We start from the raw sequence: 287,559 nt of genomic DNA, 5'->3' as shown, positions 1-287,559 counted from the left end.
GGAGAGTGCAAACAGTAGAAGGCAATGTTTGTTTTTTAAAAAGATAAACTGCTTACATTGGAATGAGCTAAAATACAAGTATTTGGGTTGTTCTTATAGTTTTTAAATGCTTGGTTTTTACAAAAATCTAAATTTGGTTTCAGATTTGCCATTTTAAATCAGGAATAGTATGATTAAATTTAAACATATAGAGGGGTATTGCTATATTTTAAATATCTACGAATAGATATATTCAGATAGATAGAGAGAAGGAGATTAGAGAGAGAGAATCTAGATAGAGATCTAGATATATTCTAGAGAGAGAGATATTACAATAATTATGTACATACAGATATTAGATATAGAATTAGATATTTAGAGTGAAATCCTGGTCCATATGTAGTACATAGAAGTTCTTCCATTGACTCCAATGGAGTCAGGCTTTCACCCTTAGAATCCAGATGTTATTCTCCATTTACAGTTATCAATTTTAAAATACAGTTGTTGCCATTACAAGATCAGTATTTAGCATTAGTTAATTTGTAATGACCATGTGAGATACCTCATAGCTCCCCTACACATAGAACAGGAAATAAGTTTGGTTACCATATGATATCTGTTGGCAACCAAACTAGGCCACATAACTGACCTGACCTACTGGGCACAGGGGTAGGACATCAAGTGGTATAAATTGGGGTAGCTGCACTGAAGTCAACAGCTTTTATGCCACTTTACATCATCTGAGAATCTGGATCAAAGTTCTTTCAGGGTTTGTCTACATGGGGAAGTAGCCTGGAGTAGCTAGTATGCATTAACTACTCTTCATTACCTCCCCAGGTGGACACTTACTGTGCACTTCAGAAGTGCATTAAGCTAAACCACCAGAGGGTGCTTTTAGTGAGCAGCTGGAGTGTCCACACAGGGAGTTAGTGCAGAGTAGCTAGTGTGTTTAAATTCACAGCCTAGCTTACTCCTCACTAACTCCCCTGTGTAGACAACTCCTCAGTTGTTGATGTGTCCAGAGTCTCCCTACAAATGTTTTTTGCTGTTTGGAAAACTCTGGAGCCAAGGAACTGTGAAGATGTTCTATTAATCACTTGAGTGCTGTACAACACACCTCAGACATGGACTGGAAAACTACAACTCTCAGGCTGAACCTTGGTGAGTTACATCTTCCCTGAAGTGCAACATAAGTGCTTCGTATACCACAGCTAAAATCCACCATCACTCAAAGGGTGCAGCAGACAGCACTAGTGAAAGGCTTAACAGAGTGTATTGTACATGAATCCATGCTGTCGGCAGTGGGAAAGGGAACATCTTATGGTAAAAGGTTTCCTCTCATTGGAGTGCTGGAGCCAGAAGGGCTGAGCTTTGTGGCTTTCTCACTGTTACTGCCTGTGGGGTGATAAAGGAAAAAGACCACAGAGTCTGACTGACTCACCTCTTATTCGTCCTTTATTTGAGCAAAGCTCTCACTTGAAGGTCCGTGGGAGTTTTGCTGAGTAACGATGTTGGGATTTGGACCTGATGAAGTAACACTCATAGCCCAGTAAGAGTCCTCTGGAATCTTAAGACCATCATGGGGCAGAAGGATGCTCTCTTGGTTAAGCGTTTGGACTATTACTTACAACAGCTGTGTTCAATTCCCAGGGCACCAGACCCCCTGTGACTTAGGGCTGGGAATTTAGGCACCTAAATTCCTTTAAAAACTTGGCCTTTAATCGCTCTGTGCTGCAGCTCCTCACCTATAAAATGGGAACCGTTCTACTTCCTCTCTCCGCCTCAGCTCAATAGGCTTTGAGCTTGGAGGCAAGAGCTATGGGTTTGTACAGCATCTAGCACAGCAGAGCCCTGATTCTGGTTAAGTACCATCACAACAGGAATAATCATATTCTTACCTGCTAACTGCATGATTTATAAAACCCAGGTCCATGTTAGAGGTGCTGCTAAGCAAGGCTGCCAATGCGATGCCAAGTGAATTAATTGTTCTGCTTGTGGCAATGAAACCCTGAGATGCTGCAAAGAGCCTGCATTTGACCCCATGTGCCCACCCCACATGGCATGTGGGACCCAAGTGGCAAACATTCTCACCTGGAAATAATGTAGCTTCGTCTGCCTGGAGGTCCAACGTGGGCTTAGAAGAAGAGGAGAGATGCTCTTTAAGGCTCTGCTCAAGTTCTGCAGGTGGGGGAGCAGCCATGCTGAGGCAGGAGCTACCTAAAAAGCCCCAACCCAAAGAGAGTGATTAAGTTGAGATTCCTGACCAGAAAACTTGAAGAGACGGTAAGGACCATATGTAGCCGGAGGGCAGGGACCATCTTATGAAATCTCTCCCATTCTAAGGGCCGAGCTGCCCACCTGGATACAGACAACATCAGATGCTGCTTCTCCTCCAGTACATTCCAAGCTGTTAATCTGCATCTTCCCCCACATTAAAGTACCTTCCCTTGGGCAGTATGTGAAGATCACACCATAGGATTTCCCAGCATACACTCTACAGTCAGGGAGAGGATTACAATTTTCTTTCAGTTTAAAGAGATCTGTCTCTTTCCTTCTTTCTGTTTCTCGCTCTTCCTTTGTCCATAGAGCTGGTCTGGAAACAGACTTTCACATCCTGTGAAAAATGTCAAGATTTCAAAATCTTTTTATCCTGATTTGGAACAAAGAGCCAAAATTTTGAAATTTTTCATAAAATGAAATAATGAAAAAAAAAAGTCACTTTGAGTCAATCCAAACATTTCATTTCAATGAATTCGAAACACTGTTTTGACTCCAACCCTCTAAAACACATCAAATAAAGTAAATGTCCAAATAAAAAGTAATTTCAAAATGAAAAATCTAAATTTTTCATCAGAAAATTTCAAAATGGAACAACATGTTCAAACTATTTTCTGTTTCTTTAATGAAATTTCATCAGAATTGATGCAATTTCACAAAACATTTCAGTTTTGTTGAAATAGGCATTTTCTGACAGAAAACTCTTTCTACAAAAATTTTCCAACCAGCCCTATTTGTCTGCTCTCTCTCCCTTCCTATCTCCAGCTCTCAAGACTTGGTCTGGCCCCAAAATATACTGGCACAAGCAGAGAAGCCCTGTGCAATTGTGTATCATAGAATACAAATAGCAAATCAGTCTTTCTCCACTCCACCTACTTCCCTCCCTTCTAGAAACCACCCTGCATACTGTAAAGAGGTAGCTAAATAGATACTCCTTTATAATAGGATTGATATAACGTAATGGCCAAACTCTAACCACTCCCCTACCCATACAGGGCCAGTAGAACCATTCAGACAGTGCATTTTCCACACTGTGGTATATTTGTAACAAGATACTTAAACCAACAGTAACAGTAAATGCCCCCTTTGGATCTTAGGGCTGAACCAAGACCAGGCTGTTTCATTTCCATTGATCGCTTTGTGCTTTATGTGAGATTGTTTCACCCTTTGAGGGCTGCTCCCCAGCATCATGCACTCCCAGGGGTGTGGCACTGACACACTCTCATTGGAGAATGGGCTACTGTGTTCCACCTCTGGCCTACTCTGGTATAGAGGCGGGGTGTGTGGTGTGGAGGGTGAGACTTGGTATCAGTGAAGAGGGGTGATGGACAGACAGACAGATGCACACATTTTCTCTCCTACATTCTCATCTCTGCATACTCTCTCTCTCTCTCTCACTCACACACACACACACACACAAGCAAATTACTCAGCAGTTGTTATTTTTGTCTGCACTGGTTTTGGGCAACTCATTTTCTAAGCTATTTAGCCTGTCTTTGCTAGCCTAATTTTCCTCCCTCTTCCTGGCTGCATCTCGTCTGACAATCTCCTAGTCTTCCCTTAGTTACTTGCACACTGTAGGCAAGAGGGCTAGTCCGGTTGCTCACTTGCTGTTTTAATTTCCCATCTTGATCTTGTTTTAGGTTTAAGCTCTTTGTCAGCTCTCTTACATTATTGCTCAGCGTGCTAAACAAGTGAGGCAATGCACTGCAAATACCATTTTGCTCCTTATCTTTCCCTTTTCTTCTTCCCCTTCCATTTCCAGGTTAAACAAGTTACACACACAACCCCAAGGGTCAAGCTTTACAATATCGGGCCCAAACAACCGACCAACATGACTATTTACAAATTATACAACAAAGGGTGCTAATGTCTCCGGTCTCTCACTTTTAATGCCATGGCGTTAAGTTTGTTGGCCAAGAGAGAATTCTTTTCCTCTCTGGCTAACATCTAGCCAAGAAAAGCACCTTAATCTTTATATATACTTAAAATGTGGCTTTTCACTTTTCCAGCCATGTGAGACCAACACCCAATGCCAGGCCCTTTGTGCTAGGAGAAAGTGTAAAATGTTTCCACAAATGCACTCACTTTGCACAGAGCCAACACAAAGGGCAAGGTAGTGGGGAACTGGGTCCTGTCATAAACATACAGCTAAGGGTAGCATAAAATCCCCCTTTACCCTGTAAAGGGTTAATTCCTCTTTTACCTGTAAAGGATTAAGAAGCTCCGATAACCTGGGTGGTACCTGACCAAAGGACCAATAAGGGGAGAAGATACTTTCAAATCTGTGGGGGAAGGTTTTTTGTCTGTGTCTCCTGGAGTCAACAAGGAATCAGGACATGGAAAATACATCTTCCTAAACCATATCTAAGCTAAGCATCTAATATTGCAGAAATAGTAAGTAATAGCAAAGAAATGCATTAGGTTATCTTTTGTTTTAGCTTGTGAATTTTCCCTGTGCTAAGAGGGAGGTTTATCCCTGTTTTTGTAACTTTAAAGTTTTGCCTAGAGGGGAAATCCTCTGTGTTTTTGAATCTTTTGTTATTCTGTAAAGTACTTATTATCCTGATTTTACAGAGGTGATTCTTTTACCTTTTCTTTATTTAAAATTCTTCTTTTAAGAACCCGATTGATTTTTCATTGTTCTTAAGATCCAAGAGTTTGGGTCTGTGTTCACCTGTACCAATTGGTGAGGATATTATTCTCAAGCCTTCCCCAGGAAAGGGGGTGCAGGGCTTGGGGGAATATTTTGGGGGAATAGGACTTCAAGTGGTCCTTTCCCTGATTCTTTGTCTAAATCACTTGGGGGTGGCAGCGTACTGTTCAAGGCAATGTGGAATTTGTGCCTTGGGAAAGTTTTTAACCTAAGCTGGTAAAAATAAGCTTAGGGGGTCTTTCATGCGGGTCCCCACATCTGAACCCCAGAGTTCAGAGTGGGGAAGGAACCTTGACAGGTCCTATAGCCTTTTCCCTTGGGGCCAGCGAGCAGCACCCTTATTTGCCTTGAGCAGCGCCTCACACCTTGGGTAACCTGTTGACATCTGTAGCCCTGATTATCTTCTCACATGGGGGTAAACCAGGAATAACTCTACTGGAATCATTGGCATGATGCCAGTGTAAAAACAGAAGCCCAAGGTGACTACTTGAGCAATGAGGTACTACTCCACGGCCCAGATCCTGCCCAGTTACACTGGGGACAATCATGAACAACTGCGCTTGATTTACACCAGTTTAACTGAGGTCAGGATCTGGTCCCCTGTGAGTTAAGGTGGCACAAGCTGGGCCTTTGTGACTAGATCAGTGGTTCTCAAACGATGGGGCGGGCCTCCCAAGGGAGGTGTGGGAATGTGTCCAGGGAAGCGTGAGCTGTGTGCTTTTTTCTTTTTTTTTGAAGACCTCTGGCTGTCAGCCCAGGGTGGCCGGGGCTCGTACAGAAGGGCTGTGCACATCCGGGAGGCTGGGATGAAGGGGACAGCCGGAGCCCTGTCACCTGGGCTTTCCTTCCCCCCACACCCTCATTCCCTCACTGGGAGGCAGCTCAGGCTCAGGCTCTCCTCCCTCCCCCCGGGTGGCAGCAGCAGCTGCTGCTCTCTGCTCTGCCTTCAGAGCTGGGCGCCCGGCTAGCAGCTGCTGCTCTCTGCTCTGCCTTCAGAGCTAGGTGGCAGTATATGTACTTGGGGGGGAAGGTGTACATAACTACAGACACAAAGAAATGGGGCCCTATCAAATAAGGTTGAGAGCCACTGGATTAGAGCAAAGCCAGAGATTATTCTGTTTATGAAATCACTGACCACAGCCATAGCCCACAGACAGCATAAAGGGTGTCATTTTTGGCCCTATCAGAACTATGCCATGGGCAGAAGAGAATATTATTTCCTCTGGAAAAGTTACATTTTAGAGAGGCTTCTTTCCCCACATCAAAGTAGAGCCCATGAATGTCCTGTTGCCCCATTCGGCTGGCTCTCGGGGAGGTCAGGGGAACCTTAACAGAGAGTGATAAATACCAAATACTGCTATCTAGAACTTCAAAGCCGGCAGAGGGATTGCACAGAAGAATTCACTGGGGAGGATAAGAGAGGATGCTTTAGGGAGGGCTTCCCTGCAGCAGGAAAGAGCCCTCCAGAAAAACAAGGGGATGTGAATATGATAAAGCTGACATCTGAGGGGAAAGTGCTGGGAGCACAAAGACATGCTAGAATGGATTGGGCAGAGGGACATTCCCCTTCACTGCCGATGCCCCCCACTGCCCATCAAGGTCTAAAGTGGACACATTCCCCGGAGGCGCTGCTCCAGCTGTCAGTTGGCAAAGTCATTGCAGGTGTGATATGTCACTGTCAGGCTCCAAGCAGCCTGTCGTCAAGGGGGCTGACAGAACTGGAGAGACAATTGATGCCGCTGTCAGCTATGGAGCACTCAGACGGTTATTAGCGGCCTGAACAATGCTAAGCAGCACCTTCTTATAACTCCACAAACAAACTCTCCTGGGGAAAGGGGACTCTCTCTGGGCCACTGGTGCCTGCTGCCTGCAGAGCGAGAGATATGAGGTCTATGGGAGCCGCTGGACCGTTCCACCCCTTTGTTCTCTCTTGGCTGGAGTTCCTCCCCCTTCCTGCCTGAACTTTCTTGTGGAATCCACTCCCCTCCCATCATGCTACTGATCTGCTGATGAAGCGTGAGTCAGGTCTGTCACACTTCTCCTGAATTTTGGGGGCAACGCTCTATTTTGTGGAAAATTCTAGGCTCTTTGACCTTTATTTTTGTTCCAAATCAAACCAAAAACCCCAAATTCCATAATTTCCCACCAAAAAAAAATATTTTGTGTCTACCAAAACTTTTTGTTTTGATAAAATGGAAACGATCCATTCTGGATTTGGTTTGTTGATTTTATCTTATATTAAATATATTTATAATATGAAATAAACTTTGAACCCCAAAGTAGTTTTGAAACAAACAAACAAAATAATAAAAGCATTCCCCTCCTGATGAGGTTGAAATGACCTCACTGACATGCTTGGTTTTGATTTGTTTTCCTAAATGATGTTTCACCAAAATCAACATGTTCCTGCAGAAAGTTTTGATTTCAACAAAATGGCATTTTTCTGATAGAAAAAAGTTTAGTTGGAAAATTTCCAACCAGCTCCACTCAATACACAATCAACAGCTGAACTATCTCCCCACTACCATCAAATAAAAATATTTAAATCTTTCAGAGGCCTGCACAGTACCGGCTCAAGTGATGTAATTAAGGGAATACTGCTTTAAAATATCAACCCAGCTTTCTGAAAAGAATCCCTATGGGGAGCCCTCCTTATGTCTGATTCTTTGTAACACAGAGGGTTATTTTAATTGCCCTTTTTTTTGTGTGGGGGGGGGGCAATGTTCACAAGACCTGGGCTATGAGAGTAGCAAAGGAAATGATATGCTTGGAATATAAGACATCAGGTGTGAAACAGATCACTTCGCTGCTCAATGTACACAGCTTGGGCTCTGAATGACACCTTCCCACCCCATCGCCTGCAGCAGAAATGTCCTGCGAGTGGCAACACCATTCATCAGGTCTCTTTGGAGCTCCATCCACCTGCCCCTGCCTCCCTTCACTTTCCTTTTCCAGATAATTGGCAAAAAAAAAAAGACTTCTGTAAACAGCAAATTAAGACTCAATTACTGAAGAAATCTGGAGTCTCAGACTCTGGCTGTTTGCTGATGAGGTGAAGTGGTGTTGAAGAGAGCATTCTGCGCAGCCAGAGTAGTACTCAAAAAGTTGCCATGGGGAGAAGTGATTCGTGCTGTGTACATGCTGTAGGACAGAATGGGATCTAGTTTTCCATAACATCTCTCTTTCTCCCAAAGCACTCCCCACTTCCCCACCCAGAGTCCGCAGCCTAGTGAGTTAGTGGGCAGACAGATGGAAAAATGATCTGATGGTTAAGAAGTCAAACTGTAACTCAGGAGATCGGAGTTCACTTTGCCAGAGAAGACCTTGGATAGGTCATTAAGGGCTGGTCTACATGGTGCGGCAACGCACATTGGAGGGGTGTGAATTCTAATGTGTACCAATGTGCTGCACACTAGAATTTCCCCAGTGCATGTTTCACAGATTCTAAGGTCAGAAGGAGCATTGTGATCATCTAGTCTGACCTCCTGTATAACACAGGCCAGAGAGCTGCCCAACAGTAATTCCTAGAGCAGAGCTGTTAGAAGAACATCCAATCTTGATGTAAAATTGTCAGTGATGGAGAATCCACCACGACTCTTGGTGAATTGTTCCAATGATTAACTACTCTCACTGTTAAAAATGTATGCTTATTTCCAGCTTGAATTTGTCTAGCTTCAACTTCCAGCTTTTGGATCATGTTATACCTTTCTCTGCAAGACTGAAGAGCCCATTATTAAATATTTGCTCCCCATGTTGGTACCTATAGAGCAGGGCTAGGCAACCTATGGCACACGTGCCGAAGGCAGCACACGAGCTGATTTTCAGTGGCACTCACACTGCCCAGGTCCTGGCCACCGGTCTGGGAGCTCTGCATTTTAATTTAATTTTAAATGAAGCTTCTTAGACATTTTAAAAACCTTATTTACTTTACATACAACAATAGGTTAGTTATATATTATAGACTTATAGAAAGAGACCTTCTAAAAACATTAACATGTATTACTGGCACGCGAAACCTTAAGTTAGAGTGAATAAATGAAGACTCGGCACAGAACTTCTGAAAGGTTGCCGACCCCTGCTATAGAGTCTAGACTATGATCAAGTCCCCCCTTAACCTTCTCTTTGTTAAGCTAAATAGATGGAGCTCCTTGAGTCTATCACTATAAGACGTGTTTTCTAATCCTTTAATCATACTTGTGGCTCTTCTCTGACACCTCTCTAATTTATCAACATCCCCCTGGACTTGTGGGCATCAGAACTGGACACGGGATTCCAGCAGCGGTCACACAAGTGCAAAATACAGAGGTAAAATAACCTTTCTACTCCAACTCAAGTTAATGCAGTACACAGTGGAACACAGTACTGAAAATCAAGGGTGAAAAATGACAAATTTTACACCAAAATTAAAATTGGAACTAAACATTTCCCAGTTTTGGTTTCCATTTTTTAAAATGAAAAATAGAAAATTCTGACCAAAGTGAAAATTTCCACAGAAAAATTTCCTTTTGAACAAAAAGTCAGTTTCCATCATAAGAAAGGTCTTGTCAACAAACCTTTGATCTGCTCTAAACAGAAGATTTGCCCAAGCAAGGGCTAAGAGTAAGGAATAAGGGCTGCACAGATACGGACATCCTGGGTGCCAGCAGGGATGGAACCTGGGCTATTCAGCACCAAAAGCATTACATTGCTCTTTGGACTAAAGGAGTCACTTGAGCTGTGATTAGAGATGGTTGAAAAATTCTGATTTCCAATCCGATCTAGTGTTAACCCGTGTGCCCAGTGACGACAGTGCAGATGTCAGCACTGTTTACTGTGTCACTGCTAATGAGATGGAGGTCACCGATCAGCACAATGAATGCAATTGACGGCTCATTTTGGTGATGACTGGAGGATGCTGCCATTATTTCCCCCGTCCCCCCCACCCCAAGCGCCTAGCCAAGCCCAGCCCATGGGCATATTCAAACCCTACTGGGAGGAGCCAAGCTCAAGAACTCATTGGAGCTCAGGGAGCAGCGCAATCATGTTTCGAACATCTGCACAATCTACTGTGAGTGGTGTTTCACTCTGGTGATGTGCACTTTGGGCAGAGCTAATTTTGTGGGTGGAGCTTGGAACCGAACCACCACTTCCCCTCCACATCTGACCTGTTTCCTCCCCAGAGAGGCATGCTGTGTGAGCAATCCACGCCTGCCTATATACAGACTCCAAAAGCCATCAGCTGACCTGTACACATGCAGCCTGAGTGGGAGGACAATGATCATGATCTTTAGCTCCAAAACAGATCTCAAAGGAAGTAAGTGGTCCCTTCAACTTAGCCAGCAGAGGGAACTCTTGCCCACATGACTGATCCTGAAGTATTCCAGCCATCCGAGGGCTCTAGCGCACACACACATACACACATACACACACACACACACTGCTCATCTTCAGTACAGATACCTGGGGCCCACAAGACTTCAATCCAGCTGCTGACCCTCACCCTGTAATGACCTATGGCCAGTGATGAGCTGCCAAAATATTAACAACTGGTTCCCTCGTGCCCGCCCCTGCGGGGGGGTCGTGCCCCATCCAACCCCTCATGTTCCTTGATGCACACCCCCCAGGACCCCTGACCCATCCCCCCTTCCCTGTCCCCTGACTGCCCCTTGCCACCCACCCAACCCCACCTCTCATTCTCGATGGCACCCCAGGACCCGTACCCCATCCAACCACCCCTTCTCTCTGTCCCTGAGTGCCCCCACCACCTCATCCAACCCTGCTCTTTCCTGACTGCTCCCCGGGACCCTTGCCCCCATTCATTCACCCTGTTCCCTGCCCTCTGACCGCCCTGACCCCTATCCACCACCCCACAACCCACCCCCTCCCTGCCCCATTCCCACCCTGCCCGCGGCCAGGTCCGGGTCCACTCTGCCAGGACCACGACCGGCGCCGTGGGGCCCAACTCCCCGAGCCCAGTGGGACCAGAGCAAGCACTGCTCGGCCGGAACCGCAGGGCCCGACTCCCCGGGCCGGGTTGGGTTGGGGCCGCTCGGCCGGCAGCGGGGCCCGACTCCCCGGGCCGGCACCGGGGCCAGAGCCGCTCAGCCGGAACCGCTCGACCGGAACGGCGGGACCCGACTCCCCGGGCCAGGGCCGAGCCACTCGGCCGGAGCTGCGGGACCCGATTCTCCAGGCCGGGTCGGGCTGGAGCCGCTCGGCCGGAACCGCGGGGCCCGACTCCCCGGGCCGGCATCGGGGCCGGAGCCGCTTGGCCGGAACCGCGGGGCCCGACTCCCCGGACCGGCACCAGGGCCGGAGCCGCTCGGCCGGAACCGCGGGACCCGACGCCCCGGGCCGGTACCGGAGGCGGTGCCGTGGGTCCCGAGCTGGGCCGTGTCGGAGCCGCTCAGCCGGGACCAGACTGAGCCGGGGGTGCTTGGCCGGGACCAGGCTGGGGAGCTTGGCCGGGGCCAGGGGGAGCCGCTCAAAGTGGAGCTGGACTGGGCCACGCGTGCCATGCGCCCTGCCCGGCTTACCTGCCTGCTCCTCGTTTCAGGCTTCCCACGAACATCTGATTCGCGGGAAGCAGCGGAGGGGGAGGGGAAGGAGAAGGAGGGCGGAGCGTTCAGGGGAGAGGGGGAGGTGAGCTAGGGCTGCGGGCTGGGTGGACAGCTGCCCGAGCTTTGTTAAATTTAAAAACTTTTTAGAACCTGGTTGTCCTGGAACAACCGGTTCTAAAAAGGCTTCTAAATTTAACAACCGGTTCTTCTTCGAGTGATTGCTCCTATGCATTCCAGTTAGGTGTGTGCGCGCCGCGTGCACATTCGTCGGAAGATTTTTACCCTAGCAACACTCGGTGGGTCAGCTGGGCGTCCCCTGGAGTGGCGCCGCTATGGTGCAGGATATATACCCCTGCCGACCCATCCGCCCCTCAGTTCCTTCTTACTGCCCGTGTCGGTCGTTGGAACAGTGGAGCGCGGCTTAGCTGACCTCCACTTCCCTAGCTACTCGTAGTTTCTCTCGTTAAGTATATAGTTCAGATGCTTATGGTTGTAGTTAACTTTATTTGTTTGTAGTATAGTATAGTGTATTTATTTCACAGGGGTTTGGGGTTTATCCCCATCCCCTCACCCGGTGCCGGGTCCGATGCCCAGTCCACAGGGTTTTATAATGCTCGGCCGGCCACAAGCCGATGCCGACAAGAGATCCTCTCCTAAGTGCCTCGAGGGATCTCACCTCACAGATAAGTGCCGCATTTGTGAGGCCTTTAATCCGAGAACAAAGGGGAGCGGGACTTTCGTCTCAAACAGCTCCTGAGGGAGGCAGCTCTTGCTCCTCCGCTCTAGGCGCCGAGAGCTGGTTCGTCTTCAAGGAGCGCTCCCTCGGCACCGGATCGCCGGTACCGCCAAGGCCTCTCGGCACCGGCCATCGCTGGCTTCCACTCAGCATGGATCCCTCTCCTGGAGGATGAAGAGGCACAATATCCTTGCTGCGTCCAAGCCGCCTGCTCCGCAGCCGAGCGCTATGCTCAGTCGGATCGCCCGGCACCGATGTCTGCCGCGGCACCGACAATATCCGCACCATTAACTCCGGCCAGGCAAGAGCCGTCGAGTCCGGTGCTGGAAAGCTCCCCAGTAAGGACCGTGGTTGAGCTCGCTATGAGGCTGCGTCCAAGCCGCCTGCTCCGCAGCCGAGCGCTATGCTCAGTCGGATTGCCCGGCACCGATGTCTGCCGCGGCACCGACAATATCCGCACCGTTAACTCCGGCCAGGCAAGAGCCGACGAGTCTGGTGCTGGAAAGCTCCCCGGTACGGACCGTGGTCGAGCTCGCTATTAAGCTGCGGCCGAGCTGCCTGCTCCGCAGCCCGAGCACTCTACTACGTTGCACTGCCCGGCACCGGTACCTGCTGCGGCACCAACAGTATCAGCACCGTAGACTCCGGCCACGCAAGAGCCGTCGAGTCCAGCACCTGAACGCTCCCCAGTGCGAGCTGTGGTCGAGCTCACTATTCCCTCCACGCCGGAAACATTTCCACAGCGAGGGAGTTGATGGCAAGGGCAGAGCCTGCGCGGCTTTAACTCCCGGCACCGCCAGTGCAGGTTATATTGTCTATCAGCGAGCCTGTCTTGCTCACGCCACCCGGCGTCGGCAGAGCGGCACCGTTCACGATCGCGGTCCTGCAGACGTTCTCGGTCTCATCACCGATCGAGGTCCCGACGCCGCTCGCATTCTCGGCACCGTTCTCCATTTCGGTACCAGTAGTACTCGCGGCACCGGTCAGCGTCCCGTTCGCTGGCCCGGTACACTCAGCACCGATCCAGCTCCCGGCACCGCCCCAGGCACCGGGACTCCCGTAGCCACTCCTGATCATCGAGCCTCGCGCTCTCAGTCGACCGCCCGGCACAGCTCCGGTGGCAGGTCCCATTCTCGGTACCGGTATCTCTCCCAGTACCGATCCCCGGTGCCGCGTCAAGCGACATCAGTTAGAGAGGGAGACTCTACCAAGGGCTTTTCAGCTCCTCCAGGGCCATCCAGCCACGCATCAGTGTTGCCCCGTGCGGACACTTCATATGCGCAGTACTCGGGTTTTCGATGTGGCCTCCAGAGTCTTCCAGGAGACCTATCATGGGTCATTCTAGTCACCTTGGGCGTACTACCACGCCAGAGGTGTACCGGTGGTCCCATCTCGCTCCGTTCCATCGGAGCTCTGGGTGCCAGAGGCGACAATTAGCCGTTCCCCTCCGACCGGTACAGAGCAAGCCCCGGTTCAGCCACCGGGCTCCCAGATCCCACCGGATCAGGAGGTCGTCCAGGAGCGCGAGCCCACACAGGACCCGCTTGTACCGGGCCTTTCTTCTTCCTCCTCCCCAGATGAGGCGGGGGCAGGAACATACTCCTCAGGCCCTCCTCTGATCGAAATGCAAGTACATGGTATCCTCCAGGGGGTAGGAGTACCTATATGTACATCTCCCCCCCCGCTCCCTTGTCGTCCAGTCCCTCAATGGGACGGAACGCCATGGCCAACAGGCACCAGCCCCTAAATCCAAGGAGGCTAGGCGAATGGTCTTACTGGGCCGTAAGATGTACTCGGCGGGAACCCTGCAACTTTGTGTAGCAAACTAGCAAGCCCTGCTTAGCCGCTACTATGGGTGGCGGTGGGCAAATTTATGGAGTCGGTTCTTCAGAACTCCCGTCAAGAGTTTGATGCCCTGGAACAAAGGAAGAAGCTGGCGAGGGCTTCCCTCCAGGCCTCGTTGGCTGCAGCTGACTCCGCTGCCACGACTCTGGCCTCGGGTGTTGCCACGAGGCGCATTTCATGACTCCACTTATCGAGCCTTCCCTCGCAGCTGCTGCACACTATACAGGACTTGCCCTTCAATGGCAAAGGCCTGTTCTCTAAAAAAACTGGCCCTAGGCTGCAAAGCCTAAAGGGCAGCAGGGTCACTTTGCGCTCTCTCTCGGCATGCACATGTCGGCGCTTCAGCGCCGACCTTTCCGTCCCCAGCCTCACCGCTCTTACCCTGCGACTAGACAAAGACAGGACTTTGCCAGCAGGCGTCGCTTACGCGGTCGTAGGCGTCAATCAGGACCCCAAAGGAGCCAAAATTGCGGTCCTTCTAACCACAATGGGACAAAAGCCTACCCATCCTCCTCCCTCTTAGGGACCCCTCTCACGAGCGATTCCTCTTGCAAGAGGTGCGGACGCTCCTCTTCATCGGAGCTATACAGGAGGTATCTAAGGACGAAACCTAATCCCCTAGGCGAAGGGAGGTCTCAGACCTATCCTAGACCTGCGGGACCCCAACAAGTTCACGATGTCCCGAAGACTGGAATGCCGCCCTTGATATGAAGGGCGTGTATTTTCACGTCACCTTTTCTCTTCCACACAGAAGGTACCCCCGGTTTGGGGCCTACCGTCGTTTCCAGTATACGGCCCTCCCGGTTGGCCTCTATACAGCCCAGGTGTTCAAAGTGCAGGGCTGTAGTCGCCGCCTCTCTTCGCCACCATTGGATACACGTTCTCCGTATCTAGACGATTGGCTCATTCGAGGGACCACCGGGCCCAAGTTACCAGTCATGTGGGCATCGACACGGACCTATTCCTGTGTCTAGGCCTGATGATCGATAGAATAATCCACTCTGATTCCCACACAGGGAATAGAATTCATTGGGGCCATCCTGGACTCCAGTCTCGCCAGAGCCTGTTTACCTCAGCCTCGGTTTCAGGCGATGGTAACAATTGTACAAGGTCTACGGACCTTCCCGAGAACTTTGGCTCGCACTTGCCTAGGTTTCCTGAGTCACATGGCTGTCTGCACGTTTGTTTCCAAACATGCCAGGCTTCGCTTCCGTCCGCTTCAATTGTGGCTCACCTTGGTGTACCACCCGGGCAGAGAGAGCATACTCATGTTCGTCTCGTTCCCCCTGAGCATCCTAGGCTCCCTCGACCGGGAGTCAGCACCCTCCCTGGTGTATCCAGGGATGCTGTTCCATTCACCCCTAGGGGTCCCTCGTGACAGACACCCCATCTCTCGGCTGGGTGCTCACCTGGGTCAGTTTCGTACTCACGGCCTTCGGTCGGCTCGAGAGCTGGCCTTGCACATCAATGTCCAAGAACTGAGAGCAGTCTGCCTTGTATACCAGGCGTTTCAGCTGGCAGATCGCCTCAGCAGATCCTTCCTGTCTCACAAGTGGTCGTTTCCTCCGGATATTATCCATTCCATTTTCGGAAGTGAGACTTTCCCCACATAGCCCTCTTTGCTCTCGCGAGAACGAAAAGAGAGAGAAGTTCTCTTCATTCCAAGGCCTCTCCCCGGGCTCGATCTTGGAGGTGTTTTCTGATGCCGTGGATGAGTCATTGGCTGTACATTTTTCCACCGTTCCGGCTGGTTCACAGGGTCCTGCTGAAACTCCGCAGGGACAGAGCGCACCTGATCATGATCGCTCCAGCGTGGCCCAGGCAGCACTGGTACACCAGGTTGCTACCCCTATGTCCCTGCCTCTTTGCCCAGACCCCATAGCGCGGGATCACGGTAAGCTTCACCACCCAGACTTGTAATCCCTGCACCTCACAGCATGGCTGCTGCGTGGCTGAACCGATCCGAGTTACATTGTTCTGCCTCGGTTCTACAGGATTCTCCTGGGTGGTAGGAAATCTTCCACTCGGTTAATGTATCTGGCAAAGTGGAAGCATTTCTCCTGCTGCTACGAAACGCACAATGTTTCTCCCGCCGAGGTCCCGATCCATTCCGTCTTGGTCTACCTCTGGTCTCTCAAACAGCAGCACCGGGCGCGGTCCTCCTTAAGGGTACACTTGGCAGCCATCTCTCCCTTCCACCCAGCGGAGAGTGACCACTCCGTATTCTTACACCTTGTGGTTTATAGGTTCTTCAAGGGTTTGGAGCGTTATACACCCCCCCCCCCAGTTGGCCCCCGCCAAAACCTGGGTCTTCAGCCTGGTTCTAACCAGTTTTATGATTGCCCCATTCGAGCCACTGACAACATGCTCGCTGACACCTGTCCTGGAAGACAGTTTTCCTTGTAGCCTTTCTATCGGCCAGACGAGTCTCCGAGCTTCAGGCTCTCACGATGGACCCACGGTATACTGTGTTCCTCAAGGACAAGGGCAGTTGTTACCACGTCCGACCTTCCCCCCTAAGGTGGTGTCGGCCTCTCATATCAACCAGGATATCTTCCTTCCGGTCTTCTTTCCGAAGCCACACTCATCGCAAGGAGAACAACAATTGCCCTCCCTAGACGTCCATAGGGCATCCGCAATCTATATCGAGTGGACAAAGCCCTTTCGTAACGCCCCCATACCTTCGTCGTACCGGCATACCAGACGAAGGGCATACCTGTCTCCTCCTAGAGGATTTCATCTTCAATGTCGTTGTGCATCTGCACCTCCTGTGTTTTGGCCCATGTTCCATAGAACCACCTTACTGCACATTCTACCAGAGCTCAGGCTTCTCTGCCGCCTTCCTGGTTCACATACCCTTTCAGGGGTTGTGTCGTGCAACTACCTGGTCCTCGGTCCACACCTTTGCCTCATTGGTCCAAGAGTCCAGAGCAGATGCAGCCTTTGGCTCAGCAGTTTTGCATTCTGCAACATCTAACTCCGACCCCACCACCTACGTAAGGGTTGGGAATCACCTAACTGGAACGCATAGGAGCAATCACTCGAAGAAGAAATGACGGTTACTCACCGTTGTAACTGTTGTTCTTCGAGATGTGTTGCTCCTATCCATTCCAGACCTGCCCTCCTTCCCCACTGTCGGAGTAGCCGGCAAGAAGGAACTGAGGGGCGGATGGGTCGGCAGGGGTATATATCCTGCGCCATAGCGGCGCCACTCCAGGGGGCGCCCAGCCGACCCACCGAGTGTTGCTAGGGTAAAAATCTTCCGACGAACGTGCACGCGGCGTGCACACACCTAACTGGAATGGATAGGAGCAACACATCTCGAAGAACAACAGTTACAACGATGAGTAACCGTCTTTTCGCGCAAACCGCTGCGAACCGGCTGGAGCTCACCACTGCCTATGGCCACATCCACACATAGACTTCACTGTCACTCAATGCCACCTGTATATGGTCCATCGAGACTAGGACTCACGATGATCTTGAGTTCCAATCCAACAGACCTCCACTTGGCGAGCTAACATAGCAGCTAATTAGCAGCTATGAGCAGCCCTGAGCACTTGCCCTCTCTAATGGAAGTCAATGGGAGTTGCATGTTTTCGGGAAATGGCCCTATATTAGAATCTTGCCCCTTTTTTGGAAAAGCGCTTGAAGAACATTCCTTGAACTGCAGCCAGCCTTGCTCTAGGAGAGGGAGGGATGGGTTTGGTCAAGAACATCAGAAATCTCTTAGGAGACACATCAAGGAATCCTCCACACTCATCTGCACCAGCTAGACACAAATGCAAATGGAAAGGATGGGATGGGACTGAATGCTCTATCTCCAAAAGGCAAAGAGATGAGTCAATTAGGACTTCTAGATGTAAGAAGCATGGATATCACGAGTATGACGTGCAGACGACTAAGCCGTGCCCCACAACCAGCTCAACCTGTAGGAGCCAGTATAGACATGGGCAGGAATAAAATAATCCATCCATTAGAGGGCAGCAGAGTACAAGTTTGCTCAACACCTATTGCCAGTGACACTGGGTGCAAAGAGCAGCACTTTTAGAGTCAATTTTAATTAATCTAATTTGCTCTGTCTACGAACTCCTCCCTAAGCCATAAACATGGCTCTTATGCCTCCCACATCACTGATCATCCATGCAGGCTTGTAATGTTTGCATAGCCACCATCTGTTCCTCAATCTCCGTTTCAAATGAAAAGGGTCATTATAAATTTCAAGCATGCAAACTAAACTGTTTGAGGTCCCAAATCCAGAATAGAATGAAACATTAAAGGGCTAGGTAATATCACTGCACCCCAGCTAATTCTTACGGGAATTGAATGGGGTGATTACCCCTTAGAAAATTAATCTCCAAACAACAGCTTTGCAAATCAGTTCCTCTTTTTATTGTCCTGAGGTCATGTCACTGTGTTTCCTGGGTGGATGGCAATGATCTCAGAAGGCGTGCATGGGGTGCAGCGGAAAGCAGCTGCAGTGATGTCAGCTCTGGAAGGGAAACACGGCCCCTGAATTCAGGTCATGGCCGATACGTGAAGGGAAGGGTTTAAAAAGAATTGTAGCTGCTGCTGGCCATGCAGAAATACTGTGCTCAGCCCCCCTAAACACCTGTGAGAGTAACTGAGCTTTCCCGTCTACTGTTCACACATCCAGCTACCTGGCCCCGGCCCATTCTCAGGAGCTAAACAGCAAGGCACACTGGTTAGGCTTCCACTCCTATGCCATTCCCCAGCATATCGGAGCTGCTGCTAAAGCTAATGCTTATTAAAGATTTAAAAGGCAAGCCGTCAGCCGTGCTGCTCTGAGATGGGCTTTTTTCCTGTTATAGCTCTATCCACTCTCTAATACTAATAGGATTGGAGGGGGAAGGAAAGGAGAGGTCCCTGCCGAGGCTGTACTAACCTACTGAGTGCTAGCAGGGGCCTTGCTATTACTGAATCTGTAATAGAAGCTTTGCACACTTTGGGGAAGAGGGAGGAAACACAGCCTTTCAGGAGATCTTTCCTACAGCTCCCTCTCTCTCCCCTCCTCCCCCCAATCTCAGCAGAGATGTCAGGTTAATAATTCAGTATCTGCAGCAGGTAACCGGGATTGAGAGGCAGCCCTGTCTGAGAGCCACAGTAGAATTTAGTCAATAAGGTCAGTTGACTGCGTCCTGCCATCTCAACCATGCCTGGGGATGTTTAGATGATCCTGCCAAATGACTGAAGCTGGGACATGCTGTCTAATGTGACAATGACCGTGATGGAACACTGCGATAGTACAAGTCCACCATGATTCCAGCGTCACATTGTGATACTGGATCTTGACCAACATGGAAGAGGACGAAACGCAGTGACCCTCCTCCCAAATCCAGCTGGCTGAACTTGCTTCCCTGAACTAATGCATTCATGGGAGAGGCTACCATGGTTATGACATGGGTGGTCTTGTAGCTAAGACACCGGAATGGGAGGCAGGAAATCTGAGTTCAGTTTCTTGCTCTGCTCTAAGTTCCCTGTGTGACTTCAGGGAATTCTCTTCATATCAGAGCTGAGTGGAGGGTGGAAGTTCCAGTTGTCAGAGGATTCTGAGTTTTGGCTAGGAATTGGAACAAAAACCAAACACTTCCTAATTCTCTGAAAATTCCCCCCAAATTTCCTTTTCAGTCGGTGTCTTTTATTTTGTAGTAGAACATGATATATAATAATCTTAATGAGTTATTTCAGCATTGTCAGAATTCCCACAGAATACTGCTTTGCTGAACTTTCTTTGATCAGCTCTACTTAATAGATACCTGCCTCAGTTTCCTATCTGTAAAATGAGGCTCATGCTTGCCCACTTCCCTGAGGAGACTGTGTGGGTAAAGTCGCTAATGGCTGGGGGGTGATCAGATATCTGGACGACGAAGGGCCATATAAATGGAGAGAGAAAGTTGGGCTTAATTGCCATTAGAAATCAACCTGGAGGAAATGGCTTGATGAGCAACTCCAACCCGGCTCCTCATACAGGTTTCACCTCTGGAAAATGTTCCTCCCCTTGTAAGGCCAGGTTCAGAGGAGATGCTGGCGCTGGAACAATTTTTACAGTGGGGGTGCTGAAAGCCAGTGGTCCCCAAACTTTTTACCTCATACCCCTTTACCCCTGTCTGTGCCCTTTCTCCTCAGAGCTGGCTTCAGGAGCAGGTGGGGGGATGCAAACAGCAGTAAGGGGGCAGAGGCTGAGACCACAGCTGAGGGCGGGAGCAGAGCCCCAGGTTCAGGTCTTGCAGCTGGGATCCCGCATGCAGGGCCAGGAACAGAGGCCTGAGCGCAATTCCGGTGGCAGGTCCAGGACTGAGCTGCCACTTCAACTTTTGAGAGGAAAAGTCGTCTTTCCAAAATCACCAGACAACTTGCATGTTAGGGGGAGCAGGTTTATAGCTGTAAGACACTTCCACTTTCCATATATGTTGAAAAGAAAGCTAAGCCCAACAAAAAGAGAAAGAATAATCGAGGCCCCTCGTCTAAATCCTGTATAAGTCATCTTGTAGGTTCCACTTTCTCTGAATTTAACAGGAAACCTGTATGCACTAGTGCCCACCCCACAAGTTCCTACCACCACATTGCACAGGGCAGTTCTTGGCACATTCTTTGTGCCATCCAATTAGTCAGCCTGAATGCCCAGGCTGCACTGCAGGGCGGTAGGAGAAAGTTTGGAAGTGAGGAGATCACTGGCCAGGTTTGTTCAGATTTGCCTTGCAAGAGAAGCTACTATTCTCTTAGTATTTCTTACCTGACCAGAATAGCAGAGTTTCCCACAAGCATTTCCAATACCCCATGGCAAGCATATCTTGCTAACTCTGAGGGGAAACAAAATATGCAAGAGGCTGAACTGTGACACATGTTGTAACTTTCACGGGTTCCTTGCTAGTATGGTGGTAGGAAATGGAGGTGCTCTGACAGCTCAGATCTGGGAGCAGAGCTCTGGGCGTGGGTCCAGTGGCAGCCAGGACTCCGTATGTGGGGCCATAGCAGATCCCAGGGTGCAGGGCTGGAACCCTGCACAAAAACTGGGAGTGCTGCAGCATCCCCCGCACCCCTAGTTCCCACGTCTATGGAGGAGACTGGAATACCATCTGCCTTGCTTGGTTGGAACTGTCCTCCCTTTGCTCCACTGAAGTCCCAGTGCTCTCCGCGTGTTTTTCTTGCCACTCAGGGTATGCTGCTCTTTCTGTGTTACTCCTTACATCTTAGCTTGCTCAGAGTTACCACGGCTGTGTGCGCAAATCTGCAGTCACTGTAATTTACACCTGAGCACAATTCTAACATATACAGTGGAGCGAAACTCACTGGTGCACAGAGGATACCTCTGTTAATGGAGCTGTGCTGATTTACTCATTATTCTAAAGGGGACTTTCTGGGTATGGAGATCTGGAAAATCCAGCTCCTAGGCTCAGGTCCTCAGTGGTATTCAGGCACCTAATTCCCAGTGGTTTCAGGATCTGGGCCACTGCAGCTTGCCCATGTCACAAAGTGAGTCATGGTAGAGTCAGGAATTCAAGCCACATCTCCTGTGTCCCAGGCAAGGGACTCAACCACAAGAACACCCCTGCTCGTGTCTTGGGATGAAAGGTGCTATAGACACGTAAGCGATTTTGTGCATAATGACAGCGATTTCAGCGCCATTAGGGAGCCTCGCAGAGGCTGTGCAGCCCAGCTTTCCCTCTTTAATCAATGCCTTGTGTGCAACCTACATGTGGGCTGTAGATCAAATCCAATTTACTACTTGATTGGGAGTGATGGCCTTGGAACCGTAAAATGCTAGTTAGTGTCTTCATAATTCATGGGCTGCCCTTTTGCCTCCTGTGCTCAGGATGTTAACAGCTGCTGGGTCGCTCCTGCTGCTAGCTGTGGGAATTAGACTTTCCTGACAGCATTTTCAGTAGAGGGCCATCAAATGCCAGTGGGTTTTATGAGATCCAGGGCCCAGTGTGTGGGTTTGGCCAAGGTTCTGTAATGGGGAACAAAGATGCTAACAATCTGTAACCAATCTGTTTGTGTTTAGGTAGGACTCCCAGATGCTGTGTCCCTGGGTACCGAATGATCGTGCTTACTTAAAAATTCAATGGACTCAATTCTGGTCTGACCAGTACTGGTGTAAATGAGGAGCAAGTCCACTAAAGCAGTGTAAGCAAGATAATTATACTTAGCTCTCATAACGGCCCTTTCCTACATATATCTTATAGCACTCAACAAAGGCAGGTCAGTAATATGATCCTCACTCTGGAGAAGGGGAAACTGAGGCAAGGAGGGGCCATTTATCATACAGCAGGTTGGAGTCAGGGACAGAACCCAGCTTTTCTTATTTGTAATCTCATTCCCTGTCCACTGGACTGTGCTGCTCTAGTTGTCTCCTCTCCACCCCCTCTGAGCTAACTGGTGCTTCTTGCCTTGTTTTCAAAGAGGCGGTTAGAAAGATGTTCCTTTTGCTGTAGAGCCTGGATGGTCCATGGGTGACACTTTATAGCTAGTTCTCCCTTGTGCTTGGGTATTGTTTAGTACAGGCCATCCCACTCTTCAGATGTTCTATTACAATGAGCCACATATTCAGCTGGCCTCTTCTTCATTAAAGATTCAAGGGCCAAATTCTCCACTGGTGTAAATTGGCAGCATTCTGTTGAAATCACTGGAGTCACCAGAGCTCTGTCAGTTTGCGCCAGCTGAAGATCTGGCTCTTAAATATTTGCTCCGTCCCGACAAATAACACTTCATTTTTATTTCAGCAGTGCCTCGAGGCCGCAAATCGAGATCAGGGCCCCATTGTGTTAACACTGTACAGAGGAGGAGACAGGCCCTAGCTCAAGTGAAACACACAAAGGAAGCATTGTTATCCCATTTGGTCACTGGGTTCTGAGAAACAAAAGGACTTGCCCAAGGTCACATAGAACGGCTGTAGCATAGCCAAGAACTGAACACAGACATCCTAAGTCCTAGGGCACGGCCTTCACCATCAGACCATCCTCCCTCTCATTTTCTCTGTCTTTCTCCCCATTCTTATTCAGAGTCTGAGACCTGGACTGCAGCTTGGCAGTAGATTTTGGACCAGGTAAAGCCTGACCAAGTCAGGTCCAGCACTGGACAGCCTCCCTTCCGGATGTATCTTTTTTCCATCTCCTCTTTGCATTGTATCAGTTCTTGGAACCCAGTGTCTGCTGTGAGTGCCTGGGAACTTGGGGTTAGACACTCCTAAAAGGTAATAATTGGAGATATACCAATCTCCTAGAACGGACCTTGAAAGGTCATCAAGTCCAGCCCCCTGCCTTCACTAGCAGGACCAATTTTTGCCCCAGATCCCTAAGTGGCCCACTTAAGGATTGAACTTACAAGCCTGGGTTTAGGAGGCCAATGCTCAAACCACTAAGCTATCCCTCCTGAAGTGGCAGAAATCTTGCAGTGAAAGTTTTGACAGAGACTGCTCTTTGTAATGGGAGCCAAGCACTGCCTGAGCCCAGCCCTGGGGGGCGAGTAATGCCAGCGTGCTGGGATGCTGCCAAGTGGGAGACAAGCTAATTCAAAACAGATTCCAGGCCATTAGCCAGTGCTTCCAGTCATAGATATAATCATGCATATGCTCTTTGTGTTCCCCACTCATCTTTTAAAGACCAAGCAAGAATGCTGCTCTTCAGCTGTCTCTAATTCTCTAGCCAGCTTGGCTAGCAGCCAGCAAGCCCCACGTAAGTTTTGGAGTCATGGAATTTTTCAAGACGTCTGCAGCACAGTAACTGGTCTGACCAAGACCCCTGGTGCCATGACACAGTCGTCATGCTCATGGCTCCAGGATGCTGTGTTCACCACAAACCCAGACCCAGAGAGGACAAATCTGCATTGCATTATCTTCCAGACTCAAATGCAGGTAAAATCACTGCAATCAAAATCCTTTGGCTGTGTTCACTTCATCTGGGAATGCTGAAATGAGACTAATCTGGGCACCCCCATGTGACTGAGATCCCCACCCTTCCTGGAGATCACAGAGCACCTGGGACCCTCCTTAGCAGAGATGTTGGCAATTCCGATGGGGGAAATCTACCACCCATCCATAACATACAGTACTCTGACCATCACTAGAGTACCCATCTGAGAGGCAAGAGATCTTGCATGCTACCATATGGTAGCTATCCTTCCTTTCCTAACTACGCTAATCAAGAAGCAATCAAAACAGTCTCCAGTGTACTATGTCAGCCTGTCCTCCCAGTGCCACCTGCCTGTACACTGTGTCCCTCTCAGATAAGCTTCAGGGCTGAGACAAAACCCAACTTCCAAACTTTAGCGGGGAAGTGAGGGCAGGTTCAAAGGCTGGAGCCAAATGGCAGTTTTGCAGCTCTGACCCATCTCTGGTTAAATCTTTCATCTTTCCTATCTGGAGAGTGGAGCTCACACCCAGTCCGTTTTACAGGCAGAACAAGTGAGATGGTCTCAGTCTAGCCCAGGGGTGGGCAAACTTTTCGGCCTGAGGGCCACATCGGGAAATAGAAATTGTATGGTGGGCCATGAATGTTCACAAAATTGGGGTTGGGGTTGAGGTTGGGTGAGGTGCAGGCTCTGGGGTGGGGCTGGAGATGAGGAGTTTGGGGTATAGGAGGGTGCTCTGGGCTGGGACCGAGGGGTTCGGAGGGTGCGAGGAGGATCAGGGCTGGGGCAGGGTTGCAGGAAGCAGTGCAAGTTCTGGCTGGGAGTGTGGGCTCTGGGTTGGGGCTGGGGATGAGAGGTTTGGGGTGCAGGAGGGTGCTCTGGGCTGGGATCAAGGGGTTTGGAGAGTGGGAAGAGGATCAGGGCTGGGGCAGGGGCATGGGGAGAGGCTCAGGGGTGCAGGCGCCAAGCGGCGCTTATCTCAAGCGTGGTGAGGCCCCGACCCTGTGCCCCGGCTGGAGTGCCGGAGTGGGGCCGAGCTTCATGGTGGAGTGCCGGAGCGGGGCTGAGTCATGTGGTGCAGTCCTGACCCAGTGCCCCGGCCAGAGTGGGGCCGAGCTGTATGGTGGAGTGCCAGAGCAGGGCCGAGCCGTGTGGTCCAGTCCTGACCCAGTGCCCTGGCCGGAGCGGAGCTGAGCTGCATGGTGGAGTGCCAGAGCAGGGCTGAGCCAGGTGGTGCAGTCCTGACCCAGTGCCCCAGCCGGAGCTGGTGCGGCCCCCAACCCAGTGCCCCGGCCGGAGCAATGGAGTGGGGCCGAGCCACTGGTGCAGCCCCCAACCTCGCACCCCAGCGGGAGCACCAGAGCGGGGCCGAGCTACATCGCGTGGCTCGTGGGCTGGCTTAAATCGGTTCCTGGGCCCATTTCGGCCATAGTTTGCCCATCCCTGGCGTAGCCCATGGCTTATGTTTCTACACATCAAAACTACCAACCCCACTTGTCCCAACTGGAGGAGACACCTCGGACTGTCTAGCAGGTGACAGAAGCATCAGGAATCCCTGTCCTCACGTCCACACCCCCCTGCATGCCCACAAACTCTCTGGGTGAAATTCTGGCCTCTCTGAAGCCCATGGTAAGACTCCCCTTGACTTCAATGGAGCCAGGATTACACTCTCACACCCAGGCCACAGAGGACAGCTGGACAAACACCCACCAGCACAACTGCAACCAAGTTACTCTCTTGTTGACAGTCTAAGCAAAGAGGCCAAGGAATGAATGATCCTCAGTGAGTGAGACGGAGAAACCCTTTCATACTCCCAGAGAAGGACTTGCCAAGTGCAGTCCAGGTTTGCTTAGTTAGCAATAAGGGATGTGGCAGGTTGAGTTGCAGGAGAGAGATCTTTCTTCCACATGTTGAGAGGTCAGGGTTTCATGCTCAGAGGCCTGTGTTTGTCCAGGAGCTTGCACTCCTGAGCTCCAGGTCCAGGTGTCACACCAAACTAGGTCCTGCTTGGAACCTGACCCTCTTTTTCCAGCCCTCTCATCAGAGTATGACAATGAGGAACACGGCTAGGGAAGTTTACACTGCTGCCACTCACGCTGTACCTGCCATGTAGCGACCCAGAGGAGCTTGATCTCCAGCCATGGCCTTTCACCTACATGAAATTAACAACAGAAACCCAAACCTACATCCCAAGCCCTCTCCATACTATAGCTAACCCTTCACCCCCTCCAATACCAGTCCTTTATGTTGCACCTTACCTGGGAAGCTGAAGTGTCCAGAAACCTGCCTTGAGCCTTGCCCTCGGGCTCCAGGACCTAGAGGAAGAAGCAAAAAGAATGTGTTGCTCTGAGTTGCCACCAGCATCACTCTATAGCTCTGGTTGTAACATCTTTTTGTATAGGCTCCCAAATTTGGCTTGGAGTAGGTAAAACCCCAACAATTCCACAATGATCCCATCCCATTAAAAATCATTTTCAGGGACAATATTTTCCCATGAACTTGCAGCAGAGTCAGCCATGTTTTATGTTTCAAGAGCCATGGCCTTCTTTTGAAACATCTCTGATAATCTCTCTGGAATATGCTCACCTCCAGGAGTATTCAGACCATTTAAGTAGTGAAGCACAAACCAAGGACCCACATGGATTCTGACTGGAATTCTGCAGCTCAGACCCATCTCAGCACTGTAGTTAAAGTGATGTCCATGGACCCCTTCCAAACACTGATTTTCAAGGCTTGAGTTAATGGACTTTTAGTTGGTGTCTTTAGAGAATGGCTTTGCTTGACTATGTGCCACAGATCTAACTTAATTTGTAGCTAACTTAATTGTAACCAATAGGATTGCAGTATGCAAATGAACTGAGGAGGAGGATGGTAATGAGGAAGGTTATAGCTCGTATCAACTAAAAGTGTTATTGCCCTACAGGGAAATGCCTTTATGCACAAGCCAAAGGTAAGTTCTTTTGCAAGGCTCAATTCTCCTGGGAAAGCAGTGTCACATGGGTGCCCTTGACTGTCCCCTTTTGCCACAGCTTCACCAACCCTGTTATGTTCTTCCCATACACCCAGAGCAACCCTTCACTTCCCATCTGAAATGGCTTTCATTATAGGTTAAGGAAGAGGACAACAAGAAAGAAGAAAAACAAAGTCTTCATGAGAGAGAGAGAGCGCACGCACATACTGTCCGCATCTCCCCTCTAACCGTCGGCAGCAACTCCCAAGACAAAATGGCTACAGTTCATGCACACAAGCAAAGGTCTTAGAAATGTAACAGTGCAGTACAGAGAAAACAAAAGCAACGGTTCCACAGCTGAAATACATCACCAGGACCAACTAGACTCAGCAAAACCTTGAAGCCCAGTAAGCCCATTGAGTACATATCTGTGAGTAGTTCAGGTATCTAAATTACAAAGCCTACCACGGGATTCATGGCACAATACCATTTTCTTCTGACTCACCTCTGCCTGCAGTTACCTCCTTCACAAGCAGCACTTCTAACAGGGAGAGCCCAGAGAAGGTGTCACTGTTTCAGTGTATTCACATGAATGGCCCTTTGCACAGCAGTCTTAGTCTCCTGTAGTTCTAAGAGCATTAGGAGAGGATTTTTTTCCCACAGTTAGGGATGGAGAAACATGGCAAGCTCCAGCTACCTGCTGTTACTGTAAACATGTTATCTGTGAGGCAGAGCTGGCAGAATTGTTTATAACAAATACATTCAGCTGTATGATCAGCCAATTAGAGTTTGTTCCCATGATGTCATGTCTGTAACTTCATAACTGAGACACTTTGGTATGGTCCAGGAGGGGGTGGAATTTGTCTAGCCGTGGAGACAGAACCAGACCACCCTGTCTGAGTCCAGCTTTGAATGTTTGTCTGCAGGGTTTTGCTTGGGCTCATCTCACTCAAGAACCAGACAGAGCCAGAATGACCTATGACCTCCTCTGCAGACCCCGGTCCTCTCTCATTCCAAGCTTAACACTCACAAGTGGTAATGAGACCTGACAGGTGACTCCAGTCCATGATGGGTTGGGGACTCACTGAAACCCCCCCAACCAATTATATTTGTCATGATATAATGACAGTTGAAGAGTAACTTTGCCAGCAGCAGCACCATTTATCACCAGGAGAATTCATCCACAACGTGTCCTTGGTGAACAGGGGGATTAGATACCTTTGAAGACTGGTGAGGAAAGTGGGGGCCTTTCACCTGTTCAGATCTGGCTTGGGTTGGTGGTGTCTGAAGTCACCATCTGACATAAGGGCTGGAGCTAGGGGTGCTCCAATGGTTTCCATTATATACAGGATTTACTGTTTGGTTCAATGGCTCACAGCACCCCCACTATACAATTTGTTCCAGTACCCCTGCCATATAATGGCCCACAGAAAGGGCTGTGAGGACTCAGAACATTTCTATTCTATAGAAGCTCTTATCCTGCCACCATCATTGCTGTATCTCAGTGCCTTCTGGTCACACATTAAGTGATGTTGCTAACCCCACTTATGGGGTTAGCATTCTCTCGCATCCTCGCCCCAGGGGGAAGAATTGTGTGTTCAGTGGAATGGTTTGTTTTGAAAGGTGTTTTTCTTGATTTGTGTTTTAAATATCCATTCTGTTCCGTGTTTGTTAGCCTAGGCAGGTCAAAGACGCATACCTTGCCCTTGGAACTGAAGGTGGTAAGGTTTGTGGTAGCTCTTAGTTCCTGGAGGAGTTCATTCCAAGGTGTCAGACGGGCCTTGGGAAAGCTCCGTCTCCTGCACAGGTGAACTTTACCCTTGTGGTAGAGTTCTATTGCACCTGAGGTGGGGAGCCATCGACCGCAATCCTCATCCCAGAGCTGCAAGCAATCTTCTAGGTACCCTAGGCCAGGGGTTCCCAAACTTGGTTCGTGGCTTGTTCAGAGTAAGCCCCTGGCAAGACACTTTGTTTACCCATGCGTCTGCAGGTACAACTGCTCACAGCTCCCAGTGGCCACAGTTCGCCGTTCCCAGCCAATGGGAGCTGTGTGAAGCAGTGCAGGCTAATCTGCAAGCGGCCATACCTGCAGGCACTCGGGTAAACAAAGAGTCTCGCGGCCCGCCAGGGGCTTACCCTGAACAAGCCGTGAACCAAGTTTGAGAACCCCTGACCTAGGCCCAGGCCACAAAGTGCCTTAAAGATAAAGATCAAGGCCTTAACCCAGCATTCTCTGAGAAGCCAGTGTAGAGCACTGAGGACATGGCTGATGGGCCTGCATTAGCCAGCGTGTCTGAGGTGCGCTGCAGCATTCTCAACTAGATGAAGGTCCCTAAAGGCTGGTAGTTTTACACCCAGGTAGACAGCGTTGCTGTAATCCACTCGAGAGATGTGTGTAACCAAGGTCAGACCATCATTCACTAGGAGGAGAGTCTCCTAGCCAACTGGTGGCGGTAGATAGCCACCTCGGTGTGTAAGGCTATGAGAGCGCTCAGCATCAACAACGAACTTAGGAGCACTCCTGAACTCCAGATTGAATTGACCAATTGCAGGTGTGCCCCTCCACCAAAATGAGACCGCACCGAAGCTGCAGCATGTTTCCTGCACCTTGTCTAGTGGACTAATGTCAGTGCCACAAAAGCTGTTGGCACAGCTGGGCCCCTTGTGCTGATGTCAGCAAAGAGGCTGAGAGGTGACTAGGCCCCAGAAGTTGACCTCCTCTCAGAGCCTCCAGGGCAAGGCTGAGGACATTGGCAAGGACACTCTGAGGGAAGCTTGGTCTGCCACTGGCGCTATCCTTTTGTCGGATGAACTCTGTCTCCAGGGCTGTTAATTTAGTGCCTTGCACTAGCAATAATTTCCTTCAAATATGACGTTGGACAAACTTCCCTACATAGATATTCCCAGAGCAGCACAATCTGTTTTAGCCGAAAAGCTAAATATTAGTCCTTTCAAAGTCCTCCCTTCATATGTATTTATACAACGGGCTCTGGCTGCTACAACCCATCTGGTCACTAATCCATGTTTTAAACAAAACCTCTGACACATAATCCATGTTCTCAGAACTATTTAGATAACATGGACCAGATTTCCAGCTGGGGTAAACCAGCATGGCTCCACTGAACTGAGTGGGTCTCCTTCAAACTACACCAGGCAAGGATCCGGCCATATGTGTTGGAAGAGTCCATGGGCCTCATTCTCTGCTGGGTTTTAACAGTTTTCTGTCAGTGCACCTTCACTGAGGTAGATGGAGTCTCCACTGAAGTCTGGGTCCTGCAAGTGCACGACATGGTTGTGACAAAGTGAGACAATGTCTATTTTTTTATAAATAGTCTGTGTGACTCAGTTTCCCTGCCTGTCTGAATGCATAGAATTAAATCAGGGGGCGGTGGGTGGGGGAAAAGGGTGGCAAGAAGGGGTTGTTACAGAAAGAAGCAGGAAAGGTAGTACAGTGATATCCTCAAGTACAAAGCTTCAGAGGAGTTCAGATAGCAGTGAGGGGAGAAACTATCAATATGGCTCCATCTGGGTTAGGATGGGTTACCTGTCCCAGTGCTAAGCCTGGGATAAAAGCCCATACAAGAAGGAGGGGGTTTGGGTGAACTACAGAGGACGTGGCAGTGGAAAAGCTGACAGCCTGGGAAACCATACTCCTAGAGAGGGATCAGGCTGCAGGCAGCGGTTTGCCCAATTCAGAGATGGGAAATAACAATCCAGGCCTGCCTGAGCTATGGACACAGGGGTTAAGGTTAGATAAGCAAATATGAATGTAGGACTTTTTGTTTTATACTTTGGCCCTGCACGCTTTGTACCGTTGGATGAAAGAATAAATGCTACTTTGTTTGGAAGTAGTTGGTTTTGAATCATTTTAATCAGCTGCTGTCACAACCTCCCAAAGGGAAACCCACATGGACCTGGTTAATTAGTCACGGTTGGTACCCAGGGGGGCTGTGACCCAGGTCCTGGTCTGAGAGTGGGTGAATTGCAGAATTCCACCCCAGAAGAAAGGGTCCTGTTCCGGTACCAGATCTGTACTGGCTACAGAGCCAGGGCCGGCGCTTCCATTTAGGCGACCTAGGCAGTCGCCTAGGATGCCAGGATTTGGGGGGGAGGCATTTTGCCGGGAGGGTGGCAGGCGGCTCCAGTGGACCTCCCGCAGGCGTGCTTGCGGAGGGTCCGCTGGTCCCGCGGCGCCGGGGGAGCCGGGCCACCGGAGCCGCGGGACGAGCGGACCCTCCGCAGGGACACCTGCGGGAGGTCCACTGGAGCCGCGGGACCGGCAGCAAAATGGGTAGAGCCGGCCCTGCGCCTAGGGTGCCAAAAACCCTGGCACCGCTCCTGTACAGAGCTTGCTTACACCAGCTGATGTATTCATCATAAGATACTTCAATGCTCTGCCAGGCATGGCTGAGGTTTGTTTAAAGCAGGTATTTTACACACAGTGCCATCAGTATATTACAGTTTAGCATTCCATTACACTGCTCCTTTAAGTTCTACATTCCTGCCATTTACAATAGTACTCTCTGAATCGTACTGGTTTTCTAATTACACAACCCGAACGTATAACAACTTGGTCATCTGGCTGTCCATTAGTTGTATTGACTGGCTGTGGTTGGGTTGGAATTTTTGAGTCTTCTTGTTCTTCATTCGCCATCTCTGGAATTTTCTCTGTTGATTGTTCTTTCTGAGGAACAAACTGTAGATGTCGACAGTTTCTGTTGAGCTCTTCGTTGTCGGTCTCAATCACATATGATCTGGGCATAAAATTATTTTTCTTTATGACCACTGGAGTTGTCCATCCATTTTCTCTAGCCAACTTGACATGAATACGATCACCATGTTTGAGACTGGGTAATTCTCTGAGTGACATCTGTTGCAAAAATGTTCATAAGCTTTTTTAAGCCCTTTTATCCATTTTGGCTACTCTCTTCATGTCTGTCCAATAGGTTATTTTCCAAAGTTGGAACAGTAGTTCTGAGTTGTTTCCTCCTCAGGAGTTGTGCTGGACTATAACCAGTAGCTGCTATTGGTGTTGATCTGTAACTCAGAAGAGCAAGGAATTGATCTTCTTGCTGTGAGATTTTCTTTCATAGAGCTCTCGCAACCTCTCCATTCGCTTGTGGGTAATGTAGGCTGCTAGTAATAAAATCAAAATCATATTTCATTTGGAAGGACTTAAATTCTGCTGCAGTGAATTGTGGTCCATTGACCATCAATAGTTGTTCTGGAATACCAAAGTAAGCAAAAGTGCACTTCAGCTTTTCAGTAACAAGTTCACTATTTCTATATACCTGGAAAAATAGTCCACAACCACCAGATAATGATGTCCTCTGAATTTGCATCAAATCTGTAGCTAGTCTCGTCCAAGGTCTGCCTGGTAGAGGTGTTGTTATTAAACTTTGTGTTGTGTTGGTCTGTTAGTTCTGCAATATTCGCATGCAGATACTTTATGACCTTGCTGATGTCTGGCCACCACACTGACTGGTTGACACATTCACAGCATTTAGTTACTCCTTGCTGCCCTTCATGGGTGTGGTTTAAGGTTTCTTCTCTCATTTCATATGGAATTACGATGCAATTGCCTTTAATCATGAGTCCATTTGACTTGCTTAATTGTCCATGCACTGCAAAGTAGTCTCTTGTCACTTCCTTAGTGTCCTTTAGATACTTGGGCCAATGTAACTTAGAACGTCCTGAAATTCCATGTCTGTTGAGGTTGCTTTTTGTAGCTGGAGCAGTATTTTTTCTGTATGTGTCCACAGCATCCACATATGCCTTTACATCAACTTCAAGCTCATGGGAAGTTGAGTGTTATGCTGTGCTCCATGACAGAGCGACTGCTTCTAACAGATTTTTTCCCAGGAACATACTTAGCAATTGGGTTAAATTGCATTAACCTTTGCAATAGACGTTGGCATTGTAGTGGTGCTGGATACAAGTCTTTTCTGTTGACGAAGGTTATAAGTAGTTTATGGTCTTTAATCCATGTAAATGAATCCAGTTCACACAGATATCTGTAAAAGTTCTCACACGCCTATATGCTCACCAGGCACTCCTTTTCAATCTGTGCATGTTTTTCTGTGTCTGGGTGTTTGACTATGTGTTGGACTTTAACAGTTCATTCAGTGGTTTTGTCACTGTAGAAAGGCCTTGTAGATATCAACTAAGGTAATTTACCATCCCCAGTATATGTCTCAGTTCTGGTACATTAGCTGGTGCATTCAATTCTCTAATTGTTTTTACTTTCTCAGAGCTAGGATGGATTCCATCCTTGTTGATTAGAAACTCAATTTGGGGTAGACGGAAAATGCATTTTTCCTTGTTTCGCTTCCATCCAGACCGACTGATTAGGCTTAGGACTTCGCTGACGGTTTTGTTGTGTTCTTCCATCAAAGATCGATATCGTCCATGAAAACCTCCAACTCCATTTGTGTTTGTTAGCAGTTTTGCCATCTTTCTTTGGAAACTTTCAGGTGCACTGGGAATCCCAAAAAGGGCTCTTTGAAAGCAAAATCTCCCAAAGGGTGTGATAAATATAGTCAGCTTAGCACTTTCTTCGGCTAAAGGAATTTTTTCCAGAATCTGCTCAAAGCATTCAGCTTGGAGAATACTGTAGCTCCTCCTACTTTTGGGAGGAAGTCATCCATTGTTGGGACGATATATTTTTATCTTGCGACTGCTTCATTAAATCTTAAGATCCACAGAGATTCATATTTTTCCATTTTTCTTTATAAGTGGTACCATTGAGGCCCACCATGCTGTTGGCTCAGAGATTTTCTCAATTATGCCAATCCACTTTATTCTCTTTAACTCAGTTTCCACTCTATGAAGTAATGGGACAGGAATCCTGAGAGATGTACATACACGGTATGGTTCCGTGTTGTCTCTTAAGGTTATTTGTACTGGATCTCCGTTCAAAAGTCCAATATCACCAAATACTCCATCAGGTTCTTCCACCTTTCTCACTAGGCCCATCATGGCTGCCACACTGCAGCTGAGAAGGTCTTTGATCCTTTGATTACATACAAAGCTATGCATTTAGAGTATAAGGTGAACTGGCCCATGCAGTTCAGGGCTAGTCAGATCTGGGGCAGGTGATTTCCATTTTGGGAGGGGTTGAAGGTCACTGTAAGTCTCTTTTGAGATGAGTCCGAAAGAAGAGGCTGAACTGCTAACAAAAATATGCTCTATACGGAGAGTACTTGAGAGCAAAAAAGTGTCATGTATCTCTCTGCTAGGGGTGATCTGGGAAATCACTAAGCCTTATTCTGTGTCTAGTACGTTAATTGAAACAATAATTAGAGAGTTAAAAGACACCTAATAATACCTATCTCTTTATATATTTGTAGATTTCAAGGCCAGAGGGGACCATTGTAATCAACTAGTCTGATCTCCTGTGCAGCACCAGCCAGAGAACTTCCATATACTAATTCCTAGAGCAGATCTTTTACCAAAACATCCCATCTTGATTTTAAAATTGCAGTGCCCCTGGTGGCTAGAGGTGATCTCACAGGCATCCCAGCCTCAGCATGGTACCTCAAATTTTTAGGTCAATAATGCCATTGCTGCCAGCTAATTTATTATCATAAATGCTCCCAAAGTCACCAGGTGTTGCCCATCACCATAATATCAAAACCAGGCTCTTCTTCAGACTCCCTCTTCAATCAGAGCGGACAGGTTCACAGGTTACTCTCTGGTGGCCCCCAGCTGACCTCAAAGCCCAAACAAAAAGCACAGAATAAACATCATCCACCCACGCTGGCTTAATGAAGATGCAAAGTAACCAAGGCCCACCCACCCGGGGCTTAAGCTCTTAGTCCCTCCTGAGTTCTGCCCCCAGCTCACGACTATTCCCTCAAGCCTTCCTTCTCTCTGAGCTCAGAGAAACCAGTGGGCAAACTTCCCCCCACTGCCCTCCTGGTCTGGAACTTTCCCAGCTCTCTTCCCACAGCAGCTCTCTGGGAAAACTCCACCAGCTAGATCACTGTCTCTCAAGATCTTCCCCACATCCCAGCCGCCCCTTCCCACCTCTCTTTCCCAACCACGGCCTGTTGTCTTCTCTTCAGTCCCCCGTGCAGTCAACTAGGCACAGATGGGCTGGGCCTGCTTCCTCTTAAAGGGGCCTGGACAGTCTCATCTAACACTTTTCAGCAGTAGTTAAAAATGTGGGGGCTCCTATTTACCCTCTTTCTTAATACATGAGCAAGGGGACATTCAGTGAAACTGAATGGCAACACATTTCAAATGGCTAAAGGAAATCCCATATACAAGGCACAGTTAACCTGTGGAACTCACTGACACAAGGCACCAAGCCCAGCAGAATTCAACAAAAGGGTAGACATTTGTATAGCTAATACTAAGAGTGAGCCAGCTCCGCCACTTGTGTAATTCCATATAGCTCCATGGAGCTTCACTGATTCACACCAGCTGAGCATCTGGCCCAATACCTAGAATTACATTAGATAGGATAACATTTTCTAAGGGTGCTTTGGGACACTAGCCAGTCACTAACTGCCTGGGAGTAGATAGAAATCTCCCCACAGGCCCCTTAATGCAAAATTGTCAGTTATTTTATAGGGCTTTCTTGCATCTTTCTCCAAAGCATCTGGTATTGGCCACTGTCAGAGACAGGATACTGGACTAGACGGGCCATTTGTCTGTTCCTGTCTCACAAATCCTATGTTCCTTCCTATTGTGTTTGCTAATGTCATTATCTGCAGTTTTAGGTCTCCCTGTGTATCATTTCTGGATAGGCTGTGGCTCTTAATCTCTATTTGTTTATTCATTTTGCTGGAAAGCTTTTCAGTTCACCTTTAACATAACTCACATGTAATTTAATTACAAGGGATGTTCAGTGGTGAGTTCATCTTATCAGAGAGGAGCATTAATTAGATCATGAGCAGTCTAGGGGGAGGAGGAAGAAGCGGGAGATACATTGCGAGAGTTTGTGTTATGTCATCTGAGCAGTGATTAAATTATTATTATCCCCACCTCTTGAGTATGAATTTCTCACACAGATTGATGACTTCACATAGCAGAATTTCACTATCAAACATTCATTGCAAGTTTGATTTTTAAAAAGCCTATTTTATTTGATGAGGGTTTATGGACACACCTCCAAGGACCCAGCGGGACATTCCACAAGAATGGGACTGACCAATCCCATTCCCTGCTGGAGGATCAAGTGCTTGACCGTGTGTCCTAGGGCCTATAGTGAGTGTGAATGGAGATTCCCCTTTAGCTCAGAAGGTAGGCATGTGTGTTTTGGAGCAGGAAGATCAGTGCCCCCCCCACACACACACATTGTTGCTGTGATGTTCTTAGTAACCGTGGTATGCAGAATAGTGACAAATGGGAAGTTGTAGATGGCCATGAATTTTGTTGTACTAGGTACACAGAACAGACAGGGTGGTGGGGATGTAATAAAGAACCTATTTCCAATACTTGCAAGGGAGTGATGGGGTGAAACGGAGCAGCAGTTTCTATTGCACACAGTCCTCATCAGCTGTGGCAGGATTACGGTTTTGTGGGGCCCTGGGCCAGAGTAAATGGGGAAATGGGGTCAGTGCATGGGGGTTTCCATTTTTCCAGGGACCCTGGGCACGGACCCCCATTGGCCCAGTGGCTAATCTGCCACTGCTCACCAGTAAGTTTGTTCTGGTGCTCCTTATGTTCTAAGAGCTGTTTATGAAAGGCAGAAAATTTACATTTGATACACATTTTCCAAAAGTCACAGGCTGATCACAAGTTTGGTGGCAACATGACATACTCTGTGCATGGGCAGGCAGGGAAGGTGCTGACAATGCTCATGTCACTCTCTAATGCCCCCTGCTGGCTGGAAGGAGCCACGCCTAGCACAGCTTAGCCAGAGAATAGGAAAACCTGACACAGAAGGCTTTGATGCAGCGGGAGGCTTCAAGGGAAACTCTCCCTTGGCCAAAAGCCCTTGGGAATTAAAGAGCTGTCCCATCAGCCTGAACTCTGACTGCTGAGTATATGCTTCTCCTTAATTACAATGGGAGGATAATCTCAATTTGGTTAAACCCCAAGGGTCTGAGTCTCCTCTCACCCTGGTGTGATGGGCAGCAACTCCACTGCAGTCAGTGGTGTTCCACCCACGTGGAGCCAGCATCAGGATCAGGGGCAGGATGTTTTGCCCATCATTTGTGGAAGAATTAATCAGAAAATTGCAGTCCGGCAGGCTTCAGCGCGGGAGTCCAATCCCTTTAAATCGTCTGTGCCCTGCCACCGAGCTCTCAGCCACGGATTATTTAAATAATGGCTCTGTTTTGATTTTATTCTATTTTTTAAAAGCGCCCCAGGATTTTGTATCAAATCAGATATAAAATTATATTAATCATCCAAACATGGCTCCGCTGGATTTCCCAAGCCTCTGGACGGTGGAAGAGGGGCAGGCTGACGGGTTCATGTCCGTGGCCCAACCTGGGATGAAATAACAGCCTTGGAATGATGTCTGGAATAGTGCCAGGAGGGATATTGCTGTCAGCCTTTCACTTGTGCAGACCTGATTTAATATTAGGACTAGATCACATGTGAAATGAGCGTGGTGATCTCAGCCTAATCCACTATAACATTCCAGCTGGTGGGTCAGGGGGCTGCTGCGGAGAGCTTTTCCCATTGCTCCCAATACCCCACTGGGTCTCTCTTCTGCCTCTGTGTGTTTGTCCCCTACAAATACCCTACACAGGACTGACCCAGAGGCCCTTTCCCTTCGCCTTCCCTTGAAGCAAAGCTTCTCTTCCCAGAGTTACTTTATGTTTTTTAGTCTGGCTCAAATTCAACCCAGGTGTAGACTGGCACACCTTCATTTGAGAGGAGTTGTAATCACACCCTCTAGTGCCATTGCTGAATTTGTTCCTTTGACTCAGAGGGCCAAATTCTGGATAGATGATGATGGACAGATACGGGACGTGGGGACAGACAGATCCTCTATCTTACAGTAGAATTTGCCCCAGTCTTTGGAATCTATATGCTGCTCCAAAGAAAAATAGACAGAGAACAGCCTTGAAAAAAATACAGCATGGGGCAGAACCCCTGATCAGTCCAGATCTGCTCTCAGCCTGTAACCATGTCTGCAGGAAAGGTTGTCCTAAGACTGAATGCAGTTTTGACCTTGACTTGTTCTCACAGAAGCCCAGTACAAGGGCTGACTTTCCATGTGAGCAGGAGTAAGAATTATTATATGCAGACCAGGGCTTGACAAAATACAGTGCAGGCGCCCCAGCCCCAAGGAGTCTAGAAAGGCAGGACACAGTGCAAGACCCTGAGGAGGGAGGAACTTGGCATTACTTTTTGTAGCACTATTAATTCACTTCCAGTGGGCAGCGCAAAGAAGCAAGGCTTTAAAGGGGACTGGACTGAGGATTGGGTTGTGGGTGGCAAGAAAGCTGTGGAAAGGAGCAGTGCTGAGGCAAGGACAGAGAAAGGGTGTCGCTGGCAGAGCCCAGGCTGTGAGGGTGGAACATGGCGAGAGCTGAGACTGCAGAGGTGGTGGTGAGCCTTCCCTTGTATCCAGTAGGATGGTGAGTAGCGCACTCACTCTCCAGGTGCAAGACTTGGTTCAAATCCCCTCTGCCTAATGTGGAGCAAGGATCTGATCCCAGGTCTCCTAGCTACGTGCCTTCACTGCTAAGCTATAGGGACAGTCCGGAGCAGGCTGCTCTCAATCTTCTGGTGAAGCTGTTCCACTTTGTTAAAACTACTTAAATATATGGGAGCAGGGACTCAAACCTGACTTTGCCACAGCCCAAGGAGATGCCCGAACCACTAGCTAGAAAGTCACTCTCACCCTCTCTCTGGCACAATACCTCGGGGCTGTGGATTCCACTAGGCAGCTGCATGCCTAAAGTTAGACCTTCAAAGGCTCAGCCTAACTCCCCTTTGCAGATCTAGCCCTAGCTGTCTCCCTGTTCAGCATAGCATTCCATGGATGGCATGGTCTCTGGTCAACAAAAGAGACAAAGGGGGGACCCAAATGATGTGGAAACTTGTATAATGCCTGGTCTGCACTTCACAATTAGATCAACCCAGTTACTGCCTCTCAGCGAGATAGATTAACTATGTCGATGGAAAAACCTCCTGCTGTCAATGTGGGAAGTGCCCAGGCTATATCAGCACAGCTGCTGCAGTGGAGACATGCCCTGAGTCTGTAGCCAAGGGTCTCTTGCTTAACAAACGCCTCCTGTTCAATAAGATCAGCGATTCCACATATTGTGCTAGGGAGCATCCAGAACAGTCATGGATGTGCGGTGTCTGGGGGCAGTTCATGCACCCAAACTGGGTGGGGCCTGGTGTGGTTACTTCCTGACCTCAGTTTTTAAAATATCCCTGCAAAGTGATCCGGCAGGTGTCTGAATAGCTCCAAACCACAGGCCTGGCTGGCTTTCGGTTTTAAGTATCATATAGGAAGGCTCCAAGCCTTCAGGGGCAGGGAGGAGGGATGCTGCAGATCCTTCTGCATGACTTGCCCTGGGGAGCTGAACCTTTCCGACAGGGCCTTTGTGTAACTTCAGCATTTAATGTATAAATTTAGCCCTGCTTTACTTCCTACCCAGTGTAATTCAATTTGGCTGTCAGCAGACTGGCAGGGAGCCCAGGCCTCGTGGAACCACCCAGGGAATAGTACATCAGGCTACAAGAAACACCTTCCCCAGGCAGCAGGCTGGAGCCTGCTCCCATCCTGGAGCTGCCTGGAGCCAGGCTGAGGTTATTTGTGGGGAGGAAGGAACTGAATCATTTTTTAAGGGGAGTTAACGCTGGGTACTGGATAAGGTGCCAGGCTGACGGACTCAGGAGACGCATACTGCACAAGCTGCCCTGCCGGTGAACATGAGCCATACCCTGGCGGGACTCTGCCTTAAGGAGGTAATTCAGCCTCTATGCCCAGGCAGGGCATCCTGTTTCCCTGTTTTGCTCCAAATAGGCCACACAGGGAACCACTGGCCCTCTGCAGCAGCAGCTGTGCAGAGACCAGGCTTCAGGGCACTGGACTGAGATGGGTGGGGACACACAGGGAAGGCCATGGTGGCTGTCTGCAAGGTCCTCCCTCAGCCTCTGCACCGCCCAGCAGAGGTGCTGTGCTGCTGCTCACAGAGCTTACTAAGCAATCCTCCCCAGCACACACCTCTCGGTTTCCCACAGCCAAGCGAGATGGAGTTACTGCTGCTCAGGGTAGCAGGAGTTATTACATTCCACAGCCCTGGGAGGAGAATGCGCCATACAGCAGCTCCCTACACAGCTCTGCCCCCTGGCTTCACACCCCTGTGCCACATAACCCAGCAGCATGGAGAGAAGCAGGGAGATGCTTAGCTGGGGGTGCCTTGCAAGCTCCCCTACCATCCTGCCCCTCCCTTGTCCTGCTCCCTGGTCCTTTATTGTGCTGGGTCAGGGTCATCCTGCTCCACACCAGGGGAGGTAGGCAGCTTACAGATCTGTTCTCCCCATTTAGAATCTGTGCCTGCTGCTTCCTTGAGAGCTTCCATCCATGGTCTCTTTTCGGAGTAGCGACTTCCTGAGTGCTGGACGGAGGCCTCTGACTCACCTTTCCACCTGGTGCTGGGTGGGAGCAACTTCTGATTGCTATGCTGAGGTAGGGCTGAAGTCCTAGGCAGGGAAGGCCCCATACCTCATTGGGAATCTCCTGCACCAGTCAGGCTACGTGGAATGTGTAAAACCTCATCATGGGCAAGCAAACACGGGTGGGCGCTGTGAGACCCTGGCACCACTGTCATGTAATTAGGATATGTTTTGTACAAAGTACGCCTAGTGAGGTATCATTTTAAAAGTCTTGATCTGCTAGACATTAATATCTGGTTGGATTGTATGTGCTGTCGTCGTATGTGAAGTTATGGAGTTTGGCTATGCATGTGTCATTGAAACATGTTATGAGGTTGAAAAACACCCACAAGCAGCCTTTCAGGTACAACAGTAAAAAGGCCAAACAATGTTAGTGGCTTATTGAGGAAATGCACAAGGATTACCCCAGGAACAGTGTACAATAGAAATCTCTCAGAGATAGCACTACACAATGGGAACTGTTTGACCGAGGTCACAGCAAAAGAGCTTTCCAGCAAGTGGGAAGAAGATATAAAAGGGGGGAAATGACATCATGTGGGTACCTCACTCTCCCTACAACAACACATCTGGAGACACCTGAGGAACAAAGACAGAACTAGGGGAAAGTGATGGTCCCAGGCCAAAGAGATTTCTAGCCTGTGTATGAAAATCTGGGAAACCCAAGCTGCAAAGCCAAGGCAGCTTGTGCCTTAAGAATCTGCCATCCTGTTTATCAGTCAGGGTGAGAATTTGCTAATTCATATCCTGCCTATCTAGTATGTTAAACTCAGTTTGCGGTTTTGTTTTTTAAAAGGTAATCTACTTTGATCTGTTTGCTATAACTTAAAATCTATCCTTTTCTAGTTAATAAACTTATTTTATGTTTTAATCCAAAACAGTGTGCATTGGCCTAAGGTCCCTGGGGAAAATCTCAGCTTGGTTACCACAAGTGTGCATGGTCGTCTTCACATTGAGGGAGAGGCGGACCAGGTGTTAAACCCATATACTGGCCAAATTTTCACCAGGCAGGACAGTACTGCTCTGGGGTCCTAGGCTAGGAGGCTGGTGGTTAGAAAGCCTGTGTGTGACTGCAGTGGGTGTGTCCCTACCTATGTGAATGCTGGTGAAAGTGAAAGGTTGGAGGGCTTTGCAACTTGTCACAGCAGCACAGTGTGAGAAGGAGCCCAGGCTGGTGGGTCGGAGGGCTCAGTGGTACCCCAGTTCCAGGTATCACCCTGGGGGGACCCGTCACAGGCACGTTACAGGAAACTGAGGCTAAGGCTACACTGGCGCTTTACAGCGCTGCAACTTTCTCGCTCAGGGGTGTGAAAAAACACCCCCCTGAGCGCAGCAAGTTACAGCGCTGTAAAGCGCCAGTGTAAACAGTGCTGCAGCGCTAGGAGCCGTGCTCCCAGAGCTGTAAACTAATCCCCTCGGGGAGGTGGAGTACCTGCAGCGCTGGGAGAGCTCCCATGGCAGCGCTTTGGAGTTTTGAGTGTAGCCATGCCCTGAGAGGGTTTGCACCGATCAGCATCAGTTAGTTACAGGAGGGGCTAGTGACACCAAGCTAGCAAGAGACAGACATGGGGCAGTCCAGGGAGGCACAGAGAATTCTTTAGGCCCTCCCGCCCCCACACTTCCCCCATAGACTCTCCAGGCCCTGCTACCCTGATGGTGTTGCAGTGTCCCTCATGGTGCACATGGGATGGGATTGGCTGCAATGAATATAAAAAGAATTCTTTAAGGAGGCTGCTGGACACAAACTAACTTTAAGGTTCTTTCTCACCCCCTGACTGATTCATACAGCCGCTGATGCCACCCTCTGGGCTGGCACTGTGGCATTGGAGTGGGCACCTCCACATGAACTGCTACAGTGTGAACTAGTGCCAGAATTGGCACTGCAACAACTCATATCCTCTGTGGATCAGCACAGTGGGGGACGTGTAACACACACACCACTGGGTTAGCTCATCACTCAGGGAGCCTTATTGCCTGGCCTGGCTGAAGCAGCCTGGGAAGGGCTGTTGATCTACATGCCTGGTGGACTCCAAGCTCTGGAAAGCCCCATGCCCTAAACAGCCTGTGCTTAGCAGCAGACAAACACACGTGGCCTAGCCCCATATGCACACTGTTGGTCTCTTTGGCTCTGAGGCTTCTGCAATAGAACACACAGTGAAGCCTACTAAAGGGCTCCCAAACTATTTAAAGGGATATCCCCAATTCCTATACATTGCACGCTCCCTGGGCTCTGTTCTGGGGATAAAAGGGGGAAAGCTCAGGATGGCAAATCCAGATCTAAATAAGCGTAAGTTTTTAAAAATAAAGTATTGCCAATCCCAAGAATTCAAAAGTCACAGGACTGGCTTAATAATCTTGAGATTTAAATACACACCTCATTTGGATTCTTATTTAATTGCTGTCATTTTTTTTTTACCTTTTAGGTCACGCTGGAGTCACATTTCTAAGCTTTTATCCAGGACCACAAGGGCTAGAAACATACATTAAAAAAAAAAACAAAAAGAAAGCTAAGTTTATCATGTATTCACATGACTCCAGGAGCTGGGACTTTCAGAAATACAACAGATAGTACCAGTCTCATCATTAAATCACGAGAGTTAGCAGCACTGGAAATACAAAGGGAGGGGGAAAGTTGCCTCCATATGAAAGCTTTTCCTTGGGACATTTTGGAAAGGGCTCTGTAATAAAACCTAGCTCTCCTATTGTGCTTTTCAGCAGCAGATCTGAAAGTGCTTTAGGAAGGGAGGTAAGTACCACGATCCCTATTGTACGGATGGAATGGAGGGAGGTGACTCCCAAGGTCACCAGTGGTGGAGTTGGGAATAGGTGCTCTCTCTCCAGAGTCCCAGTTCAGTACACTACCTTTTAGATCACACTGCCTCCCTACAGTATTCAGGTCACATTCCACCTAGCCAGATCAAGGAGGTGAGGGAGCCCTAGTTCAAATGCAAAGTTATTTGGTGAAAAAGCTCCAGTGTGTTTTAGCAGAGATTCAGAAAAGCTGCTCTCCTAGTGTGAGTGGCTTTCTCCCCCTCCTCCACCCCTTAGGGACAGAGCACCCACAGTCAGCCACCTCCGTTTCCTCAGAGACAGGAAAGGCTCAGCCAGACCTCGCTGAGCCAAAAGGGCATTTTTCACGTAGCGCCACAGAACCGCAGGGCTCCCTGCCAACTTCAGCAGTTCTCTCTCCTCTTCCCTCCCTCCAGACCCACTGCCATGAAAACCCCAGACTGTCTGACAAAGAGGAAAGATGAATGGAAAATGTCGCCCTAAGCAAAAAAAAACCCTGGCAGGATGCACTGCAGAAAGAGGGAGCTGTGGGCTGTGCAGCACCATTTATTCAGTAATGCTGGCAATATCAATATGGACACCAGCAGGGCACCCCAGTTCCAGGGCCTGGCGCACCTTGGAGCTCTGCAAACTAACTCCCTCTTGCTGAGATGTAAGTGCCACCCCAAGGGAAAGAGATGAAGCAAAGTTAGCCAAGCAGGCGGAGGTGGTCCCTGTTTAACCCCTGCCTGTCTTAAGGGGGCACAATTCTTGTCCAGTTAAACAGACCCTACACGGATATCTATCACCAGCTGTGTGCAATTTAACACCACTGTATCCTTTTGAGGCCCACAGAAGAGTTATCAAATCAGATCTGCCTTCAGATTTCTCCATCTGTGCACAGTTGCAGGTGTGGTTTGGTTGAGCATTCTCCCCTAGGATTTCCCAGCCAAGCCCCCTCATGGGCTGATCAGACAAGACGGGGAGTCGTACAGGGGACAGAACAAAAGGCTGTTGTGTTAGGAGCAACAGGAATTACGGGGGTGAGAAAGAAACAGCGGAGCTTTTCATAAGAGGTGGGCTGAGCAGGATAGAGAAACTTCTGAGCGCCCAGCCCCTGTGATCTCTGTATCCTTTCACCACTGACCTAACCTTGTCCTCTTCCCCTTTTCTGACTCGTGTCTAGCTGCCATCAGAACTCACTTCTGTTTGACATTTCCCTTCCAAAAATATACATTTATCTAGCACTGATCCAGAGCAAAACCTTCCACCTCCCAGATTGGGTCCCAAACAACAGCTTTCCTTTGTTACTCCCATTCTCACACATGATGAGTGGATTCCAGAAACCGAAACATCACTTTGGCAGGCACTTCTGTCCTTTAACCTCCTTATCTAGATCTGAGCCACAAACCAGCAAGGTGACGCAGACAAGCAGCAGGGGCCAGGACCAAAGGATGCAGGCAGCCTCCCCCGGCCCACAGCTCTGCCAATTCACGATAGTCCCGGCTTTCAGCATACCCTGAGAATCCAGTATCAGCAGCCACATACAACCCCAGCTCTCCTGATTTTATTGTGAATCTCGCAATAATTGATGTTTAAATCCCCAGCTGCTGGAGTCATGGGAATAGATAGGGAATCTCACTCAGCTTTCCTTCTGAAAAATAAGGAAGTTTCTAGCTCTCAAGGTTTCAGAGAAAGACATGAAAATATGACCCCAATAAATGTCAAAGCTCAGAATCGGAAGGCAAAGAAAACATACCCAATATATCTTTTGAAAGTTCATGATTTTTAAGCCAATCTTGTACTTTGGAGGAGCTGACTTGTGATTTTTGAACACTCGGGGTTGGCAGAACTGGGAATGCACCTCAGGTCTTATCTGCATCCCCCAACATCTATCATTTTGCTCCTAGGACCTCAGATAGCTCTGCCAATGCACCTCAGTGCTAACCTACAACATTGCCTGGTGTTCCACAGTGCTCCTCATCCTGAGGTCAGCCCACACTGCTACTCCACTACCAGGCTTCTAATACAGCTCTGCCCATACCCCTCAGTCCTCAGCCACAGCAACCTGGGGCTCGTTCTAGGGGGCAGGCAAGCCGAATGGTCACCCTGGGTGCCAACCTGCTGTGCCACTTGGCTCCCCTGCTCCTTGGCCACTTGGGATGGGTGGGGTGGGAGAAACATCTTCTGCCCTGGCCAGCAAAATGGCTAGGGCCGCTTCTGCAGCATCTTCTCCCTGCTCTCCAGTGCTGGGCCCCCAAAGCTCTGCCAATACACCTTGTCCTGATGTGCAGCCCTCTGCTTTTCCACTACCAGGCTCTGCTGATACCCCTTAGTCCTCACCTGCAACCCCACACCCCGCAGGACTCTGTGTCTAAACAGAGACTCCCAATGGCATGGAGGTTAGCAGTCAGCATTGCAATGCGTGACCAGTCTCCTGGGGATTAGATGCAGACCCACAAAATCCATTCCATCTGTGACAACCTTTGAACTCAGGCCATCAGATTACAAAGGGCTCAGCTAGCACTGAAACCTGCTAGGCAAAGCAGCTTTCTTGGATTGTGCCTTCTTGGAACACTTGGCTTCTCTCAAAATAAACCCTCCTGGCCAACAAGAATGACACAGCCTGCAATTTCATGTTTGCTGTCTGGAATGCAGAAGCCAGAGACAACAGGGCTCACATTGTGTTTTCCAAAGGTTAAAACACAGGGTACAGATGTTATTTTAGTTGCTGTCTGAGCCCTTTAAATCCTTCTGATAAATAGATATGTCCCTCCCTGCAGTCTCAGACTAGGTTCAGTGCCACCATTGATAAGAATGTCTCCTCCCACGAGAACGTTGCTGTGCTGGGGGAAGACACAGAGGGGCTGTTTTGCAGGGGGCGCAGTATTGCTCTGGACTCGACCCAGAGCTCCCCGGCCCTGCTGCTTGTAATAACTCTGCTCATGTAGATTTATTTCCTGGTGCACAACATTGTCTGGGAAATACGGTTGGGAAAGTGAGTCTGGCTGCAGCTGAACTCTCTCTGACCCCAGCGTGGCCAAGTTTTGTTGATGCAGAACAGACCGCCAGCTCCCAAGGTTTACCTTGGAACAGACGCGGACAAATACCTGGCGAGGAGGAGGAATGAACCGACTTTGCAAAGGAATAAATCAGCCGCAGGCGCCCAGCACTGTCCCAGCATAATCAGCATAGGAACCAAGGCCTGCAGCTGCCTGGAGGGGGAAGCTGAAGGGTAGGAGCTAGGCTGGGTGGTCCCTCAGCAGAGCAGAGAGGAGCTGTCACATGGCACAAACTTCTGCTGAAGCTGCCAGTGCTGCCATCTACTCCCTGGCAGGCTTAACCCCAGCCATTATAACGAGGCCCATCCATTGGGATCCCCTGACTGAGCTAGGATGCAGGGAGGCTGGGTTCAATTCCCATCTCAGCCACAAATGTCACATGTGACCTTGGATGGGTCATTGAATTGACCCTGGGCTTCAATTCTCCCATCTGTATATAGGACCATCTTTCCCTCCCTCATTGGGTGGTAGTTGTGAGGAGAACATCCAGGACGGACTGTGAGGTGCCCAGACACTACCCTAATGAGAGCCGCAGAAGTATCTAGAGTGATTGACTCTGTTATGGGCCAGGGCATGTATCTTAGAGTCCCTATGCCCCTTCACCCATGCTAGGTCCCTTCATCATGAAGGATGCCTTTGGACTGAGACCCAGAAGACTGAGTCAATTGTATGAAGGGGCTGCTTACTTCCCATTTAAGTGTTATGTTCCTTCAGGGCTTCAGCCAGCCACCTGCAGGGGTCAGAAAGGGATTTTGTCCACCCCCAATGTATTCTGAGAGGGTCTTCTTGAAAAATCTCCTTCATTTGAAGCATCAGGGATAACTACAGCTGAAGATGGGATATTGGACAAGGCAGGCCAGGCCTCTGCATTGCACCTGCTCAGGTGCTTGGCTGCCTCATTCTTGCTCACATGCCATGTGAGGGGCCCAGAAGGAGTTTCCCCCCAGGGCAGATTGGCAGTGACCTTGGGAGTTTTCACCTTCCTTTGCAGTGTGGGGTGTGAATCACTTGCCAGGATTATCTGGGTCTCTCTCACTTCATTTTTTCCCTGCCTTGCAGGGGCCTCAGGCACTGGTATCTCTCAGTCCCTCCTTTGCTCTGCCTGTGGCACAGAACAGTCTGGTCTCCAGGGGCAGGTGCTGGGTTGTGGTGGCGGCATCCTCAACTATAGAAGGGGTCCCACTGCATGATCTACTGGTCCCTTCTGCCTTATATCCACCTCTATGAATCCTGGCTCTGCTTCAGCCTTCCCCTGTGATTTAATCTCTCTGGGCCCTCAGTTCTACACCAGCACTGACACAGCTGATGACTGTAATAAGCAGCAGCCACATTTTCTGGCTCATGGGCACCTTGTGTTCCTTCATCTCTGTGGTATATCCACCTCTGCTGTGTTTCTCATGATAGACGCAGGTTGTAAATGCTTTAGAGTAGTGACTATTAGAGGTAGGTGAATAGCCGATTTTTCAAATTGGCCACCGCTCTGATAAAAAGTGGGTTGGGGGGTGGGAGATGTGTTCTGGATCAAACCAAAATTATTATTTCCCCCAAATTTCTTGGTAAAGCAAAGAAGTTAAAAAAAAAGTTTTGGGTGGAATGAAGTGTTTAGTTTAACCCACATTGAAATGTTTCATTGCATTTGCGGGGGGGTTACTGAACACCCCCCCCAAAACCATTAGGGAAATTCTGAAATGAAACGTCTTTCTGAAAAGTCAAACTACTTCAATATTTCTGAAAAGTGTATATTTTTAATTTACTGAAACTATTCACCATAACAGACCTGAATTCATGAATAGTCTTTGTCGCCTCAAATCTGCATTTCTGATGCAAAAAAAAATGGATGAAAAATGTCACCCAGTTCTAGTGACCAGCCTTTTGTTTATATGTTTGTACAGAACCTAGTGCTATGGATCACACTATCCCTAACTCAGGCCACTAGTTCTCAACCTTTTTTTCATTTGTGGGCCTCCACAAAATTTCAAATGCAGGTACGGACCCCTTTGGAAATCTATTGTCTGTGTATCTAATTGCATTCTGTTCAGTCAGTTTGCAGACTAATCTATTGCAGACCTCTTAGACATTGTCCATGGACCACAGATTGAGAACCACTGCACTAGGCAATACTATAATAATTATAATATCACAGGGGAATGTGACAGAGCCCTGGTTATTTGGTGCTTCCGCAACTATGGAAATTGCCACATTATTCCCCCCTCACCACAGAACTTTGCTTTAGAACCTAAACCTACCTTTAAAACAGTGCTCAAATGCTGGCAGCAAAGAATGCCTTCAAACGTACGTGGCTGCAGCATAACTGATGCAATGATACCTACCTCAGCCTGCAGCCAGCCTGAAACAACAGCTCTGAAAGCGGCTGAACAGCTCCATGCATTTCAGTGGGGTAGGGAGGCTGAAATGGTGTTGTAGCAGAAATATCTCCATCCCAAACTGCCACCTCATCCCCCTCCCCAGGTGCCAAAAAGCTATCCACCAAAGCCTTCAACCACCTTCCCTCCCCGCACCCAACACAACTTAGATTGGGCAGTTTTACACAGTCGTTGCAAAAAGGAAGCGACACATGCAAAACTGCAAATGTGACTAGCCCATTATAGCCAACGCCCAGCATTCAACCGCTAGCTTGCTCCCCCACCCTGCCAAAACAACGAGATTTTGAAGAATGAGAAGTCTGGGATTCTTTTATTTGCATTCTGGTAGCTGAATCTTTAGGATTCATATTTTCAAGCTTTGCTCTGCAACAGCAAGCATCAGAAACTCCCCCCCCCCCTTTTTTTATTCTTTTTAAACGAAATCTGAGATTCTGATGACTCCAGGACCTGGGGCATTGAGCAGGAAATACAGAGAGCGAGCTGGCAATGCTGAATTAGCATAAAACAGCAAATGAAATACCACAGGGGCTGCTGTCCTGAGTATTAGGACTAGGAAAAGCAATGTGACCTAGTGGAGAAAGCCCAGGACTGGGGCTCAGGAGAGGTGGGTTCTATTCTGCAAGTCCTTTTGTGCCCCAGTTTCCCTATGTGTAAAACAGATAACGCTCCTGCCTTCCATTGGGAAGCCCTTTGAGATCCACTGATGAAGGGCCCTATGTAAGTGCTAGGCAGTATTAGTCAGCTCAATCTTTCAATTGAACCCTTCATTTATTCAGTTAAATGCAGCTGCCTTAGATGTCCCAGTCTGTTGCCCCAGGAGGGCCTTTGCCACAGTATTTCAGGCCAACTGTCCACAGTGAACATAGGGTCTTGACAAGAGGCATCATTTACAGTTGCCCCCCATCCCAGACCTTGGTTTGCCCCCCTCTCCAACTTTGGACATGGTCATTAGGACAGCCTAGTTTCTAATTTGTGATGCTTTTCGAGACAGAGAATATTCTAGATGCTGACACAGTTTTACCCCCATGCCCCTAGCCTTGACTAGGGGCACTCATTCACTTTGAGATGTTTGTAACTTGGAAAGGAGGTGTCTATCCTTCCCCGATTGCTCTCAGAGAGTGCAAGCGCAAGCACAAGCATTACGGTACATCGCAGGGAGCACCTCTCGAGGCTAGAACAGGGCCTGAGAGGTTACAGCTGAGGAACTGCATTTCTCAAGGCCTTGCACTAGTGCAGGGGCAGGCAACCTATGGCATGTGTGCCGAAGGCGGCAAACGAGCTGATTTTCAGTGGCACTCACACTGCCTGGGTCCTGGCCACCAGTCCGGGGGGCTCTGCATTTTAATTTAATTTTAAATGAAGTTTCTTAAACATTTTTAAAACCTTATTTACTTTACATACAACAATAGTTTAGTTATATATTATAGACTTATAGAAAGAGACCTTCTAAAAACATTAAAATGTATTACCGGCACGCGAAACCTTAAATTAGAGTGAATAAATGAAGACTTGGCACAGCACTTCTGAAAGGTTGCTGACCCCTGCACTAGCGTGTGGAGTGACATGCACGCCCATCACACTAGTTTGAAAAAAGCAGGGATTGGTTGAGTGGAGAATGCAGCACGGTTTAATGCCTCTGCAGGGCAGCCTGCACTTCTGTCAGCAGAGCTCTGGTTAACACCTCTGCTAGGGTCCACGCAGCTTAACTCCTATCTCAGGGCAGTCTGGTAAGAAGCCCATGCTGCATGTAGCTAAGGAAGACAAAAAGCAGAGACACTCTTTGCCCAGCTCAAGCCCCCAGCTGGGAGGCAAACAACTCAGGGCCTCCCACTTCCTTTAAAAAGGAGGCTCTGTCAAATAGCTGCGTGCTCTGCTGCTGACAGGCAGCTTGGGCTGTGGCACAGGAGTGATTCCTGTAGCCTTAGGAAGGGAAAGTGGATGTAGAAGATGTTGACCTGGGGTAGCTGAGCTGAAGGGAGTACACCGATAGCAATTAGACAGACAGATCCCAGTGAGTGGCAGAGGTTAGCTAGACAGCCTGGTGGCTCACTATGGTTTGCTCATAACTGCCAACACAGAGGCCCTGTGGCTTCGTCTTGGCATACACACAGCCACCTGAGGCAGAGGAAAGACAGTTGGAGTACAAGTGGTGAAAGGCCCAGGCTGAGTACAAACGCCTGCAGCAGAAAGCGGGTTTAAATCTTATACCATGATCGTGCAGGAAGCAAAGGTCAGTTTGTTTCCATGTAGTCCCAAGGGGAGGTGGACCTGTTCTTGGTGGTGGATGCTTTGCGAGACCTGGCTGTCTGCACTGGTAGCATAGCTGAGTTTCAGCTGTTGTGAGGAGCTTTCAGCTAAGACCTCTCCCATTCAGAATGAGCTGTCAGCATCCACGAAGGGGACAGCTGCCAGGGCCGGCTCTGGCTTTTTTGCCGCCCCAAGCAAAAAAAAAAACAAAAAACCTGCGGCGACCGGAGCAGCAAAGCAGGGAAAAAACAAAAAACCTGCGGGGCAGCCGGAGCCAGCGTGCAGGGGGACTCCCTGCGTTGCAGACGTGCCCTGGCTAGCGGGAGGGAGGGGGGAGGGAGCAGGGGGAGAGAGAGAAGGGGGGCGGCCAGGGCTTCAGCAGGGCGCTCGCCACAAGGCCCTGACCGCCACGCCGCCTGCCGGGAGAGCTCCAGTTGGGCAGGGAAGGACGCGGGCCACCCTGCCGGGCTTGCTACAGACCTGGCACCGGCTGGGGCAGATGGAGCGCGCAGACCGCTCTCAGCAGGGCGCTCCCCTCCTCCGCGCTGCCGCCCCCTAAAGGGCAGCCGGATTGGCGAACAAAACAAAAAAAAGCAGCTGTGCCGCCCTAGGATTGGGCGGAATGCCGCCCCGTAGAATCTGCCATCCCAAGCACGAGCTTGCTTGGCTGGTGCCTGGAGCCGGCCCTGACAGCTGCAAGCTCTTCTCTGTTTGAACATCAACCCGGATTTGCTCTAGGAAGTTCTGGTGGTTGCTGCTTCAGTTTACCACATGCAAAGTTGGTCAGCACAGGCAGCAGCCATGCGAACTTCTTCCAAACCAGGCGTGTGCCACAACCCTGCTGTGGAACGGGCCACCTCTAGAGAGCAGAGGGAGTGCCATCTCCAATGCCCAGTCAATACTTGGCCTCCATGCTGAGATTGCTAATAATGGACCTGTTACGGCCAGTGGTGGTGGGTCTTGTGATGACCACTGGAAAATGGACTGAATCAAAAAAAATGTGTTAAACCTTCAATTATTCAGTGTTTTGAGCATCTAAACCATGAAAGTCAAATAAAACTTGTCAAGTGGAGTCATCATTGTATGCAATAATTCAGCAGCTATATGTGAGCTGTGTTGGGGCTCTGTCCTCTGTGTCATTTCATTCTGTGACTGATGAGTCCACAAAATGGATTATTAACCCCAATTTTCTGATCAGTTTTGTTAACAGAAAGACAATCAATTATAATTACAAGGGAAACCCTATGAACAGCTTGCTATGATGCACCAATATTTTATCCTTCTGATCAGGGCTCTTCTCAGAGTGCTCTGTTATTCTGGTCTGGCACCCCAGCCTTGTTAATTTAATGGTTCTCTTTGTATCTCCCCTGGTGTGGCACTAAAGCTGAGACCACTTTGTGCTGCTACAGCACCCTCCAGCTTCACTTTACAGATGTTCATTGACTATCTCCACATGGCTGTGAGGGTAGAAATGTATGATTATTCTCATGATAGAAGTGGGGAAACTGAGGCACGGAGCTAATGAGTGGCTTATCCAACATCACACAAGAAATCAGTGGTAGAACCATAATGAGATCCCAGGCCCATACTCCTACAGCACAGAGTTCGAAAACTGCAGCCTCCACGAACAGGACATATTTCTATTTCAATCTCCCCTGAGCAAGTTTGGCTCCAGAGGACAAAGGGGAAGAGTTCTTCTGCCAGCATGGCAGGCTATTCCTCTAGCGGGTCAGGAGGAGGGACTCAGAGGATGAGGAGGTCGCATCCTTCATTAAAAGGATTGATAGTGACCTAGAAGTTAGCGATGGAAACGTCCTCCTAGGTCAGTGTTTCTCAAACTGGGGTCACCGCTCGTGTAGGGAAAGCCCCTGGCAGGCCGGGCCAGTTTGTTTACCTGCCCCGTCTGCAGGTCTGGCCGATTGCGGCTCCCACTGGCCGCAGTTCGCTGCTGCAGGCCAATTGGGGCTGCTGGAAGCGGCGTGGGCCGAGGGACTTACTGGCCGCTGCTTCCAGTAGCTCCCATTGGCCTGGAGCAGTGAACCGTGGCCAGTGGGAGCTGCAATTGGCCGGACCTGCGGATGGGGCAGGTAAACAAACCAGCCTGGCCCACCACGGGCTTTCCCTTCACAAGCGGTGACCCCAGTTTGAGAAACACTGTCCTAGGTGACCCAGTCCATCCACCGGGGCTGAAGTAGGCTTGGTCCCATGAGTAAGTTCTACATGACTTTGTCCTGGCTGCTTTGAAGTGACTGGAGCAATAAGATCACTATCATTTCTCTGGGGAGACTGTCCCATGCTCCAACAGCTCTCACTGCTGGGAGCTGTCTCCTGATCTCCAGCCTATGTTGCCCCTTGCTTAGTTGCATCCCATAATGTTTGTAGCCTCCTTGAATGCCTCTTCTCCTTTTGCATTGCTAGACAGTTAACTGCAAGCTTGGCAAAAGGCTGTGTCACTCTTTACGCCTTCCCTTGTCAATCAGCATCTCCAGCCCTTTGCTGACCAAAAGGACATTTCTTCCATAATTTTTTCGTTGAAGTTTTCTGGAGTTTTGATGATGAGCCAGACATCGCAAAAAAACAAAACAAATTTTGGGACCTATAAATTTTCAGTTTAGGGTGAAATATTCCATTTTTTCCCCTCTTAAAAAAAAGGCATTTTTATTGAAAGCAGTTTTTGAAAAGTTCTCCATTTTGGTTTTCCATTAAAAAAATTTCATAGAAATTTTGGAAATTAAAAAAAGCTCTGTGAAAAATTAGCATTTTCCAACCAGTTCTAGTCCTCACCAAGTTTTTCCCACCCTGTGGGACTGGTAGACTAGGCCAGAAGGGATGCAGGGCAGAGGAGACAAAGACTGGAAGACAGGAGTGCTACCTTACTGTAGATATACCCCTGAATTGGCCCCCTATTGCAAATGTACTTCAGCATATGGCTGAAGCCCTGGGCAGTTCTTGGAGACCCCACCCTAATCCTTGTGGGGACCTCCTGTGTGCAGTGCATTCTCTTATCTAATGCATGTTTCTCCCATTTCCTGAATTCAATGCCAGCACTCTAAGGGGGTGAGCATGGGAGGCAATGATCTAATTTCCTGCCCTGCAAATTTCATTTGTAGGCTTTACTCAGGGCTCCGGGAAGGGTTACACCCTTACAATTCATTGGCGGAGAGGGCGGAGAAGAAGAAGAGGAACTCCCAGCTCCCTTTCTCCTACACAATAGAGTTTTAGAGCTTGTTTCAGTATGTTGCATGAAACAAATTGGAGGAGTCTTCTGTGCAGGTGTGCTGCATCTTAAAAGGATCAGGTAATTTGGCATTATCCATCAATCACAATCGGTGATCCCCACTCACAAGATGGCCAGGACTGAAACAGGAAGGGGAATGGTGCTGCAGTGTAGAGTGAGGAGTATCAACAGAACTCTAAGGGTCCAGGACTGGAAAAGCTGAGGATGATTTTGATCAGGAACGAGGGGCACTGTGCAGAGACTAAGACAGGTATTGCAAGTAAATGGAGCAAGCCAAGATCAATGTGCAAAAGTAGAGCTTGGTTATGGGAGCCAGGACTGGAATATGCATGCTAGGAGCGAGTTACATTTGCAGAGCTGGTAGAGGTTGAAGCTTTCTCAACTTTTGCCACCCTCAGTCTGACTCAGGACAGGGCTATGTATCAATCATGTGTATAAACTAAAATATGAACTAGACTCATGCAAGCAGAGAAGCGGTAAGAAAGATGGAGAAAGATTCGTATGCTTGAACATTTCTCCATTGCCAGGAGCTCACCATTCTTGGAAGTCAGCTACTATAATGTTCTCCTCCATATGGAAAACTCTGTTTTCCAATGTCTGTAAAAGCCGTATTTTGATGGAATGTGGAGGAGCAACAATACTAAATACAGGGTAAGAACAATTCCAGAGGCTCTGGTTAAGTGTGACTGGAGGTATTTGACATAAAAACAAACACATGTTGATTGTAATACTGATGCATTGAGTTGGTATGTCTTCAGTTTTCTGCCATTTTGAGAATGGTTTTGCTGTGATTTCTCTACAAGGCTGGGAATTCTTCCAAATTAGGACTTGGGGAATACTTTAGTTCCACTTAAGGGGAAAAAAGCATATATTTCAAGAGTTGCAGCTTGGAGTCTTCTTGTTGTTTTCCGTTCCTTTGCAGTTCTGCGTTAAGTCAAATCCAGGAATTTAAGGGAGAGCAGCAGGAATACTGTGGAAAAGCCATTTAGAAAAATATAAGGCCAGATGCTCAGTTGGTGCAAATTGGAGAGGCTAAAGTGACGTTACTAGAGTCAGACCAACTCCATTTACAGCAGCTGAGTTTGATCCCTTAAGGCTAAAATCAGAACTATGTTGTTTGAAGAGCTAGAAACATAAACAGAGTTTTGCAAGACAATTACAAACTTACAGCCGGTTCCAGTTGTCCCTGCCCAGAGTAACTGGAAAGCCAGCTTCTGTTGCTATGCAGAAGATTCCTCAGGTGGGACAGAGCTGTAATGTGGTTCAATCAATGCCAACCTATGGCCTGGTCCCTAGTGCAAGGGGTGTGGTGGGTGTGTCTGAATCAAAAGGGGCAGATGCCTCTGAAGGAAAGGCAAGATATCCCTGGCTTTCATAGGCACTTTTTGGGGCTGTGGCCAGGCCAGCACAAGCTAGGACAGCCCTGAGGCTATTCTAAATGATTGTGGGGCTTGGCCTAGTCCCTGACTGGGCACAGGATCAGGGACTGTAAATGGATTAAAATTTCCTTTGCTCCCGAGCCAAAGGCAGCCAGATTACATCCCAGATACATGGTTTACACAACATATGGTTTGTTCTGGTACATTACTTTTGAAACACAGCTCTCGGTAAAAGGCTGGGAATCCCAGGAGCAAGGAAAGCGGAGAGAGGCAACTAATAGTTCTCATGATCTTAGGGTGGAAGGAAAATCCACCCATTCCATGTGTGTAAGAGGTTCCAGGAGGAAACTGAGTGGGTAGTAGTGTATTTTCAGTGGGGTAGCTGGTAGCTTTGGGGAATGGACGAAGAGATGCAGTGCAGGGCAGGGTTGAGGTGCATGAGCAGAGCTGTAAGAAGAGAGATGAGGATTGCGGGCTTACTGCTAGGCAGAGTTAAGGTGCTGTAGCAGAGTTGTGGTGCATGTAGATATCTTGGCAATGTGTGTGTGGGGGGAAGAGGTCACAGAAGTAACAGAGAACCCAGTGGTGTGGCCTTGGGCCTTCTCTGTCTTGCTGCTTCCCCTCCCACCCAGGGCCTTTGTTGTCTATTCAGATAGTAAGATCTTTGGGGAAAAGGCTGCCTCCTACTGTTTGTACAGGGCCTGGCATAATGGGTGCCTGCTCTCATCTGGGAGCTCTAGTCTGCAGAGCTCTCTTCAGGGTAACCCTATGCAGCACCTTCTCAGACTATACAAACTAGTGCACTTTGGGCCAATCGAGGTCATTACAAAAACTCCCATGACTTCAATAGCCTTGGAATCAAGCTCTTGTTTGCAAGAACAGTGCATGGGTTTGATCAGAGCACAAATGGCAATAAAAAGTCAGCTGAGCGTGGCGTAGGGCAGGCAGCCCTGTGAGACGAGGGTTGTGAAAGAATTTCCTGTTGACATGCAATTCTTCCTCTGTCAGTGAAGAACTCTGGGCAGCAAGCTGCTCCTTTTACAGAGGACGTTTTGGGAAACTGTTTGCAAAAAATCGGAGAACAGTAACTCCCTCCCAATGCAAGATATACCCACAGCTGGATGGCACATGGGCTTGCCTTTACAGCCCCCGATCATTTCAAGAAGTCCTGTAGCTTGTGTGCTACAGCAGGTCAGACTAGCTCCCGGTCATCCCTTCTGACCTAAGGATCTATGAATCTCTCTCCCAGTTTGAGGTAAGGGGAGGAGGCTGTTGCAGTCTAGGGGGCCGTTAATGGATTTTAATCCCTTTGAGTTGATTAATACAGTATATCAGAGCCCCTGAATGTAATGGGGATCTAACAGACACACAGACAATAAATGCATGGAAGGCCATACTTTACTAATGAGCTGTAATCCATTGTTCAGATGCAAAAGGAAGGATTAAGAGATTATGTATTTGTGTGTTTAAGGGTGAGAGAGAGCTTTACAGGGTCAGATCCTCAGATGGTGTAAAATTGTATAGCTTGGTGGAAGTCCGTGGGTATCTGCTGAGGATCTAGCCTATTTTAAGGTAGGTGGCATTTCTAGCACATTTCCATGCTCACCTCATCGCTCTCCCAGGAAAAGAGAAAGTCACAAATAGGTCACAGGCCTGCCCATCCTGGCTGTGGCATTTGGTTAAAGGCTACAGGTTCTCTGCCCCCTTTTTTTCTTTTTTCCTGTTTCATCTTAACCAGCAGCACATGGCCCCGATTGGCTGCAGAGCCATCCACAGATGTCAAAGCACTTTTATAAATACTCGTTAATTAGGGTTCAGGGCAGCTCTGCACAGTGGGAAAGAATCATTATCCCTGTACCACAGATCTCAGTTTCATAGCATTTAAGGCCAGAGAGGACAATTAGATAAACTACTCTGACCTCTGGCACCACAGAATTTCACCAAAAACACCTGTGCTGAGCTCAGCAACTGCAGTTAAATATTTTAGTCCTCAGGAGGCTAAACTGATGTGTGATACTGGCAAACAGGAGAGACTGTGGTACCACCAATGCCCACATTGAAATATGATCCTGCTGGCGATCCATACCCAGCAGTCCTGTGCTGCAGAAGAAAGTGGAAGAACTCCCAAGGCCCCTGCCAGTGTAACCCAGGGGGAAATTCCTACCTGACCCCCCCAAAGCTGGTGAACAGAAGGGGAAGTGGAGGCACAGAGATGGGCAGGGACTTGCCCAAGGTCACACAGTGAGTCAGTGGCAGAGTCACTAGCCCTGCTGGACACAGATATGAAAAGAGAAGCTGTGTTACTTCTGTCTACTCCAGTCTCTTTTCTTCAGCCAGTCATGCTGTGCAAGTTAGAGCCTAGGGCCTCACTGAGACCCATGACTGGCTTGCTGGGTGGGCTGCATTCACTAGGCCAGTCATTCTCAATCTATTTACCATTGTGGGCAGCATATGTGACTCTCTGTGTGTTATGTGGCCCACATCCACACTACATATACACACCACCTGTATGGCCCTGGCTCGTCGTGATATTTAGTGTGCACAGGCACTGAGTTAATCCAATGGCAGGATTGTCAGGAAAAGCACCAAGGAAGGGGGAGGTGGAGCCAGATCTACCCATCTCAGCAGACACTTGAGATACAATGCAAGAGCCACGTGCTGGACCTGACAAGTTACCCCAGGAGGGATTGTAGGGAGGGGAAATCAAAGGAGCTAGGAAGGTTTAGAAGACAAGGTTTTGAGCTAAGGAGACCCCAGAGCCTGCAGGGGGCTGGGGGACACAACCTACCAGGGCTCCCTCAGGAGGATGGTTAGACTATGTAAAAGACAGGCATGTACGTATTTTAAAATCCTTTCCCTCTTAGGCTATGCTTTGTTTCTATGCTTAGCGAGAAGGGGTGCAAGGTGCAGCTAGCCCAGATAATGTGACAGTGTGCACCCAGAAATGGGTCTGAACCAGAACCCCATATGCAACCCTTCACCCCAGATCTTTGGGAAAGGCAGAGCCACTAAAACTGCAAAGAGAAAAATGACAATGGAATGCGCAGGACAGGCAGCCAACCTACCTCTTCAAACTGCACAATGCCATGCTGCAGCCTTCCCCTCTTCCTAGGTCATGTATTGCCCCTGCCCGTCTTATAGACTCATAGACTTTAAGGTCAGAAGGGACCATTATGATCATCTAGTCTGACCTCCTGCACAACGCAGACCAAAGAATCTCACCCACCCACTCCTGTAACAAACCCCTAACCTATGTCTGATTTATTGAAGTCTTCAAATCATGGTTTAAAGACCTCAAGGTACAGAGAATCCTCCAGCAAGTGACCTGGGCCCCACGCTACAGAGGAAGGCGAAAAACCTCCATCTCTGTGTCTTCCTTCCTGCCCAAGTTCTTTACATTTTATCTTTCATGCCCAAACTGTAACTTAATTGTGACCTTCTCTATTTGTGCAGATGGTCAGCATAAAAACACTGGTCAGAGCTTATTTTACCACTTGTTGAGTCTCTTTCTGTATCCCCCCTAATTTCCCCATGTCTTTACCACTTGGGTGGTTACAACCCTCGTTAGGGACATTCCTGAGGTGAGGGTGCATGATCAGCAGCAGAACATTCCTTTTTTCAATTTTAGGGGTGAACTCCCGGAGTTTCACCCAAGGCTGATTAATGCAGAAGAAGAGGGGAGGGGACGGGGAGGAGTTGATCAGGTCTCAGGCCTACAATACAAACATATGGTAAGAGACAGCTCCTGTCCTGAATGTCTACATTGACAAGACAGAGGGTGGGAAGGGAAACAGAGATAGAGAGTTGAAGTGACCTTTCCTTGGTCGTCCAGCTGGTCAACAGCGGAGATGGGTATTGTGTTTCCAGTCTCATGTCCTATCTACTAGCCCATGCCACCAACCCACTTCCATGTGCACAGAAGAAAGCTTGACGGGGTGTGTGAATATTCTCCTGACCAAGGCTTATATTAAGCATCATTATGTAGAGTAGACAGTTTATCAGTGGTAAACAGCAGACACCAACCAACACTCTCGCCAGGAAAAAGAACAAGAAATGCACTGGACAGAGCATTTCAAAGAATTGCTGAACAGGGATTCCACCTAAAGAGGAAGCAAACATCCAGGAAGCAGAAGAAGATCTTGATATCAACACAGACACCCCAACTAAGGAAGAGATCATTCAAGCCATCAACTGCTTAAAAAATGGGAAAGCTTCTGGGAAGAATAATTTGAATGCAGAATTGTTCAAAGTAAATCCTAAATTAGCAGCGTCTATCCTGGCCCTCTAGTTACATCAGTCTGGGAAAGGGAAAAAGTGCCAGATGAGTGGACCAATGGGGTTATAGTGAAGATACCAAAGAAAGGAACTTTCAGTGATAGTAATAACTGGTGTGGTGTCACACTTTTATCTGTGCCAAGCAAAGCATTGTGTAAGAACACAGTCCAGCCTATATCAGAGGCAGTTGATAGCGTTCTCAGAAAAGAGCAAGCTGGTTTTCGGAAAGGGGCGCAGGCTGTATGAAACATAACAGAACAGTGTTTAGAATGGCAATGGCAACTACATAAATTTCATAGACTTTGAGAAGGCTTTTGATAGCATTCACAGGACCAGGCTATGGCGCATTCTGCGGGCATATGGAATTCCTTTCTGTATAATCAATGTCATCAGAAGCTTCTATTTCAACTTTACATGCAGTGTTGATCACAGTGAGCTCAGTACAGCAGTATGTTAGGGGTGTGTCATGTCTGCAATCCTCTTCAACATTGTCATTGACTGGGTAATGCGGTGTACAACAGAAGACATGCCAAGAGGCATTAAATGGACACTCTTCTCATCCCTTAAAGACCTGGACTTCGTAGATGATGTCGCTCTCCTATCACATACCCAACACCTGTAACTTGAAGTCTTTAAACCATGATGTGAGGAATTCAGTAACTCAGCTTGAGGTTATGGGGTCTATTACAGGAGTGGCTGGGTGAAGTTCTGTAGCCTGCAAGGTGCAGGAGGTCAGACTAGATGATCACGATCGTCCCTTCTGGCCTTACAGTCTATGTGTCTGTGAGACTGAAAGGGCCTTCCTGAGTCATCACCCCCAGCTTCAGCAGACAGACTCCTGGCCAGGAGCTTATCAAGCTCCATCTTAACACTAGTTAGGTTGTTTGCCCCACTCCTTCTGCTGGGCAGCTGTTGCAGAACCTCCCTCCTCTGATGGCTAGAAACCTTCTCATCTGCTGGACACATTTATTCCTGGCCAGTTGATCACCACTTGTTCTTGTGCCAACATTGTCCTTTAGCCTCCATAGCTCTTCTCCCCACCTGGTGTTTTCCCCCTAGAGTGCAATCACACGCCCTCTGAGCCTTCATTTGGCTAGGGTAAACAAGCCCAGCTCTTTCACTTTTCTCTTGTAAGACAGGCCCTCCATACCCCTCCTCATCCTAGGACCCTTCTGGGCACCTTTCCCAGCTCATTTAAGGCATCTCTCAAGTTGGGCACCTGAAAATGGAGGCATTCAGACTCACTAGTCACTTCGGAAACCCTCAAGCTCCCTTTGAAAATGGCCGTCACAGTTTATAACACATTTCTGCTTATTATTATTGTCCATTTGTCCATTTTGGTTGCTCAGAAGATACCTCTGCTGCACAGCCCTGGGGAGAATGCATATTTCCTGGAGGGGAGGGAGAGAGATGTTTTTTTTCAGTCCTGTAAGTGTGGCTCTGGCTGCACTGGTTGAAGGCAGCGATGCTGCAGACATCCCACCTCAGATGTCCCTGAAATGTTCTGCCAATGTCCCTCAACCCTGAGCTACAGAATCCTGGTTTGCTTAGTCCTGGGCCTCATCTGAACTTGATACAGGCTGGGGAAGATTTTCAAAAATGCCAGAGGAATTTAGGCTCATCCGACCAACTGAAAGTCAGTGGGATACACTCCTAAGTCCCCTGTGGTGCTTCGGAAAATCTGCCCTGTTATTGATCGTTCCAGAGTAAGATAGTTTTGAGATGTGTCCAAAAGCATGACACAGCTTAGGCTGAGACTTTCAGACTCACATTGGTTGTCACACTGATCAGAACCCACATTTCTGGGGAATGGCAATATTCCCATAGCTCTCCTGGTCTGGTTAAGTCAGCCTTAGTTGAGGCTTGTAAGATGATGGAAGGGGGGCAGGTTTCTAAATTCCCTCTTGTTGCCACCCTCCCACCCCCAAACAGGTGATCTGGGTTTCTATACAAACACTCTCCGGGCTTTCCTCATCCTGCAGGCAGAAGAGGCCTTTGATGTCCCTGATTAGAATTCGGGGTTACTATGGCACTCAGTCGAGCTCTACAAAGAGCTGTGTTTACTCAGTGTAATTGCTGTGTATTCCTCTACCTCCTGCTGAACCGCATCATCCAATTGCAGACAGAGACTCAGGAACCACAGGACTGACTTAGGGTTTCTATGCTCTAGTGCAGGCTGGTAACGAGCGAGGAAATCGCTAGTGTGGGCAACAAATTGTTGCCTAGCTATGGGCTTGTCCAGAAAGTCCTGCCACGCTGGAGAGGCTCAGGGGTTTAATGCACCAGCCGGGGTCCCCCTCGGACTGGGACAGTAAATCTTCCCATGGCCAGGAGCATGATGACTGTGGTGGTCTCATTCTTACCCCAAGGGAACATGTGTCCATATCATACAAATGAGTCAGGGTGAACATAGGCAGCTCAGGGGAGGCCAAGCACTGGAATAGCAGGGAGGCTGCAGATCAGGATCCTGGCCCCACTGAAATTAATGTGAGCTGTACTACAGATCTGGGATCACACCCCTAGTTCTAATCCTGTCTCTCCCACTGAGTCAATGTACGATCTCAGGCAAGTTGCGGCGCCTCTTTGTGCCTCAGTTTCCCCATCTATAAACAAGAAATAATGACAGTGAGCCAGGTGCTTGCCTCACTTTTGGAAAGCGCTTTGGAGGTGCACAGGCCCAGCTCTTTAAAATTCCCCTGTATGGGTGGGGGAATTCCAGTGAACAACATGGAGCTCAGCCCGGGTGGACAGCCTGGCTGCAGGTCAGGCTGAATTTTAAAGGGCCAGGCCTGTAAGTATGATCACAGAAATCAGGAAGACATTAGGGGATGGAGAAGCACATTTCTTGCAGCATTGTGAAAGTCGAGTTGGCTAGATTGGCAGTCTCTTCACTGCAGCTTGTGTCTCGGGGGTAGCTTTCTCCACAAGCCCTGCCCAGATGGATGGAGTGACAGGCTGCACCTGGGACACTGACCACCAGGAGTGCTGGATTCACCCGGCTTCTCCCTGGGGCACCTAGAAAACCTACTGAGGTGTGAATACCTTTGCCTTTGGAATAGAACAGATGGCACCAAGTGGTGGTGGGGGGGGGGGAATGTGCCAAGAGAGGATGCACTGAGCCCACCCAACCACTCTCACCCCATTTCACAGCACACAGGGGAAGCACCCTGTTATATCTTCGCTATGTGCTGGACACCACCCCCTGCCCTCCAGGAAATGCTCCCAGCAGAGGTTTGTTTGCCCAGCGGTGCTGCTGCCTCCAGCCTGGCTTGTAGTTCTAAGAAAACAATTTGGTCTAACAGCCTATGGTGCATTGCACTAGGCATCAGGAGACCAGGACTCTATTTCTGTCTTTGATGCTGGGTGACCTTGGGCAAGTCACTTTCCCCGCTGTGTGCCTCAGTTTCCCCATCTGTGAAATGAGGATAATGAAACTGACCTGCTCTGTACAGTACTTTGAGATCTAGGGATGATTATTATTAAATGAACAAACAAATGAATAGATTACCCATCCCTCTCACATACCCTTGTGCTTTATCACAGGCTAAGGAAACCCTGAGTTACAGTGTAAGCAGCAGGTCACTGGAAGGGAGGTTGCCGCTAGCTCCAGACATGCTCTTTGTTGGACTGAGAAGATACCCTGCACCAAACCCATCTCCCTTGGGACCACAGCTGTGTCTTCTGCAAGCAGGCAGGCAGGAGATACATCATCCATTGACCATCCCAGCAACACACCAGATTCAGTACCCCACTGTCGGTCTCTGGACAAGGCACTTGGTGGTGATGAGGGATTCTGAGAGGCCTATTTCTTCTCTGGCTAATGTCATTTCTTCTAATCACCTGAGTTCATTCTTACAATGGTTACGGCCCTACAGGCTGCATGTGCAGTGCCTAGAAATGCACACCCGCTATCACAGGGGTGCCCAGGAGGCCACCTGTGGCCACTAAGATTCTAAACTGCGGCCCTCGAAGGTGACTGTGGTCCTTGAACAGCCCTCCTCCTTCTCCTCGCCGCCCCCCCCTTCCGGGGCTTTTAAACTGGCATGCTTCAATCGGTCTGTCACCATGGGAAGGGAGATAGGGCACCACTTCCCCAACTGGCCCCCCGCTTCCCCTGCACCCCCGAGAGCAGCTCTCCTGGGAGTAAGGAGTGTTCATAGAGTCCCAGATCCATAGAGTTTAAGGCCAGACAGGACCATTAGATCATTGAGGCCGACTTTCTGTGTAGCACTGACCTTTCCGTTTCACCAGTTACTTCTGCACTGAGCCTGGTGACTCATGTTTGGCTGAAACATCTTCCAAAACCACATCTGGCTTGATCTGAAGACATCAAGAGATGGCAAATCCAGCACTTCCCTGGGTGGTTTGTCCCAATGGGCAGTCAGTCACCCTCACCGTTACAAATTTGTGCCTTATTTCTTATTTGAATTTGGCTGAAGTCAACTTCCAGCCACTGGTTCTTGTTCTGCCTTTCTCTTCTGGCCCCACTAAAGTGCTCTTTAGTTCTGACAATTTTTCCCCTGTGAAGGAACTTCTACACTGTAATCAAGGCCCCTCTTGACCTTTGTTTTGATAAGCTAACCAAATTGAAGTTTAGGTTCTCACTGCTAGACATTTTCTCCAGCCCTTGAATAATTTCTGTGGCTCTTCTCTGTGCCCTCTCCAATTTTTCAACATCCTTTTGAACCTCCCTTCTCCTGTTTATACATCCAAAGATCTCATTAGGCCTTTTTGTGCTGAGCAGTTGCTGTGACTTCCCTCCTGCAGCTACTCAGCAGCGCCCCCACTGGCTGCCCACTGCCTCACGGCAGAGGGAGGAGAAAGCTGCTCTGGCTGGTCCATTTCCTGTTTCACTGGCTGGCTGTGGGAGCCCCAGGTAGGGTATGTGTTGGAGCTCGACTGGCTGTGCCTGCAGCTAGGGAAACAGTGAAAGCGTTGATTGTAGCCCCTTGACATTTCTGAGATAATACGTTCATCCCTGAGGGTGGGAAGGTCAGACATCACTGCCCTGGAGCGGCATTTCCAGCATAATGACTATAACTGTAGCCAATGATGTAACCCTTATAGAAAAACAATTGATAAAAACCTAAGCACTAGAACACATGGAAAGAACTAGTTATAATGTATATAAATATGACCATTACTATACTTATAGGAGGTTGTTGGCTTTGTAAATGGCTCCATATTGTCATGCAACAACCTTAATTTTAAATCATCAAAGATTTTGTCAGGAATGTCCAAACTTTTCTCTTTTTTAAGAAATGCTAAATCTCATGCACTGCATTAATAATGTCAATCTCCTTCATCCACATACATGCCAGTAGAGGTTTATATGCTGAAAAGAGAGAGCGGAGCATTCAAAGTTATATGTATAGGTCTTTAGCACTAAAATATTTATACATCTATAGGTACTTGATTGAAAGCCCATTGCAGTGAATAGAGTTCATGGAAGATGGGTCAATCAATGGTTATTAGCCAAGATATTCAGGGACACCACACCATGCTCTGGGTGTCCCTAAACCTGTCACTGCCAGAAGCTGGGACTGGATGACGGGGATTTATCACTCGATAATTGCCCTGTTCTGTTCATTCCCTCTGAAGCACTGGGCCCCAGCCACTGTCAGAAGACAGGATACTGGGCTAGATGGACCTTTGGTCTGACCCTGTATGGCCATTCTTATGTTCTCATAGTCATTCCATTTAAATCAATGGGCTTTGCATCAGGCCCTTAACACATACGGTTTTCTATAGTGCCAAAATGCCAGGAGTTTGTAGAAGAGCTTTATGGCTTGGTCACATAGCATTTTCTATGGCACCAGGCTCCCAGAAACCCACACTGAGGAGCTCCCCACAGGTACTTATCCAGGTGCAATGGAGGAACATTCCTGTCTGCAGACACCTAAGATCCGCAGGGGAGGAACTGCTACTGAGCCTCTAGGAGGAGGATGATAGCATGATAGATCCTTGTGGCCTTGGGCAAGCTTCAATCCAGTCTGTCACCATGGGAAGGGAGATAGGGCAGAGGTGCCTGCCCGGTACATAGAGGGATTGCAAAGCCCTACAGATCCTTTGGGATGTGAGGTGCTGCAGCAATTACTATGATAACACCCAGCAAGTAGACAGAGAGGCATGCAAGCATTAGAAGACTTAGAACAAGTATGATTGTCTAGCACCTCCTCCCCCACAGCCAGTGGTGAGCTGCAGCCGGTTCGCACCGGTTCGCGCGAACCGGTTGTTAAATTTAGAAACCCTTTTAGAACCGGTTGGAAAGGGCTTTTAAATTTAACAAAAGCTCCGCTCCCTGTCCTGCCCCTGGCCCCAGCTAACCTGGCTCCAGCTCTGCCTTTGCCTCCTCCTCTGAAGGCTCCCCCTCCGGGCTTCCCGCCAATCAGCTCTTAGCGCGGGAAGCCTGGGAGGGCTGAGAAGGAAGCAGCAGCTTCCTGCAGGTAAGCTGGGGGGGGGGGGCACAAGGAGGGCTCTAGGCACCGCGCGTCCCTGGCCCCGACCCCGACTCCGGGCGGCGCAGCTCCGGCCTGGCCCCTGGCTCCAACCCCAACCCGGCGGCGCGGCTCCGGGCGGCCTAACCCGACTGTGGCCGGGCGGCGCAGCTCCAGGCTGGCCCCCGGCTCCGACCCCGACTCCAGCCGGGCGGCGCGGCTCCGGGCCGGCCCCCGGCTCTGACTCCGATTTCGGGCTGGCCAGTGGCTCTGGCCCGGCCCCCAACTCCAGCCCAGCGCCCGTGGCTCCCAGCCCCGGCTCTGGGTGGCACGGCCCCCATCTCCAGGCAGCGCGGTAAGGGGGGCAGGGAGCAGGGAGAGGGTGTTGGATAGAGGGCCGGGGGTGAATTAGGGTCAGGACTGGGGGCGGTCAGAGGGCAGGGAACAGGGGAATTGAATGGGGGCAAGGGTCCTGGGGGGGGGCAGTCAGGAAGGACCAGGGGTTGGATGGGGCGGTGGGAGGCAGTCAGGGGCAGGGGTTCCAGGGGCAGTCAGGACAAAGAGAAGGGGTGGTAGGATGGGGCAGGGGTCCCAGGGGGCCATCAGGAATAAGAGGAGGGGTTGGATGGGGTGGCAGGGGGCAGTTAGGGGACAGGGAAGGGGGGTGGATAGGGCAGGGGTCCTGTGGGGTGGGGCAGGAGTCCCGGGGGACGGGGGGGTCATGACCCCCTCGTGGGGTGAGGAGGAGGGAACCGGTTGTTAATATTTTGGCAGCTCTTCACTGCCCACAGCTCCTACTTCTACCTCCCTCAAGCTGTACCAGACCTACTGGCACCTCCCCTCTCAGAGTTCAAACCCATCTCCAGCCTCCTACTCCCTGCCTGCAAGCTCTCTGCCACCAGCTCTATCTCCCTGCTTGATCCTCCCCTCCCCTGGCCTTGACCTGTCTCCTCTCACTGGCTTCTGGGCTGATGGAGAAATCAGGAACTGGAGAGGGAGGCAGGGGAGGTTAGGAGAGGCCAGGCAGGGTGTGCCTGGGTTTGCAACCCAACCCTGCCTTGCTATGCTCAGAGACCTCCTACCACAGTGCCCCCTCTGGCTGCCCTAAAATTCAGGACATCGTCCACTTCCCAGGTGTGTCTCTGTGTTTCAAATCTCATGACCAAGTTCAGAAGGGGAACCTGCTGCCATGAGCAGAGCTCTCCCTGGAGACTAGCACCACGAGAGGCGCCCCAGGGCACAAGGCAGGTGAGGGGAAGGGGGTTGGATTCTCCCTTGCCCTGAAGAACAGTACCGTATGAGGGGAGAGGTGGAGGGAGGGAGGCAGGAAGGGGGAAGGGAGGTGCTGGCTTAGGAAAATAATGGTTTGATTGTTATTTTTTTCATTGTCATCCAATTAAAATGACCAGCCCCTCCTGCGGAAGTTGGATCTCTAGCTGCCCTTAGTCCTCAGACGCCGAACACTTCCCCTGCCTGTCTTGGCAGGCGTCTTCTCAGCAAAATATCTGAGCTCTATGTCCACACTCCCCTCCATTCGTAGGATAGGAAGGCATCATTCTGGGTCTGTCTGCTTCAGGTGTGCATTAGTCTTTATCTCTAGTCTTTTCCACCTTGCATAGGTCACGCTCTAATGGGGAAAGGCTCACCTTGCAATTATTAAAGCTTCTTGCACTCATTATGTTCCCATTCGCCAATGAGACAACAGTACAAACAAGGGATGAGCATGGGTATTTGTATCTGAGTTCTTTACATGCTGCATTAATGGCTCAGGGAGTCGTTGAGGGAGGTGGGGTTCAAAATAACAAGAGATAATAATACTACCTCGATCTTTTCCTCAGTAGATCTCAATGTACTTTATAAAGGAGGTCAGTATCATTGACCTCATTTTACACAGGGGAGGGGGAACTGAGGCACAGAGTGGTGACGTGACTTTCCCAAGGCCACCCAGCAAAACAATGGCCAGAGCCGGGAATAGAATCCAGTTTGAACCAATAAAGGCACACATTTTTAACAGCAAGAGTAATGGACCAGTGGAACAACATACCAAGGGTGAACAGAGCTGGTCGGAAAACTTTTTTCCATTGACACTGAAGTCTTTCACAGAAATATATCAGTGTCAACAAATATTTAGTCAGGAAGATAGCTCAGGTTCAGGTTGGAATTACAGGTCAAAACAAGAGAGAAAGACCCACTCCAGAATAGCCTGGTGCATAGGGCTCTCACCTGGGATATGGGAGACCCAAGAACTTGAATTTAGGTGTCCCACATCCAAGCTGAGTACCCTAACCACTAGGCTATTGGCAGGTAGAGCTCGCGTTCACTCTCATTTTTGGCAAAACATTTCAAAAGGTCTCAGTTTTGGTGTGCATCAGCATGAAAACAAATGTCAAAACTTCATAATTTTACACAAAATGGAACTGCTGTTTCCCAGCATCACTGGCTGTTTTAACATCAAGATTGGAGGTTTCTCTAAAATATCTGCTCTACTTCAAACAGGAATTAATATAGAGAAGGCCCATGGCCTGTGCTATGCAGCAAGTCAGTCTATATGATCACAGACATTGTCCCTTCTGGCCATATACTCTATGAACCCAGGTCTCCACGGCTTTGTTAACATTCGCCTGGTATTTCACTTCCTGGCTGGTGGAACTATCTGGAGACCAGAATTCATTTTGCTTTGGCTCCAAAAGACCTTATTGGGCAGGGGAGGTGAAAGCTCATGAAAAAAATAAGCAAACATGTCTAGATGAGATTTTCCAGGTTCTTCTGAAACAGCAGTCTTTGCCAGGCCATCCACTAAATATTTAAAACACTGCACCAAAATGCAGGCACAAACCCTGTTAAAGGGGAATTGTCAATAAAACATTCATTCTGTGTTGTTGTTTTTTTCAATTACCTCTTCCTCTGTGTCTTTTCTCCTTGGGTGATGAATACTGAAATCATCTTCCTTACTTTCATCTTTTACTTTGCTGTTTCATCTTTGCACTTTGCTGAGCTTGGCCAACTGAATTTGCTCACTAAGAATTTAATGAAAAATGAGAATGTTGCAATGGATTTTCTGAGTTCTGCTCTGGAATTTAACAGAGAGCTACTTACTTTCTGTAGTATCATTCAAAAAGCCTATAGAAAGGATCCCATTCTGTGTTACATCCTATAGGCTTGTAGAGCTGTTTTTATCAACCTTATGGGTTTTCAAACGTGCCCATCTCCTCTTGAAAGTCTCACCAGGGCCGCCCAGAGGGGGGTCAAGTGGGGCAATTTGCCCCAGGCCCTGGGCCCCGCAGGGGCCCCCCACGAGAGTTTTTCGGGGGCCCCGGAGTGGGGTCCTTCACTCGCTCTGGGGGCCCCGGAAAACTCTCGCAGGGCCCGGGCCCCCGGAGCTTCGGGTCTTTGGCAGCAATTTGGTGGCGGGGGGTCCTTCCATTCCGGGACCCACAGCCGAAGTGCCCTGAAGACCCACGGCGGGGGTTCCTTCCGCCCTGGGACCCGCTGCCAAAGTGCCAGGTCTTCGGCAGCAATTTGGTGGCAGGGGGGTCCTTCCATTCCAGGACCCACAGTCGAAGTGCCCTGAAGACCCACAGCGGGGGTTCCTTCCACCCTGGGACCCGCCACCGAAGTGCCAGATCTTCGGCAGCAATTTGGTGGCAGGGGGTCCTTCTGCCCCAGGATCCGTCGCCGAAGTACCGGGTCTTCGGCGGCGGGAAGACCCCAGGCCCCCTGAATCCTCTGGGCGGCCCTGAGTCTCACTCTTCATCCCCATGAAATTCTGTGGGAAGTCTACAGAAGGGTTAGATTAGCTAGCTCCTCCTTATGGTTCTCTGCACTAGTAAGATTCTACTGTTTGAACAGAAATATTTTCAGTGGTGCAGTTTTTCCACTGGAAAATGCTACTTTGTTGAAATCAAAATGTTTCATGGGAACTTGTCAATTTTGAGGCAATTTTTTACATAAAAGTTGCAAAATGATGCCAAATGGAGGCTTTTATTTTGTTTTGACATTCTCACTTGATCTCGTATTTTGTAATATTAATTTTAATATGACACATATTCAATATTTCATTATAGAATGATGTTTCACCATTGTTGAAATGTTTCATTTCAATGCTTCCAGACTGAAATATTTTGGAATATTCTTTCCATGAAAAAATTGGAGATTTTGACTTTTCATACCAGTGGGGGACAAAAACAAACACCAAACATGTTGGTATTTCCCACAGGATGGAAATTCCATTTTCTGATCAGCTCCCATCACCAGTGCTCTAGAAGAATGTTAAAATATTACAAAAGCAACCAAACATGGACATATCTCTATTCATTTCGATCTTGTGCCCCCACCCCTGCACGTGGCCCCATCCCTCCCTTCCCCGCACTGCACATAAACCTTTTTGATTCTGAGATTTTTTTCTAAACAAACAGAGCTTAAAAGTAGATGACTGTTCCCCTAAGCACAATTCTGGAATCATGAAGCGCTCACCATTTTAAAAACAATTCTCATAGCTCCCCTTCTTCAATGAGTTTTCAGGATGGAGAAGATTTTGTTGTTATTTTTGCCCCAAATCCCTACTCTTTTTCTTCTTTCTAGAATATTTCTCAGTCCTCTCCCACCCCGACTCTTAAGAAAGTACTAGTAGTCCTCCAACATCTGCACCCACACCAGTCTCCATGTAGTGTGATTATCTGACCCATACACCACACACATTCAACTGGCAGCAGCTGCCCTGAATAGCAGGGTGGACTGCAGGTCTGGTGTCTTGGCAGAGCTGTGTGGGAGCCAAGGACTGGACTAACAAGGAGCAGGGGCTGTGGATCAGGATTGAGGGGCAATGGTAGAGCTGTCTGGGGAAAGCCAGGTCTGGAATAGCAGGGACTGAACCTCAGGACTGAGGTGCTCTGGCAGAGCCCTGTGAGGACTGCAATCACAGGGGGTGCTTCAGGCATTAAGCACATTAGCAGAAACTTGCACAGTGCCTGCCTGCACAATGAAGTTGGATCCACAGCCTGTTTGCTGGCAGTCAATGGGAGAATTTCCATTGACTGAATGCCTCAGTCCAGAGCCATTGGTATCTCTCTCATGAGCAGTGACACTTTTTCCTGGTAATAGTTTAACAAGTGCAGTTGCAGAGAAGAGGAGGTTCAAAGAGGAGGCGAATGGGGCTGAAGCAAAACACAAGGGAAGCAGCCGGGTAGGAAGGGAACTCTCTAATTGCGGAGATCTTCAATATCTGCATTCAAAGGAGAAGAAAAAATGCCCCAGAAAACAGACCCCCATCAAATGCCTTTTGCGTGGCTGATTCTTTTACTCTAAGATCCCTGCACTCTAGACAAGAATCATTCCCAGTTCCATGTGCTTTCAGTCAAAAAGGGGCACCAGCTTTTCTGCCTTTCACCTCAGTCCAGTAACACAAAAGCAGGTCTTTTTTGTTCCTTTATTACATGTGGCCCAGGCATGGTAAAGCAGCAGCCAGCCAGCCTCAGGCCCGCGAACAGAGAGCGGAGCGCCACAATTAGAAAGAGACCTAGCGAGAGGTTGCCAGTGAAGCGGCAAAGATTTTTCCCCCTCCTTTTTAGTTAAGATTCTCTTTAATCTATAAATATATAGTCATAGCTGTGGGCAAACCAGAATGTCATTTGCTGTAGCAATCAAAGCTGGTCCTCCTGGAGTCTGATTACCTTCTTCCTACTCTAAGTGACGGAATGATGAAGGTAAATTTGACGCTGACATCAAACAATTCTAAAGGTCTATTATATACCCCGTTGTGTGAAAATACCAGATAGGCCTTCCCTCCCACCCCGTCCTACCCCAGGTATATACACAGGGGTATGTGTCTCTCTCCGATATCGAAGAATCAAGAAGCATCTCAGTTAGGATAGCGAAAACGTTTTGAATCGAGAGCTGCAAACACGAGTGGCACATCTCTATCTCTCTAACCTTTCCAAGTACTGGCAGTCTAAATGCTAAGCTGCTTACATAGGCTATTGGCAATATGTCTACAGTATCAGGATCTCTTTCCCCTTTGCTCCCTCCACCAGCCATAACATGGAACCGAGATTCCCCTTGCATGATTTACCCAGCAAATCTGGTACAGCATACACAGTGCATTCCCTGGGTATACACATTGTGAGGCTGGGAATCGGTTTCGATTACAACCTGGCTGGAGCTCTGCTCAGTGTCTCTTCACTCATTAAGTCTGGTGAGCTTATCCAGCAGCAAAAATCCCCGAGCAGTTCTCCCCAACACAAAGATATTTGTTTCCCCCTCTTCCCTTGTACAAGAACTGCCAAGTCCAGGATCCGGGGAGGGTTGGGAGCTACTGTTGGAAGTTGGAGAAAAGAGGGTTGGTGTTATTCAATAACCAGTACAAGAGGGAGCCAAATAGGGTTCGATTTGGAAAAACAAATGTAAAGGAAGGAGGAAAAATACCAAGGTTCAAGGGTCTGATGTCTAAGTTCTACAGAAAACAGCCAGCACAGCAGGTGGGGAGGGAGAGTTGGCATTTGGTGTTTGGTTTTTGGTAACTGTCACTCACGGTAGAAAACATATTCGGTGTAAGAGGTCCAGATCTTGTCATCTGTCTGGTCATGGGCAAAGGCGCAGGTGCCCGTGGAGTTGCACGCCACCATGTGGAAGCCGGCATCGGCCAGTTTGTCAAAGGCTTGCTCCAGGAAGGTGAATTTGAGGTAGTACCTGGAGGTGTACCTCTCCGGAGGCCGGTCAGGGTCCCTGCTCTCGTTCAAGGTGTCCCCAAAGACTTCTTTGGCCAGCGAGGTCTTGCCGCACACCATGATCCGCGCCACCCTGCGGAACTTGGCATCCGTCTGGCTGTCCCTGCCCAGGGTGTAGGTGCCCCGGTAGCCAATGGTGATGAAACCTGACCTTCTGATGTCTGGGCCAGCGCCAACCCCACTGGAGACAAAGGAGCCTGCAGGGGCATTAGTCAGGGCGGCGCTGGCAGAGGCAAGGTTGCGGGCCGTGTCCGCATTGGGAGACAGCTCCTCTGGGTCACTTTGGCATGGGTCATCCCCGATGGAGTTCTGCTTGCTGAGCTTTGGAGACAGCATCTTGACCAGCTCTGGTAGCTTGAAGTACTCAGCTTCCCGCTGCAGGCGGTTCCTCTCCGGGAAGTGGTCAGGTAGCACCAGCTGCTGGTCCCTCATGTAATCCAGGATGTAGCGGAAGAGGAAACCATCTCGGTCCACAAAGAAGCGGCCCTTGCTGTCCCGGGCCAAGGAGCGGATGTTCTTCTGAGTGAACATTTCCCAGAGCAGTGAGCCAGGAACACTGACCAAGGTGGGGTGGCGTGTGATGTAGACCTGCCCACCTACATTGAGCTCAATGATCTCTGGGAAAAGGAAGTCATCGCTGGATTTGGTACAGCTCGCATTGTCCGCCAAGGCCATGGTGAGCCACCTCCTCCTTCCCACCTGCAAAAGCAAGCAACAGTCCACAGTGATGTTAAACTCACCAGGCAACGCAACACAGTTCTCTTATCAACACCAAGGCCTGCAGTCCTCACCCAGCTGAGCTACTTCAATGGGGTAGCTCAGGTGATTAAGCACTGCAGGATCAGGAACATGCTTAAGGTCCTGAGACTCCACCTCTCTTCCCTTTGCCTCTGGGACCCTGAGATCAGCTGGTCAGCTGGGCAATTTACTACAGTCCCTGGATCACAGCATCTGGGGCATGATAGGTGGGATAGCTTGGCTTCCCTTCCATGGTCTGACAGGTTAGGGGGCCCAACCTGTTGACCTTCAGGACATATTCTAAGTCCATCTAGTTCCTCCAGCTGTTACCCAAAGGGGTTATTGCGGCTTACTCCATGGGCGGGGAGTTTAGCATTTTTGCTGACATTAGTCAATTCAATTCTGTATCGTTTAAATAACAGGAACAACAGGAGTTGCCACACGCCACATCTGATCTATGGCCCATCTGGCCCAGCACCAGGCAGTGGAAAATACCAGCCGCTTCAGAGAAAGCCGTAAAACACCCATAAGGGTGCAATAATATACCCATGGGGTAGGGTTCCCCACAGCTCCAGGCAGTGAGTGGTTGATTTGTGCCCTAACACAGGAGGGCTGGTGCTGTTCCTTATAGATATTTATCCCAGGCAGTTTTCAGAGTAGCAGCAGTGTTAGTCTGTATCCGCAAAAAAGAACAGGAGTACTTGTGGCACCTTAAAGACTAACAAATTTATTTTAGCATGAGCTTTCGTGAGTTACAACTCACTTCTTTGGATGCATAGAATGGAACACACAGACAGGAGATATTTATACATACAGAGAACATGAAAAGGTGGAAGTATGCATACCAACAGGAAGAGTCTAATCAATTGAGGTGGCCTAAACAGAGACTGGGAATGGTTGGGCCATTACACTAATTGAATCTATTTCCCTATGTTAAGTTCTCCTCACACCTTCTATGGGCCATCTTAATTATCACTTAAAAAAGTTTTTTTTCCTCCTGCTGATGATAGCTCATCTCAATTGATTAGACTCTTCCTGTTGGTATGCATACTTCCACCTTTTCATGTTCTCTGTATGTATAAATATCTCCTGTCTGTGTGTTCCATTCTATGCATCCGAAGAAGTGAGCTGTAACTCATGAAAGCTCATGCTAAAATAAATTTGTTAGTCTTTAAGGTGCCACAAGTACTCCTGTTCTTTTTTATCCCAGGCAGTGTAACTGCTGCTGATGTGCCTTGGGTTCGTAGAAATAGCCAGTCCTTTTGGACTCCTCATTCTGCTCTAGGCCCAAAGAGGATGTGATGGAGACATGATGACCAAGTTCAGACGGGGCGGAAGATGGCACAACTCCACTGAAGTGCCTGTAGCACCGACTCCCCCCAGCTTGGAATTTAGCCTTAGGAATCTAAACACATTCTAATGCCCAGAACATGCTAAAGCTGTAAAGGTGTAAGCGGATTTCCATATCAAACTGGATGACTTTTTTTTTAAAAGGTCCTGGCACCAAAACCCAGCATCCAAAGACCCTGGAACGTTGGGGGAGGGGGTAAGTCTAGACCGAAATTTACCAACAGACCTTAGAGATCTGATGATCAGTTCTGGCTGAACTATACTCATTACATGAGCTTTTGGAGATCACAACCTTTGTGCCTCTCTATATTCTGGGACTGGCCTTAGGCTCTGCCCAGGCCCTGGGGTAAATTAAGAGCAGCCTCAGGGATGCTCTAACCAATAGCAGCCTATTCATAAGTCTGCAAGAGCCATTGTGGCAGTCAAGAATAGACATAGCTCAGCAGCACTCTAGCAGTGCCTTGCCCTTACCCACACCCCCAGCTACAGGGGCTGTGAGGGGGTGTGAGAGACAGCTGTCACTCTGGTCTTATGGCACCCATGGAATTACCCTGTGTTGGGTATAATTCCCAGTGGCTACTTCTGCTGTCCGAATGGCTCCAAGAGTTCTGCAAAAGGATCATAATGCAATAGACAGTTGGATCCCCTCTCTCTGAAATGGGCCAAAGAAAATCCCTTGCTCTGTGGCCCCCTCACTTTGGGAATCCAAATCAAGCTCTGAGATTGGCAGCATGCTCCAGTCTCTAATTGTTTTCTAACAAAATTATGCCAAACCATTGTTTAAAGTTCCTTTGGCTCCTCCATAGTGCAGAGCCCAGTGCCACAGCCCTTAGCCTGCTCTCCGATGGGTAAGGGGACCTCTGCAATAACACCTAGCTACGGTGAGAAAACTGACCAGGCAAAAATAACCAGCCCCCTTTTACTTTCCAGAACTGCGCCCCTCATGACTTTGAGTGACAGCTGCTGACTTTACTAACACCCACCAAGTTACTCCTCTTAGCCTCGCACAGCCGATGGCGCTACGAGAGAGTAAGCAGGAGTCTGCCTCACATTTCATTCAGCAACAAAAACAAACCCTGCCAGCAGAGTGCCAATTACAGACTCTTTATTACAGGCGATGGCAGCAGCGGCAGAAGGAGCACAGTTGGATTCCTACTGCACAGCTGGAGCTTGCAGCGATGGCATGCCAAAATAATACGCTTTTGATTTGTAAAGTGAGCACATTTGCTATGGAAGTTACAGAGACTTTAGGGGCCGAATCCTGCTCTCAGCCCCATGTAAATCCTGTACACTTGTGAGGCAATGGAGCTCCTCTGCATTAATGCGGCTGTGATAGAAAGCAGAGTTTGGCCCTTTTTACAGTCACTTTGCTGATTGCAACCACACTGTAACAGTTTGATCCCAAGCTCCCTGAAGTCAATGGAGCTGCACTGATTTACACCAGCTGAGGGTTTGGCCCCCACTGACTTCAACCGGCTTAGGAGCATTAAGAGGATGCTTTTCAATTAGAAGTGGTCAGACAAGTACAAAATCCAGAGCATCCCAGCCCCACTCCAGGATCGAGATGTTTGGAAAACAGGGAAAGGAGTAAAAAAAAAAAAAAAAGCTCCTTTAACCACAAGTGAGAATTCCTTTTAACAGCTGCTTTCCAGCCTAATCAGAAACTTGACCCACAGGCTTCTAGCCCTGGCCAGGTCACTCCAGTCCCTCTTTTTGCCAAGGAGAGAGGAGAGCATTAGTTAATGCCTTTACCAGTTTGTGCAATACATATATCTCCAGAGAGGAACGCATGCACCGCTGGAATCTATGGAATCTTTCCCTTCCCCCATGAGAACACTTCAAAACACTCTTGCCCTGGGCCCTATCCTGCTCCCACTGAACTCAACAGCAAAATCTTCTCCTGAGCAGGATCAGTCCCGCTGCTTTGTTGCTAGCCAGCAGCAATACATAAATAAAGCGTAATAACCACCCGCTTCAAAGACTGGTGCTAAGATCTCTGCTCCAGAGAGGCTGGCTGCAACTCCAGCCCAGTCCAGGCGATCCTGTCCTGAGCCCCACGCTCGCCTGCCACAATGGCAGCAGGGGGAGGTGGCGCCCCGGAGAAGTTGGAACAACGCTGCTTCTGACAACCAGGCTCTGTTCAGTGGCGGAACATTTCCCTTTACACTGATGCAAAGTAACTTCAGTGCTGTGGAGCGTGAAAGACCCTGATTAGGGAGGACATGCGGTCCCAGCTCGGGGTCTTTTTATAAAGCGACTGCCTGCCAGGGCTTTCAATTATTTAATAAGTATTTTTAAGGCGATCAGGCGGCTTACAAATGACCAATTAGGATAATTGGGGAGCGATTCCATGCTAAAGCAACACTCTCCCTCTGTTTGTAGGATAGATAGATATATAGATAGATAACGTGCTTTCTTGTGCCAGGACTTGCCAGGGCTGAACTCCGGCACCTCTGGGCTTGGCAGTTCAGAGCCCCGGCACCTCTGGGCTTGGCAGTTCATAACCCTGGCACCTCTGGGCTTGCTGCGTCAGTTATGAAAGTAAAAAAAATTGCTTGAGCCCTGGCACCTAATTGCTTGAGCCTGGCGCCTCTTTCATTACAAATTAAGCTTGGGATAGCGGGACACTCATGCATTACAAATGACAATATAGAACTTGATCCCCACCTTTCCAGCTGCTCCCCTTCAAAGCGACAGTGGCTACAGACCCAGCCAAAGCTGGCAAGGGAGGCAAAGGGCAGAAGCAATGACAATGTCTTCGGGCTCTTTAGTATTTCTCCTGTTACATGGCTTTCATTCCTCCAGGGACAGACAATCCCTCCTCGCCAGCGGGTCCCTCAAGCGAGCCTAGCATGGCAGCCTTGATCTGCCCTCCAAAAAACGACCATCCATTCCCAGGCGAGAGAGACAAGAGGAAAGCCACCCACGCGCACACAAAACCGGCGTGCTGGGGAAAGGGCAACCTGCCGCCTTCAAATCGCCAGCCCCTGGGGGTGCTGTACATCAACATCCACTGGCAAGCTGTCCTGGAAATGAAACCAGCGAGCGCCTTCCTCTCTGACTGCAGCAGCAACTTAGCATTAGGGAAGCAATACACTCAAAAGGGAAGGCAGAGAGATTAGGAGATCAATTACCTTTTAATCTTTCACTGTAGCCAGTGCAGTATGCCCTTCTAGCGCCTCTGTATTGTGGCTGCCCTCCCCTGCTCCAAGCCTCTCTTCCTCCCTGTCCTGCTCGCTCTCACACACTGCTTACCTTTTTATTGCTGGGAAGCTGAGCGAACCCTCCTCCTCCCCTTTTACGACACACTCGCTTCACTCCCTGCCAGCATATTACAAGAGCTGCATCCTGTACAGCTAGAGAGAGGGGAAGGAAGGGCAGCACGTGCAGTATTATTCGCTCTCTTTGCTACTTTTACTTCCCGCAGGAATTGGGATGGACAAACTCTTGGTGCTTGGACGGTGCAGGGCCACTGGATTCCAGCAGACCCTTTAGGATGTGCAGGATTTTCTATTACCGAGCAATTTTGTGTAGCAGGACAATAGGACAGCCAAGCTTCAGTGGTTACACTCTAGCCCTCACCAGGCAACCCAGGGGAATACAGTCCCCATTCAGGGCAGATGAGGTTTTTCAGGCACCCCACATCTGTCCCAGGGGACGCGCTGTTGGCAAGAGAAGAAAGGAAAAGGAGAGGTGTTTCTGGTGGTAACTCTCTCCAGGTGGAAGATTTCCATTTACATGTCATGTTGCATTAAAATATTTTACGCAGGACATGGGAATAGAATGCACTGGCCCAGTTTCTGAGAGCACTCAGGGACGCACAGCCAATCAGCTTCCCAGCCTGGCTGAAAACGCCCAACCCTATTATATTGCACATAGCCTCAGGCTGTGGCGTTAGCTGCATTTTAATTGTTCCAGGCTAAGTGCTGGGCCACTCTGCAGGATGTTCGGCACCTATACAGGGCCTAGCATCTGAGGATTTCAAAGCCCCTTACAAAGATGGGTATTATTTTGCCCCTTGCCCAGATGAGGAAACTGGGGCCCAGAAAATGTTGGCTCAATCATGAGAATGGCTGAGCACCCTAAACTCAAGCTACCTTGTGCAGTAGATATCACTGTCCTCATTACACTGATAGAGAAACCAAGATACAGTGATGAAATGATTTGCCCAAGGTTAGACAGAGACACAGAGGCAGAATCAAAATCTTTTGACTCTCTATCCCTGTTCAAATCACCTCAGCCCATGCCAATTAAATAAACACTGCAATTCAGCTACTGATGTCTATTGTCTTTATTGAATTCCACAAGAGAAATTTTTTGGTGCTGAAGTTAGAGTCTATTTCCCACAGGCATCTAATATCAATCCTGGTGTGAAAGAATTAGGCCTGTAGTTATTATAGTGGCATATTTGTTAGAGCTGGTACAATAATGTGGGGGAAGTGGGTGACTTGCAAAGAATAAACATACCTTTTAGTTGAATTTTCAAGGTTTTTGTCAAAAGATGGGAAGGGGGGAGGGGAATCATGAGAAAGACATTAAAAATTTCCTGATTAAAAAAAATCTTTTAAAATTTGAAAAATGCCAAACCAGCTCTCGTATTTGTGCTTCTCATTTTCCGTAAATACAGATCACATCAACCCAGCCACATAATAATAACTGGAGACAGAGCAGAGAGCCTAGCTTAGGCTTTTGGTTTGGCAAAGGCTTGTCCATCAGATTTTGAAACAGTTTGAGATCCAGTTTCTTCTTTCTCTAAAGCAGCAGAGCTCTGAATTGGGCAGGTTAGTTCTCCAGTTCTGGTTTTGCCCATTTCCAGGCAGTAATTTTGGTCAGATGTGCAGTAAGTTTCTCCACCATATGCAATTTCCCCCTGGGAAGATACACTCCAGTGCCAGTAGCTGTGCTGTGTGCATGTGTCCAATGAATGAGCAATGCCATTAATGAGGTCTCTGGCTGTTTCTAAGAAATCAGTCCATAGCAATATTAATAGTGTCAGCCTTGCCATCACAAACCAAAGGCTCTCAGAAGCAATGCATCTGGCACTGAATAGCAAACACAATGTTGCTACGTGGGGAGAACCCACAGAATGAGACAGCATTAGCAGAAAATTGGCCGGCAGATTGGGGTTGCATTGGTCCATATCAGCATAGTTTGTTTCTTCACTTTTCATGGATTTTCAGCACCATGGGGATGTCCGTCAGCAGTGTTGTTTACAGCCCCAGATTAGTGGGAGCTGCCTGAATACACCAAGACTTGGCAGACTCAGTGTTCAAGTACAGTAATTTCTCAGCTTTACTGATCACATCTGCACAACATGGGTATTTACATAGCATGAACTAAACTCCCAAAGTTCTGCCCAGCATGGACTGGGCTTGATGTAAAGCCTGGGATGGATTCTTTGGAATATAGCTCAACATTTTCAAAAGCACCTTAGGCTCCTAAGTGCTTAAGCCACTTTTGAAAATAGGATTTCGGCTTGGTGCTGCTGTGACCCCTGCTGGAATCCTGTGTCCAGTGCAGGTGCTCATCATTTGAAGAGAATGTTGATAAAACTGGTTCAGAGAAGAACTACAAGAACCATTAGAGGATTAGAAAACATCCCTTATAGGGATAGACTCGAAGACCTCAATCTGTTTAGTTTAATGAAGAGAAGGGTAAGGGATTACTGGATTACAGTCTATAAATATCTACTTGGGGAACATATTTAATAATGTTCCCCAAGAAACTCTTGGGCTCTTGGGCTCTTCAATCCAGCAAAGGTCTAACACAATCCAATGGCTAGAAGTTGAAGCTAAACAAATTCAGACTGGAAATAGGGTGTAAATTTTTAAGTGTGAGAGTAATTAACCATTGGAACAATTTACCGAGGTTCATAGTAGAGTCTCCATCACAGACAATTTTTAAATCAAGACTGGGTATTTTTGTAAAAGATCCGCTCTGGGAATTATTTTGGGGAAGTTCTCTGGTCAGTGTTTTATAGGACATCAGAGTAGATTATCACAGTGGTTCCTTCTGGCCTCTATGAAAGACACTTAAGCCATTTTGAAAATTTTACCCATGATCTCTTTGACTGTTCCAAAGTGCTGGCTTCCCTAGCATCTCCTGCTTCATATTCATTCCCATTCGGATAACTGGATACTTCTCCTCACAACTGGTACATTTAAAACCACCCAGTTTCTGAATGTTCCCAACACATCCAACTCTCCTGTGATCCTTCTCATATCACTCCAGCCCCATGCTACACCTGACAGATGGCACAGGCCTGTATGACATCAACTGACACTTGACAGTTGATGTCAAGTGTCATGAAAGACACTTAAGCCATTTTGAAAATTTTACCCATGATCTCTTTGACTGTTCCAAAGTGCTGGCTTCCCTAGCATCTCCTGCTTCATATTCATTCCCATTCGGATAACTGGATACTTCTCCTCACAACTGGTACATTTAAAACCACCCAGTTTCTGAATGTTCCCAACACATCCAACTCTCCTGTGATCCTTCTCATATCACTCCAGCCCCATGCTACACCTGACAGATGGCACAGGCCTGTATGACATCAACTGACTCCAATCCTCCTCACATCTAGGTCAAGGATGCCGCTGCAAGGCATGTGGTAAGTCCTAGGACTTTGAAGGCAAAAGTGCTGGAGCATTAGAGTGCTGTCAAGAAATTGAATTCTCTCTTTGCACAGATCCTAATGTAAACTGATTAGTATAAGTTGGCTATCAGACAGAGGCCAAACCCTGTTTGTATGGGACACAGCTTTCGGCACACAGCTGCCTAAAAGACAAAAGAGGGGAGCGGGGGGTGAGAAGCTGCTGGCTTCCTCAAGACCATGACTCTAAAGAGAACTACATAAAGCTCATTTTACTAAAGGGGAAGCTGAGCCATAGAGATGGGAAGTGACTTGTCTGAGGTCACACAAAGTTAATGCCCCGGGCTTCTAAATTCATAGATTGATAGATTTTTAAGTCCAGAAGGGACCACTGGGTGATCCAATGTGACCTCCTGCGTAACAGACCATAGAATTTCACCCAGTTACCCATCTATTAAGGCCAACAGTTCACATTTGACTGACACAGATCTTCCAGAAAGTCCTCTGGCCTTGACTTGAAGATGCCAAGTGATAGAGAATCCACCTCTACTCCTGGCAGTTTGCTCCAGTGATTAATCACCCTCACTGTTAAAAATGTCTTATTTCTGATTTGACTTTGTCTGGCTTTAACTTCTAACCACTGGATCTTTTTCTGCCTTTCTCGGATAAATTAAAGAGGCTTTTACCACCTAGTATTTCCTCCCCATGAAGGTACTTGTACACTCTTGATCTTCTTGTTGATAAACTAAACAAATCAAACGCCTTAAACATCTCACTGTAAGGCATTATCTACAGGTCCTGAATAGGTTTTGTGGCTTTTCTCTGCACCCTCTTCAATTTTGTTGGATCCAGGATCTTTTGAGCCAATAAACCAGGCTTCCCTTCTATAAATTATATTATGACAGAGCTGGTCAAAAAATAAGAAATTATACTTTTTGGTGAAAAAATCTGAGTTTTCAGAGAAGCAGGCCTGTATAGTTTTCCACAAATTATTCATTTAAATAAAAAAATAATAATCAAAGTTTGTATCGAAAACAGTATACAAGATATTATGGAAATGGCCACTGACTTTTTTTTAAATCCCCGAAAAGAGCACATTTTTCACACACACACATAAAAATCATGTTTTTGACAATTTTTTGCAAAATAATCCATTTTTTAAAAACCCATTTTGCCTTGAAAGAGCTTTTCATTCAAAAATTTAAACCAGCTGTAAATGGGACCTGGACTATATGCTGGTCCTAGGAGTAAGGGGTGGGACACCCCCCCTCCAGCCCCTGAGGGAGATACCAGGACTTTGGGAGTGGCTGCAGGTTCGTAACCACTACTGTACCTCGAAGAGTTGGGCAAGGGGGAGCAAAGACAGGGGAGAGCTTTGGCTCTGCTCCCGTGGCCAGTGTCACATTACAATCCCCTTGCCCAGCAAGGAGGAAGGATAGAGGGGATGTGCCTTGTGACTGAAGCACTATCTCTCCTAGAGCTACTCCTGGGGTGATGCTGCTTATGCATCTCCCCTTTCTCATGGCTTTGAGCTCAGCCAAGCTCCAGACCCAGACAGAAGTTAGGAGTCTAAGCACCTTTGAGGATCTGGGTCTAAGCTAGCAGTAACTCAGCCCTTCCAATTGCCCTCCTTCCTGATTCATGTCTCCTCTGGCCTGGCATCAATACCTGCTCAGTCTCCCTCACCCTCCATCACACACCAGCAGAGATCACCACTCCCACCTCAGCAGCCACATATGGGGGGAACTTGTACAAGGAGTTGGGATTGCAGTGGGGCTCCGTGCCAACCTGAGAGCAGTCTGAGGAGACTTATAGATAGTCAATTTCATGGTCATAGGATTTTAAAAAATAGTAAATTTCATTATTTCAGCCATTTAAACCTGAAATTTCATAGTGTTCTAACTGTAGGGGTTCTGACCCAAAAAGGAGTTGTGTGGGGGGGGTCACAAGGTTATTGTAGTGGGGCTTGCGGTACTGCTACCCTTACTTCTGTGCTGCTGCGGGCAGCGGTGCTGCCTTCAGAGCTGGGCAGCTGGAGAGTGGTGGCTGCTGGCCAGGAGCCCAGCTCTGAAGGCACAGCTGCCACCAGCAGTAGCAAAGAAGTAAGGATGGCATGGTATGGTATTGCCCCCCTTCTGTGCTCCTGCCTGCAGAGTTGGGCCCTCAGTCAGCCGCCACCACTCTCCAGCCACCCAGCTCTGAAGGCAGCAGCGCAGAAATAAGGGTGGCATGATATGGTATTGCCACCCTTACTTCTGCGCTGCTGCTGGTGGGGCGCTGCCTTCAGAGCTGGGCGCCCGGCCAACAGTCACCACTCTCTGGCCACTGAGTTCTGAAGGCAGCGCAAAAGTAAGGGTCTCAATACTGCGACCTCCCCTCTAAAAAACCTTGTGACCCCCTGCAACTCCCTTTTGGGCAGGACCCCCAATTTGAGAAACACTGATCTCTCCTGTGACATCTGTATAGTGTAGGATGAAAGCACACAAAAGACCAGATTTCACTGTCCATGACGTGTTTTTCATAGCCGCGAATTTGGTAGGGCCCTACTTATAGGGAGCCAGATAGCGGAGGTAGGATGAAGTTATGCTTTTGCATTAATGTTTCCATGATAAAATACAGACTGTGGATCTAGAAAGCTCCCTAGGTGTAAAAATAAAGTTTACACCCATACATAAAATGAATGCCATTAAAGAGGCCTGTTTCCTGTCACTGCCAGCTGGCAGGGGGTGCTCCTGGGCATCAGCCTCTACTGGTTCAATCTGATGGGAAGGACAGGCAAGTTTGCGGAGTGGGCTAGTTTGGAGTCTTGCAGATTCATCATCCACAAAGCCACTAGTACTTCGATATAGGGGTGTGGATCAGAGGAACCTGGCTGCCATGGATTCCACTCCCATGGCTCACGGGACAAAACATGCATGCAAAAACCGGAAACTCAGGACTTGTTCCAGCTGCCCCTTGAGCCAACGGGAACTTTCCAGCAGGCATTGGGTGTGTGTGGGGGGCAATATGTCCTTCCACACAGGCAGGGCCCATTCGAGGCACACCCAGGAATGTCTGCGTCTCTATAATGGAGAGTGAGCGTTGGGGAGAGTTTGGTAAGAGAGGGTGTGACGCTAGCAGACCAGGTGCCAGCTCTTGCCAAAGCTTTAGGCCTCAGCCGAGCACTGACAAATTCATTACTGGAAACCAGTCTGTGTCACCTGTGTCACTAAAATGGGTATTAGACTTATAACAACATGTTTAGCATTTAGACTTTATGAATTGCTTGTAAGATGCTGCCTGCATTAATCTCCCTTATCATTTCTTTATCCCCTGCTATAAGGTAATATTTAAGAGGCTACGTGCAAAAGTAGATTGAATTCTCTAACAAGGAAATAGAAATAGCTGACAAGAAATGTTCTCATCTCTTTTGCTGTTTCGATTCTCACCGGGCCAGAGCTACGAAACAGAATCAGAGATCCCCAGAGTCAACCTGGCTTAGCCCTAAAGACATTCAGAGCTGGCAGATTACTACAACTCTGTCACTTTTTAAAACCATACATAGACTGTAACTCATTTGTGTATATATGTTTGCTTGCTTTAACCTTGTAATAACACTCTCATTTCTTTTTCCTAGTTAATAAATCCTTAGCTAGTTTACTGTAGGATTGGCTACAAGTGTTTTCTTTGGTGTGAGATCTAAGGTACAAATTGATCTGGGGTAAGTGACTGGTCCCTCGGGACTGGGAGCAACCTGAATATTTTGTGATCTTTGGTATATAGCAACCAACTATCACTAAGTCCAGCTTGCCCGGATGGCAAAATAGACGGGCATGCCCAAGGGGACGGTCTGAGAGTCCATGGTAAGGCTGTTATAGTGCTTTAGGAGTTCACATTGTTAGTGGGTTGGTAAAATCTAATTATAGAACATACAGGCATTTGGGGGTCTCTGCCCTGCTTTGTGACAGTCTGCCCTGAGGTTGGCACTCATGGGCGTGAGCTGCTCTAAGAGAGCATGACAAGGGTATTCTTCACTTCCTGTACAACATTTCTGTGCAGTGTTGCTGCGTTCCTCTCCTGAAGTGGCTGCATTTTAGAGATGGGCAAACTGATTCCTGTGTTCTGGGATCCTTCTGCTCAGAATGAATTTGGGGAAAGGCAGGATGCAGTCTGAGGAAAAAGAGCATCCCCTGCTGGCACAGGGGCATTTCCTCCTTAGGAAGGGGACTGTACTGCAGCTCTCTCTGCTGTGAAAAAAGTGCACAGCTGCTGGCATGGAGCAAGGGACTGAGTAAGTGGGGAAAAAAATCCCATTTGACCATTTAAATCCACTGACAATCTGTCACAGAAGTATCATCAGGCACAGCCCCACAATGTAATTATCCCATGCCAGTAGATAACCCCATGCAACCCTCATCCCACTCCCTCCCTAAATGCCTGAGGGCAAAAGTAAAGTGAGCCTTGCCATGCATCTGGAAGGCTAACAAATCAGGGGTCTGGCAATCTAACAGGGAAAGTGCATTCCAGTGGCCAGGGGCCTTCCAGAGAGCAGCCTGTCAGCTGTGTGAAACCCACGTCCTACACTGGAGATGCAGCATGGGGCACGGGGCAGTTGCAGGTTTAAACTAGTGTAAAGGGTGTTTTCTTTGTAAATTGAAGTCTTTAAATCATGATTTGAGGACTTTGGTAACTCAGCCAGAGGTTATGGGCCTATTACAGGAGTGGGTGGGTGAGGTTCTGTGGCCTGCGATGCACAGGAGATCAGACTAGATGATCATGATGGTCCCTTCTGGTCTTAATGTCTGTGTGGTGCCTGAGCAGAGCTGTGAGGGAGGCTTAGGACTGGAAGAACAAGAGGTGCTGCCCATCAGAACTGGGATGCATTGACAGAGCTGTGTGGGAAGCCCAGGAATAGCTGGGGTGCTGCAAGTGGGGATTGAGGTGCATCAGCAGAGCACTATGGGAGACCAAGACTGGAAGGGCAGGGGGTGCTATAGGACAGGACTGAGGTGCACTGGCAGAGTGGGTAGGGGTTGAGGACTGGAATAGCAGGGCAGTGAGGGAGGAAGGGGGCAGTCCTGCAGGTCTGGCCTGAGATGCATCAGCAGACCCGGGGGGAAGTTTTACTCTGCCCCAGCCTGCTCAAGCCAGTGTTATTCAAAAACTGACGCTCATTGTTGTTGCACCAAGCATGTCAACCTCTGTTGCCAGGCTGCTGTTGCATCTCTATCAGCTCATGAATGATAAAACCCAGCCCCCATCTCCCCGGACCAGGGCTAAAGATGAATAATAGAATTCACTTTAATTTCCCATCGGTTGTCAGCTGAATTAGCCTCATTCTGTCCCCGAGAGCCTGTCTGCCTTAATCTTACTGAAAGTTCTGCCCTTTAAAATTCTTAGGCCAAACTCTGTTCCCAACTACAGCGGTGTAAACATGGAGAAACTCTATTAGCTTTGGGTGCAAACGAGAGTACAATATGCCACTCTGACCCCAGTCATAATCATCAGCATCGTTACTAAATCTTGAACTGGGGGAAATACGTCAATGACCCACAGTGAAAACCTCCATCCCAGGACTGGGCTTTCTCCATGCAACAAAAATATAATCTCCTGGGAGGAGGAAAATGATGGCGACCTGTGAGAAAGGAAAAGGGATCTGGAGCCTCAGAAAAGACAGCCCAGGAGATTTTACTAAACGACTTTAGAATAGCCCAAATAAGCCACTTCCAGAATTGTATGTACTAAGAATACAATTCCACCTGTGAGTTCTGATGACATCATCAGCCACAAACAGAGGGAGAGTCACCAGAGCCCCAAGAGAAGGACAGAATGGACCTAATTTGTGGGTGTTTTGGGGGCAATGGTTTAAAAACAAATCCACTCTGTTGTTCCATGAGAATGTGGTCTACTGGTTGGCTGCAAAGAATCAGCATAGCTTCTTGAATTCTATTTCCAACTCTGCCTTGGAACAAGTGTGACACTCTGTACCTCAGGGGAATACCCTGCACCCCCATGTTCATCCTTATAATATGAGTGTGTGGTATCCAATGCAAAGTTTGTCATGTTGGGTGTCTTCAGAAGGCTCATGATGCACTGAACATTGTTGTTTTAGTAATGTTATAGGTTGTAATTTCATGTATATAGGTATGAAGCTGAAAATGTGTCCTCATGGCTTAAAACAAGCCCAGGCAAAACTCTCCAGGAACAGAGGGGCAGTTCACACCTCATCAGGGCAGGTATGGGACAAACCCAGCCCAGCCTCACAGGAACAAAAGACACTGGCCTCGGCAACAACAAAGGATCTGTTGGACTCTTGAGTGAGTCACCCCACTTCCCTGGCCAGTCTGGGACTATGATGAGGTATTGTTCACCTGACCCTGAAGGGGGGGACAAAGCCAAGAGGGAAGAAAGAACACGATAAAAGGGAGAGATGTTTGTCATGCTCCTCTCTCTTCCACCTCCACCTGCAGCATCACCACCAAGCGACTGAAGTGCTGATCAAAGGGGAGAGCCTGGCTGAAGGGCAACCAGACAGCCTGTGGTGAGAAGCATCTAAGTTTGTAAGGGCACTGAAAGTGTTAAAATCAGCTTAGAAAGAGTTTTGCTTTTATTTCATTTGACCAAATCTGACTTCTTGTGCTTTGACTTATAATCACTTAAAATATATCTTTTGTGTTACTACGTTTGTTTGTTTATTGTATCTGAAGCAGTGCATTTGGTTTGAAGCGTCTCAGAGACTCCCTTTGGGATAACAAGCCTGGTACATATAAATTTCTTTGTTAAATTGACAAACTCATATAAGCTTGCAGCATCCTGCAGGCATAACTGGACACTGCAAGACAGAGGTTCCTAGTGTTGTGTCTGGGACCGGAGATATTGGCTAGTGTCATTCGGTTGCACAATCCAAGAAGCTTACATGCCAGAGGCTGTGCATGAACAGCCCAGGAGTGGGGATTCTCACAGCAGAGCAGGGTAAGGCTGGCTCCCAGAGTCAAGGATTGTAGCGATCTAGCAGATCACTGCTCCAGATAACACCAGGGGAACATCACAACAAGCCACTTAGCCTCTCTCTGCCTCCTTCTCCCCATCTGTAAAATGGGAATAACAATGCTGACCGGCCATGCGGGAGAAGAGATACTTAGCAGTAAATATGTATATTCTGGTAGCACACAATAGCCTCATGTATTCCTATTAGGATTTTCTGTAGTACCCATCACTGTGGTATCTGAGCACTGCAGAGACTAGGCCCTTTGAGATCCTCAGGGAAGGTTAAAACTGTTCCACTCCTTTAAAAAAAATGGGGTTTTGAGTAAATGAAATATTTTCCACAGAAAGGGTCTATTTCCTCAAGTTTTCCTTAATTTCTCATTTGAAAACCTAAAACTATTTTTTCCCAGTTTTTCAGCTGATATATTTTTGGGGGGGGTTGCTAAAAACTGGGAAAAAATGTTTTTTCGCCAAAAAGTTTAAATTTTCAGTGGAATATTCTTTCCCAGCCTTTTCTATTAATGAAGCAATTCTAACTTGTATTTTGGTGCCTTACCCTCTCCTATGTAGTGGCATTCCTTGTATAGTAGATGATATGCTATGTCACCATGACTCCCAACTGACAATACAATCCAGTCAGCTTGTTCAGGAACCTAATGCAAAGTGGTATTAAATCCTCCTTGATCAGTGGGTGATCATTACGACATTGTGACATATTGTGTTGCAATGACAGTCAAAGAGATAAATGTGACAACATTTTCTATCTGTAAGCTATCACTGAGGGTGAAGAGCCTGCTACGGCTGTGGCTAAAAGAATCGTATATTTTAACTCAGGCAGTCGAGCTGCATGCATTAAGATCCAGATGTTGAAAGTTCAAGCCCTGCTGCTGATTTCTGACCCTGGGGGCATTGACATTAAATAGACATAAGAAGTAGCAATGTGTTGTGTGGAATATTTATATAAGGAAGTAACTGATGGTCCAACCGCAGTCTAGACCAGAGTGTCAAACGCATTTCATGGAGAGGTTAAAATTCCATTTTTAATTATAATTCATGGGCTGGGTGTCAATATAGGACTCTACTCCCCCTTAATCTACAGTACAGTTGCAGTTGCTCACTGACAAGCTTTGGATGAAGATTGAAGATGGAATTTGGCCTTTACGTTGTAACCAAACATTTAGTTATTAGCATTATTTGTTGAGTATCTTATTGTATCCAGCATCACTCAAAAGGGAAATCTGCTCCCCTTTAGGACCTCTGTTTCTCTTCCTCCCCTCTCCTCACTTCTGTTTCTCTCCCTCTTTTGTGTCTGCTTCTGTCCTCCTTTCTTGCCTTTGCATGTCTTTCCTTCCAACATCTCCCAGTCACCAGCTTTTCTCCCACTGTCCTCACTATGATTAGCAATGAAGTAGTTAATGTTGACATTTAAAGTCCCATCATTACATTTCAGAGTTAACGCTTCATTGAGATTACTGTGGGACGGGGGAGTTCTCACCTCTCAAAATTGCTGTTAGACAGCCTGCAGACTCTGGATGACGATACCATACTGAACGTATTGCATTTGGGGGTCAAAATCCGTTGCTGTCAATGACAACGCCCTCCCCTCCCCACAACTGACTTCAATGAAGCCAGGCTTTCAATCTCATTCTTTGACGTTGCACCTCCCAATGTACCCAGATAGGTAATATCCTGTAGCCCCACCTGTTGCTGGGTAGTGTCACATGCACAGACATTGCGGATGTGGCGTTATATAAAAGAGAGACGTGTGCGTATTCAGTTTGTCTTTTGACCGGTAACATCTGCCTGCTCTTCTTCCATTCTTTTAAAGACATACTGTGGTCAAATGAGCAGCGTGGAACATTCAGCTTTTGTAAAAATGTAATTAACCCCTGGCAGCTTGGCTAGGAAGGTAGCTTTCCAGTCTACGGGAGCAGAAGGATGTTACCAGCCACATGCATTTGACCCAAGCCTGTGAGATCCCATTCTCTATCTTGCAGGCCTGGCACACTTTGTATAAATCTAGATGCTACCCAATGGCATGAAGCAATGGGTGTGCAGTTCAATTATTTATTTATATATTTAATTTTTCCCATTTTTAACACGCCTGCCAGTTAGTCTGCCAGGTACTCAACCAGGTTAGAGCTATACAATCCTTACTACTACCCAAATATCCACTCTAGGGCCTGGGTGATTTTGGACATTGAATCAGAAAAGGCTGCATCTAGTATATCTTTTCCCAGCTTGTCACTCTGGGTACGTCTTCACTACCCGCCATATTGGCGGGTAGCAATCGATTTCTCGGAGTTCGATATATCGCGTCTCATCTAGACACGATATAGCGAACTCCGAACGCGCTCCCGTCGACTCCGGAACTCCACCACCGCGAACGGTGGTGGCGGAGTCGACAGGGGAGCCGCGGACGTCGATCCCGCGCCATGAGGACGGGTAAGTAATTCGAACTAAGGTACTTCAACTTCAGCTACACTATTCGCGTAGCTGAAGTTGCATACCTTAGATCGAACCCCCCGCCCCCTAGTGTAGACCAGGCCTCTGAAAGCTCAACTCTAACTCCAGCAAACTGTGTCTGGAAAACAGCAACAGGCCATAGCCACAAACTGAGATCCAGATTTCAAATTCCTCTCTTCTATGTGCCCAAAGTTGGGAGGTTCTCCAGGCTATAGATTTTGCGTCAGTATCATCGCTAGAGTATTCCTGAGAGTCTTGCTCATTTTGCACCCATTCCAGCTTACTGAAACAGACATCATTAGTGACACCAGTGACTCTGGAAACCTTGCATCAGAGACCGAACGTCAGTATCCATCGTGCTTCAATACTGGTTAACAGTAACAAGAACATGTGCATCTGCTGATCTCCTGTCACCAGATGGTGTCGGGAACCGGATGGCCACTTTCTAAGTATTCTTCCCCTCTGGCAACATTATTGTATGACTTGTCTCTGATGTTCTCTTGATGCTGTATCATCCCACTAGAACCTTGTGATGTGGGAACACAATGCTACTGCACCATGACACCAAATGGCATCACAACACAACCTGAGGGTGCAGCTATGTGGTATCACACTTGGAGATATTTCAGGGTGTGTTTAGTGTTCTCAGTCTGGTGCAGTGTTCAAGGGACAGCTGTGGCCTGGTCAAAATGGGAACAACTTGTGACAAACAACACAGTGGCAAGACAACACTAGCTTAAGCAGGTGGAATGCTACTGACGATTCATTCTCTTTCCTGTAGCAACTATGATCACTTTCGGTGAACAGCTGCACCTTACTGAAAACTCAAGCCCAAGTTTGGCCCATGGTAACACCTATGCAAAGCCCCAGACTTCAGAGCAGGTTGCATGGGTATAACTGTGGACAGACTTTTCTAGTTCTCAGGTTGTAGCCATTGTCCCCTGCCTTACTGCAGTGTTCATCTCATGTTGGGAATCAATTGGCTCTGTAAAAACAAACACTCTGCCCAGGACATACTCCACAGTGAACTGGAAACAGACTGGGCCATAAAGTTACCTCTATTGCTTATATCTTCATACAGAGAGGATATATGTTGAAGTTATAACACCACGCCCATAGTTACGGCATGGAACAGGAAGACAATATAAAAATCAAAGGCACTAAATATAAACACATGTCGAGAATAACCCTGGTTTTAATGAGAACCTCAATGAGCTGAAATCCAGATATACTCTGTCTCCTGGCACTGGGCCATCTGTTAAAGGCCATCTGGCTTGGCAAAACAGCCAGTTTGCAGAGTAACGGTTCCCATGCAAAGTGGGTTAGAATTGTCAAGCCCAATGCATGGCTTCTTTAAAGCTGACTGTTCTACAAAGCAGACTGGTACATTTTCCACCATGTTCCAGCCTTGGGGACTCTGGGTGGGGCATCTACACATGCCACCCCTCCATCATATGAGTCTTTACGAAAGATTTGAGTGATCCCCCCCCAAGGGACTATACAGTTCTTAATCTCTCTGACTTGAGATTCTCTACAGAAGCTCATGTGACATATCAAGAAAGTGAGGAGTGAGAAGGGTGGTGGAGTTCCCAGACAGAGATAGCTTCATACCGCAAGTAAAAGGCAACCAATCAAGGAGAGGAAATACCATGTGACTTAGGTGACCAATCACATGCCACAATAGCAAGACTTGATGCATCAGTTAGGGAGAGGCATTCAGGGTTTCAACCAAAATTGGAGGGAAAAGTCCTAATCTCCGCCCCCCCCATGACAAAGAATCATTTCTCTGTTACAACCAACTCTACTAAACAGCAAAGTTTATTCTCTGACAATTCACAAACAAACCAAGGAGCTGAATTCATGCAGGGCTTCAATTTCCAGTGCTCAACATCCACAAGCAAAGCCAGGTTTTCAAGAAACCTCAGTTCCATTTAGACACCTATACAAGAGCCTCATTTTCAAGACTTTCTAGTACAGAGCAGCTCCCATTGACTAATATCCAGAGGGGATGTCAGTATTCAGTGTGAACCCAACCTGCTGAACTCTAGGAGTTCTGACTACTTGTAGATCAGATGATCACAATGGTCCTTTCTAACATACTATGAGCCTAAGGGCTTGTCTGTACATAAGAGCTGTGTCAGTGTAGTTAAAGGTGTGCTGCCCGCTGCTGCAGATGCAATTGCACTGGGTATAGAGGAATGACTCACCAACCTGTACCCCTCATGGCTGGGCATGGCTTGCACTCTTCCCCTGGAGTCCCCTGCTGACAGATACTGTGATCCAGTGGCGGTCTCATGACCCATCCCCTCTGGTAACAGAGACTCTCACAGAACAATGGTCCAGTGACCTTACAGCAGGTCTTCAGCCCAGCTCTGAGCTCAATGATCCTTACATTGCTCATCTCAGGGGATTTCACCCCACTTTCCTTCATGGCTTCAAGGGGAACCCAGACCTTCCCTCTACTCTGGGTTCCGGCCCAGGGACCCTGAAGCAAACAGCTAAGATCTGCTCCCTCAGACTGTTAATTGCCTCCCTTGACTACCTCAGACAGGCTCTAGACCTTTTTCCCCTTTCCTGAGTTCACCTCTCTACAGGCTCTTCAACCCTTCCCAAGCCTTGCAGAGTTCTTTCCTGCTCTCATACCGATCAATGCTTCCCAGAGCTTTCTCCCTAGAGGTCAAGCTCTTGTCTGTCTCTTCCAGACTCTGTCTCTGTGTCCATGTCTCTTTCCTACAGAAACCCAACCCCTGATCCTACCTCCCTGGGCCTTGCCCTTTCATGCTTCATCCTTCCTTTATTAGTCACCACCCCCTGCTCTTCACAGCCGGACTTATTCTTAATTCAGATACCCAGCTCCTCCCCAGCTGGGCCTCATCCTCGGTTGGAGCTGGGCCACCCCCCAGGTGCATTCAGGTGCACTAATTGCTCTCAGGCTCCAATTATCTCTGCATCTGCCTGTGTGAGGTACAGACCCCATCATGTTTAACAACAATAGCTAGCTCTCATACAGTACTTTTTATCCATAAAGCTAAAAGCACTTTACCAAGGGAGACAGTATCATTACCTCTATTTGACATTTAGGGAAACTGAGGCACAGAGAAGTGAAGCAACTTGCCCATGGTCACCTGAGGCCAGTGTCATAGAACCCTGTTTCCCAGTCCAGTGCTCTAGCCACTAGGCAACACTGCTTTACAGCAATATATCTGAAGGGGAATAAACGATACCAGTATAAGGCACCATTGTCCCAGTTTGACTGCATCTGCACTGGAGCTTGTACCAGTATAACTATGTCAGTAAACAACAAATCACACCTCTAACAGGCATACTTAGTTAAGGAAGTAAGCCCCTGTTCCCTGCCCCCCCCCCCCCCCTACCCCCCCCCCCCCCCCCCCCCTCCCCCCCTCTCTCTCCCCTCTCCCTCCTCCCCTCCCCTGCCCCCCCTGCACGCCTGTGGCGCTAGCGGCTGGCCATCCGCGAGGCTGGGCTGGGGCGGGCCCGGGCCGGGCATCCCGGTGGTGGGGCGGGCCTGGGTGGGGGTGCCCGCCCGCCACGCCCGGGCGCTGCAGCTGGGGGGCGCGGGGGGTGGGAGCTGGGGGGGAGGGAGCTGGGGAGGCGGCTCCCGCGGCCCGCCCGCCCGGCGGCCGGCTCCGGAACAGCGTGCGGGCGGCTGCGGGGGGGGGGGGGGGAGGGGTGGGGGCGGGGGGGGGGGCGGGGGGGGGGGCCGCGGAGGGGGGGGCGGCTGGGGAGCCAGGCGGAACCCCGCCTGCCTCCCAGGCTCCCGCCCCCCCGCCCCCCAGCCTCCCGGGGCGGGCAGCGGCGGCGGCGCGGCGGGGGGGGGGGGGGGGGGGGCTGGGGGGCCGGGGGGCGGCTGGGGCGCGGGGGGAGGCGGCCGCCCCCCGCCGCTCCCCCCCAGCCCCCGCCCCTGCTGCCGGCCCCGGGCCCCGTCCCGGGGGGGGCGGCTGGCGCTGGGGGGGGGGGGGGCGGGGGGGGGGGGAGAGGCGGCGGGGGGGGGGGGCCGCGGGCGGCTGGGAGGCGGGGAGGGAGCCGGGCGCCCGGGCCGCCCCGGCCTCCGGCCCCCCCCCCCCGCTCGGCGCTGGGCGGCGCCGGGCCCGGCGGCGCGGGGGGGGGGCTGGGGGCGGCGGCTGGGGGGGCCGGGGGGCGAGAGCGGGGGGGGGGGGGGGGGGGGGGGGGGGAGGCAGGCCAGGCGGCGGCTCCCGCCCCGGCTCCCTCCTCCCCCCTCGGCTCGGCTGCCGGCTCCCCGGGGCCACTGCGCGGGCGGCGGCGGGGGACTGGGGGGGAGCGGGGGGGCGGGGGGCGCGGGCGGGAGGGGGCGGGGGGGGGCGCGGCGGGGGGGGGCCGCCCGCTCCCGGCCCCCAGCCTCCCGGCCCCCGGCCCGGCCGCTCGGTCGGTCCGGGGGGGCGGGGCGGGGCGGGGGGGGGGCCGAGAGGCTGGGGAGGGGGGAGGGCCGGGGGGGGGGGACCGAGCGGCGAGGCGGGGGGGGAGGAGGGGGGGGGACACGGGGGGCCGGGCGGGGGGGGGGGGGGCCCGAGGGGGGGGGGGGGTCGGTGGGGGGGGGGGGGGGGGACCGAGGGAGCGCAGGGGGTCGCGCCGCGCCGGGGGGGGGGGGCGCGGCAGGGGAGGGGGGGCTGGCCGCCGAGACCCAGCCAGCCCTCTCCCCTCCCTCCCCCCCCCTACCGTCCTCTTCGTCCTGTTCCTGGGCCTGAGCAGTGTGTGGGGGGGGGAACAGCTGCAGCTGGAAAAAAAAAAAAAACCTGAATTTGGGGGGGGAAAAAAAAGGCGTCTCTATATGGGGGGCGTCTTATACATGGAAAAATACGGTAGTTATAATGGTAGAAAAACGGTGTGTGCTAAAAGCTCTGCTTCAGGTGCCACAGAAGGGATAGGGAATTACTGGATGGGGCTCTCTGGCCTGTGTTATGGAGGAAGTCAGACGAGATGAGCAAAATGGCCCCTTCTGACTGTGACCTCTATGACTTTAGGTGCCTAGGTAGGAACTGACCCCTTTGGAGAATCTGGCCCCCTTCTGAAAATTCCAGCCTTAATACATTGTTTGCCTCAACTCTAACCCAAGCGCTCTGTCCATCTGTACCAGAGAGAGCAAAGTTCCACCCTCTAAACAATCTGATCACTGGGTATGAGTGCTCAGCAGCTTCCTACCCAGGGAATGTACCTTCAGAATCTTCTCCATGGGCCTGATCCTGCTACTCCTATTAAAGTCAATGGCAAAGCTCATTGACTTCAGTGGAGCAGGATCAAGTCCTGTGATTTGCTGCAGCTAAAATTGTTAATTGCCAGCTGCAATGTATTACATTGCACTGTTTACATACACCTGGGCTCTGAAACCTTTGTGTGAATTCCAGCCCACCTCCTGGCATTAAGGAATCTCAGCCATGTAATTTATATAACTCGGGGGGAGGGGGAAGGGATATGTTACCTACTCAAAAATATTATCAAGTCCTTTCAGGTTCCTGTTGTTTTGTCAGATCTCACTCATGTGCAGGGAGACCCCTCACTGGGGATGCATATTAAGGGCTATGTTTAAAGCCCTCCCCTTCTGATGAGGAAGGATTTCTGCAGTGTGTGCATTTCAGTCAGACATTTGCAATCTCCACCATACACATATTAATCTCACTTACTCCAGATGTCACAGGCAGAGCCCCTGTTGTGGTTTCAATGGGTCTCCCGGGCAATAGTTCACGATGGACTCATTCCGATTTCCATTCTGCCGCCATTGTCGCTCTACACCACGGCATGCAACGGTAGTGGGAATAGGTGAATATCCAGCACAACTCTCAAGTGAGGGACTCGCTCTCTTTCACTCTCACTCTAGTGATCTAATCTCTCTCAAATTAGTTCTCAAATCTGATTGTTTATCTATCTAGCTAACTGATAGATTGGAGGGATAGGACCGAATAATGAGCTGTATGTATTAGATTGATAGATGATTATTATGATTCATTATTTAGATTACAATAGTGTCTACAGGTCCAAGTCCCACCGTTCTAGGCACTGTACAAAATACAGCAAAAAGACAATTCTTGCCTCAAAGAGTTTTCAGGCAAGATTAGAGCTATTTGTCTTTCTACCGGACAGGGCTCCAATCACCGTAACCTGTCGGTGTGAAACCCAAAATGAAACTAAACGTGCAATTATTTGAAGTGGAGTCTATTCTCCCTACCTAGGGGTTGGTCACTGTAGGATATAGGAATAGAGTAAAACCTGATGAGCCTCTGCTAGTGCCCACTGTGTTCTGTGTCTACGGTCTGGCCTGCACCTAAAACTTCAGTCGATCTATGTTATTCAGGGGTGTGAAAAATGTAGACATAGTTAAGCCAACCTAAGCCCTAGTTTAGATGCCACTAGATTGATGGAAGAATTCTCGGAGGGGGGGGAGGGAGGGAGATGTGGATTCACTGCAGCAATGAAAAAACTCCTGTCACAGTAGCAAGCGTCTACACTATAGTAGCATAGCTGTAGCCCTGGCAGTGTAGATATAGCCTTAGAAGCAGGCAGAAATCATTCTGAGCAGCAGTGTGCATGTAGGTTGGCCTCACACGTTTAATATGCAAAGCTATGACTCTTTGGGGATAAGTCTGTGTCAAGTTAGGAATTTCACATTGTTTTCTGAAAACCCCATTTATGATGTGACCTTTATTGTGGATTAGAGTAGCCATTCTAAGGCAGGGATGTTACACCTAATGTAAAGATTATGTCCAGGAAGCTGTGATAGAGCAATCGATGGCCATCAACATTGAATGCTTCTACTCTAGTGGAACAAGAGGTTTGCTGCTGGTAGCAAAATTGATTTGAACAATTTTCTACTCAGAACCCTGGGGAGGGGCTGGCACCTGGCAATTCCCCAGTGAAAGCACATAGGCAAGAAAGAGGACAAGAGACTTTTTTAAAAGGAGGCTGCCTCTCTAAGCAAGGGGCCAGCCCATCACTAGCAGCAAGATGGCCAGGCCAAGAAGGCCAGAAGGGCTGTCTGGCCGAAGGACTCAGGCCAAACTCAGAACTCATTCGGGTGGTGAGATCAGACCAGGGGATGCATTCAGGACTGTTCATTGTTTTCCATAGTTCTCTTGTGCTGTTTAAGAGTAATGGGTTTGTGGTTAAGAAATCCTTTTGCTCAGTCTGTGTTTCCTTGCTTTACTGTTGTGTTGTCCTGGAAAGGTATAACTAGAACCCAGAGCTCCCACAGCCAGGTGGTCTCAGGGAGGAATGTGTCTAAGGAGGGCTAAGGCATTGATTTCAGGATCTTGGTGGCAGGACTACAGGGTCCCACTGCCCAAGCGCGAAGTGAAACACAGGTCTCATCTGGAAGTGCATTTGAGAGACCCAACATTAGGAACAGTGACCAGGACCCACAGGGCTTAACAGCATATGGGATTCAGCAGCTGGATCCTATCACAACAGACATTGTAAAAGAGCTTGTAGCATTGAACCTGAAGTGCTGAAATCAAGCTTTGGAATTAAAAAAAAAAAATCTATTGGACACAGATTTTAAACTGAATAAACATTGCCAACCCCAAACCCTGCAATTGTTTGGGCAGAAAATGAGATTTGCCTTATTTGAAATACATTTTTTTATTATTTGCCACCCCAAATTGAAAATGTTCAGCCCAAAACATGCAAAACCTAAACTTTTATTGTTGTTTTTGTTATTGTTTGGTTTTGTTTTGTTTTCAGACAAAAACATTTTGGTTTAGGGGGTTTCTTTTCTCTGATAAAAAAACAAAACTCTTCAAGGAATGCAGGCACTTTCCACAAAAATGTTCATTTGGTCAAAAAACCTAATTTTTCATTGAAAAAGAAATTGATAGAAAATATTTGATCAGCCCTAGTGAGCCAGGGTTGGAAAGTGAAATTGATTAGAAAATGGCTAGCCTATTTCCTTTATGCAAGCTGAGAGAAATACAAGGAGCACGAAAGGTCAATAGTAAAATTAGGATTCATATTTTTATTACTGTGGAGTTTGCAGAGATGAGGGTATTTGTTAGTCACAAATATGATGATGAGACACATCCTCAGCCAGCGTAAATCAGCACGACTCCATCTGAAGTCAATTTATAGCAGCTGACAATCTGGATCCATATTTTTAATATACTTAACATTGTCTTTTTATGTGGCTCTCCCACGTCACAGAGCAAATTAGAGTCAGGGCAGAAACAGGATCCCCAACTCCCACCTCCCACATTTTAGTTACTAGACAGTGTGCACTCGGGCAGTCTATTGTGTTCAGTTTCAGCATGGAAGATATAATCACACTTGTAGCACAGTGACAAATTCTTGTCACCCCCATAGCCTGCCACAATGGTAACCTATTTATAGAACATCATTAAGGTCAACCCAAAGGATAAACTTAATCCTACATTTAAAACATAAATCCATCATAGTACAATTATGCTAGTGCTGTGTGTATGAGGAGATAATGATATCAAGATCATGGCCAACCTCCAACAAGACTTGTTCCCAAAAGTGGTCTCAGATATGATCAGCTTTGCTCTGCTCACCTATGTGAGCCCAATCCCGTGAGGCATTATGTGGCCCAGGGGAACTGCTAAGAGCCCACCCACTGGGGTTCAGTGTGTGTATGGGAAAAGCGCTAGGCTGTCTTTGAGGCATTTTATTCATGCTTCTGTTTCTACCCTGTGAGGTGTGTTCCATTAAGAGACAAAGACTATAGTCACTAATGTGCCCTTCCATCCTGGAAGCAAGCAGGGAAGAAAGCAAGGCTCCCAACCCCTTCCCGAGACTTCTCTTTGTATGGCACAACTGCGCACTGCCTCTTAACTAGGGCTAGGAGTTAAGTCTCCATTTAATCTTATGGTATGAATCCAGGATTCTCTTTTTCTACAAAACAAACCATCTTGCAGCATTGCACAAAGGAGCCAATTTTTTCTGGCCGGGTCGTTGTTTTCATGCTTTTCCCATCTAAATATTAACGAAAACAAGCAAACCCCAAATCTGTTTCTCAAAATGCCATTTTATAAGGCTTTCAAAGTTATAATGTTTTAATTAGGATTTAGAGAAAACAAAACAATCCTTTCCAAATGAGTATGAAAACATTTCTTCCCATGTTCCTAACGACTCTGTTACCATAGAGAGTGTAAAGTGGTGGTAATGCTACTGCCGAAATGGGTGACTCAGACTTTGCTCTCATATTACCCGCTTGAAATGTTCAGCTGTCAGTCCTGCCATGTGTTTAGTTTAGATTATTACCAGAAACGGTGGCACAGTAATGCTAGGCAACCAACACCCTAGCACCGACTGCTCTGAAAATCTGCCACTGATAATATTTAGCATTTTCTATCCAAAGATATCAAATCGCCTTTCCAAAAGCGGGTCAGGATCAACACAGAGGCAAAATGTCACCTACTGAGTCAGCGGTAGAGCTAGGTAGAGAACCCAGGAGTCCTGGCTCCCAGTCTGGTGTCCTACCCACTGGGGCACGCAGCCTCTGAAGAGGCCACTCTGCTGCTGTAAGATAAGGAAACGCAGCTCATTTTATTAATAATTAATTCTTTTCTCCTTCCAGCTGAGTTTCTGACAGTGCTTTGCAAACTGTAATGAATTAAGCCTCATTATCAGAGCTGGTTGGGAATTTTTCAGTGAAAACTATCAAGTCATCAAAACTGAAATTTTTCAAGGGAATGTATCCATTTTGATGCAACTTTCCTCAGGAAGGTTTCTTGGGTTCAGGATGGAATTTCTGGCCAGAGAGAGAAAGTTACATCCAGAATAGCCAGCAGGTTGGTGGGTAGGGTAATCAAGAATCTGGCTTTTCCACATCCCAGGTGAGTGCCCAGCCCACTCTTGGCTATTCTGAGGTGGGGCTCTATCCTTCTTTTGTTCTTCATGAAAAATTTCAACAGTTTTTTGTTTCAGCCCAATGCAAAACGAAGCCAAATGCCATAACTTTGAACTTTATTGTAAAGCAGAATTCTTGTTTTCTAGCCAGCCACAACACTCCTGTGAGTTTGACAAGAAACACATAGACCTGCATCACTTGCTATGGAAATGCATCTGCTGCTGGGGCAGAACACAGCAGCCGTTAAAGCCCGCAACACCCCAGTTATGCCAGAAAGTGGAAAAGAGTGCTGTACTGAGATAAAATTGCAGAGGAAACTTAAGGTGAGCAATGTAATCACCCTTTGACACATTTGAACAAGACATCTGGATGTACACTCCTGTCCTTTTCTTATTTATCTGCCATACCCTCACTTTTCCTCATTGTTTATATCCCAGTAGCCATCAGAGGTTCCAGATTACATCAAGGCCCCATGGTACAAGGCTCTGCTCTCACAGAATTAATCCTTACTCCGAAGAGTTTACAAGCTAAAAAGACAAGTCATAATTCTTATTCCTATTTCACAACTAGGAAAGTGAGGTACAAGGAGACAAGGTCATACTGTGAGTCTGTAACAGAGACAGGAATTGAATCCAAAATGCCTGCCTCTCACTCCAGTATTTCATCCACCAGACTATTCTTCCCCCAAATGCCTGGTCCCTTTATTACATCTTTTCTCACTGTTACCTTTCGCTGCCAATCAAGACCTGGCACAGTGTGGCACTGACAGCAGTGCTTACAACAGGTTGAAAAATCAAGGACAGAGCAGCCATCTTGCTACAAAGTGGCAATTTATTACACCTTGGCCATGCTTGGGCCTAATATCAGCAACTGTGAACAGTTTCTGTCCAACTTTAATACCAGTTTAACGAGCGGAAGAAAAAGTTTATGGCTGAAATATTAAATATTTCATGTAAATGGTGAGCAATAAAGCTAATTTTTCTGTTGCACCGGTATTACGGCACATTTTCTCTTTTAGTGCTGCTGCCATGCTGTAGATATTGACAAAAATGCTGCTTAGATTGTAAGCTCTCTGATGCAGCTCTTTGTTCAGTGTTTGTACCACGCCTAGCACAATGGGGTGCTGGTCCATGACGCGGGCACCTGAGAGCTATCACATACAAGTAAATAATAACAACACCATTTCTAACAGGCAGCATGAATACGATGGAATCCCTGTGAAAGGGAATAATCAGGAGAGCTGAGGTGTTCACACTATGACCTGCCAGAGGTCCACCAGAGCCGCGGGACCAGCGAACCCTCCACAGACATGCCTGCGGGAGGTCCACCGGAGCCGCCTGCCGCCCTCCCGGCAACCGGCGGAGCACCCCCTGCGGCATGCCGCCCCAAGCACGCGCTTGGCGTGCTGCGGTCTGGAGCCGCCCCTGGCCCGGGGCCTGGGGCAAATTGCCCCACTTGCCTCCCCCTCTGGGCGGCCCTGCAGTACTCAGGGAAGCCAGCTGGGATATAAGGGACCCATGTTTGAGACCTGCTCTAAATCAGCCGGAACAGGAACTTGAACCTGTGTGTCCCACAAATCCCCGGTGAGTGCTTGGTTTCATTCTGATCCAAAACTGGAAAAAAATTAAATCTCAAAAACTTTCATGGGACAGAAGAAGCATTTTCTGCTCAGCTCTGCCCAAAACCTAGCACTTACCATAGCCATCCTGTAGGGGAGAAGGGTAGGCCCCTCTCTAGACCTCTCTGATGGGGGCTACCAGGTAGCACAAACTGGGTAAGAGCTGATGTGATGTGAACAGTTTGCCGCTGGAAGCTGGACAGATCCCCATCCCCATTTCACACAGACCCTACAAGAATCCTCAGATAGTAATAGCTATTGGTCACTAGTGGCCTGGAGGTCTTTGGGAAACCTGCAACTGGCATTTCCCCCCAACAATGCTATCATCTCTGCTTTCATCAAACATCAGTTCCCACCTTCTCCTTGCTATGGGCCAGATTCTGCCATGCTTCCTAACACCAAGACAAAGCCTGCTCTGTAATTGCATCCAACTGTTCATGGGAGTAAGGTACGAGTGAGTGCAAGCAACACTGGCAGAATCTGTCCCAGTGTTTCTAATGGAGTTGAAACTGACCTGACTCTTTCCACTTGCCTTTGTTGATCATCCATCAGCTTCCACCAAGCTTGGGGAAAGTGTTTCTTCTGCTGCAGAACAAGCACGGGGGACTTACACTTTGGGTTTTTATAGGGGTCCTGCAAACATGGGTAGATGTTGAGAATGTAGAAAAAATTGCTTAAGAGCCTACACATCCCCAAAATAGCCTCAGCCACTTAATATGGACCCCTCATCATTTTATACAGCAGTCTACTGGTGTCCGCAAGGAGGGAGTAAACTTCTTGGTACTCACTGAGCTCCAGGCTGCAGTTTTGCTTGAGCAGACCTACTAAGCCAGGAGGTGCATGTACAGCCTATAGGTGGCTGTGAATCCAGTCCCTGGCTCCCCATAACCTGGTTTATTATTCACAGTTGTTTGATAAAGCTTTTGTGGATCCATAAAATATGAAGAGTGAGATTTGTTCTGCTGTCAGCAGCATTCCAGGGAAGAGATGCAGAGCTCCCTGCGATGGAGATAAATCAGGAGTGAATGGATGACAGAGAGGGCTTGGAAGGGATTGGAACCAAGGATTATTAAAGACATTGCAGATGGAGCCTGCTGGGATTTCCAAAGAAAGTTGTCCAGCACCCTCTAGTGGACGCAGAAGGCTCAGTAGTTGGGCTTAGCATCTCTGAAGCAGAATAACTATATAAGGCTAGATACTGCCCCCCTTATTCATGCTAATTAGTATCTTACTGTATGAGCCATCCCGCTGAAATCTGTATCAATTCACATTGTAAAGTACTGGCCCTTAAGCAATAAGAACCTAGCACAGTCAGATGAGTGCTAAGGTGCTGAGCAGCAGGGAAGCACAGCTCAATGGGCAGGCTGCTCGCTTGGGTCGTAAAAGAGCCAAGTCCAAGTCCTTGCTTTGCAACAGACTCCCCACGTGACCTCAAGCAAGTAATGTGGTTCCTGATTTGCAAAACAGGGATTACAGCCTCCTTGGGTGTTGTGATGGTGAATGCAGTAATGATTGTGAGATGCCTCAGGTATTACAGTAACAGGTACCATAGGGCACTAGTTGCCTGAAGCAAAGCTGACCGCTTCTAACATCCACCTCCACTGCAGCAGCCAACCTAGATTGTTACCTTTCACGCTGTTGATAGCGAACCGTTTAATTAAGCCATTAACACTGGGTGATGAAGAGCCAGAGAAGTGACATTCCAGCAGGTTATATTTTTTTCCCACCATCACTCACTTTAGATCCCATTTTTGCTCTGCTGGCAAGTCAAAAATGAGACTTTTCAAGCTTTGAGCTGCAGCCGGTAAGTGAGCCTCCAGCTGTGTGCTTGCTGCTTTGAAACATATATCATCCGCAACAGCAAGGCACAGACCCGAGCCAGCACTAACATTCCAGGAGAGATAAAGGGAGTGCTCTGAGTGGCTGATGAGTGAACTGAGTGGTCTGTGGTGGAAGTCATCACAGTCACTCTAGGCCTGATCCTCAGCTGATGTAAAGGGGATGGGCTTCTGGCTGGAAGCTAATGAGCCTTATACCATGGACCTGCACTTGTGGGTGGTTAAAGGCTGTTGGTGTTTGAGCCTCACATTTCACAACACACCTGCAGCTGAACAGGCATCCAGTATAACTGGGCCACATGCTTGTTGTTGGCATTTCCCGCTGAAGCTTTAGCAACAAACAGGAGCACACATTGTCTCTTTCCTCAGCTTGTTTACTTTGTCTTGTCAGTACCCAGTGGCTCAATAAATTGAAAGAGTTTGGGGGGAGGGAGAGGAGAAGATAAGTGGTGCCCCAAAGAAGAGCAAATGTTTTCTGAAAGGTACCAGAGCAAAGACAGGACAAATTTCTGCTCCCCACAGAGGGTGGGTCTCAGCCTTAATAGTCTGCTCTTGTTCTATCTGTGGAGTGCCTCCATGCAGGGATAGCCAGATACCAGACTAAAGACCCACCTGGGGGGAAAGGGTTATGTCCTCAGAGCAGATGCCTCAGAAAGAAGTAGGAGCTCACTGGAGACAGTAGGGTGGGCTGGCTGAGCTCTGGAAGGTACCAAACAGGAAATGGGCATAAGACAGCAAGTTTGAATCCAGATTTGAATTTTCCCTGGAGATCAGGGGTGCTTAGGTCCCAGATTTAGGTTCCAATCAGCATAGAGATAAGATCCAACCATCACATTTGGATCTGAATCTCAACTTTCCCTAAGTTCGGGGGTGTTCAGGGCTGGAGGTTTTGTTCACTATACAAAACACTTCAAGAAACTTCCAAATCACATCAAGCAATTGCAGATCCCCATGCGTTTCTGCAGAAGTGCAGAGAATACGGTAGATAAGGTGTAAATACCAGAGGAACGTGAAGGACAGGTCCCAAAGACATCAAATGTGGCACTAAAAATGCAATCTCTTTGTGCTTCAATGCCCCACCTGTAAAACTGGGATAGCAATATTGCCTTTCTCCAACCTTCTTTCTGTCTTGTCTATTTAGATTGCAAGCTCTTTGGAGCAGGGACTCTCTTTCACTAGGTGCATGTGCAGTGCCTAGCACAATGGGGCCCTGATCTCAGCTGGGGCCTCTAGATCCTACTATATTGCAAATATCATCTATATCTATCATCTGCTTATATTGCCCCCTCCCGTAGTATGTAGAAACTCTGGGCTCAGACGCAAGGGATGGAGGGTTGACATATTACGGCCATTCCTGTCTGAAGATTCTGTAGTAAAAATTGTCTAGCTCAAGCAATTCTATAAAGTAAAATGTTATGAAGGGACTTGGACAAAAATACACAGCATAAGAATTTCCACTGCAGAACAGAGCACTGGTCCATTTAGCTTAGTTTCCCTTCTTCACCACTCTTTCCCAGAATGCCCAGATTTTGCAAGGCTGGACCACCGTTTACACTGAAGAGGTACTGCAGAGTGGATGCTGTTCGTTAAGAGCCAGCCCCAGCTGTGAGGCGCTTACAGGCTAAGGCCCTGATCCTGCACCGAATGACTCACATGCTTAACTTCAGACACTGTGAGTAGTTCACTGAGTTCAGTAAGTCCAGACACAGTGCATATAGCTAAAGACATGCATAAGTCTTTTCAGGACTGGGAAATGATTCCTTTACTGCTATATTATTCTTATAAATTCCTATATCTACTTTTGAAAGTTACTGAGCCATCTGTCCCAATAATACCCTTAGGCAATGAGTTCCACAGGATAATTATATGTTGCCTAAAACTAAGTTTTGTTTTCTGCCTTTTAAATATTTTGCCTGTTCATTTAATTGAGTGCCCTTTTGTTCTTGTACAGCAGTTATGAGTACCACTGAAATGCCTATAAAGAAATAAGTTATAGAGACTTTATGTGATATATAGCAGCCTGAACGGCCTCCTCTAAGCCATTCTTTGTTTCATAAATCTCTGTGATATCTCTACTGGCATTCCTCCTTCCCAGCTAAGTAAAAACTGCCCTAAATTCAACTGAACAGCTCTCCTCTTTTAACCTCTTCTCCTGTGGAATTATGCCACATGAAGAATCACAGTACGAAGGCATGGCACTCCTGCAGAGGTTCATAGCGAAGCAGAAGGGTCATCCTTGACAACAATCACAGCTAGTGGCTGCTTGGGGGTCTGCCATTTTGGGGAGCCTGCTGCCCATTCAAGCTCTGCTACCCACAGGCCAGCCCCATCTCCCTCTCCAGCAGTGGGACCAGAAGAGATGGAGGGAGAAATCTTCATGCTGATCAGCTCGCCACGCTGTCCAAACAGGAAATGAAATTCAAAAGTTCGCGGGCCTTTTCCTGTCTACCTGGCCAGTGCATCTGAGTTGAGAGCGCTGTCCAGAGCGGTCACAAATCACAATGGAGCACTCTGGGATAGCTCCCGGAGGCCAATACCATCGAATTGCATCCACACTACCCCAAATTTGACCTGGTGACCCCGCAAGGCCGATTTCAGCACTAATCCCCTCGTCGGAGGTGGAGTAAAGAAATCGATTGCACGATCACCCAGCCAGTGGATATGGTGATAGTGTACTGCACCAGACCCCTGACACTAGGAGTTAGACTTTGGGGTATGGTTGACCACAGTGACTGGGACGCAGAGACCCCCAGAAGGGAGTGAGACCGGAGCAGTGGACACCACCGAGCAGGAAGCAATGCAAGTCCAGACAGCAACAAAGGAGCAGAAGACGGATGGGACACCACCAGCAGCGGGCGCCCCGCCAAGGACTGAGCTAATTCCCGGAGCAACCAGCAGGAGGCGCCACGGTGGTGAGTCCCAACCCCTCTACATGCTTGCTCAGCAGTTTAAGAATCAGGTAGGGAATATTTTGATTCCCTCAAATCCAATAGGAGTAACTCAGCTGTTCATCATCCCAAGATAGAACCATTGAGTAGCATGAAGTACTAGCGTGGGATCTTTCAGATTAAAGCTGAGTGAAAGACTAGAGCTGACTGAATAATTTATTTAATGACTTCCCCTTTTTTTTGTGTTTCACAGATTGGCCATAAACAGACCATAAAAATGTCCAACATATTCATCATTTGATATACATTTTTAATTTCTTCAGCAAATTCTCGGTCTTTGGCTTGATCATGAAATGTTTGCTGCAAGTATCCACAGCTCGCACTATATTGGCTGGCTATATAAAACATGTTCCCTGATTGGATGTTTAAGCAATCAACAATGAGGAAAACTGTGAATATTCCCTGAGCACCATCCATCCCATGCCCTGTTTGAGACCAGTAGACTGGGGCTAAAAATAGTATGTGATCATGTAATCAAAGACCTCATTAAAATGCATATGCACAAGGGGCTGAATTAAGGTTGCACAGACAACCTTAAATCTGGCATCTCCTGGCTTTTCAGTGCATGACTTAGCAACGTAAGTAAATTCTTCTAATTTAGTTTTGTTGTATGGAATAAAACTAATGAATGAAAGATTCCGTTGCACTTTTTGTCAAAGGAGGCCTTGCTTCAGGCTCCTTGGCCACAGTGATGTAGAAAGGCAGTAGGGTCTGGCCTGGGAGGCAGGAGAGCTGGATTCTGTTCCCAGTTTTGCCAGGGATTTTCTGCATGAATGTGGGCAAGTCACTTCATCTGTCAACGCCTCTACTTCCTCTCCCCTCCCTTTGTCTGCCTTGTCTACTTAGATTGTAAACTCTTGAGGGCAGGGATTGTGTCTGATTATGTGCACATACAGTACCTAACACACTAAAGAGGGCTGATTTCAGCTGCTGTCTCTAGGTGCTACTGTAATTCAAATAAAAATAGTCACTTAGATCCTCAAAGATATTTAGATGCCTAACTCCCACTTGATAACTCCTGAGAGCTAGGAGCCTACATACCTTTAAGGATCTGGGCCAATATCCGTACTGTGTGCCACTTGGCTGCTGCCCTGTACCCCAGAGATGGCTGGTGGTGTGTTGAGTGAGTACCGTTCACTGTGTATGTCCATCCATCTCTTCCTGAGCTCTAGGATGGAAAGTGCTATTTAAAGGTAAAACATCACTATTAATAAAACAGAATGTCTTGGTTGTTTTCACCTCCCCTGCTCTCTCCTTACATTTTTGCTGGGCTGATGATTCTCTTACATGCCCTAGATAACGCATTGAATGTCCTCTTCCCTGCTCCTTCCTCTTTCCTGCTCTTTCATTTTTTATAAAGACTCCTTTTTGCTCTGCTAACATACTCTTAATCTCTCTGGTAAATCAGGGAGACATATGTCTTTAGCTCTATTTGCTTTCTCAAACAAAGACATAAATCTACTCCCTGTGCTGAGACAAGACCAATATATATACTCCTGAATACTGCTGCAACCCACCATAATGTGAGGCTTGGAATAAGTTGCATCTAAAGATCTATGAATATGCCATCTCCATTCTCTAGGACAAGACTGAATAAAGGAAGTAAAAGGCCAGGATGTGCTCCCCATCAGCTCCACATTCTCAGGCACTGGTGAGTAAACCACTGTGCTGAAAGTTCTTGGGTAAAATCTTGACCTAAGCCCATTGACACTGATCTATAGACACTGGAATCAACAAAAACACTCATATTGACTTCAGTAGGCAGTGGGCAATGGTTAGCATTGATGCTGGTATATTTCTGAGCTTAACATCTCATCCAAAGCCCACTGAATACGCTTTCCATTGACTTTAGTGGGCTTTGGATCAGGAGTTAACATCATAAATATACCATGTGACCATGCAGAGCTCATCAGCATGATGTGCACATTTATGGGTCAATTTCTTGTTTTGATCCACTCCATCTATCTTTTACATCTTAGGCTGGCAGCAGACGGCACAGTACGACTGCTAGCCATCGTCATCTCCTGGGTGTCCGGCAGAAGCTGCATTATGATTGCTAGTCATCATCATCTCCTGACTGCTCTCCAGAAGACGGTGCAGTACAGTTGCTAACCATTGTCATCTCCTGGGTGCTCAGCAGAAGATGGGAATGACCTGGCTGAGTCACTCCCATGTCTGCCCAGGCCGAGGTCGGTTAAAAGAGCACCCAGGAGTATGACGACAATGGCTACCAATCATAATGCACCGTCTGCTGCCAAAAGGCAATGAGCTGCTGCTGTGTAGCACTGCAGTCCCACGTCTGCCAGCACCCAGGAGATGTATGGTGACGGTGAGCTGAGCAGGCTCCATGCTTGCCGTAGTATGGCGTCTGCTCAGGTAACCCAGGAAAAAAGGTACAAAACAATTGTCTGCCGTTGCTTTCACGGAGGGAGGGAGGGAGAGGGGGGCCTGACGACATGTACCCAGAACCACCCACGACACTGTTTTTGCCCCATCAGGCATTGGGATCTCAACCCAGAATTCCAATGGGCGGCAGAGACTGCAGGAACTGTGGGATAGCTACCCAAAACTACCCACAGTGCAACGCTCTGGAAGTTGACGCTAGCCTCGGTATTGTGGACACAGTCCGCTGACTTAATGCACTTAGAGCATTTTGTGTGGGGACACACACAATCGACTGTATAAAAATGATTTCTAAAAAACCGACTTCTATAAATTCGACCTAATTTCGTAGTGCAGACATACCCTTAGGCAGCCTTTATATAGGGCCTAGCCTAGCCCTGATTGGCTGGCTCTAACGTTGGCCCTGATTGGCTCTCAGTAAGCCTTTTTCTAATTGGCTGCCGGCCTGCACAACTGCTCTGGCCTACTCTAGCCCCCTCTCACATGGGGGTGGGGCAGTTGTCCCAGCACAAAGCAGTTAGGGAGGCAGGTGGGGACTGAGAAGTCATGTTGCTGATGGACTACTGAAAACAGAACCATTAACTGAGGACATGAGACTAGCAGAGAAACTGAGTAAAGTTTTCTCAAAGGTATTCCCATGGGAACGAAGTGTTTGTGGCTACTGGTAACATAAGACAACAGGTCAGATCCTGAGCTGGTGTAAACTGATTTCAGCAAGGGGGTGGACTTCAGTGGAGCTGTGGCAATTTACACCAGCTGAATATCTGGCCCAATCATTACTAGCTGCGGGTCTGATTCACCACTTGACTCCAGTTTTATGACATTGATTTCAGTGGTGTTACACCACCCCAAAGCTGGAGCAATTTGGTTGTGCATTGAACCCAAACTAACAATGTGTCTCTAGATAAATGTGGTCCAGGGATTAGAAGCTACATACTAGTTCAACTAAAGTTGTCATGTAAGGTCTCTACTGAAAGGTTTACTGATCATTATAATCCTTGTGAAATGTATGTATGATTACTATGTGAGAAGTTATGTATCTATACTGACAATTATATTCGTAAAGTCTGTGAGTTGGGGCCATCACCAAAAGGTGATAAACAGGTTTCTTTCATGTAGGAGATGCTTATCTATCTGTCCGGCTATATGTAGATTGAGTATTGTATTCTTAAAATTATAGTAATGTAGGACTGAAAGGGACCTTGATAGGTCATCTAGTCCAGTCCTCTGCACTGACGCAGGACTAAATATTACCTAGACCATCCCTGAAAGGTGTTTGTGTAACCTGTTCCTAAACACAACCTCCCTAGGTAATTTGTTTCAGTGCTTAATTACTCTGACAGTTAGGAAGTTTTTCCTAATGTCTAATCTGAGTCTCCCTTGCTGCAACTTAAGCCCATTGCTTCTTGTCCCATCCTCAGTGATTAAGGAGAACAATTTATCACCCTCCTTTTTATAACAACCTTTTACATACTTGAAGACTGTTATCATGCCCCACCCACCCAAGTTTTTTCTTCTCCAGATTGAACAAATCCAATTTTTTCAATCTTTCCTCATAGGTCATGTTTTCTAGCCCCTTCATCCATTTTGTTGCTCTTCGCTGGACTTTCTCCAATTTGTCCACCTCTTTCCTGAATTGCATTGCTCAGAACTGGACACAATACTCAAGTTGAACTTCACAATGACATCTATTTACAGTCTGAGCAAAACAATAATCAAGTGATTGCAACATCTACAGGGAAGATTCTAGACTGAAAAACCAAGCAGTGGGGAGTTACCCTCTTTACAAGGGAAGACAATGCATGATTGGTACTATATCAAGGGGTGCAGAAGTACACCCAGTTATCCTGCACTGAGGGGACAAGTTGCCAGCTGGCTTATTTTATGAATGGAGGATCACAGCTGGTCTGGGTGTTTGATACTTGGAGAGAACCTTTTGGTGAGCTAACCTTTTTGAGACAAGGGAGTGGCTTGTCAGTTAAGTTTAGGCTCCAGAAAGTGCATTGTGATTTTATATGTAACCATGTGTTCTCATTCTTTCTACTTGCTTCTTCTCAAATCTCTGCTCTTTGTTAAGTAAACTTCTGTTTTTTTATTATATTGAAGTGCTGTGTGTTAAGCAGAACTGTGATGTAAAGTGTAACTGGTAAGCTGGGATGCACTGCTCTTTTGGGAGCAAAGGATCTGCCAATTCTGTGACGGTCTGGTTGATCAGGGGCTGGACACTCCAGAGGGATGCTCAGACGAAAGGGGATTGGCATGTGCCTGTTGCTAATCTATAAGAGAGAGCTGGGCCTGTGGAGGTCTGGAAGACAGTGCTTGTGTTGCCAGAGGCTGGTGGTTTCAAGGAGCTGATCCACAGCAGACACAGACAAGATTCCTTTGAGCTAAGGGCAGGTAGTAGAGAGGGGCTTAACAACCCTGTCACTGTGCCTGGACAATTCATGCCTAGAATTCCAAGGAAGCTGATGGAGCATTTTCTCAACACCTGCTGAACCCTCACCTCCCATAGACATCAGTTGGAGATGGGAGCACGAAGAACCTTACAGGATTGGGCCCTGACACTAGTGTCAGGTTTGTGTGTCCCTCACTTTATGAAGAGGAAAAGGTATGAGTCAGACACTATAAGCCAGCTGGACTAACTTCAGTGCCAAGTAATATACTGGAGCCTCTCAGGGATAGATTGATGGAGTGGGATGAAGAAACAGAGGTGTTAAGCGGGAGCTAGGACAGCTGTACCGAAAATAAATCAGGCCAATCCAGTCTATCCTAATCTCCTTTTGTGAATGAAGGGGTCAAGGAGGCAATTGACAAGGAAATCCTCACGAGCAATCTAGACACTAGATCTTAGCAAAGCCTTTGACAAGTCATCACATAACCACATGGGGCCAGACTCTGGCCCTGGCCACTTTTGCACTGCCCTCCACACCGCAGAGCTGCTGGAGAGCTGCACCAAAAGGCAAATGGGAATTCCTCCTGAGAGAGGGGCATCTTTGCGTGCAATGGAGCCAGCATAGCCAGCTATAAGCCACTGAGTGCCCCCATCTCCACTTAGGGGGCAGGGGAGGGCCAAGCCAGGTTCTGAGAGCACAGTGTTCTCCTTATTCCTCAGGCTGTGCAGCAGGTCCTATGGGACCTCTACTGCTTGCATAATTCACAGCAGCCTTTAGGATGTTCTAAATTCTGCAGGGGGCCCTTTTTGGCCTCCACCCAACTCATGATCAGGAGAGTGGAAAGGTAAACTCAATGCAGCTGAGGACCTGGCCCTTGAGTGCTAGACGTGAGGCAGGCAGCTGGCACTATGAGAGCAGAGGCGAGAAGAAAGGGGATGCAACTCCCCCCAAAGGTGGGGAGGTGATGATGGAGGACCGAGGGGTTTCCTGAGGAGAAACCTCCCAAAGGTGATACACGGTTCAGAAAAGACCTTCAGCACAGAGCAGAGCCACTGCTTTACCCTTCCACAAGAGCAGTGATCCCTTCCTAAAAGTAAGCAGACAAAATCCTAAGGAGGAGGAAGCCGAGGTACCTCTCCGTGTGTGTGCCTTGCTTGTCATAACCTGTTGCTGTTACCCTTTCCTTGAGTCACTAGGAAAATCCAACTAAGCCATTTACCACTCCACACCGGGCAAGGACAAACTGCACATGTTATAGCTCCAGCCAGCGGTGGTGGTGGTCCAAAGTCTGACTGTGAGGCGACTGGACCTGATTCTTTACCACCACACGCTGTATAGGGAGTGCAGAGTAGGTGAGCAAAGCTATTGGTGGGGTGAGAGAGAAGGGAATTCCAAGCAGTTAGCATACTGCACTAGCTTTGCACAGCCAGGAAAACCACCACATGGTGCAAAGCAGAGGAGAACCAGGCCCCAGAGCCCCTCTTGGCTCACTCTGGCAGTTGTGAATCACTTCTCTTCAGGGACAAACAGCAAAGTGCATCTGAAGCAGAAACATAGGGGTTTGATTGCCACTGATGCTCCCAGGTGGTTGTCCTAAGTGCTTCAGGGCCCTGAGTTCAAATCATGGTGCGGGGCCCAAATTTGATGATCTATGCCAGTCGTCATTTGCCAACATCCCAACCCTCTCCCTCCTTGCCAAGCACACATTTCAGCACCATTGGCAGTCTCTGTGACTGGATCTGTGATGTCATAGGTCCTGAGGGGACTTTCCTAGAAAAATGCAAGGATTCATCTTTAACAAAGCCCAGCAACCAGGGCCTGGGGGGGTTCCAGTCTGGGTGAAGGACCTGCCGAGGCAAGTGAAGGATGAGAAGAAGGACAAAGGCTGGCTCAGGGCCAACAGACTGAGAATCCCATATGGTGAGGGCAAGCTGAGGCAACCAGAATATCTCTGGCCCTCTCCTACTACATCTTCCTGAGAACTTTTAGTAAAAGAGGAAGAGGAACAGGATGACAGCCATGCATTCTCTTTCCAGCATAATACTCTTATGAAGAGAGGCAGGATGGCCCAATGGTTAAGATGCCAGCCTGGAAATTAGGAGACCAAGCTTCAATTCCTTCCTGTGCAAGAGACTTCCTGTGTGATTTCAGGCACGTCACTTTTGCTTTGCCTGATTCCCCTCCTGTAAAATGGGGATAGCATTGCCCCTACCTCACAGAGGTGATGTAATGATAAATGCATCGAGATTGAGATGCTGAGATACTAGCAGGGTGGGGACTCTGCAAGTGCCTAAAATAAGATTTGCCGCCAACTGATGACTATGGATGCCTGCAGAAAAACACTACACAGTTTAAATTCTCTGCTGGGACTTGTAGCAAAAAGATCTCTACATGATCCCTTTTGGGAAGGAAGGGGAGGAAACAGCACTACAGAATACTAGTCTTGTGTTGGGTTAACCAGTAGATGCTTTTGAGACTCTTGGCTTGAACATTTAGTTTGCAAAACTACTGCTGTATACAGTATCAATATGGATACAAATAAATAAATAATAATAATTCAGGGTACTGTTAAGACCATGTCTATGTCTTCCCTTTGTTTATTTGGTCATTTGCACAAGGACAGAGTGAATCAAGGGGCATCTGATAAAATATAGTCCACATTATAGGCATGAATGGCTCCACAACGCCTATGGTGTCCACAATTGATTTGAGAAAATCCACCAGATTTGCCATCGGGAATATACTAACCCTAAATGAGGTTGGGTACTAGGTTTCATTAGTCTGAAAAGATACAATGTTGCAGTTGCTGGGCCAATTGAAGTGAGACTTATGAAAAATGGTCAACATTTGGTGGAGCACATAATTCTACTATAATCTGGAGGAACCAGCCGTGTAAGCAGGATGGCACTCATCTTCCATCCACTCTTTAATAAATCACTCACACTATGGCACCCTATTTCTTATATGCCAGGCTGATGCATCGCCATGGGCAGCTTTCTGACATTGTAGCCTACACCCCTACCAAGGAAGCTAGACACTAATAAAAATGAAGTCTATCAGCAGCTAGCAGTGATGCAATCTGTTCTGTCACAAGACAAACTTTATTATACTTGGAGATATGAACACAGCACCAAGTTGTTCCAGAAATGGCTTTGAGGCTGTTCTTGAGCCATTCTGCTCTGGAACAATAAATGACAACTCTGAAATTTCTCTCCTTTTGCGCTTCTCATAATATTACCATCAGTGGCAGTAGGTTCAGGCACTTTGATATTCATTGGAAACCCTGGAAATTCAATGATGGCTGGATGAGGAAGGAACTGGATCATATATTGGTCTGGAATCGGAGTTTAGGAAGGTCACAACAGATCTGCAGAGGTGCAGATGACCCAACAAATACTGACTGTCATCTCCTAGTTGCTAAAATGACAATTATGCCCCCCGATTTCAACAGAAGAGTGACCTGTTGTGACACATAAGGCATACTGCATCTGTGAAAATTCAGCACTTGCTAACACGTTCTCTGTCACAATGCATAAAAAAAATTGACATAGAATCAGCTTGGACAGCCATAAGCACAGTTATCTGAGAAGCTACAGATGCCATTCCTAAACTAAAATGTTGCAAGCAATGCCCGGGGTTATCTGATGAGACATTTCACATTCTGCAGTTGAAATCTGAGATTAGACTGCGCAAAAGTGGATCGTGACACTTATTTTGAGAACTTGGCAAAAGATGGAATAAGATCTAATAAATTACAAGCTGCGCTCAAAGCTATTCAATCACTTTGATGCAAAACTGGACTTTGCATGGGGTTTATGCTGAGAAACAAGGCTGATGGTAAAACATGTTCAGCCTAAGAAGTCATCCTGCAAAGATGGAAAGAATATTGTGAGACTGCACTTAACCACCCTGAAGTGACTCCATGCCCAGATCTGCACACGTTAGTTGTAGTAGATGCAGTCCCTGACCCCAAAACTAGTGTAGATATACCTATGCTGGAACAGATTCAATTTGCCATAAAGAAACTGTGAAGCAGGCATGCTGCTGGACCCAACAGCATTGCACCTGAACTTCTCAGGGCTTAGATTGTTAGGAAGGTATGAATGGAGTGGAAGGAAAAGATCACCATCCTACTTTATAAGGGGAAAGGCCCATACACTGAGTGCAGCAGCTACAGGCCAATAACTCTTATCTGTTCCCAGAAAAGTTTTTACACTTGTCCTACTCGCCTGGCTTCAGCCTCTTCTCGTGAAATGCTGTCATCCAGAGCTATCAGTTTTCACTGCTGGGCAATCTAGAATGGGCACTCTACTTGATCTTCATCTTTCATCTGAGATCCATTGCAAATTCAGTCGTCCCTTGGGAGCAGCATATGTAGACCTAAAGGCAGCCTTTGATTCTGTCGATAGAGCTGCACCTACAAGTCATTAGTGGTCCCAACATTCTCCTGAGGATAATAGGTCCGACATGTTTTACACAAGATACAGGGTGAAGCAGGGATGTGTCCTGGCCCCAGCCCCATTCTCCCACTCAGTGGATTGGCTCCTTGAACATATCTCCGCAAATACCTGTATAACTGTTGGTTCAATCTCTTGTACCAACCTGGATTATATGGATGTTCTTGGCCTCATCAGTCAAAATGCAAACGACCTTAAAGATGCACTAGAGAGCTTCCAGCATGTGGCAGCTGCCCTTGGGCTAAGGATTTCTTGGGGGCATAAACAAAAATCCAGATCTTTGCCACAAAAGTTGTGATACAAGACCTCTGTGCTGCCAAACAAACCGTGGAAGTAGTGGATGATTTCATCTATCTAGCCTGTAAATTGTCATCACATGGGCACAGCTAGCCAGACATCCTAAGGAGAATTGCTTTAGCAGCCTCAGCAATGAAGGATCTGCATAAGATCTGGAGCCAAAAGAAGGTGAAATGATATACAAAAGTATGGATTTTCTATAACTTGTGTGCTTCTGATCCTCTTATATGAATCTGAAACACAGATGTTGCTCAAACAAGACATCAGGAGGCTGGAGGTGTTTCATATGCATTACCAGCAGTGACTACTAGGCATAAGTTGGTTTGATGTTATCAGTAATAGGGATACATTATTGAGAACTGGCCTTGAGAGGACTGAAGTCATCATCCATCACCACCAGGTGGCACTTTTTGGTCCTACAGTCTGCCTTAGAGATAAAGTCTTCACACATTGTACCCTGAAGATCAGACTTGAGACCAGGAGGGGACATTGCCCAGCTATAGACTGGTGGTGGCCACATGGTCATCTGCAAGTAACCTAGCTGCACCAGATTAGTAATAATCCTGTGGAACTTTTAAATGCTGGAATAAAGCCGTATAACATGCCATGGGCATTACTTGCTACAGACCCTCACTGTCTAAGGTTGTTAAGATAAATTGGGTTGGTTTGTAACTCTCATACAGCTGTTTCCTTCTATCAGCAGACTCAGGCTGGGAAATGTGTATTGGTTATATTTGGCTGATTTTCTTCACAACAATAAGGGCTCTGTAACGGGTTGGACTCACCCCTGCGGCACCTCCTACTGGTTGCTCTCCGAATAGAGCTCAGTCCAGCTCCAGAGTGCCCTCTGCAGGCCCGTGATCCACCTGTTCTTCTGGCCCCTGTGTCCCTTCCTAGACCACCGGTGCCCCTTTCTCTGGGGTGCTGCCCCCTGGCAATAACCCCTTTCTTACTCTGTCTGGGTTTCCCCTTCCTTGGGAACCCCCCACCCTACTATCCCCACTTCGCCTCAGTAGTGGCTACTGCCAGTCATTATCTAGCCCCACACTCTGGGGCAGACTGCAGTATCCAGTACTCATCATTGGCAAAGTGGGTTTGGACCTGCTGCCTTGGTCTACCCCTAGGTTGCCCTCTGCAACCCACAGTACCTGTTGGCCCACTGCTAGGCCACAGCCTGGGGCTTTCCTAGGCTGGAGCTTCCCAGCTCCTCAGCCTTCCCCAGCCCTGCTGCACCCTAGGTACCTTGTCTCATCTACCAAGCAGCTAGGCCCATCTCTCTCTATCACCAGAGAGAGACTGTCTGGGCTCCTGGCTTCCCTGCCTTTTATAAGGCCCTGCTCATCAGTTTGGGGCATGGCCCCCAGCTGCAGCCACTTCTCTAATCAGCTCAGCTTGAAAGCAGCAGCTCTCAAACCCTGCCAAGCTGTTTCTAACCCCTTAAAACCCCGGGTGCAGGGTCCACCCTGCTACAGGCTCAAATCTTAGTCATGTATAAAAGACAAGCTTTGATTCTACAGAATCTACATCTGTCATGAGACCCAGATAAGTAGTCGAGGGGGCAGATCTAGCTTTGGGCTCATGTTTGATTGCTCAGTGCTAAACAGAAGCTAGCTTTTAGCTCCTACAGAGAATGCCTGAATTAACCATTGTTGTCCATGTTGGCTAATTCTTTCTTACATTGCTCAGATTACATGTATTTTCCTTTTAATACCAGACAAGTTATAGGGCTTCAAAAAGTATCACCATCCCATTGGAGTCAGTGCTTGTGTTGTGAACTGCACCAGAATGAGTTATCCTACCTAACTGTGTTTATACTAGGGGGACCTATTCTCCCCTTTATGTGACTGTATATAACATTCATTCCTGTTAATGGAGTTGTAAGCAGGCAGGCAGGGAAAGCAGAATGCTCTCCCTGAGACAGAAGATGTTAAGAAGCCCTGATTTAAAGAAAAAAAATATTAAATCATGAATGGAAGGCCCACTGTAGTATCCTTGCAATCTACCAGTAAATTACAGCAGGTTAATGGATTTTTGCATTGTGCAGCGCTAGCACGTTTTTTGCTAGTATGGGTTGCCCCATCCAATTACACACCTCTGTGCTTGTCATGTCCTTTGTGCTATGAACTAAGCAAGTTGTTTTTCCAAAGCACCAAGCACAGCAATAATGTGGATTCTGCTTTCTCCAATCACAGACTGTATATTACCCAACAGACACTACTCCAGTGGATTAATGCCCTGAAGCCTTGCACTCATGATCACCAGCCCACCATTCAGTTCTGATCACAGCCTAACATGGATGCAGGTGGGAAGACATGGTCTCAGCTCTTGTGGCTTCTCAAGGGACCTGAGAACCTGATTCTGTTAGTATTTGGGAAATGAAATGGTTAACTAAACAGTCACCTCTTTCCAATGATCATTTCTTTTCTTCCTTCCAGTTTAGATTTCTTTTGACTGTGAACTCTCTTGTGGGCAGGGGAAGGGTTGCCACCAATGTATTTAAATGATATTATAATGGATAGGCAGGGGCAGCTCTAGGCATTTTGCTGCCCCAAGCACGGCAGGCAGGCTGCCTTTGGCGGCTTGCCTGCGGAGGGTCCACTGGTCCCGTGACTTTGGCGGGACCAGCGGACCCTCCGCAGGCAAGCTGCCGAAGGCAGCCTGCCTACCGCCCTCATGGCAACTGGCAGAGCGCCCCCAGTGACTTGCCACCCCAAGCACGTGCTTGGCGTGCTGATGCCTGGAGCCGCCCCTGTGGATAGGCTTCTGCAGTGTATACAGAATTAGACCTGAAAGGCTCATCCGGGCTGGAATTCAGTTTCCATCCTCAAAAGGCATCAGTGCATTTTCCTGTGACCTTCTGTGGGTCATCCATGGTGCAACTGCAACAGCCGGTCAGACCTTTCACAGATGAAAAAGTTACAGGCAGTAAATGTCCTGGCGCATCTATAGGCACCCTATTGCTGCTGGGCACTAGGAGCCTGCTCCTGCAGAGATCCACATGCACCTTTAACAGCTGTTGCCGTCAATGGGAATTGAGGGCACTCAGCACATCTTTAGAAGGTAGCCAACACCAAAACTGTTCAAGGCCTTGCCACAGTCGCAGCCTGGGACAGGATCTGGTGTGAAGTCTCCAGAATCCTGTTGGACTCCTCATTAAGCCTGGATGACCAGGTAGCATCAATATCTAAAAACGCCTTCTTTCACCTCCAGCTCTCGGAAACTTCCTCCCTTCCTCATGGATAAGGACCTGGCTACAGTGATCTATGCATTTGGTCACTTCCAGGCTGGACTACTGTAATTTGCGGTCTCTGAAGCTGAATGTGCAGATGATTCATGGGCCCCATCTGGTACAGAACATGGCTGCCCACCTTCTCCATGGCTCGGGTTACCACAAGAACATCAGGCTTAAGTCCCTCAACTGGCTCCCTCTCAGCTCTTGATGCCAATTTAAGGCCTTGGTCCTAATCTCCAGAGAAATTAATGGCTCAAGCCCCAGCTACATCAAAGACCAAATTTCAATCTCTGAACCACTCTGACAGCTGCACTTCTCTGGGACAAAGCAGAGCCCAAAACACGTGAGAGCTGGAGCAAAGCATTCTCTGTTGAAGGGATCTTGCTGTGGAACAATCTTTTAGAAGAGATCAGGCCGATCCAGACTCTGACCAACTTTAGGAAATGCTGCAAAACCTTCCTCTTTGAAAAGGCCTTTCTGCCATGAGAATGACACTCACAAGACCTACACCCAAACTTCTCCAAAACATCTACCAACCCACTGACTTCAGTGGGAAAAACACATGCTTACAGATAAGCATCTGCTCGTGTGCTTTGCTGAAACAGGGTCTATCACAATTCCATCATTATTTTGTCTCATTCTAAAATCTATAGTACAACAGCTCTGAAATCACCCTTTTACAGGAGAATAATTTGATGGCCATCTTTATGCAGTAAGGAGAAAAGCAATGTCCTGTTGGGAGCTGTTCGCACCATACTTCTCTTCCATTCAGAACCTCAAACCTTTTCAGACAAAGAGAAGACAAGCCAATTTCACACCATTTTGCCTCCTGCCAACAACTGATTTTATCTCTGGCTGCTTTGACACTTTGCTTATTCTAAGCCACACCTGTTTTGTGCTGCTCTCCGCTCTGGATGTTCGCATGAGCTATTTCCTGCCCCAACCTCAAGTCTGCTGCTTTCAGCACCATCACTCAGGTTCTTCAGACTTCCTGTTTTGTTCTTAAAGCTTTCATTTCACCAACATACCGTTTCCTGTTCTAAAGCTTCCTGCAACTGAAATCCCACAATTTGTCCTCAACAAGATACGGCTGGTAAAGTCTCAACGATCTTCCTCTTTCTAATGTTTATCTTGCTGTTTGTACCCTTTCTGGATTGGTGATCTGGATTTTTGTGCAAATCCCTGGGGCGGGTTTCAAGAGATCCTTAAATATTACAGATTCTTTCTTGAAAACAAGGGCTTAAAATAGCTTGGTTACAGATAGCTTTTTGGTTACATTCAGAGAAGATGTTGTGCTTTCTGTAATAAGTTAGAGAGGAGATGGTGGTCCCTCTATTAGCTTTTTTTTCAATCATTTCCCTTAAGAGGAAATGCTTAGGTCCTATTATAGATATAGTAATGAGTTCAAAATAGCAGGTGTATATGGTCTGGTCTCAAGGCTACCATCAGGTGTCTCTTTGTAGAAGAGATCATCATGAATATCATTAGCAAGGCCTGAAATGGAGAGGATTGAAAAGCCGTAGAGAATCGGGAGGCAAAGAAAACCTAGCTAGAGGATTGCATTCAAAGAGATGCCACAGCAGCAGAATGATTGTAAAGATAAATCTCTTTCTTGCAGTCTGTGTAAATAAGCAGTTAAGCTGAAAGGTTAATCTCGGTCTAAGTAAGATGTACATGAAGGGTTTAATTTATTTGATTTAGCTGCACAATCCCTATTTATATTAAGAAATTGCTGATGTCTCGTGGGAAACTTTAAAAATCATTATTTTAAAATCAATGCTTTTCCTTCAAAATAGTTTTGTTTTTACACTTTTTCTTTTCTGGTTCTTAATTACTAACACATTTGTATCAAACACTTTGCTTCCTGGGTTCCTTGCAGTTTATTCCCAACTTGAAATTGATAGACTCTGTTTACAAAGTCACAATCGGCTGTCGCCGAAATGATGATAAAGTCACTAACTGGCATCCCCTCCCTTTTAATGTCAAACACTATTTATATTAGAAATACAGGACCAGGAACCTGCAGTTAGAGAGTACAGCTGGCTCAGGAATTTTCCAACAAAATATATTTTCGATAGAAAATGCAGTTTACCCATAAGTGCAATTTTCCATGAGAGAATTTCATTTTTTTTCTGAAATTTTTCCATGTTCCATCAGGGAAATCTAAACAAAATATTTCCTTTCAAGTTGGGTCAACTCACATCATAACATTCCAGTTTGTCAACCTGAATCAAAATACTTGTTTCTGAATCAGTTTGATGTTAATCTGTGTCTGCCTGTGCTGCTGCCACGCCACTGTAGTCAGGTACCTCATGCACCCATCTTCCTCTGTGGGCTGGGCTACGGTGATCAGATAGCCAGTGTGAAAAATCAGGACAGCGGCTGGGGGGTAATAGACACCTATAAAAGAAAAAGCCCAGAATATCGGGATTGTCCCTACTCCCTATAAAATCGGGACATCTAGTCACCCTAGGCTGGGCTAGCTGTCTGGACTACATCTGCCAGGACACACCACCTCCCGCATGATAGGAATTGTGATTTTCAACCACCTCAATATCCTCAGTTAATACTAGGCATTCAAGTTCAAGGGATAATGATCCTGACATCCTTTGTAAAATACTTTGAGATCTACTGATGAAAACAGCTATATAAGAGCTAGGTATTTTTTATTTTGAGACTTGATCACACATCATGTTCCACATTTAGGCCTTTGTGTGCTGAGAAGTATGTTCAGGTGCATAATCAACAGTAGCAGATGAAAAATTCAAATTTCTCTCTTTCAGCTAGACTGGTACAACTGAGGAAGTCAAAGGGGCATATAGCAATGTAATTGGGAGGAGAATTTAACCACCCCCACCCCCACCCTGTTTTCCTAATAACAAAGATCAAAGGAGGAGAAATACAGAAACAGGGAGGAATACCCATGATTCCATAGTTAAAGCTTCTACTTTTACTTGATTTTCTACTCCCTTGTTTTTACCCTTTCTAATTTCTGACTGGAGCAGCTGATTTGTTTGCACATTGGGATACTGAAAATAGTGTCAGAGAAGAGATTTCTCAGCGAGTTTGGAAAGTGCCTGGTTACAAGTGTTTATTGGCTAATCAATCAAAAATTGCATGCATGTTAAACTCTCCTACCAGTGTCCCATGATTTTCAGCCCACCCATACTCAGTGGCAGCCATTTTTCAGAGTCCCAGTGACCCACACAGGCTGGGTGCCTCACAGTTTCTGCACAGGGCATTTACTGTGTAAGATTCCCCCCAGGGGAGAGGGTCCTTCTGAACTCTGCCTCCAGTGGATTGGAGCCATGCAATGCTGGGAAGGAGACTAGAGAAGCCCATTTCACTCTCTTGGCAAGTGCCCTGCCTGTTCTCTATGAGTCTGGAAGACCTGAGATGTCCCCCAGGCTCAGATCATGAGGGAGATGAACCCACTAATCCAGGGGTGGTGGTGATGGGGGGAACTGGAAGAGAGAAGCTGTGATGGTGGCTGAGACTCTGTCCCTTCCTGCTTCTGCCAGCCAATCCCCTTCACCCAAACACCGACCCAATGGAGCCTGTGGAGGGTGCCAAGGGGGAGAGCAGCTAGCAGGTGAGGGAAGGAGAAGTAGTCACCAGCCCAGCAGCAACAGGAGCTGCTGAGCAAGGAGCACTGCCCAGCTTGTGTGCAAGGGGCCTGGAGGGGTTATGAGTGGGGGGTACGAACTGAGGGGAGGAGGGTTGGGAGGGCACTGGGGAGTGCTAGACTGCAGGAAGGGATAGCATTAATGGGGCAGAGCATTAGCACAGGGGAGAATGCGGCCTGTGGGGGAGACTGCTGTGTCTGCGGGACTGGGGGAGTATTTAACTGTGGGCACCTGCTCTGGGACTTCAAAATCGCTACATAATGCCAATTGGATGCAGCTCTTTAGAGGTGTTTTGCTAAGCCAGCGTAGGGTGGTTCTGGACAGAGCCAGTGTAGATAGGCCTAGGTGGGAGTGTTGGCTCCATTCCCCCACCCCTAAGGGCCTTGGAGGCCCAGTCAGTCCTCAGGAGCCTAGTTAGGCCCACTGAGGTAAAGCAGTCAGGTGGACAGCACAGGGGGGACCCCCAGAAGCCTGTAAAGCCTGGAGTAAGAGGAAAGCAGGGCCCTTCAGCTGTCCAAGTAGCCCCCAATGCCCAGTATGTGTTCCCTGTGCCCCTCTGTGCCTAATCAATGTCCAGCCTGGAGACTCACTTTTTAGCTCAAGCTGTAGAATCTCATGGTCTTAGCTCTGGTGGTCCCAGGGTCACTTCCTGGTAATGACCAAGATGACCAAGTCCTTGCATTGCCCCATTACTCCTCAGGGCTGCCCAGATGGGGGGGGGGGCAAGTGGGGCAATTTGCCCCAGGCCCGGGGCCCTACAGGGGCCCCGCAAGCCACTCTGGGTTTTCGGCGGCACTTCGGCAGCAGGCCTTTCACTCGCTCCGGGTCTTCGGCAGCGGGTCCTTCAGTGCAGCACAAGACTCGGAGTGAGTGAAGGACCCACCGCTGAAGTGCTGCCAAAGCCTCGAAGCGCCGCCTGGTGAGTACAAGCGCTGCTAGCGGCACACACACACACACACACAAAAAGCCGCGATCACCGGCACTTAGGCTGCTCTACTGCCGCCACTTCATTCTTTGGCTGCATTCAGCAGCGGGTCCTTCCCTCCAAGAGGGACCCACCGCTGAATTGCCGATGAAGACCCGGCCCTGCCCCAGGCCCCCTGAATCCTCTGGGCAGCCCTGTTGCTCCTAAGGCCCCCCAATATCTAGGACAACCTAGAGGCATGCTACCAGTCTACATCTCCCCCTGTACTCAGCCTCTGCTCACCCTCAGTACTCTTCTTTTTTCATTATGCTGCCACACCCTTTCCTAAGCATTTATTTACTGCTTAAAAACATGTCCAGAGTATGCATGTGTGCAGATTCACAGTGCGTTAAGGTTGGGTTTGGAAATTCTACAGTTAACCTTAGCTGGTGATGTCCACAGTTGTTAATGTTTAAATGATGTGTGTAATGGTAAAAGTTTTTTATTACACCATTCATAAAAACTAATATTTTGTATTATGATCACATCTAAGAGTCCCAATCATGAACGAGGCTCTCTACAAAACAGACCAAATATTTTTGACTAAATATATATTTTTTTAAATCAACATTTGGGCTTTTATTAAATTTTGGAAAAGAATTTTTTACCAAGTCACTTTAATTTAAAAAACAAACAAAACAAACAAACAACCCTATCTTTTGGAAGGAAACTTTCCATGGAAAAAAAAAGTAGCCTGTTGGTTGTTTTGGGTCTTTGCATTTTGATTTTTCAGGGTTCCCTCCCCCAATACTGCTAGTTTTGATTGGTGAGCTTAGTCACATGGTGGGAATTTTCAAACTCAAAAAGTTTGTACCCTGAGTGCCTAAGCCTCTTGGTACTATGCCTGGGTTGGTGCAATTTATGCATCATCCCTTGCTTAGGGCTGTATTTAAGAACACTTTCTAGTCCTATATGACTATATACACACTGGGGCTTGATTGTCATCACTGTTATGCAAGTTTTAAACTTGTGTAATGCCATTGACTTTGATGGATTTAATCCTGATTTATACCAGCATGAGGGGAGACATGCTCACAGTTGAAGCAGTTTGATATTCCTGGGAATTGAAATTCCTATATTAATGTGAGATAGTCATTACAATGTTGTGTTAGTGAATCTGTTACTCCTTGCTCTGCATTTGAAATATATTGAGAACTGGGAAATATTTAAGATTCTTCTCAAATACTAGGCCTGACTCTCCAGTGCTTTGAATTTTTGGGCGTTATTTACACCAGGTCATAGTGAGTATGATACATTAAGGGTTGCACTACACTGAAAACGTACATCAGCATCACTGCAGCTCTCAGGCATGTGATAAACCCCTGAGACTTGTAGCTATGCCAACCTAACCCCTGCTGCAGACAGTGCTAGATCGGGGAGGTGGATTAACTATAGTGACGGGATAACCCTCCAATCGCTGGAGTGCATGTGTACACTGAACTACTACAACGCTGCAGCTCTGCCATTTAAGTGTAGCCACTCTGATCTGGACGTCTCTCAAAAAGACAATCGGGAGTTATGGGGTTGATACAGGAATCACTGTGTTGTGCAGGAGGTCTGACTACATGATCATAATTGTCCCTGTTGGCTCTAAAAAAATCTATGACAACCTACTTTGCACTCACTTTGAACACAAGGTACAAGGCACTGAAGACTCAGAGCCATAGAATCACAGTGTCTGTGTAATAATACATATTTATCAAAGTGCATCAAACAGACAGGGCACTTCTCTATTTCCATACCCTGGGAGTGGAGGGCCAAGGGGACCGTCACCCAGGTTCTGATGACAGACAAGTGTAAGGGGAAAGAGCACAATAATTGTTGCTTGCTATCTCTTGCACAGCTCGCCATGGCCTCTCCCTGGATCTTACTGGAGAAGGATGTGTTTAATCCCCAGAATGAGAGACTGCTGGAAATCATCCATGTCTGGAAAACGGGAAAGAAGCGGAAGAACTCCATCCTCTGTGTAGTTGGTGAGTGCCCTGGTAGCACAGGGAGGATAGTTGGTTAGTGCCCTGGTGGCACAGAGAAAATGGCATGGAAAAGGCTGCTGTGATGTGGTAAGGTATTTTGGAAGCACTGTTGATTTCATCTCTGGTGGGTAATTTCCTGGCTTTGGAGAAAGTACTTGTCTTTTTTACATGATACTTTTAATATTAAAATCAAAAGGTACCTGGACCTTAGTGTGGGAAGTTGTGTTTATCACAAGATTTCACATCATAGCATGTTGAGAGCTAGAGATGAAGGAGGCAGGGGTTTGCTTTGGCTGCATAAAGATCTCCAACAGCCTATAGAAAGGCTAATAATTTACAGGGCTGCTTCCTACATTAGTAATTATTATTCCCATTAATGTCTCATTGTGACTCTTTGGGGTTCAGCCCAGACCAGTCAGGGATTGTGTCATCACCTGCCTTGCAACCCTGGAAGCCTTAAATGCTGGGCTACTGCCCTAACTATGCCTGCCAACATACAAGCATGCAGGCCACACCCTGGCTTCCACAGCCCAGTTACTCTTTTCAGGGTGACCCCAACTCTCTCCCAGTCCCAAATTTCCCCCAAACCATCTGCCAGTATGACAATCAGCTGAGGTTCCCAGAATTGTGAGTTACTATGTTACCCCTCTCAGCCTCAGCAAATGAGAATTTTGCTACTGCTAGGCTGTGTGACAACTTCCTGACACACCAACTTGTCTGCCATGCCAGCCAACTCTTCAGGATTCTGCCTGATCAAATCTTGCCTAGCAGGTAACAAACAGTGAATCCCAATGCGCGAGTTCCCCAGAGACATCTCCCTGCAGCAGCCAAACCCTCTCCTGGAATACTCTTAAAAGTTAAGTTCATTGCTCCTTTAAAGAGACAACAGCAGCTTTTAAATTTAACTGGGGTTTGACAAACTCTTACTTCAATCACCACACTGAACTGGTTCATAGTAAAAGACAGACAAGTTTATTAAACAACATCACAGGTTTAAGTGATACCAAGTATAAGGAGTAAAGACAGAAATGGTGACAAACAAAAGTAAGGATACTCTAATACTTAATTTCAACAAGTTACAATCTTTGCCTAAGCAGGTTCTCATCTATATTAAATTCCCAGAGACTTCAACCTTCTTGGCTGATGGACCCAACATTCTGAGATTTCAAGAGCACTGGCCCATTGATGTATACCCAGTGATGGATACCAAAACGGCTTTCTGTTTTGGCTTCCATTGGTTGGATTCCATAATGCTTAATTTACATTCAAGATGGATAGATCGTGGCCTTCCTGTAAGGCAGTGTTTCCCAAACTTGGGACACCGCTTGTGCAGGGAAAGCCCCTGGCGGGCGAGGCTGCTTTGTTTACCTGCCCCATCCGCAGGTCTGGCCAATCGCGGCTCCCACTGGCGGTGGTTTGCTGCTCCAGGCCAATGGGAGCTGCTGGAAGCAGCACGGGCCGAGAGATGTACTGGCCGCCACTTCCAGCAGCTCCCGTTGGCCTGGAGCAGTGAACTGCGGCCAGTGGGAGGCACAATCGGCTGAACCCGCAGATGTGGAAGGTAAAGAAACCGGCCTGGCCCACTAGGGGCTTTCCATACACAAGCGGCATCCCAAGTTTGGGAAACACTGCTGTAAGGGAAAAAACCTGTTTCTGCCCGTGCTTGGTCAGACTGTAAAGTATAATATCAGGGAGTATCCATAATTCCTCATGTAGTATTAATACAGATATTTCACAGTGATATTGATCACCAGTGTGCCACAGGCTTACATAAAAGACATTACCCAATATCCATTTATAATACAGTAACATTGTATACATTTGGTTGCTTATCATTTGAGGTTCTGATCCTCTCTCCCCCCACTCATCAGGTTGCTAGCTTTATTTACCTTTTATGTAAATATACCTTCATTGTCTCTGCCAGATGACCAGGAGGATCAGACAAGCAAATACACATTTCTATATCTAGGGTAGACTGGGCTTATGCATTGCTCGCCAAACATACGGTATATACTCGATCATAAGCCGGTTTGTTTATAAGCTGACCCCCGCAAGAAGGATAAGTAAAAATGGAAAATGTTTATGACCTGTTCATAAGCTGACCTTATAGTTCAGGGGTCAGCAAATGTTGGTTCCCAAGCCATCAGGATAAGCCGCTGGTGGGCCGAGATGGTTAGTTTACCTCAAGCATCCACAGGCACGGAGGTAAACCTAAGTAAACAAAGTGTCCTGGCGCATCAGCTGTTTATCCTGACGGGCTGGGACAGCAACTGGTGGGGAATTTTTTTGGGGAGGAGAAGCTGGGAGTTAGGGGAGTAACCCCTGTGACCACTCCCCCCCCACGTGACCCCACCCGTAGCCCGGGACCCCCGTACTCTCCCCAGCCATCGCTTCCCACCTTATCTGGGGAGGGCCAGGGAGGATGTCTCTGACCTGGCTGGAGCTGCTCCAGCAGGCTGGGCAGCGCGGCCACAGCCTGCTCTGGTGCGCCAGACTGGGCAGCGCAGCCGCAGCATGTTCTAGCGGGCTGGGCCGGGTGGCATGGCTGTAGTGTGCTCTGGCAGGCCAGGCGGCGCGGCCACAGCCTGCTCTGGGGGGTGGGGCCGAGCGGCACGGCTCCAGCCTGCCAACCCTGGAGCTGCAGCTGCTTCGGAGGCTGGGGGGAGATCAGTGTGGCCAGAAGTGGAGAGACTCTGGTCCAACCTCTTCCCTTCTGGCTGTGCTGCCTCTGTTGCAGAGAGGGGCTGTGTCCCATCTCTCCCTCTCTATACCCGTTCATAAGCCGACCCCCTTCTTTCATGCTTCCCTTTTTTACTAAAAAAATTCAGCTTATGAACGAGTATATACAGTACATAATTCTTGCACATATTTAACTCTTTGTACACATCTTGTACATACATAACTCAATATTAATGACCAGTGAGTTATTAGTTTTCCAGTGGTATTTTACATGCCATCTTTTTGGTAAAGATCATGACAACGTGTAACTTAATTTAAAGATCTGTCTGGAGCAAACAACTTATAACAGGTGCAATATTGAAGAACAACATAGTTCTGTCTCTCTGTTACTTTGCAGAGAGTTTCAGCAGCGTCTGATTGATTTAGGAGCTTAAGTCAGATTGAATTTCCATAAGATTTGGTCTCCTGGGTGACTCATTTCTGACCATTTTAGGTTGGTCAGCAAACAAGAATTCCATTTTGTGAAAAACAGGCATAGAACACTATACCTTTTGAAAAATCGGTGTGAAGAAACATAAGAGAGAGACCCCACTCTCACACATCTCCCAGAATAGCCAATAGCCCAGTGGCTGGGGGACTGATATGGGAAATGCGAGTTCAAGTCCCTGATTTGGAGCAGGGACTTGAATCTGGGTTTCATACATCTGAGGAGAGTGCCCTAACTGCCAGTCTAGGGAGTCTCCATGGCCTAATGAATATTTAATTGTTTATACAAAAATTGAACAGCACCAACACATGTTGCAAGAACCTAACCGATTCAACAGCCTGATGGTTAGTCACTCACCTAGAATGGGGGAAACCTAGGTTCTGAATCAGGAAATTCATTCACGTAGTTCTAAGAGAGCAAATCCCATATGGTAGCATTCACTGAAAAGCAGTGTCAATGCAGTGTTTGTAACCCTACATATCAGCCAGTCAGATACGTACTTGTGCACTTTGAATGTGTGTCTCGGGCCAGCAGTAACGTCAGTTTTTTCCACCTCCTCCCATCCAGTGGCTGCTTGTAGGCCAATACAGTTGTTCCTAGAGAAGGTAAAGAAGGCAGATCGAGGTGATCAGTACAAGATGACTGACAGGTGGCCCTTAAAGGATCTGAAGCTGGTAGATGGGAAGAATGTCAATCAGGTACTGTTAACCCCTGCTTCCTATCAGGGTAAAGGGCATGAGAGAATATGTGATGGTGAACAGAGAGGGGAATGGATGGGCAGAGGATGTGAAGCCAGAGGTACTTAGCCCTGGTTCTAGTTTTCAGTAAGAAGAAAGCATGTGTGTGTAGGCAGGGGATGGGGATGAGAGAATGGACCCAAATTGCTTTTAATCCACAATGAAACAAGGTGGAACAACCTTGAGCTCAATAAAATCTTGTGAGAAGAAAATCACTGCAGGAAACATGCCAGTCTTTTCCTTTCCTTGGGCAGGTTTTGCCCTAGGTTTGCCCATTCCTGGACAATGCACCAACCCTACCAGAGTGCTTTGGACTTTTCTTTTCTCGTGTCTCTTTTGGGCTGGGTGTAGGGCTGTTTAGGAGGTGTGTGTGTGTGGGGGGGGGTAGCGAGCAGGGAAATGCTCCTCCTTCCTTGACACAAATTAGTAGTGGGACGAGAGTAGCACTGGCAGGTTGAATGGAACTCAGAGCGGGTTGAGCAATGAGAGAATGTTGCATTGGCATAGCCTGGTCCAGCTCCCACCAGAGCCAACAGGAGCATCCACTGATTTAAATGGGAGTTGAATCTGGTTCTGTCAGTGCAACAGTCACTCATTATAGTCATACATAGCCTGCACCCTCCTGACAAATGAGACCTCCGAGCACTTTTTCTTGCGGTCCTCATACAGACTTTGGAGATGGACTTTGTCCTCAACTCTCCACTTGAGAGATCACCCACTGTTTGCAGAACCCATTGCAAGACCCGTTTGCCCACGTTGATACGGGTTATTTACAGGCATCTGTCTCAGCTATTTAATACATAAGCAGAGGGTATTTATTGAAAGGATGTTTCTTGGAAAGTGGGGGTGCTGGGTTGCTGTCAGTTTGTGCTTCAACGGTGACATTATGGCAGTTGGCAGTGAGCTCTTGGAAAGAAGTATTTTATTTCCGCCGCCTGTTGCTGGCAGCACGTTAAATTTGTTATAATTAGTTTTTTATTAATGGGACTGTGCCAGGGGCCTTGGCAATGAGCCCTTGTTTGTACAAACATAGAAATAAATGAAAGGAAGTCATCTAAATAGTTTTCCATTCTGTCTCAAAGACATGCCTGTAGGCACCAAAAAGGGTGAGAAACAGCCTGCTCATTAGGACTTGCTTCGAAAATAATACTTCCAACTTTGCAGGGAGGTTTTGATCAAAGGTTGCAAGCTGAACTGATATTTCATTTTGTTATGTTTTGCCGTGCACAGACAGCACACAGATACTTTCCACCAGCCTGATCTTTAATTTAGACGACAGCCTGGATTCTACTCCCCATTAAATCAGTGGGAGTCTTTCCAGGCCCAGTCAGGTCTTAAGAGAACAACAAAACAAGAATGAACAAAAGTAGAGGCTCCACAAGCACATAGTGTTTCTCCTTTGTAACAGTCTGCACTGACCTGGACAAAAAAGTGGCTGCCTATCTTGGCAGACAGCCCAGTGTTTGGAGATTTAAGAGGGACAGTACACAGAAAAGAAAGGCATAATAGTTTCATACCAGTAGCAAACTAGACCATACTTTTCTGTGATGAAGGTCTTAAGGAAAGAATCAAAATAGAAATTTAAAACATTTTGCTCCATAGCAGCAGGCATTGTGGCAAATGGGCAACAAACTGAGCACCACACATTGCATCCCAGAAACGTAGACATCACCTATCATTTGAATTTATTACGCAGGATGTAATAATCTCACGAGAAGGCTGCACTGGTGTGCTGGGATATGTCTGCATCATGATGTTACCTCGGCTAGAGACAAACTTTCATCCTTACGAATGCAACACTACCCCGCTAACGTCACTGTACAAAGTCACACCACCACCAGGCTGCAGTTCCCATAGGTGCGCCCCCTCTTGGCTGGGTGATATAGTGGGCTCTCCTCACCTCACACCCTATGCCAACAGCTGCTTCAGCCCTGCTGATCTGCCTCTTCTCATTATTCAGCCCTCCAGCCAGGTCACTTTAAAGTCTCTCCCCTCAAGGGGTAATAAAGGCCAACAAATAGGAGTATGTATCCATCCACCTCGTCTTCAGCTCTCAACTCTAAGCCCAGAGTCCCTATTCCCCTTTGCTCAAGGCTCTCAGTTGTCGTCTTCTTCTCAGGGCACGCCCATCATCTTCCCCGAGACACGCATCACCTTCCCCAGGCCCTTGTACCAGCAACCAAGGTCAGCTCTATCAGACTCCTCGCTGCTGCCTCCTGGACTTCTTCCTACTAAAGACTTTTTGCTGGTCTTCTCCTCATAGCCTCGCTAGGTTCACCCTTCTCTCAGGGCCAGAACTTACAAGGCTCTCCCCTGGAATCCCCACCCATAAAATTCTAAACCAACAGTACAAACTTAACCCAACTTCTGCCCTCCTGGACCTTGTTCTTTCATGTGTCTTACATTTCCCCTGCTCAGCTGAACATCTCCCAGAGCTCTCTCCTTGGAAGTCCAGATCCTGCCCTACTGTACAAAGCCATCACCAGAGCCTGCTCCACATCTCTCCTGGCCTCTCACTAGACCTCACCACTCAGGAGAAATTCCCAGGACCAGCTTTCCCCCAGGGCCCCTTCCCTGACCATGTCAGTCTCTCTGTCCTTCAGTACCCACAGACAAACTGCAGAGTTCCTTCCCTTTCTCCCTGCAGCCTCCTTGTGCACCACACTTCCTCTCTTCATAGCACAAACCAGCTCCTCCCCAGCTGGGTTTCATCTATAACTAAGCTTGACCCACCCTCAACGTGCAACCAGGTGGGTTAATTGGCCTCTCACACCTACACTAACCCTTTCATCACCTCTGCAGGGTAGCCACCCCATCATAAGTCCATTCAGGACACTTGAATTTTCCTGTGAGGGCAGCTTGTAGGATGCAGAGACAGGCTTGTGAGAATCAGAATGGATGGCCTCTCTGCTTATATGGGCTGGGTACAGCACCTTCAGCTATACCAGCCAAAGGTTTGTTATCGGGTCTGCTGATGGGCCAACCTTCCAGAAAGGAAATACTGCAAGTCCACCCCCTCATGCCCCTAGGAAGGACACTCTATTTCCCAGGAGGCTGCAATTCCACCCTTCCCTGGAGAAAAGCCCAAGTCCCCAGCAATGATCCCTCCATCACCTGTTGTGAATCAACCACTAGAAACACACAGACCATCCCCTCCAGTTCAGAACAAACTCAGAGAGCCACCTCCCCCACTCCACCACCACCACCTACAAAAATTGGCAAGAGTCCAGCAGAGGGCAACAAAAATGATTAGGGGGCTGGAGCACAGGATTTATGAGGAGAGGCTGAGGGAACTGGGATTATTTAGTCTGCAGAAGAGAAGAATGAGGGGGAATTTGATAACTGCTTTCAACTACCTGAAAGGGAGTTCCAAAGAGGATGGATCTAGACTGTTCTCAGTGGTACCAGATGACAAAACAAGGAGTAATGGTCTCAAGTTGCAGTGGGGGAGTTTTAGGTTGGATATTAGGAAAAACATTTTCACTAGGAGGGTGGCGAAGCACTGGAATGGGTTAACTAGGGAGGTGGTGGAATCTCCTTCCTTAGAGGTTTTTAAGGTCAGGCTTGACAAAGCCCTGGCGGGGCTGATTTAGTTGGTTTTGGTCCTGATTTGAGCAGGGGATTGGACTAGATGACCTCCTGAGATCCCTTCTAACCGTGATATTCTATGATACATACACACAACTTGTGGAAACCACTGAGAATGAATTACTGAGCATGAGCAACACTGGGACATTTTAACTAATGCAACTCTGGGAAAACCTCCCTCTGCTTCAAAATGAAAGTGAATGGTCAAAACCAGGCAGGCTGCAAGGACTTTTCACAGCTTATGCTTCATCCAAGGAGCCCCTGCATCTCACAGCCTGCTCCTGTATACCGAGCTTGTGTTTCATGAGGAACCCGCCCTCCCCTGGTGCTGTCAGAACCCTGACAATGCAGATTCTTCTGCGCTTTAAGTTATAGCTCCCTTGACCAAAACTGTATTAATATTTATGGAACGATTCCTGGATAGCCCCCTGCTTTAATAGCGCCTTATAAGGCGTGCTATAAACCAGGCCGGTTGTAAATTCCCTGCAGACAGCACTGCTACAAGCTGTTCCAGAGACTGCTAGTGAGCCTATAAAGTAGTGTGGAGGTGTGATGTATCACTTTCAGGTGTTTAGAAAGCACCCTGTAAAGTGTCATAAGACTAAATAAATCATCATAAAGTCTGAGCCTATTATTATTATTATTAGGATCAATAATAATAAATGCTGCCTCCAAACTTCCCAGAAGCTGGGACAGTGCAGTGCTAATGAGCTGGCTGAGGAAGATGCCGGGCTGAGTGGAATATTCCAAGCTGATCACTCTGTATCCCCTTACTCCATTATGCCCCAGAAGCAGTCAGCCTTGGGCCCTATAATGGAGCTGACCAAGTCCAGGCCTGGGACTTCAGGAGACCCCAGATGGTGACAGTAGGCAGCACAGGCTGTGTTAGCCTGGGAGCTAGAAATAACCATAGGGTCTGTCAGTGTGCAACAGCCTCAGTGAAGCATCCCCTTTATGTTGATTACAGAGCAGTCCTGTTGCATCTATACCACAAGGAGGGCTTCAGTCACAGTCAGGGACAGGAGCCAGAGGTACCCCTGGCCTTGGCAGTTCCTCTGCTGGATGGATTTGCAGTTCCTCTGCTTTTCTTTTTAATTGTCATTGAAGGGCTAAAAAGGGGTATAACAGGGCTGGGCACCACCCAAGCACCCTCTTGTGGCCTCTGCTTTCCCCTTCTTCAGGGGTCCTCAAACACACTCAACAGGAAATTAAAACATTTCCGTATCTGGGGTCCACTTTAATGTCCTCAGATATATACTGGGCTTCCAGGCTCCAACTGCAGTTCAGTGTCTCTCTTCCATTAGTTTGGGGATTTCTAGCCCTCCTTCAGTAATCAGGTTTGGCTAGCTCCAGGCCCTCCAGACATTAAGGGGCAAGCCACCCCATTACAAGGGGGAACTGACATTTTTTTCTCTGGTACCCAGAGCTTCCCCTTTTCAGCTTGCTAACCAGTGAAGCTGGGGTAAACCGCACGGTTTGTTTTTTAAAAACTGCCTTTAGAGCTTTCCCCTGCTTTGGACTAGAGGAAGGGGGCAGTATATACAAGAATCAGAGCAAATAAAAATCATATTGCACTATTTGCTTCTCTTTCAGTACCACGGCACAAGTTCAAGCCAAATTAAATGCCCATAATGGAGATGCTGGCTTACTCCTCACCCTTTCAGGGAATGTCAGGACTGTTCCAGGATGCTCCACAGAATTGTACATGCTGCAGCATCATGGCAGAGAGAGTTAAGCACAGGGATGGGGCAAACCATTTTTGGAACTTCTCGCCAATGATCTGAACCGCTGGGGAAATAGAGGGTTCAGATTTCAGGCCTGGGTCAGGACCAATAAAGGGTATTTCCTCGGTGGATAGGTACATTCTGTGTTTACTCTGAGGGCTTTGCCTCAAGCGTAGTTTTAAAATCACAACTCTCCAAAAATATCCCCGTATCTGCGCCACACTCACCCTCTGCACGTTGCTTATAATTATTCACAAAGCCGTGTGGCTCTGCCTGTTAGATCCCATCTGGTGCCCTCTGATGGGAAATTAAGTTCTATAAAAGGGGGAACTCTCCCAACAAAAGGGTTCCTCAAGGAAAAATTGCATCAGTGACTACCAGCCAGAAACTGTATGAACACATGACAAGAGCTGGCCCGAGTCTCTCAAGGAGCATGAAATATACCAGAGGGCTGATCTGCCAGCAAGGTAATAAGACTCTGGCTAACTTCATCACACAGATATGCCTCTGCAGCTCCATCAATGCTCATAGAACATTGACAACACACCAAGTAGTGGGTAACAAACAGTAGGGGAGGTAGCAAGATGAATATGAAAATCTGGTTCATAATAATGCCTAGCTCTTCTCATCTGTAGCTCTTAAAACACTTTATGTTATCCCCATTTTACAGATGGGGAAAATTAGACACAAAGAACTGAATTGACTTGCCCACAATCACTCACTGTCTGGGGATTGGTCTTGCTTTGAGCAGGGGATTGGACTAGATGACATCCTGAGTTCCCTTCCAACCCTAATATTCTATGACTCAATACCCAAGCAGGGAACAGAACGCAGCTCCTTCAAGTCCTAGGCTACAGGACTATCCACTAGGCTGCACTACCACCCAAACAAACTATCAGAATCTTGGCTTCAATGGGTAGCACCTTCCCTACCTGCAAGCTGAATCACCAAGACCTACAGCAGCATCTGATTTTTCCTTAGAGAGCATTCCTCTATTTGCTAGCCATGCCCAACACATCTTGGATTATGAGAGCAGACACAATCAGTGCCCAAGGTGGCATGGATGCAGTCATGATTCATTGCTATTGAACTGTTAAAATCAAGTCACTCTCTGTATCAGTGAACTCAATTCAGATTAACTCCATGTCAGACTCTTCATTTGCAATATGACCTTGTGGTAGCATTAAAAATCCTAATCTCAGAGCTACAGCCCTCCAAAATTGCTCATCCCATGCTCCGTTAGCTTAGCAATCAGTTTGACACTGGAGCCTGCTGCATTAGCTACATAGGATGTCTTCTCTTTTACAGTGTTCAGCACATTTGTTAAATTGTATCACATAGCATACAATAAATGCCTTATAGCCAGCAATGGAATTAATTGCAGCTCTTGTAATTGGCGTCTAGGAATGTCTGGAGTTTGAGTTGCAGTTTGATAAGGTTTACAAGTGGACAGCTGTCAGTGCTGATGAGAAGAAAGCCTTTATCAGATGCTTGTGGAAGCTGAATCGCAGATACCTCTCAAGCAGCATTGCATTTGTTAGCATCCCCTCCTGCATGCTGGAAGGTAATTATGGCTTCTTGTCACACTTGTGCAGAGTGGCTTTCTCTGCCTTGACCCCTGTAAGCTTCAGTCCCTTATTCCTGTCAGGCTTTGTGGGACCCTGGCATTTTTTTGTGCCCCTCCTGACTGGAGTCAGTATTGGGGGTTGGGAGGGAAGGAAGGGATTTTTTAACCGATTGCCTCAACTATGCTCCAGAACAGGTACCATTTTTTCCCCGATTGTCAAAAGGCTGCCTTTCCTTGAAGGGTATACCCAATGACTTCACCTCAAAGCAATCTAAGGCCTGCATGGTGTAATGAAAAGAACAGAAGAAGTGTAAGGGTCCAGAAAGGGCAGTCACAAGCAGCATCAAACCTGAGGCTTAGAGTAGCAGAGGAGTTTGTAGTCAATTTCCAGGCCAGGGTTGATGCCAAGTATCTGGATCAGCCTCCGAGTCACATTTTAGGCAAGGTCTGAATCAAGCCAAGGTCAAAGACAGGAGTTCAAGGGCAGGAATAGGAAAGGTAGCTACAGGAGAGTCACACTGCTGCCTGGATACTTCCTGGAATGCCCCATGGGTTTATACAGGGTAGGGAGGCAATCAGGAGCTATCAGGCTGCAGCCTGTCGGACCCCTTCAGTTGAGACTTCCCGAGGTCTGTGTTGGCAGCAGGTTGTGGGCAGTGGAGTGCAAGTTGGTTTCAGCTCCTGCTGGACAGTAGCAAAGCGGTGTTTGCTATCTACCAGCTCTGCAGTCCTGGGTTCACAAGCCGACAGGCCTTACCCAGAGAAATCAGATTTAGACCACAGAAATAGTCTGTGTAGCAGAGCTAGTCTTGGCCAGCAAGAGTGAAGCTAAGCAGGACCTTTAGTTACAGTAATTTGACCATGTGCTTTCTTCTTTCCTCCCCTCTGACTCTTGCACAGCAGCCCTGGCTGCCAGAGACACACATCTCCTTTATGGCTGTCTTTTAGTTCATGAGGGTTGTTGGTTGGTCAGAGGTCAGATAAATGTGCCTCTATTGGATATACTTTCGCTGCTAAGCCACCACTTTGCAACTGTATAGGTGTGGGATCTCCTTCTTCCCCTCGGTGTCACCTTGTTAGTTTGGTGGAAAGATCAGATTGGGACAAAGCTCATTTTATTCCCAGTGACAGCAGGGAAGAGGGGCCCTGTGCAGGGGGAGGGAAGGGGAGGCTGAGGGCCTGCTGCATGAAATGTGAGAGACAATCACAGACAGAGAGAGAAGGAATCACTCATCCAGGGAGTTCAGGCTTAAGAGAGTATTTATAGAGCAGGCTAATTTATTCCCATGACTGTTGCCACATGGAGAAAGTGCTGGGCTGGGATGAAAAATGGACAGTTTATCTTGCCTCTAATGGCTGTATCTGGGCTGGACAAGGTGTGGCGGTTGGGGAACAGCATCAACTTAAAAAGAGGCAAACGCTACCAATCAGTGCGTCTATTGAGATGCATAGGGGTGAATCTTTCTCCTGGATGTGTCTGTCAGTCTATCTGAGGATATTGGGGTGGTGGGGGCATCTCTGGGATCCTGCAGGTGCCCTCTAGATACCTCATCACCAGGTGGGCTTTCCCTTGCTTCGGCTGGGAGCAGGCAGGGGCACAACCAGACTCCAGTTTAGGCTTGCTCTGCCCACATGCCTTAGGCCTGACCTGCAACAGTGTCCTGCTAGCCCAGCCCTGGGCCTTTCCTCCCCACAGACAGATGGTAGTGGGACATGCCATGATTTTCTTCCAGTATAAATAAATATCACCTGGGAAGTAGGCTAAGACTGTTGTGCCCATGTCACTTGTGAGTGATTGGAACTGATTCGACTCCGCAGAAAGGAAAGGTAGATACAAAGAAGTAACTAGAATGCTGTGGTCATCCATGCATCTCCCCCATGAACACAGGGAAACAGAGTCTACAAGAGGTTGGAAACGCCAGTGCAGAGGCTGGGGACCAGGCTGAGCACAGTGCCTACCAGGAGATGACGCCAAAGGAAACGGCTGACATGCTGAAGCTAATGGAGGAGTATGAGCCAATAGTGAATAATTCCATGGCCTTTGCAGAGAAGTTGAGCAAAGACCTCCAGGTGCTGGATGAGGTGAGGGGCAAGATGGCTGAGGCTTTCTGATATTCATCTTGGGTATTTGCTTAAGCCCTGGGACAACTCCACCTAAGTCAAGGAAAAGAATCCCATTGACTTAACTGGAAATTGGATGAGGCCCATTGAGAGTTCTGGCTTTTTTATTTGAGCTAAGAAGCCAATTATTAAGATACACAGCAATTTAGGGCCAAAAGCTTGTCCCACTGAAGTCAGTGGGAATGTTGCCCCTGCCTTTAATTGAACAGTGCTTTGCACTGCACTGGGGCTCTCTTTCACTGGGTGGGAGAACAGGTAAATAGCCCCCATTGGAAGCTGCCCTCAAAGTAACAGAATATGTCTATACTGCAAAAAAAAGTGTTCTCAACTCAGATCAGCTAACCTGCACTAGCTAACTTGGGTTAAAATAGCAGTGAAGATAGGGCAACTCAGCTTTTTAATGGGTTAGCACCTTGAGTTCACATATAGGCTTGAACTCAAGTGGCTAACCTGAGTTGAAAGCTGAGTTGCTGTGTTTGCACTGCTACCCCAGCACAAGTTAACTAACCTGAATTAAGAACACCTTTTTTCTGCAGTGTTGACGCACCCTTAGTCTGCAGCAGAGATCAGCTGTCAGAGGGTGTTGCTGCAGTAAATACCTCTCCCCTTCCTCTAAAGAGTTCAAAGACATTGATTCTCCAGCACATGACAGTGCTGCCAGGAGAATGGGGTGTATTTCCAGGTAACAGTTAAATGACTTGGGACAAGTTATAAAGGATTAATACATGGCAGGGATCAGCACTCACCAGCTTCTGTTACATTCATCACCATGATGTGTCATGAAAACCATCGGTATTTCCCAGGCCCATAAAGACAGCTCATGTATACAGGTCTTTGGTTTGTTTGGAGTACCTGGAAGAGAGGCAACCAGACTTCCGCCAGTGGTGCTAGGGCCGCTCCTGAAAGCAAGGTCTCCCTATCCATTGGGCTCCCTGTGCCGTGAGGGAGGAGAGCAAAGTGGAAGAGCTAGCATGGCTGCAGGTAGATGGCACAAGGAGGACAGAAAGACAAGGGACCCACTCCGCACACTCAAGGGCATCAGCAGCCCCTATGCGGGGGGGATGAGGCAAAGAAAGAGGGGGAAAATACGCATTCAACAGCAGCAACCCAGCAAGGGGATAAGGGAGGAGAGAAACTATGAGAGTGGGGTTACAGTGTCAGAGGAGGAGAGGAGAGGGGTAAAACTGAAGCATAGGAGAGCTGGAGTTCTTTGGGACAAGAGAGGGAAGGAGGTGGGGACTCGAAGGGCTTATTTTCACTGCTCAGAAAGGTGTCTTTTACATCTTGGGGGTGCTAGCATGTGTGAACATTCCTGAGATAAGAACCCAGTGAGGCCTGAGAGACATGGAGAGTGGGAAGGCTGGGAGGAGAGGACCAGGAAAGAATGGAATTGGGGGGAGGCGCAGGGATGAGGTAGCATGTGAAAGAGCAAGGGAATGATTGACGGGTGAGAGGCTCATATAACAGGAGACACTGCATGTGGAAAAGAAAAAGCTGGTGTGTTTTATTCCATTTATTTATGTTCCTGTATTTTATTACATTTCCCTGGAAGACATCCTATGTCTCTAAGTACTGGAGGGAACGTGATGAGATGCCTGTTTAGAGCACTTACACTACAGCAATATTTCTGGCTCCACTGGATTTTATAGTTAAATAACTTAAAAAAAACACAATAGAAGAAATAATGTAAAATTTATCAGAATCCACAAAATCCTAAATCCATTTTGCTTTGTGTTCCTTTATGTTTGCTCTATTCTGCACTTGTGTTTCTATGTCACTTCATACCAGCGTGTCTTCTTTGTGCTTTGGTATGTAGTCCTTAGGTCTGAGAAGCAGAACTCCTGAGGTCTGTTTCTAACAGCAACAAACATCTGTGTGCTCCTGGGCACGTCACATAACTGCTCTGTGCCTCAATTTCCCCATCAGTAAATTAGGGACAGCAATACTTATCTTCCAAGGATACATAATAAATATTGGTTAAGTTCTTGGAAATGAAAGGTGCTGCAGAGTGCATTATTTTAAAGGACCATTAATTGATAAATAAATTATTAACACGTATTCTTTTGATAAATATAAATGTGGCATTTATCTGTAATTATTAATATTATTGTGTACAACTGAGTCATGCATATGCTCATATACTTCCTACAGCATAACAACAATAAACACTTTGTTCTTCTAGAGCACCTTTCCTCTAGGGATCTCAAAGCACTTTGCAAACATTAACAAAATGTTGCTAAAATTTTGTGGCGAGTGAGATGGTGGCCATTGTATTTGTGAGGCCTGGAGCTCCAGTTCATACTTTGATACCCTAGTTCACTTGCTGATTTCCAGGGCATTCTTAAATCCACATGCGTTTCTGAAACTCTGAGACGTCTCATGCAGTAGAGTTATTATCATTACCTGAGCAATATTTCTCCAGAGAGCTGTCCCTTCTAGCAGTTCTCCTGCCAGTTTGATTGGTGCCGCTTTGCTAAAGGCAAAGCCCCAAGGCTCTGAAAAGCCCTAATAAGAAAATCAGAAGGGACAGCAGTGACAGGCTTGCTGGAGGTTTATGGCTATAATTTAGTAGCACTTAATAAAAAACAAAATGTCAGTTGGAACCTTGTGGAGCATAGCCTGGAGCCACTGCAGTGAAGCTGGAAATCTGAGACTCAAAGGCAGCTGAGCAGCAATGGGGAAATTACACTGGTTTGTTACCTGGCAGCTTCCAAGAAATTTCAGAGCGGGAGGAAAAGTTGCCTGCCTTAGTTTTTGTGGGTCTTTGAGATAAGAACCAGCATGGAGCCACACACAAAGCCCCAAATGCTACTCAGTTCCTCCCGAGTGTTGGAAGGTGAGGGGGTGTTGAGCAAGCAGAAGCTCAGTGGTTTCTGTCATCACTCCCATCAGGTGCTTGTGGAAAAGCTTGCCCTCTTTTCTCCTCATACATGGCTTTATTAGAGTTCAAGGAGCGAGTGGCAGGCTATTTGCCCAGTTTTCAGATCTTTGTTTTCTTTAGGGCTCCACTGAATCTTCCCTGCTCCATTGTGGGTCTTTTTGTCTATGGCTGAGGCCAAGCCCACCAGCTTCAAGCCATGCTTCTCCTTAAATGGCACCATGTGTGGGACAGACAGATATGCCCAGTGCCTCAATGGAAGTGGTGGGCAACCTGCAGCCCATCAGGGTAATCTGAGGGCCACAAGACATTTTGCTGACATTGACCGTCTGCAGGCATGGCCCCCGGCAGGTCCCAGTGGCCATGATTCGCCATTCCTGGCCAATGGGAGCTGCAGGAAGTGGCGGCCTTGCTCCCTTCAGGGGAGCAGAAATGAGATCTGCCTTCAGTGAGGCTCTGTAGACTGACTTTCTTTGGGTCTAGGGCAGCTTGTGACAGAATTCCCCCACCAGAGTGGCACCTCCTGCCCACCATCACACAGATTAGCTTTCTCATTCAGCACGCCTTCTCCTGGTAATGCTGCTCCCAGCGCTTTCTCCTCCTACAGACTTGCCTCAGTCCAGGAACGGCAATGTCCTCTTCATGACAAAGCCCTCCAGCCATGTCACCATCCATGTTCCTGTGTGGGGGGAGTATCTCCCAGTTCTATTGTCCAGCTACTCACCCAGTGAAGAGGGGACCTGGGCCCACCCACTACTCCAGGCACAGCCCAGGAACACTGGCTATAGAAGCTCATGCTGCCTCTCTTTAACTTTTCCAGCAGAGCTGCTTCAGTTCCCTTGTCCACTTCCCCACAGGCCCCAGAACCTTCTTTGTACTCTTCTCAGGGCCTCCAATCCACAGGTCCCAGCAGCCAGACAGCAACTGCTCTGTCCAAGGTGCTACCTTCCTGCAGGCTGTTAGAAACACAGTTCTCTCTCCTTAGGCTCCCTACAGCAACTGACCTTGGTCTGCCCAGCAGCTCCCATTTTTGTGAGCCTGCTTGGCCCTGATTGGCTGCTCTGTGCAGCCACTCTCCGATTGGCTGCTCCCTGCACTGCCTCCCTAGGCTACTTTTAATCCCTTCCTTTCCGGCTTGGGATGAATACCCCATCACACAGCCCCTTCTAACTTCTCTAGGAAGCCAGGCCTCTTGTTGATTTACAGAACCTCTGTCTCCTTTCCTTTGTGGTCTTCATGGTTGCAAAGCACTGCCTGTGTTTACTGTGGGGGCACAGATGCTTCTGTTGATGTTGCTTTTTATTTACTAAAAAACTCATCACCTAATTTTAATATTAACAAAGACAAACTCATTTAAAAGACAGAAAAACAACAGACCAGAAACTTCAATCCTCCCAGGCCTGTGTCTATCGATTATCTTATTTGATACCCAACATGGTGCTTCAACCAGTGGCTACGATTCAATTACCATTTCAAAACCAGTTAATCTCTAATAGATCTTATCAGTGATGATTAACAAGCAATTATAGCTCCATGGCCAGTCAAAGCAAATGTCTAAGACCTCCTGAGGCTAATAGTGCCTCCCATTTTCTTATATATATGTACATGTCATGCATGATTTAACTGTTCATTAATTCCACCATCAAAACTGCTCAGCAGGGTAACACATAGGAATCCATGTGTGTGGTGGCTATTGGCTCAGAATTTGCGTGCTTCCTCATGATGGCCTGGGTCAGACACTTCTGTGGGAATGCAGAGAACTATGGCCATAGGGAGAGCTGGCTATAGGGTCACATAGCACCCCGGAGTCCACACTCACCCTTGGCAAGTGGAGGGGAGCAAGAGCTCCAGCAGAGCAATGAGCCAGTCATTGCTGCTGCCCCCAGTGTGTCCCCCCAGAAGGAGCAGGAAGTAGCAGTGCACCCAGGGCCCTGTAGGAAAACCAGGTGCCATCACCAGTCCTACAGCACCCTTCTTTCTTCTGCTCTTTGTGGAGTCTACTCTAGTAGTTAGCAGTGGCGGTTCCAGCTACTCTGCTGGAGTTGCTATTTCCTTTAGCCTCCTTGGGCCGGTATGGGGCTCTTACAGGGCCTCCTGCTTTCCACCATCTCTCTGGTGCAGCAGCCAGCTCAGGGGCTATGGGGCGCTCTGCAGCAGCTGCCTGGAATCTGAGGGCCCAGGGAGCTGCATTGAGGAGCAGAAGTGTGGAAGGCTGGAGAGGAAGCAGCATAGAGCCTTCCTTTGTGGGTTTTGGGGTGAGCGAGGCTGACAGCACATGTGCGGTGATGGACATGGCCTTAAACTGGATATACAGAAGCAGAACCTCTCCCCTGCCTGAGGAGGAAGGTCTGTTCACTTCCTCTCTCAATCCAATGGATCTCTCCAGTGCAAGACCTAGCTATCCAGGCTGTGCTATTAGAACAGCACAGGACCCTTAGACAATGTGTCAGATTGAAATTATTATGGGAGTGGACCTACTTTGTAATACTTCATATCCCTGCATGGCACGGGTCCCCTGAAATCTCACAGCACATAAATTGAGACAGCCCCACACATGAACTGCCATCTTGAATTCCCTCCGGCAGCCCCACTGAAGGTGGCAGAAGAATTCCTCAGAGTGGGAAGGAAGGTGGATACTACAATACGCCATGGAGCTTGTCTTCCTATCTGAACACAAAAGCAATGTGCTCCACACATGCCCAGCGTGCAACATTTCCCTGGCATAATATCACTTCAAGACCTTCAAAGGCTGTATCTAGGGAAGGGTCTTGTGTTTGCATGAGTGGTTCAGAAGCTGCCATGCATGTGGCATCATATTCTGAGCTGGTGCTGTGCACATGTCAGACTCTCAGAATCTTTCACGGCACACATCAGAACCCCATGGCATGGCATGGCCTCCAGAAACCTCTGCTGCTATGGCACTAATCCAAAGGCATTTTATCTTAGCTGAGTATAAATAGGATACACTGACTCTGTGTGTGTGTGTGTATGTGTGTGTGTGTGAGAGAGAGAGAGAGAGAGAGACTGTCTATCTCTAGTAGTGGACCCCAGTCATCTTAACAAACTGTTGCACATTGCCACCGAAGGAGTTCTGTTTTGGCCCAAGTGGCAGAGGCCTGGTGGCTTTCTTGCAGAAGTCCCTGTCTTTGATCCTAGCTAATGATCAAAGTGTCTGTGTGTATGTGAATATAAGCCAACTACAGCACCCATCACTGCACTAGCATAGTGCTGTACCAGAGCGCTCTGCTTCTCTTGTTCACAGGCCAATCTCCAGGCCATCATCTCTTCCGAGAAACAGGTGACATTGCTGATGGGCTCCATTGACAAGGCCCTGGCAGAAGTTGCCAAAGTGGAAGAGACTTTGCAAGTTTATGATGAGCTGCTGGGGAGCGTGAAGCAGCAGATGGATCACATCCAGCAGGGGAACTCCTTGCTGCACCAGATAGACTCCAACCATGAGAAGCTCATGAGCGAGATTGTCTTCCTCACGGTAGGTGAAGTCACAAAGGGAATGATGCATGGCCCATTGAAGTCAGGGGACAGACTCCCACTGGGCTTAGGGACCCTGAGCCAGACCTGCCTCCACAGGGCTCCCAGCCTGTCTGGCTTAGGACTGAGGGAGCCAGGCAGTTCTTTGAGGCCTAGATAATATGGTGATGGGCACACTGCTCAGATTTAAAATGAGGGGGTGTGGCCCAGGTGCAGCAGAGGTGATATGACTGGAATCAGAGTCTCTTGGAACACAGACAGCTTGATGTGTCATGCTGCTAGCTGACCAGGCAACAGAAAGGAGCACAGAATGGCCCATGAGTTCCCAACAAAGACCAGTGCTTTATCAGCAATGACACAGATCTTCAGCATCACTCCTGGGCATAGCGACAGCTAAATCATTAACTCTTTAATTGCATTGCAGCACAGGATGCAGCTACTATCAACAAGGGTCATGTTTGTGGTGGGGGAAAGGAGAGAAATGTTTGATTTTTCTGGACCATGTTTACCTGAAATTCTTATTATCTCCTCACCAGCCAATCAGCTTCCAGGATTGTGCTGCCTCTCCTGTTATAAGTATGTCACTATGTCTCATTCCCATATAACTATGTCACATGGGAACGAGAACAGTGGCATGAGGTTTTCGCACTGCTGCTGAGGCAGCAATCTGATGCTAAAATAGTTGCCCCTGGCTGCATGGACTTCAATAATCCTCTCTAATTTGTAATCTCCTGGGGGCAGGGACTGTCTGTGTGTTATGTGTTTGTACAGCCCCTAGCAGCCTGGAGCCCTGCTCTGTGATTTGGATCCCTAGGCTCTCCCTTGCCATGATCCCATTTGGGAGCTCTGCTGTTTTTATGGTGCACTATTATTTTGGAAGGGGAAATGGCAGCACGATGCATTTGACTGGGAATGCAGCCTGTCAGTTTAATGTAGCACGGGGCCACTTAAAACAGTGAGAGTGCCTATCCTTCATGTGTGCACACAGGGTATAGGACATCAAACTCCGATGCTGGTAAGGGGAGGAGGGATAGGGAGACAGCATGCATTAAATCAGTTCTCTTGGGTTTTTAATTAGAGTAACCTGGACCTTAGCGAGAAGCACCGCCAGGTTCTGAGCCGGGGCGACCTCTCTAGCCCCAGCAAAGTGAAGGCCTGCATTGCAGCAGCAGAAGCTCTCTCCAGCTGCATGAATGTTCAGATACAGCCTGGTGAGTAGGAGTAGAAGCTAACTGCCGCCTTTTGTGCCTTATCAGCACCATTGGCTTACAGTCAGCACTGTATTGTCCAACCTTCGCATAGGCTCATTGAGTCACGGGGCCGTGAGGTCCTCCTCTGAACCATGGCCTTCCGGATTTCCAGGGACTGCCCCAAACCCTTCACCTGCAGGTTGGCTGAGGCAAAGTTCCAAAACAGAAGGAAGCCCTGAATTCTAGCACTCAACTGTAGCAAAATCCTGGAAGCACACTCTGGTGTTGCCTGTCATCCTGGACTTGCTGTTTTCACAGCCAGGGAAAAGGTTGGGATTGCCAGGCCAGCCCCATCAGTGCATATTTGTGATGAAAGGAATCAGAAGGAAAGGGTTCTACTCCTCCAGGTTATAGAATTAGTCAGCCCACTCTCTGTCTATATATGTTATGGGGTAGGGGAAAGCATTGCTAGAGCAAGCTTAAGTTAAGCTTTGGCACCCTTTCCCCTAAATACATTAGAGCAACGTGCAGTCAGGAGCCATCTATATGCTGACTGCTTATCTGGTCTTATATTTAGGAAAGGAGCCAACAGAAGCCTGTTTTTAACAGAAAACCAAAAGGCAGCCCAGTTGTACAGTATTTATATGAGTGTTGGGGAATTAGTTTTTCCTTTAGAATAATACATCGTGGGTCTGATTTCAAAACCCCATGGGTGCAGTGATATGCTTCATTTGTGCATGAAAGGGCAGTGATCGCATCATACAGAAACTGGATTTTTGCACATGAAGATAGACAGCTAGCGGTGTACTTTGCATGCATATTTTTTTAACTCAGGCGCTGCCCTTGTTATTTTAGTGCTGCAGTTAATATTTCACTCCTTTGGGGTTTGGATTAGAGTATTTCTTCAAAATTGCACGTCTCTGAGACCTGTCATATTTGTCACTTTCACAACTGATGTGTCTTTGGGCACAACGCTGCATGTGCAGTCTCTCGTTATGTCAGCCTTCTCCTTAACTCAAGGTTACCGGAAGCTGCAGGCCATAGCAGAACAGTTGATCATGTTTGAAACACTGAAGCAGAACTTTGAAAACAGTTTCATCAGCCATATTACAAGCATCTTTGAACTGCAGGTAGGTTAACCCCAAGCTTGCCAGCACGTGCTAAACACTGAAAGGAATTAATATTTTGGCAATGCAATGTTGGAGGTATAGAAAGTGCTACCCTAAAAACTGGCACAGAAAGGGTTAAAAGACACCCGTGCCTTCCCCAGCCCTTCTTTAGACACACCTAAACAAATCTTCCTTGGATCGACTCTCTTACAGGGGGGCAGTGTTGCACATATTTACTGATCTGGAGAACTGTCCTCCCATGGCACTGTCTTGCCGCAGTCAAATTCAAAAAAGGCTTAGCCTGAACGACATTTTTTTTAAAGAAGTGATTCCCCCCCCCCGCCCCCGATTTCCTATATACATTAGAAACTTAGGTCCCAATTAGCTTGTAGGACTCTATGTTTACTGGAAACTAATGAAATTATAGCATCACAAGAGGGAAGAGACTGAAAGTTGCTGCTGGGGTATGTGCAGGAATTTAAATTTGACCCCTTTTGGAGGGGCACATTCTGTGCCCACGCCCATCCCCCGCCCCCGAGGAGCTCGCTGGAGCCAGAGAAGTTCTGTGCCCCCGGCTGATTACTGAGGGCAGGGCGTGTCTCTGCTTGCCCCTCCTTGTGCGTTCCCCTGGTTGCTGCAATTGAGAAAGCACTTCGCTAGTGCTTTTTATGTAGCCTGCCAGCAAAGGCCTCTAGTGTAGATGCAGCTATATTTGCTATACCAGAATAGCTTATTTCCTTGAGGGGTGGTGGTGATGGAATAAGCTATCCTAGTAATAGCCCAGCTTTGCACCAATAAGCTGCATCCACTCTGCCGGCATAGTATTGCTATACTGGTGAAGCAGTAAGTATAGACACATGGTCATAGTGGTTTTTAACATTGCTCTCCCAAGTAACTTATGGCTTCTCAAATGTTTTCAGAACCAAAGGTGCTGGAAGTAGGGGCATGGGAGGTACTGATGCACCCCCTGGCTTGAAGCAGTTTCCATTATATTCAGGGTTTACAGCTTGGTTCAATGGCTCTCAGCACCCCCACTATACAAATTGTTCCAGCGTCCCTGTCCAGAACTGGAGCTTCCCATGCAATCCAGGAGAGATTCATTTAAATTTGCCAAGTGCTGCATATCAATGATTTTATTGAGCTAGGATTTGCTCTTTCTGTTGTTTCAGGGAAATGGTCAAATTCCTGCTCGAATGCAGCAGGCTAGTGAGCTAATTTCATCCACCCATGGGCCCTACCATGATGACCTGCTACCTTACACTCCACTTATGGCCTGGCTGAAGAATGCCAACCCGATCCTGTTCTATGATCTCCCAAAGGTACGGCCTCGCACATGAACTATCCACTACAACATCAGCCATGGTGGGGTAACAATAAATAATCCTACATTATTCCACTTAAATGTGATGTTTTTAATTGGGTTAGCATTCTACGCTGTGGTATTTTAATATAGACGTGTTCATATAAAGATGAAATAACAAAATCACCATGGAAATATCACTTTTATTCACAACAGTATTGTATGTAAAGTTTTTTGGGCTTTGGCTTAAAGCTATGCCCTGTTTTCTGAATGAGGACACTACTCAAGAATAGTCATCGTTATCTGAATTTCCCCAGCTGAGATCAGAGCCCCATGATGCCAGGCCATGGGCACATTCATAGTAACAGACAATCTCTGCTTAGAGACGCTCACAATCTAATTAGACAAGACCGTCTAAGGTAGCGTTATCCCCATTTTATAGTGAGCTATTTGCATAGGCGTCTATGTTAGAGCAAGGGACTGAACCCAGATCGGAGTCCCAGCTCTGCAGCATAGCCACCATCAGAGTGGGATAAAAGAATGCCTGATGGGGTTTGATCCCTGAGAATATCAAACATACAATGGGCCCCTCAGTATTCAATGAAGGCCAATACCTACATCTGATCAGAAAGACAGAACCCCCTCGTACCATGCCGGGGCATTCCTCCATTGCTCAGACTAAGAGAACAGTAGCACCTGCTAAATCACTAGCACTGCTCCCTGCAGCTCCCCTTTAGAGCAGTGATCCTCAGACTGAGGCTCAGGAGCCCCAAGTGGCTCCTCAATGTGTCTCCTGCGGCTCTTTGCAGCACGGGGTATCAAAACACTGCGTAATTTCATTCTTAACCAATCAGGATGCTTTTACTGTGTTATTAACCAATTGTAGAATGCTTGGTCAGTCATTTTGCTGTGAGAACCATATATATAGGAATGAATTTATTTTATTTATATTGAATGAAACAATGAATTCACACTACAGTGGCTCTTTTGGGTAATGTTGATCACTGATTTGGCTCCTAATTCACTGAGGTCTGAGTATCACTGATTTCGAAGTTTCCCATCGAAGTACTGATCACCTCTGAGGCTACTTAGCTTGTGAAAGCCAAGTGTGCAGTCGGAAGGCAGATAGCCCTTCAGTGACAAGTGTGCTCCTTACTGTGGGGCTGCCCCGTTTGCTGAAAACAAGAGCCGGGTAGGATGCTGGAAGCTGTGTTTTCATGTTAAGAGTAAAGCTCACCCTCATGGAAGACAAAGTCCAAGCCAATGCTATTGTCCACGGCACAGTGTGCTTGCTGTGGCATAGTCTGGGTGCCAGAGGCTTTGCGGTTCAACAACCCTGCTCACTGAAGCCAGCAAATGACGACTCTAGAATGGGCTTCAATGCTGAGCAGCTGGATTCTTCCCTTCCCAGGTTTTTATAATCAGTTCCACAGTTCTCCCAAAGGCCTGATCCAAAGCCCATCAGAGTCAACAGGAATGTTTCCACTGACTGCAGTAGGCTTTGTATTAGGAGCAGTAGAGAGACTGCTGAGAATGGCTCAGTGGTGGTTGAGATGGGGAGCTGCAGAGAGACAGGAGAGAGACCCACTGACATTTCCACCCATTCCTTCCCCTTCCAGGTCTATGCCTGGAATCTTAGCAGACTCTACGAGAGGGAAATCAAAGCTTTTTTCGAGCTGGCCAGAATGATGCTGCTGGGAAGAACAAAGGAATGTAAGTGATTCAGTGCTGTGGGACAGGGATTGATTTGTAAGTGGGGTACACAGAGGAATTGTACCCCGACCCCCTTCCCCAAACTATCAGTTCCTTGGGTGGGGTTTCCCCTCTCATCTGTGGGCCAAGTCCTCAGCTGGTGCAAACTGGCAAAGCTCCATTGCCTGTAGAGGAGTTGTGCTGATTTACATCAGGTGGACATTGTATGACCATTTGCTGCAGGTTTTATTCAGTACTGCTTATTTGCTTTCGAGATTTGGGGTCTTTGTGGCTTCCCCTCCAGGAATTCACAGATAAATCTCTGCTGTGGAGAGTCATAGGCATTTCTGCAGGCATCAGAGAGCCGGAGATGCGATGCTGTCTGTTTGTATGGTAGTGCATGTGAAGCCCAGAACCATTCTGTGATAAGAGTTTTTCCCTGAAGTGTGCTAATGTTTGCCAACCCTGCAAACACAAATGTATGCATAACTTTACTTAGGTGAACAGTGCATTGACTTTAATACACAGCTGATCAAAAAACCACAGCTTCTGTAAGGCATGGGAGAGCTCAGGCAGATGCAGAGATCAATATCAAAATGACCCCAAAACAAAGTGTTTCATTTACATTTTCCCAACAGAAAATAGAAAAAAAAATAATCCAAGTCCACAATGTGCAGGGAGCAGTGGGGAGGAGCATTGGGTGAATCCAAGAGTGCTGTGTCATGAATTGCTCCCTGCAATGGGAGGAAGTTGTTTGCACAGTGCTTCATATTGATCTGATGGTTTCAGTGACTGCTAAGCCATGCTGTTTCCCATTGCTGTCAGTGGCATGGATAGTAAGTAATAATCTGCTGTGGTGGAGCTAAAGTGGAATGAAAGGCACTTCCCATGGCTGTCAGACCTGCTGGTCTACATAAATTTTACAACATGCATTGAGGCATTAGGAAACACATTGCTTCCACAGCATGGTCTGAGGGTGGAGGAATAATTCATACCTGAGGGGCTCATTCCCGAGCCCCACTCCGGGTCCTTTGCACTGTTCCCACAGTGATGGTCCAAAAAGCATCCCCTCTTGGGCTGGCAAAGAACCGGTGTGGCCCCTTCCCATTCTGCAGCCCCTGGTGTAAAGGTAATTCCCCCAGGGAAAAAGTAGGCCTGGTTGGAATGCACTGCATCCCAGCAATCCCTACAGACCATAGCCAGCTGGACTGGGAATGCTCTAAATTACACCAGGAGGTAAACTGACTTTAGGATCAGGTCACCGCAATAGTTTTAAACTCCTCAGCTGTTCCTAGGGTCCTCTCCACTAACATCACTGATACTGGCCGTGGCGGGGTGCTTGTCTTCCCAGTCATCATTTCCTCTCTATCCTGTGGTCTGCGATGGAGTCTGTAGGGGCCAAGCAGCAATAGTGACTGTCCGTTTATGTAATAGCGCGCTACTGAACACGTGAACCAGTGCTTTCTCCTTGATTTTCTCCAGCTCTTGCTGTAAAATATTCCACCTGTGTCCTTTTGCTCCTGATTGGTCACTGTTGTATTCTTTGGATAGGATCATTAGTGTAGTCACGCTCTGGTTTGGCCATCATCACCCAGAGAGAAAGGGATAGAACAGTGGCTAAAAGTGACATTGGAACCACCAACACAATGGCTTTGCTAGTGGAATTCCCACTGGATCAGCCTGCTGGACGTCAGCCTACCCACGTATACCTTTGCTGCTCTCCTGTGGTGTGAGATCCCCACCCCCGGCTGTTTTGGGTGGGCAAATATCCCATCATCCCTTCTGAATGCAGGTGTGCTCCTGCTTTCCTCTCTATACATCCTTGGTTCCTGAGTCACGCTGGGGTTTTGGTTTTCTTCCCCAAAGCATCACTTTCAACTAACCCCCACTTCCCTTCTGCTGCAGTCATAGTCTCCTTTCCATATTTCCATTCCCTTTACACAGCATCCATTTGACACTGGACTCATTTGGGAAGACTTGGCAGAACTACATTGTTCTTGGCTTTATTATATCATTGCTACCTTCTTGATTCCCTGCCACTAGTCCCAGCTGCAGGCAGCAACCCTCTACCCTGTCTTCCAAATCTGTGTCCATGGTGCCTTCGGCCTACAAAACATAACTGCCTGCACCTTTGCCAGGTCTGTCTTGAATTGCAGGAATCTTTCCAGGCATTTCCCAGGCATTTCCCAGCAAGACCTGGCTTCAGTTATTTCACCTGCCATGGCTGCCTCAGATTATTTCCCCAAAGCTGAATGAACCCTTCCCATTTCCTGCTCAGCTGAGGAACTGTGTTTTGATCCCAAAGGCTTTGGTGAAGTGATTATGAAAAGCACTTGTGTGCACAAATGCAGACAAGGTGGCTCACTCATGCACACTGTGTCTCAGAGCCTCCTCTCTCCTTGTGGTGGTTGTTCTCTGTTAGCTCGCAAGCTCCTCAGTGGCTCTCCTCTCCCCATTGCTGGAGAGCTGTACTCCATATTCCACTGCACACCAGCGACTTGTCTCCACTGGGGAGTTGGGTGGGAGGGATAGCTCAGTGGTTTGGGCATTGGCCTGCTAAACCCAGGGTTGTGAGTTTAATCCTTGAGGGGGCCATTTGGGGATTGGTCCTGCTTTGAGCAGGTGGTTGGACTAGATGATCTCTTGAGGTTCCCTTCTAACCCTAATAATCTATGATCCTCACCCTGCTCCAGTCCCAGAGCAGTGCATGGTGCACCACAGCCCCATAACCAGCAGAGGGTGGATTCTGGCACAGGCATTGTGGAAGACTGCCATAAAGCTGCTTTCCTAGGACAGTCCCACCATAGAGGGTGTGTCCAGGGTGCAGCTGCATCACACAGGAGATTCTGGGCAGCTCTGTGACCCATAGGGCACCCTAAGGGAGTTGCTGTAAATTAGCCCCCTGGGGCTGTCTAAATTATTCCAGAATCCTGCAGCCCCTAGAGAAAACCAGGATTAGCAAAGCTCAAAGGTGGCTTTAAGCCACTTTAGCCCCCTTTCTCCCCAGGCTGCAAGTTCTGTGCTGTGCTTCCTTGAAGAGCAGCACAGCATCTCACCCCAGTTCCCCATAGTCTCTTAGCCTCCCCTCTCCCATGTAACACACAAGATGTGTACAAACTCTGCCAGATAATCTAACAAGGATTGGAGCTATTTCATGTGATCAGCAAAACTGGAAGGGGAAGTTGAGATTAGTTGAGAATTGGTCCTGCTTTGAGCAGGGGGTTGGACTAGATGACCTCCTGAGGTCCCTTCCAACCCTGATATTCTATGATTATAGAGAGTTACTTGCTGAACTCAATATAGCTGTTTAAATTCATTTTCAGGGTTACATCAGTACAGCATGTTAGGCCTTATAGAATGATTTCTTTAACAATCTGACTAGAACTAATGTTTATAAACGGTCCAGTGTTGTTAGAGCACTGCCTTGCTGAATATACCCAGGTGAAACACTGCAGAAATAGCTAAGATACAGGAGCTGGGTGTAATGGGACCCCATGCAGATTTAAGGGGCCATACAGACAGGGATCTTTCTGTAGAATGGGGGTCTATGAAATCATGAAGTGTAGCATTGTAAATTTACACATAGAGCTGCTTTGAAAAAAAGGTATGTTAAATGAAAGATGTAGATATTTTGAAATTTTTTTTGATGAAAAAATTCAAAATTTTTATTGGTTTATTTTGTTATGATGAGGAAGACATCCCTCTTTCCTTATTTTTAATGTTTAACGAGGGGAAGTAAAAAAGGAAGCAGAAGTCCTTCTGTCCCTTCCTCTTGTCTTTCAGTTTTAATTCCCCCCCCCCCGTCATTTTTGGGAATGAACGAGTAAGAAGAGGGAGTGGGATTTCTAAATGAAATTTGTTCAGGTGTTTTGTTTCAGAATGGTGTGGGAAAGTGAAAACATTTCAATCACTGGGAAATGTTCCTGAGAAAAAATGTCATTGCCCTTGAAAAGCCATTTTTCAATGAAAAAGCTGTCAAAAAATGTCAACCAAGTCTATTACATGCAATGTTATGGGAAGGTGGGGGGAGATGCTCCCCAACAGGACCAAGAATTAATGGAGATATCCTAGAACTGGAAGTGGACCTTGAAAGATCATTGAGTCCAGCTCTCTGCCTTCACTAGCAGGACTAAGTACTGATTTTGCCCCAGATTCCTAAGTGGCCCCCTGAAGGATTGAACTCACAACCCTGGGTTTAGTAGCCCAATGCACAAACCACTGAGCTATCCCTCCCACTAACTGAGAGATACCTCACCACTACCTGCCATTAGCATGAAGGCATGTTTGCCGTGGATCAGCTCCCTGAAAACACCAGCCTATAGCAGCACAAGCACTGCCTTCCAGGCCCCTGCAGACTTTGCTCTCTCTGTACAGGTTAGCGGTAAGCACACACCAACCCCAAGTACTCGGAGTGCACCATCCAGCACCTTAATCGCTGAACAAACAGACTTATCAGACTGGCTATTCCCAAAGGAACAGTACCAACTGGCTTGTAGGATTCAACTCAGGACCAGCTCTTTGCTTGACACCACAGCACTTAACTGTATTTATAGTGAAAACAAGAATGGATTTATCAAAGTAACAGAAAGTAAGAATATTGGAAACAAGTAGTTACATGTCAAACAAAATTATAAACACACTTTCCAGAGACTAAACTTAACTAGCAGGTTAACCTCCTGGCTAAAGAAGTTTTATCGCACCCAATGTTCTTGTTAGCATTTTTTTCAAGCAAATCTAGTTGAGACCCCACTTTCATGAATGCAAAGGTGCTGTCCCTTTTCTTCCTCAGTGAAGGAGGCCAGGCTGTCTTCTTTGTCTTCTAGAAATACCCACAGAGTTTGTTGTCTTTACCTATGGACAGGTTAACACCCCCTCCCTCCATGGCCTTTTTTTGTTCCTGTATCTTCCTTTCCTGTTGATTTCACATCTGTTCCTTTACATGCAAAGTCAAATGTTAATGGGCATCCATTGTGTTAACTTAGGCCTTGTCTACACTACAAGACTATTTCGAATCTACTGAAGTCGAATTTGTGGATTCGACCTTATGAAGTCGAATTTGTGTATCCACACTAAATACACTAATTCGAACTTCTGAGTCCACATTAATGGGGCCGGCGTCGACTTTCGAAGCAGTGCACTGTGGGAAGCTATCCCACAGTTCCCGCAGTCCCCGCTGCCCATTGGAATGCTGGGTAGAGCTCGCAATGCCTGCTGGGGGAAAAAATGTGTCGAGGGCGGTTTTGGGATACTGTCGTCATTGAACCGTCAATCACGCCCTCCCTCCCTGAAAACGCCAGCGGGAAATCTGATCGCGCCCTTCTCTGGTCGGTTACAGCGCGGACGCCACAGCACTGCGAGCATGGAGCCCGCTGTGATCATCGCTGCACTTATGGCCGTTGTCAACTCCTCGCACCTTATCGTCCACCTCTTCCACAGTCAGATGCTGAGAAATCGGGCGAGGAGGCTCCGGCAGCGCGGTGAGGAGAGTGGCGCAGGCCTCTCACAAAGCAGGGTACGCCGCGCCATGGAGATCATGGTGGCAATGGGTCAAGTTCATGGTGTGGAACGGCGATTCTGGGCCCGGGAAACAAGCACGGACTGGTGGGACTGCATAGTGCTGCAGGTCTGGTATGAAACAGAGTGGCTGCGAAACTTCAGGATGCGTAAGGGCACTTTCCTTGAACTGTGTGACTTGCTGTCCCCTGCCCTGAAGCGCCAGGACACACGGCTGCGAGCAGCCCTGAGTGTGCAGAAGCGAGTGGCCATAGCCCTCTGGAAACTTGCCACGCCAGACAGCTACCGGTCAGTAGCGAACCACTTTGGCGTGGGCAAATCTACCGTGGGGGTTGCTGTGATTCAAGTAGCCCATGCAGTCGTTGAGCAACTGCTCTCAAAGGTAGTGACTCTCGGAAACGTCCAGGTCGTCATAGATGGCTTCGCCGCGATGGGATTCCCAAACTGCGGTGGGGCTATAGATGGGACTCACATCCCTATCCTGGCACCAGCCCACCAGGCCAGCGAGTACATTAACCGAAAGGGCTACTTTTCAATGGTGCTGCAAGCACTGGTGGACCATAGGGGACGTTTTACCAACATCTTCGTCGGGTGGGCGGGCAAGGTTCATGGCAGCGTGTGTTCAGGAACTCTGGTCTCTTCAAACGCCTCCAGGCAGGTACTTTCTTCCCGGACCACAAAATAACGGTTGGGGATGTGCAGATGCCTATAGTGATCCTCGGGGACCCGGCCTACCCGCTAATGCCCTGGCTCATGAAGCCCTATACAGGCGCCTTGGACAGTGAGAAGGAATTCTTCAACTACCGGCTGAGCAAGTGCAGAATGGTCGTGGAGTGTGCTTTCGGACGTCTCAAGGGGAGATGGCGGAGCTTACTGACTCGCTCGGACATCAGCGAAAGAATATCCCGTAGTTATTGCTGCTTGCTGTGTGCTCCACAATCTCTGTGAGAGCAAGGGCGAGACCTTTTTGGCCGGATGGGAGGTTGAGGCAAATCGCCTGGCTGCTGTTTACGATCAGCCAGACACCCGTGCCGAGAGAATATCCCAGCGGGAAGCGCTGTGCATCCGGGAGGCTTTGAAAGCTAGTTTCCTCGCAGAGCAGGGTAACCTGTGACTGTCCACTTGATTTTAAGAGAGCCTGATCATGGGCCTGTGTCTGTATGTGTCGAGTTAGATCTGAGCTCACAAACCCGGTTCTCCAAGTTTCCCCCACTTCCAAAGCACGTTTTAAAACTAAAAAAATGTAACAGTAATTAATAATAAATCTTTCATTGACTTTGCATTTCTGTTCCTGGGTTGAAACATGGAAGCATACTGTGCTGGGTTCGGTGTGCACTGATGTACAGACCGCTTGTCCAATACAGGACGGACAGCCTCCTGCTCCTACATAGGTCTGTGGGGTGGGGGACGATTTACAGTGATTGTGCATGTAGGGGTGGGTTTGCAGGAATGGGTGGGTTTGCAGGAAGGGGCGAGGGGTGCCGTCTTTGGATAGGGGTTTGCATGATGGCTGTGGGCTGTGGGTTTGGGCGTTGGAAGGGGTGAGGGGTGTGGGGGACGGGTGAGTATCTGTCCCTGGATGAGGGCTCTTTTTGGGGCTCAGGGCAGCGGAGAGGCTCGTGGCTACGGTCGAAGTGCATGGTAAGGGAAGCCTGCCTTTACATTCGGGGATGGCAGGCGCCAGGACCCTGGACAAGCATACACATCAACGAATGACCTGGGGCAGCATACACCACACAGACTGACCCTGGTGCCTAGTGACTGCAGTCTGTGTGTGCCCTGCAGTTGACCCTGCCCCCAAGTCTGTGCCCTGGTAATGTGGGCTATGCACTGCAATTAAAAATCCCCCCCCACACACAAAGTCTTCTGACAGGAGAAACGTGACGGAAACAGAGAGTAACAGCAAACCGCTTTTAATAATGTTATACACAGTGGGGGGTTGAAACTTGGATTTGGGACTGGGTGATCCTGTAAGGGAAGAACTTCTACAAATTTAGAGCGCGAGAGGTGTCTTGTACATTAGCGCTCTGCTGCGGTGCAGTGACAGTTCTCACGGCCCCTACCGCCCCTCCTTCTTGTAACTTTGGGTGAGGGGGGGACAGGACTTCTTGGCGTTGGAGGGCGGTTGCAGATGCAGTGCAGGGGGGCTCTCTCCTCCTGCCTGCGGTCCTGCAGAACATCTACAAGGCGCCGGAGCGTGTCCGTTTGCTCCCTCATTAGACCAAGCAGCGTTTGAGTCGCCTGCTGGTCTTCCTGCCGCCACCTATCCTCCCGTTCGATGTGTGTGCGATGCTGCTGACACAGGGTCTCCCTCCACTGTCTCTGCTCTGCCGCCTCTGCTCTGGAGCAGGCCATCAGTTCCTGGAACATCTCGTCCCTAGTCTTTTTCTTTCGCCGTCTAATCTGAGCCAGCCTCTGCGAGGGGGATGCCGGGGCAGTCCGGGAAAGAGCCGAAGCTGTGTGATGGGAAAAAGTAAGTGATTTCCTTGAACAGATACATGTTTGCGAACAGTGAACACAGTCTAGTCAGTTTCTGTGAACAAGACCATACAGGGCACCTAGTCTCACGAGATCTCAGGACAAGTTCGAGATTTCGGAATACGCTTTCAGTGGTTGCGGTCTTGCACAGGAGAGACGCCAAGCGGGGAGGGACAGCTGAATCCGTCTAGCAGCCAGTCCTGGTAAGCCTTACAGTAGAGTCTGCTTAACAGTTAATGGATAGCTGTGGCCTCCCGCTAAAGACAATCTGGAAAGCATAAAGTCTGAGCCTTTTCCAGCCCCTCCCGGCAGTGCACGGGAAAGATCAGTGTATGCTTTTCCTCTGTGGCCTCCAACACGTGGCTGTTAAGCGAGGGTCATTCTTATGCAAAGTAAAAGTCTACCATTCACAATAGTAACAGTACACTAATTGCCCTAATTAGATGCAGCACTTCCAGAACGACATTACCCTGAGGCGTGTCACTCGGAGTCAGAGAGAGCGGATGCTAAGAGAAGCCCTGCACAGACCAGGACCATATGCTGCCATGCTTGTGGAGGTGATGATTCCCCTTTACATTAGGATGGCCTGGCATGGAAGAGTGTGCTTCCACGGAGCACCCAATAAGGCACCTCTCCCCAGGAACCTCCTGCGGAGGCTTTTCGAGCTGCTCTCTGAGAGCTTTTTTGAACTGTCCCAAGAGGATTATTGCTCTATTCCTATATGTGTGGACCTACTTTTTGTATAGTTTGAGATTTAAAATTTTTTATATAGTATTTCTATTTTTTATATACCTGTTTTTTAAAAAATAAATGTTTCCCTGTTTGTAGCACTTACCGCCTGATCCTTCCCCTGATTCTGAGTCTGGGTTAACGGCAGGGGAGGGTTGGTAGGGGATCTCTGTGAGGGTGATGAAGAGATCCTGGCTGTCAGGGAAAGCGGGAGTGGGTTCGCTGTCGCCTGCGCCGTCCTCCAAAGACCATTCCTCATCTTCCCCATCGGCGAACATCGAGGAGGAACTGTCCCGGTACACTATTCCGTCCTCGGAGTCCACCGTCACTGGTGGGGCAGTGGTGGCAGACCCACCTAGAATGGCATGCAGTGCCTCGTAGAAGCGGCATGTCTGGGGCTTGGCTCCGGAGCGTCCGTTTGCCGCTCTGACTTTTTGATACCCTTGTCTTAGGTCCTTGACTTTCACGCGGCACTGCATCGCATCCCGGCTGTATCCTTTGTCTTTCATGGCTTTCGAGACCTTCTCGAAGGTCTTTGCATTCCGCTTGCTGGAGCGCAGCTTCGAGAGCACAGACTCCTCGCCCCACACAGCGATCAGATCCATGACTTCCCGGTCAGTCCATGCTGGGGACCTCTTTCTATTCTGGGATTGCCCGGACTCCTCTGCTGGAGAGCTCTGCATCGTTGCAGGTGCTGCGGAGCTCGCCCCGATGTCCAGCCAGGACGTCAGATTCAAAGTGCCCAGACAGGAAAATGAATTCAAATTTTCCCGGGTCATTTCCTGTGTGGCTGGTCAGAGAATCCAAGCTCGGACTGCTGTCCAGAGCATCAACAGAGTGGTGCACTGTGGGATAGCTCCCGGAGCTACTAAGTTCGATTTGCATCCACACCTAGCCTAATTCGAGCTAGCCATGTCGAATTTAGCGTTACTCCACCTGCCGGGGTGGAGTACCAAATTCGAACTAAAGAGCCCTCTAGTTTGAATTAAATGGCTTCCTGGTGTGGACGGTTGAGCGGTTAGTTCGAATTAACGCTGCTAAATTCGAATTAAAGTCCTAGTGTAGACCAGGCCTTACAGTGCTTAATTTACTTCCCAGACAGAGAGAGAAATGTTTCTTGCCTCCTGTTTGCAGGAACCGGTCTAAGGGTATGGCTACACTTGAGAGTTGCAGCGCTGGGAGTTACAGCGCTGGTCGTCCAGCTGTGCAGGGACAGCGCTGGTGTGTGGCCACACTCACAGCTACCAGCGCTGCAGTGTGACCGCATTTGCAGCGCTGTTGGGAGTGATGCATTATGGGCAGCTATCCCAGCGTTCAAGAGGCAGCAACGTGCTTTTCAAAAGAGGGGGGTGGGGTGGAGTGGAGTGTGACAGGGAGCGGGGGAGAGAGAGAGAGAGAGAGAGTGGATTTTTGGAGCCAACACTGTGTATCGGCTCCCTGACTTGCAAAATCAGAAACTTTTTCCGACCCCTTACTCTTTAACTGCAAAAGCCTGCAGACCAGATAACCAGCTGCCGACTCCCTTTCTCGCTGCTGGTCAAGCAAAAAGCAAACACTCAACCCCTGTGAATCACGCAGGGAGGGGGATATCTCATTTGATTGTTCACAGATTGATCACAGCAAACAGGAGCTGTGTTTGTTTTAGATAAGCAGCTCCTGAGCCGCGTTCACAACAAAACAAAGAGAGGCTGCATAACAAAACAAAGGGAATAATTTAGTTAAAAGCATTCTGGGATATCTCCTAATACCCTGGAGGCCAATAACAGCGCTGGTGTGTGGCCACACTTTACGACCAGCGCTGCAGAACCAGTGCTGCACTGCTTATTCCCCAAGCAGACCCAGGTGTACGGCCAGCGCTGAAGCCAGGGAGTTGCAGCACTGGATGTGCCCTGCAGGTGTGGACACTTACTAATTGCAGCGCTGGAAAGCCTCCACCAGCGCTGCAACTCTCAAGTGTAGCCATACCCTAAGGCATATCTGGTGACCTGCTTTTCGATTACATGCTTAAGAACATAATTTTCTGGAATAGATACGTAACTCCTTACATAGCACCTGTACATACTTTTCACAATGATATTGATGACTAGTGAGACACCGGCTTTCAATTGAGACCTCACATGACATTCTTTGGTGAGCCAGCATGTACAATCCAGAATCAGGAGATTCCTGTAACCTATCTGCATCCTCTTGTCAGTTGGTATTAAGGGGTTCTTGGATCACAGGGGGTGAGCATGCTAGACAGCGAACAGAAACACCTGCCCACAACCGCTCACAGATATTTAATGAGAGACAGGATAGAGGTATATAAAATAACAAATGATATAGAGAAAGTCAGGTGCTTCTATTTACCCTCTCTCATAATACAAGAGCAAGGTGGCATTCAATACAATTGAAAGGCTACACATTTAGAAATCAGAACAGGAAGTCCATTTCAGACGATATGCAGTTATCTATGGATCTCATTGCCTCAAGACATTATGGAGGCCAAGAAGTAATCAGGATTCAAGAAAGGCAGTGCTACTTATATGCAATATCTGTAGTTACACTAGGAAGGATAAAAATTCATAAGGGATTGTATCAGGGCTGCCCCTTCCTGGGGTGCCCTCCTACAGCCGGCTGCATCATGACTAGTGTGCCTGCCTCAGTTTCCCCTTCATTCACCCATTGAAAGGAATATAGTCTTTCAGTGTCCAGTGCAAAGACCCACCTCTAGGCATAATTTATTTATGTATAGTAAACTGCAGAACCCTCATGATAAAACCATTCTCCCCAACCCCCAAAATACAACATGTACAATCACAGCAAACTTACATCCTCTCCCCCAGGGACATCGTTTCCAGACCACCCAGCCAAGAGTCAGTTTCAAGTCTGTTCCCAGTTCTTTCACCCTTATTCCAGGCTCCCATTCTCCAGGCCATCCACCTGAGGGTTACCCAAGTTGCTTCTTTCCCGTGACTCTGCTCACCCAGGTCAGGTCTCCTGCAAGATAGCTCCCCACCATGTTCCACTCCCCCAAGCCACTCTGCCTGTGAGTCCTACCCCTGCCCAGGGAATATCCCCTCAGAGTCAACCCTCTTATTTCTGGGTGCAGCTTCCCACAGCCCTCCACTCAGGCCTGCAGCAAGGGGGCTTCCTAGCCTCTTCCCTCTTAAAGGGGGGTCAATGACAGGAATCTAAAGGGACTCACACAGTAATGTACCCAGGGGTGGGGAAAGTGTCCATCATGAAGGTTTCAGACCTTCCTCTGAAGCATTTGGTACTGACTACTATCAGAGATACACTGTTGGATTAGCTATACTGTTAGTTTGATCTGGTGTGATAATTCTCATGTTCCTTAGGGATCAGCATTGCTATGAGCTGGGTATCTGGAGGCACTTTTTGGTCAAAACAGACACTGATGTGTAGGTGGTAGTGAGCTATAGAGTTTATTGACACAAGATTGGTATGAGCATATTACTGAGGATCAGTAGAGCAATCGATGAGGTGCACAAGTCTCTCTGGACTGGAACCACAATAATATAGCATAGCACTAGTTGGTTTCTGCTGCATTGGGGCGTGGATCGAAAGCTCTACCCAGTCTCCACCCACCTGCTCTGGGAATGGGTTGGGCAAACATAACACACCCATACACAAAATAGAAGCTGTATATTCCATACGCCTCTTACCTCCCCACTGGGCCATCTGGGCTGCTGCAGAATGCTTTTGATTGTGAAGGGAAAAACCTCAGTGGATGTTATCCCAAGACAGTCAGCAAAGCCGCTGTGGCTTCCAGTGCAATCCCCCTTTTACAATTCCATGTGCTGTGTACGAGCCAGCCATTGGTATACTATTGTCATCCAAATGCCTGGAGTTACTATACATCCAAATTGACCTGTGCCACATTTGAAACCTTCATGATTTGTATTCCAGTAGCACCCACAGGCTCTCCCAAGTGAAATCAAGGCCCCATTGTACTAAGGTTATGCATACACATAGTAAGAGATGGTTCTTGCCCTACATAGGCAAGGAGGACAATGGGTATCGTATCAGAGTGGCCTCACCATTGGCATATGCCCTCGTGGCTGGCTGTCCTCATCTAGCACCCCCTGCAGAGCATTGCTCCGGCCCTGTGGAGTCTCCTCTTCTTGTGTTTCAGTCCTCTAGTCATAGCCTCACCTCTTCCAGAGTATCAGCATCCCCAATCAACAGTGTTCAGCACAAACCTAGTCACTCATAGGAGCCTGCCTCCCCTCCTGGGCTTCAATCCCACTCTCCTGAGAACCTGCTACTCTGAAAGGCTTGTCCTCAGCTCACCATGGGCATAAGCTTTCAGTTTCTCTGGGTTCAGGCCAGCTCCCACTTCCTCTTTGGGAAAACTGGCCCACAGCACTGCTTCCCCTAGAGCCTTGCCCCTGTTTGAGGGCCCACCACAGGACTAGCTCCCTCCGTAGCATCCCCTGGTACCTTTTCCCAGCTAGGGTGACCAGATGTCCTAATTTTATAGGGATAGTCCTGATTTTTGGGTCTTTTTCTTATATAGGCTCCTAGTACTCCCCACCCCCGTCCCAATTTTTCACATTTGCTGTCTGGTCACCCTATTCCCAGCGAAGAGGAACCCTAGGCCCCATCTCTTCTGTATCTCTTCCCTAAGCCTGGAGCCTCAATTCCAGTTTACCTCCATGGTCATTTACCTGTGGGTTGGCCGTCTTTTAGGCTCCCTCCAGGGATTGCTTTTACCCCCTACTACCCCCTGCATCAGGGTGCAAACTTCCTCCTGAGGCAATCTGTTACCTAGGGCGCGCACTCAGCCTTTTGTGCAAACCCTCTTTCAGCTGGGTCCCATCATTACTCAAGGCCACCTGATTCCAGATGCTGTGGTCAGATTCGGTTTCCTGAAGAAAGGCAAACACACTTATTTAAGTATCAGAGGGGTAGCCGTATTAGTCTGGATCTGTAAAAGCAGCAAAGAGTCCTGTGGCACCTTATAGACTAACAGACGTATTGGAGCATGAGCTTTCATGGGTGAATACCTACTTCGTCGGATGACTCTTTGCTGTTTTTACACTTATTTAAATAAAAGGATTAGCAAAACCAGTACAGAGGCAAAGAGACCACCATTTCCATTCAGCATAGTAACTAATGGGTTCCAAGCAAGTGCTTTTAATGCTGTGGGGTAATAGAAAGCAAAGCTTGTCTTTGCCAGCAGCACTGCGGCTATTAAAAATGGAGAGACTTGTTGGGTGGGGAGTTAGCTTTATTATTTGAGAAGCCCTTTATGAAAAGAGACTCATTAAAAATAATAAAGGATGCTATCGGTTATGAGTTCCAGCAGGGCTGTATAATCCTGGTTTTGTAATTTATATCAGTGATTTCCTTTTAGCGGTTCACTGATCTGTTTTCAATGGCTGTATACATGTAATAAACAGCTAGTAGTTAAAGTAATGACAGGAAACAAAATCTCTGGAAACCAATTGTGGTTACAGCAGGAGTCTTTGAGGGCTTTGTACCTGGCATGAGGCTGCGGGGAATCATCCACGGGTACATAGTTCATCTTGAGGTAAGATGACCTCATTGCTAAGGCACTGGCCTAAGAATCTGTGTTCCGTTCCAGCTTCGCTAGAGTCCTTCATTGTGAACATGGGCAAGTCTATAGGCTGAAAGTGTCTGCTGATTGGGGTGCACAGTAGGATGCTCCAGTTGTTGTTGTTGGAATAATTGCTGTAGCACATGAGTGTTGTTCAGTCTCTCCTGTCTCCGGGCATATATTGCTAAAGTCCTGGCTGCACTAGGGGACATTTAAAAAAAAAAATCTGCTCTCACTGGTGCAATGCTTAAAATGGCAGTGAGAACTGGCAGCCCATCTACTGCAGGGCTCTAGGCATTGCTGGAACTGAACTCATGTTAATGATGGTGGGAAGTTTTAGAAAAAAAGGCTAACTTGGCTTCCAAGTCTTTGCCTGTTGTATCCATCTGCTTCTGAAGAGGACACATCTCATACCCCACCTTCTGTTGCTCGCTACACAGATTTATCCAGGATATCTTGGAAACGCTGCAGGAGCAAAAAGGAAGAAAAAATGAGGGGGACTGTGTCTCATGCAAGCTCATGCTCCCATATCATTGCTTACAGCGCTCAGAAACGACTCCCAGTATCTGCATCTCTACATTACTAACTTGTACTTGGCTCAGAAAATCAGGAACATACTGCCTCAAATAGTGGCTGACAATAACGGATACCACAGGAGAAGTCAACCAACCTCATCACTAGAGCTAGTCAGGACAATACTGATGGAACTTTTTTTTTTTTCTGGAATACGGTGAAATTGATCTGTTTTGAAGAGAGGGTTCGATTTTGACAAATTTCTGATGAAACCCAGGTAGCATTACATTGGAAACCTGCCTGGCTTCCTGCCAGCTTGCCTGTCTGGCTCTTTGGCAGCCCATCTCATGGGTTAATGGGGACCTGGAAGCCTGGAAGCCTTCGGAATCCCGACTCCAAGGCTTGTGGCTTCTCAGTAGCATGGGATCCCAGGTATTCACGCAGAAAGTTTCAGTGATAACAAACAATTTTTTGGTTGGTTTTTTGTTGACATTTTCAGCAGAAAATTTTAATTTTTGTCCCAAAACTGCCAAAACAATGTAAATTTTGGGCCAAAAACTGAAAAGATGTTCAGTTTTCAGATGAATATTTTTGGTTTTACATCAATCAAAAAAAAAACTGAGGAAAGTGGTAACTTTCCATGAAAATTGTTGTTTGATCTAAAACAGTATTCTCCATCAAAATAAGTTCTGATGGAAAATTTTCAACCGCTTTTACTGATTTATACCAACTGGAGGATCCATAGCATCCAGGATTTCTCATTCCCAGATTTTCCTACATCTGTACTACTACTGAGTAGCAAGGGGACAAGCGGCACTGGAAGGAGAGCAGTAGATGAGAAGGGGAGAGAGAAGAGAAGAGTGATAACAGGAGAGAGAGAGAGAAATGAGAACACCATAGGACGTCCATTGGAATCTGTGTCTCGTGTCAATCAGGCAGTAAGGGCTGGTTTCCATAAAGCCAACTGGGCCATATGGAAGCAGCAGGTGTAACAGGGAAGGGCTGAATCACCTGACCGTAATGACAGAGAACAAGTGAGGTCTATGAGAGCTGAGAGTTAAGCTTATGACCATAGGTGAAAGCCTTGTGCAGAATAGGTGGGAGATCCCTTCTTCGATGTTTTACTCCCTTGTTTACATCCCTTTCAAAGTTGCAGTAAGACTTACGCATTCTCACTCCTGGTCCCCCCTGACTATTTTAATATGGCTGTCCCACTGCCTAGAGTACTCTGATTGAATTCAGCTAATACCCAGATCCTCCCATCATGTATGCCTGGTTGGCTGAGTGAGTGGATGATCATTTCTATGGTTGACATGTTGATTATCCATGGCTCCTGTGCCACAGCTTGGAGAGGGAGAGAAGCAGAGACACAGGTAAATACAAAAGCCTGCAGAAGTTATGTCTGTTCCAGGTTTTCCAGAAGGTCTAGACAAGCAGGTGGCCTGTGGGAGCAGACAGCACCCTCGGTTCTGTCTCGCTGACAGCAGAGAAGGGGAAGAGGATGAACCGGACAGAGGAAATGTTGTCAAAGTAAGGAACTGAGAGTTAATAGAAGAAGATGGGACTTATGTTTTAGAAAGGTGGCTATGGAATATGCAGAAATCCAATACTGGTTCCTCTCCTCCCTTCTGTCCATGAATTAATGGAGCAGAGTTGTTCTCTACCTGTAACAGGCACAGATTGCCTAAGCACATACTTCAGGCACTTGTCTCCTAGGCACTACATGGAGTCTACTTCAAGGGGACACAAATCAAATGAAGGGGGGTTTGTTGTTATTGTTGTGTAGGGGTTGTTTTTTTTTAACTGAACAAAGAGAATGAGGCAACCTGCTTCTTTTCCGACCCTAGCTCAGTGTTTGTGAGAGAGCTCTCTGATTGTGACACCCACAAGTAGATTCCAGGCAGGGGTTTCCCCAACATAGGTGTGTGGAAGGATGGAGTCGGGGCTCTGAGCTGAACTCCTGCATGATGGCATACATGTCTAGGGGCAGCACAGAGGAGGATTAATCGAGAGCACCTCCTAGTTACTATCAGAACATACAGTGGAGGAGGCATCTTAAAGAGGGACAAAGGCATGATCAGGTCACCTAACATAGAGTCACTTGAGAATAGAGCTGGGCAGAATTTTTCAGCCAAAAAGTGCAGATTTGATGGCACCAAAACATTTTGTCAATTTCATGCTAGTTTCACCCAATTGTTTGTCAGAAAGAAAAAAAAAGTCAGAATGAAACATTTCAATATTTTGGTTCAAAAGGACTTTTCGTTTCCAAGTTTCCTTCAATTTATTTTTTTTAATTAAAAAATCTTTAAAAATGGAAACATTTCATTCAACCCCATTTTTTCCAATTTACCAAAAATTCAGAAAAAAACCCTGTTTTCAGTTCAACCTAAAACAATAAGAACATAAGAACATAAGAAAGGCCGTACCGGGTCAGACCAAAGGTCCATCTAGCCCAGTATCTGTCTACCTACAGTGGCCAATGCCAGGTGCCCCTGAGGGAGTGAACCTAACAGGCAATGATCAAGTGATCTCTCTCCTGCCATCCATCTCCATCCTCTGACGAACAGAGGCTAGGGACACCATTCTTACCCATCCTGGCTAATAGCCATTTATGGACTTAGCCACCATGAATTTATCCAGTCCCCTTTTAAACATTGTTATAGTCCTAGCCTTCACAACCTCCTCAGGTAAGGAGTTCCACAAGTTGACTGTGCGCTGCGTGAAGAAGAACTTCCTTTTATTTGTTTTAAACCTGCTGCCTATTAATTTCATTTGGTGACCCCTAGTTCTTGTATTATGGGAATAAGTAAATAACTTTTCCTTATCCACTTTCTCAACATCACTCATGATTTTATATACCTCTATCATGTCCCCCCTTAGTCTTCTCTTTTCCAAGCTGAAGAGTCCTAGCCTTTTTAATCTTTCCTCATATGGGACCCTCTCCAAACCCCTAATCATTTTAGTTGCCCTTTTCTGAACCTTTTCTAGTGCTAGAATATCTTTTTTGAGGTGAGGAGACCACATCTGTACACAGTATTCGAGATGTGGGCGTACCATGGATTTATATAAGGGCAATAATATTTTCTCAGTCTTATTCTCTATCCCCTTTTTAATGATTCCTAACATCCTGTTTGCTTCTTTGACCGCCTCTGCACACTGCGTGGACATCTTCAGAGAACTATCCACGATGTCGCCAAGATCTTTTTCCTGACTCATTGTAGCTAAATTAGCCCCCATCATGTTGTATGTATAGTTGGGGTTATTTTTTCCAATGTGCATTACTTTACATTTATCCACATTAAATTTCATTTGCCATTTTGTTGCCCAATCACTTAGTTTTGTGAGATCTTTCTGAAGTTTTTCACAATCTGCTTTGGTCTTAACTATCTTGAGCAGTTTAGTATCATCTGCAAACTTTGCCACCTCACTGTTTACCCCTTTCTCCAGATCATTTATGAATAAATTGAATAGGATTGGTCCGAGGACTGAGCCTTGGGGAACACCACTTCTTGTGTATTTGGTTGTCATGGTTTTTGTTCCTATGGCAACTGAGTTAGATTATTAGGGGATAGCTCAGCCAGCTTCGGCCGGCTGAGTGAGCTCTCTGTGTCTGTAAATAAAATGGTAGTTTTGTTAGCTATCTGCTCTCTTCTTAAACCGGCTGCCCCCAAGGATATAACAAGTGGCGACAATGGATGGGATCCTGGTGCTGCTCCAGTAACAGAAGGAAGTAGAAGTCAAGGTAAAGAACAAACAAAGAAAAATACTGCTTGTTTGCACTGACTGTGAAAGTGAAACTAAAAATCATGGCTACTCTGACCAGGCCACTGGAACCTTTTGATGAGAATATAGAGCAGTGGCATGTGTATACTGAGCGTTTTGAGCTTTTTGGTATTGCAAATGACATTACAGAAGCGAAGAAGGTGCCAATATTCTTAAGTGTTGTAGGGGCTAAAACCTACTCACTGCTACGCAGCTTACTACACCCTGTTAAGCCTGAGACTAAATCTTACAGTGACATTGTGGAAATCCTGGGGTCCCATTTTTCCCCAAAACCACTGGTAATTGCTGAAAGATATAGGTTCCACAAAAGAGACCAAAAGGAAGATGAAACAGTTGTACAATTTGTAGCAATTTTAAAAAAGCTAGCAGAACACTGTGAATTTAAAGAGATGTTAAATGATGCCCTGCGTGACAGGTTAGTGTGTGGCCTCTACAGTGAAGCTATACGGAAGCGCCTACTGACAGAGGCTCAGCTTACCTTACAGAAGGCTGTTGATATTGCTGCCTCCATGGAACTGGCTACAAGGGAGGCGCAATACATCGGTGCATCCCCTAGGGTGCAAAAAGTGTCACAAGGACCAACCCACAAAACGGTGCAGAGTCAAGAATGTTACCGCTGTGGTAAGCCGGGTCACCAGGCATCAGAATGCTGGTGTAAGGACCTGGTGTGTCGACACTGTGGCAAAAAGGGACACATTGAGTGTGCCTGTAAACAAAAGAAAAAGAGGCCTGTGGTCTGGCCGACAAAAAGAGGAACCTTGCATACCCTAGAGCAGACCCAGGATGATCAAGGTGACACCTCAGCGCAAGAGGAAGTCCCACTGCATGTTTTGTCTTTGGCAGTGCAATAATTAGTTCCATCTGTCTTTGATGTTCTTTTTGTTTTTCTTCAGCCTGCAGCCTGGCCAGGTCGAGTTTGCTAATTGTTTCACCAGTACTCATGATTGTGTGCCTTCTGGTGCTGGCCACACCCCTATGCAGGCAGTGAACTGTCTGTGGTGTTTGACAGTCCCTAACCCTGGCTATGATAACTTGAGTAAAGAAAGAGAAATCAATCCTTTGTATAGCAAATTGTGGTTTGTGTAATGTTACTGTTTTGTACTGAGAAAGAGGGAAAGATTAAAAAAAAATTTCTCTGTCTGCCTGTCCTTCTGAGCTGTGGCACTAAGAAGCCCAGCTGACAGGCTGTTGCTACTTAGTACCTGTGAAAAAAAAAATCTAGTGAATCCTCTCAGGGATTTGTATTCCTTGGCTCCAGAGGATTTCAAAAGACACAGGGAAAAAAAACCTGGCTGGAGGATTTATTTCTCCCCCCCAAAACCTGTTTTTCCCGCTGGATGGGAATGTACTTTGACGAGCACTTCCCCCCACCTCAGGAATCCTGAGTGGTACCTCGTATCACAATGGACGAAAGCACCGCTCCGCAGGAGGGCTTTGTAACAGAAAGCCCTGCAAAAAACTGAAAATACTTCTAACCCTGAAACTGCCTCAGAGTGCCTCTGGTAGAAAAGCCTTGCCTCTCTCTCTGGGTCCGAAACACCGCTGCCACCATGTCAGAGTCTACCCTCACTTGAAACTGGGGGGTTTCAAAGTGAGGACCTGCATGTCTTCCCCACCCCACAATCCTAGGGTAGGTCTCCTTCAGGCTGCCACCACTCGGTCAATACGTGGGCCAAGACACCCCTGTATTCCCCCTCCCACTCCCCTTTCCAGAGACGTTCCCTGGGGAAATACAGATCAACTCACAGGAGGGAAACCCCTCCCTCTCTCCTAGCCACTGGAAAGATATACGCCGAGTCAAATCCTTGACTCAACACAAAGAGGGACTTACCTCCCCCTCCCCTTCCCTAGTCCTGGAAAGAGATACCTGATTCAAACTGCTTGAATCAAACCCAGGAGGAACTATCTCTTCCCCCTCCCTTCTCTGCCCGGAGATAAGCTGTCTCACCACCGAGAGAGAATGTCTTAGCCCATTCCCCTATATCCACAGTAGAAGGGATTTAATCAAATCTTTATAGAAAGAATTTATTAAAAGAAAAACAAGAAAATACAGAATCTCTATGAGTCCAAGCTGGACACTCATAGGGTATAACCTTGCTAAGTTCTGGAGAGAATCCTCTCTCTTCTCAGTACAACCAGTACAGGCAGAATTAAGAATAATCAATAACAAACACACAGAATTGCAAACATAGGATTATTAGATAATGACACAAAGTATCTTTCTAATACTCACTATCTTGACTAGAATAAATTAGTTCAGAAGGTAGAAACTTGTAGACTTGATTAAAACATCTGGACTCTTGTAACTCCAGACGGCTAAAGATAAAACACACAGGATCAGAGGGAAAAAGTTCCCTCACAGAAATTTCAAATTCTCTTCCCTGATTGGTCCTCAGGTCAGATGCCTACCAGGTACTATTTTTAACCCTTTACTAACTATTCATGACAGAAGAGCCTACTGACAGAGGCTCAGCTTACCTTACAGAAGGCTGTTGATATTGCTGCCTCCATGGAACTGGCTACAAGGGAGGCGCAATACATCAGTGCATCCCCTAGGGTGCAAAAAGTGTCACAAGGACCAACCCACAAAACGGTGCAGAGTCAAGAATGTTACCGCTGTGGTAAGCCGGGTCACCAGGCATCAGAATGCTGGTGTAAGGACCTGGTGTGTCGACACTGTGGCAAAAAGGGACACATTGAGTGTGCCTGTAAACAAAAGAAAAAGAGGCCTGTGGTCTGGCCGACAAAAAGAGGAACCTTGCATACCCTAGAGCAGACCCAGGATGATCAAGGTGACATCTCAGCGCAAGAGGAAGTCCCACTGCATGTTTTGTCTTTGGCAGTGGGCTCACATGAATACTGGGTAACCCCGTTATTGGATGGCAAACCTATACGCATGGAACTGGACACCGGTGCATACGTCTCGCTGGTCTCCGAGACTGTGTATAAAGAAAAGCTACAGCATCTTCCGCTTAAGGCAACAAAAACTGTTCTGAAGACGTATACGGGAGAAGCTGTGCCCCTGTTGGGCACTATTGATGTTAAGGTGGAGCTCAATGGACAGGCGGCTAAATTGCCACTGTTTGTGGTGAGAGGTAACTACCCAGCCTTAATGGGTAGGTCTTGGCTTGGGAAGATTCAACTGAACTGGGCAGAAGTGCACCGGATGACTAAAGAAGAAACCAGTCTAACCCCTATACTAAGGAAACATGCTGCTGTTTTTGGAGATGATTTGGGAAGTATGAAGGGAATCACTGTGACACTGAACATTAAACCTGACAGTCCACCAAAATATCTAAAAGCCCGAACTGTGCCATATGCCATCAGGCCAAAAGTTGAAGCAGACCTGGAGCGCCTGGTCACCAATGGAGTCCTAATACCAGTTACCCATAGCTCATGGGCCACTCCTATCGTTCCAATACTGAAGAAAGATGGCTTCATGAGCTCCTTGGGCAGAACAAGGCCTGGAAGTGGACTGAAGCCTGTGATGTTGCATTTAACAAAGCTAAGGATGCATTGCTAAATTCTGAAGTTCTCACGCACTTTGGTCCATCCTTACCCCTACAATTGGCCTGCGATGCCTCCCCTTATGGAGTGGGAGCAGTTGTGTCACACATTATGCCCTCGGGAGAAGAGAGACCTATTGCTTTTGCTTCACGCACTCTAAGCAAAGCAGAAACTAACTACGCCCAAATCGAACATGAGGCATTAGGAATTGTTTTTGAAATTCAGAAGTTTCATCAGTACCTGTTTGGGCGAAAGTTTATTCTTCTCACAGACCATCGACTTCTGACGTCAATTTTTGGACCCTACACAGGCATTCCCCCATTAGCTGCTAGTCGTATGCAACGTTGGGCATTGTTACTTTCAGCACACACATATGAAATCAAATATCGGAAATCCACTCTGCATGGCAATGCAGATGGCCTCTCAAGGTTGCCTTTGCCAGTCAAACATCAAGATAGTGCCCAAAAGGAAATCTTTTACTTTGAACAGGTAGAGAATACACCCATCACTGCTGCTCAGATAAAGAAGGCAACCCGCGTTGACCCAGTATTGTCCCAAGTTATGGACCTGGTGATGCATGGAAAATCTCGACAAACCTCTCCGGTCTCATCCGACCTTGTTCCCTACATGTCCAGGAGGACGGAGTTATCGGTCCAATCTGGTTGTTTGTTGTGGGGGAGACGTGTCATTATTCCACCACCACTGAGATCACAGATATTAGAACAGCTACATTCTGGTCACTGTGGAATAGTGCGCATGAAGGAAATTGCACGAAGCTATTTTTGGTGTCCTGGATTGGACAGTGCTATTGAAGAGAAGGCAAAAGCTTGTATGTCATGTCAGGGTGTGAGGAATGCACCCCAGCGGGCACCCCTACACCCATGGGACTGGCCTGAAAACCCGTGGCAATGTATTCACGTTGACTTTGCTGGCCCCCTTGAAGGAAGCATGTTCTTGGTGGCAATAGATGCCCATTCTAAATGGCCAGAAGTCTCTATAATGCAGTCCACTACTGCAGAGAGTACTATCCAAAAACTACGAGGACTCTTTAGTCGTTTTGGTCTGCCAGAACAACTTGTGAGCGACAACGGACCGCAGTTCGTCTCTCAGGAGTTTCAAAATTTTATGAAGGCAAATGGGATACACCACATCACGTCAGCACCATATCATCCGTCCACCAACGGATTAGCTGAAAGATTTGTGCAGACAATGAAAAACGCTTTGAAATCAGCAAGGGGACAACACTCCATTCAAAAGCGTCTGGATACCTTCTTACTTTCCTACAGAAACACACCTCATGCTACGACCCAGGCATCCCCAGCCTTTCTAATGATGGGACGACAGCTGCCCACTTGCTTTGATCTGCTGAAACCTTCTGAACCCAGACAAACTATGCAACATCAGCAGCAATATCAAGTCATCAGACGGGCACCCAGAGCAAAAGACCGAACCTTTAGCCCGGGACAGCCAGTTTTGGCTCGGAATTATACTTCCAGAGCTAAATGGGTCCCGGCCACAGTCATCACTCAAGTCCGGACTGCAGAGAAACTTACCTGGCGGCAACATGTAGATCAGCTGTTGCCAGGTCATGCCAGTCCTCAGGACACATCTGCAGTTGACGGGTCTGACTTCACCTCTTCTGGTGAGACACCGAATCATGAATCACCTGTTCCTGACTGTTCTCCTCCATTACTGCCGGCGGCTGAGCTGCCCCTTTGCCCAGCACGAGCTGATACCACCTCCTCACCCGTTCGTGCTGCGGACCCTGAGCCCATGGTACTTTTGGGTGCAACAACACCAGAAGTTCGCCGTAATCCACCTAGAGACAGAAGGCCTCCTCATCGGCTGGATCTTTAGCTAGGGCGAACCCACGGTTATGGGGCAAAATAATCCCCAGGGTTTAGCCGGGAATGGAGGCAGTCTACCCTCCTTCTCTAGTCTAGTGTGTGTTTTATTTAGGGGATGTTCTTATTGGGGGGGAGGAATATGTTGTGTATTTGGTTGTCATGGTTTTTGTTCCTATGGCAACTGAGTTAGATTATTAGGGGATAGCTCAGCCAGCTTCGGCCGGCTGAGTGAGTCTCTGTGTCTGTAAATAAAATGGTAGTTTTGTTAGCTATCTATTCTCTGGCCTCAAGTGATTTCTTCTTAAACCGGCTGCCCCCAAGGATATAACACCACTAGTTACCCCTCTCCATTCTGAGAATTTACCATTAATTCCTACCCTTTGTTCCCTGTCCTTTAACCGGTTCTCAATCCATGAAAGGACCTTCCCTTTTATCCCATGACAGCTTAATTTACGTAACAGCCTTTGTTGAGGGACCTTGTCAAAGGCTTTCTGGAAATCTAAGTACACTATGTCCACCGGATCCCCCTTGTCCACATGTTTGTTGACCCCTTCAAAGAACTCTAATAGATTAGTAAGACATGATTTCCCTTTACAGAAACCATGTTGACTATTGCTCAACAGTTTATGTTTTTCTATGTGTCTGACAATTTTATTCTTTACTATTGTTTCAGCTAATTTGCCCGGTACCGACGTTAGACTTACCGGTCTGTAATTGCCGGGATCACCCCTAGAGCCCTTTTTAAATATTGGCGTTACATTAGCTAACTTCCAGTCATTGGGTACCGAAGCCGATTTAAAGGACAGGTTACAAACCTTAGTTAATAGTTCCGCAACTTCACATTTGAGTTCTTTCAGAACTCTTGTCTGAATGCCATCTGGTCCCGGTGACTTGTTAATGTTGAGTTTATCAATTAATTCCAAAACCTCTTCTAGTGACACTTCAATCTGTGACAGTTCCTCAGATTTGTCACCTACAAAAGCCAGCTCAGGTTTGGGAATCTCCCTGACATCCTCAGCCGTGAAGACTGAAGCAAAGAATCCATTTAGTTTCTCCACAATGACTTTATCGTCTTTAAGCGCTCCTTTTGTATCTCGATCATCCAGGGGCCCCACTGGTTGTTTAGCAGGCTTCCTGCTTCTGATGTACTTAAAAAACATGTTGTTATTACCTTTGGAGTTTTTGGCTAGCTGTTCTTCAAACTCCTCTTTGGCTTTTCTTATTACACTCTTGCACTTAAGTTGGCAGTGTTTGTGCTCCTTTCTATTTGCCTCACTGCGATTTGACTTCCACTTTTTAAAGGAAGTCTTTTTATCTCTCACTGCTTCTTTTACATGGTTGTTAAGCCACGGTGGCTCTTTTTTAGTTCCTTTACTGTTTTTCTTAAATTGGGGTATACATTGAAGTTGGGCCTCTATTATGGTGTCTTTAAAAAGGGCCCATGCAACTTGCAGGGATTTCACTTTAGTCACTGTACCTTTTAACTTTTGTTTAACTAACCCCCTCATTTTTGTATAGTTCCCCCTTTTGAAATTAAATGCCACAGTGTTGGGCAGTTGAGGTGTTCTTCCCACCACAGGGATGTTGAATGCTATTGTATTATGGTCACTATTTCCAAGCGGTCCTGCTATAGTTACCTCTTGGACCAGCTCATGCACTCCACTCAGGATTAAATCTAGAGTTGCCTCTCCCTTGTGGGTTCCCATACCAGCTGCTCCATGAAGCAATCTTTTATAATTTTTCAGAATTACCAGCAAACCGAAAAAATCCATTATTCACCCACCTCTCTGTGAGAAGCATAGTTCCAGACTGGAGATGTGAAATGGGGGCAGGCCCTCAGTCACACAGACTCCCGAGAACTTGCTGCACTTTTAGCCTCCAAACCTTTGCCGGTGGTTTTTCCTGAATACCCTCCTTGGCCTGCAGCAGGCCACAGAGCCATTTATTCCATGCTGCTGAGCAGGGGCGGCTCTAGGCATTTTGCTGCCCCAAGCACGGCAGGCAGGCTGCCTTCGGCGGCTTGCCTGCAGAGGGTCCTCTGGTCCAGTGCCTGCGGAAGGTCATCCGAAGTCGCAGGACCAGCAGACCCTCCTCAGGCAAGCTGCCAAAGGCAGCCTGCCTGCCGCCCTCACGGCATTGACAGAGCACCCCCCGCGGCTTGCCACCCCAAGCACGCGCTTGGCGTGCGGGGGCCTGGAGCTGCCCCTGCTGCTGAGATCAAACTGGGTGCCACACTGGCCATGTTTACAGATCTAGCTGGGGTAAAATTTGGTCCAGATTAAAAGGCTTCATGTACAGCAGATCTGGGTTGGCAGTGTGGCAATTAGCACAGCAATACTCTAAATGCTCCTGCTGTTGCCTGGTAGTAGTGACCTTGAAGCTCTGGGGACAGGAGGAAAGACTGAGGCATGCAAGGTGGGAGACAGTATTTAACAGTGTATGTAATGTGTCTGATTGTTTCTAAGCAGATGCTGGAGCAGGTGTTGAGAGAGCTGCAACCCCTGTGCATCGCGGAGCAGAGGTTTATTGAGCAATTCTTTATGCTGAGCCAGGATGCTGCAGCCCAAGAGTGGCTGGGGGTAAGTCAGCTAAGTGACCCATTGATCCTACCATGAGAGAGTTAACCTTTGGGAGCAAGGAGCTGAAATTAACCTGATGCTTGAGCAATTTTGTATCTAACTTAGCATCTCTATGACTGTGTCCCTAAGCTTGGATATGGAGTTGTAGTGTGAGGCACTACTACTTCTGTTGAGTTGACACATAAAATTTATCTTCTACTCTCCAAGTGAGAGAATGGAAGTCTCTCAAAAGGAATGGTACTCTCCCTCCCTCCCATTCTTTCTTTCAGCTACCTGCCACAAGCAAGGGAGGAAAGGATGTGGCGTTTCCTGAGAAGTTTCATTGGCCCAAGACTAAGACCGAGTACGTGGATGATAAGTGATCTGTCGTGCCTGGAATCCCTAGGAGTTCGTGTCTGAGGAATTGGCTGCACATGACAAGGGGGTTTTGTCTCATGACTGTGGTGATTTCATACCTCTCCACCCTTCATCAGGCATTTCAGGGGACACACCTCAACAGCACGCATTTGTGCAGCACCTAGAACAATAGTCTCCTGGTCCATGAAAAAATGTATGGAGGGGATGGTATGATGAGATTGCCTACAATAGCATATGGCCCATCCATGACTGCTATTAGCATATATCGCCAATGGCTGCTTATGGGACACTAGATGGTGTTCATTCCCAGGTGTCTGGCTGGTGGGTCTTGCTCGCATGCTCAGGATGTAACCAAGCACCATATTTGTATCAGGAAGGAATTTTCCCCCAGGTCAGAGTGACAGAGACCCTAGGGTTTTTCACCTTGCTCTGCAGCATGGGGCATGGGTCACTTGCAGGTGTGAACTAAAGTAAATGGTGGATTCTCTGTAACTTGAGGTCTTTAAGTCAAGATTTGAGGACTTTGGTAACTCAGCCAGAGCTTATTTGACTATTACAGCAAATGGTCAATGAGGTTTTGTGGTCTGTAATACGCAGGAGGTTAGACTAGAGATGGTCACGGTGGTCCTTTCTGGCCTTAAAGTCTGTGAGATTAGTGCTCCGAAGCACTACTGTAATATAAATAACAGACAGACAGCCTGCATCTTAGTGGAGTATTTGGACATGCAAAGTAGGTCTATCATTTTTGTCCCCTCTGTGGCAGTGACCTGGGAGCAGAGCTGGTTAGAAAATGGAATTTCCATTCCATGGGAAAGTGACACTTTGAAATTTGCTTTCATTCTGAATCGGAACAAAAGCTGAAATTTACCACACAAATTCCAAAAAAAATTGTATTTGAAATGATCAAATGTTTCATTCCAATGATGTCAAAACATTTTAAGAAAAGAAGAGCTCGGTGTAGCTCAAAAACGTGTCTCTTTCACCAACAGAAGTTAGACCAATAAAAGATATCACCTTGTCTCTCTTGGATACAAATACACATAACATTAAATATAATCCAGTACACTCCGACTTATCCAAATGCCCTTTATCCAAAAATCCTAATTATCTGAATCCACAGTGTCTCCCATGTAGCCCTAGAGTTAATCATTCACTCATAACTTCTCAATTAGCCTCTTAGCACCTGTTAGTGATAATCAACGACTTTGTATAGCAGCTACCTGCAGTTACTGAGATCTAATCCTGTTTCAGCAACAGCAGCAGCTTGGCAGGACAGTTATGACTAATCAGAATTAAATTACAACCACAGTGCTTTTAATACAATTTTGGTGTTATAATAAACTCAGTAAAGTTTGTAATTTATTAAAGAGTAAAAAAACCAAGGACAGTATTAAGCCTTTGTTTAAGCATTACTCCCTTTGTTCTACATATTTCCACATCAGTGATTCTGCAGCTCAATAGCACTTCCAGTTATCTAAAAGTTTTGGCTGTCTTCCAGGGCAGTAAGATAACTGGGTGTGGGCTGTATATCAGTGAAATATCAATAGTTCATATCATATAAGAGTCAAAATAAAATGAATCAAAACACTAAAGTGGAAACAAACTGTTTTATGTTATCAAAACAAAGGAAATTGATTTTCTCCCATCAACACAATCCCATGTTTTGACAAAACTGCATTTTCTAACCAGAGTCAGAAGATCTGCCTAGTGCAGTGTGGACACATCAGCATAGCTGCGAGACCCTGGTCCAGCAATTGTAGGGTTACTATGCAGTGTGTACTCTTAAGCGCAGATTTGAAAACATCAAGTCCATAAGCCTGGGTCCCACAGACCCGGCTAACCTTGCAGTATGGACACACCCACTGTGTCATTCAAAGACATGTACTGTCCAGTGCCCGCCAAGAGAGGAAGGATGCTCTAATGGCAGGGCACTGGCTTGGAACTCAGGAAACACGGGCAAGGCAATGTTCTGCCACAGACTTGCTGTGTGACCTTGGGCAAGTCACTTAGCCTCTTTGTGCCTCAGTTCCTGGTTATAAAGTTGGGATAGTGGCACTGCCCTACTGCACAGGGGTGTATTCAGGATAACTACAGTAAAGATTGTGAAGTGCTCAGATGCTATGGTAACAGCAGACTTATAACTACGTAGGACAGATAAATAGGGGACTGTTGCGAACTAATATCACAAGAAGACAGCTGGGTAAGATTTGGCCCTCAGTCAATCCAGTACTTGAAGGCAGTTGGACAATGAATGAATGAAGTTAATGGGACAAAAAATGTTGGCTTATATTCAAATCACATTTACACTGGTGAAAATCAGGAGTCATGCCCATGGCTTGCATCCGCGTAAATGAGTGTGGAACAGGACAAAATTTGGGTCAAATTACCTGAAATGTCACATGGGTGCTTAGTCTGCCAGTGTCACAGGACTCAGGGCAGTGCTGGTTAGTACCAAGTGTTTACTCAGCAGAGTGATTGTGGAGAGGGTTCTTTATCACTGCTTCTAGTCTGCTCACACAGGGAAACAAAGCACAGAAATAGGAGCAAATACATTATCAAGGTAACTGCAGGAATTCTGATAGTATTGTATCTTGGGACAGGATAGGACACTGGACTGGGGGTCAAAAGTGTGCCCACAGCTATTCATTTCACTGGGAACTGGGCATCCAAACCTTGATGGTTGCAGTGTTATTGTTATGTCACTGGTCATGGCAGGGCTATCACTTTAGACAAATCACTATTACCATGGTGTAGAGCAGTAGTACATGACTTGCCAATGGGCATTGGCCCAAATCATTAAAAGGTATTTAGGCTCCTAACTCCCTTTGGAATCAAGGAGAGTTAGACACCTCAGTACCTGTGAGATCTGGGCCTTTGTGTGTATCTGGTGTCTGCACTCTTAGCTCCTGGTTTGTGAGGCCGAAGAGGCTGTGTTTGAGCTTTACCTGCCTGTATCTTTCTGTCACCCTGTCCATACCTCTCTGGCTGGCCCACTGCCTGAGCAGCTCTGTCCCAACCCCCTTTCTGTTTGTGACACTTATTCTAGACTAGAAGAGCAGCCCACCCAGCTGCTGTCTGAGATCTTCAGTTCCCTGGAGCCAGAGCTGAGAGGATTTATAGATACCTGCAATAAAGCCCAACAGTTTAGCTGCCTGCAGGTCCTGGTCACCCTGAATGACTATATGTTTGAGATGCAGGGCTCTTCCGCAGCCACCTCCTCCTCCTTCCTCAACGTGGTCCTCAGCAACATCCTGCTCCTGGCCAAGAACAACTTCAACAAGTGCATTGTGAGTCTCCATCCATAAGCAGAGATGAGCCTCGGAGCGCTGGAGCCCCAAGCCAGCATTTACCCTTTGTGCGAATGAATGGAGCTTCTGGGCCTGATGCTTTGCTGGAGTAAACCGGCATGGCTCCATTGAAGTCAGCTCCCCTTCCCCACAGTGAAGCCAATGCCTGTGTGGATTTGGCTCTAAATTCTTGTGAGAATTAAAATCTCCCTGCATCATCAATTACTAGTGCATACACGAGGATGTCCCCACTTATATGGGCACACTGCATAGGCCATACTTTCACACACGGCTGGGAGGCCAAGGGATTTCAAACAGCACATTCCTAAAAGCAGTGGCTGAAAATGCATCACTAGGAACTTTCCTGTCACGGTGCTTTTAGCAGTGGCTGAAAGCGAGCTGCAAGTTATTGCCAACTGGTCATTGTTCAGCCATCTGCGTGGAGCTGTAAACGGCTTTCACACTAGCTGCTAGTAGACAGGTGCTCATATCTAGGGTGACCAGACAGCAAGTGTGAAAAATGGGGAGGGGGGCGTAATAGGAGCCTATATAAGAAAAAGACACAAAAATCAGGACTGTCCCTGTAAAATTGAGACATCTGGTCACCCTACTCATATCACAAAAGCACCACAGCTGGAACTCATGCCTGCCCTTTGTGACTGCCTCAGCTCAGGCTGAGTGCTAGATAAACATTATTTTAGCGTTATCCCAGAGACCAAAGATTGAATCATCCCTGGAGACTGAACTCTCCTCGCTTCTTTAGAAGTGGTCCTTCAGTGGCACAGTGCTGGGGCATTGGAGGGGAAGCTTGCCCTGCCAATGCCCATGTTTGTACTAGTTCTGAGGTAAGCGGGCTCAAGGGCTGTCATTCTGGGCTGGAGGAAGGCAATACTAGTGAAATTTGCTGATATATACCACACAGCAGGTCAGACTAGATGATCCCCATGGTCCCGTCTGGCCTTAAAATCTGCCAGCATATGAATGAGAGCATTGAAATTGACCATTTTATCATTCCTGATTCATTCCTGTCAGTTACGAGTACAGGGATCAGCTGTCTCTGATGCTGGCATGCAGGCTCTAGTGGGGCTTGCTTGCTGATAGGCTTTTTGGCATGCCCACCCCAGAGTCAGGGACTGGCCAAGTCTGAGAGTGTTCTGTTTTATTCTATTGCTCCCAGTGTGTCCTGTGCAAAGAAATCGAGGAAGCGAAGGTACCTAGCAAGGCTAAGGGCGGGATCCTGCCTTTCGTCAGCCGCTTTGAGGAGTTCGTGAATTTCTCGGAGGATGTGTTCAGATGGGCTCAGCAGAGAGGCGAACTGGACAAAGCTCACACCAAACTAGTGGGCAGCGTCTTCAGCAGCAGTGAGTACAAAGAGCCATTGGTGGAGTAAGCTTAGACCTGAATCACAACAGTCACAGCTGGAGCAGTATTTCTAACCCTCTTTTTTAAAGCCCAGGGTGTTTGGATCTGGATTCTGGTTCTGTTAGTGGCACAGATTGGCCAGCATGAAATTTGGATCCTGATCCAAGTTGGAACACTGAAATCCCTCACATACACCCACACACATATATGCAGCCACCCACGTGTATGCACTATGCACAGAAAAACACACCCACGTGCAAGGGCTTGTTTGGGGTCCCAGAGGGATGGCATAGAATCACTCTTCCTTCCTTCCTGAGCTGCCCCAAGTGAAAACCCAGTACAGCTGAGGGCTGAGAATGCATTTCCTGGCTATAGATACACCGAAGCAGAGAGAATACAAGAGCAATATTAAGAAGTCTCAGGAGGTGCAGAGTCACTGGAATAAGTGGTTAGAAAGAAGGTCTCCCCCCAAAAAGCACTGCTGTATTTGGCCAAGAGAAAGAGAGGGAGGTTGGTAGTTTGCAGGTTGCACTCTGCGTTGCCATGCAAGAAATCCTAATGTGGGTCTCAAAACTGGTCTCTTGCTTCCGAGCTTGGCCGGGGCTCAGGGTGCTGTGGAAACGATGCCCCCTCCACACACCAGAAGGCTGAGCTGTAGATCACTCAGAGATGCCCAGACTTTGCAAGCTGGAAAGCTACATTAGCACCTTTCTGTGATGCAGAGGGTGGAGACTTCTTTGCATATTATCCTGGATGAGCTGCCTCACTAATGCAATCAGTACCAGGCCTGTCAGGGCACCAGCTGCATTTATTATAAAGCTTCTGAGACAGGAAATAAAAATAAATTACATAAATCGTTATTTACATTACAATGTTATTCTCCCTCCGGTATTGGAACCAGCCAGCCATTCAGATGGGACAGGCTAAGAGCCATTAGCTCCAAAGCATAAGCTGAAGGCAAGACTCTAGGGCTAGGAAGGTTAAGTCAGTCTGTGGACTGGACTGATAGGACTTGCCTAGACTCTCTGGAAGACCCTTCTGGATTTGTGCATGGTGGGCTTAACTCATCCTGTCTTTTCACCTTGTATCTCCTCTCCATTCCTCCCCATCTTGATTATCAAAAGGTCCCTCTAGGCCTATGTGCTTTCTCCCGTTCTTTTTAGTCAACAGTCTGGCCTCAGCAAACCTGAAGGTCAATACGGACATGGTCATGATGGAAAACTTCCACCACATCCACTGCTTTCTGTACCAAAAGAAGATCCAGTGCTTGGAAAACAAGAGAAGGGAAGCCAAGCAAAGGTACCATGAGCACCTAGAGAGATATGTCACCAAGTACCTGGGACAGCCACTGGAGAAACTCAACGTAAGTACATTGCAAGCCACAACCTCCTCTGTCTATAGTATGTATATGTCACTCCTTACTATCCTACCTGAGCACCTCATAGTCTTTAATGGATTTATCCTCACACCATGCCTAAGTCCTTTTTACAGATGGGGAACCAAGATGCAGAAAGGCTAAGTGACTTGCCTAAGGTGGAACCAGGTCTACCATGTGCTTGGCTAGTGCTCTAACCACTGGACCATTCTACCTCTCCACCAGGCACTACCCAGGAAATCCCCAGGCTAATCTAAAGCACCCTTTTGACCAGGGCCGGCTCCAGGCACCAGCAAAGGAAACAGGTGCTTGGGGCAGCCAATGGAAAGGGGCGGCACGTCCGGGTCTTCGGCAGCGGGCCCCTCAGTCCCTCTTGGAGCGAAGGACCCACCGCCGAATTATGAAGAGGCGCGGTAGAGCTGCCGCCAAAGTGCTGACTGTCGCGGCTTTATCTTTTTCCCCCGCCCCACCGCTTGGGGCGGCAAGAAAGCTGGAGCTGGCCCTACTTTTGACACTGCAAAAAGAAAAAAAAAGTGTTTTAACCAGCGCTAGTTCTCTCTGGTTAAAATAGCAGTAAAGACACAGCAACTCAGGTCAGCCACCTGAGTTCAGCCCCAGGCTGTCCTATAGGCTTGAACCCGAGTTGCCCTGTCTTCAACATGATCTTAATCTGAGTTAGCTAACCAGAGTTGAGAACGCAGCTTTTGTCGCTGTGTAGACAAGCCCTTACTTTGCTCTCACCTCCTTTATCCCCTACAATACTAGGCAGCCCTTGCTATCTAATATCCATTAGCACAACTCTCATGCTTTATATGTCAAAAGTGCTTCTCAAACATTGGCTGAATGAGGTCCTTTTTCCCTGTGGCGGATAATTCAATTTCTGCCCTAGAGCAGGAGAGCTTCTGACCTCTAGAAATGAATACAGCCCTTCCCCAAATGCTGAGGATACAAACTCTGCAACTAAACCCTCTACTGGATTCACACACCCCATCCAAGAGACAGTTGGAGGACAGGACAGGAAGGGGTTGCCCTGTTTGTGTGATCAAAGCCAGAATTACTTCAGTGAGTAACACTCAACATGTCTGTGCACTGCTGCCCTCTCTCGCTGGCATCAGTGGGTAACACGGCCTCACTATTGTATGTGAGCGAGCAAAAATGCTTGTGCAGCTCACCTGAATTGGCTTTGAATTGAAGGGGCAGATTTCTATCACTGCTTTCCCTTTTGGCTGCATGTCTGTGGCTGGCTGATGCTGGTTCTGTCTGGATGGCTGCTAGTGCAGAGCCTCCTAACATAATTTCAGGGTTCCCAGGTGATTGATTTGTTAACTGAGCTAAAAGCATGGCTCCACTCAAGCGGACATTCAGCCCTTTCCCATAGTTCCTTGCCATTCCACTAACCCCTTGCTGTTCTGATTAATGCTCATCCACCTGCTCATTGGCCTATAACTCCTAATAAAAGCTAGGCCCAGCTGGATATAATTGAAATGCCTGTTGGTTTTGATTTGCTTCTGGACTTTGCTGTCAGACTCCTCCTGCCCCTGGAAGATATGCTCAGCTATGACACCAGCCAGAGCTTCAATCAACTCGCTGCCTGTGCTAATTGTTTTGTCTTCCATTGATGAGGGCTGAGTGGAATTTCATTGTTGGTGGCAAGGCAAAGTGACTATATTTCTGGTATCCATTAGCAGGGGTCTGCTCAGTGAGAGGAACCCTGAGCAGCGTCTTTGCTGCCCACAGCTGCTCCCCATGTGACTCTTCAGTTATGAGCTGCTTAATTTACTGACATGGGGTAAAATTTTCAAAAGTGACCAGCTGATTTAAGAGCTTAAGTCCACTTTTCACTTAGGAGGTGTAAGGGCTTGTCTATGCAAGCGCTTTGTTCTCAGCAAGCTGGGGTGCTGGGCACTAACTGTCCATTGGACCCTGCCGTACACTAACAGCTCCCTCGTGTATGGCCGCTTGGTGTGCTGCAGGCTAGTGCGGGTTAGATTTACACCCCAGCTTCCCACCAAGTAAGTGTTTGTGTGAACAAGCCCCAGGTGTCACTGAAAGTCTGGGAGACACAGGAGCTCACATCACTGTTGACAATGGGACAGCAAGGGAGTCATTCAGCGGCTGGTGCACCCCTCAGGACCAGGCATGGTGTACCAACCTCTTCTACTCTAGCACTCCCTCTCAATGGTCACTCCAGTCCTGGGGTGATTTGCCCCTTTTCATGGGTCTGCTCTCTGCCCAGCTTGCTTCTAGTCCCACCCCATCCAGGGGGAGAACAAGGCCAATCAAGCAGAAGCCTAATGACCCTGTCCCACACCTTCAGCCCCACCATGGACTCAATAGTCCTTGTCCCCCTTTTTGTCAGGACTTTTGCCTCCCCTTCTTTGAGTATTAGTAGGGGAACCCAAGCCCCCCCATCTCCAGTCCAGGGACCTTGCATTAAGCAGGCAGGGTCTGCTCCCTGCTGTTTCCCTGGGCCACTTTCTTCAGGCTGATGCCGAGTCCCCTCAGGTTCTCTGGCAGCATGCAGCCACCCACAGGCTGGGCCTCCTCCTTCTCCAGGCACCTGGGACATCTCTCCCTAAGTGCCTTCTTCTGGGAGCTCCATTCCTCCAGTCTCCCTCCCCAGAAGGCTTCTCTTTCTAGGAGAAGCCTTTTAACTCAGCTGTGGTTGGTCAGCCACTTAATCACAGCTGGGGAAGTAACTGTGCTGCCTATTAACCCCCTGTGTGGCTGCTATGGGGGAGGGAGAGAGAAGGGTGGAGAAGTGTATGCACCCCATCATAGAGATGAACACCAGGAGCTAGTTTTTCCTACTGCCAGCACTGTGGAGCCAGTATCCTAGTGAGGCAAATAGAAAGGAGCATAAACACTGCCAACTTAAGTGCAAGAGTGTAATAAGAAAAGCCAAAGAGGAGTTTGAAGAACAGCTAGCCAAAAACTCCAAAGGTAATAACAAAAATTTTTTTAAGTACATCAGAAGCAGGAAGCCTGCTAAACAACCAGTGGGGCCCCTTGATGATCGAGATACAAAAGGAGCGCTTAAAGATGATAAAGTAATTGCAGAGAAACTAAAAGGATTCTTTGCTTCAGTCTTCACAGCTGAGGATGTTAGGGAGATTCCCAAACCTGCGCTGGCTTTTGTAGGTGACAAATCTGAGGAACTGTCACAGATTGAAGTGTCACTAGAGGAGGTTTTGGAATTAATTGATAAACTCAACATTAACAAGTCACCGGGACCAGATGACATTCACCCAAGAGTTTTGAAAGAACTCAAATGTGAAGTTGCAGAACTATTAACTAAGGTTTGTAACCTGTCCTTTAAATCAGCTTTGGTACCCCATGACTGGAAGTTAGCTAATGTAACGCCAATATTTAAAAAGGGCTCTAAAGATGATCCCAGCAATTACAGACCGGTAAGTCTAACATCAGTACCGGGCAAATTAGTCAGAACAATAGTTAAGAATAAAATTGTCAGACACATAGAAAAACATAAACTGTCTCCTTTGCCTCCCTAGCATTTCTTCGAGGGGGTGAAAGCCCGCGTGGCTCAGGGAGTGAAAGAAGAGGAAGTGAGTTTCCAGCTGGCGTACAGCAAGCAGGAGCTGCGGAAGGTGATAGAAAAGTACCCTGGCAAGGAGGTGAAGAGAGCTCTGGATACTCTCTACAGGAAGATTCACAAGTATCTCTCCCCTGAGGAAAACCTTCTGCCGGTAAATATGGCCTGGGCACCGCTCACAGGGTGCAGTGCAGTGGTGGCTTCATGTGTTTTGGGGGCCAAGCTTGCCAGGCAACAATAAATGGCAGAGGGAAGGGGACCTCCTAGCTTTGCCTCTCTGACCATCACTCCCACTGTGTTGATTCCCTCTTCGTACCCATTGTTTCATCTCCTCAAACCACCCTCTGTTATTTCTATCCTCCCTCTTCCCAGTGACTTGTTTCTGCTCCCTGCTTCTCTTAGTATCTTTAGTTACACATGAAGTCTGAAAATTAGTGGGAATTCCTCCATCTCTGCTCCCTTAGGGGGAACTCTTACTAGGCTAGTTTTGGGGCCTAGGGCCCAGATCCTCAAAGGTATTTAAACACCCAATCTCCATTAATTTCAATGGGAGTTGGGTTCCTAAGTGCCTTTGAGCATGTGGGCCTAGAAGCTCCAAGGTCAGCCCTCTGCATGTCCCTTCCTCTCGGGCTGGCAGTTGCACTCATGCAGCAGGCAGTGAAAAACATGTGTCTCTGTGGGTGAGGATGGTTATGTAGTGTTGCAGCAAACCCCGGAGGGAAGCAGGGTAGGATGCTCCCAGTAAGAGAGGTTATTGACTTCAAGTGTTTTACCTACAGGTGGTCTGGCGAGCCATGGAACAGGAGTTCATACGGCAGTATCAAGAGTTCGAGAACCTGATCCAGCACTGCTACCCAGGGTCAGGGATCACAATGGACTTCACCGTGGAGGACTTGCTGAACTATTTTATCTCCGTCACTCAGTCCAGCATGTGAAAGCAATCCCTGCTGGCTAGGTGTGTGGTGAGAACAGCTCCCGCTGGTGCCAAAAAAGCTCCATCAGCAGCCAAGGAGCCGAAATGACCATGTGAAAATTTACTCTGGACTGACATTTGGCACAAGAGTTCTTAGCCTAGGTTTAACCCAATATGGGGATCTACCGAATTAAAGGAGAACTTTCACAGTCGTCAGCCTAAAAATTGACCTTCCCTGAGAGTGGAAGCTTTGAGATTCCTTTTCCCCCAGCAGATCCATGCACAGCCAATAATAAGCCCAAACTGCTGGGTTTCTGTGACTCCCCTACAGCACTGCTTTGTAACATCCTGTCAGAGTGCGTGGCCATAGAAACCTCCTGTCGGAGCAACCCATGCTCATTAGACTCTTTCTGAGCACGCACATCAGCTTCTTTATGCCAAGTCGCACAGCACTGATCAGATGGGGGAAGGAGGCGAGATATATTTGCAACTCTGAACTTATGAATTTATAGGAGGGTCCAAGTGAGGATGTAATTTTTGGCCACTTTGACTATTTCCAGTTAATCTCTCTTCTGCGTTCAACATACCCAGTTTTATATAAAACTAGAGATGGATCCATGGTTAACAATTTGGATCTGGATTTCAAACGCCCTAAAATGCCAGGGAGTCTGGATCTCGGGGATTGGTGCAGCCCATTGTAAAACTGAGGATCATTTGTAAAATCTGGATATGGGTTTGGATTTCCAACACCCTTGATGTTTATGGTTGTTTGGGTTCGAGGTTTTGGTTTAGGTCTGTCTATACAAAGCACAACGTTTGTTTCCTTTCCATAGCCCAGCATCTCCCACAATTCTGGTATGAATGGGCTATTCTCCTCCTGTCTGCAATTTCCACAGGTGGCTCAAAGCTGCAGCAGAGCCTGTGCTAGTCATGTCCCTTTCTCCTGCTTGCTACCAGTTCTTCGGTTTCCACAGAAGCAGGCAAATGGCGGTTTGCTTCTCTCCTGTCCCTTTCTTTTAGATGTATTTGTAGCCATTTTGGTGGCAGTTATATTTGTGTTTATTTTCAAGCCTCCTCACCTCCTCCCAGTCAGGATCTAAGCAGCACCAGGGTCAGAGACACCCGGATCGGCCTCAGAGTCCAAAACCAGAGCAGCCCGTTCTCTCTTTGATATGGCTGAAATGAGCCATCTATCTGCTTGCCAAGATCATTTCCACAGGCTTGCCCAATAGCATCTGGACATGCCATAAGCGGTGGTTCTTGTTTCTTCCTTTGGCTGCATTGAAGCAAATGGATCCATGCTTATGAATGACGCACTGCAACATAAAGGGCTTTCCATCACACATGTATGCATGCTGTTAGCCATCTCAAATGTTGCTTAATCTATCAATTCTGCTGTACAAAGAGTTTAAAAATGAGAATTATTTTACGTGACGTTGTTATGAATGTTTCATTTCCTAGGATGGGACAAAAACTCTTATGCAACCTGGAGCAATTTCCCAGGGATCTTCCCACTCTTATCTAATTTAGCTTGTCTGCCCATGGACAGTATCACAAGATAATAAAATCCTTTCAGTGTTGGCCTCATTGCTTTGACCTGCTCTTGTATCCCAATGTGGTCACCTCGTATTGTACGGGATGTCTACTCAGGCAGCCTTCCCTCATGGCACTGGGATGAATCTGAAGCTCTTGGCTCAATACAAAGTAAAATCTTTTTTAAAAACCCTACTAAATTTTGTATGAATTTGGTGATAGAAAAAGACCTGATCTTTCCCCATTAAAGGGCATGGGGGCTCTGCCATTGACTTCAGAGGGAACAGGCCCAAAGATGGAAAAGGACAGCTGTAGAGCCTGGCATATCATGGGCAGGAGTTATGCTAGTTTCCTCCCAACAGCTATGCCAATACACCTCATCCAGGCATGTAGCACTCTCCTTTCTATTCCAGGCCTGAGCTTCTGCTAAGCTGAGGCTTCCTCTTGGGACAAACTGCGAGGTAGTGTTGTGAGAGGAACCAGTATCCACTCAGCTCTAAAATGCTAACAACCATACACATGATCATCCTCCACCTTCAGCTAGATTTCAGCCCTGATCCAACAGAGTCCAGATTTCCTGAGCTTCAGGGCTCATTGCCAGGCCTAGCTGTTTTCCCAGACTGTCCTTGGGTTGTTGAGATACGAGTGTGTGGAAGGAGGGGTCTTTGTGGGAGGTAGGATAGTGGTGCATCTGAATGTTGTGCTTTTCAGAAGGTGCTTAGCTGTTTGGACAGGCACCTCCAAAGCATTTGGTTGTTATACATGTGTGCTAGGCACTCTACAGTCAAAGGAAAAGGCAAGGTCTAGGCACTTCACCATTTCCCCCAGTTTAAAAGTTCTCTCTCCTAGTCATAAAAGTATCATCTAGGAGGTATTAATAAGCAAGTCCTAAATCATCTGCAGGGATGTAGCAGCTCATAACATCATTCTCTGTTGATTTTACAAAACATCTTTCACATGTAGCAGGTGCTGAAGAACCGAACTATCAAAGAAGATGACAAGTGCAGGACATGAGACCAGCAGTAACTGGGTAGAAGTGCAGGGCTTTAAGTATCACCTTTAAAAGGCTAATAGAGTCAGTGGCATGAAGGTCAAATGGCAGCATGTTCCGCCAGCATCGGGTGAGTGAAGGGTAGCCCAGAGAACTGACAGGCTGAGACGCTGAGAACAGGACCTCGGGAATGGCACACAAGTTTGTCGCTCCAGTTTTAGGCAGGGATAGCTCCACTGACATCATTGGCATGGAGCTGGAGTTACACCATGATGAACCAAGAGCTCACAGGACAGGTAGAGCAGCATGGATCAAATCACACAGATAAGGCAGAGCCAGAGAGTGAAGAATGTTGAACAAAGTGGAGGAAAGTCTACAGGTTCTCCTCAGGTTAATCGGTAGCCAGTGTGGCTGCTTGGAGAGGGATCCTGAGGTCCAGGGGACATGGATGCCACACCCAGAGACTCTAAACTCAGCAGTACTCACACAGGCCGTGTCGAAGCCCTTTTAGCGCCACCACTAGGAGCAACATGGGGAGATCTACAGTGGACAGGACATCAGCATGTACGACCATGAACCTGCTTGACTGTGCATAATTGCAGGGATGAGCAAATCCTTCCCACCTCACTGATGCTCTAGTGTCCCCCGGGACACTGAGTGTGTGCACAACCTGATGGGGCAATATGGCCTTTGCCTGTCTCAGAGGCACAGAGTGCACCCTGGAGACAGGGAAGGAGTGGGATGCACCTGGTGATTCCCAGGCAGGCACATCCTGCACAGCTGGGGTAAGCCCAAGAACTACAGCCGTGTGCCCCAGTTTCTGTTTTCCAGGAGCGCCCTGTAGCCTGTGTTATTGCACAGGGAGCCCCTATTCTCTATTTTAGAAGCAACGAAGCTGGGGAAAATGCCTGAGATCTTTGGCCCCAACCTGGTCAGCTGCTTTGTAGGAACAGAATCCAAGGTCTCCACGGAGGGGAGGGAGCAACTTTCAGGAGTCAGGCTGTTATTTATACTCGCGCTATCTCTTTTCCTTGGGAACTCTGCTCCCAGCACAGCTCAGCTCTGGGGACCAGGAAGTGGTTAGCTGAAGGGGACAGCGTTCTTTCAGGCTGTTTTGCTGAGCTTGCCTCTCTTCACTGCGTGCAGGTACTGGGCTTCTTTTTTTTTCCTACCAACATTTCACTCATGTTCATTCCCTGAGATCAGACAACACTTAAATATTAACTCTAGAGGTGCAGACAGTGACTCTACAAATGGTTCTGAGGCTGGGGGAGGGGGGAAGATTGCAAAGTGACAGGCTGTGTCTTCAGACAGCAAACATCCTGAGTGCTTGCTTGACTGAAAATCAGCTCTTGCAAACACCAGAAAGCAAAGCCAATGTATCAGGATTCTGGGTGCTACATACGCAGGCCCACAGGCATGTATGGGACTTTGCAGAGACTGCATGCAATCTAAAGGGTGTTTGGTTCAGCATTTTCAAATGCTAGCTCAAGAAAGTGCCGGTGAATTTTTAATGGCAGCGTCACACTGCTTTTCACTGTAATCGGTGCAAACAGCAGGAATGCCACAGATCTGGATAATTCTGAAGTCTTGCATATGTTATTTGTGAAATACTTTCTGCCTTTGTAACTCAGGTGACCTCAGGATATCGCCTCCAGATCCCAGACTGTGACTTTGACATGAACAATGAGGAGACTTGCACAGATTTGCCCTCTGGGAATCTGGGCCAGGTTTTACAGCGAGCTCATGCCAGGCTGGGCAGGACTTGGAAACCTTATCTATACTAGCATTTTTCTCAAACTCACTCACTGCTGGAGCTGCACCAGTGGGAGGGCTAACATAGATGGGCTACCCGGGCTTTTACTATGGTGCAGGCTAACCTTGAGAAATGCCAGTGTACTTATAATATAGGAGTTCAGTGAGTGTGTATAAAGAGTCACACACTGCAGAAACAATCAATATAGTTCATATGGCAATTACATCATCCCCTATTGAGTCTCAATGCCTTAGAATCATAGGCTCATAGACTTTAAGGTCAGAAGGGACCATTATAATCATCTAGTCTGACCTCCTGCATGGCGCAGGCCACCCACTCCTGTAACAAACCCCTAACCTATGTCTGAGTTATTGAAGTCCTCAAATCGTGGTTTAAAGACTTCAAGGAACAGAGAATCCTCCAGCAAGTGACCCGTGCTCCATGCTGCAGAGGAAGGCGAAAACTCCCCAGGGCCTCTGCCAATCTGCCTTGGAGCAAAATTCCTTCCTGACTCCAAATATAGCGATCAGCTAAACCCTGAGCACGTGGGCAAGACTCACCAGCTAGACACCCAGGAAAGAATTCTCTGCAGTAACTCAGATCCCACCCCATCTAACATCCCATCACAGACCATTGGGCATACTTACCTGCTAATAATCAAAGATCAATTAATTGCCAAAATTAGGCTATCCCATCATACCATCCCCTCCATAAACTTATCAAGCTTAGTCTTGAAACCAGATATGTCTTTGCCACCACTGCTCCCCTTGGAAGGCTGTTCCACAACTTCACTCCTCTGAAGTTTTTGGAAAGTGTAGGGGACAATTTCCTGGTGCAAGTGCTGGAGGAACTAACTAGGAGCAGAGCTCTTCTAGACCTGCTGCTCACAAACCGGGAAGAATTAGTAGGGGAAGCAAAAGTGGATGGGAACCTGGGAGGCAGTGACCATGAGATGGTCGAGTTCAGGATCCTGACACAAGAAAGAAAGGAGAGCAGCAGAATACAGACCCTGGACGTCAGAAAAGCAGACTTTGACTCCCTCAGGGAGCTGATGGGCAGGATCCCCTGGGAGAATAACATGAGGGGGAAAAGGAGTCCAGGAGAGCTGGCTGTATTTTAAATAATCCTTATTGAGGTTGCAGGAAAAAAACATCCCGATGTGTAGAAAGAATAGTAAATATGGCAGGCGACCAGCTTGGCTTAACAGTGAAATCCTTGCTGATCTTAAACGCAAAAAAGAAACTTACAAGAAATGGAAGATTGGACAAATGACCAGGGAGGAGTATAAAAATATTGCTCAGGCATGCAGGAGTGAAATCAGGAAGGCCAAATCACACTTGGAGTTGCAGCTAGCAAGAGATGTTAAGAGTAACAAGAAGCGTTTTTTCAGGTATGTTAGCAACAAGAAGAAAGTCAAGGAAAGTGTGGGCCCCTTACTGAATGAGGGAGGCAACCTAGTGACAGAGGATGTGGAAAAAGCTAACGTACTCAATGACTTTTTTGCCTCTGTCTTCACAAACAAGGTCAGCTCCCAGACTGCTTCACTGGGTAGCAGAGTATGGGGTGAAGGTGACCAGCCCTCTGTGGAGAAAGAAATGGTTCGGGACTATTTAGAAAAACTGGACGAGCACAAGTCCATGGGGCCGGATGCTCTGCATCTGAGGGTGCTAAAGGAGTTGGCGGATGTGATTGCAGAGCCATTGGCCATTATCTTTGAAAACTCATGGCGATTGGGGGAGGTCCCGGATGACTGGAAAAAGGCTAATGTAGTGCCCATCTTTTAAAAAATGGAAGAAGGAGGATCCGGGGAACTACAGGCCAATCAGCCTCACCTCAGTCCCTGGAAAAATCATGGAGCAGGTCCTCAAGGAATCAATTCTGAAGCACTTAGGGGAGAGGAAAGTGATCAGGAACAGCCAGCATGGATTCACCAAGGGCAAGTCATGCCTGACTAACCTAATTGCCTTTTATGAGGAGATAACTGGCTCTGTAGATGAGGGGAAAGCAGTGGATGTGTTATTCCTTGACTTTAGCAAAGCTTTTGATACGGTCTCCCACAGTATTCTTTCCGGCAAGTTAAAGAAGTATAGGCTGGATGAATGGACTATAAGGTGGATAGAAAGCTGGCTAGATCATCGGGCTCAACGGGTAGTGATCAACGGCTCCATGTCTAGTTGGCAGCTGGTTTCAAGCAGAGTGCCCCAAGGGTCGGTCCTGGGGCCAGTTTTGTTCAATATCTTCATTAATGATCTGAAGGACGGCGTGGACTGCACTCTCAGCAAGTTTGCAGATGACACTAAACTGGGAGGAGTGGTAGATACACTGGAGGGTAGGGATAGGATACAGAGGGACCTAAACAAATTAGAGGACTGGGCCAAAAGAAACCTGATGAGGTTCAATAATGACAAGTGCAGAGTCCTGCACTTAGGAAGGAAGAATCCCATTCGCTGTTACAGACTAGGGACCGAATAGCTAGGAAGCAGTTCTGCAGAAAAGGACCTAGGGGTTACAGTGGACGAGAAGCTGGATATGAGTCAACAGTGTGCCATTGTTGCCAAGAAGACTAACGGCATTTTAGGCTGTATAAGTAGGAGTATTGCCAGCAGATTGAGGGACGTGATCATTCCCTTCTATTTGACATTGGTGAGGCCTCATCTGGAGTACTGTGTCCAGTTTTGGGTCCCACACTACAAGAAGGGTGTGGAAAAATTGGAAAGAGTCCAGCGGAGGGCAACAAAAATTATTAGGGGGCTGGAGCACATGACCTACGAGGAGAGGCTGAGGGAACTGGGATTGTTTAGTCTGCAGATGAGAAGAATGAGGAGGGATTTGATAGCAGCTTTCAACTACCTGAAAGAGGGTTCCAAAGAGGATGGATCTAGACTGTTCTCAGTGGTAGCAGATGACAGAACAAGGAGTAATGGTCTCAAATTGCAGTGGGGGTGGTTTAGGTTGGATATTAGGAAAAACTTTTTCACTAGGAGGGTGATGAAGCATTGGAGTGGGTTACTTAGGGAGGTGGTGGAATCTCCTTCCTTAGAGGTTTTTAAGGTCATGCTTGACAAAGCCCTGGCTGGGATGATTTAGTTGAGGATTGGTCCTGCTTTGAGCAGGGGGTTGGACTAGATGACCTCCTGAGGTCCCTTCCAACCCTGATATTCTATGATTCTATGATGGTTAGAAACCTTTGTCTAATTTCAAGTCTAAACTTCCTGATAGCCAGTTTATATCCATTTCTTCTTGTGTCCACATTGGTACTGAGCTTAAATAATTCCTCTCCCTCCCTGGTATTTATTCCTCTGATATATTTATAGAGAGCAATCATATCTCCCCTCAGTCTTCTTTTGGCTAGGCTAAACAAGCCAAGCTCTTTGAGTCTCCTTTCATAAGACAGGTTTTCCATTCCTCGGATCATCCTAGTAGCCTTTCTCTGTACCTGTTCCAATTTGAATTCATCCTTCTTAAACATGAGAGACCAGTACTGCACACAGTATTCCAGATGAGGTCTCACCAGTGCCTTGTATAATGGTACTAACACCTCCTTATCTCTACTGGAAAAACCTCACCTGATACATCCCAAGACCGCCTTAGCTTTTTTCACTGCCATATCACATAGGCGGCTCATAGTCATCCTGTAATCAACCAATACTCCGAGGTCCTTCTCCTCCTCTGTTACTTCCAACTGATGCATCCCCAGCTTATAATAAAAATTCTTGTTATTAATCCCTAAATGCATGACCTTGCATTTTTCACTAGCAATTTCATCCTATGACTATTACTCCAGTTTACAAGATCATCCAGATCTTCCTGTATGATATCCCAGTCCTTCTCTGTATTGGCAATACCTCCCAGCTTTGTGTCATCTGCAAACTTTATTAGAACATTCCCACTTTTTGTGCCAAGGTCAGTAATAAAAAGATTAAATAAGATTGGGCCCAAAACCAATCCCTGAGGAACTCCACTAGTAACCTCTCTCTGGCCTAACAGTTCACCTTTCAATTGTAGTCTCCCCTTTAACCAGTCCCTTATCCACCTTTCAGTTTTCATATTGATCCCCATCTTTTCCAATTTAGCTAACAATTCCCCATGTGGAACCGTATCAAATGCCTTACTGAAATCGAGGTAAATTAGATCCACTGCATTTCCTTTGTCTAAAAAAATCTGTTACCTTCTCAAAGAAGGAGATCAGGTTTGTTTGGCACGATCTACCTTTTGTAAAACCATGTTGACTTTTGTGTCAATTACCATTGACCTCAGTGTCCTTAAGTACTTTCTCCTTCAAATTTTTTTCCAAGACCTTGCATACTACAGATGTCAAACTAACAGATCTAGTTACCCAGATCACTTTTTTTCCTTTCTTAAAAATAGGAACTATTTTAGCAATTCTCCAGTCATATGGTACAACCCCTGAGTTTACAGATTCATTAAAAATTCTTGCTAATGGGCTTGCAATTTCATGTGCCAGTTCCTTTAATATTCTTGGATGAAGATTATCTGAACCCCCCCCCCCCGATTTAGTCCCATTAAGATGTTCAAGTTTGGCTTCTACCTCAGATGTGGTAATATCTACCTCCATATCCTCACTCCCATTTGTCATCCATCCATTATCCCTAAGCTCCTCATTAGCCTCATTAAAGACTGAGGCAAAGTATTTGTTTAGATATTGGACCATACCTAGATTATCCTTAACCTCCACTCCATCCTCAGTGTTTAGCGGTCCCACTTCTTCTTTCTTTGTTTTCTTCTTATTTATATGGCTATAGAACCTTTTACTATTGGTTTTAATTCCCTTTGCAAGCTCCAACTCTACATGGCTTTTGGCCTTTCTCACTTTATCCCTACATGTTCTGACCTCAATAAGGTAGCTTTCCGTGCTAATCTCTCCCATCTTCCTCTACTTGTAGGCTTTCTGCTTTATCTAAATCATCTCTCTGAGATGCTTGCTCATCCAGCTTGGTCTACAACTCCTGCCTATGAATTTTTTCCCCTTTGTTGGGATGAAGGCTTCTGATAGTTTCTGCAACTTTGACTTGAAGTAATTCCAGGCCTCCTCCTCCTTTAGATCCACAAGTTCTTTAGTCCAATCCACTTCCCTAACTAATTTCCTTAATTTTTTAAAGTTAGCCCTTTTGAAGTAAAAAACCCTAGTCGGAGACCTATTTTTGTTTATCCTTCCATCTAGTTTGAACTGAATTAGCTCATGATCAGTTGAACCAACGTTGTCCCCTACAACCATTTCTTCGATGAGGTCCTCACTGCTCACCAAAACCAAATCTAAAATGGCATCCTCTCTTGTTGGTTCAGCAACTACTTGGTGAAGGAATCAATCAGCTATCGCATCTAGGAAAATCTGAGCCCTATTATTATCACTTGTCCTCCAGTCTATATCTGGGAAGTTAAAGTCTCCCATGATCACACAATTCCCATTAGTATTTACTTCATTAAAAACATTAAAGAGGTCTCTATCCATATCCAAATCAGATCCCAGCAGTTTGTAGTACACCCCAAGCACTATCCCAGGGGAGGCTCTAGTAGCTTTCTTCCCCAATGTGATTTTTGCCCAGACAGACTCTGTCTTATCCATTCCATCCCTTCTTATTTCTTTACAGTTAACCTCATCATTGATATACAATGCTACTCCACCACCTTTGCCTTTATTTCTGTCTTTCCTAAACAGTACATACCCTTCAATATCTGTACTCCAGTCATGACTACTATTCCACCACGTTTCTGTTATCCCTATAATATCCGGTTTCACTTCCTGCACCAGTAACTCTAGTTCCTCCATTTTGTTACCTAGGCTCCTCGCATTGGTGTACAAACATCTTAATTTTTGCTGTTTGGCTTTGCTCACATTCTTTACCCAATTAGGCACAGACATTCTACTGCCAGTACCACCTATTAGACTGGTATCTACACTACCTTTCCTCCTTATGTTCATTCTCCTACCCATGGCTGTATCCTTTCTTACTTCATTTTCTTCCCTCTTAATGTTAAATTCCAGCGTGGAGATTACCTGGACATCTCCCAACCATCTCCCCCCAATACCTCATTTAAAGTTCTCTTAATCAGTTGTGCCAGCCTCCAACCTAGAAGTCTATTTCCCTCCCTACTCAGGTGAAGTCCATTCCAAGACAACAGTCCTCTGTTGAATGCTTCCATGAATGCTTCCCAGTGGCCATACATCCCAAAGCCCTCCTTATAGCACCACTGCCTGAGCCTTCTGTTGATTGCCATAATCTTGTCACACTTTTGTTGCCCTTCTCTAAGAACAGGCAGAATCCCACTGAAGATCACCTGAGCCTTGATTTCCTTAAGCATCTTCCCCAGCTTGGCACAGTCTCCCTTGATACGTTCCAGTGAGAATCTAGCCGTATCATTCGTTCCCACATGAAGGACGATCAGTGGATTCTTTCCCGCTCCCATTAGGATCCTCTTCAGCCTCAGGTCCACATCCCGTATCTTAGCGCCCAGCAGACAGCACATCCTTCTGTTCTCTGGATCAGCTCTAGTTAAAGGCCTGTTTATTCTTCTCAGTAAGGAGTCCCCAATCACATAGACCTGCCTTTTCCTGGTGATGGTGCGATTCTCCAGTCTATTCCCTCTGGCTGCAAATCCTCTCGATTCCTATTCTCCCTTGCAATCCTCCGCAACCCATCCTGTATCCTCCTGGGGCTCATATTTGGTGTTGTTATCTCCACTGACTCTTCCCCTCTTCCTATAGAACTAGCTGCTCTTCTCTTCTTTCTTGCCCTCCCACCTTCAGCGACCACCTCCTGTGCCCCTTCATTTTCCAACTCTAACCATTGATTTGTTTATTTCATGGCTGGCCCCAAATAAAAGGTTATGGGGTTGGTGGTGGTGTTTTTGTCACTCGATAATGGAAAGGACTGAGAGGGTTTACTTTCCCCTGTTGTTGTTGTCTTTTCAACCTTAGAAAAATCACGAGCGTCAAGTCTACTGTGTGTTGGTTTTGCTGGGAGACTAGTTGAGGGCCTCAGAGAAGAGGATTATGACTTATGTCAGAACTTAATTCAAGTGTTGGACCTTTAACAAAGAGAACTCTTTTCCCAATTGTTAACTGAGTGTTTGAGTTAAACAGATATAAACACAGACTTTAGCATTTTGAATTAAAACTATTTCCCTTTTTGATTAAAGAGATTTTGCTTACATGTTATTGATGATGGCATAATCTTCCTGGTTCTTCCATGGCACATAGTCTTCCATGCTAGACAAGACCTAAATATCTATTGTAAAATCAATCAGAAAAATAAATGAAAACCTCTCAAATCTCAAAAAGTGCTATTTTCCCTCTGCAGGTTGATTCAAAAGCATCCCCAGTCACTGGAGAAACAAACATTTTGCATTACTGAGTCAAGTAACTTCAATCTGCTGGTAATCTGTGTTTCTCTAAGTGTAATAAGGAGCCCTGTGCTGTAGGGCAGTGATTCACAACCTTTTTGGGCTCAGACCCCATTTGTAAATGGCCTGTCTGTGGTGTGCTAGTGCGCCTTTGTCTCTGAGAAAATAGTTAGTGAGTGCTACCTAGAACTACAACATATTTCAGTAACAATCATATAGCAAATCTCATATTTTACATGCAGTGATTTTACACACATTTCAATGGGATGATAATATTCAGAAGATCATGAATTTGCAAATGATACTTCACAAGGCATACTTTGTACAAAATAAATCATAACCTTACAAAAGTGGTGAACATGGAATACAGGGGGTCATATGTGGTACAGAGTGTCTCCAGGGGTTCCCAGTAGGAAGAGCAAGGTTTCAGTCCAGTTGGAAAGGCTGAGGTGGCAGAAGGACAGAAGAAGACTGATAGAGAGTCCAGGCATTGCTGAAGGTGATGAGGGCTGTTACCAGATTTGTCTGCTACTTTGGGGTACACTTATTTGTTAGGGTTACTCTTCTGGGGGTGGGGTCTGTAATTCTAGCAATGTACTGCTTGTGTCACTTGTGTTCTCATACAGAGCTCTACTTCTCCTTTCTGCAAGTTCCCCCCCAATGGAGCTATCCTGCAGGACCTAGGTTCCCAGGGCTGGGTTCCTCCAGCCCCAGAATCAGACAAACACACACACACACACACACACATTAACAGAGCATGTCTGAGCAGACTGGGTGAATCAGCACTCCCGAGCTGATCCTTATATGTCCCTGGACTCAGCAGACTGGATCAAGGGGCACTTCCAAGCTGCCACGCCCATATGCCACAGGCACCGCACCAGAATAGAGCATGCCTGAGCAGCTGGGTCAAGCAGCACTTCCAAGCTGCCACCCTCATATGTCCCAGGTACAGCATGTCCCAATCCCCACTTTCACGTTACAATTGTTCTGGTGGTAATCCACTGGATGAGCAAAACCCACAGGATATTTGGGCACTACAGGGATCTTTAGCTTAGGTAAGAGGAAAGTTGCTGCAGCGCGAATGAGGAAGCCAAAAACACAGAGAGAGGGAGAGAGAGGGAAGCAACCAGCCGAACCATAAAAGTTATTTATTGCCAGGTAATAACCATACAAGGAGAGGCAAACAAACAAAACAGTTACAATATTAAATCTAACTTAAATTTTATTACAAAAGTCAGGTTTAGAAAACTGTAACTGATCACACAAGTCAGGATTAGAAAGATATACCTAGAGTTGGGTTCTCACCATTCTGTGAAGCTGGAACCAGTCAGGGGTCCCAGGTGGTGGTAGTAGCTGAGGGTCCGGAGTGCTGGAGACAGGCAGAGCCCCCCGCGTGTTCAGTCAGGAGAAGATGAAGTCCCAATGGAACTGATGCAGAGTTTGGATCCAGGCATCAGAACCCTTACTTGAGCGTGGGTAGAGGTTTTTGTAGGGAAAAAACAATGGTTCAAGGGAGGAGACTAGATTTGTTTATGGGCAAACTGATGGCTCAAGAGAGTATACCAAAATTGTTTTGTTCAGGCTAGACCAGTGGTTTTTAAAGTTCAGGTCGCAACCCAGTACTGGGTTGTGGAATGCAAGGCACTGGGTCACCTTGCTCTGCACCCAAGGACCCTGGTGGCTGGCCAGTAAAAACTAGTAGTCCCTACTCAGAAGCGGCCAGCGGCAGGTCCAGCTCATAGGTTCCGTGCGCTGACCCTGCCCCGAGCACCAAATCCACACTCGCATTGGCTGGTTCCTGGCCAATGGGAGCTTGGGAGGAGGGTGCCTGCGGGCGAGAGATGTGCAGAGCTGCTTGCACACCTCTGCCTAGGAGCAGGACGTGCTGGTCACTTCCGGGGTGCAGCGCAGTTCACGGTGCCAGGACAGGTGGGAAGCCTGCCTCTGCACCCCAGCTGCACCGCTGACCAGGATCTGCCAGAGATAAGCCCCAAGAACACAGACCTAACAGGCAACAGGGGTGGTATGTGAGGCAAGGGAAGAGACATCTTGAACTTTCATGACTGCTTGCACTGGGGTGAGAAATGGATTTGTGTTATGTACAGCATTGCACAAAGGCTTTTATAACAAACTAACCCAAAGGTGAGTATTACAGTGTCAAGAGAGCCTGAAGTGAAGTTATTGGGTTAGCTGAGAGGGAAAACTGAGGTAGGCACAGTTGTAGTACCACAGCCTGCCTCAGGAGGGTGCTCCAGGCATGACTGCCTTATGACTGTATCATACATTGATAGGGTAACAGTCAGCCATCCCATCTGCCCCTGCTTCTAGCCATCACTCATTGGCTGATTCTTCTAGGACCTGACACAAAGTCCATTGACGTCAATGGAAAGTCTCATTAATTTCAGTGGGCTTTGAATCGGGCATCACAAGACAGGTGAGTCTTGAGGAAGCATTTCAAGGAGGAGAACATATTTTTCATGTGTCAACCACAGGCCGAAAAAGAAACAAACTTTGGCTTCTGCTTGCATTTAATAGCCCCATGTCTCCAGCCAGCCCAACTAGGAAATGACCTGGTAGCTTGCCCTTGCATCTCACTAACCTTATTTCTACTTGGTTTTAGTCTCTGGTTCCTGGCTTTCAAATGATGTCCTCGCAGGAGAAGCGTGAGGGCCCCCATCCATGTCTTATCTGTCGACTGGATCACCTGGTGCTGACTGTGAAGAGCATTGAGGACACCATAGGCTTTTATTCCAAAATCCTGGGTATGGAAGTGGTCACTTTCAAGGTAATCTGAGGGGCAAGATAGAGCTGGGATATTCTGAGTTCTAGTCCTGCTTCTGCCATTGACTTATTGTGTCACTGTGAGCAAGGCATCTCTATTTTCCCTGTCTGTAGAGTGAGGATTGTAGGAACTGTCAGCCCATGGCCCATCTGACTGAGTGTCCTGTCTCTGACATAAGTCAGCAGCAGTTTAGTCAGAGGCAGGTCCAGAAGACCCTACAGCAGGAAATAATGGAAGAACCTGCCTCTAGAGCAGAGGTTCTCAAACTTTTCATATTGCATACCCCCTTCCAGATCTACCAGCTGCCCGTGTACCTCTACCCTTCTCCTCACTGATACTTTGAGTGTTCTTCTTTAACACTACCTGTCTTTAGCCATCTCGCTATACTGGACTGTTACATACAGATATACTTATAGTGCAATGTACACAACTGAAAAAAAAACCCTCAGTTAGACTGGACAGTTGCTGGGCAACTGAACCCACGCTGTACAGTGATTGGAGGTGAGGGCTCTGTACATCAGTGTCTCTGTGTATCTGTGTTCTTATTGGTACATCTTGAAGTAAATTAACTACCGTATTTTACATAACAAATTCTCAGAGTTTTAAAGCTTGGTCTGAGTAGCCTATTATGAGAATGCAGTAAATAAAATAATGAATAAATAAAATCCACCATTACACAATTTCTCCTGCGTATCCCCACACCCCCAAGATGTCTCGCATGCCCCCACGGGGATGCATACCACAGTTTGGAAAGCCCTGTTCTAAAGGAAGTTTCCTTCTGAACCCCAATAGCCAGAGTTCAGGGCCTATGCCTTGAAGAAGGATAGCTTATACTCCAGAGGCCCCTAAGCCCTTTACTTCTTGAGTTGCTTGACATTTTTGGAATTTTTACAGACACACGGGGGAACAAAAAAACTGACAATTTCCCCCTGCCTATTTCCCAGTTCTAGAGCAGCTTGCAGTGCTTTGAAGTTAGACATTTCAGCAAAGTTTCAAATTTGGACCAAAAAAATGAAATCCATTTTTGTTTGTTTGGTTGGTTAAATTCACTTTTTTTAAAAACCAGCGGCACATCATAGAGCCACTGGGAGGCCTGGTTAGTTCCTGGGTGACATTTCCAAAGACATGTGTAGCAGCAGTTAGGCACCAAACTGTCATTTAGGTCTCTGAAATTTTCCCTCTCCTCCCATGTCTGTAAAGCTATAGCAGTGCTAAGACCTCACTCCTGTGTCCCTTGTTGTGCTATGGAACAGAAGTTCCACTTGCTTTCCACAAGGGGGTGACATTGAGTACAGAAATGGAACACCTGCTACTTGTCAAAAGAGACTTCTCTTGTTCTCTCAGAGCAGTATCCCTGGTGCTATGCTCTCCAGCCCAGGGTTTTCCTTGCAATCCTGGCATTCAGCACAAGGGGTCTCTGTTTGACAGTACATAAGAACATAACATAAGAACATAAGAACGGCCGTACCAGGTCAAATCAAAGGTCCATCTAGCCCAGTATCTGTCTACCGACAGTGGCCAATGCCAGGTGCCCCAGAGGGAGTGAACCTAACAGGCAATGATCAAGTGATCTCTCTCCTGCCATCCATCTCCATCCTCTGACGAACAGAGGCTAGGGACACCATTCTTACCCATCCTGGCTAATAGCCATTTATGAACTTAGCCACCATGAATGTATCCAGTTCCCTTTTAAACATTGTTATAGTCCTAGCCTTCACAACATCCTCAGGTAAGGAGTTCCACAAGTTGACTGTGCACTGCGTGAAGAAGAACTTTCCTTTTATTTAAACCTGCTGCCTATTAATTTCATTTGGTAACTCCTAGTTCTTGTATTATGGGAATAAGTAAATAACTTTTCCTTATCCACTTTCTCAACATCACTCATGATTTTATATACCTCTATCATATCCCCCCTTAGTCTTCTCTTTTCCAAGCTGAAGAGTCCTAGCCTCTTTAATCTTTCCTCGTATGGGACCCTCTCCAAACCCCTAATCATTTTAGTTGCCCTTTTCTGAACCTTTTCTAGTGCTAGAATATCTTTTTTGAGGTGAGGAGACCATGTCTGTACACAGTATTCGAGATGTGGGCGTACCATGGATTTATATAAGGGCAATAATATATTCTCAGTCTAATTCTCTATCCCCTTTTTAATGATTCCTAACATCCTGTTTGCTTCTTTGACCGCCTCTGCACACTGCGTGGACATCTTCAGAGAACTATCCACGATGACTCCAAGATCTTTTTCCTGACTCGTTGTAGCTAAATTAGCCCCCATCATGTTGTATGTATAGTTGGGGTTATTTTTTCCAATGTGCATTACTTTACATTTATCCACATTAAATTTCATTTGCCATTTTGTTGCCCAATCACTTAGTTTTGTGAGATCTTTTTGAAGTTCTTCACAATCTGCTTTGGTCTTAACTATCTTGAGTAGTTTAGTATCATCTGCAAACTTTGCCACCTCACTGTTTACCCCTTTCTCCAGATCTTTTATGAATAAGTTGAATAGGATTGGTCTTAGGACTGACCCTTGGGGAACACCACTAGTTACCCCTCTCCATTCTGAGAATTTACCATTAATTCCTACCCTTTGTTCCCTGTCTTTTAACCAGTTCTCAATCCATGAAAGGACCTTCCCTTTTATCCCATGACAGCTTAATTTACGTAACAGCCTTTGGTGAGGGACCTTGTCAAAGGCTTTCTGGAAATCTAAGTACACTATGTCCACTGGATCCCCCTTGTCCACATGTTTGTTGACCCCTTCAAAGACACAATTTCCCTTTACAGAAACCATGTTGACTATTGCTCAACAGTTTATGTTTTTCTATGTGTGACAATTTTATTCTTAACTATTGTTTCAACTAATTTGCCTGGTACCGACATTAGACTTACCGGTCTGTAACTGCCGGGATCACCTCTAGAGCCCTTTTTAAATATTGGCGTTACATTAGCTAACTTCCAGTCATTAGGTACCGAAGCCAAATTAAAGGACAGGTTACAAACCTTTGTTAATAGTTCCACAACTTCACATTTGAGTTCTTTCAGAACTCTTGGGTGAATGCCATCTGGTCCCGGTGACTTGTTAATGTTGAGTTTATCAATTAATTCCAAAACCTCCTCTAGTGACACTTCAATCTGTGACAGTTCCTCAGATTTGTCACCTACAAAAGCCAGCTCAGGTTTGGGAATCTTCCTAACATCCTCAGCCGTGAAGACTGAAGCAAAAAATCCATTTAGTTTCTCCGCAATGACTTTATTGTCTTTAAGCGCTCCTTTTGTATTTTCATCATCAAGGGGCCCCACTGGTTGTTTAGCAGGCTTCCTGCTTCTGATGTACTTAAAAAACATTTTTTTATTTGGAGTTTTTGGCTTTCCATTCTTCAAACTCCTCTTTGGCTTTTCTTATTACGCTCTTGCACTTAAGTTGGCAGTGTTTATGCTCCTTTCTATTTGCCTCACTAGGATTTGACTTCCACTTTTTAAAGGAAGTCTTTTTATCTCTCACTGCTTCTTTTACATGGTTGTTAAGCCACGGTGGCTCTTTTTTAGTTCTTTTACTGTGTTTCTTAATTTGGGTATACATTGAAGTTGGGCCTCTATTATGGTGTCTTTAAAAAGGGCCCATGCGGCTTGCAGGGATTTCACTTTAGTCACTGTACCTTTTAACTTTTGTTTAACTAACCCCCTCATTTTTGTATAGTTCCCCCTTTTGAAATTAAATGCCACAGTGTTGGGCTGTTGAGGTGTTCTTCCCTCCACAGGGATGTTGAATGCTATTGTATTATGGTCACTATTTCCAAGCGGTCCTGCTATAGTTACCTCTTGGACCTGCTCCTGCGCTCCACTCAGGATTAAATCTAGAGTTGCCTCTCCCCTTGTGGGTTCCCGTACCAGCTGCTCCATGAAGCAGTCATTTACAGTATCGAGAAATTTTATCTCTGCATTTCGTCCTGAAGTGAAATGTTCCCAGTCAATATGGGGATAATTGAAATCCCCCACTATTATTGGGTTCTTAATTTTGATAGCCTCTCTAATTTCCCTTAGCATTTCATCATCACTATTACTGTCCTGGTCAGGTGGTTGATAATAGATCCCTAATGTTATATTTTTACATTGATCCTTTCCTTCCCTTGGTGACAGGGCAACCGGAAAGCGCTACGTTTCGGGAACCAAAAGTTTAACCTCCATGAGGCTGGGAAGGAGTTTGAACCCAAGGCTCACAGACCAGTTCCTGGTTCCATAGACGTCTGCCTGATCACAGACACCTCGCTAGACCAGCTAGTGGGACACCTGAAGGTTGGGAAAACTGTTTCTCTCCCAAGTAGCCACATGTTTCATGGGATGCTACCATAGGCCTGATGTGAATGAATAAACCCAGGGGTGTGATAGAGTAACGGGGCTAGCAAACTTCCCTGTCATCTTGGAGACCTGGTGCCCAATTCAGCTTGTGCTCACAGCAGTGTAAATCAGGAGTAATTCCACTCAGGTTAATGGGATTGTAAGGAAGAGGAGAACCAGACACCTGGAGTTCAGTGTGTGAACATGAATCTCTTGGGTTTGTACTGCTCTATATCACGAAACCTCATCCTTTGCGATACATTTGAAAATCTCTGTATAACAGGTTCAGTGCTCGAGTAGCAAAGTTTGGGGGCAGGACAGGGTCTATGGGGCTAGATTGAGGGGCATCGTCATAACTGTGCGTGGAAACCCCAGGACTGGAATAGCAGATGGGGCTGTAGGTCAGCAGCAGAGACGTGCCTGGGGAACGTGGACTGGAATAGCTGGGGGAGCTGTAAGACAGGATTGAAGGGCATCTGCAGAGCTGTGGTGAAGGGAGACTGGAACAGTAGTGCATATTTCAGAGCAGGGATGAGGTAAGGTGGCAGAGGCATACAGAACCCCCAGTCCTGGGACAGAAGGGCCCAGTACCTGCCAAAATATTACTCGCCAGTGTTGTTTGTCTCTTGCCTTCAGAATACAAAACCCATCACCTACTAGTCTATGTAATTGGCCCCTTCCTTCTGTCCATACACAATATGTCCAGCCCCATCCACCCACAATGCCTTGCAGTCCAACCTAGCTCAGTTGTATGTCTCTTTATCTTCTCTGCTAGACAGCACAAGGAACTCTTAAGGAACAAGGAGCCACACCAGCAGTGCTGTGCTGTATGGATCACTGTCAGGGGCAATTGACAGCCTAGCTGGTTGCACAGGTCTGCGGAGCATTTGTACTGAACTCAAGAGATTCTCTTCATTAAGTCCATGGAAGTCACTCAGAGCAGAGAGCACATCAGTGTTTAGTGAGATGAATTTAGATCAGGGGTCAGCAACCTTTCAGAAGTGCTGTGCCAAGTCTTCATTTATTCACTCTGATTTAAGGTTTCGCTTGCCAGTAATACATTTTAACGTTTTTAGAAGGTCTATAAGTCTGTAATATATAACTAAACTATTGTTGTATGTAAAGTAAATAAGGTTTTTAAAATGTTTAAAAGACTTCATTTAAAATTAAATTAAAATGCAGAGCCCCCCGGACTGGTGGCCAGGACCCGGGCAGTGTGAGTGCCACTGAAAATCAGCTCACGTGCCGCCTTCGGCACTTGAGCCATAGGTTGCCCACCCCTGATTTAGACGGTCTCAAGGAAGACACCATATGGAACTGGAGATTGGGAGATTTCAGATTTTCTTACTATCCAGCATGAGATCTGTCACCCAGCCATCCTCCTGGGAAATCCAACTCTAAGCACTATGGGGCACATGGGGCTGGGCAGTTAGACCTGTGCCTTCTTGAAGGTCCATTTCATTACCTGGGTGACTCTCTGCTTCCTACACCCACACCCCCTGCCCATGGACAGATAAACCCAGGGATGTGGCAGATTAAGGGGTTAATGCAATAATAGCCTTAGCTCTGGAGACCTGTATTCAAAGCCTGGCTTAGCTCACCAGTGAACCTGAATCTATTGGTTGTGTCCTGTTCCCCTTTCTAGAGCTGAATGCTGAACAGCTTTTCTGCCAGGATGTGCAGCCATCGAGTGCCACAGGCTGGGACCACAGGGTTCGAGAGCAGCTAGCACCCTGCTTGGCAACACCTAGTGCTTTTCTAGGTCCTCTTAACCATCTGCCCCTCTCCTGGGGAAAGGCACGACAACACTGCTAAATCAGAACAGCCATTGCCAGAGAGCTGCTTGGACAATGGTTCTAACATCTGCCGGGGGGGAACTGGGGGCAAGCCCCTTAGAAAAACATGGTTAATGCTGAAAACCAAACATACCTTCCCTCTCCTTCCAGGCCTGTGGTGTGACTATTGAAGAAGGCCCAGTGCCCAGAACTGGTGCCATTGGTCCAATCACATCCATCTACTTCCGAGACCCCGATGAAAACCTGATTGAGGTTTCCAACTACAGCACTGATTTGGCTGTTGACGGAGTGAAGCATTAGCCACAACCCTCTTTCCACCACCACCCAACCTCCTCAACACTAGAGGCAAACAAAGGAGGCCATGATTTTGCTTTGTTCATTTGCAGTGCATTGTAGGATGGGGTTTGAGAACACGTCAGTTTGTGTCCATGTCCATTCTGCCAGGCTCCTGATATAGCGGGACATATCAGGCCTCATCCCCAAAGGAAACCTGCACAACACATTCAAAAGACAAGCCAGGGCTGGGAGCTTAAATTCATAAGTCTTCTAGACACTAAAAATCAGGGACTGAACAGAGAGACTGGATTTATGACTTATTACAACAAACAATCTGCTACCCACTAACTTCCCCCACTTTTCGTCCTATGACTGCAGAGGTATTAACTCTACCTTGAAAGGTCCCGTGCAATATGTGCTAACTGCTTATGCTAAACAATCTGTTCCACCGTTCATTTGCTGTGATGCTGGGAGCACCTTTCCCAGCCCTGAAGAAGAGCTCTGGGTGGCTCACAGCCTGGCTTTCCCACCAACAGACATTTTCCTAGATGGTAAATTCCCTGGGGCAGTGTAGACGGGTTGACTCACCCCTGCGGCGCCTCCTGCTGGTGACTCTGGGGAATTAGCTCTTTCCATTGCTCGGAGCGCCCTCTGCAGGACGGTGAGCCCCCTGTCTTCTCCTGGCCCCGTGTCCCTCCCAGGACCCCGGTGCCCCTTTAACCGGGTTTCCCCTTCCCAGGGGAACCCCCACCCTACTATCCCCACTTCGCCTCAGTAGTGGCTACTGCCCAGTCTCTATCTAGCCCCCGTTCGCTGGGGCAAACTGCAGTAGCCAGCACTCATCATCGGCAAAGGGGGTTTGGACCTGCTGCCTTGGCCTACCCCTAGGTTGCCCCCTGCAACCCCCAGTACCTTTTGCCCTATGCTAGGCCGCAGCCTGGGGTTTTCTAGGCTGGAGCTTCCCCAGCTCCTCAGCCTTTCCCCAGCCCTGCTTCACCCTAGGTACCTTGTCTCAGTTCCCTGCAGCCAGGCCCATCTCCCTCTAGAAACAGAGAGAGACTGACTGGGCTCCTGGCTCACAGCCTTTTATAGGGGCCAGCTGTGGCCTGATTGGGGTGTGGCCCAGCTGCGGCTACTTCCCCAATCAGCCAGCTTTGAGAGCAGCAGCTCTCAAGCCCTGCCAAGCCGCTTTTAAACCCCTTATAACCAGGAGCAGGGATCCACCCTGCTACAGGCAGGGACTATCGTTTTGTTCTGTGTTTGTACAGCACCTAGTGCAGCGGGGTCCTGATCCATGAATGGTGCTTTGAGGCGCTAATGGAATGCAACTTCTAAAGCAATACTAATTAATAGTAAGTAGGGCCATACCAAATTCACGGTTCATTTTGGTCAATTTCATGACCATATGATTTTAAACATTGTAAATTTCATGATTTCAGCTATTTAAATCTGAAATTTCATAGTGTTGTAACTGTAGGGCTCCTGACCCACAAAGGAGTTGTGGGGGGGGTCACAAGATTATTGTAGTGGGGAGGGTTGCGGTACTGCTACCCTTACTTCTTCACTGCTGCTGGCAGCAGCATTGCCTTCAGAGCTGGGCAGCTGGAGAGCGGTGGCCGCTGGCTGGGAGCCCAGCTCTGAAGGCACAGCTGCCACCAGCAGCACTGCATCGTATGGTATTGCCACCCGTACTTCTGCAGTATTGCCACCCCTACTTCTGCGCAGCTGCTGGCAGGACACCACCTTCAGAGATGGGCACCCTGCCAACAGGCACCGGTCTCCAGCCACCCAGCTCTGAAGGCAGCGCAGAAGTAAGGGTGGCAGTATCATGACCCCACCCCAAAATAACTTTGTGACTCCCCTGCAATTCCCTTTTGAGAAATGTTGGTCTCCCCTGTGAAATCTGTATAGTATAGGGTAAAAGCACACAAAGATCAGATTTCACAGTAGGAGATCGGATTTCATGGTCCGTGATACAGTTTTCATGGCCATGAATTTAGTAGGGCCCTAATAATAAGGGCCAGTGTGTAGGAGAATCAAGTATGAATCAACCACTAGATGGCAGCATTGCTTAATGTGGTCTCTGAAAATGACAGTAGCTGCTCAGCTAGCTGGAGACCAGAATCAGTCCATCAAAGGAAATTATATAGGGCCAGATCCTCTGCTGGTGTAATTTGGTGTAGCTCCAAAGCAGGATCTGGCCCATTAACTGGTCTGCAGGGCTCAGGATATGGGCTGGATGGGCCTGGGATATAGAGCTTTTCAGAGTGGTCACTTGTTCACTTCATTCCATTATTGAATGCTGCTTGGTCGTATATGTCAAAAGCTTTAGTGGATCTCCGATCTGTTCCCTGCAGATGAGAGAGACTGCACAGAAAGCGTCCCTGAGAACACAAACTCTTGCTTCCTGCTGCTCAAATCCCCGCAAGGCAAGAGAATCCCTGCCCGGAGGAGATTACAGTGGCACATGGCAGTACAGAGATTGCATGCCAGACAGCCCGGTTTCAAGGGCTAAGTAAGTGGCTGAGTCGGTTGATATGTAGAGGCATAAAGGAGAAGGGGGAGGGGAAGGGTAGGTGAAGCATGGAAAGGAGGGTGTTTGCTCCAAGCAGAGCAGGCTCTATTTAAAATAAAAAGGTGTGGCGTTGGTAGCAGAGAAAGGAAGACCTGAGGACTGGGAAGAGCATAGAGAATGAGAGCAGGTGTTGGGGGAGGAGGATATAAACAAGGCCTTGAAGGACTGGCCGTGCCTGGACTCTCTTGCTGCCTGGGAGTGAGACACTGGTAGAAAGTGCTCAGATCTCCCCGGTCGGATAAGAGCAGGGGCCTCGAACAAGTGAGTGCTTAGTGACAGCCACTGCCACATGCAAAATCTGAGCCCCCAAGGTGAGATTTCAGGTTCAGAGGGAATCATCAGCCCTGTCAGGCTGACCAGGAACTGCTAAAATTCTCATTTTAGCCCACCAAAAGCAGTTATGCCCAACTTGGCCTGTTCATTAGTCTCTGCTCGAGACAGGCTTAGTGCTGGGATAGCAGCAAGTGCCCTAGAACAGGACTGAGGTGCATGGCAGTTTTGTGGGGGGCAGCACTTCAATGGTCAGGATGGAGGTGCACTGGCAGAGCTGTGTGGGTGGAGCCCAGGGCTGGCAGAGCAGAGGGTGCTGCAGATTACAGCTGTGTGGGAAGCTTGCATGTCCCCTTGCCAACCTCTGCCTGACTCTAGCCAGCACTAATGGTCCTTGTGTATGAGCATTAACTTCAGAGATAAAATGAGCAAAGAAATACCTTTGATTGGACACTGCTTCTGTTGGTGAAAGACACAAGCTTTCGAACTCCACAGCACTCTTCTGCCTGCCTGGGAAAGAGGGAATGTCTACATTACAAAGTTAAGTCCATGTAAGGGAGCTCAGTGCATACACATTACAGTTTTCCTCCTGCCACTGTAACTTGCCCGCTACATCGACCTAGTAAAGCCACCTCAGCGAGAGACATAAGGCTTAGGTGGACATAACTCAGGTGATGCAGTGTCTGTAAAGACACTGTGTTCCTTGCATCGCCTGTTAGCTGTCAGGGTGGCTGACAGCGGGAGCTGTGAAATTGACAAGAATGTCAATTTCACCTCCGGTAGGGTCCCTGTTTTGAAAGGGGTGGGGAGGGCGTTCCAGCTGGGAGCCCCAGCAGTGCGGACAGCTGGAACCTCACTGCCTCGCACTGATAACCCAGGCTGAGGGCTCCCCACAGGGCTCCCAGCGGGAGCCCAGCTGCTAAATACACAAATCTGTCACAGCTAAATACAACATTAAGCATAAAGACTTACCACATGTTGCAAGAGACATTCAAAATGAAGCTAGCAGTTAGCACCTCTGCAGTCAAAGGACAAGGAGAGTTAGTGGGTCACCAGTTGTTGTAATGCGAGATATGTGTCTCTATTGAGTCCGAGATATGTGTCTCTATTGAGTCCCTGCTTGGTGTCTAGGGGAGTTAAGAATTTGATGGTTTTTATTCCACACTGCAAACATTAACGTCACACATATTCAAGAAATCGATCTAACATCATACATGTGCTGGTGTCGTACTGTAAGCCACCACTCACCTTTCATCCGGGTTGCTAAGCGAATGCACATGGATGTGTAATTCTAGCTTTTTATGCAAGCTGATGACAGTAGGCGTTGATGATGTAGCTTCTTATTTTCTGGAGTTTTGCATATGGGAGCAGTTCTTGAGATCGCCAGAAGAGGGCAACTTTGTCACCAACAAGGGCGCAAGTAAAAAGTACTTGGAGGTAGGAAAGACTTGGGAGATAGATGCACTTAAAAATCAGCTCTAAAACCCAAACAAAAAAGTAAAATGCTCAGATTGTTTGTTTTTCTTTCCTGCTGTTATTTATAATGTACGACAGTTGTGGAGAGATACCATTTTAGTGAAATCAGAGTTTCAGCTCAACCAATGTCTGCTATTGATACAGAGTCATAGATTTTCAGTTCAGAAGGAACCATTATGATAAGCTGCTCCAACCTCCTGAATAGCACATGCCATAGAACCTCAGCCAGTAATTTCTGCATCCAGCCCATAACTCCTGTTTGAGTTAGAGAAGACGTCCAATCTTGATTTAAAGACTGAAGTGATGGAAAACTCACTATATCTCTAGGTCAGATGGTCCATAGAGTGATAGATATCACCCATAAAATCACCCTCACTTTTGAAAATTTTTACCTTTTTTCTAGTCTGAATTTGTCTAGCTTCAGCTTCCAGCTATTGGATATTGTTATGCCTTTGTCTGCTAACTTAAAGAGCCATCCAACAAATCTCTTCCCTGTGTAGGTATAATTTTATTATACACACACTTCTCTAGCTAACCCAGCACCCATCTTTATATGTGAGATTTCTTTGTGGTTACAACCCAGGAGGGCAGGTGCCATCCATGTGCATAGGATAAACATCAAGATGAAGTTTTATATGAAAAGAACATTTAAAAAAAACAAACTATACTGATTGTAAACTGTCCTTACAAGCAAAGCTCCTTCTGATGTGTTCAATGAGCCTTGCAAAGACTCCCATTGTAAAACACTTTGAGATAGACTGATAAAAGCACTCTATAAGAGCTGGTTATTATTATTCCACAGTGCAGATTTGCTGGCGTTTATCAACTTTTGTTTAAGCATCTCACTGGCAGACTGAAACACAGTCTATGAACTGCAAACATTCATGAAAACCAATTCAAGAGCTACCTTGCAAGACAAGGGACTGGGTTTCATTTTCAACCATATTTGTGTATATCTGGAATGTGCACCATTGATTTCCTCTTGATTTGCGCCAGTGTAACTAAGAGCACAATTTATCCTAAGGCACCTAGGTTGCGCCCACACGGGGATAGGCTCCATGCAAAATTGGGGCTTGTGCACAAACATAGCCCTGGTGCATGACATTCCCATTTTGCACATTAGTGTGTGCTTTGGCGGTAAAGGATAGGCTTAGACTGGAATTTTCAGAAGGGTTCAGCCCTTATAATTGGGGCCATATTTTCATAAGACCTGAGTATCCAACTTGCACCCCTGGACACTTTGGAGAATCTGTGTCTAAGTGTCACAATGGGATCTGAACATGTCTGAAAATCTGATCCTTAATCAGGTGCCTAAGTGGGAGCCAAGCTGAAAATCTGACCCCACATTTTGAAAATGTGGTGCAAAGGTGCTGACATTGGATGATAGAATGAGGAAATGCCTTGGTAAAGGCATCTATCTCTACCTTGTAGCTAGACACATGGATCCCCCAATCTATGTTCTTGTTGCTCATTCTTAGACCTAGCAGGAGATCAGCTCTGAATATCTTTGCAATTTGCTCTTTATTTACAAGGGCAATGGGCTGGTGTTCTGACATCTTGCTTCATTACAGAGCTTGTCATTGCCATCAGATGGTCAATAAATGTTGCTCACCTGTAAAACTACACGGGACAGCTTAACCTTTCTGTGTATTCTGCTCTGGCTGGGAGTGACTCACATAAGTGGCAATTTGTTATGACTGCAGGGAGTTAGGAAATTGCCTTATTATATAGTTTCACTGTTATTCTTTGAAATGAGTCTCCTAGAGCAGCAGCACAAAACCCGCAACTCCTTGTTTATGGTGTGTCGGGAATCTGAGGTTATGATCTTTGCCCAACTCAGTTAGGCAAGTTAAAGTGTCAGGTAAACCCCTGACTGTCATACAGTGACCGCATGCGAGAGCCCAAGGGTGGAGACTCCAAGAAGGAAATGGAATTGTTTAGAGCTGTGGTTCTCAACCTTAGCCGAAAACACTGCTTCCATCTAGCTGGAATCCATGCTCCCACTTAGCAATGTGGGAAGGGCAGAGTGGGCACCAAGAGATCTGGGTGAAATTTGTTGCCCGAAAATTTGTGTTTTTTGGCAAAAAGTGCAGATGTGAAGACACCAAAACAGTTTTGCAAATGTATGTCGATTTTGCCAAATTGTTTTGGTAGAAAAAAAAAGTTTAAAAAAAATTCAGATAAAAATCAAAATGTTTCAAATTGACATTTTTAAATCAAGTTTTGATTAGCCATGAATTTGTTTCAAAATCTTCTTTAATTTTATTTTTAATAAAAAAAACCTTTACAAATAGTTAGAATCAAAACGCCACATTTCATTGTGGGTCGCATGAATCTTTCATGCAACCCAAATGGAAACTATTTTCAGTTCACTAAAAATTTTAGTTTCAGGTTGACCCAAAATGAGGGGTTCCCTTTTTGTCATGGTTTTCAGACCTGCCAGCAAGCCGAAATGTCCATCATTCACTCTGCTCCAGTCACGTGCTTTAGGCTCCCGGCTTGACTGAGATCTAGCAGTGTGGAAGTGGCGAGTGCCCCACCCCTGGGCTCACTTAAAGCTGGACTGAGTATATCCCCCCAGGGAGCAATCCCACTCTGCTCACCAGCAGAGGGACACAGAGTAACCTAAGAGATTTTTCCCCATCTTTAGTTCTAAGGGATTAATATTTTCCTGGTGTGGCCCTGGGGGTTTGTGCAGCCAGAAGAATGGGCAGACCCAAAGCCCTGATTCCGGGTGTGCTGGTAGTCTAGCTGGTACCCGACATCAGGAAACATGGGTGGCACTTTTCCAAGGTGCTAGGTGCACTGTATTCATACACCTAATCTGCTCCAGCCACAAGGTAGACAGTGTCCTCATGGCCTCAGGTCACTCATCCTCACCAAAGATGCCTGCACTTGCAGTCTCACCTCAGGCATCCTGACTTCAAAGTTAAAACAAACTCCCCATGCCCAAGCTTCTGGAGGACTTGAGTGGAGCCGGATTTCACCCTTTGTGTCTCCTCCCTGTAATAAGTGAGGCCTGCCATTTTGTCGCTCAGCGCTCAGGAGGGTTGCTAACTCACAGTGTATTCTTTGAGAAGCTTCTGCTTCTATGCAGCTTTTCGCCGAGAAGGATCCCAGCATGCACTGCAAGCTTTTACCAATGACATACTCTATAGCGATCACTTTGGCCACCCCTGAAATGCACCCACCTCTGGCATGGGACACAATCATATTTAACAGCGAGCAGCATCAATGCAGACCAGGGAATGAAAGGGAAAGTGATTCACATCCAATCAAAATCTCCAGCGGGAATGTTTACTGGGCACAGCATAATTAGTCACCTGGCTGCAAGCCATTGGGACTAACGCTCCTATGGCTACCATGAGATTTTTAACGGCCACAAGTGAGCCAGACTTCCAAGAGGCGTCTTTTCCAGCAGCCCAGAGCCCCGCTATGCTGTGTCATTCCTTTACTGCTTAGAAAGAATAATGCTCCCCTACTGAATTGGCAATACCACTTCCTGCATGTGGCAGTACCACCAGCCACCAGCCTGCATCTCACTTCATTGCTGACTCACAAGGACTATTGCTCCCCCGGCCACAATTTTAAATAAGCAACACCAACACTACTTCCTGCCACACACGGCTTTTCCTTTGAGGTCCCCTAGCCATGTACTGACCAGTACCAACCCTGGTTTGCTGGCGAGCTCCCAGCAAATCGGTAGTTTGGCTGCAGGGGTGGGGCTATCTTGTTTACTAGCCCTTAGCAGACTGTGATTAGAGCACTGATGTTCTCTGGAAACTGGGCAGAAGTGTCTTTAGGCTCAGATGGCCAAGAGGGGTTAGGTGTCTAGGGCCTGGTTTCAGCACCACTGTGATGCACAAACCCTCTGCCAACCCTGCAGGGGCCTAAACTTACTTGGTGCCTAGATTTTTGCCAGAAACATTCCCTGGGAGCCTATGTTTCTATCTCTGGCCAGGCACATGGCTGCCTCCCTCTAGGCACCCAGACACCCATCTCCGGCCTAACCCCCAGAGGGGTTCTCAAACGGGTGAAGGTAGGTGATAGGCCACCTAAGTCACATGCAGGGCCCAAGCTGATAGGCAAGCTCAGATGCTACCTAATACCACACAAAATGACAACAGAAGGAGGTGGAAGCTCCCACCATATAATTTTGAGCCCAGTGGTTATCTCATCTGGGATATTGGGGAGTGGGGTTAAATTCCCCTCTCACTGTCAGAGCAGGAGTCTCCCACCTCCCACGTACACGCTCTAACCACCGGGCTAAAGATTATAAAGATGGGCACCTCACCACCAGTTCCTTGCTAAAATGGCATCAGGCACCTCACTCTAAAGAGGGTCCCTGACTTCACAGCTAGGTTCCTCCCTGCAGCCTGGCCTCAGGTGCCAAGCTCTGAGAGAGGGGTGAGATTTAGCATCTCCCATTGGCTATCTCCACGCCTAGTGGTCTTGCTTTTGTGAACTGCACTCTGATGCACCTGTCTGTCCCCATTCATTGGATAGGAGCTGAGGCGACTTATTCAGGCCTTGAGAATCACAGCCCTTTTTCCAGGCACCTAAAGTTTAGGCATTATGATCCTGAGCTTCACGACCCCTAACTCCTTCTGAGCATTCAGCACTTAATTATCTACAACCAAACCAACCAGATCAGCTATCACTTTGTCTATTTCCCCCCTGGGGCAATTTTGTTGTGGTTCTGGAATCACTCTCTCTTTTCTCAACTCCTTTTCCCATTTCTGTGAGGTCAGAGAGGCTCAGGATTCTTCACTGCTCCTTCCGGCCCATGGCACATGTTCACAGGTCATGGAGTAGGCTTTTCTCATCAACTTTCTCTTGATGGAGTCTTTGCAGCATATCCTCAGTCTTCCATATCCTGTCTTGCTGTTCCTCTTCCTCCTCTGCTTTCTGGGCTGATTGTTCCTCTCCCATTCTTCTCACTTGTCCAGCACACCTCAAACATGTGCTTTCCAGCCTATCTAGCACTGAGCGCCCCAACTTCATCTTTCCCCTAATTCTTTCCATTCACTCTGACTACCATCCGCTCGCCTGCCATTCTCCTCAGTATAATATTTTCTACTACTTGTGTCTTCTTTTTGCCATCTCTGCAAGATGCACTGTTTCCAAACCATAGAACAGGCAGGGACAAACACACACAGCATATACTTTTCTTTTGGGTTTGTGACTTAATTGCCAGCCCCACAGTACTCCTGCCGCCTTCGAAGTGGTTCTGGAATAATAATAATTATTAGTAGCATCTAGGGGCACCAGTCCTGGACTAGGACCCCATTGTGCTGGGTGCTGTACAGACCCAGGAAAAGAAAGCCAGATTGTAAACTCTTTGGGGTAGGGACTAAGACAGATGGCTACAGACTGGCAGGGGAGTACAAGGAAAGTGTAAGACAACACTGGTTAGCATGATGGGCCCTGGCCTCTGTACACCAATAGTCTAACAGTTGTCACATTTTTTGTAGGCATCACAGCAAAGGAGAGCTTTAAGGAGAACAGTGACGAGGTTTTGCAGCTGTTTTCAGGGAGCACCTCCTAAACGTGAGGGCAGCATGGAAGAAAGCACAAAAAACATTTCTATGAAATGACACTCTGGCCCCAATTTGCTGTTGTTCCCTACCATATTGCAGCCCTGATCTCCGATGCAGAAAGGGAGAAAAGTGCTGGTATTAGCTAGAATTGAATGGATGTGATTGTCATGATACGTTGACATGCAGCATTCTATTCAGCCACTAGATGTCTCTGTGCTCAAAGGGGCCAGTGATTGGTCCACAAGGGTGACAAAGGTGGAAGTCAATTTGCCTAAATGCCTGTTTGTAGCAATTTTCTGTAATAAACATCTCCTATTTAAGGACTATGATTGCACATAGCATGACACAGACAGAACTCCTCCTGCAGCTTTCAAGCTCTTTTCACCCATCCATCTCAATGCATGTCTAAGTACAACAGAGAAGAAAATAACTGGAATTATGCAACGTCTGAGTTTTGTCTCAGGCCATAACTCTTCTGCAATGTGTCATCCTTTCAGGCTGTGCTCCCCTGGAGGCCAAAGGAGCATTCCAAAAATAGCCAAGAAGAATACACTCCTGGGGCTTTGGAGACAGAGCCATTCACAACAAGCCTCACCTTTGAATGAACCCCACTGTGTTATGGAAGGAAAAGGAAATATTATTCAGCTGGCAAAAATCTGCTCCAGAAAACTTAACACAAACCCACTATTGGCACCTAAGGATGTGTCTACACTGCAATTAAACACCCGTGGCTGGCTCATGTCAGCTGACTTGGGCTTACAGGGCTGGCGCTAAGGGGCTGTTTCATTGGTGTGGAGACATTACGGCTCGGGCTGGAGCCCAGGCTCGGAGCTCCCGTGATGGGGGTATATTGCTGCACTGCTCCAGGAGGACTGTGATTCAGAACTCCTTCCCTGCTCCCTGTTTGCTCTGCAAGGGAAAACGTTTACTGCAGCCCTCCACAAGGTGCTATTTAACCCACTGTCTGGTGTGCAGGGAAGGATGGAGTCAAGACAGCCCACTCCTGGCTTTGCCAGGCAGGGGTGTGTGGGAAGGGCTTACTCCAGTGGCTAGCCCTAGGAACCAAGCCATTGGTGCCTACAGTACATTTTTTACTGCTTTCTATTCCTGTCAGCCCTGCAGAGACAGTACAGTGGAGGAGCTGGGTTCTGTGCCATCTTCTGCACCACCCTCCGAACGGTTTGCAGGAGGCAGCAAGTTTGCACAGGTGTCCCTGAGGGGTTCATCTGAAGCCAGTGGGTTTGCTCAAACTGGAGTGCCTCATGCACTCCCATTCTCAGCCATTGCATGGTCAAGAACACCTGATGGAATAAAGCATTAGCAACTCATCGCAGCTTGGGTTCAGTCGCTGGAATATGAACCATTGGATCTGGGTACAACGAGGTGTCATTCACCTAACTGCCTTTGCTCACTTACACCAGGGAGGGATCTGGCCAGGTGTGATCTTTTTAATGTGGTGGAAATCATTACCCCCATCTTGGGTTTACCAAAAGAAGATGAATTTACAGGAAAACTCAGAAACATTCACATCCTGAGTGGGTAATGCTGGATTCCCTTACCTTGTCCCCGTGGCCCATGCAAAGACACAGCCAGAGAAGACGAGTGGCCTTTTGGCTTGCTTTTCCCCCCACTGGTACTCTCTTAGTAACACAGGTGCACTGTATGCTATTGGGGATACACTACCTTGCTCTCCAGTGAAGAGGGGCAGTGAATAAATTCATCCTGGTGTGGCTTTTCTGTACTTTTTACCCATTATAACTAGATACACATGGGTGGTGGATTCTGCTGTAGCAGGGCCGGCTCCAGACCCCAGCACGCAAAGTGCGTTCTTGGGGTGGCGTGCTGCGGGACCAGCGGACCCTCCGCAGGCACGTCTGCGGGAGGTCCACCGGAGCCGCAGGACCGGCGACCGCCAGAGCGCCCCCCGCGGCGTGCCGCCCTGCTTGGGGCAGTGCAATTCCTAGAGCCGCCCCTGTGCTGTAGCTGTAATCATGGGACAAAGGAAGATGGATAGTGGGTCCTCCCTCCCCGTTCCCCCCTGTGGAGATGGCAGGAGTGGGGAAGAATTTATTTGTGGGGTCTTCTCTTGGTAGAGATGGCCTCTCTTTGCACTTCCATCATGAGAAATCTACCCAAGCCCCATCTGGAATCCCTTTGTGAGGAGACATCTTCTTCCCTGGGCTCCTGCCTGAGTGCTGGCTGTGTAAGGAATGGTCTGGGGGCTGGAAGTTCTGGTAGCTCCTTGACTACCCTGATCTCAGTTCATATTTTTAAGGAATAATGCACCATAGGCATTTGCTTAGCTGAACACTGTTTCAGATGAAGTGTTCCTGAGAGTCTGTCTCTATAGCCTTGAGGCCTGCTCTGGAATGGAAAATGGGCATCAATGCACTGCAGTCAACTACTGGATCAGGGCCATGGCTTGAAACCTCTACCCCATTGAAATCCTTAACACACCTGTAGGCTCTTGACATTTCCAGACCAGATATCCAATGCCACTATCCAGCATTTGAAACTCACTCTGCTAAAGCCAGGAGACATGTTTGTAATGCACATGGTAACCAGCAAGGGACTACGGAGGCTGTGCTCAGGTCTAAACCTGGCTTGGGGTCACTCTAAGGTTTGGATTTGGGACAAAGGCTGGGGGTCACAAACAGAACTACACAGGAGATCAATCAATGTACCACAATCAGGAAGAAAGAGCAGAACTCACTCAGACCAGAAATATCAGGCTGCCCGATCCCCCAGTATTGATCTGTTGGGTGGAACAGCCTTCCATGGATGACTGGGGAGAAGGAGACAGAGGCAGCAGAAGAAATCAGGGCTGGGAATGGTAATCCAAATAGTGAGGTAATACCCTCCTGCCTCCCTTTCCTGGTATGTCCCATTGCCTGACACAGTGTTTGCTGGAAATCAAGAAAACAATAATCACAACATGTAACAAAGGAGAAAAGTCCACATGACATTATCCGTTAGGCATGGAGTTATCAAAAGATGGTTGGGCGTTGAATGGAGGAAGCAGTGATTTCGATACCCTGGCGTGACACGGATTTTTTTTTTTAAAGGCTGTCGAAGGAAACTAGTTAGGATTAACCAAGGAGGGCTTACTGGAATTTGGGTTGTACCCCTTTCAGCCTTATGTAAATGTTATTTTATGGCATTATGTAACAAAGCACAGGGTGTTAGAGCAGTGGATAGCTTTTATCTTTATAGTTTCAATAAGCAAATTGCAATAATAGAAACTCAATTTCTGAAAGATCACTTCCTTGTTTGGAAAAGATGCAATTGATTTCTAGACACACTTGGGATGTGGCTGAGGGGAGTGAATCAAGTGCAAGTGACAGCCAGCTATTTCAGTCGCAGAGTTTAAAATTGGCCAGGATGTTGGAGAAGGACGCCCACCCCAGCCACCTATTACACTTTAATATCAGAGCTGTGTGACTCTGTCTGTCTGTGATGCGGATACTTTGCTGCATCACTTCTTGGTGTTTGTTACAGACTTTCCAGCCTAGATCTTGAGAGCTGGCCAAGGAGCTCTCTGCCCAGCTCAGGACAGGGGGAGCACAAAACACTGATTTTTACACTCCTCCAATTCTGTGGCCACCCTGACCCTGGCAGAGTCCCATGGCACTATAATGGCAGTTGAGCATCAGCCAGACATCAGGTAGCCCTGGAGTTGCCACTTTACCCCCTGTGCTAGCCAAAAGGAAGGGAGCGTACAGAGGCCACAACAGGTGGTTGGCTGCCTGGCTTTAGGGCAGCAATTTTGAGCCAGTGGAGTAGCTCGAGGCTGCCCTAGTGCACCTGGGAATTGGGCCCTGTCTTGGCTGTGCAGTCCTGTGGTTATGCAGAGAGTATTTGCAGGGAGTTAGGTGTCCAGCTGCAGGTAGGAATCCACCTGCATGTCGGCGACAAAATAGATGCCCATAGAAAGCAGGCAGAAAATGTGGCCAGCTAAAGATAAGCAGCCTGGGGAGTTTGGAAACTGGTTTGAGAGCCCTTTGAAAATGCTCATCCTTGGAATACAACCCCGAGAATGTGGCCAGGTGGACCAGGAATGTGGCTGCTGTTCGTGGTGATAAAGCCTGGCAGAGTTTTTTATTTGGATTTTGCACACACAGAGCATGTTCCTTGACTTCACTGCAGGGTGTTACCCCTGCTCCGTATCTTGCTTTTCCCCATCTATCTGATTATGGGTTGCAGACAATGGCTAGGCCACTACATGTTACTAATACAGGACTGAACAGAGTGCTGTTTACCTTATAGGTGTGAGGTGGGGGCAGTGAGGAGTTGGTCAACAAAAAAAGTTAATGTTTCTAATGAAATATTTGTTTCATGTCTTTGTTTTCTCACCCACTGCCCCTTTGTCTAATGGGAAAAAATGAGAAAGCAAGAGAATGAAAGTGGGGGTTAGAAAAATGAAGTGAAACAAACATTTCCAATGAGAGTCAAAACAAAAAGTTTGGGTTCCAAATGAAACAAAATGAGAAATTTCTTTTTAAATCATTTTGGTGAGAAATCACATTTCCAAGAAAATGAAATTTTTGTCCAGTTTTTTCATGCAAAACAATGTCACTGAAACATTTTGACTCACTCTCGTGTAGAGTCAGTGTTGTCCTTGGCCAGACACACCAGTACGCTAAGGCCTGGTCTACACTACGCGTTTAAGCCGGTTTTAGGAGCATTCAACGCCACACCCGACCACACTAAGAGGCCCTTTATATCGATATAAAGGGCTCTTTAAACCGGTTTCTGTACTCCTCCCCAACGAGAGGAGTAGCGCTAATATCGGTATTGCCATATCGGATTAGGGTTAGTGTGGCCGCAAATTGACGGTATTGGCCTCCGGACGGTATCCCACAGTGCACCACTGACCGCTCTGGACAGCAATCTGAACTCGGATGCACTGGCCATGTAGACAGGAAAAGCCCAGCGAACTTTTGAATATCATTTCCTGTTTGCCCAGCGTGGAGCTCCGATCAGCACAGCTGGCGATGCAGTCCGAAAACAAAATCCAAAAAGAGCGCCAGCATGGACCGTACGGATGTGATCGCTGTATGGGCAGGCAAATCTGTTCTATCAGAGCTCCGTTACAGAAGACGAAAGTCCAAAGTATTTTAAAAAAATCTCCAGACAGACGCCATAGCAGAGACTCAGCATGCTGCTGCGTGACAAGCGTAACGGAAAGCCAAAGAATCAAATGGACGCTCATGGAGGGAGGGAGGGGGGGGGTATCCCACAGTTCCTGCAGTCTCCAAAAAGCATTTGCATTCTTGGCTGAGCTCCCAATACCTGTAGGGTCAAACACATTGTCCGCGGTGGTTCAGGGCATAGCTCGTCAATGTACCCCCACCTCCCACCCCCAGAAGGAAAAGGGAAAAAAATCATCTCTTGACTCTTTTAAATATCACCCTATGTGTACTGAATGCTGCTGGTAGACACGATGCTGCGGCACTGTACTGTAGCATCCTCGTCCCTCCTCCTTGGTGGCTGATGGTACAATATGGCTGATATCTGTCATCATCATCAGCCTTGTGGCAGATGGTGTAGTACAATAGGACTGCTATCCATCCTCGTCATCAGCCCATGAGTGCTCCTGACTGGCCTCCCGGTCATTCCCAGTAGATGGTACAGAACAGCTGGTAACCGTCTTCATCATAGCAACAGGGGGCTGAGCTCCATCAGCCCCTGCCCTTCATGTGTAAAGAAAAGATTCTGTACTGCCTGGACTATCATAGCAGCTGGAGGCTGCCTTCCCCTCATTTCATTTCACTAACAAGTCACTGTTTCTTATTCCTGCATTCTTTATTACTTCAGCACACAAATGGGGGGTCACTGCAATGGTAGCCCAGGAAGGCTGGGGCAGGAGGGAAGCAACAGGTGGGGTTGTTGCAGGAGCACCCCCTGTGAATGGCATACAGCTCATCATTCCTGCATAATCTGACATGGAGTGGCTGTGCTCTCTAGTTCTCTGATACACTGGATCTCTAGTACACTTGCCCCATATTCTAGGCAGGACTGATTCTATTTTTAGATACCATAAAGGAGGGAGTGACTCAGGGAGTCATTCCCATTTTTGTCTTTTGCACCCCCAGCTGATCTCAGCCAGGGGCACCTATGACAGCAGCAGAAGGTATAGTGCAATAGGACTGGTAACCGTCATCTCATTGCCAATTTACAATGGCATGGTAGACAGTACAGAATGGCTGCTAACCATCTCTGCTGTCATGCAAAAGCAAATGAATGCTGCTGTGTAGCGCTGCTGAATCGCATCTGTCTGCAGCATCTAGTACACATATGGTGACAGTGACAAAAGGCAAAACAGGCTCCATGGTTGCCACGCTATGGCGTCTGCCAGGGCAATCCAGGGAAAAAGGGCGCGAAATCATTGTCTGCCGTTGCTTTCCCGGAGGAAGGAATGACTGATGACATTTACCCAGAACCACCCGCGACAATGATTTTTGCCCCATCAGGCACTGGGATCTCAACCCAGAATTCCAAGGGGCGGGGGAGACTGTGGGAACTATGGGATAGCTACGGAATAGCTACCCACAGTGCAACGCTCCAGAAATCGACGCTAGCCTTGGACCGTGGACGCACACCACCGAATTAATGTGCTTAGTGTGGCCGTGTGCACTCGATTTTATACAATCTGTTTTACTAAACCGGTTTATGTAAATTCAGAATAATCCCATAATGTAGACGTACCCTAAGTGACACATCTGGCTTTGCACCAGTCACTTAACCTTTCAGGTAAGTGGGATAACAATACCCACCTGAGTGTGGGGTTGTGAGGTTCAGCGCATTAATATTTCCGTGTTGCTTTAAGAACTTGATCCTTCACTACTGAAGGCAATAGGAGCTTTGCTACTGACTTCAGTGGGCATAGAATTAAACCTTAAGATACACAGGCAAAGGCCTTAGAGAAGGGCAAAGTATCAGTGCAGTTGATGGCTGGCGGGAGGCATCCCAAGATGTGACCATCTCTATGATGCTGCATCAGTGACCCAGAATGTGGAAGACTCAGGAAGGGGTGGTGCAGGGGGCATGGCCTGAGGGGGAGGGGCAGCACTGGTGGCCTACCCCACTTTTAGGGAGCTTCTGCTGCTCCTGCCTTGGGCTGCTGTGTTAAGAACTCTTTATATTCCCATTTTAGGACAGGGTACCTGGAGGCTCACTACTCAGAGAGGGACTGGACATGTCTATTGACAACAGGAATATCTAGACCTGTAATGTAAAAGAAGATTTAAAGCCCAAGAACTTGGGAAGAGCTATAAACCTTCTGCTCTAGGGCATAAACCAACCTCCAACCTAAGGGGTTAAGGAAGGAATTTTCCCTGGGAGCAGGTTATGCCGTAGCTGCCTTCTGCAGGCATTCTTGCACCTTCCTATGAAGCAGTTCACACTGGCCACTGTCAGAGCCAGGATCCTGGATTTGATGTAGCCTGGATCTGATTTGGTCTCACAATCCCTGTTACACACTTCCTTCCTTCTCCTGCAACCTTTCCCTGACGTTAACACCGCCTTCAATTAGTTCTTTACAGCCTCCATTCTGCCTATATAAAATTACACATGCACCCATTTCCATGCACTGTGCTAGCATGTAATTCCTGCAAAGTCCACTTGCTTGCGCTTCATTCGGGTGACGCTAACCCCTGTGCAGAGGGATATTGGGCTTCAGTGGTGGCTGGATCTCATGCAGGCTGTCTGCACAGGGTTAAACTTCACTCCAATTGCCTTCGTGGTTTTACACAGAAAAAACTGGAGGTCCTGTTGAGCCTGTACTGAAAAATCCACCCCTGAAAATTGCTCTGCCTTATTCTAAACATGGGGTCAGTGCCTCAAAATGCTGTGATTTGGTGTATATTTGGCAATTTACACCTGCTAAGCATCTGGTTCAGTTGGATCCAGTTTTGTTTCTTAGAGGAAGGAGTGGCTGGTGACCTGTTAGAGATGCCCCGAACAAAGTCTACAACAAGAGATTCTGATCTCAGTTCCCCCCAGTACGTGACATCAGAATCTCACCCAACATGTTTTCCTGTTTGCACACTGCAGGCAGACATGCCCGGGTGAAACTGGATGGGAGTAGAGACAGTGAAAGCAGCCCAGTCATTCTCACCGTTATGGCGATTCTTTATAGAAACAATGCACCAGTTGAAACCTTCCGAGCAAAGGCTGAAGGGCTGTTTCAGCTCCTTCTGGCTCCAGTATCCAGATACAGAGAGTGACTGGCAACATCTCAGGCCCCTATAGCAGCTGATCATTAGCGCAATGAAAAGGAACACTTAAGCAAAAGTAATTACAAATTCTCTCCTATTCAGTTCCTTAGACCGCCCTCATACCTATAGAAGCTGAGAGCATTAAGCAATGTGACTAGCATTTGTCTTGTATGGTTCTCGCTTTCTCTCCCCCAAGGGAGAGCTGCGGGCTAGGGGTTAAGTGAAATCTACCACAAGCTCACTGTGCTGTGCATTTTTTTTAGTAAAGGTGAGGTTTCAGAAGTGAGCCTCAAAGTAGAAGCTGGTGAGCTTTGTGGTGGTTTTTAGGGCCTGCAGGTATATGGGCCACAGTCTCAGACTGGCTCATGAGCAACCTATGTCTGCTGAACAGATGAGAACATACACTTTGTCCTTATGGTGAACAGCTCCATTGTACCTAAAGAGGCAAGTTGTTAACCCTGGTTCTCATGAGAGAGCTGCAAATGTGCAGGCCCAGGCCACTGAGCACCTGGGTGATAAGGATCACCACCCAAAACCAACATTGTTCACTATTTCTCATGACACAAGATCTTTGTTTAATTCTCTTTAAGAACATGACATAATTCTAATTTTAAAAAATATTTCTTATTGCAGGAAGCATGTACATGGGCGGCAAGTTATATACTCATGTGGTGCCTGGGCACCAGCAATATTCAGAGCCCAGGGGCCCAGCTCCAACAATGTTTGGGGCCGGGTCTCCCCCCTTGGCCCCACCTGTTGCCCCCTGCGCCTCCCCCGAGTGTCCCCTGGCCTCCCCTTGCTGGCCCCGTGCACATCCCCGGGCCCAGAAGGGAGCAGAGCGTTCCTGCCTCTTCCGTGCAGCCCCATGCTGCCTCTAGTGCCCCACAAATCGACTGCCAGGGCAGACTGACTCTGAGCCTGCCCTTCCTCCTCAGACCCTTCCCTTTTCCGGTGGGACCCTCCCCCAGCACAGCCCCCCCCAGTCACCGCTCCTGCCCCATGCTGGGCAAGGAGGCAGCCCCATCTCCCACCCCCAGTGAGGCTACAGTCAGGGGCAACAACAGTGGAGGAGGCGCACACAGCACCCCCCGGCACCCATGGGGGAGGCGAGGGAGATTCCTGGACCTGAGAGGGGCCCTACGAGCACATGTAGTGACAGTGGTGGAGGTGAGTGTGCTGCTGGGGGGGCGGGAAGGGGGGGTCCTCCCCCAGAGCTCGCTGCTGCTGGCAGGGAAAGGGCTGGGGTGAGTCCTCCTCTCTGGCCTGTCAAAGTTAGACTCAGGACTCACAGTTTGTCAGACCACTCTGTTTTATTAGCACAGCGCTCTGCTAATAACACCCAGATAATGTGAGCACCATGCAAGACACAAACTATCTTATTTATACAGATAAAAGGGTGAGAACTTAACAAGATAACAAAGGAAGCAGAATCAGATAAGTTTACCTGGGCTAGGCATGCATATCTTATTTCCTTACTAACTATTACCGATCTTCTGTTAATGTTTCGCCATTAGCACCATTGTTTATGCCTAATGTTTCTTTTCCTGGCACCTGTATTTCAACATTTCTTATTTCTGCTTAAAGGTACATACAACATTTCTTTAATCCATTCTTATTTTTACAATATAATTCATTCTACTTTCACAGGCCCCTATCCTAGAGCAGCCTGCCTGCACCCGAAACTCATCCCCAGCCCTGCCCCACCCCAGAGCCACCAGCCAGAGCTTGCACCCGACCCACACCCTAACCCTTTGCCCTAGCCCTGAGCCCCTCCAGCACCCCAAACCCCTCATCTCCAGCCCCAGACAGAGCCCTCACCCCCCACACTCCTACTCTCGCCCTGAGCCCCTCCCACACCCCAAACCCCTCATCCCCAGCCCCAGTCAGAGCCCTCATCCTCCCGCACCCTGTCTGCCCCAACCCTGAGCCCCCTCCTGCATTATAAACCCCTCATCACCGCCCCACCCTACAGCCTTCACCCCATCCCTCTGCCATAGCCCTGAGCCCCCTCTCACACCCCAAACCTCTCCTCAGCCTCACCCCTGCACCCCCCTTTGTCCCCCAAACTCCCGCCCAGAGCCTGCACCCCCTCCCTCCACACCCCCTCCCATCCCCAAACTCCCTCCCAGCGCCTGCACCTTGCACCCCAGACCTCCTCCCAGAGCCTTGGGCAGGTGGGGGACAGAGTTTTGGGGGGGGGTGGAGTTTGGGTGGGGGTGGGTTCTGGGCACCACCAAAATTTCTACAAACCTGCCGCCCATGAGCATGTACATGAAAACACTGAATTACTAAGGAGAATTCAATTGCATTAAGGTATACAATGGAAACACTGAATTACTAAGGTGAACAGTCTTTTAGACAGTCAGATGAGTAGATTTCTACCTCAGATATAAAGGTCTGGAAAATACTATTGACAGGAAAATGTGGGAACAGCTAGAAAGGTTTGCTGGTTTATGACAGCCTATGCACAAGCCTAAATTCAATGGGACTCTTCACATGAGTACAATTTACTCAGCTGAAAGATGCAAGTTCTGGCTGGAAGAATGACCTGGAGGATAAGGCATTGATGTGAGACTCGGGTGACCTGGGATAAGGTTCTGTGCAATGCCTCCACGAGGTGCAAAACAGCACTCACAACCTGCAGGTGGGGAGGCTAACACAGCTTGACGCTAATTTTGTACCATCCCAATCCAGGGCTGTTTTGCTGCCCCAGTGTAATTTAGACAGCCCAGGCTGTCTCTGGGCACCCAGAATCGCCACTGCTCTGCATGATGCAGCCCTGCCCCCATCATGCCCCATCCCACTTATCCCCAACAGGGCCCCTACACCACATGTTTTATGGTGTCTTCCTCAGTTTCTGCACTGAAGGGATATCCCAGCCAGATCGGGAGCTTTTATAGCCACTTTAACCATCTCAACCCTTTTATCTGCTATGAAGGGGTGTAGTGAGGCGGCCTGGCTCCCAGCCGCACCTGAGAGGGCCGAGCCCCCACACCGGACCCTTACACGTGATGCCTTCTCTGAGGAGTTCCGCCCAGGATGTGGGCGCGAGCTCTCGACGCCGGTGAAAGAAGGGGGCTGGGGGAGAGAGACCTTCCGCCCGAGAGATGGATCTGTCCCAGCTCTTGGCCCTTGTGACGGAGCACCAGGAGCGACAGCAGGCGGCCCAGTCGCGGCAGCAACAGGAGCAGCAGGCCGCCCAGCTCCAACAGCAGCAGCAGCCCGTAGAGCCACTAGGGACCCAACAGCATCAGCTACTTCAGGACCTGACTACCCAGCACCAGGACTTCCAGCGGCAATGTATCCAGCAGCTCGCGGCGGCGCTGGCCCGACCTGGGGAACCCCAGCCGGGCAGCCCAGCAGGGGCCCTGTGGCCCAGCCCCCCGATTCGGCTGACGAAGATGGGACCCGGCGACGACCCCGAAGCCTTTCTCGTCACGTTCGAGCGGGTGGCAGTCATCGCAGGATGGGCCCAGGACCAATGGGCTACCATCCTGGCCCCGTACTTGCCCGGGACTGCTCAGACGGTCTATCGAGGCCTGTCTGTGGAGGCAGCTCAGGATTACAGCCAGGTGAAAGCCGCCATTCTGGACGCCCTGGATGTGAGTCCAGAGACTTACCGACAGCGGTTTAGAAGCCTGACCTATCCCCCAGGGGCCCGGCCTCGGATGGTGGCCCAGGAGCTTCGAGAGACCTGCAAGCAGTGGTTGCAGCCCGAATGCCGGACGTCGGAGGAGCTAATGGAGCAGGTGGTACTTGAGCAGTTCGCCCATGTTCTCCCGCCACGAGGAAGAGCCTGGGTCCTCTGCCATAGGCCGGCAACAGTGGCCGCCGCCGCCGTTACATTAATGGAGGACTTCCTCGCGGCTGAAGCCCCGCTGGGTCCGGCTGTCCGGACAGCCCCACCAGGGACGGAGTGCCCCAACCCCGAGAAGAAGGGGATGCCCACCCAGACAGACTTACGGGTTTCCTCCTGGGGGGTGGAGGCCCGGACCCGTGCCACGGCATCCTCCGGGAGACCCGCTCGGACCCCGGACCCCACAGCAAGAGGGACTACCTGAGCCCTCCTGGAGGTAAACCCGGGACCCGGTCACGGACGGGACGGGCAGACCTGGGGCCCTGTTTCTCCTGCGGGGAGCATGGCCATTTACAGCGGGACTGCCTAGGACTGGAGTGTACCTTTGGCCAGGTTTACTCAGGGGAAGGCCGTGCCCGGCGTTCGCAAGCGGCCAAGATCACCGTGCCCATGGTTATTGAGGGGCACCCGACGGTGGCCCTCCTCGATTCAGGCTGTGGCCAGACGCTGGTCTGCCAAAACGTAGGGCCCCAGGCTGACGCCCGCCTGGGGAAGATTCAGCTGCAGTGCATACACGGGGACATACAGCCCTACCCAAGCACCAGGGTCCCAACTGACAATTGATGGGGTCACCCGGCCGATGGTAGTGGGACTCGCTCCGCGGCTGGCATACCTGGTGATCCTGGGTCGGGACTGGCCCGAGTTTGAATTTAGGCTTGTGCATAGGCTGTCATAAACCCGAGTTTCCCGCAGTCCTACACCGCCACGCCGACGGCAACCCGCGGGTCACGCCAGCCTTGGAACGGGAGGCCCCAGAGACCGAGGAAGACAAGAGGGAAGCCCCCGACCCTACCAACCCGACGGGAGGACCTGAAGATGCTTCCCTAGGAGTGGGGGAGGATCCCTCGGCACCCATGGACTTCTGCCGGGATCAACGGGCCGACCCCACACTCAAACGGGCATACGAACAGCTGGCCACCATGGATGGGACTGTCCTCGACCCACGTTGAGCAGCGCAGTGGCCACACTTTGAGCTGCGGCAGGAGCGCCTGTATCGGGTCGAGAGGGACCCCCACACGGGGGAGACCCAGACCCAACTCCTCGTGCCCCAGTGTCACCGGCGGGCGGTCATGAAGCTGGCCCACGACGTCCCGGCGGCCGGACACCTCGGTCACGAGAAGACGCTGGCCCGGATACTGGGACGCTTCTTCTGCCCGGGGGTACACCAGGAGGTAAAGAATTATTGCAATTCCTGCCCAGAATGCCAGTTGGCCGCCCCCACACGAACTCCCAAGGCACTGCTGGTCCCGATGCCTTTAATGGAGACCCCCTTCGAGCACGTGGCCATGGATCTGGTGGGGCCTCTCCCCAAGAGCAGTGCCGGCTTTCAATACATCTTAGTTATGTTGGACTATGCTACCAGGTTCCCCAAAGCAATCCCCCTTCGGAACATCACAGCCCGCACCATCGCAGCTGAGCTGGTGAAGGTTTTCGCCCGCGTCGGCCTGCCCAGGGAGATCCTCACAGATCAGGGGACCAACTTTACTTCACGGCTGTTCCAGCAGGTGTGTGAACTCCTGGGGATCAAGCAACTGCGGACGTCCGTCTATCATCCCCAGACCGATGGGCTGGTTGAAAGATTCAACCAGACGCTGAAAGACATGTTGCGTAGGTTCCCCCAGGAGGACCTTCGCCAATGGGACCAGCTACTTCCACCCCTGCTCCTGGCGGTATGAGAAGTCCCCCAGTCGTCAACCAAGTTCTCCCCCTTTAAACTGCTGTACTGCCGTCGACCCAGGGGCCTATTGGACCTCATGAGGGAAACTTGGGAGCAAGCCCCATCACCAGCCCAGGGCCTCTTAAAGTACGTGCTCCAGCTCCAGGAGCGTCTTAAACAGGCGGGGGCCCAGACTTATAACCGGGACGCACAGACTCGGGACTTTCAACCTGGAGACCGGGTATTACTCCTCCTTCCCTCCGGCGAATCGAAGATTCTGGCCCGGTGGCAAGGGCCATATGAGGTGGTCCAGAAGGTGGGCCCGGTTACATATGAGATCAACCAGCCTGACCGGAAAAAGAAGATACAGCGATACCACATCAACCTCCTCAAGCTCTGGCGGGAATGAGAAGGTCTCCTGATTAATCACTACCCGCCGGAACCTGAACTAGGACCCCAGGTAACCCATACCAAGGACCCCGGGGGACCCCAGCTTGGGGAGACCCTAACGGATGACCAACTCAAGCAGACCCGGTGCCTCCTGCAAGCCTTCTCCCGCACCTTTACGGCCCAACCGGGATGCACTACCCTGGTATATCATAGGATCCAGACGGAGCCTGGGGTGGTGATCCAGGGCACGACCAGGCCCTTGCCGTATCACGGGAGGCGGGACGTTGATGAGGAGGTACGGGCTATGCTGGACTTGGGGGTGATAGAACCATCGCAAAGCGAGTGGCGCAGCCCAGTAGTGCTGGTACCGAAGCCCGACGGCTCACAACAGTTTTGCATCAACTTCAGGCGTGTTAATGCTATCTCCAAGTTCGACGCATATCCCATGCCTCGGATAGATGAGCTGTTGGCCCGGTTAGGGGAGGCCCGCTATATCACCACCCTTGACCTAAGCAAGGGGTACTGGCAGATTCCCCTGGAACCCGCCTCCAGGGAGAAGACCGCGTTCGCCACCCCCACGGGCCTGTACCAATTTACCCGGATGCCCTTCGACCTCCATGGGGCCCCGGCCACGTTTCAGCGCCTGATGGATCGCCTCCTCCAGCCACATCAGGACTACGCGGCCGCCTATCTGGATGACGTGGTCATTTACAGTCCTCGGTGGGAGAACCACCTAGAAAGGGTGGCAGCCGTCCTGAGGTCCCTGCAGACGGCCGGGTTAACAGCCAAACCTAAGAAGTGCCGCATCGGCTGGCAAGAGACCACTTACCTGGGGTACACTATCAGGCATCGGCAGGTAAAACCTCTTGTAGGCAAGGTCCAGGCCATCACAATCTGCCCCCGCCAGCCACGAAACGCCAAGTACGCCAGTTTCTGGGGTTGGCAGGGTATTATCGAAGGTTTATTCCCCAATTCGCGGCGATTGCCACCCCCATAACGGGGCTCCTGACGAAGGACAGCCCGCGGCAGGTGAAATGGACCCGCAAGTGTGACGAGGCCTTCCAGACACTCAAAACAAGCCTCTGCAGTGAGCCAGTCTTGTATAGTCCCGATTTCAACCGGACATTTGTCTTGCAGACGGACGCCTCGGAGGTGGAACTCGGGGCCGTCCCCTCCCAAGAGGTAGACGGGGAAGAACATCCGGTTCTTTACATCAGCCGGAAGCTGTTCCCCCGAGAGAAAAACTATGCGGAGGTTGAAAAGGAAGCCCTCACCGCGAAGTGGGCCTGTGATGCCCTGCAATACTACATCCTGGGAGCCCCATTCACCTTGGTCACCGACCACTCCGCCCTCCAGTGGTTGGCCCGCATGAAGGATCATAATATGCGGCTGCAGCGGTGGTACTTGGCACTGCAGCCCTATGCCTTCACCCTTCGCCATAGGGCCAGGAAGGACCACGCAAATGCGGACTTCCTCTCCCATCTTGGGGGTATGGAAGGGGCTGGCCCCGCTGCATGGGAGCCAGCCTTGAGGGCGGGGCCGTGTAGTGAGGCGGCCTGGCTCCCAGCTGCACCTGAGAGGGCCGAGCCAGAACAGCTGCCTCTGTGGGCGGAGTCACCGCCGCCTGTCCCCGCCCCCCGGAAGTCAAGGGGCAGGACAGGAAGTATAAAGGCCCGGCCCCAGCGCTCAGTTGCCGCCCGGCCGCCGGAGAGGACAGACGCTGCTGCCCGAGGTCCTGTTGGACTGAGCCTTCCCCGAGCCTGGTACCCTGAGGAGGACTGGCCGAGCCTTCCCCGAGCCCGGTACCCCAAGGAGCTGCCTGAGAGTCCCCTCACCCCATGTCCTGAGGAGCAGCCAGACCTATCCAGTGCTCAGCAGCCCGAGGAGCCCATGGTGTGGGACCTGGCGGAGGACGCTAGAGATGAGCAGGTACCAATGGAGGGGGAGATTGGAAGTAGCCTGGGGGTAGCCGACCCCAGTCTGGCTGCCGCAGACTTCGAGCCAATGTCAGTGTGTTGCTGTCAGGACCCCACTGACACAGCAGCAGACTAACTGCCACTGTTAGGGCCCCGGGCTCAGGCACAGTGGAGTGGGTGGGCCTGTGTGCCCCCTGCCACCCCACTCACGGGTGGCAGTCTCCCCCCTCACACCAATGCTCAGACATAGAAGCCTGGACTTACCAGTTGTTGCTCATCCCCTGCCTGAGGGTCTGAGCCCCTGAACTGCTGGGTGTTTGCTCAGCCCCTGCCTGAGAGTCTGAGCCCCTGAACTGCTGGGTGTTTGCTCAGCCCCTGCCTGAGGGTCTGAGCCTGTGAACTACTGTTTGTTGCCCTGCCCTGACCTAGGGCTTGGGCCTCATTTACTGTTTGTTTTGCTCAGCCCTGCCTGAGGGTCTGAGCCTGTGAACTATTGTTTGCTGTCCTGCCCTGCCCTAGGGCTTGGACTCTGGAGACTGAACTGTTTCCTTAGTCCCGTGTAGTGAGGCGGTCTGGCTCCCAGCCGCACCTGAGAGGGCCGAGCCCCCACACCGGACCCTTACAAGGGGCCACAACCGGGGATCTCACCCTGGCTTGAAAGCTCAGCCCCAGGTTTTCTGCGTGACCTTGGACAAGTACCTGGATCAAACCTGTGCTTTATCTCCATTTTACAGGAGCTAATACTTCCGGGAGCATTACAAGGATAAAATCCCTTCATGATTGCATGGCAGTAACAAGGGCTGTAAGTATCCATCTGGACCCAAGATCTTCATATAAATTAACTGGGGGGAGGCGGGGAAATAAGCAGAGCCAGCAGGCCAATTCCCAAGTGGCGTTATAGAGCTGAACCTTGCATCACTGAGGTCAATGGAAGCTTACTATTGGCTTCAGTGAGAGCAGGAGCATAATGCAGGAGGACATATGCCAAGTGGCTGCACTTAATGCAAGAGAAGTGTAATAACAGCTGGGAACACATCACCTGGAGAGTCTTACAGCAGCTATAAAATGAAATGCAGACATGCAATAAAGGGAACCAGACACTTCTCCATCGCATCAAACAAGCTGCCTGTCTGCACCTCCAAGGCCCTTCGTGGCCTATCCCCATCTTACCTAGCATCTCTCATTCACTGATGATAACTGCCTTCCCCATAATTCCTGTCAAGCAGAGGACCCAGCCTCGGCAAATGTGCTCTCACTGCACCCTTCCAGGATTCTCAAGCCCTTGAGGAGGCTGAGTTTTCATGGTTCGTTTTTAAGTCAGAGAACAAGCAAACAACGTGTGACACTTTTATTCCTCTGGGTTTTCTTGGGATCCTTGGCCAGGAACCCTCTCAACCTGAGCCTGTATTTACTACCTTTACTCACAGCATAAACATGCTGCATGCCCAACATAGAGCCGCATTGTAAAAAGCCTTTCATTCACCACACTCGGTGCTGTAAACATGTTTGTGAGGAAATACCTGGGGATGTTTCCATTTGTACATTAGATGCCAGTTATCCTGGACCAGAGCATCTGAGAGAGGAAAAGAGGCCCTGTTCTTGTTCCACATATGATGGGCAAACAGGGGACTTTGGTGGCATGGTGTTCATGACTTTATTTTCAGTGCCACACAGGCTAGCTTGCTGGTTTTCTCTGGGTGTTATTACTTCTCTTCCACAAGCTACACTTCACGTGGTAAGAGGTTTCGGTGGGGGACAGGGCAGTGGCTATGGATGGTGAAATCTTACACACTCTGAACAGGAAATAACAGCCTGGAGTGGAGCTAAATGGTTGGATGGCATCTCAGGCTCCCAAGCTTGAGTGGAAACACCAGGAATGAAAGGGAATCATAGAATCATAGAATCTCAGGGTTGGAAGGGACCTCAGGAGGTCATCTAGTCCAACCCCCTGCTCAAAGCAGGACCAAACCCAACTAAATCATCCCAGCCAGGGCTTTGTCAAGCCTGACCTTAAAAACCTCTAAGGAAGGAGATCCCACCACCTCCCTAGGTAACCCATTCCAGTTCTTCACCACCCTACTAGTGAAAAAGTTTTTCCTAATATCCAACCTAAACCTCCCCCTCTGCAACTTGAGACCATTACTCCTTGTTCGTATGTAACCTTTCAGCTTTATCTACATTAGTGAAAGTCTTACTAACTCCCAACACTGGTTCAGCGGATAGAATCCAAATACAGGGGAGGCTCCCACGCTGGACTATCCAGCCACTCTTTCTGATTAGATTTACTTTGCCGCCTGAAATAGCTCTGTCTGACTTTTCCATGTCCTTGAGAGGCCAGAGAAATCCCTTGGGGTTTTCACACCTGAGCATGAGTGAATCAGAGTCTGGGGCGGGGGGTCACCATCCTGCAATAGTCCAGCCCAGCCTCCTCTTTCATGTCCAAGCACGTCGTCTTCTGCAGCTCCTCAGTAAAGCAAAGAGTTCTGAGGGGGGGAAAGTGTGAAGGGAAGAAGTGCCTAGGAGCCATCCCATCAATCAACTGTGGATCCACCTATTGCTCCTCCAACCCAGTACAAGAATGGTCCAATGGGCGACAGGGAATGGATCACTTGATGATGACCTGTTCTGTTCATTCCCCCTGGGGCACCTGGCATTGGCCACTGTCAGAAGGCAGGATACTGAGCTAAATGGACATTTGGTCTGACCTGGTATGGCCACTCTTATGCTCTTAATGGAGAGTGTGGAAATCTTCCCTAATACTCTGCTGATGCTCATCTGGGATCATCAGCTCTAATGTGTGGCATTAGTCAGGCATTACCAATTGCCAAATTCCACCTGATCGTCTCTGAGCTATGCATCGGCAGAGCAGGGAGGAATGAAAAAAGGTAAAGAGCTCAGTGTTCTGAATGTTCATGGAAGTGGTCACATGATGAATTGTAAAGTTCTTTATGAGTTCAGGAGTCATCCATCCAGGAGACAGAAACAAGACCATGTGACTTAGTTTACTAGTCACATAGTGTGAATTATTATGGAATTATGAATAGCAAAGACTCAAAGTAACAGTCACGGGGTGAAAATCACCCCTAATGCATATGGCTAGCACAAAGCCTATGCGCTACTTAGATGAAAAAAAAATCAAACATGTTAGCAAATAGAACCTGGTGCTAATTTTCTTGAATGCATTGTTCTCAGCATACAATTCCCCCAGCTAAAAAACTCAGTAGCTCAAGAGATTGTGTGTTTGTTTTTAAAGGAAGCATTTAAAAAAAAGATGAACATTTACGGGAAATCTCTACAGAGCTCTGCAGAATTGAATGAGAGTTTCTGGTTTTCACGATCTTACCAGGTTCAGCCCCTTACATGACACCAAAATTATAAATATTAACAATTCAGAGCCATATCTTCAGCTGGTGTGAGCCGGTGTCTCTCCTTTGTAGTCACTGGCAATATGCCAATATACATCAGCCTGCACGGGCCTGAGCTCAATTCTGTGCCTTCCCCAGGTTTTGCTGGCTTCGTGCTAACTACTGAGCAAGAGATGAATTTGTTACCAGCTGTGATCCTCCTGATGTGAGCATGAGGACAGTGTATTGCCATCTTCAGAACAGCTTCAGGGTTTTAAACCACTGTTTGCCCATCAGCAGAATGAAACAGAAAATGAAATACAATGTCCAGCTTAACCGAGTTTCATCATGGGTGAGGATTGTTATTTTGTTTGGGTTAATGTTTGCTCAGGAGTGGCTTTGAAGGTGTAATCAATGTGAATATCTGGGTGATTGCGCTATAATACCTGAAACTTTTCTGGTAAGCTAAGATAGGCATTTAACCAATTAAATTCCTACAACTGGCATAGAAGGGCACTAATTGTAAACCAATTGTATTATAGACAAACTCTTGGCAATTTATTGGAGATCATATTTGGCCACTGTCAGATCTCAGTGACTAACAGTCAGTCTTGTCTTATCTGGACATTTCAGCCTGTACTTGACAACAGAGATATATAATTCCTCAACAGATAAACATAGGCCAAATCCTCAGCCGTTTACTGAGTATCACCATTGGCGTAGGTATGCTGAGAGGATCTGGCCCATGAGATTCCAACATACGGACCAATGATTGATCTCAGTGTCAGACTCCTTGCTAGCCCTCTTGCAGAATTATGTGCATTGTACTACTCCATCCATGGGTGTGGCCAACTATTTATTGTAAAAGCCATTATATACTTGTATAACTAAGGCCCTACTTAACCTGCGATATTGCAGAAATTGTGGATTCTGCAATATTAGACAGCAGAAGAACCCGCTCTCAGCTCCAGGCGGCCAACAGCGGAAAATCACAGAAAAGTAATAATGTAAATAATAACATCCATTATTACTTTCCTGCAATTTTCCATGGCTTGTCTGCAACTCAGCTGCAATTTTTTTGACAATCATCTCACAATTCAAGTAGACCATTATTTATAAGTATTTGGAATAAAGTAAGGATTTCTTGTGATGAATACACTGTAGCAATAAATATTTCCGCAAATAAGCTTGTACTTCAAGTCTTTATTTTGAAAGAACTGTATAAATAAAATGACATAAGAGTCTGGATTAGCAGCAATGTAGACAGTTAAAAAATAAATAAGTGGAAAGGAAATTCTTTGTTTCCATGAAATCCCCCATGCTGGCAAAGGCACAAGTTTGGAACCAGCCCACATCCTTAACTACAGTAGAGAGTCTAGCTCTATCAAAATCATCACCAAGTAATAATTTTCTGTACAGGTAATTTCATCCAAGTGATATAAAATGTGCCTGCATGAAAATTATATTGGAAACATGTAGCATTAATCAATAATTTCATTTCTGCTCAATGAGCATGTTGTATACATTATATAAGGAGATATAGGAATATACAAAGAGTGGTGTGTGTCTTACCATACAGTATATAACAGTAACCCAAAACAATGCAAGATTTTTCAATCAAAGATTAAATTATCATACATTACATTGATCAATAGATTTACAGATCATTTGTTGGGTCTAGAATACTGGGCTGTTGACCCTAATGCTGCCATATTTTCTGTTTGACCAGCAAAACTAACTAATAATGATCTAAAAGATGACTGGAAGAGCAGAGATGAACATTAAGAGAAGTGTAAGAACATAAGAATGGCCATAGTGGGTCAGACCTGTGGTCTGCCTAGTCCACTAGCCTGTCTTCTGACAGTGGCCAATGCCAGGTGCCCCAGAGGGACTGAACAGAACAGGTAATCATCAAGTGATCCATTCCCTGTTCCTCATTCCCAGCTTCTGGCAACAGAGGCTAGGAACACCATCCCTGCCCATCCTGGCTAATAGCCATTGATGGGCTTATCCTCCATGAACGTATCTAGTTATTTTTTGAACCCTATTATAGTCTTGGCCTTCACAACATCCTGTGGCAAAGAGTTCCATAGGTTGACTGTGCAGGTGAACATTAAGATTAGCACAAATTTTGGTGTTGAGAATCCTCACTGACTTATTTCTGCACAGAAATAAGTTTTAATTAATCTTTTTGGGGAAAAAATCTTCTGCCCCTATTGGAGATGCTGGTTCACAGATATCCCAGATTGCATCATTCTTGGAGATCAGTAAGACTTCTGGGTATTGTCTTGGGATACCTTCAGCAAATCAAGCAGCACCAAGTATTTGTTAAAACATATTTCTCTTTCACACACAGACACAGACACACACAGACACACACACACACACACACACACACACACATACACACACACACACACACATTAGGTGCTGAAATCTGTGCTTGGACTTCATTTTTGCTCTGCAGTTCACTTTGAATGATAGACTCTGTCCTTGAAAGAAGGGAATTAGTGTTCCAATGTGATGATGCTTCACTCATCAAACATCCTGCTCTTACAGGCTAGAGGCCAGCTGGGAGCTGTCTGGCAGGTTCTCCAGGTTTTCCACTGTCATGATGATGCTGTTCACCTTGTCCTCTGGGAGCACGTGAGACGCATTGGATCGGAATTTCTTCAGGAGCGATTCTCTGCTTAGGGGCTTTCTCCAGTGCCCATAGAAAGTGTCACATCTGCCTGTCAGCACATCTCCATTCTCCAGGACCAGTGCTACCTCCCCATACATCTTGTTGAAGTTGGCTATGTTGTCTTCAGGGTGCTCTACCAGCACCTTGGCGAGCAGCTCCATCAGCTCCCGACGATGGATGCAGCCATCAGTGAAGGAGTTGAGGCCCACCTCGCCATCCAGCAGGGCAGTGCAGGCATTGAACTGGAAGGAGTGTCGAGCCTGGTGCTCAGACTCTGGGAAGGGCCTATTGATGTACTTGGACACTGGGATCCTCAGCAGAATGGCACGGATCAGAGAGGGAGAAAAGGAGCCAGAATAGTTGATGAGCAGGTTCCTGGCTGACACGGCAGCATCCACAATCCAGTGCATCCCTAGGTGGGCTGGGAAACGTTTGAAAGCGACGTCTTGCTTCTCCAAGAGGAACTCATGGCTGTTTGCTGGCAGGGGCAGCGGTTTGGGCCGATAGTCGCCATAGAACGCACTGAATCCAGAGCACCCAGGGATGTCATCCAGAATGAGGGGGCTGGCCTCCATCCCCCGGGCAGCCAGAAGCGCTGCTTCCAACCCCAGGCGGGTGGCATTGCCAATATGCAGGGGCTTGGCTTGGGTGGCTGCATTTGCCATTGGTGCCCCTGCCAGGGAGGCAGCAATTGCTAAGGCATGGGCACATTGGGTCACATTCAGAGAAAGAAGCTTTGCTGTGGCAGCTGCACTGCCCATGGTGCCCACCACAGAGGGAGGATGGAACCTGAAAGGGAAACCACAGCAATGATCTCACCGCAGCAGGGGGCTGGAAAGTCCTGCCTGCCTCTTGCATAGGGAGCCCCCAAGTGCCACTGAAGGGCATGCCCATGGCATCAAGACCATTGCAAAACAGAGGGCCAGACCCTCCTCTAGTGTAAGCTGTTGCTCCACTGACACTGATGCTGATTTACTGTGGGAGCGGGAAAACACCAGAGTGAGCCTAGGCATCCCATTTTTGCTTTGAGTCATAAGAATCTAAATACGTAGGGCCTGATTCCCTGCTCTCTGGCACCAGGTATCATCGTTCACATTAGCGCAAAGTGGATGACAAATGCTACCGTTCTGATCTGGTGATGTTTCACACTCACGCTTGGCAGGTGCCAATGACACATGGGAGGAGACCAAGCCCTGCTGTCTAATGGTGGATGTGAGTGAGTTGACAGTACAGATCTACTCTGTGACAGAACCTCTGAGGACATTAAGAACAAAGGACAAACTAGAGTGAATGGAGTGTGATTTCACCATGACCTTGTGTTTGTTCCTCAAAACTAGTTAGCTGGCACTTGCCCCATCACAGAGGACTATAGTAAGGTCATCAGAGGTTCTTAAGGTGCAACACTGGATTAATGATGCCTAACCACCCGCAAGTGTGTGGGCCAAACTGTGAGTTCCTTAGTGTCAGCAGTTTGGCTTCACTGGGAGTTATTATTGATCAAGGATTTGGACCTAAATGTGTAGACTCCTCGCTGACTCCTTTTATAAGCCCACTAGCCCTTGCTCCACACACTGTAGCTATTGATTAAAATAGATCTGGGGGAAATTTTTCACCCCAAACTTCTTTTCAGCACAAAAAAAGATGTAGATTCAGTGACACCAATGTTTCATTCAACCCAAAACCAAAAAAAAAATGACTTTTTGATCAGCAGAAAATTTCAAAAATGTTTGTTTTCAGGCTGACCTGAAAAGAATTTTTCCCTATTTTTCAAAATCTCCAACTAACCAAAAACTCTGTTGTTCGTGCAGACCTATAGATGAGATGACTCTTTATTATAATATCATTTACTCTGAGAGAGACTGGCTGTTTTGGGCTAGTGTCTCTCCTTTTCAGATTCCTGAAGAGTTTAATAAAGTGGCCTAGACTGCAGTGCTAAGTGAATCACACATAGGATGGGTCTGGCTCTACTCCAGAATTTCTGATTTAATTTGCTATGCCGCACGCTAACTCTTGCTAAGCTGCGCTGCCCTCTTCACTGAAGCACAATAGATTTACCTCTTAGGAATATTGTGAGCCTCCTTGGAGAAACGCATGAGCCTTCCTTGCACCTCAATGCCCACATTAAATGCTAGCAAGAAGTCCAGGCCATTGGGTTTGGAGCTTGGAGGTAGCATCTGTGAAGCTGCTAGAAGAGCAGGCAGTACAGCCCCTGAGGGGTGAGTGGCAGGGTGCCAGGTGTCATCAAAGTCCATAGAGTGAGCCTGCCACAGGGGAGAGGCAACAGCCAGGTGAAAATCATGTTTGTACAGCACCTAGCACAATGGAGTCCAGGTCTAGACTGGGGCTCCCAGGTATAACCACAATACACATGCAGCTCCTAATATTAATAATGAATAATGAATTTCATAACAACATCATTGGGGTATTGGTGCTAACTGGCACGCTGATAAAAGTGCCACTCACAGGAATGCAGAGCAGAGACACGTGAACTTCTCTTCGGGGTCCCAGTCACAAAAGGCCCATGCCTCAGTCACATGACGGGCCAGTACCAGTGTTTGGTGTTTCAGGTACATTAGGGGGTGTGGCTATCCCAAAGCATTCTGTCCCATTAAACAGCCTCTTCTGGAAGAGAAAGCCTTACCGCAATTCCATTAGTGAAGGCAGCCAGTGTAGGGGACAGCTTTAACCCTTTCCTGCCATAGACAGAGCTAACGGCATTTGAAGCATACAGCTGCTGTAGAAGGGAGATAATCCAGTAAGGGAGAGCAGGGCACTGTTGCATTCTTCCCCCATTAAACTAACCTGAACATCTGAAAGTATGTAGCTAGCAAAGGAATTTGCTATCACTTTATGCAGGGAAGCCAAAAACAGCAATGGCTTTTTCCAGTCATTGATCTCTAGGAATTTAATTTCAGCCAGCACGTCCTGTTTTCTCCCTCCCAGTGTTACTTGCTGCTGTTCCGTAGAGAAGAGCTGTGATCAATTTGTTGGCAGCAAGAGCTTTGGTGTCAGCTCTCGACATTTTCCAGGGGAAATGAGCCCATGATTGTGACTTTGTGCATTGAAAGCGCAATTTACCCTGCTGCAATGGCTATGCATGATTACATCCCACTTATGCCATAAAAAAAGAGACTTAAGCACTGCATTGACTTTGTGCTGGTTCTCTGCCCATGCAGCACAGCAGTACCGTATTAATGGCAACAAGGGCATGGTTGGGTATTGCTCCTACCTGACAATACCGCAGGGCGATATTAAACACATGAGTTGTGCTGCCCACAAGGCCAACCCCAATGCTGTCAAGGATCATCCTCTTGCTCCGGTGACGAACAACTTCAGACAGGTGCTCTGGCTGGACTCCATGGATGAAGGATGAAAAGCTGCTGGTCACAGTCTCCTCTGCAGCAGTCTTCTCCAGCACTGTGGGGATAGGTAGAAAGAGGCAAGGATCAGCCAAGTTGCGGGACTGTACCCAAAGAGTTAACACGTAGGCCCCATTGTGCCACCCCTGCTCCCATGAACTAGTACCCTGCTTGTCAAAGAGTCCTATTGTTTTCAGTGGAGTTGCTCAGGGAGTGAGTCACTACCTAACGTGAGTGAATGTGGCTGAACCTCCATAGCCCTTGTTTTGAGAGGAAGGATGGTCTAGTGGTAAGGAGGTAAGCCTAGGAGTTAGGAGAACTAGTTTGTGTTCCTGCCCTGTGTGACCTTCAGCAAATCACTTAGAAGCTCTGTGCCTCAGTTTCCCATGTGTGGGGCAGAGGAGACAAATGAGATGCCTGCTCCTTTACCTGGTGAATGAACTAGGTATGTTTCAATAAAATAGGCTCAGTCCTGCTCCCATTGAGTTAATGGCAAAACTTACCTTGACTTCAGGAAAGCAGGGTTAGATCCAGCATCTTCTGTTGGTTTAATCTGGAGCAGCATAAAGGGCTTGATCCTGCAAGGTGCTCAGCACTCTGGACCAATCCAGCAAAGCACTGAAGCCCATGATAGCCCTACTAAAGTCAATGGTGCCATGTAACAGAAAACCCTTACTTAAGTGCTTTGCTGGTTCAGATCAGAGCTCTCATCTCCAGGCAGGAACAAGCCGAAACTGAAGAAATAGATTCAAATTGCCCAAATGTGTGTGTGTGTGCATGCGCGCATGCCTGCGTGTGTGTTTGGGAGTGGGGAGTCCAGTCTCTGGGTCTATGAGGTCATCTTAACGGCCAGACAAGTAGTACAGCATCCAGCCACCGTGCACTGTCATTTCTATTTCTACTTGTGTTTCAGTTTTAGAGTATAGCAGGTTGGAAAGTGGAATTTCTAATCTGTGGGAAACTGACATTTTGAAATTTGTTTCCATTCTGAACCAGAAAGAAAAGCTGAAATTTGGGACCATGAGAATGTTTTGATTTAATAGCTGTTGAATCATTTCATTTTGATAATGTCAAAACATTACAATATAATGTAACATATTACATATATAATATTACATGTATTACATTTACAAACATACTATTATATTGAAAGTAATGTTTTATTTTAAAATTGTAGGGCTTTTATTTTGAAATACTGAAATTAATATTTTAATATAAGACCAAAATGAAATGGTTCTAAATGAGAAAGTCAGAATGAAACATTTCATCATTATTTTAATGAAATGAACATTTCATCTAGATTGATATGGTCCCAGAAAACATTTGGATTTTGACAAAATTTCATTTTTCGACTGAATGCTGTTCTGTCAAAATGTTTTTGAACAGCTCTAATGTGGAGTAAAGTCACATTTGAAACTTTCACTTTCAAATATCATGGCAACTGACCCACAATTTGTCTAAAAATATGTATGAGTCTCACTCAAATCCAGAGGCTCATATTCCACTTGTGAAGACAATTGTGAGTCTCATCAGTGATTCATACATGTATAGAGATTGTATAAAACACTGCACTATGAACCTACCACATGTAGCAGTTTGCAAACCTCTGCCTTACACATTTGTATCCCCTCCATAGATCTAGAGTGCATCCCATGCATGCTACAAATAAAGCATCAGTTCACTAAAGGGCAGGGAAGCAATGATGCAAAGCAACTTTGTAGATATAGTAGGAAAAGCATGACTGCAGCTGCATTTCAGTAGAAATTTCTGATAGCTTCCTTCACAACAGGAAAATGTTCTCTGGGAATTCAGTGTAAAGTAATATCTATACACCCTTCCATCAGTATATAAATATTGAGAGCAGCATTTTTTTCCCATCTGTGATATGCGCTCTTTAAAAATAAGAGGTTAATAAAAAGTTCGTATAGCTTAGACTTGGCTAGAGTCGATGGTTGTCCATGGATTTTTTTTAATTACTGTATTTTTTATTTAGTCACTTTCTTTGATCAACATTTGTTACATCTAATGTAAACATGAAAAAAGGTAAAATAACCAACTATGAGAATTTCTAGGACGTAAAAAAAAATCTATACAGCAAAATTCTGCTCTCTGACGTTAGTGGAGGAACTCTGGATTTATACCACTGTAGCTGGGAATAGAATAACAGGATCATACAATGAGTAGGACCACATAGTGAATTAGTCTAAACAATTTTAATAACTAGTCCTAGATTAAATATGTAATAAATGACAATGCAGGAGCATAGGATAGGATAGGATAGTTACCATTTAAACATTTAAGTACATGGTTATAGTACAAGTGAAATATTCATAGTCTTTTTCCAGGCAAGATTCCCTATGACACTAGTGCAATCTCTGCCTAATTAAAAATGGCATAATTTGGCTCTAAAATAGGTAAATGTGTGTTTTGATACACCTTTAATGTACCTTTATTTACCTGTATGTTATATTGTTCATGTTAATTCAGCTTGAAATGTAATAATAATTTACTTAAACTGGTCTTTAAGTGAAATCATAACAATAATAATCATCATCATAATTAATACATTTTGGCTTCCAAGAATTTAAGATACTTTTCTAAGTTTAACCCAGTTCCTGTGAATTATGTTTACATATTGACGTATCAGAAGACTTTAAAAAAAAGAGAGAAAGAGAAACATTTCTTTAACTGAGAGATACAAACCTTGAGCAGAAATTTTGTGTACCTGTCGGGAAGCTGCTAAAACCTTCTGGGATCTCTAAAGACAAGAGAAAGATACTGTTTGTCATATAAAGCAACCAGGCATTTTAAGAACACTTTCATTGCTTGCATTGTAAATCCTGAGTTGTAAAAAAGTGACAGTTCAAACAAGAAGTAGGTAAATTGAACCCTGTTTCAAAGCCGTTAGATAACTAGAAACCAGTCTGGTAAGGGTGCCAAGAACAATCAGGGAAAGGACGCACTCGGCTGGAATTTGCAGGATAAAGTTTTAAGATTCAGAACTGCCAGGCAAGCCCTTACAACTGGGAACAGGACAAATTCTGAATAGATATTAAGAATATGAAGTACAGATCATTCATAAAAACATTATACCCCTATACAGAAATACATGGAATACATTGAAGAAATAGATAAAACATGGACCATTTTAGTAGGTCAAAAGGTAGGTCAATGAAAACCAGCTAATTTTTTAAACATTGGTCAGATCCCCAGGTAGTGTAAAATTAAATGATCATAGATCCAGTGAAGTCAGTGGAACCAGCTGAGGAGCTCCCCAAAACCTAATTAAAATCAAACCACCTAAACAACTGAATGAGCTAGGGATAGATTTTCAGCATGAAATAGCATTACCTGTAAAATTGAGTAGACCATTCTGATGGTTCTAAATGTGTCTATTGATTTCTCTTGAGCACTGGGAAGGTCTCCTCAAGCGATGGTAGAGGTGTCTGTTTGGTGTCAGGGTTTATATACCCTTCCAAAGCTGTTTGAATTTTGCCTTTGTGTTAGTCTACAAATGAATTTCAACACTGGTGACATCAGCAGCTGGGCTGGTAGGGACTACATATTGTGTTTTTTTCCATTTGTGGGGCAGTAGATTGAAGGAAAACCCCTCTTTTCAGGAAATACTAAGAAGAAAAAAACAGCTAGGACAATAAAGGAGTGATCAAATTCAAGGAAAACTCAGCTTCTAAAATACCAAAGGCATCAATGTGTGAAATAATCTGCCCTGACTCCTCCTACTCTCTGATGAGGACTATAAAACTGTTTCTTACCAGGAAATGATAGGGAGAAGAAAGTTTGCTGCCACTCAGCAGAAGTATCTTCATTGCAGGTAACTCATGCATGAGAGACATAGGTTTCATATGAGCTATTCTTTGCTGCAGGTTCTATTGTATTATTTTCTGTTTTGTTATTTGCCTTCATTGTCTCATAATTCTGTTTCTTTCCATCATAAGCTCTTCCATTTTACCTTTTGATGCTCTGCAGGTTCATCATCAGATTCATCTAGAAGTCAAATCTATTTTATGTTGTACATTATTGTGGATTTTGTTGAACATTTTATTCCTATTTAACAAGTACTGTAGTCATGTCTGTACTTCAGGTCAATGACATTTTGTTTCACTGGTCCCAGAGGCAAATGGAATATGGGAAAATTTCATATTAAACAAATTATTATATATACAGTGCTAATTTAACACAATATGACACATAGATAACCTTTAATTCACTATCAAACATCTACCATTGGCCAGCTCCTCAGCTAGTGTACATCAATGTAGCTCGGTTGACTTCATGCTAATTTATACCAGTTGAAGATCTGGGTCATGATACATACTTCTTTTTTTAACCGTTGTATAGTGTTGCTGTGCACCGTTAAACACCTGTCATGTAATTACCCAGAAATTGTTTCATTTCACATCTTTGCATAGCTCTATAAAATGTCATTATCTTTATGATATAAAATGGCAGCAAACTGGAGATAAGTGTCCCACAGTGAAACATGTGGAACAAAATTTCACTGGAATTAAAATGTATCTGATGATATTTTAGGCTCTTCTATTCATCTTTGCATAGATGTACAATATTTTGTGTGAGCATCCCATTTTCTTCAGTGCAGTCCAGTAAGGTGCCACTCACTAGTAACGGTGGCAGACCCTGTGTCATTACATTTTCCTTCAAGGATGATACTGTTTGCAATGGCTTATCAGCAAGCAACAGGTCTGTTATACTTGTGAAATGCCATTGAACCAAATGAGGCTGCTGAGATGTAATAGAGAAGGAGGGGGGGGGAGGGGAGGAATAGGAGATTCTTATCATAAAGATGGCAAGCTAAGGGACAGTACGGGCTGTCTAAACTGGGGAGGTGGAGATCTGGGTAGCTCATGCACTGCATAAAGGGGATGTTTACTGTGCCTTCTGCTGCTATGTGGCCTGCAGGCCAAAGATACCCTCACCATAGAAAACTAAACTATATCCACCCCATCTGGGTTCAAAGCTGGGGATGTTTGTGGCTGAGGTTTTCACTCACAAAATGCAACTTTCTGACTTTAGCTCAGAGGAGAGATGCTCTGGGAACCCCATCCTCACTGTGGTGCATAAGAAAGCAAGCAGAGATGTTATCAGCACTACTGATGTGCAGGCAGAGGAACAGGTACTTAGGAAGTGCCAGAGGCAGTGGCTGTCCTAAATGAAAGGGGTAGCAGTGATTAGTGACCCTGGGCATTCTTTGAATCAGCAAGTGCCTCTAATGTTTCCATGAAGCCACTTGTTTGACATACCCCTAAGACCAGCCCAGGTCTTTCTTTATGCTGTATCCTGGACAGTATGATCTAATGGAAAGTGACAGAAGGTGTCTAGTGCTTTGGGTGATGCAGTGGTAGGACTAGTCTCTATTACCTAATGCTGGTCTGTCAGCATGAGATGGATGTAGAAATGGGGAGTCCTAGGAGCCTGAAAAGGAGATGAAGAGGATTGTTATACACACATAAATGCCAGATTCCGTTTCCTGTATTTCTGTGTACCTCTTCCCACTCCCTTTCCATCTCCGCTCCCTTGCATGGGGACCTGAAGTAACAGTGAATTATCTCTCAGTTGCATTAAAATCAGTTCTACAAGAACTCAGTGGGCCTTTAACATACTTTATCATACCCTCATCTTTCTCTAGACATCCTATCAAACAAATGCCTTTTTCAGCATGCTTGGAAAGCCACCAGATTTGATCTATTTCAGACCAAAACATCTAGAGGAGCCTAACTCTGTGGTTCAACTCCAGGTGGGTTTGTACTCGGGTGGCTAGTCCAAGCAACTGCCTATGCTGCCTCTGGCTATCTTGTAATTTTTAGGATGCTAGCTCAGGCAGAGCTAGCACATGGCTGTCTACCTGAGCTGGGAAGTACACTCCCAGCTGCAGTGTAGCTGTACCATTCAATCCCAACTCAGGACAGCACCTAAGTACCTGCTTAAAATTAAGCATGTGTGTAAGCACTCTTCCTGAACCAAGATGCTTCCTTGAAATGCTCTCTGTTATAAGAGTACACTCATGCAGAGGGCTAATCTTTCTTATAATTAAATAATTAACAGAATGATTACAAGGTCATAAAAGGGCAAAAAGGAGGGAGTGGGGGAGCTATTTTTAAAATGTTAACCAAGGTTTGTTTTTTTTTCCAAACTTCATGAAAGTTTTGGGCGCAGATTCAAGTCAGTGTTTTAGGTAAAGATCTGTGCAGTGTTTATTGCATCCAGGCTGGTCCATCTCTACTTAGTTCCCTGATTTTGTGAAAATACGAGCTCTTGTAATGCATGTGAAAGGGAAGAAAAATGAGTTTTTTGTGCAGTGCACTAAGCCAGGGTTCCAATCATTGCAATAGCACTGAGGCGTCAGTTCAGGAAGCAGAAATACTCACACGTTTAAAGTTAGGCACATGCTGAAGTACCTTTGCTGAATTGGGGCCAAAGTCATTCAATTTTCCCTGCTTGTTCCTTGCCCTAGAGAAGCATCTGTCATATGCTATTTTCTCTTCTTGTATCAATAGCAGCTCTGCTTTCTTTGCATTCTTTCCAAGAGGCATTTTTGGAAGTGGTTGGGAACGGGATACCATCCACCTCTCCCACTGCCAGCTCCTTAAGGTCACCTACTGCTCTAAAAACAATAATAATTTTTAAAAACTGGGATTTTATTTTAGGCTTTGTGTCCTGAGGAAACCTCCACAGAACAAACTCCTGCTCATGAGACTGAGATGTGCAGGTGAATGGAAATTCTGGGTTTGAAATATAACCATTACTCACCAGGAGCTGGGAAATTCCAGCTGAAAGGGGCGGGGGGCATGGGGAAAGACAGAGAGACTAGCGCTGTACAAGGCACTGTAAGCTCACAGCTCAGAATGAGACTTTAACTCTCAGCTCCAGCTCATCCATGATGGATTTATCATAACAGTCAAGACAAGAGGAAGCGATAATCAAGGGAACGAAGAGGGTCTCTCTGTAGGATTGAGACAGTGTTAGAACCAAGAAGCTCTGAACTGCATGGGGATTATAATTATTTATATTGTGGTAGCAAGTAGCAACAGGACCCCATTGTGCTAGGTGCTGTACAAACACCAAACCCAGCCACTCCTGTTCTCAAAGAGGATTCTGAATTGCTTTGATCTTGCTTCCCAAAAACACTTCCAGGAAAGCTTCCTGTTATTTGTAAAACAGGATTGGGTTACATCGTGTCAGACAGATGACACTTACTGATCAAGTTATTTCTGTGACCTCCATCACTATAATAGCTGGGGCCCAGATCCAAAGGTATTTAGGCACCAAACTCTCAGTGAACTTCATGGAAGTTTGGCACCGAAATACCTTTGAGGATCTGGGCCTGAGCGACTACCAAGCTTTAATGGTGTTATCCTCAATGCCCCAGGAGGCAGGGGAGTAAAAGCCCCATTTTAAAGGTGAGGGACTGAGATACAGAGAGGTTAAGGCCACGATTTTCAAAAATAGAACTGTAATTTTAGGGTCTTAAATCTTGATTTAAGCTCCTGAATAGATGAGCTAATTTTCCAAAGTGCTTCGCTCCCCAGTTAAGACTGAACCAGGATTTTTCCTTTGACCTGATTTCAAAACTTCTCCGGAGCTGAAATAGTGGCTCATTTTGACAAATATTATATTGTCTCCAGGAAGTGGTTAATGGCTGCCCTCAAGTGGGTGTTTGATCTATACATAACCACAGACCTGGTTAAACCTGATGGGTGTGGTAACCACGCTTCTTTCAGGCTAAATGGAAGGAACAATTAAGCCTACTTATGGCATAAGATAGCTAGAGCCAATAGAAGCTACTGCCCAAAGCAATGGGTTGCATTGCAAAGTCAGAGCTGGACTAAGCCATATGCTCTGAGGGGTTTCCCTGAGACTGATTATACCAAGCAATCTCCTAGACCCTGCATTTGTAAAGTGTGTATGAGAGTCATAGAGCCAAGAGACACCCAGCAGACCATGAGAGAAGCAGTGGTGAGCATGGCCCTGAGAGGGAGCAGAGAGACCCAGCTTCTTGGGGCACAGAAGCAGCAGACTTGAAAGGGCAGGCTTGAGCAAGGAAACTGCCGTAGCTGTTTATTTCTACTGTGTTCAGGGAAACAGGACTTTATATACATTCTCTATGATTGCATCACAGAAATACCTGACTTGTATCATCAATTTCTCCGCCAGGAAACAACCCAGTAAGGCCCCAAATATTGGCCAACCACGCAGGCAAAAAGGGCAACCACGTTTTATATACACACACACACACACACACACACACACACACACACATTGATTAGTGATGTGACTTATTGACATTAGCCATTGTTTTGTCTGGAAGGAAGACAGGTCATGGCGAGCATGGAGGGGTTTGCGGCTGTGTTCTACAGTGAGCCATCAGTGCTGGGGCTCCTCTCGAATGTGATCAGCGCTTTCCTCGTGTGCCTGCAGAACTTTTCCTTTGCTCACACCAACATCAGACCTGAGGGAGTAGAAAACATCCTGGCAGGTGAGTAGGAGATGGGCTGTTTTCTGGAACAATGGATCGCAGTCCGATTGGCCTTAGTCTAGCAAGAAAGGCTATAGGTGAATTCTTTCTGCTGGGGGGATACACAAGAGTTGAGCCCAGACGTATGTAGATTGAAGTATACAGGTTATGCACATGCTTTAGAAGAATGTCCCCCATCTTCCTGGGCAGCTGTGCCCTCCAGATTAAACCCTTGCTGTACCAGCCAGTGCCTTCCCATCTTCTGCTTAACTGTGTGCACTAACCCACAATGGAACTTGGGCTGATTGTACTGGGGTGCGGGGGCAGGAGCATTGCACCAGAGCTCAATTTAGAGACTCATCATTAAGGTAGGAAGAGGGGCTTCAGAAAAGCAGTTGTCAAAGACTGCAGGACCAGTAGTAATACATGCATCAGCTCTAAGTAGCTCATGTATATTTGGCAACAGTGTTTCATTGTGCAAAGCACCTGTTGATTGTTTATTTGCTAATGACACTTCTGTGTCATTTTGTTTGCCTCTCTTAGGGGTCCACCTCATTCTGATTGGAGGCCTGTCTCAACTCTTGGCTGGATTCCTCGCCTTCCGGAAGTATGACCACCTGGGTGGCACAGCCTTCCTGGCATTTGCAGCTCTGTGGAGCAGTTATGGGGCCACCCGGGTCATTTCAGGGGCATATCCCCCCTTAAACAACACAACGCTAGCCTCAGAAAATGCCACTTTTCTCCTCCACACTGATGCAGCCCAGCCCTCCACCAGTGAGAGTGCTGTCGCTGGGTTGGTGGCTTATATTTTCATTTCATTTATCCTCTCCTTCTGCTCAGCCACCGTGAACTACATCATGCCCTTCGTGTTTGGAGCCATCACCCTCACCCTGGTGTTCGAAGGGGTGGGGCTGTTTGGCCAGTGGGCGTTGGTTGTGTCAGGGGTCCTGGAGCTGGTCATTGTTGTCTGTGGGCTGTACGGAGCAGTAGCTCTCCTTTTCAAAGGCATCACTCAAAGGTATGTTCTGCCGGGCTTCGGGAACCCTCTCTTCAATGTCTTGCTGCTGGGCTCAGCTAACAGTGGCTCTTCCAAGACTATTGGGGAGGAGAAGAAAAAGAACACAAAGTATGCTGAGCCAATGGCCCTAAACCACTTATGTGACACCATTTCCCCCTTCATATTTGCCTTCTACACTTTTGGGTACATGAAGACCTTCTACGTAGGAGCCATATGGGTTAGCATCATCTCCATCTGCCAGCTCTTCTCCAGCTTCTATAGCTACTTGCGAGACGATGTTTATTATACCACCAAGTTTGGTGTCCACAGTCTGTACTGGCTGGTGATGTCTTGGGAAGAGTTCACACTGACTGTCTTCATCAGCATAGACAATGTGCAGCAAAGCAGGATGGGAATGATTGGGGACTGGTTCTTCCTGGCCACCGCTTGCATGCTGTTCCTGATGGCCTTCAATAAGGATGTTCTAGAGGTGCTGCAAAATGCTGCTTTCATTCTTCTCACTATCTCCACCATCCACCAGATTCCAATTAGAGGCGCTTATGTGTTCTTTGGGGTTTCCTGCAGCCTTTACACGGCTATCTCTCTCTATGCCACTTTTGCAAGCCTCATTAACTCAATAGGTGAAAAGGCGCTGATCCCTGTTGGTGCTCAAGTTATGTCCAGCTCAACACTCCAGAGTGTACTGATGAGTGTCAAAAGCTACCTCATGAGGTCTAAGAATATCCCAGGGGCCACCATCTGCGAGGTCCCCGATGCCTTGTTCTATATCTGCAATGGCCTGGCTGCAGTCTCTGCCATCCAGGGTACTTTAAATGACCCCATCAGACAGCATCTCTCTATTCCCTCCGTGCTAATCCCAGGAGCCATATTTCAGCTGTATGTGTGTAGGATCCAGGTCCAAAGAGGAAGAAGATTTGGGTCCGTTCTTCCATTCTGCTATGCTGCTATCTGGGCAACATGGACCTGGCTCCGTTTTGCAGGTAACAAAATTTGTTACTTATCTTTTGCTTATTCAGACCATGCCAATGCTTTTAAGAAGCAACTCGCCAAGTGGAATGTAATTTTCATGTCTTCTTTACACTAGCAACCTTCTTGAACCAGAAGCATTCCTATAACTTGTCCATTCAGCTGGGAGATTCCTACCCAAACCATTGCAAAGAGGCAAGAAAGTGATAACACGAGAAGTGTTCTGATTTGTGTCCATAGAAATGACCATAGCAGCAGTTGGTCTAATTACTTCATGTTCTGACAACTTCAGAATTCTATGGTGAAATCCTGGTCCCAGTGAACTCAACTGAGTTTTGCCTTTGACTTCAGTGCAGCCAGGATCTCACCCCTAATGATTTTTGAATCAGCAATCTGACTCTCCTAAAATAAGACCTTATAAAACTTTGATTCAGGCACCAGGATAAACTCCAACCTTATGCTTCAAAAACCTTCCGATATTCAATACACTTAGCTACCATCACCAAAGCAGCTCTAATGAGGAGTGACCTTGGAAGCCAAAATTCCATTTTGTAGCTCAAAGTTAGCAGCATGCTCATACAATGTCCACCCCAACTCCCATTAAAGCCAATGGCTTATCTGGAGCTGGCTGAGACCCATAGAGAGTATGGGAGAAAGCTGAATTGCTCCAAGAATGAACTATGGACTTTGTATTTCTATCTCTCAACCCCTCTGAGAACAGCAATTCACTAAGGCTTGTCTATCTCACCAAGAGAAGTTGGTCCAATAAAAGATATTACCTCACCCACCTTGCCTCACTTTTTACAAAGGGCAGGTAAAATGAAGTGGCTTTCTTAGCCTTCTGGCTCATTGTCACAGAATCACCAGGTACTGCCTCTGTGTTAAAGACAATACACTCCAAATGCTTTTCACCTCAGATATATTCTCATCCTTTGTGTTTCTTTAAAGAGGTCACCATACACTAATTCAGATTACAATTTCCCCCTGTTCTGGTGTTGCATTGTACTTGCTCACAACCAAGTTTGCTGGTGCTATTTCAGGTCACTTACTGAACATTGATGCTGCAAGTGATGGAGGATTCACAGCAGGATCTGTAGCCTTTTTGGTAGTCAACGTCTTTTTAATGGTTATAGGTAAGTCTTACTGCACTCATGGATTATTTGTTTTAGGTTAGCACCAACATGGCCTCAGTCTCAGCAGGGGCCCCATTGTGCTAGGTCAGGGGTAGGCAACCTATGGCACACGTGCCGAAGGCGGCACACAAGCTGATTTTCAGTGGCACTCAGACTGCCTGGGTCCTGGCCACTGGTCCGGGGGGCTCTGCATTTTAATTTAATTTTAAATGAAGCTTCTTAAACATTTTAAAAACCTTATTTACTTTACATACAACACTAGTTTAGTTATATATTATAGGCTTATAGAAAGAGGCCTTCTAAAATGTTAAAATGTATTACTGGCATGCAAAACCTTAAATTAGAGTGAATAAATGAAGACTTGGCACACCACTTCTGAAAGGTTGCCGACCCCTGTGCTAGGTGCTATACAAACATACAGACTCTGACTCAAAGATCTTTCATTCTAAATAGTGGAGAGACAAAGGGTGAAAGAGGTAACACAGAAGCAAAGTAACTTGTCCTAGTTCACAGAGCAGCAATTAGAACTCAGGTCTCTTGACTTCTAGGCAAACACTTTAGCCATTGAGCTCAGTAACAGTGGAGTGGAAGATCTTGGTTACAAAGGAGTAAGCCTCTCTGATGGATCCAGAAGGGGATTTGGAAGGGAAAGTCACATGAACCAAATATAATTTCAAGAGATAAGGTTCAAATAAGGTTGACGTGCTAGACAGAACCAAATTTCTCTCTGGTGTAACTCCACTCCAACTTCATGGCCATCTGCTGTAAATCAGTTTATAGCCATTATACATGTTTCCATAAAATAAATAAAACAATAAAAATGAGAGATTGTGGGTTCAGTAGCATTGCTTTCAAAACCTGAGGCTTAACTAAACTGGAGCCAGAACTCATCTTCCCCCACCAAAGGGAAGGTTGATGGATCAGAAGTCCTAGGTTTGCTGCCCTCTGATTCGATTACTTTGAGTTAAGAATTGTGGGTGTTACTGTAATATCTTTGCAGACCTTTCCATGACATGGGCCATGTTCCCTCCTGCCTCTCTTTTTGCAGCTTCCTATTCGAACCTGGTGCTCCTTTGCCTGACCTTTGTGATGGAGGTTTTGATCATTTGTTTTCTGCTGTTTACGGTGGAACACCTCCCAGTGCCCCTTGAGAGTAAGTCCGGGTGAGAAGTTGCAGATCATTCCTAACTTAAGGAACACAGCACACTGTATCTAGGTGGGGAAAGTGTTCTGAGCATGTTCAGAATGAAAAAGAAGCAGGAAATTGCTGTGCATTCTCGATGGGAAACAAATGGTTAATGCTGTAAAATAATTCAAGCTTGCAAGAATGTGACATGCTTTGATTCCCACATGTTGCCAATGCAATTTTGCATGGGAGATTAAAAAACAGATTAATTTGCAATTATATGAAGCTGCCACACATGAAACAAGATTCCTCCAAGGAAAAGGCAGAACCTGATCCCTTCCCCACTCCCCATCTTGGGTTTTCTGTTTTCCTAGTTGTGATGCTGTCTGTCTTCGGTGCTATCTGCATCTATGGAGCAACGTCATCACTAGCAAACTGCATATTTGGCAAAGACCTCATAATGATGGGACCCCCTCTCTTCAGGGTAAGAGTCCAGCTACATGGTATAATGAGCTTACTCTCCATTATGGGTATACTAAATAAACAGTTATCCTGAGATCGTCAAAACAGCCTAATGAACTCCAATAGGATTTGGACATCTAACTCACTACAGCTGTAGCATTGCCATGTTGTAGTGGGCTATGGACTGAAAATAAGCTTTCTTCCTTCACAAATAAAAGGACTGGAAACATGGAGAGAGGAGAGGCACATTTACATATAATTCCCACCCCTCTCAGACTCCAAAACCAGGACTCCAGGACCTAGTAGAATGAGTGGACCACAGTCCAGGAGTTTTACAGCTTTAAGGAATGTAGGATGCCACAAACTTTTGGGGAATGAAAAGCATCTTAAATGGGATGTTGTGTCTCTTCCCACAGTGTTCCATTGTCTCTGTTAGTTTTAAATATCCTTTACCGTATTGTAGGCATGACCAAGACTGTCCCATGTAATTAGGGTTGATTGATTCTTCCTTCCTGAGGAACTGCATTTCAGTCAGACAGGTTGGTTGTTTCTTTATGTTTAGACTAGTAAGAAAGCTCTTGAAACACAACCCTTCAACAAATATCTATGGGAATCATATGGGACTTTCCTTGGCCATTTCTTTAGGACAATTTTCTATAGCAGTTGTATCCTCTGGCCACAGCATGGGATACTGGATTTAATGTGTTAGCATGTTCATAGAGTTATGCATTTGTTGTTTCCCTGACCACTTCCAGGTTGAGATGACTAAGGAGGACACTAAAGATCCTCCACCCTGTTTCTGCCCCAGCTCCCATCGAACCAGCAGCCTGAGGAGCATTGCAAACTTGCTGAATGAAGGTGCAGTGTGTGGAGTGCCTACAGACACAGTGTATGCTCTGGCAGCTTCCTGCAAACAGCCAGAAGCCATTGAGAAAATCTACAGAATCAAGGTGTCAACACAATATCGGTTGCTGTCTTTCAACCTAGAACTTGTGCATCTATCTGTAAACTGGCCAGACCTGTACAGATGTGTGAACAGCATGCCCCTCAGTCTGTCAGTTTGGAGTCTGGCTCAACAGTGTATTTTTACTATGAAGTTCGTAAATAAGCATAACAGAAATCCATGAGCCATATTCAGCTTTTAGTTACAACACTGTCAAACAGGATTCACTCACTGACTTCCACGGAGTTACTCTATACACACAGCTGTGTACTGAGAGCAGAATCTAGTCAGCTAAGAGCTGCTTCACTCTAGTTTATCTGGTAAACAGAGATGGGCCCAAAACTAATGCCTGAATCCAAATAGCCCTGAAACTTGTGACATCTGGGTCAAATCTGAATTCATCCTCTTCCTCTATAAAGGGCTGAGCCAGAATCCTGGTTCTTAACATCCCAACATTTTGGAAAAATTCAATACACTGGATCCAGATCCAAACTTTGCAGCTTAAGCCCATCTCTACTAGTGTTTGCCTCCCGGTCTGTTCTCCATTAGGCACTTTCTTAGCTAGCCCAGAAAAACAGGAGTTATAGGCTCTCTGACCAGCCATCTAGAGTAAGTGTCAATAACACAGGGTCTCTTTATATTTCCTCATTCAGTGCCAAGTCTAAGCTCTTGCAGTCAATGGGGTAGTGTAAATAGAATGTAAATACATTCCTGCTGGGTTAGTCACCTGGCTTCACCAAAAGTGATGTAACTCAAGAACTGAGCGCTCCAAAGTGTCTTTCTTTTCTCCTCCACCACAGCCTCATCTATGATATACATCAAAGCAGGTTGTGAAGACTGAGAGGTATAACTAGTACTTGCTAATGCCACAGGGCTCTTCTCACGTGTATAGGTCAGAGCAGCAGGGAATTGACCCAAACAGGTTTCCAGGTGCAGATTAGTTTATGAGAACTAGTGGGACTCAGTGTCATTATAGCTGATTTACACCAGTGTAAGAGAAGAAAAGAATGGTCCTGGATACAAACTATTAAGAACTTGCTTGATGACTACAGGAAGGTTATTTTATACTATGCTAGTTGGGTCTAGAAAAGGGGATTTCCCACCTTTATCCAACTCAGGGCCGTAAAGATAACTCAACAAGAGCCTGAAATCTGCACCTAATATGCACAAAATAGGGCAGGTTACACCTCTCCCTCTTCTTTAATATCTATGTATTAAACCCAGCAATGACACAAGTCCCAGTATGCAATTGTCCCTCATGCTCTGAGTATCAAGATGGTGCATTGCATGCTGGAACCCACTGTCCCTGGGAGTGGTGGCTGCAGTGCAGGACTCAGCAGGTTGTGTTTGACTGCAGGGGTGCACTTTGCAGAGATTTTCACTCTCTACATTTTTCTTAAAACATCTTCCTCCTCCTCTTTTTGGTTTTCACAGGACAGGCCTCAAGAGAAGCCCATCTGCATCTTCATTTCAAACCTGGACCAGTTGCGAGCTGCTGCTCCTCCCTTCAGCCCTCTGCTTTGGGAATTTATGGAGAACGTTTACCCTGGAGGCATTGGCTGCATCATCAAGAAAGGAGAATGGCTGAAGAAGTTAGGTGAGTAAATTGGGCATCTTCTCTCTTATTGCTTCTTTCCTTTTCCAGGTCTCTGGCTTTGCATCTTCAAAGTTCACATCTCCCCCTGGGCAATGACTTGAGAGTATTCCATCCATTGCAGCCCCTGGTAAAATTAAGGCATCTCCAGCGCTGCTCTCATTCCTCTTCCTAAAAAGTTTAGCTGGAGCTTCACCATGTGTAGGTGGAGTGGGTCGATGAGAGTCACGACATCAGGAGCCAAACAGCCTCAGCATTGACCTTTTTAGGAAGGTCCAGTGTACCTGGGGCTCTCACCCCACTACTCTTGCTTACAGCTACTGACCCCAAGACAATGGCTCCAATGTGTGGTTCGGAAATATAGGAGAACCAAGTGGACACTTTTATGAGGCGTTTCATACTCCTGTTTTCCAACCCAACTCCTTTAGAGTTCCCAACGAGATGCAACACCCAAGATATTTTAAAATCACATTTCTGTCAGCAGCATGAGTCACAGTCTGACCATGTTTAAAGATGTTTTAGGGGATTATTTGAAATAAAGAATAATTAACTATTTGGGGCCAGCTCCTCAGCTGCTGGAACTTAGCACTGTTGTGCTCAGTTCAGCTGAGCCATGCTAGCCTACAGCCACTGAAGATCTGGCTCTTTGTCTTATGTTTTATTTCACAAATTCTTTCCTCATATTTACAAAGTCACTATCGGCCATTTCTGCTCTATGTTGCTACTAATCCTCAGCAATTCACAGTTGTTAACTTGAACAAAGATACCTGTAGTATTGGGGACTGCAAACTTTGAGGAAGTAGATATGATGCATTGTATGATGATGTACAATGTACTGCACCAAACTCTGATTTGCAAACCCGGTCTGTTTCTCTGACAAGGGGTTGGAGCAGGCTATGACCGAGTCGGGACCAAGGACAGCATAATGATCAGAGTGCCTGACCAAACCATCACCGTCCATCTCATAGACATGACGGGCCCCTTGGCCATCACCTCTGCTAATCCCAGTGGAGAGACTGACAGCACCCACCACAACATGGTCATCTCGTGAGTATCCTGTCGATTAATCAAGGGCTACAATAGTAGCTGACATTTCTATAGCCAACAGGAAAGATGGAGGAAGTGCTTATAGCCATAGGCCTTAAGTGATGACTAGGCCTTGAGTTGGCCCTGTGCAGAGGGGTAAATCTCACCCTAAGACAGTATGAATTGGTTTGTATTTTCTCTCCTTTTTTCCACCAGGCGTCTTGGCCACAAGCTAGAGGGGGTTCTCTGTGATGGGGAATCCAACGAGGTGGTGGCATCCACGGTGGTCAACTGCACAAAGATCGATGAAGGTGAGTTTTAGAGCCACCTCATTTTTTCTTGAGCTGCCACCATTAGCCTCAACCACTCAGAACAGTGTGCAGAGTGAAATGGCTCTCAAGCTCTGTACTTTCACCAGCCCGTTAAAAAAGGGAATCTCCTCTGGGATCACAGCACAGGAGATGGAAGGTAGAAACAATGGGCCATGTGAAACTTAAAGCTTATAAAAGGAACAGTGTTTCAAGTATAGAGCTAGTTTTTTGGGGCCTGAGGAACACATCCCTTTCCAGGCCATTGGAGTAATGGTAGAACTTATAAGAGCTTGAGGACACAAGGACATAGCACTTTGCTAGCTCTTAGAAGAGCTGGGCTATGTCACTGCTAATGAAAACCTGAAGTCTAGATGGAAGGGGTGGTTCAGTGGGAGGTGCGGTGTCCCCTGACTAAGGGTTGACCCAATGTGTTTGTATGGTGTGTGGGGCTGCTGGTTTTCTAGAGGAGCCATCTTGCTCCTGGGTCAGCTCCAGATCCTCATGGGCTTTTCAATTATTTGGCCTATTGGGGGGTCTTTGAGAAAACTTGGCCCTAATTGACCCTTGTGGTGCTGTCTCAAGCATGCTTTCCTCCATGGCCCATTTCCTTTCCCTGCTTCTGTGACTCAGGGATCAGCAACTCACCTAATTTTCTGGTGCTTCCTCCCCAGGTGGCATCACCATCCTGAGAGAAGGCTGTGTGCCCGCAGCCAAGGTGCGGCAGATATTTGAAAGGGTGAAGAACGGAGATGCATGAAGTTGAAAGAAAATCTCACTGAACAAAGAGCAAGATGCTCTCTCCTTACACCAAGGTTAAGGGGGCCAATCCTTGTTTGAAAGATCTGATTCAATTAGCCCACATTTTCTCCTACAATGTAAAAGTGCACTGCTATATTTACATTCCAGATCCCACACTGAGGGACCTTGAGAAAGTCACAGCTTCTCTGATCATCCACTTACCTACTTTTGAAATAACAAAACTATCCCCAACATCTCACACAGATTACATGAGGTCTAATTCATAAAGTGCTTTGAGATGCCAGGATGAAAAGTGATTAAGCAACAACAGCCCAATATGACTTGCAGAGGTGAACATACTGAAGTGGAGAGTCTTATTTGAGGAATTCAGACACAATTATGGTGCAGCAGAGATCTATGTAATTCACAAACATAGGAGCCTTCCTTGTATCTCTGTTTCTAGAGGTGATTCTTTTCTAGGACCGCACGCCTTAGAGCTTGTTGGAAACCAAAGTTGCCATCCCACAGGAAATTCTGATATTTCAACATTTGTTTGATCCCAAAATGGGACAAAGTGTTGAAAATTTCCACAGAATGAAATGTTCCAAAAAGAAATTCAGTTTGGAACTGTTGAAACGCAAAAATAAAATTGACATTTCCAATAGGAATTATATGTTATATAGGGACACTCTGGGAAGTTAATCCAAATTAACTAGAAGTATGAATTTAACATCTATAATTAACTACATTAAACACCTGTGTGGACATTATTAGAATAAAAGTGGCCTTAATTCAGATGAGTTTATTCACTGGTTCTCCATTGCCCTGCACCTTGTATGAGCATTGACATCAATGCACAGCAGATATAAAATGCTACCAGATCAGAGAGGTAGTGTTTTGGACCCACTTTGCACTAGTGTAAATGATTGCAAATGTGCAATGGAGATTCAGGTCCTAGGTACAGTCCTTAAATCACATCCCCCCCCATCTTTCATAAGTTTATTTGGGTGCTTAGTTCAGATTTGCCTCCCTTGTTTTTAAACCATCCATGATTTTATTCCAGTCTGTGCCATGGACTCTCCCTGCTCACCAGATCGCCTTCATAGCACTGACTTCCTCTCTGCTCTGTCACACAGTCTCACTGCTGGTGGGATGAGAGTTCTGCCTTCTCTACAACTGTTGCCATCTAGAACAGGCCCCATTAACTCTCTGACTCCCGACCCATCCCCTTTATTATTGCTATGACATTCAAAGCTAGAGCCCCATTCAGGATCAGGACCTCTGTACGCAGAAAGACAGTCGCTGCCCAAAGAGCAGGCAATCAAAACTTCCCACCTCCCTTCACATTGATACTGGGGTACCAGCTAGAGTCTTAAACAGATCAGAGCCCCACCCACTCGGCACTGCACACGTGTATTCTAATCTCACTTGGAAGCTCACTTTTCCTCTGTCTGCTATGCTCCTTGATGTCTCTCTCCCCTGTTATTTATTATTTTAACCTCTTCAACCTGAAGTTGATGGGAATTCACACGCAGAGCGCCTGCAGGATCAGGCGCTATAGTTTTATTGTGTGCATTCCAGACTGCCTATATTTTGTGTATACCTTGGCCTGCGTATTTAATGTATATTGCTGTACTTGTTTCCATAGCATTTGAAGCCTGTATTATTTAACACAACCAGATTCTGTTCAATAAAATCTATTGGAAATCTAAATAAAAATCTAAAGGAAATGTTATTTCAGTTTAATTGATCTTTATGGGGGGTTCATCTTTTAAAAGTCATGTGATTCCCATGGCTGAAACTGGGAGCAAAGACAATGAATAAGCAGATACATTCCTTGAAAAGGACTTAGAGAAGATGATGTATTCGCACCCTGGGAAATTGAACAATGACTCCAGACACAGGTGAATTAATACACAGAAGTGATCAAAGCCCTTGGCTTCAGGACCCTGATCCAAAGCCCACTGGAAATAATGGAAAGATATAAGGCAAAGAGTATGGGGAGAACAGGTTCCACAGGGCTGCTACTCCTACTCTGTGCAGATGGATGGGATGTGGGAAGAGTGGGGTAGGGGACAGGTTCAGCCACAAACGTCACCCCCAAGCACTGGCCATGAAAGCTGATACACCCTTGAGCAGGATGTAATCTGTTCCTGGTTTGGGGTGACAACCAATTAATTTCCACTGGGGCAAATGGCAACCAGGGAGGAGAATGGGACTCAGAGTCAAAAACTGCAGTATTGCCAACCCCCAAGCTTAAAACAAAAACAAAACAAAACAAACAAACAAAAAACCCATGAGTTAGGTCCCCCCCAAATCAAAATGGCTTAAAAATCATTTTTCTATTTCCCTTCTGGTTTCTGAGCCTTCAGGGGGCCTTGTGTTCCAGCATTTCTCTGCATGCACAAAAGCTAGAAACGTACTTGTTAAAAAACAAATGCTGAAATTCTCATCTCATCACATGATTCCAGGAGCTAGGGCTTTCAGAAAACACCAAATATCACAAGACTCACAATAAATTTGCAAAATCTGATAGTGTGATTCCTTCCCTGTGGCTGGTCTTGGGACAATGAAGCTTATGCACTGCCCTTAGCCTTTAGTAAAGGACTGCTGGCCAGGACTGTTCTTGTACTTCTCTGTCTAAACAGACATGAATGCAGAAACAAGCACCATTAAAAAAAAGTTTCTTTCCCCTGAAATAAGGCCCTAGATGGGCAATATTCCAACCTGAAGCAAAGCAATAGCTCATAAATCTAGTGCTGGAAATGGATTCTTTCTACCATGCAGGAGTTAGGAATCACACTTTTCTGAAGGGATATGCACCCCTTGTTTCAATTCCTGGTATATCATGAGATGTTGGAGAACATGGCCCCATTATTACACAGAAGACTAGGGTGGGGCTGATCATTTCCCCTCACCCCAAGGGCTGGGCCCCTCTGCCCCACTTGTTTTCCTCCTCTTGTTCATTCCCACTCCCTTGAACCAGGCAGGGCTTGTCCATCAGGAAAAGAACTTGGCCACACTACTTCTTCTCCATGGGGATCAGGTTACTCCCTCATCTGCTGGCTTGAAAACCCCCAGGGGCTCCTTCCTCCCAGGCCCTGCTCTCTCCCATTCCCCATCTCCCTTGTAGACCTCCTGCACTGTAAAAGCTCCTGCATGGATGAGTTGATTTGTGGCGTGGATTCCAAGTGAAGAATTTGTCCCAGGCTTTAGGATACAAAGTGCTATATAAATATAAACAATTATTACTCCAGTTCTATTTAGCTCTAGTGTTGTTGTCCAGATGAATTTCCTGTGTGTGACAGAAGTATCCCAAGACTTGGGCCACAATTCTGTTTGCCCCTAAAAGGAACCATAAACAACAACATTCCCTCAGGCTCCAGGGGATGAGCTCTTGTTTTACTCAGGCAACTACAAGACTCCTGGCTAAGATTCAGGCCTTGGTTTTGGTTTGCTCCTGGTGTTCCCTGCAGTGTGCAGGGAGTTGCTGTCTGCCCCGAGCCAGCCAGAAGCTTTCAGCTCGCTTCATTCTTGCCAGCATTCAGGGCGTTCACTGCTGCCTGGCACCCAAAGCAGACATGGCAAGGAACTCCCAGCCACTCTGAGGTTTGCTGGTTCAAGCCAGCTCTGGTGGCTAAAATTAATATTTCCTGTTCCTCCTCCCACACCAGCCACGAGTAGACAAGCCCACCACACCCAAAAGGCCCTTTCCCCTCTGTTGCTTTGGCTTTCCTGACCACTCTTCTCTCAGGGCACAGACCTCCGGGGGATACATGGGCCCAGCTTCCCTCTTGCTCCCAGGATTCTGAGGGAATTGTGAGCAATAGGCTTATAACACGGCAAGTTGTGAGCTCTCCTCCCCCATGCTGGTTTAGCTCTGCTGGCTGGCATGGTGGGACACAGTCAAAGAGCCATTCTTTCCCTGCCCACCTTGGCTGGGAGGGATGCAAGCAGGTGTGCACTGCCCCATAGCCCTGTGCACCTGAACCAGGTAGCCCATACAAAGCGGTAAAGGGGTTCCTTACTCCCCTGATCAGGTGCTTAGTCCAAGCTCCATCTATCCCACTGGAATCAGACAGAAAACAGAACTAGACTCTATGGAGTTAGGCAGCATAAAACCAGAGGGAAAGCGAGGAGAATCAGGCCCAATAGCAGCAGCATCACCTCTCCAGTTTCTAATCTGTCTTACCACAGTGCTCTGCCTTCCACATCTCCTCATCACTCAGCCTGCTCACTTACAGTCTCACCCCTGCCAGGGTAAACCAAGTCCTGTACATCTATAGCCCAGCAACAGACATATCATTTCCAGGGCTTCTCCACCACCTTTGTCTGTGGCCAAGGAGAGGATGCAGGGGGGAACCCAAGCCCTCCATCTTCTCTGGCTTCCAGCCTAGCAACCTTGTAATAAGTAGCCAAAGTCTGTCTATTCAGACACACCGCTTCCCACCACAGCCAGCCTCTAGGCCTTTCCAGCAGCCCCTTCCCAGGCTCGCTGCTCTACAGAACCCAAAAGGAAAAAGCCCATAGTCCTGGGAACAAAGGACCTGTAAGAGTCCCATGCCAAGCCCAGTGTCTAACAGTGTCTGGTTATCTTCCAACCTCACCTAGGCCTTTCTTCAGTGAGCTCCCACAAAAAAACCTCTTCCCTACCCCCCCCGCCGCCCCTTCAACCCACACTGAGCTGGGTTTTTCACCTTTTAACATCCTCCCTCCAGGCTTGGCCGTTCACAGGTGAAGCAAAGGGAGTTAATTGAGCCCACAGGTTCTCATTAACCCCTTCCCGGGTAGTTGTATTGAGTTCCAGGAAGTGGGCAACTTCCCACTTAGTGCAGGGTTTGTACACTGTATCACGGCCTGAAATAACCTCATTTGAACAGAACTACTGCCACCAATCCTCTCAATTCTGTTTGCAGCCAAAGGGGAAATTATGTTATTTCAGAAACAAGTCAAAGTTTTGCTGCTTGATCGCTCCAAAACCTCTGCCTCCCACATACTCTGTCAATGTGCAGCATCTTTTGCATTGCATTTAAAGAATCTCAGAAAAAAATCTGTCAAAACATTTTTTCACACAGAAGCTGACTTTTTCCAACTGCAGAATTTTTCACACATAAAAAGTCCTTTTTCAATGGAAATTTTTGTATGTTCAATGAAAACCTAACATTATTTGAGAAAATAATTTAGCTGAAACTTTTCCACAGGAAAAAGATCATTTCCTGGCCAGCTGTAATTGTGTTGCATTAGGGCACTGTAGTATCATCTATGGAATGTATCTGTGATGGCCACCATCTTGGCTGATAGTAGGGATTGAACTGGTGGCCTACAGAGCTAAAAGAATACAATGTTGCAGCTTAAGCTAAAGGGGCAGGCTCTAAGGTAGAAGGTGGAAAAGACTCACATCCACAAGTTGTTCATGCTCAGCATGGCCCAAGTAATATACTCACTAGCAGTCAGTTATATAAGCAGTGTCTACTATAAAAATCATATTGCCTTGCAGGGAATGGTAAAGGAATTATCATTTATCACGCTTACAGTATGAAAAAACTGTAATTCAAAGCTGCAGCATTTTGCCTTTAGCAGATGCAGTCATAACATTTTTGGTTAAAAATGCATAAATAAATTAGATAAATAGATTAGACAGACAAAGAGATTTAACTATGACTAATAATTAAACAGAGTAGTATGTCTTTACACAATGAGTTCCTTTCAGAGGACCCAGTTTAGGAAAGCATTTAATCACAGCGGCGGCGGCGGCGGCGGCATCATGGGCCCCCCTTTTGAGGGCCTGGGGCACTAATTGCACATCCTTCTCTCTCCAATGTTAAAGAGCAGAGCTAATTTTGAATCCTTTAGGAGTCCATCTAGAAGCTGCTGACCTGAATCCATGTTGGGCCAATGGTGCACCGGGGCTCCCCTACTACAAGCTGAAATCACTAAGAGCTGAAACCACTAAAAGAGCTAAGCTTACTGAGCTGAGATCACTGAGTGCTGTGTTAACTAGTGGGGGAGCCTGAAAATCTATTGCTAAGCGGCTGGTAGAGTGGAGCAGTTTGCAGCACGTTGGAGCAGCCCACAGAACACGGAGGGGAGCGGTTTGTGGGGACGGCTGAAGCGGTTCACGGGTCGGTGGGAGGAGCGGCACAGCTGGAGGAGTGGAGCCAGTTGTGGTGAAGGCTGCAGCAGAACTCCATGGAGAGGTGGAGCAGTTGGCCCCGGCCCACGTAAGGTGCCCCTTAACACCCTGTGTGTGCCCCCCCATTTCCACCCAGGCTGGGGTGGGAAAACTCTGCAGATAAACTTTTGAACTCTGGGGTGGCACTGACCAGAGACAGAGACTTTTGGGTTGTTGGACTTTGGGGTGATTGGACTTAAGACCTTAAAGGGGAAAGGACATTGCCAAATGTACTTGGAGGTGGGTTTTTTTGCTTATGGTTGGTGTATAGTCCTGTTTGTGGTGTCTCTCCAACGTGATGCCGCATTGTTTCCCTCCTTTATTAAAAGGATTTTGCTACACTCGGACTCTGTGCTTGCGAGTGGGGAAGTATTGCCTCCTAGAGGTGCCCGGGGTGGTATGTAATTGTCCCAGGTCACTGGGTGGGGGCTTGAGCTGGTTTTGCATTGTGTTATTGAAACAGAACCCCTGGATACTGAACCTGGCCCTTGTTACTGCCAGCTCAGAGGGGCAGAAGGGTTACACTGATAACATTTCCCTTCTCTGCCTATCATGTTGGTGGTTGTGTTTCTATCCTGGGGAAATTCCAATCAGTTATGCATCCATTCCCAAAGCCTGTTTGCAATGCTCACTGTGCTATTGGGGGGAGGGATAATGCAGTGGTTTGAGCATTAGTCTGTTAAACCTAGGATTGTGAGTTCAATCCTTGAGGGGGCCATTTGGGGATTTAGTTAGGGATTGGTCCTGTTTTGAGCAGGAGGCTGGACTAGATGACTTCCTGAGGTCTCTCCCAATCGTGATATTCTATGATCACATAATACAAGTGGTTTGCTTCCTTCAGAACCTCAGGAATTCTACCATGCTCAATATAGCATGACCCTGTCTCTAATGGGATCACTGAACCCAAAGGGGATACAGTTAACATGCAACCAGCCTTTGGTTTTGCACTTTTAATGTATTTATTTAATAAAACTTTTATTATTAATCATCTCAGAAGATTAGGGTTGGAAGAGACCTCAGGAGGTCAACTAGTCCAACCCCCTGCTCAAAGCAGGACCAATCCCCAACTAAATCATCCCAGCCAGGGCTTTGTCAAGCTGGCCTTAAAAACCTCTAAGGATAGAGATTCATCACCTCCCTAGGTAACCCATTCCAGTGCTTCACTGCCCTCCTAGTGAAATAGTTTTTTTCTAATATCCAACCTAGACCTCCCACACTGTAACTTGAAACCATTGCTCCTTGTTCTGTCATCTGCCACCACTGAGAACAGCCTAGCTCCATCCACTTTGGAACCCTGCTTCAGGTAGCTGAAGGCTGCTATCAAATCACCCCTCACTCTACTCTTCTGCAGACTAAATAACCCCAGTTCCCTCAGTCTCTCCTCATAAGTCATGTGCCCTAGCCCCTAATCATTTTGGTTGCCCTCTCTCCAATTTGTCCACATCCTTTCTGTAGTGGAGGGCCCAAAACTGGATGCAATACTCCAGATGTGGCCTCACAAGTGCCAAACAGAGGGGAATAATCACTTCCCTCGATCTGCTGGCAATGCTCCTACTAATGCAGCTCAATATACCATTAGCCTTCTTGGCAGCAAAGGCACACTGCTGACTCATATCCAGCTTCTCGTCCACTGTAATCCCTGAGTCCTTTTCTGCAGAACTGCCACATAGCCAGTCAGTCCCCAGCATGTAACACTGCATGGGATTCTTCTGTCCTAAGTGCAGGATAACTTGTTCTCCTTGTTGAACCTCATCAAATTTCTTTTGGCCCAATTTTCCAATTTGTCTAGGTCACTCTGGACACTATCCCTACCCTCCAGCATATCTTCCTCTCCCGCCAGCTTAGTGTCATCCACGAACTTGCTGAGGGTGCAATCCATCCCATCATCCAGATCATTAATGAAGATGTTGAACAAAACCAGCACCAGGAACAACCTCTGGAGCACTCCGCTTGATACCGGCTGCCAAGTAGACATCGAGCCATTGATCACTACCCGTTGAGCATGACGATCTATCCAGCTTTCTATCCATCTTATAGTCCCTTCATCCAATCCATACTTTTTTAACTTGCCGGCAAGAATACTGTGGGGGACCGTATCAAAAGCTTTGCTAAAGTCAAGATATATCACGTCCACCACTTTCCCCATATCCACAGAGCCAGTTATCTCATCATAGAAGGCAATCAGGTTGCCCTTGGCGAATCCATGTTGACTGTTCCTGATCATCTTCCTCTCCTCCAAGTGCTTCAAAATGGATTCCTTAAGGACATGCTACATGATTTTTCCAGGGACTGAGGTGAGGCTGACTGGTCTGTAGTTTCCTGGGTTCTCCTTCTTCCTTTTTTTAAATATGGGCACTATATTTGCCTTTTTCTAATCGTGCAGGACCTCCCCCAATCGCCACGAGTTTTCAGAGATAATGGCCAATGGCTCTACAATCACATCAACCAATTCCCTCAACACCCTCGGATGCATTGCATCCGGCCCCATGGACTTGTGCATATCCAGCTTTTCTAAATAGTCCTTAACCTGTTCTTTCACCACTGAGGGCTGCTCAGCTCCTCCCCATCCTGTGCTGCCCAGTGCAGCAGTCTGGGAGCTGATCTTGTCTTTGAAGACAGAGGCAAAAAAAGCACTGAATACTTCATCTTTTTCCACATCATCTGTCACTAGGTTGCCTCCCCCATTCAGTAAGGGTCCCGCACTTTCCCTGACTTTCTTCTTGTTGCTAACATACCGTTAGAAACCCTCCTTGTTACCCTTCATATCCCTTGCTAGCTGCAACTCCAGTTGTGCTTTGGCCTTCCTGATTACACCCCTGCATGCTCTAGCAATATTTTTATACTCCTCCCTAGTCATCTGTCCAAGTTTCCACTTCTTGTAAGCTTTCTTTTTGTGTTTAAGATCACCGAAGATTTCTCCGTGAAGCCAAGCTGGTCGCGTGCCATATTTGCTATTCTTTCTGCACATCAGGATGGTTTGTTCCTGCTTCTTCAATAAGGCTTCTTTAAAATACAGCCGGCTCTCCTGGACTCCTTTCTCCCTTATGTTAGCCATCCTGATCATCAGTTCCCTGAGGGAGTGAAAGTCTGCTTTTCTGAAGTTCAGGGTCCATATTCTGCTGCTCTCCTTTCTTCCTTTTGTCAGGATCCTAAACTCAACCATCTCATGGTCATTGCTGCCCAGATTGCCACCCACTTCTACTTCCCCTACCAATTCTTCCCTGTTTGTGAGCAGCAGGTCAAGAGGAGCCTGGCTCCTAGTTAGTTCCTCCAGCACTTGCAACAAGAAGTTGTCTCCCAACACTCTCCAAAAACTTTCTGGATGAAATGAGGGCAGCAATATTTACTTACCTCACAGAAGCTTTGTTAATTAGTATTTGTACAGTGCTTTTAAGATAATCGGATGAAAGGCACTAGAGAAGAACACAGTATGCTCATGAATACTGGGACTGGGGAAGATATGCAAGAGGCTAATGCAGTAGCTTGGCTGTCACTAGGCGCGTATAAGACACGTGCTCTGGGTGGCAGTTGCAGTTTGAGCTATGGTCACAATTTTAAATGCCATAACTTTTTATTAAATTTAATTTTATTAAATGAACCAACCATCACTAAGACAAGGGCACTATGTTTAATTTTCCTGACTCATCCAGTTGGGTGACTAACATGTGTTTGCTTTATTTTAGTCCTGAATGTGAGGTGTGCCGCTGTCATGGCAATGGGTGCTATACACAATCAAATAGACACATGCAAATACAACTCTATGGAATATCCTGAATGATTCAAGATAAAAACATTTCTGGCCCTTCTATCTATGGTTCTGTGCTTATCATGAATCAAATTTGCCCTAGTGCAGAAGGCCAGGAAGACACCAGGGTATGTCCACATTGCAGTTGCGAGCATGCATCCCGGCCCAGGTAGACAGACTTGTTCTAGCTCCACTCGAGCTAGGGGCTAAAAATAGCAGTGTGAACGCTACAGCATGGGTGTTGGTCCAGGCTTGCCACCCACATATGGACCCAGGGCGTCAGACTGGTTGGTTCTCCATCAGCTAGCCTGTGTCACCTCCCGTACTGCAACAGCCACACAGCTATTTTAGTGCACTGGCTCAGTGGAACTAGTGTGTGTCTATCAACCCAGGCTGGGAGCCACACTTCCAGCCTGAGTGCAGATATACTCCACTTAAGCCTTCAGATCAGATGTGAACTTTACCCCCAAATGAATCAAATCAGAGAAGCAGGTGGATAGGAGAGGGGGGAAATTCTATTTACAACATAACAGCTGAGTGTTGGGAAAGAAATGGCAAAAATGATGCCTTTGTAAAATATTGATTGTCCCAAGATTAGGGTGAGGTTTTCAAATATACATAAGTGACTATGAAGTAGACCTACTGGAAAAGCAGGAACCATTTTTTGTGAAATTGTCATTAAACACCCATGCCTTTTTCTTACTGAAAAATTTCCCAACTTGAATTTTATTGACCATCTCATTCACAAGTTCCACTGACTGTCACAATTTTGGACAGTCCCTTGTTCATCCCGGCCTCTTCAGTTCTACCCACCCTGGCATCATTCTAAGGCATGGTGGAAAAAGTTCCTCCCAAGCACAAAAGTCCTTCTGTTACAGTGAGTGTGGGATCTGGCTTCTCTAGGGGTGGTGGAGCAATGCATCATTGCACTAATGGAATCCATCACAGGCTTTGAAACCTTCTGGGGTCACTGAGAGCTGGAACCAGTGACCCTTCACTCCTGCTGCTTGTTCGTGCAATGAAAGATCAGGAAAAGTCTACAGTTTATTTCTGTTATTCAACTTAGGGAAGTAAAATGAACCATCCAATCTTATGGGAACTGCACTACCTGATAGGAAATATCTCAGTATCTAACACATCCAATGTGATCAGGAGCTGGGCTGAGCAAATCCTGTAGGGCTAGGTTCAAGTGGGTCACACAAGGTACACAATAGACGGAATGTTTCATAGGCAGATTTGTATGCCAGGAAGAGACACATCTTCCTATAAATGCTGCAGGCTACGTGTTTGAGAGTAGCTATGAATTAGACATGAAAATCTCAGTTAGGGAAATAAGGTGCCAGCTGATACTAGGGCACAGCTCACCTTCCCATGACCAGGGCAGGGAATGCAAAGCAATGACACCAGCAGCTCTTAGTTAGAAAGAGAAAAAGTAAGAAACAAAGAAAAGCCCTGGCAAGGACAGATCCTGCACTGGAAGCCTGTCCCTGCCTGCTCAATCAATTCTACCTGGCACTGATCCTGGGATCAAATGGGGCAAAGAGGAGGAGAAAGAGGAGGGAGACTATAAATGAGTTTGCTCACCACTAGGCACCCCCTTGTGGCAGGGCAGAAGGCGCCCCCTTGTGGGGTTAGGAAGAAGTTTCTCCTATGGGTAGATTATTCCATACCTGCCTGCCACAGGTGTTTCTTGACCCTTCTCTTGAAGTAGCTGGTGCTGGCGATTCTGACATTCCAACCCCTTGTTCCCCACAACCCAACTCTACTCCACTGACAAGATGTCAGCAAGCATTTACTCAATGGCCAGGAAGATTCTCAGCCTCTAGATGAGAAAAGCTTATATTCCTTCCAAACCTTTAGGTATTTAAATGCTTATTATAATAACTTTGGGTTTTCTTGTTAGCCATATAAATGCCTATTTTTTCTTTAAGTCCTGATAGTCCTTGGCCTCAATGGTCTCTTGTGGCAGTGAGTTCCACAGGCCAACTGTGCATTCTGAGAAAAGCATTTCCTTTTAACAATAGCAGATATGCTCAGTCTCACCCAAGACTTCAGTGACAGCACCTCTGCTGGGCTAGTTCATGAACTATGCAGGGCCAGGCCTGATTAATACTTGGATGGAAGCTTGACCAGACACAGATACACTTAGCAGCTTTTGCTAAGAGATTAATCAGAGCTGGCTTATAGTTCTTTCCTTCTGACATACAAGCAAACACCGGGCTACGTCAGATACCGCCAAGTGGTTTCTATTGAGCTGTTAGTAATTGCTTATTGTCACAGTTTCAGGGGAACTTCCCCTCCCTGCTCCACTGTGCTTTCCCCTTGCTATGGCCTTCCCACTGTCTTCCGGCTCCCCCAAGGCCCAACCAGTTTGGAGGCCCCCTGTTGCCTTCACAGGGGGCACTCAACCGGTTCCCCCTTCTCTGGGGTAGGGCCTAATCTGGGCCCTGCAAATCACAGAATCATAGACTTTAAGGTCAGAAGGGATCATTATGATCATCTAGTCTGACCCCCTGCACAATGCAGGCCACAGAATCTCACCCGCCCACTCCTGTATCAAACCTGTGTCTGAGCCATTGAAGTCCTCAAATCATGGTTTAAAAACTTCAAGGTGCAGAGAACCTTCCAGCAAGTGACCCATGCCCCACGATGCAGAGGAAGGTGAAAAACCCAATCTGCCTTGGAGGAAAATTCCTTCCCGAACCCAAATATGGTGATCAGTTAACCCTGAGCATGTGGGCAAGACTCACCAGCTAGAAACCCAGGAAAGAATTCTCTGTAGTAACTCAGATCCCACCCCATCTAACATCCCATAACAAGCCATTGGGCATATTTACTGTTAATAGTCAAAGACGAATTAATTGCCAAAATTAGGCTATCCCATCATACCATCCCCCCCCCCAACTTATCAAGCTTAGTCTTAAAGCCAGATATGTCTTTTGCCTCCACTACTCCCCCTGTCACACTGTTCCAGAACTTCACTCCTCTGATGGCTAGAAACCTTCGTCTAGTTTCAAGTCTAAACTTCCTGATAGCCAGTTTATATCCATTTGTTCTTGTGTCCACATTGGTACAGAGCTTAAATAATTCCTCTCCCTCCCTGGTATTTATTCCTCTGATATATTTATAGAGAGCAATCACATCCCCCCTCAGCCTTCTTTTCGTTAGGCTAAACAAGCCAAGCTCTTTGAGCCTCCTTTCATAAGATAGGTTTTTCATTCCTCGGATCATCCTAGTAGCCCTTCTCTGAACCTGTTCCAGTTTGAATTCATCTGTCTTAAACATGGGAGACCAGAACTGCACACAGTATTCCAGATGAGGTCTCACCAGTTCCTTGTATAACGGTACTAATACCTCCTTATCTCTACTGGAAATACCTTGCCTGATGCATCCCAACACCACATTAGCTTTTTTAACGGCCATATTACATTGGCGGCTCATAGTCATCCTGTGATCAACCAATACTCCGAGGTCCTTCTCCTCCTCTGTTACTTCCAACAACTGATGCCTCCCCAGCTTATAACAATAGCTCTTGTTAATAATCTCTAAATGCATGACCTTGCACTTTTCATTATTAAATTTCATCCTATGACTATTACTCCAGTTTACAAGATCATCCAGATCTTCCTGTATGATATCCCAGTCCTTCTCTGTATTGGCAATACCTCCCAACTTTGTGTCATCTGCAAACTTTATTAGCACATTCCCACTTTTTGTGCCAAGGTCAGTAATAAAAAGATTATACAAGAAGATTGGTCCCAAAACCAATCTCTCAGGAACTCCACTAGTAACCTCCCTCCAGTCTGACAATTCACCTTTTAGTAAGAGCCATTGTAGTCTCCCCTTTAACCAGTTCCTTATCCACCTTTCAATTTTCATATTGATCCCCATCTTTTCCAATTTAGCTAATAATTCCCCATGTGGAACCGTATCAAATGCCTTACTGAAATCGAGGTAAATTAGATCCACTGCATTTCCTTTGTCTAAAAAATTTGTTACCTTCTCAAAGAAGGAGATCAGGTTGGTTTGGCACGATCTACCTTTTGTAAAACCATGTTGTATTTTGTCTTAGTTACCATTGACCTCAATGTCCTTGACTACTTTTTCCTTCAAAATTTTTTTCCAAGACCTTGCATACTACAGATGTCAAACTAACAGGCCTGTAGTTGCCCGGATCACCTTTTTTCCTTTCTTAAAGATAGGAACTATGTTAGCAATTCTCCAGTCATACGGTACAACCCCTGAGTTTACAGATTCATTAAAAATTCTTGCTAATGGGCTTGCAATTTCATGTGCCAGTTCCTTTAATATTCTTGGATGAAGATTATCTGAACCCCCCCGATTTAGTCCCATTAAACTGTTCGAGTTTGGCTTCTGCCTCGGATGTGGTAATATCTACCTCCATATCCTCATTCCCATTTGTCATCCTACCATTATCCCTAAGCTCCTCATTAGCCTCATTAAAGACTGAGGCAAAGTATTTGTTTAGATATTGGACCATGGCTAGATTATCCTTAACCTCCACTCCATCCTCAGTGTTTAGCGGTCCCACTTCTTCTTTCTTTGTTTTCTTCTTATTTATATGGCTATAGAACCTTTTACTATTGGTTTTAATTCCCTTTGCAAGCTCCAAATCTACATGGCTTTTGGCCTTTCTAACTTTATCCCTACATGTTCTGACCTCAATAAGGTAGCTTTCCTTGCTGATCACTCCCATCTTCCATTCCTTGTAGGCTTTCTGCTTTTTCTTAATCACCTCTCTGAGATACTGGCTCATCCAGCTTGGTCTACAATTCCTGCCTATGAATTTTTTCCCCTTTGTTGGGACGCAGACTTCTGATAGTTTCTGCAACTTTGACTTGAAGTAATTCCAGGCCTCCTCCTCCTTTAGATCCACTAGTTCTTTAGTCCAATCCACTTCCCTAACTAATTTCCTTAATTCTTTAAAGTTAGCCCTTTTGAAATCTAAAACCCTTGTCCCAGATCTATTTTTGTTTATCCTTCCATCTAGTTTAAACTGAATTAGCTCATGATCACTCAAACCAAGCTTGTCCCTCTGAATGTGCCCTGGTTCCCCACAGGCCCAACATGTTTGGGGCCCCGCTGTTAACTTCCCAGGTGGCACTCTCCCAGTTCCTGCTTTTTCCAGCTGGGGCCTCTGTGCTCCATCCTGGTAGGGACACCCCCTTTTATAGTGTCCCAGTCGCCCACAGGCAAAACTGTTTTTGGGTCCTGGCCCTGGCCTCCAGCCCTTGGTGCCTAGCCCCCATTGAGGTCCATGTGCCCTCCCCCGCAGCAACTGAAGCAGCTCCGCTTGCTGCTCGGCGAGCTGGGCCACACAGGCTCTCCAGTAATAGTCCATCTCCATCTCCACCTTCCATTTCTTAACGCTTGAATCTGGGCAACAGTCCCACAGTCCTTGCCCTGCCCCTTGTATCGGGGCGGATCGCATGTGCTTCCATTCTCCACCACGATGTCATGGGGCAGGACTCACCCCTGTGGTGCCTCCTGCTGGTCGTCCAGGGATTTAGCTCTTCCAGCTTCCAGAGCACCCTCTGCAGGCTGATGTCCCACTTGCAGCTGGGCCTGAGTCCCTCCTGGACCCCGCTGCCCTTTTCAGGCTGCGGTGCTGCCCCCTGGCAGTACCCCCACAGATCTGGGTCTCCCCTCCCCGGGGAACTCCCACCCTCTAGCCCCACCTCGCCTCAGACTATGGCTACTGCCAGTCTCGATCTAGCCCCCGTTCACTAGGCAAGACTACAGTGTAAGTGCCACTCATTACTGGCAAGAGGGGTTTGGACCTGCTGCCTCTGCCCACCCCAGGCTACCCCTCTGTATCCCCAGTACCTGTTCTTGGCCAGCAGCCTGGGGCATTTCCAGGCTGGAGCTCCCCAGCTCCTCTGGCCTTCCCCCAGCCTTGCTCCAGTCTAGGTACCCTGCTCAGCTCACAGGCAGACAGGCCCTTGTCCCTCAAGAGCTAGAGGGAGAGTCCTGCAGGGCTGCTCAGAGGAGGGGGGCAAGTGGGGCAATTTTCCCCAGGCCCCAGGCTCCGCAGGGGCCCCCACGAGAATGCCTGAGGCTCCCTCCCCAACTCATTCAGCAGTTTGAGGCTTGCAGAAGAGCCAAGCTGTTAGCTTTTCCATTAGGGCTACCATCCCTTTCACTTCTCAAATGCCAAATTATAGTCTATATTTAATTTCAGTGCCATAGGGAGATTCATGTCAAGGGAGGGTAGCTTCATTTAAAATTAGCCACTGGGGGAGGGATCACATGAGAAGAGCACTATCCTTCCCAACCCTACCAAGGGAGATCCCCCTCCCCTGCATTCCCTGAGGCTTCAGAGGGGTTAATTCAGTGGTTCTCAAACTTTTGTACTGGTGACCCCTTTCACATAGCAAACCTCTGAGTGCGACACACACACCCTTATACATTAAAAACACTTTTTTATATATTTAACACTATTATAAATGCTGGAGGCAAAGCGGGGTTTGAGGTAGAGGCTGACAGCTCGCGACCCCCAGTAATAACCTCGTGACCCCTGGAGGGGGCTCAACCCCCAGTTTGAGAACCCCTGGGTTAATTTAATTTTAGCACCTTGTGTCCATTCACATGCATGTGCTATTTTGAGCATTTCAGTTTTCACAACATAGGCTCATCCCAGATTCTGGAACAAGCTCAAATGCTCAGTTCGTGGCGTATGTACATAAGCTATACCAGTGGTCCCCAACCTTTTCGTCTGGTGCCCGCCAGACGAAGGCCCGTGGCGGCGGTGGAGCATCTGCCGAAATGCCGCCGAATTTCTGCAGCATTTTGGCAGCGACGCCTTTTGATGACGCCGCTTGTCAGCAGCAAGAGGCGTCATCGAGAGACGTCGCCACCGAAATGCCACCGAAATTCGGCTGCATTTCGGTGGATGCTCTACCGCCGGCCAGGACGCGGGTGCATTTAGATGCCCCTGCGGGCGCCAAGGCTCCCGCAGGCACTGCGTTGGGGATCCCTGAGCTATGCTAAAGACAAACCCACAGTAACCGTCTCCAGTTTGTGAGGGACCCCATGGAGCCAGTCTCTAGGAAACAGATAAATGCATGGAGGTTAAGTCCATTAATGGCTATTACCCAGGATGGGTAAGGAATGGTGTCCCTAGCCTCTGTTTGTCAGAGGGTGGAGATGGATGGCAGAAGAAAGATCACTTGATCATTACCTGTTAGGTTTACTCCCTCTGGGGCACTTGGCATTGGCCATTGTCGGTAGACAGGATACTGGGCTGGATGGACCTTTGGTCTGACCCAGTATGGCTATTCTTATGTTCTAACCTAAATGAATCCAAAGTTATGGAGACGGATACGAGTCAAGGAAGCCAGATTGGAAAAATCTCTGACTGGATGGGCTCAGGCGTTTGGTCACAAGCTGAGGTGGTTCAAAAGTTTTGGATATTTTTAAGCAGAATTTTTTTTATTGTTTCTTTAAACAATCAAACACAGCAAGCAGCAAATATTTGGCCACACACTTCTGAAACCCCAAACCATATTCAGGTTTTGGCAGACTAATTTCAGCTTTTCAATTAAAAAAAAACCACAACACATTTTGAAGGAAAGCAGACATTGTCCGTGATTTTTTTCTGCTTTTTAGAAACCCCTAGTTTTCGATCCAGAAAAGGTTTTGACGGAAAATATTTGTCCAACCCTTTTAATGAGCTTTAGTGCCTTTTAGCACTAGCTGATGCTGAGAACCAGTGAACCTTGTAAAGAAGTTTTCTAAAAACTGGGATTGTGCCGAGATGCAGAAGGTTTATTTTTCCCAGGGCCGCCTGTGGTGGGGGGAGCAAGTGGGGCAATTTGTGCTTGGCCCCGCAGGGGCCCCCATGAGAATATAGTATTGTATAGCATTGCAATTTTTTTTATGGAAGGGGCCCCCAAAATTGCTTTACCCCAGGCCCCCTGAATCCTCTGGGTGGCCCTGGAGTCCTGCCCTGGCTTCTGGCCCCAGCCCTCTTATAAGGGCCACCTGTGACCTGATTGGGGCGTGGTCCCAGCTGAGGCCGCTTCCCCAATCCGCCTAGGTTTTTCTCTTCCCTGAGCAGCCCTCTCCCTGGGCTGTTTTAACCCCTCCAGGCAGGAGCAGGGTGACTACCCCACTACACTCTTCCTAAAAAAAAAAAAAAAATTATAGCCCCCAAAGTGTATGTAGAGTGTCACAAAACATATAAATCTTAGCTCCATTTAAATCAATGGCCAAACTCTCATTGATTTCCATAGGACAATGTTCCAGCCCTAAGAGATTGCTATGAATATTTTTTCAAATGAGGCTCATTGGATGAGATGGTGGTTCTGTTGAAGTCAGTGGTAAAACTCCTACTGATTTCAGTAGGGACAGGATTTCCCCCACTGTGAATAGAACAAGTGGATTACAGATGGATCTGTAATATAACTGGGTGAGTATACAAAAGAAATCCTAGTGCGTTTAATGGGAATGGCAAAACAAGTTACCAGGAAGTCACCTTGTATAGTCAATATCAGCACCTGGATAGTAACTCCTCCACTTGAAGATATTCTCAGGAGTTGCTGAATTATATTTACAACCCAAGGGCAAGCGGTCTGCACCCAGAGAGTAGTCCTACAGGCTGGTATTATTAGGGAACAACACAGCCAAGTCTCCAGAACCACTCTGGGGGAACCTTAGAAAATGCTGATCCTAGCTAGAGATGGGACCCATTTTGTGCAGGCTGCCTCCTGTTGTGTTGAAACATTCAGATGTGTAGACTGCAGGGTGTGTGGATGGGAGTAGGGTTGTTGCACAGCCCATGTCAGGACATGATGGGAGGTAGTTCAGAGGATGCCTTTCTTATTAGAGTTTGCACCGGGAAGGAAAAGCAAGCACAGTGACCGAACAACAACATAGGTCTGCAGAGTAGTTCTATTTGTGATTGCATTCCAGTGGGAGGGGAGTATAGCCCGTCACTAAGTTGGCACCCCACGGCTGTCACAATAATGCCATTCTTCAACAGCACCATCACAATCATACTTGTCGCTTGTAGATGGCAGCACTTTTTCACCTGTGGATATAAAAGTGCTTCGCAGTGGGGGAGGCGTCCTTCACCCTGTTTTACAGATGAGACAATGGCTGCACAAAGGCATGAAGTGATTTGCCCAAAGTCACCCAGCCCATCACAGTAGAACATAGGAACACAGGAATTGCCAGATTGGATCAGACCTGCACAATTGTCTGGTTAGAGTGGAGGGAATTTTTTGGGCACAAAAAAAAAAAGGAAACGGGTAGATTGGAACATTTAGCAAATTGTGACGGTGCAGGACTCACCCCTGCAGCACCTCCTGCTGGTCATCTCAGCAAATTAGCTCTTTTCCAGCCTCCAGAGCGCCCTCTGCAGGCCAGTGTCCTGCTGCCTCTGGCCCCATACCCCTCCCAGGACCCAGTGCTCCATGTCTTTGGGGTGCTGCCCCCTGGCAATACTCCCACAGTCTCTGGGTCTCCCCACCCAGGGGAACCCCCCAACCCTCTATCCCCACCTTGCCTCAGTCATGAGCTACTGCCAGTCACCACCTAGCCCCTGCTCCCTGGGGCAGACTGCAGTGTAAAAGCCACTCATCATAGGCAAGGGAGTTTGGACCTGCTGCCTTCCTCTGCCTCCCAGTACCTCTGTGGGCCTTGGACCAGGCCCTGCAGCCTGGGAAGTTGCCAGCCTGGAGCTCCCCTGGCTCTCCCCAGCCCTGCTTCACTCCCAGTACCCAGGAGCGGCTCTACGAATTCCGCCACCCCAAGCAGGGCGTGAGCCGTGGGACCAGCGCACCCGCCGCAGTCATGCCTGCGGGAGGTCCGGTCGTCCCGCGGCTCCGTTGGACCTCCCGCAGGCATGACTGCGGAAGGTCCGCCGGACCCACCTGCCGCCCTGCCGGCAAAAGGCCGCCCCAAGCACGCGCTTGGTGTGCTGGGGTCTGGAGCCGGCCCTGCCAGTACCCTTTCTGAAGGCAGCCAGGCCCTGCTCTCTCCCAGCCTGGAGGGAGGCTCCTCCTGGGCCTCTGGCTCACAATCTTCTTATAAGGGCCAGCTGGGCCCTCATGAAGCCAGCCACCACTGTGCCTGCTTTCCAATCAGCCCAGCCTTTCCCCTGCCACAGCCCTTTCCCAGGGCTGTTTTACCCTGTTCAGGAACCACCCCGCTACAGGTGTCCATTTGACCAAATTGTTTTGGTCCAAAAAACCCTAAAAGAATCTGAAAAAAAATCAAATTATTTTGTTTTGACATCAAATATAAAAGATTTTTAAAAGCTCAAAAACTAAGTGAAGCTTTTTGTTAGACCCAAAATGAATATTTTTTCAACTTTTAGGTGGCCAAAATTTTTGAAAATACCTTGTTTTGGATAAAGCCCAAATAATCTCCCCCCTCACCCTCAATTATTTGGAAGTGCTGGCGAATTGAAAAGTCAGTTATTTGCACAGCAGTACATGTAGTCCACTAGCCTGTCTCTGCCAGTGACCAGTACCAGCTGCTTCAGCGGAGGGTGCAGGAACCCCTTCCATTGTGATGCTTTCTTCCTGACAAACCATTAGTTAGACACTGGCTTGTGCCCTGAAGTTGGAGGGTTTAGATCCCCTCCAAAGTGAGAGCAACCAAGGAGGGAAGCAACAGGGCTGCCCAGAGGATTCAGGGGGCCTGGGGTAAAGCAATTTCGGGAGCCCCTTCCATAAAAAAAAGGTTGCAATACTATAGAATACTGTTTTCTCGTGGGGGCCCCTGTGGGGCCTGGAGCCTGGGGCAAATTGCCCCACTTGCCCCCCGCCCCTGCCCCTCCCCCTCCTGGGGCGGCCCTGGGAAGCAATGGGCTGGAAAGGCAGAGGGACTGGAATTGGTCTTTGCAGGAGCATAGGGCCAATGCCAAGGAAGGGGTGTGGAGGAAGGAGAGCTAACTAACGAGTCATTAGGCAGTGAATTAATTGGGCAATTAACTAGATAATTAATCAGTAAGGGAGGGAATCAGTTAGACAAAGAGTAGCTAAATTAAAACAATTTACAAGGTATAGATCAATAGGTAGAAAAACCTGAGGACGTGTCTACATGAGAAAGGTTTCATCTGTTTTACAAAATCCATTTTTGTTAAATTGATGCAATCTGGGAACTGCAGCCAATGGGAGCTGTGGGGGCGGTGCCTGTGGGTGAGAGCAGCACGTGAAGCACCCGCACCTAGGAGCTGGACCTGCTGGTTGCTTCAGGGGCGCAGCACAGAGACAGGACAGGCAGGGAGCCTGCCTTACCCTGCTGTGCTGCTGACTGGGAGCCACATGAGGTAAGCCTGTGCCACAACCCCCTGTCCCAGCCCTGAGCCCCCCATACCCAGAGCCCCCTCTTGCACTCCAAGCCCCTCCCCAGAACCTGCACCCCCAGCCAGAGCCCTCACCCCCTCCCACACCCCAGCTCCCTGCCCCAGCCCAGTGAAAGTGAGTGAGAGCGAGCCACTGAGAAAGGGAGAATGTAGCGAGCCGGGGCTTGGCCTCAGGGAAGGGAAGGGGCTAGGGTTTTGTGTGATTAGAAAGTTGGCAGCCCTAACCATAATCCTTTGCACTTCTATGGTCCCTTTTATTCAGGTATCTCAACAAGTTTTACAACCATTCATTTATTTCTCTTAACATAGAATATCAGGGTTGGAAGGGACCTCAGAAGGTCATCGAGTCCAACCCCCTGCTCAAAGCAGGACCAATCCCCAGACAGATTTTTACCCAAGCTCCCTAAATGGCCCCCTCAAGGGTTGAACTCACAATCCTGAGTTTAGCAGGCTAATGCACAAACCACTGAGCTATCCCTCCCCCCTGCTATGTAAGAATTATCCCCATTACACAGAGGGGGAAACTGAGGCACAGAGAAGGGAGTGACATGCTCAGGTTGCCACTGTCATGGAAAGAAAGCAAGATATCCTGACTCCCAGTGCTGTGCTTTACCAGCAAAACCTCCTTTATGAAAGCAGCAGCACTGCATTCACGTTTCTTCTTCCCATTAAATAGTCATAGACTATTCTATTGGACTTACAAGCCTTAATGAATTTAACCTCACAACTTTCTCGTGTGGTACAGAAGTACTATTATCTGTATTTCATAGGAGGGAAATTGAAACGCGGAGGTAGATGGTGATTTGCCCAAGGTCACACAAGATGTCTGTGGCAGAACCAGGAATAGAACTCAGATGCCTGCTTCTCCATTCTCTGGCATGATTTACCCCAGTGCAAAGTAGTGCAAATCACGACCATTCAGATGTGGTAGGATTTTACAACCACTTTGGACTGGTATAAATAACCACATAACGTGTAGGGCAACAGAAATTCAGACCCTGGATGTCCTGCGTCTCCACTGAGTACCTTGACAGAGCTGGTCAGAAAAATTCAGACAAAATATTGTTTTGTTGCCAATGGGGCATATCAATAAATTCTGCAGAGACACTTAAATTTGGCCAAAGTACCGATGGACCCCTGACTACCAGGCAGGTTTCAAAACTTGGCCTGAAGTGGGCCCTGTGCATGATGCCAGCTTGGCCACCTCCAATGCTTCTTGGTATTCCTGCCATTGCTAAACCACCCTGTGAGTCTCTGCTTCTCTGTTTAAACTCTTCTATACCTGTGTGATCCATAGAACCGCACCATAACTGGCCATAGCCACCCCATTACCCTGGTAATTCTGCTTTTGCCTGCTAAATATAGGGTTATCGAGGGGATATTTTTCCCCGGAAAATCACATATGCAATTCAAGCTGCTAAAGCAAGAAGAGGAACAATACCTCAGTGACTTGGATCAATTATATAAGATTTCCTAAAGACAGCTACTGAATTTCCATAATTATACAGCTCATCACTGAAAGTAAATCAGGACAAGGAGTGGCTAATGGCCCAGAGTAATTATGGGAATGTCCTTGTGACTTCCCTGCAGATGACCACAGAGTAGTAGGGCTGATAGAATTGCACAATTTCATTATCAAAGTAAATAACCAACATGATCCACTTTTGGCCACCTGATTTAATGTGGCTTTGAATAAAATGCCCATTTGAAAATATTGTCTCCGGACAGTTTAGACTGAGCGAGATGCTTACCTTGCACCTTGTGTGGCCATTTGCACCAGTGCAAAGTGGCTGTAAAATGTTGTCACTCTGACGGCACTTTGCACTCATGTAAATAGCTGCACAAGATGCAGGGCAACTGACAACTGGACCCATTGCATCCATTTGCAGCTGTGTGGCATCATTTCAGAGATATATAGATTTTAAGGCCAGAAGGGAACATCTAGACCAGTGGTTCTCAAACTTTTGCACTGGTGACCCCTTTCCCATAGCAAGCCTCTGAGTGTGACACCCCCCCACCCCCGGTTATCAATTGAACACTTTTTAAATATATTTAACACCATTATAAATGCTGGAGGCAAAGTGGGGTTTGGGGTGGAGACTGACAGTTCACGACCCCCATGTAATAACCTCGTGACCTTCTGAGGGTTCCCGACCCGCAGTTTGAGAACCCCTGATCTAGTCTGACTTCCAGCATACAGGGCCGGCTCCAGCTTTTCTGCCACCCCAAGCGGGGAAAAAAAAAAAAAAAAGACGAGCGGCAGCACTTTGGCGGCAGCTCAATCGCGCTGCTTCTTCTGTGGCAGTTCAGCGGCAGGCCCTCCCTCTCTTCCTCTTTGGCAGCAATTCAGCGGCAGCTCAAAAAGGAATAGAGGGAATGAGGGACCCGCTGCCAAATTTCCGCCAAAGACCCGGACGTGCTGCCCCAATACTGGAGGGACTGTCACCCCTTTGAATTGGCCACCCCAAGCACCTGCTTGCTACGCTGGTGCCTGAAGTCGGCCATACCAGCATAATACAGGCCATAGAAATTCACCCACTAATTCCTGTATCAAATCTATTACTTCTGTTTGAGCTAGAGCATATCTTTAAGGCCTGGTCTACACTAGGGTGGGGGGTCGAACTAAGGTACGCGACTTCAGCTACGCGAATAGCGTAGCTGAAGTCGAACTACCTTAGTTCGAACTACTTACCTGTCCAGATGCCGCGGGATCGAAGTCCGCGGCTCCCCCGTCGACTCCGCCACCGCCGTTCGCGGTGGTGGAGTTCCGGAGTCGACGGGAGCGCGTTCGGAGTTCGAACTATCGCGTCTAGATTAGACACGATAGTTCGAACTCCGAGAAGTCGAACGCGCTCCCGTCGACCCGGCCGTAAGTATGGACGTACCCTTAGAAAGGCATCCAGACTTGAGTTAAAGACTTCAAGTGATAGAGACTCCACCACATCCCTTGATAAGTTGCTCCAATGGTTAATTACTCTCACTAATGAAAATCTGAGCCTTATTTCTAGTCTCATTTTGCCTAGTTTCAGCTTCCAACCTTTTAGGATATTCTTATGCCTTTGTGTCCTGACCTAGACTAACCGAAATCTCTTCCACATGTAGGTACTTGGAGACAATCGTGTCAAATGCACTTTGAATGCATCATATCTCTTTGATTGGGATCTGTTTCATGTATTGTGAATTCCTGGCCAATATTCACCTCTACTCTGAGAAAAGCAGTTAAAAAATGAAGCTCTTGGTGCCATCTTCTTATGTGCATGCCACAAAAATACTACAACTAATAGCCACCATCCACATCCTCATGCATCTCTGTACTGAAAGATACTGACGTGACATGCATCCCATGTCATGCCATTTTAGCTTAAGTGATCTTGCACAAGCTGTAAGTCAGGACAGGATTTAGCCTAAAGAGAGTAAGATCAAACCAGAAGCTATTCTTTTCCTCTGCTCATAAACACTTGGTGTCAGATTGTGCATTGAGGAGAGGTTCTGTGAAGGGCAAATATGTTGCAAGTGAGATTGGTTTCCCCTCAGTTATGTCTGTGTCTTATACACCTGTCTCTTTCTGTGTCCCTTTTCTGGCTTCACTCGGACAATCTCAGATGAGCCAGGCTGTCCTGCTGAATACTTCATGCGGTCACTCACTACTGTCGAAGAAAAACTTGTTCTCGCTTTTTGTTTGGGTGCAGCAAAATTAAATACTTTATTATTTCTCCAGTAATTACAATGGAGGGAGAGAGTGCCACAGGACACAGGGTCCTGGACAGGTCTCTCAACTGGTAAATAATTACATCAAGCCTTTATA

General features: G+C 47.5%; 6 protein-coding genes and 1 long non-coding RNA gene across 16 annotated transcripts in view; 4 read left to right on the top strand and 3 right to left on the bottom strand.

Moving 5' to 3' along the window:
• The window catches only part of LOC120372057 (BTB/POZ domain-containing protein KCTD16-like), a 23,261-nt gene extending 20,749 nt beyond the window's left edge, over positions 1 to 2,512 (bottom strand). The window contains exons 1-2 of the mRNA XM_039488755.1: positions 2,421 to 2,512; positions 2,071 to 2,196 (exon numbers count right to left, since the gene is read on the bottom strand). Coding sequence (XP_039344689.1) covers positions 2,071 to 2,179 — 109 coding nt within the window. The 5' untranslated portion in view covers positions 2,180 to 2,196; positions 2,421 to 2,512. The remainder of the gene's footprint in view (positions 1 to 2,070; positions 2,197 to 2,420) is intronic.
• Positions 2,513 to 54,236: 51,724 nt separating this feature from the next.
• LOC120372058 lies at positions 54,237 to 63,635 on the top strand. Its single transcript, XR_005584719.1, has 2 exons — positions 54,237 to 54,395; positions 63,343 to 63,635. It is a non-coding gene; the product is annotated as an uncharacterized LOC120372058 (long non-coding RNA).
• Positions 63,636 to 71,647: 8,012 nt separating this feature from the next.
• Positions 71,648 to 89,232, bottom strand: LOC120372056 (BTB/POZ domain-containing protein KCTD12-like). 4 transcript variants are annotated; one of them, XM_039488754.1, is made up of 2 exons: positions 89,164 to 89,232; positions 71,648 to 73,657 (listed from the first exon to the last, which is right to left on the bottom strand). In XM_039488754.1, exon 2 carries the CDS (start codon positions 73,631 to 73,633, stop codon positions 72,755 to 72,757), a length of 879 nt encoding a protein of 292 aa, XP_039344688.1. In that variant the 5' UTR covers positions 73,634 to 73,657; positions 89,164 to 89,232; the 3' UTR covers positions 71,648 to 72,754. The 4 variants fall into 4 exon arrangements, with proteins under 4 accessions (XP_039344688.1, XP_039344686.1, XP_039344684.1 ...); XM_039488752.1 differs by lacking the exon at positions 89,164 to 89,232 and adding an exon at positions 78,302 to 78,400; XM_039488750.1 differs by lacking the exon at positions 89,164 to 89,232 and adding an exon at positions 78,181 to 78,318.
• Positions 89,233 to 110,205: 20,973 nt separating this feature from the next.
• LOC120372511 (exocyst complex component 1-like) lies at positions 110,206 to 190,293 on the top strand. 3 transcript variants are annotated; one of them, XM_039489693.1, is made up of 18 exons: positions 110,206 to 110,341; positions 126,525 to 126,654; positions 130,388 to 130,518; positions 137,274 to 137,433; positions 139,325 to 139,518; positions 145,698 to 145,925; positions 147,003 to 147,135; positions 148,135 to 148,244; positions 149,393 to 149,542; positions 151,143 to 151,236; positions 167,424 to 167,542; positions 177,618 to 177,728; positions 177,998 to 178,071; positions 181,132 to 181,372; positions 182,550 to 182,733; positions 183,898 to 184,097; positions 187,622 to 187,816; positions 188,442 to 190,293. In XM_039489693.1, the coding sequence occupies exons 1-18, from the start codon at positions 110,303 to 110,305 to the stop codon at positions 188,595 to 188,597; spliced, it is 2,649 nt and encodes an 882-aa protein (XP_039345627.1). In that variant the 5' UTR covers positions 110,206 to 110,302; the 3' UTR covers positions 188,598 to 190,293. The 3 variants fall into 3 exon arrangements, with proteins under 3 accessions (XP_039345627.1, XP_039345626.1, XP_039345628.1); XM_039489692.1 differs by having other exon boundaries at positions 183,859 to 184,097; XM_039489694.1 differs by lacking the exon at positions 110,206 to 110,341 and adding an exon at positions 124,040 to 124,202 and having other exon boundaries at positions 183,859 to 184,097.
• Positions 190,294 to 192,143: 1,850 nt separating this feature from the next.
• Positions 192,144 to 210,192, top strand: GLOD5 (glyoxalase domain containing 5). 2 transcript variants are annotated; one of them, XM_039489132.1, is made up of 4 exons: positions 192,144 to 192,245; positions 202,838 to 203,002; positions 207,140 to 207,295; positions 209,284 to 210,192. In XM_039489132.1, exons 2-4 carry the CDS (start codon positions 202,859 to 202,861, stop codon positions 209,431 to 209,433), a joined length of 450 nt encoding a protein of 149 aa, XP_039345066.1. In that variant the 5' UTR covers positions 192,144 to 192,245; positions 202,838 to 202,858; the 3' UTR covers positions 209,434 to 210,192. The 2 variants fall into 2 exon arrangements, with proteins under 2 accessions (XP_039345066.1, XP_039345067.1); XM_039489133.1 differs by lacking the exon at positions 209,284 to 210,192 and adding an exon at positions 208,113 to 208,407.
• A 24,911-nt stretch (positions 210,193 to 235,103) lies between these two features.
• Positions 235,104 to 264,168, top strand: LOC120371376. 3 transcript variants are annotated; one of them, XM_039487044.1, is made up of 13 exons: positions 235,104 to 235,321; positions 236,043 to 236,110; positions 238,812 to 239,004; positions 253,043 to 253,206; positions 253,729 to 255,183; positions 256,210 to 256,302; positions 257,351 to 257,455; positions 257,803 to 257,912; positions 258,646 to 258,840; positions 260,268 to 260,430; positions 261,309 to 261,474; positions 261,670 to 261,764; positions 262,436 to 264,168. In XM_039487044.1, exons 3-13 carry the CDS (start codon positions 238,976 to 238,978, stop codon positions 262,519 to 262,521), a joined length of 2,661 nt encoding a protein of 886 aa, XP_039342978.1. In that variant the 5' UTR covers positions 235,104 to 235,321; positions 236,043 to 236,110; positions 238,812 to 238,975; the 3' UTR covers positions 262,522 to 264,168. The 3 variants fall into 3 exon arrangements, with proteins under 3 accessions (XP_039342978.1, XP_039342980.1, XP_039342979.1); XM_039487046.1 differs by lacking the exon at positions 238,812 to 239,004 and having other exon boundaries at positions 253,039 to 253,206; XM_039487045.1 differs by lacking the exons at positions 235,104 to 235,321; positions 236,043 to 236,110; positions 238,812 to 239,004 and adding an exon at positions 248,426 to 248,526 and having other exon boundaries at positions 253,039 to 253,206.
• Positions 240,774 to 248,111, bottom strand: LOC120371377 (cis-aconitate decarboxylase-like). 2 transcript variants are annotated; one of them, XM_039487048.1, is made up of 6 exons: positions 248,046 to 248,111; positions 247,398 to 247,452; positions 244,565 to 244,752; positions 243,977 to 244,069; positions 243,391 to 243,596; positions 240,774 to 242,124 (listed from the first exon to the last, which is right to left on the bottom strand). In XM_039487048.1, the coding sequence occupies exons 1-6, from the start codon at positions 248,064 to 248,066 to the stop codon at positions 241,206 to 241,208; spliced, it is 1,482 nt and encodes a 493-aa protein (XP_039342982.1). In that variant the 5' UTR covers positions 248,067 to 248,111; the 3' UTR covers positions 240,774 to 241,205. The 2 variants fall into 2 exon arrangements, with proteins under 2 accessions (XP_039342982.1, XP_039342983.1); XM_039487049.1 differs by having other exon boundaries at positions 243,977 to 244,066.
• Positions 264,169 to 287,559: the final 23,391 nt, after the last annotated feature.

Source organism: Mauremys reevesii, linkage group 9 (assembly GCF_016161935.1).
Source record: "Mauremys reevesii isolate NIE-2019 linkage group 9, ASM1616193v1, whole genome shotgun sequence".
NCBI lineage: Eukaryota > Metazoa > Chordata > Testudines > Geoemydidae > Mauremys > Mauremys reevesii.
The sequence above is the reverse complement of the archived record's forward strand: the minus strand, read 5'-3'. Positions and strand labels throughout refer to the sequence as shown.

Coding starts and splice junctions, on each gene's coding strand:
- LOC120372056 (XM_039488754.1), bottom strand. CDS start 73,633: ATGGCCTTGGCGGACAATGCGAGCTGTACCAAATCCAGCGATGACTTC.
- LOC120372511 (XM_039489692.1), top strand. CDS start 110,303: ATGAGACTAGCAGAGAAACTGAGTAAAGTTTTCTCAAAG. Junction 167,543..177,617: donor ACAGAGGAAATGTTGTCAAA/GTAAGGAACTGA, acceptor GTTTCTAAGCAG/ATGCTGGAGCAGGTGTTGAG. Junction 184,098..187,621: donor AGCCACTGGAGAAACTCAAC/GTAAGTACATTG, acceptor TTGCCTCCCTAG/CATTTCTTCGAGGGGGTGAA.
- GLOD5 (XM_039489132.1), top strand. CDS start 202,859: ATGATGTCCTCGCAGGAGAAGCGTGAGGGCCCCCATCCATGTCTTATC. Junction 203,003..207,139: donor TGGAAGTGGTCACTTTCAAG/GTAATCTGAGGG, acceptor CCTTGGTGACAG/GGCAACCGGAAAGCGCTACG. Junction 207,296..209,283: donor AGCTAGTGGGACACCTGAAG/GTTGGGAAAACT, acceptor CTCTCCTTCCAG/GCCTGTGGTGTGACTATTGA.
- LOC120371376 (XM_039487044.1), top strand. CDS start 238,976: ATGTCCAGCTTAACCGAGTTTCATCATGG. Junction 239,005..253,042: donor TTAACCGAGTTTCATCATGG/GTGAGGATTGTT, acceptor TCTGGAAGGAAG/ACAGGTCATGGCGAGCATGG. Junction 261,475..261,669: donor CACCACAACATGGTCATCTC/GTGAGTATCCTG, acceptor TTTTTCCACCAG/GCGTCTTGGCCACAAGCTAG.
- LOC120371377 (XM_039487048.1), bottom strand. CDS start 248,066: ATGGTCTACTCAATTTTACAG. Junction 244,070..244,564: donor TCGCCCTGCGGTATTGTCAG/GTAGGAGCAATA, acceptor TCCCTTCTACAG/CAGCTGTATGCTTCAAATGC. Junction 243,597..243,976: donor CCTTCACTAATGGAATTGCG/GTAAGGCTTTCT, acceptor CCCCTGTGGCAG/GCTCACTCTATGGACTTTGA.